Source organism: Elgaria multicarinata, chromosome 18 (genome assembly GCF_023053635.1).
Source record: "Elgaria multicarinata webbii isolate HBS135686 ecotype San Diego chromosome 18, rElgMul1.1.pri, whole genome shotgun sequence".
Taxonomy (NCBI): Eukaryota; Metazoa; Chordata; class Lepidosauria; order Squamata; family Anguidae; genus Elgaria; species Elgaria multicarinata.
In genome coordinates this window covers 14,256,694-14,545,051 of record NC_086188.1, presented here as the reverse complement: position 1 = coordinate 14,545,051, position 288,358 = coordinate 14,256,694, and the positions used below count along the sequence as shown (strand labels likewise).

General features: G+C 42.5%; 1 protein-coding gene across 1 annotated transcript; it reads right to left on the bottom strand.

Moving 5' to 3' along the window:
* Positions 1-94,703: 94,703 nt before the first annotated feature.
* Positions 94,704-283,204, bottom strand: MED13L (mediator complex subunit 13L). Its single transcript, XM_063144236.1, has 31 exons — positions 283,080-283,204; positions 257,154-257,391; positions 216,902-216,986; positions 213,867-213,950; positions 177,401-177,546; positions 173,264-173,458; positions 172,710-172,898; positions 167,608-167,770; positions 166,509-166,613; positions 164,015-164,740; positions 157,684-157,906; positions 155,286-155,391; positions 154,815-154,939; positions 151,072-151,171; positions 143,898-144,118; positions 139,417-139,622; positions 135,953-136,899; positions 133,317-133,496; positions 131,801-132,024; positions 128,813-129,005; positions 119,888-120,344; positions 118,693-118,912; positions 116,446-116,634; positions 112,225-112,448; positions 110,870-111,012; positions 110,307-110,465; positions 108,133-108,309; positions 103,886-104,040; positions 100,451-100,612; positions 99,067-99,179; positions 94,704-97,614 (listed from the first exon to the last, which is right to left on the bottom strand). Exons 1-31 carry the CDS (start codon positions 283,137-283,139, stop codon positions 97,482-97,484), a joined length of 6,648 nt encoding a protein of 2,215 aa, XP_063000306.1. The 5' UTR covers positions 283,140-283,204; the 3' UTR covers positions 94,704-97,481.
* Positions 283,205-288,358: the final 5,154 nt, after the last annotated feature.

The window sequence follows — 288,358 nt, the reverse complement described above, 5'->3', positions numbered from 1 at the left end:
AATTCCTACCTGAAATCCTGGAAACCCACTGCCAGTCAATGCTGGGCTATCTGGACCAAGGGGATGACCTAGTATAACCAAGGAGCTGACTCACCTTCATGTGTCCCAGCCCCCAGCCCTCAAAAGACTGCACATCCTCAAAGCTGGGAATGCAAAAGCAAGGAGAAAGTTTTGTCCCCAATTTTGGAGCTGAATTGCCTTCCATCACATATGGGCCAAACTTCCAGTGTTTTGACATTTCAGCCCAGTTTCAGTTCCTGGTAAAGCTAGCATAGAACGTAGAGAGGATATGGGGTGAAGAACCTGTGTAGGTTTTTATTTACACCAATAGCAGGCGCACACACACACACACACACACACACACACACACAAAACAGGGAAGGTCCTGATAATTTTGCAGTGGATTCCTTCCACCCTGTGGTGCTTAAGACATAAGTGTAGCCAGATGCGGCCGGGCAAGCAGAAGCAATCACATGCCTGATGAATCTGTCTGCTAGGGTTTCCTGACCTGCCAAAAGACTCAGTGGGAATAAGCTTGGATGCTGTGTGTACATATTGCATTATGTAGATCTCCAGGACGACAGCTGGAAGCAGGATAGTTTGCATCAGGCAAGAGCAGCAAAGGTCTTGGCTTGTTTTTGTGATCGCATCCTGGCAAGTATAATGCAAGGAGAGATGAAAGCCGTTCCTTACCCTTTGGTTGAGTGGTAGCATACCCTCAAGTGATGAAGAGGAGGCATCAGTGCCCATGTCACCTTCTGAGACAACCATATGGACAGATGAATGGATAGACAGATGAATAGGTAGTTGGGTGGGCTGTTGAAGTGAATAGCCTATGCACATACACACATGCCCTATTCAGGAATTCTGGGAGTTGTATTCCAAAACATCTAGAGGAATTCTGAGAGTTGTATTCCAAAACCTCTAGAGGAATTCTGGGAGTTGTGTTCCAAAACATCTAGAGGAATTCTGGAGTTGAATTCCAAAACATCTAGAGGAATTTTGGGAGTTATATTTCAAAACATCTAGAGGAATTCTGAGAGTTGAATTCTGAAACATCTAGAGGAATTCTAGGAGTTGTGTTCCAAAACATCTAGATCAATTCTGAGAGTTGTATTTTAAAACATCTAGAGGAATTCTGGGAGTTGTATTCCAAAACATCTAGAGGAATTCTGGGAGTTGTATTTCAAAACATCTAGAGGAATTCTGAGAGTTGAATTCTGAAACATCTAGAGGAATTCTAGGAGTTGTGTTCCAAAACATCTAGATCAATTCTGGGAGTTGTATTTTAAAACATCTAGAGGAATTCTGGGAGTTGTGTTCCAAAACTTCCAGAGGAATTCTGGGAGTTGTATTCCAAAACTTCTAGAGGAATTCTGGGAGTTGTATTTCAAAACATCTAGAGGAATTCTGGAAGTTGTATTTCAAAACATGTAGAGGAATTTTGGGAGTTGTAGTCCAAAACATCTAGAGGGCACCAAATTGGGGGAGCCTGATAGAACTGAAGTGAACACAGATCCTTCTCCCATGAATTTCTTCCACTCCCAATAGAGGATGTATTTTTTCCTCACCCTCTGCTGCCTCTCTATGTCAGATTTTAGAATGTCAGCGCCTTTGGTCAGCTTAAGGTGCTACTAGTGTTGGTGATCAGCTGTCCAGTTGTAAAAGAGAAATAATGTGTTTAGCTGGGGCGGGGGCATCTGACAGGGCATTTGTGCAGTTGGAAATTTGCCTTTAAAAAACCCGGGCCCAAGGTCCTACAGAGTTTGCACCCTCATATTCCCTCATGCCTAAATAGGACTGTAGCCATAGCCCAGATTAAGTAACAACCTGCCGGAATATTTTCCATAGGATACGCTCCGAAGTTGCTCTTTGCAGTTCAAGGGAGGCTCCCTTTGACACCAATGAAAGCTTCACTTGAAATTCAAATACCAGCTTTGGAAAGATGTTTTGTGGAGACAGCGGCAGGGAGGGAGAGAAATTAAATTTGCCCTCTCCCCACATACCCCTTTCCTCCCATTGTCCCGAGGCTGGTTACACTTCCCCATGGCTGTGGAGGGGGGGAACCTACATGTCTGTTAATTTCATTCATACAATTAATATGATGATTAGTTTGGCCCTGTAAATAGTTTTGAAGCAACTCACTTACAGCACGATCCTTAGCAGATTCACTGAGAAGTAACTCCGCCCTTAGCTAGACCTACCTGCTATCCCATGATAACACAAGATCCCTCCTCTGTCTACACATGACACGTGATGACCTCAGCAGGAGGGGCGTTGCGTCCGCCATTTTTTTATTTTTTAAAGGACCAGCAGTGCACAAACGCTTGTGCACTAAAAGCAAGTCCTTTTTAAAATTTAAATTATTTCCCCGGCTCCCCCCACCTTACCCCCGATGGGCACAGCGCTCCTGAGGAGCGCTGCACCCCATGCGCGGGTCCCAGCTCCTCGCGAGGAATCGTGCGGAGCCGGGTCAAGCCGCAGCACCTGGCCACATGTTCCACAGTCTCAGGCTCAGCCTGGGACCATGGAAAAACCAGGGCCAAAGGGGAGGGTTATATCCCTGGGCAAGGGAGGAATGATCCCTCCCTGATCCCGGGATCCCCTGCGCATCATGTGGCCCCAACTAGCTATGGCCTCCCACTGTGTTTAGTGGGGTTCCTTTCTATGTTGGTGCATTCACAGTGCTGCCCGATACATCACAATTGGGCAGAAGGAAGGTCTCCAGATGTTGTGAACTTCAACTCCCAGAAGTCCATGCCAGCATGGCCAAAGGCCAGGAATGCTTTGAGTTCCAAAACATCTGGAGATCTATGTCCTGCCCACCCTGATATATATGATTATTCAGACATGTCCAGTTATTTTCAATGGGGCTTATTCTCAGTTAGGTTTGTGTAGGATTTCAGCCATAGGCCTTAGCTAGACCTAAGGTTTATCCCGGGATCATCCCGGGGTCATCCCTGTTCATGTAAATGACACACAGGATATCCCGGGAGCAGGCAGGGACAACCCCGGGATAAACCTTAGGTCTAGCTAAGGCCTTAGTCACCACACTATGCCAGGTGGGTATATGTGGAGACAGGTGGGCACTCACCCACCCTTCACTTGTAAAATGTTGCAAACTTTCAAAGCACTCTTTGCTTCCTTGAGAATTCCTCAAATCTTTCACCCCAACAAGTGCCTTATCATTTGCTTTGAAATTTTACTCGAAGTGAAATTTGGTGATAACTAACAAGAAGAAGCCTCCCCTTCCCACCCAGACCCACCCATGGTTCTACTCCCTTGTGTAACCCCATAGTAAACTCTCAGGAACGTTAGGCGCGGTAAATCCTTTGAGCAACCTGGAGTTTTCTGATCCTTCTGTACAGTCTCTTGCTTATACCTTTGATGAAAAATGGATTTTCCGAACCTGGTTTCCAAGGGCCAGCAGTGTTCAACTCTTTGACATGCATTCGTTTAAGAATTTTTCAAAGGAAACTGAGGCCCATGATTCATGTCTAAGGTGCATTTCTTTTGTTCACTTTTTTGGAAAGAAAAAAAAAACGAGTTCATTGCAGGTGTCTTCAGTGAAGTATCTAAAATCTGAGCTATTGAATACCACAAAACGTTGCTCAGAATCATCATCTCTTTTTCTTCACATGTATTTCTGGTTTGAACTTACGTAGCAAATTCTTTTTTTTCCCCTCCCAGTGAGGCCATTTTGCATAATTTATGCTTTTAAAAACATATATTTAAACATTAGAAAAATGAAATGCTTTATGTCCTGCGCAGTCAGTTTATTTGAGACTTGAGTAACTATCTCTTAACAGATTGAGAGGGAGGGAGGGAGAAAGAGAGATCCCCACGGCTCCTTTGCCAGGTTCTTCGGGATTGTTGCTTTACCTTTTAACCTTGTATTTTGTAAGTGATTCTTCTGAAAAGCATGCTAGTTTCTGCGCTGTCTTTCATCATGGATTTCTGCCGTGAAGATTTACAAGGAGTCGGGCACGATTTCAAAGGAAGAGCAGAATTTGCAAAGTGAATGTTGTTTGAAATCGACCAGACTTGATGTCTGGGAAGATGTAGAAGGATTTTGCTTTATGCACACATGCACACACACATATGTTAATGCTGCCCTACATAGAAATTTCCATTTATTTACTTGCAACTATTTCTGCACAGAAAATCTATCAGCCCTGATGAAATCTCTCAGTAAAAAAAACCCCAAAATGCCACTTAAATTTCCCTTCATTTAAACTAACACAGAAACAGATGAATTCACTAACTACCAAATGCTAGACATAATTGTCAAGATGGATTTTTAATTTGCATTAATTTCTGCTGCCCTTCCTTCTTGCTACATGCTAGAAGTCCAGATGATGCTACTGAATTTAATTTCCATGACTAGCTGTTAGACCAACCTGGTAGAACGTGAATGAAACACGCGAACTGCTGTTGATCTATGATATGTTCGGAGGCAAACAGTAATCATTTCCCAGCCTGTTCTCCTGTGTAGCATTTCTCCTTAGTATATTTAGTTCCTGTGATTGAGAGAGAGAGAGAGAGAGAGAGAGAGAGAGAGAGAGAGAGAGAGAGAGAGAGAGAGAATCTTTTGTTTATTTTCTTTGTAAGACAATCCACCCAGTAAAAGCTTGGATCAGAAGAAAGCTTTCTTCAATGAAAGCCTCAGTTTCACCGTTTTCGCTCTTAATTTAATGAATGGCTCTTTCCTGCAGACTGGGAGATACAATAACAGATATATAAAAAGACACCAAAGCCTGCCCCGGACTGTTTTACATTAGTCTGCCTTTTATCGATGCAATTGTTTTTAACAAGGAATATTCTAAATGGTCGCAGCAAATAAAACATGCTTCTCATTTAGCTGTATTGTAAATAGATGCCTGATCATCATTTAATTAAAGGCACATGAATTCCAGGTATCTGTAAAGTATTGGTTGAATTTCGTTTTTTAAATGCTATGAGATGGAACTGTCCAAAATGGATTGTCTTCTTTCTTTCTTTTTTTAATGTCCTTAAAAAATTGATTTTGTTGGAACAGAAACCTTATGGCAAAACTACTGTCCATTCAAAAGTAAATCCATTGAATTTAATGGGGCTAACTTGCAGGTACATGTGCCTTAAGTCTGCAGCCAAGATCCACAGAGCTGCCTTAGATGCACTGAAGGCTCCTAAAAGCATATCTTCTGAAATCCTCTCCACATTTAAAAGCACTTTTTAAAAGCTGCTCTTCAAAAACCACAGGTCAACAGTCCAGTTAGAGCACAGATTAATGATAATTCTGTAACATTCTTTTTCATTAGGATTCATTTTCAATTCAGTTCAGGTTTGCTCTTTATCATAACCAAAGGTCACTGCAATCTAAAATACACATATGCAGCTGAGAAATGTCACATGCCCCGGAATAAAAGAAATATCTATCCGATTCAAATTCCTAGAACAAGGGTGTCCTTCATCACTTTAAGAGCACATTATCCAGGTATCCTGTCCAAGATTCTCAGAGCAAAAGCTATGACAAAAGCCAACATTAAAACAATCAGAAGGCATGTTGAAATACGGGGGGGGGGGGGGAGTCTTAAATTTGTCGAGTGACAAATTAGGAAGTGAGAATGGACAGAGGCCAAATGAACAGTCCACAAAATATCCTCACCTGAAAAGGAAGCTTTTCACCAGTATTTGAACCTAATGAGGCTCTCTGGGGAGGAGACCAGAGCAGAGTATGAATGTGTATTATGCAACCACCTGGCTGATGTTAAACAGGTCCAGGTCTGGTCAGTGCCTAGGTGGGAGACAACTCTATGAACTCCATGTACATAACCTTGAGTTCCATTATGGAAGAAAGACCAGATAGGAATGTACTAGAATCGAAGGAAGGCTTTTAAAAGAGAGAGACTTCTCTTTCCATTTCTTAAGGCAGTGGTATTTAAAATAGGGAGGGGAGAGAAATCTGTTCCATTCACATTTTAATGCAAATGTTTGCCTAATTTCGCACTTTCAAACCTATGTGAACCAAAACCCAGTTATCCTTCGAAATCCTCATCTCTCCAAATTTCACAATGGAGTACTTCAGTCAAAAAAGTGCACACGACATACATATATATGGGGAAATGCATTATACTAATGTAGAGATGCATTATATCAGGCAAATTACTTGGTGGAGGGGGAATGTGCATATTAGGCAAAAAAATGTATACAAAATGCATGTATTCAGAGAAACGGGTGCAAAAAGGCTCATGGATTTTCGCGCTGATATCTTTATATATTTTTTAAAAGGATCAAAATTCAAGACGAATGGAATGTAAGATTGGAAAAATGGGCAGATTCAGATCTAAGGGCGAGTGCCTCTGAGAGTGTGCAGAGTTCCTTTTGCTGGGAGATGAACATGTTTGCTGCTTTTTTTAAAAAAAAAATCTTTAAAGAGAGAAGGGCTTCTGAAGGAATGCAGCACCCTACCCTTCCAAGGGGGAGCAGCATTTCAAATAAGAAGAAAGCCAACGCAAAAATCAAGTGCCTGAATTTGCTTCTTCTTTTTTCCTCCTCCCTCCCAATCCTCTTTCCTTTTGTGTCCTGTTTTTTTAGATTGTAAGCCTGTGGGCAGGGACTGTCTTAAGAAATATTTTTGTAAGCTGCCTTGAGAGCCTTTTTGTCTAAAGGGCGAGTTAAAAGTACTAAAATAAATAAATAAATAAATAAATAAATAAATAAATAAATATGAGAAACTGAGAGAAACCAATGACAATTTCCTTCATCCCTAATTTGAAATCAGGTGCCACCCAGTGATCCCAGGAGGGGTAAATATTGAAGGATACTCTGTTTAAGATAGCCTAGAATAAGGCTGGTTGGAATATCATGGATATTGATATCTTGAAATAAGTCATCACTAGCAAACTGTTTCATTCCAGAACCATTGGTGCTTCGCTCAGCTACATAGTTCTTGATATCTCAGGCTGGGCTTTCCATCACCAACGCAAGCCTGATTTTCTAAGCTGCCTGGTTCTTCTTCATCCTATTCACACTCAGACTCCCTTGTCAATGCTTTTCATTCAAGTTGCATTTCTTCTATTACTTTATCTCTGAGAGCGAGGGATGTTTGAGGTCACCCAAATTCTCTGAACTACCCTTGGTTCAGCTTGCTCCTATGTTTCATTGTGACATATTTTCCGGTGCATTGAAACAAGAAAAGTATGCATATCGTTACACATGTTCCACAATTGTGCAATTTTCCCCATTGACTAAAGCATTAAAATATATTGGGGAAAATTTGCATTTCAAAGTATGCATTTTTTTAAAAATGCACATTTTTCTAATGCGATCACAAGTTTGGGAATGTGTCCATGTTTGAGGTTGCAAATGGGACAAGATGATTTGCAAAATGAAACAAAATTGTCATACATCCCTATCTCCAACTACAGCTTTCAGCTTTTCTACCACATTTAAAATAAAATACAGGGAGGAAATATCATGCCATCTTAGATCCTTTCTTTTAAAAAAAAATACTTCTAAAAAGAAATGCCAACGCAGAAAAGTAAAGGAAAAGTAAAGACTTCCCTTTTCATGGCTCGTGCTTGTAATAAATACAAAGCAACGATAGAGAAAAGAGAATATAAATAACCCTTCTAGTTTGGTATCCTTTTTTAATTTCCTTCGCTGGGATACAATTTTGGAACATCGGAAGAGGAAGGAGAGGAAAAGGCCAAAAATTGGATTTCATTTTCATTTGGTTGATGAATTAAACCTTCGCCAGGAAAAGTTTGTGGTTTAATAGCACCCCCTGGAGGAAACACTTTTTCCCTTCTTTTTGATTTTATCTCATATATAAGTTTCCTAACAACCTCTGGAAGAAGCATCAAAAAGTGATGTGGGTGGGTGTATGAGAGAGAGAAAGAGAAGCATTAATTTCCAGTTATTTGCAGGATCTTCACTTTGGGAAGAGACAAAGTATTTTTCATTAATGTTCAAGTCTTCTCTTAGTAACCCTCTTTTAATTGCCAACACTGACATTGCATTGTTATTTATAAAGATTTTATTAAAAGCATAGATAATTTGTTAGACACCAGAAAAGTTCCATAATATATATATATATCCCATGTCCTTGTTAATTTATCTGCCATCTCTCTTCCTTCTGGTAAATGTACTGAGCTGCCCTTTGGCTCCTCTCTCTCAGAATCACTATACTATTATTATAATAATTACATTTATATACCGCCCCATAGCTGAAGCTGTCTGGGCAGTTTACAAAGATGAAAACATTGAACATTAAAAAATCAATATACAAAATTTAAAACCATAAAAGCACAAAATTTAGAAATCATAAAAGCATTTATACACACACACACACACACACACATTCCTGCACTGAGCGGGGGGTTGGACTCGATGGCCTTATAGGCCCCTTCCAACTCTACTACTCTATGATTCTATGAAAACAACTATGAACTCTGCACAGATCCAGTGTCAATTACAAACTCAGCATAAGCAGTTAAATGCCTGGGAGAAGAGAAAAGTCTTAACCTGGCGCCAAAAAGATAACAATATTGGTGCCGGGCAGGCTTTGTCAGGGAGATCATTCATTCCATAATTAGGGGGGCACTACTGAGAAGGCCCTCTCCCTTCTCAGGGGGGGCAGAACCTCAGGCCCAGGGTACAAATCCACCACCACTCCTTTGTGTCTGAATTTGGCCATACCGCTTTCCCTCAATTACTGATCAGTTCAGCTAGGACGATAGAGTATGTGGATGTAACGCAGTCTCTATTGAAGACTTAATTCATGTTTTGCTTGAATGTCCTATGTATAATGATCTTAGAAATATATAAATTTCTCCTTTGCTAAAATCGCTGAAGGGCTCCTCATCACATGCTAAAGCTTATCATTTGTTATCAGATGCAAAAAAAAATGTTTCTTTTAGAGTGTCAAAATTTTTCGTTAAGTCTACGCAGATACGTTCTACACAATGCATGAAGGGTTTGGGTAGTGACCCCTTTTATGATGCTCAATTATTTTTATTGTAAACTGTTCTCTTTTATAACTTGTGAATAATGGCTAACTGCTTGTAGCACAATAAATTGACTGACTGACAACTACTGATCATTTGATGGTTCCCTGCCTTTTGTGGCCTTTCCCCCCATTCTAAAAGGTTGAAATGCGTCTTCTAAGGCTTACTTACAAGCAAAAAGAACTTTAAGTTACAATAGGCTGGTATTGGGAGTAATTTGTTGTACACACACACACACTTTTGATGGCACTCCCTTTTGCCTTCGGCCGTACCCACCACTGGAATGTAGTTCCTGAAAGCTTCTCCAAACTGGATTTAGACCCACAGGCTGAAAGGGCTTCTGCACCCTTGAGCTATCCACGCATTCATAAGAACATAAGAATGTAAGAAGAGCCTTGTTGGATCAGACCGAAGGTCCACATAGTCCGATATGCTGTTCACACAGTAGCCAACCAGCTGCCCACAGAAAAACAAGAAGCAGGCCGTGAGTCCTCCCACTGAGGAGGCCCTCTCCTTTATTGCTATCCTCCAAGCCTTGGTTTATGCCGGGAGAGGCATTCCATCAAGGACTGATTCCTCCAAGGAGGGATGACAGTTGGGACATTAAAAATGGTGGTACCTCCAGCCCTAGTGCCCATATCAGAGCACCAGTTAGAAGGTTAGGAGTGTTCATGATCAGCCCTGGCAGTTACCTGAGAGATCATGTTTTGTCTCTGACCCAGGCCACATCTCTTTAGCTTCAGCAGTAGAACCAAATCAGTATGTTGCAGTCAGGATGTTTTCTGGGCAACGTAGGAAAAACCAGTAATCATATAAATATAACATTATCAGTACAATATGCAATGCATTGTTAAAAGGAAGGAAGGAACAAAAACGGACATATTTTTTCCCCCACTTCAACGTTTCGTGCAAGATTGATAACTTCGCTGGCATTTCACAGCCCCGTTCGAAATGGTGTATACGGGCGTTTACAGGAACAGAGATGAGGGGGACGCTAAAGAACACAGCAGCCTTTACAGAAGGAACAATAACCTGTCAGAACCAAGCTGATGGACGTTGGGAAATGCACAATGCTTCTGAAATGCCCTCCGTATGACACCTCACACTATTTTGAGTGGTTGAGAATATAGGGGAAAGCACAAGAAATGGGAGGCAAGGATGCATCGCATGAGATTTCCTGTTTTTTAGTCTGTGTGTCTTAGTTGTTGTTGTTGTTGTTGTTTTAAAAAAGAAATGCCTTAATTATCTTGAGAAGAAGTAATCTTTCCCCAGAATGTTATAAAAGGCACAGACCTTGGACTCGAATGCACCAGAACTTTCTGTGTGTGTGTGTGAGTGTATGTTTTAAAATTCCTCTGGTGCAAATAATTTGTCTTGTATGTTCTTGTTTTCATTTGTCTAATAACATACTACTGTATTTCTTCGATTGTAAGATGCCATCGTTTGTAAGACACACACTAATTTCAGTACCATCAACAGGAGAAAAAAACCCTAAGACACACCCACGATTCTAAGACGCACCCCATTTTTAGAGATGTTTATATGGGGGGGAAAGTGTGTCTTAGAATCGAAGAAATCGGGTAGCTAGCTATTCTGAATGATGTTTTGTGGGAATGTTATTTATTTATTTATTTATTTATTTATTTATTTATTTATTATATTTATTTATATCCCACCTTTTTCCCAGTACTGGGACTCAAGGCAATTTACAAGATTAAAACATGTACAATTAAAACATATAAATTACAAAAGTTAAAACTGAATTAAACCTACAGTAAAATTAAAAACATGTTTAAAAAATTTAAAACTGTAACAAGTGGGGATCCAATACATTAACACAGGTCCAGTTTAGTTCCAAAAGCCTGCTGAAACAAAAAAGTTTTTGCTGTAGCACAGAGGGAGCCAGCCTAGCCTCCCTGCTCCAGAGCCTTGGAGCAGCCACCGAGAAGGCCCTCTCCTGAATACCCATCAGGCGTGACTGAGGTGTTGGTGGGACTGAGAGAAAGCCTCCCCAGAAGATCTCAGAGCACGGGCAGGCTCATATGGGAGAATACGGTCTTTCAGATAACCTGGACCCAAGCCGTGATATTTATATACCACTAAATATATTTGTGATATTTATATACCACTAAATATAACAAAATCCCTAAGTGGTTAACAGATTAATATTCAGGAGGTATTCAAAGAATGCTACATTTTCTGCCTTCGGAAATGCACAGGGGAGGAGGGTTTTCCAAAGAGTAGGTGCCACTACTGAGCAGGCCCACCATTCAGGTATCGCATAGTGAACATTCTGTTAATTTCAGAATGACCTCCTTTGATGTTCTTAAAAGTCAGCTGCATATATATATAAGGGAAGGTGGCCTACTCTCCTCTCTCATCTCACACTATTGCCCCGCTCGTGCTCTTCGCTCCTCTGATGCCATGTTTCTCACCTGCCCAAGGGTCTCTACTTCCCTTGCTCGGCTTCGTCCATTTTCTTCTGCTTCCCCTTATGCCTGGAACGCTCTTCCAGAACATTTGAGATCTACAAGCTCAATCGCAGCTTTTAAAGCTCAGCTAAAAACTTTTCTTTTTCCTAAAGCTTTTAAAACTTGATGTTGCTCGGACTTTATACTGTTAGTTTTACCCTACCCTGTGCCTGTTTTCCCTACTCAGTGCCTGTTTGCATTCCCTTCCCCTCCTTATTGCTTTACTATGATTTTAGTAGAATGTAAGCCTGTGCGGCAGGGTCTTGCTATTTACTGCTTTACGCTGTACAGCACCATGTACATTGATGGTGCTATATAAATAAATAATAATAATAATAATAATATCCTGGTCCCACGTTGCCTGGCCTTTGTATGACAATAACATAACCTTGTCCATGGCTCGGTAGCTAACAGGCAGCCATGCTGTTCTTTTAACACAGATGTTATGTGTGCGGTGAGCACTCTAGCTGCTGCATTTTGCACTAGCTGCAGCTTCTGAACCTATGCACAAGGGCAAACCCACATAGACTGCATTGCAGTAGTCTAACCGTGAAGTGACCAGTGCATGGATCACTGCAGCTAGGCTATCCCTATCCAACTATCTCTATCAAATATTAGATGAAGTTGATACTTGTTCTTGGTTGTTGTTGTTTTGTATGAATAGTATTTCCTTGAATTATATTATAATAAAATATATGTTTTTGAAAACATCAGCATAACCTCACTCTGGGGCATTGTGGAAACATCCACTGGGAGGTCCATTGGATTTGTCCTGCTGTTCAATGTTGATGCTGTGACTGCCGAAGTGTGGGGTGATGGGGGATGTAGGAAGAGGCCCACCAGACGGCACTTTGCCAAACCTGAAATTGACCTGCTCTATGAATTGTCTGGAAACATGCACATTACTTTAAGGCCTTAGCTAGACCTAAGGTTTATCCCGGGGTCGTCCCTGCCTGCTCCCGGGATATCCTGTGTGCATTTACATGAACAGGGATGTCCCCGGGATGATCCCGGGATAAACCTTAGGTCTAGCAAGGCCATGCAAGAGCTTTTTTGTAAATATAAAATAAATAGTATAATTAATATATTATAAAATATCAGCACTGGCCCAAGACTTTTGCCTGACTGAAGCAAAAGCTAAAATGATGCCCCACCTCCCATTCAGCATACAGACATCAACCAGAGCTATAGCTGAATCTTACTTCAATGCTGGCAATGTGATAGCACCTTCTCATACACCCAAGGACAGGAAGCTAGCTTAGGGGGTTCGTGGCAGGTTGAGTAGAACGCACAGTTCTGTTCTCCAACACCTCACTGCTGCCACCCACCACACCTGCCACTGCTTCATTCTGCCTAATGATAGGGCTGGCCCTGAAAGGTACGACAAGGACTCATTGAAGGATGAGACAAATTTGGGAAGGAGGGTGAGAAAATGGAAGGAGAGAGAGATGGGAGAGAGACATAGATGAAACGGTATGCAATTTAGGATTGCAACATTCTGTTCTCAAATCAAAACAGTGCTGCAAGGTATGTATGAGGCAGTATTCCCCCCTCCCAAGCCTTTAAATTGTGGAGATGTTTCCCAATCCAGTACTGCTTCAGCTCCACCTTTTTTCCTTCTTGTAACAGCATGTTCTTCTTCCTCAAGAACTCACATGGGACTCAAACAGTGGCCAGATCTACACTTTGTGTCAAATCATTATGACTGTGGAATAAAAAGCAGGATATAACACTATGAAAGCATCATATGGAAGGTGGGTTGTGTCTCAACAGTTATCGGTGCACTTCAACACCACTGTAAAGCAGTAGTGTAGATCTAGCCAGTGAATGGGATGACATCATATGCACTTAGCCAATCAAATAAGGCTACGTGCTGACATCACCAAAGGTGGTGGGGGGAAGCCAACTCAGGCCATGGCTAGACCAGGCCTTTATCCTGGGATTGTCCCAGGATCATCCCTGTGCATCCAAATGACACACAGGGGATCTGTGGAGCAGGCAGGGACGACCCCTCTATTTGCCTGGGATAATCCTTAGGTCTAGCTAAGGCCTCAGAGTAAGAGCAAAACTGAATAAACAGACTCCTTTTTGGCTGCAAATGCATGTAAAAGGATTCTGGATGCTTAAAGTCAACTTGTGTTATCTCTTCCCTAGCTTATGTACATACCATATATTTTAATTTTTATATTCTAATTTACTATCTTAGATATTTTAGTCCACATGTCTTAATCTATTGCATCTTATATAATAGTCTGTCTATTTTTTCTTAACATATTACATTTTTATCTAGGTAATTTCAAAGTACTTTGTTTTTTTCTTTCAGTCCACATACTGTAATTTATCTTCTGCTAAACTTGACTGTCTTTGGTGTGTCTTTGTTCCTTGAACAGGTCTGTGAGCATATAATAAACTTTGATTGATTGAGACGGCTTTTGTGGCACGGCACTGAAAAATTGCTGAAATCACCAAGGGATGTTTTGATGCTGCCAAAAAGCATTCTCAAAAGAGCACTTCCCTTTTCAGATCACCTCTTGTGCTATCTTGTAGTAAAAATTTAAATGGTCTTTGAGCTTCCGCATTCTGACTCACCAATAGGAAATTCACCCAATATAACAGATTTGGGATCTATTTATTTATCTATTTCATTCCATTCCCTTACTTCCTTACCTATTTCCTTCTTTATTCAATTCCTTCCTTTACCTACTTACTTATTTCTGAATATATGCCTCCACATTTCATTCATAATGGAAACTCAGATCTAAGAAGAGAAAACATAATATTTTGCAATACATGTGACCAGCCTGATCCAAGTTTTCAGAAGTGCTAGCCATCTCTGCAAGGGAACAAGGAGGAGCAGAGGGACAGATATGCACAAATTGCTCAGAAACTTGTGCAAATTGCGAACCTTGTGGGGGTAAAATGCGCAAAGTGCCTGGAAATTCTACAAACTACCCTCACTGAGTTGTCGACTGAGCTGGACACTGCAGCAGGAACTCGAATGTAGTCTAGGGGGCCAAACCTAAGAAAACATACGGTAGAATCATAGAATCATAGAATAGTAGAGTTGGAAGGGGCCTATAAGGCCATCAAGTCCAACCCCCTGCTCAATGCAGAAATCCACCTTAAAGCATACCAGACACATGGTTGTCCAGCTGCCTCTTGAATGCCTCTAGTGTGGGAGAGCCCACAACCTCCCTAGGTAACTGATTCCATTGTCGTACTGCTCTAACAGGCAGGAAGTTTTTCCTGATGTCCAGCTGGAATCTGGCTTCCTGTCACTTGAGCCCATGATTTCGTGTCCTGCACTCTGGGAGGATCGAGAAAAGATCCTGGCCCTCCTCTGCATGACAACCATTTAAGTATTTGAAGAGTGCTATCATGTCTCCCCTCAGTCTCCTCTTCTCCAGGCTAAACATGCCCAGTTCTTTCAGTCTCTCTTCATAGGGCTTTGTTTCCAGACCCCTGATCATCCTGGTTGCCCTCCTCTGAACACGCTCCAGCTTGTCTGCGTCCTTCTTGAATTGTGGAGCCCAGAACTGGACACAATACTCTAGATGAGGCCTAACCAGGGCTGAATAGAGAGGAACCAGTACCTCACGCAATTTGGAAGCTATACTTCTATTAATGCAGCCCAAAATAGCATTTGCCTTTCTTGCAGCCATATCGCACTGTTGGCTCATATTCAGCTTGTGATCTACATCAATTCCAAGATCCTTCTCGTTTGTAGCATTGCTGAGCCAAACTCCACCCCAAATGGATTTCTCTGACAACCCCCAGCCCTTCCTCCCCAGCCCCCTGAAGCAGATGGTCAACAGTACCAAAGACAATTTGAATTGGAAGGTGCGTGTCCTCTTCTCCTGGGTGAGACTTTTCAACCAAGGAAGATGCATGTCCCACACCCATTTACACATGCAATGTCTTCTGTTGGATCAGAGTGAAGAAAAAGGCCATTGACCATCTGCATATGTCAACCATCTGCGTTCCAACAGGCCCATCTCATGCGCAAAACACTCATCCCAGCCATGTCCCCCCTCCAACTGGGAACACATTCTGTGAGTGTGAGAAGATCTATGTGCATACCGACATACATGTGTACAGCTCCTCCCCATAAGGAGTGAGGAGATCCTGGGCTAATCGAATTCGCACTGTTGCATGGACGAGCTCTACACATATACAATGTGCATATGGCACCTTCTTTTCTTTTCTTTTAAAATATTTTTATTATTATTTCACACGCATACATATTACATAAAATACAAACATCCCGGGGGTGGGGAGAGAAAAGAAAAAAAGAGAGAGAGAAAAGCAAAGACAGGAAGAAAAAGAAGAAAAGAGAAAAAAGGGAAAGAAAGAACACAAAGGTTAAAGTGTATTTTTGGTACATCAAGAATGTGAATTATATTCTCTCATTACTTATTTACATTTCACACAATAATCAAATTCGTTTCTTTCTTCTAAGGCCACAGCTAGACCTAAGGTTTATCCTGGGATCATCCAGGGTTCGCCCCTGCCTGAGCACTGGATCCCCTGTGTGTCACCTAGATGAACAGGTTTGACCCCTGGATGATCCAGTGATAAACTTTAGGTCTAGCTATGGCCTAACTTAACTATATCCCATACACTGAATCCACAGACAAATACATCATTTCTCTCTGTTTCTTGCAAAAATTCTATCAGAGGTTTCCATTCCGATATAAATGTGGCTGTTGATTTTTCTCTCATTATCGCTGTGAGTTTTGCCATCTCTGCCAACTCCAAAATCTTCAATAACCATTCATTCATTGGTGTTGCTTCGTTTTTCCACTTCTGTGCGTATAATAGTCTCACTGCCCTTGTCATATGCATATGGCACCTTCTCATGCTCTGCAGCCCTGCGCATCCCGTGCCCAGCTTGAAAACATGCAAACAGTCATTGATTAAAATGGATATTGTGCTTCTCCCAGTGAAGCTTGTACATTCAGACAAATAGCTTTTTATTTCATCCATATTCCCATCAGTCTTCTATAACTGTTTAAATGTTTTAGCTATTTTACTAGGAGCTGAAGAAGGAAGAAGGTTATGGGAGAGGGGGTGGATGGGATGCTCTTCCTTGAAAGAAACTTTTAGGATGTGGCAAAATCCTTTTAAAGGGGGCTTGGGAATGGTGAAAGAGTTGAGGGCATTTCCCCTGGAGCTCAAATTCCAAAGGAGAAAAGATTGGAGAAATGGGGAGCTGAAACTAATTTTACCTGCATTCCTTTGTCAGGGTTGGGTTTGGGCTAGTAAATGATTCCTTTCACTAGTCAATAAAACCAAATCAAAAGCAGACTTCAGAACGTGGAGACAAGGAGAGGAAAGACTCGTCAGGTCACCCAGTCCTCAGTGTCTATAGAGAAATGAAACCTAAAGCGGTGTTTTGCATTTTTGTATGTCTGTTTTGTTTTGCTTTTCACAGAAGAACAAACTATCTGCCTTTTTGGAAGCCCGGATTACACATGAAGCTTTGTACAGGATCTAGTTTCTGTCCTTGTCACTTTGGAAGGAAGCCTGTTGCACCTCGAGAAGCACCAGAAATGGTCAAAACGGTCCCAGTTCAGCTTGGGATTCTGATGAATCAGATGCACATCCCTAGAGCGGATTTCTGCATAAACGCATGTAAATGGTACAGACTGGAAACTGAATGGTCTGTCAGTACCTAGAATGTAACCCTTGTCCAGAAACAGGCATTGGTGATATTGATGATGATCATGATGATGATTTATTACATTTCTATACCGTAGCCAAAGCTCTCTGGGCACTTTGCAAAGATTAAAAACCATTAAAATGTATAGTATACAAAGTTTTAAAACCATTTATTTATTTATTTATTTATTTAAACCATTTATAGCCCGCCCTATATCCATAAGATCTCAGGGCGGCGTACAGATAAAAGCATAAAGTATAAAACAGTAAATATACACAGCTAAAAACAAATTAAACCATAAACCAAGTTAAAACAATATATAATCTAAAAGCAGTAAAACTATTCAAACAGTTAAAACGACGTGCCAACTTGGTGAATTCAACCATTAAAAGATGTGATAAAAAGCCATGTTTTTACTTGGAGTCAAAATGAAATCAGCGTTGGTGCCAGTCGGGCCTCCAAGGGGAGGGCATTCCACAGTCGGGGTGCCACAACAGAGAAGGCCCTCTCCCTTGTCCCATCATAGTGAATGTGTTGTGCTGATGGGATGCAGAGAAGGGCTCCTCCAACAGATCTCAAGTCTCGGGCAGGCATATATAAGGAGAGGCACTCCCTCAATCAACATACCAACACACAAATAGACAACGCAGAAAAAGCCAATACCGCCCAGAGAGCTTGTGAACCACCCAGACAGCTCCAGCTATTGGGCGGTATAGAAATGTAATAAATAAATAAATAAATAAATAAATCCCACAAATGGCAACATAATCTGGTTCATTGGTTCATTTCTCTTTAAAATATTTCTATTTAAAAAATAGAGAGAGAGAGTTCAGTTTCTATGTAAGATAGAAATCCCAAAACCAAAACTGAATATGCGTCCTGTCTCTTTCTCCGCCCCTCCTCCGTTATTGTCGGAGAAATTTCAAAACCCCAAATCAGTTTTGCTTTACCCATCGAGCCTTGCCAAACGTTGGGTTTTGCAAACAATGATTACCCGCTCCATTTGGAGAAATAATCCTCTTTGTTCCTTGCCAAATTTCTGTTGTCTCCCTCTCCATGCTTTCTATAATCCTATAATTTTACGGAACAGGCATGTCCCAAGAAACTGCCAGGATTGTTATCTCTGCCTTAATAAATTTGCCTCTCAGACGCACCCACTTGAATTTTACAATTACCACAAGCACACGATGAGGGCACACGTGTTACACCCTAGTCCACAAGACAAGATAATAATACTGTTACGTACCATATAAGGCCATACAAATGAAGTAGATGCACAGGGAAAAGAAGTTTGCAGTGTAAATGAACCTTTTCGTAAATTACTAATTCCTCATACAAGCTACTGCAAGTTATGTGAAGTGAGGTAAGTGACCGGGGGGTGGGAATTGTCTTCTTTTCATGGGTGTGGAAAACCATGGTTTTCCCCACTGCGGTCGAGTGCAGCGTTTCTCAACCGGGGGCAATATGGCCCCCGGGGGGGGCAGGATATTCCAAGGGGGCCACAGGTGAAAATCCCATAAATGGGGGGCCACGGCACGAGACTAGAGGGCCACAGAGGTTTCAAAACTTGGTTTCAAAAAATCTAGCAGGGCACATGCATGAGTCTCTACAGATTGTAATAAAAGCAGTAAATTACATTAAATAAAATGCACTTCAAGACCGCCTGTTTCGACAGCTTTGCGAGGACAGTAACAAAGACTTCACATGCTTATTATTGCATACAGAAGTCCGTTGGCTGTCCAAAGGTAACAGCCTTTATCGTTTTGTTCCCGACATGAACCTACCCGTACACTGCGCTCAACATCTAAGGTCCTCCTCCGACTGCCTACTCCAAGGGATGCTCGGAGGATGGCAACAAGGGAGAGGGCCTTTTCAGTGGTGGCCCCCCGACTGTGGAATGATCTCCCCGATGAGGCTCGCCTGGCGCCAACATTGTTATCTTTTCGGCGCCAGGTCAAGACTTTTCTCTTCTCCCAGGCATTTTTAACAGCATTTAACAACGTTAAGTTTGTTTTTAATGGACCCCACAATTGTTGTTTTTAAATGGATACTGTTGTTTTTATACTGTTTTTATGTGTGTGTGTGTGTGTGTGTGTGTGTGTGTGTGTGTGTTTAAATTGTATACTTTTAATGTTTACTATTTTTAAATGTTGTAAACCGCCCAGAGAGCTTCGGCTGTGGGGCGGTATATAAATGTAATTAAATAAATAAATAAATAAATTTGTGGGACTCAGTCGTGACATTTTTCAGAGGCAAGGAAATGGAAGGAAAGATAACCTTCCCTAAATGTGATATATTTTACCTGTGTGATGTCTTCGAAAAGCTCAATTTGTTAAACAAACAACTACAGGGCAGGAATTGTGACCTTTTTTCAAGCAAGGACATTATTACAGGGTTTCTTGGAAAAGTCAAGCTGCATGCCACCAATATTGGACGTCGAGAATTCGCCCAGTTTTCCTCTTTGGCAGTAGTTAGTGATGAATTTCCACAGCTTTGGGATAAAGCAAAATTGTTTTTCATGGCATTTCCTACTTCGTATTTGGTAGAATCAGGTTTCAGTCATGTGAATTATTTACTCAGCCTAACGCGGAATCGCCTTAACATAATGGACAGAGGTGATCTTCAGTTATCCCTCACAGCAGTAGAACCGGATATTTAAAAAGCTTGTTTCTGGTCATCAAGCACAAGGGTCACATTGATAGAGAAATATTTAAAATATAAATTTTTATGTAATTGTATTTTGTATAAATTATAAAAGTTATAAATAAAACATATTCTATTTACAAACAAAATATTTAAATAGCTACCTTTCTACCGGTAGGACAGGGGGGGCCACAGGAAGGAAACAAGTTTGGAAGGGAGCCACAGTTGGAAAAAGATTGAGAAACACTGGTCTAGTGTATCTTGTGATGTTAACTGTCTTGCAGCAGGAGGCTAAGAACCAGATGGAATTTCTGGATCTTTCCCCAAATAATAAAGTGTAGGAATGAGGAGAGCATTTATATTTTGGCCCTCAAGTGGCAGTCCACACACTAACAGGAGATGAAATCCCACTGAACACAATGGGATTTACTTCTGAGTAAACTGCGTATGATAGTACTGTCAGCTAGGATTTGCTGGATTCCTTCTCTTCAAGTTGTCCACTTTCTTACGTACTTACTTTCCTTCCTTCCTTCCTTCCTTCTTTCTTTCTTTCTTCCTTTCTCTACTTCAGGGAGATTAAGATGTATAGCCTGAAAGTTGGCTAAACATTTCCAGACCCACTCTAATGGGGTTGTGTGTGTTTTTGTGTGTGTGTTTTACTTTACCAAAAAAAAAAAGCCAAAAAACTTTCCCTTAACATGACCCATATGGAAGTATAAAGTTGTATTTTCATTGTAAATGAGGTTATGTGTGATGTTTTGCCCGCCCCCCACCAAATTAAAAGCCACGCTTCACCAGCAGCATGCATTTCCAATGATGTCAAATATATTTTCCTAGCCAAGTGGTACAGTTCACCTTTTATGAGGCTTAGTTGACTCTGGAGAAGCATGATGGTGAGACAATGTGAGACGATCCTTCCTCCAGGTGGTAGATCCAGGTGGCCTGTCATTAAGGCAAAGTGGGGGGGGGGGGAGAAGCAGTCGAACCAACCTATGGGGTTCAACTGATTTGCAAAAGCCTTTTCTTTTCTTTTTAATGAAGGGAGCAGCTACAGCTGAGTGGCAGAGCACATGTTTCGCAAGGAAAAGGTGCCTGTTTTGATCCTTGGCAGCTCCAGTTAAAACAAGAATCAGGTGATTGGCAGGTGACTGGCCACTGTGTGAACAGAAAGCTTGACTAGATGGAGCCTTGGGCCACAGCTAGACCTAAGGTTTATCCTGGGATCATCCAAGGTTCGCCCCTGCCTGAGCACTGGATCCCCTGTGTGTTACCTAGATGAACAGGTTTGACCCCTGGACGATCCAGGGATAAACCTTAGGTCTAGCTATGGCCTTGGTCTCATCCAACAGGGCTCTTCTTATTTTTCTTATGGTCTTATGATGGAGAGTCCACGACTTCCCTAGGCAATTGGTTCCAGGAAAAGGTTTCTGGTAAAAAAAAGAAAAAAAGGTGGGGGTAGAAGCCTGGAGTCTGTGCACCCCAGAGCTCTGCCCACAATTCTGAGCTTAAAGGATGAAAGGCAGTTTTGTTTTTTCCCAAGCAAAGCTGTGCAAAGGTTCTGCTGTACCCCCTGTTCACTCAAACAGGGCTTGTGCACACAAAGGGCATAGCTACATGGGGCATTATCCCAGGGATTGCCCCGGGATTCTCCCTGTGCATTCACATGGTGCACAGGGGATCCTGGGATCAGGGAGGGATGATCTCTCCCTTGGCCGGGGATATCACCCTACCCTTTTAGCTCTCTTTTTCCGCAGCCTCAGGATGATCCCGAGACCGCAGAACATGTGGCCAAGCGTCGCGGGTTCTCCCCGGCTCCTCACGAGTAACTGTGAGTTACTCGTGAGGAGCCGAGCACTGGGCACAGAGCTCCAGGGGTGGGGTGAGGGGAGCGGAAAAATTTATTTTTGAAAAAAAAAGCTTACAGTTTGCACACGAACACTCGTGAGCCCCGTCTCCTTTTTTAAAAAAATGGCGGGCACGACGTCCTCTTCCTCCTGGGACATCACACACCATGTGTAGACAGAGAGGGAGATCTTGCGATAACCATATTGCAAGGTCCTCCCCCCTCCATCATGCTAGACCCAGTAGGTCTAGCCATGGCCAAACACTTTGGTGGATTGATGGGAGAATCCATGAAGCTCGTTGGTCAAGGTTCCACCTCAAAGCTTGATCAATCTCATTCCTGTTCCCAAATGTGTGCTTTCCTGCCCCCATTTGAATGGGACAAATATGTATTTGGGCACACTTTTTTAAAAAAGTGTTTGCTCCCATTGACCAAAGCATGAAAATGCACAATTTCCAACCCCACAAGTGTCGTTGTCCCCATTTTTTAAAAGATGCATTTTGCAAATGAGCATCACATGCCCTGGAATATACGAGCTTTGCCTGCAAAATGCACCCATGTTCATGTTCACATTTGGGAGTGTGAACGGGGCAATTTCTGGTCTTCAACCACTGGAAACCTAATTCTTATGCACTCCTAATTGTGCCCACTGCCAATCTGTGAGAAGGTTTCCAATCGTATTTTCTGGCTCAGGCGCCCAGCTGCCTTAAGTCCAGCTTAGCTCTGAAGTAGACAGCTCTTCCTTCAATGCAGCACAGCAGCAAAGCATGCTGGGAATACCTTGTACTTCAGTTGCAGCTGTTGTGTGATAAAACCGACAGTAAACTGAATGAGCATAAGATGTAATTTTCTCCTAGCATTCCTACTGACAGCTCAGTGTGTGTGCCTATCCCCAGTTTAGTAGATTTGGAGTTCTAGGTTTAAAGGGTTTGAGTGAACTTGTTCTAGTGCCTTCTAGGGATGGATGAATCTTTTAGTTTTATTATTTCCTCACGTTAAATTTTTTTAAAAAATCTCAAGTTCTTTCCATCCCATTTTAAGAAGAATGTGCATATTTTGATAGTTTCTGTTTAAAAAAAGAACTGAAGCTCTCACTCATCTGTGCCAGCCAAATTCTTTAGGTACAATTGTTCCCTGCATGGGAAGGATTAAGAACCTAAGAACACAAATAGTGCCCTGCTGGATCAGACCAAGGGTCCATCTAGCCCAGCACTCTGTTCACACAGGGGCCAACCAGCCATCGGCCAGGGATGGACAAGCAGGACATGGTGCAACAGCACCCTCCCACCCATGTTCCCCAGCAACTGGTGCACACAGGCTTATTGCCTCGAATACTGGAGGTAGCACACAACCATCAGGGCTAGTAGCCATTGATAGCCTTTGCCTCGAGGAATTTATCCAACCCCCTTTTAAAGCCATCCAGATTGGTGGCCATCACTACATCTTGTGGTAGTGAGTTCCATTATGGTGTACCTGCCCGCCATAATGCTGTTAAAGAATTTATTTGTTTGTTTTTGTATGTATGTATAATATGTTTTCTCTTGCTCTTCACCCAGGACATTTTCTGCAGGGTGGCTTGATAACTGTGCAAGGTGGGTTATTTTTTCTCAAACAAGCCATCTTGAGAAGCCGTGGTTTATTGTTGGGTTGTTCATGGTGGCTAACATGCCATACTCTACATGGTTAACAAACCACCCGGAAGAAAAGCTCCTGGGTTCAGACAACACTCTAGGGCCCTCTTCAGATGATGCATCCCATAGTGACTTAGTGTGATGTGTGGGGGGAGAATTCCCTCCCCACGGTGGGCAGACAGCCCTCACCCGCTAACCATCTTCTGCAAGATGGTTAATTTGTATCCACAGTGGTTCCCGTGTTTTCTGGTGCTCCCTCCTTTGTTTTTTTCATCATTTTCAGCCAAAACAATTTTTTTAAAAAAGTGGCAGCGACCATAGATTCCCCCAGCAAGAGCAATTGCCACTTCCGGCTATACTCTTGCCATTTTCTATGGTCTGCAGCCATTTTTATTATTTCATTTCCCGGATGGAGCGGTTCAAGGCACGGAAGGTCCCGCGATGTGCAATTAAACAGCGAGGAGATAAGCAATCTAACCCCGGGTGTTAGGGGAACCAAGCACCAGCACATGGTTCCCATTTGTGTGGTGGGCCGGCTTGTAGTGGTTAGTGTCTCACTCCGTGCCCCATGGTTCCCCTACCTGTCCTCCCTCTCTGTGTGCGTCTGAACAGTGACTAGCTTATAGTTCAACAACATGGAATCGGGCATAGAATAATGGCTCAAGTTACAGGAAGCCAGATTCCGGCTGGAGATCAGGAAAAACTTCCTGACTGTTAGAGCAGTACGACAATGGAACCAGTTACCTAGGGAGGTGGTGGGCTCCCCACACTAGAGGCCTTCAAGAGGCAGCTGGACAACCATCTGCCAGGGATGCTTTAGGGTGGATTCCTGTATTGAGCAGGGAGTTGGACTCGATGGCCTTGTAGGCCCCTTCCAACTCTACTATTCTATGATTCTATGAACAACCTCATTCAACCACTGAGTGTGGGTTAGCGTGTTGTGTGACTAGCTCCTGTGTCTTTAGGTAAAAGGGGGAAAGGGGGAAGGAAAACCCCTCCTGCTTAAAAACCTGGAGAAACGTTGTCTACAATAGTGGACTAGATGAACCAAGGTCCTGTGCTGAGGTCAGGTCCAATCCCCAAAGATGGCAACATCTCCCAATACATGGTATTTTCAGGTTGTTCGTTGAGGCAGCTCCGCCCCCGGCCCTCATGTAACTGGTCAACGGTGTTCCGAAAACCATTCTATCATTGCTTTCCAGGACAGGTGAGGTTGGCCTTTTATTGGATGCAGCTGTGCGGGGAGAATGTCAACCCTTTCTAAAGCGTGTATTTCATATGAAGCCATTAGTGGGTGCGGAAGAGCTGGAGCGATTGCTTGAAGTAAAGTTTCAGCAGTTGGGGGTCAAATTAAAGAGAGAAGTGGAGGGAAGTGAAATTTATAATCTATAATACGAAACCGAAATAAGAGTGAGGCAATCTTATTTGAAGAACTGAGGGGGTGGGTGGAAGGGGGCCATGATATATTGCCTGATGCAGCCAAAGAAAATGAACGCTGCCATTTTGCTATTAGCTCGCAGACAACCCTATGATCTAGAAGGCCAATTATGGCACTCTCTGTGGAAATCTAATTACCTCAGGCAAACAATCTTTGAAACCAGCAAGGAGAGGGAGGAGAGAGGGTCGAACGGGGCCTCAGTTCCGCCACAGAACTTGTGTGGTTTGTGGCTGGTTCAAGAACGTAGAGGAGGAAAGAGACGAGACCATAGGAACACCACAGCAGGCCTGTGGCTGTTCTGTATGAGGGAACCCTCTCAGCAATGGTCAATACTCAGCTGCCAAAATTATTCATTTTTCCCATCACTCCAACAATGTGATGGCCTTCTTCAAATCCTTACACTGGCTTCTGCTTGCAGCCATAAGAACATCAGAAGAGCCCTGCTGGATCAGACCAAGGGTCCATCTAGTCCAGGGCTTTGTTCACACTGTGGCCCACCAGCTGTCAACCAGGAACCCACAAGCAGGACATGGTACAACATGGGGGAAACCTTCCACCCATGTTCCGCAGCAACTGAAGTATATAAGCTTACTGTGGGCGTTACTAGACGAGGCCTTAGCGCGGCTTCTGACCCGGTTTCCCTGCTGTGCGTCCAGATGACGGACAGGGGAATCCGGCGGCAGGCCGCGCTGAGGCCTGGTCTTACGCGCCATAAGCCAATGCGCTTATGGCGCGCCTTTTCCCCAGCTCCGGCCTCAGGCCGGGGCTGGGGGAAGTCTAGTGACTTCCGAGGCTTTTCGCGGCTCCTTGCTTACTCGCGAGGAGCTGCAAAAAGCCGCGGACCTGGCACAGCGCTCATACGAGCGCTGTGCCCATCGGCCGGGGGGGGAAGAGAGGGGAGGGGGAAGGATGGCAGGGTGGGTGGCAAGGGGTGAGAGTGGGTGAGATCGCGCCACGCGCCGCCGCCGCCCGAGCAAGCAGCCGAGCGGTGCTTGCCCGGGCAATGCATTGCCTGGGCAAGCGCCGCTCGGCTGCTTGCTCGGGCGGCGGCGGCGCGTGGCGCGATCTCACCCACCCTCACCCCTTGCCACCCACCCTGCCATCCTTCCCCCCCCCCGTAAAAAAAAACACCTACCCTCTCCGCCGTCTTCGGGCCGCACCCGGCCCCTTTAAAAGCAAAAAAAAAAATGGCGGACGCCGCAGGGATCAGACGTCCCTGCGCGTCCAACGTCTGGAACCCTGGGTGAGGCGCGCTAACGTTAGCACGCCTCGGCCCCGCCTCCCTGCCGGCATAAGCCAGCAGGTCTAGCAAAGGCCTGTGTCTGATACAGGCCATTTCGGGGGAGCAGGGCCAGCTTTACCATTAGGCAGAATGAGGTGGTCATCTCCAGCAGCAGATACTGGGAAGAGTCCGCAAGGTGTTGGAGGAGAAAGCTGTGGGCCTGCCCTGCTGGATACAAATACATGCAGATCTGCACCAAGCAGGATATGACATTTTGAAAACAGTTTGAAAACTGTATAGGGAGTGTGTCCTGGGCCCCAATAGTTGTCCCTACTGTTATAAACCGTTTTAAACCAGTAGTGTAGACCCTGCCTAGAGGACAGTTCTGACCCTTGACAAGCAGTTAGCTATGGCGTGAGAAGTGGCTACCTGTATTTGTCTGCAAAGTACGGGGAATTATAACAAATCAATGTCGTTCTTTCAGCTGGGATGGAACCAAAAACGAAATGCCTCACAGCCGAAGTGGGACACCACACTGACAACAAAGGTCTGCATAGTTAAAGCAATGGTATTCCCCGTAGTAACCTACGGCTGCGAGAGCTGGACCATAAGGAAGGCTGAGCGAAGGAAGATAGATGCTTTTGAACTGTGGTGTTGGAGGAAAATGCTGAGAGTGCCTTGGACTGCAAGAAGATCCAACCAGTCCATACTCCAGGAAATAAAGCCAAACTGCTCACTTGAGGGAACGGTATTAAAGGCAAAACTGAAGTACTTTGGCCACATAATGAGAAGACAGGATACCCTGGAGAAGAGGCTGATGCTAGGGAAAGTGGAAGGCAAAAGGAAGAGGGGCCGACCAAGGGCAAGATGGAGGGATGATATTCTGGAGGTGACAGACTTGACCTTGGGGGAGCTAGGGGTGGCGACGGCCGACAGAAAGCTCTGGCGTGGGCTGGTCCATGAAGTCACGAAGAGTCGGAAATTACTGAACGAATAAACAACAAATGAATCTGTTTCTGGTTTCAGTCAGAGGTATCCAAGGTCCAGAACCCAATCCCCCAAATGGTCAAGCCCCTTGGATAGCTCCTTCAGAGATCTCATTGGTTCTGACTAAAATTCAGAATGGATTTACCAGTGTGGTGTGGTTAAAGTGTTGGACTGGGAGTCGGGAGATCTGGGTTCTAGTCTGTACTCAGCCATGGGAACCCACTGGGTAACTTTGGGCCTGTCACAGACTCTCAGCCCAACCTAACCTCACAGGGTTGTTGTTGTGAGGATAACATGGAGAGGAGGAGGATTATGTACTCCTCCTGTGGTTCCTTGGAGGAAAAAAAGTCATCCATGTGTGATTGGGACAGACTCAGGATTGAACAAGATGGTTGCGCTGCGTTTACATTTTGTTTGATCTTAAGGAGACAGCCTTTTCCATATCACTTGCAACATGGGTTTCTGGGCAGGACTTCATAGGTAATTTAGATTACAATCAATTACCAAGTCTTTCCTTCATTCACAAGCCGGTCTTCCATATATATTTTTCTAAACCTCAAAGCCCCTTTCTATAGCATAAGGTAGAATGATGCGGAAAGTAAGTGCACTGGCATAACAGAATTACATTTCTCCTTGAATTGAATTTAGAAGTTATTAACAGTGGGTGTACGCCTGTTGTGGGTCAGAGCAAGGCAATAGCTAAAGGGGGCCCATCAGCAGGGTTTGAAAGAGAAGGGAGAAAAAAACTAACAAGGGATCCAAGTTTCCCCTCTTTTTAAAAGGCCTGTTAAGATTTATTTAAAAAAAAATTGAGTAGTATCCGTAATGATTATGCCCTGCCACTCTATAAATCAGGGGGTGCCGTCATAGGAAAGGTAAGATGTGATTTGGTACCCTGCTAAGCCATGATGATATGGTTTTCCAGTGTCTCCTATGACATCATTGCCGCTCGACACCTCTTTAGAATAAATAATGTCTTCCATATGTCCCCGAGCGTGGAGCTCCTGAAATACACATTATTTGATATAAGGTTTGAGGATGCCCTAAATCACTTGGGTTAATGGGCAGGTATAGAAGAGGCAATGGAGGAGGAGAAAGAGGGAAGACGGTCCAGTTTTAATTTTCACTACTCCGTCACAAATGATTTTGGGTGAGGTCACCATGAAATACATCCAATACAATGTAGGGCAAATCACAAATACAATTATACGAGGGCCACAAAATGGGACAGGCAATGAACCCCGGGTGGGTTTGTACAACCAGCAGAGTCCAGTGGTAAAACTTTTCCTGGATGATGCTACTTCAGCTGGCAATGTGAGTGATCCGTGTTCACATGCGTGTTCAAATGGAACTGCCCCAAGCACACAAAAAAGAATTGTGTGAGTTGTCGAAGAGTAGCATGTCAAAGGGAAAGGTGCAGCTTAGCTTGCCCTTGGAGATAGGTTCCCCCCTACAAATCGATGTCGTTCTTTCAGCTGGGACTGAACCAAAAACGAAATGCCTCACAGCCGAAGAACAAAGAACTAACCAGTGGAGTCAGGTGGGTCCACTTTCAGTGGGACTATGAATCTGTTTCTGGTTTCAGTCAGAGGTATCCAAGGTCCAGAACCCGATCCCCCAAATGGTCAAGCCCCTTGGATAGCTCCTTCAGAGATCTCATTGGTTCTGACTAAAATTCAGAATGGATTTACCAGTGTGGTGTAGTGGCTAAAGTGTTGGACTGGGAGTCTGGAGATCTGGGTTCTAGTCCCCACTCGGCCATGGGATTCCACTGGGTAACGATGGGCCAGTCACAGACTCTCAGTCCAACCTAACCTCACAGGGTTGTTGTTGTGAGGATAACATGGAGAGGAGGAGGATTATGTACTCCACCTTGGGTTCCTTGGAGGAAAAAAAGTGGGATATAAATGATGATGATGATGATGATGATGATGATGATGATGATGATAATTTACAGCCCTACTGACAATGAAGCCGCCAGCCACCACTGGAACCAACTTATCAACTAGAATATATAAATTGTTGGGGATAAACAAAATGTACCAACTTAATATATAGCAACTTTGTATCTTCAAAGTGAAATACTTTATACCTAACATAGCATTTACACGGCTTGGGACCACAATACCTGACGGAACGCCTCTCCCGATGTGAATATACCCAGTCACTATGTTCAACATCTAAGGTCCTCCTCTGGGTGCCTACTCCGAGAGAGGCTCGGAGTCTGGCAACGAGGGACAGGGCCTTTTCGGTGGTGGCCCCCAGACTGTGGAATGATCTCCCTGACGAGGCTCGCCTGGCGCCAACGCTTCTATCTTTCCGGCGCCAGGTTAAGACTTTCCTCTTTGCCCAGGCATATGGCAGCACATCTTATTCACCCACGTGTTTAGTTTTAACGGTTTTTAATGCTTTATGTGTGTATGTTCTGCGTTTTAGAATTTTAAATTTTTTATACTCGTTTTTATCTCAATTTTAGAATTTCTGTAATCCGCCCAGAGAGCTCTAGCTATGGGGTCAGTATATAAGTGTAATAAAATAAATAAATAAATAAATAGCATTCAAATCATGCATATAGTTTGAGCTAGCGGTAAATTGGGCTGCCTTCCCCCCACCCTCCGCCCTTCCTGCCCACACTCTCCCAGTTTGGCACCCAAATCTGCAGGCTGTGAATTGAGGGGTTCAATTTTTCTAGGGGCAGAACTGCTTAGGTTAGAACCTAAGGCTTGGATAGAAGCCGTATGCCTATGCACTCCAGTTGCTGGGGAACATGGGCAGGAGGGTGCTGTTGAATCTGTGTCCTGCTTTGTTGGTCCCTGGTCGAAAGCTGGTTGGCCACTGAGTGAACAGAGGGCTGAACTAGATGGACCCTCGGTCTGATCCAGCAGGGCTTTTCTGATGTTCTCCCACCACCTCCCTGCCACCCAGTTTTAAATGAGCTGCATCATTTAGGGTGACCCTATGAAAAGTCGGACAGGGCTCTTGTACCTTTAACAGTTGCATTGAAAGGAGAATTTCAGCAGGTGTCATTGGTATGCATGCAGCACCTGATAAAATTCCCTCTTCATCACAACAGGTAAAGCTGCAGGAGCCCTGGCCTCTTTTGCATATGATCGCTTTTAGTATAGCTCCTGCAGCTTTAACTGTTGTGATGAAGAGGGAATTTCAACAGGTGCTGCATGCATACTAATGACACATAATCACCTCTCATAATCAGTGGGAGGCACAAAGCCTCAGATTCCTGAATTTCAACTTGGGTTCAGTGCTCAAGTTGAGGTGGATGACCTCTGAACTGGTCTGAGCTGAATTGGGCTGTTTTCTGAAGCAGCAGATCAGGGTCTGAGTCAAACCTTGTGGTCCGTGCACACATCTAAGATAGAAAGGTGGGCTATATATTTAAATATAAAAAATAAAAGTCAGTAAACTTCTCTGTTTTGGAAAAGTAGCATGTATGAAATAATCTTCAGAGCCCAGCTGGTGGGTCTGAGTGGGGCCATAAGGGAACTATGGTGTACCTGAGGAGCGCATCGGGGGAGAAAAGGTGGCAGCCCTAACAAAGCACTATTGTGGTTGGATATACAGGGATTCCGACCTCACCTTTTCAAAGTACAGCACTCAAAGTGCAATGTTTGAGAATTTAGTTTTTGCTCAGAAGACATGTGAGCATGCCTCATTTGAAGCTCTGATTGTGAGTGGGAGCACAAGGACATGTCCACTGAAAATATTCACAAATTGTCAAATATGTGCCCGGATTCGTCTCATTTCTGATTCCTGGTTTGATTTGCCCAAATTTCTGAATTTTAGTAGACTGAATCAGCCCTATTTTAGTCCATGGGGGAGATTTGCCCAAATTTGGGCAGATGTGCGCAAATCTCCCGCTCTATTGCTGCTTGAGTGGTTCAGGTTTCCCCGTTCGTGCAGAAAAAGCAGGAGTCACCAACACGAACATGAATCAGGCGTGACGTGAGTAGTACGATGATGTTCAGAAAGTCCTGGATCTTTTCCCATCTCTACAGTCAAAGCCCCACGCCTACATGGACAAACCTGCCTGTTTGGGTTCCTCCTACATTCAGATCTTCTACATCTCTAGTTCTTTTGGCCTTGAAGATAGAGAAGTTTGCGAAATATGGGTAAATTCTTATCAAAACGAAACTGAAATGATCGTCTCGCCCATTCTGCGTTGCATTCAGAAAGTTCCAGATTCAACCCCTGGCCTCTCCAGTTGGAAGGATCTACTAGCACTTGAAAGCATGGAGAGCCATTGTCGTGTTTCTTAGAAAACTCCTGCTTTCGATGGGAGGCAAATGACGAGGCTTGCTAAGTAATCCACAAAGCTTTTATTAAGCAACAAATGTCTCCTCTACCTGAATGGAGTCTAACCTCTTGGAAACATCCCCCTAGGCAAAACTATACAAAATAAGCAAGACAACTGTCCGCTCAAGAAGAATAGGAAGCCACTTTCCAAACACCCGTAACTTCAGAGAGCCTGGTGTGGAGGCAGGTTCTGGTGTAATCGAACCGACTTTCTCACACCTTCCTTCCGCCCCATGCGTTTGAGCTTCTGGCAGACCGTAGCATCAGCTAGCTTGTCGGGATGCTCGCCTCCAGAAGAAGGCTCACTCCCACCAAGTGTGTAGGATTTGGCCTTGAGGAGACAAGCTCTGGAGAGGGCTGACTCCCAGCTGGGGAATAGACCGTAAGAGCTTCCTCCCCCACTGGTCCAGGCTGGCTGGTGCCTGGCGCTGCGTCTTCTAGTTCTGAATCTGATTCTGATTGATTACCTGAAACATCTTCTCCCAAAACAGGGGCAGTAGGGTTAGACATGACAGCCATTGCCAGTGGGAATAGACGGTACTGAGATAGAAGGACAAATCTACATAATTTCCAATGGATTATTGGATGTCACTCACAACCCTCACTGAAATTAATGGGAAGTATTCAAAAGCACTACTGTGCTCTTCTAAGTCTCCTGTTCATCTCCATGAGGGTTGCACAGGAGAACTTCGACAGGTTGTGACTCATATTAATCAGTAGGAAGGGGGCGCCGTTTGGAATTATTGACCCCAGGCACCAAAATACCTTGGGGGCAGCCCTGCTAGAGCACCGTTCTGTCGGTCCTTCTAGGTTGTGACCTGCGTGCTATCTGACATCAGCCGTTCGGAATGCCAGTAACCTAACACCCTTACGACACTCAATGCTTCGGCCGTACCACTTTATTACCCTGATTCCACTCTCTCTGGCTTATATCGGATTGTGTTTTCCATAGACAGGCAATAAAGAGAGGAGGAGGGGGAGCAAGATTTACAGCCTGCTGTGCTCAGTTTTCCTGGGCTTGCTGTCCCTCATGTTGGCCTGGCCTCCTTCTGTCATGGTGCCGCTGAGGGAGGGAGGGGAAACTGAGCTCATGACAAGGCCCTTTAGGCCACCGCAACGTGGGGTGGGCGAGGATTTAATATACCTCTATTCTGTGGAGACAGATGGGCAGATAATCAGAAAGACATGCAGGGGGAAAAACAAGCAATGCAATGAGAAGTAGCAGCAGTAGTAGTAGTTGTACTATTGCTTGGAAGCATAGATAACTATACATAAAAAGAAAACGATACAGCCACGTGCGTATTTATATATACAGGCATACAAGCACACACACACACACAGCCTTTTAGGATTTGGCATGAATTTTCCTTGCTGCCAAGGCAAATTTTGTAACCTGGACAGTGGAAAAATATCAATGCCAGAAAGAAGATCACATATCTGTAGTAAGAGCACATATCGGCTTGACTGGATGGGATGGGATAGCTAATACCCTGGAAGACAGAAACAAACTTCAAAGTGATCTTGATAGGCTGGAGTGCTGGGCTGAAAACAACAGGATGAAATTGAATAGGGATAAATGCCAAGTTCTACATCTAGGAAATAGAAACAAAATGCACAGTTACAATTTATTTATTTATTTTATTGCACTTATATACCGCTCCCATAGCCGGGCTCTCTGGGCGGTTTACAGAAATTTTAAAATTAAGATAAAAACGAGTATACAAAAGTATGCCCCTTTACAAGATGGGGGATACTTGGCTCAGCAATACTACAAACGAGAAGGATCTTGGAATTGTTGTACATCGCAAGCTGAATATGAGCCAACAGTGCGATATGGCTGCAAGAAAGGCAAATGCTATTTTGGGCTGCATTAATAGAAGTATAGCTTCCAAATCACGTGAGGTGCTGGTTCCTCTCTATTCAGCCCTGGTTAGGCCTCATCTAGAGTACTGTGTCCAGTTCTGGGCTCCACAATTCAAGAAGGATGCAGACAAGTTGGAGCGTGTTCAGAGGAGAGCAACCAGGATGATCAGGGGTCTGGAAACAAAGCCCTATGAAGAGAGACTGAAAGAACTGGGCATGTTTAGCCTGGAGAAGAGAAGATTGAGGGGAGACATGATAGCACTCTTCAAATACTTGAAAGGTTGTCACGCAGAGGAGGGCCAGGATCTCTTCTCGATCCTCCCAGAGTGCAGGACACGGAATAACGGGCTCAAGTTAAAGGAAGCCAGATTCCAGCTGGACATCAGGAAAAACTTCCTGCCTGTTAGAGCAGTAAGACAATGGAATCAGTTACCTAGGGAGGTTGTGGGCTGTCCTCACTAGAGGCATTCAAGAGGCAGCTGGACAACCATCTGTCAGTGATGCTTTAGGGTGGATTCCTGCATTGAGCAGGGGGTTGGACTCGATGGCCTTGTAGGCCCCTTCCAACTCAGCTATTCTATGATTCTATGATTCTATGGAACCAGAGAATAACAGCAATAAATGTATGCCTAGGATGGTCATAGACGGAACATCTTCGTAAATAGTGGGAAACATCTTCGTTTTTCCCAGACCCACAAATACAAAGTCTTTGGTGGATGGGAGTATTTTCAAATCTGCCCTCCAAAAAGGAAGAAGGCATACGTTGAAAGCGAAATGCTGTGAATTATTTACTTAAGGCGGCCACAGTAAGAATTATATAGTAGCAATGAGAAGACGAAGCACTCAGAAACATTGCTGAGAGATCGGAAGAAGTCCCATTTGGGCACATTGTTCTGCAGATCATCAAAGAAGAAGATGAAGAAGACAGGACACATATCCTGGCACATATAAGCTAGATAGAACTTGACCTGAGAAGGTATTTGTCATGATCAGGCCTGTTCCCCTTAGTGTGGGGGAAGGAGTTTCAGAAACTGAAGAAACAGGACTAGAAATGTACCAGTACAGGAAGTTAGGGAGGAGATTCTTCCAGGATCTTCACCAGCCAGGGATGAATCTTCTCCAGACCTTATCAGGCAAAACATTAACAAATCAGGGTCTGTGGGAACTCAGCTTTCCTCAGAGGGGGAAGGGACTTCAGAGTTGACCAAAAAGGCAAGAGGCAATCAGCTCAGCTAGCTTCTCGCCAAAGACTTCTTCAGAGGAATCCTTCCCTGAAGTTAAGGGGCTCAGGGAAACTTAGGCCATAGCTAGACCTAAGGTTTATCCCTGGATCGTCCAGGGGTCAAACCTGTTCATCTAGGTGACACACAGGGAATCCAGTGCTCAGGCAGGGGCGAATCCTGGATGATCCCAGGATAACCCTTAGGTCTAGCTGTGGCCTTAGCCAAGTTTTAGCCTAGAGGAAAGTTCCTAGTGTTTAAACTCTCTTCAGGTGTGAAGAGACATTTATTTGCTGAATAAAGTTTTGTGGATTACTTGGCAGGCGTCTTTATCTTCTCGCAATGCAGCACGAGGGCTTGGAAACACGACAGTATTCAGCTGAGAAGAAGGAAGACCTCCATCTATTTCAAGCTAATCTTGACCCCATTGGTGCTCTGTAGTAGGAATTATGGAACATTCAAAGGTCCCAAAAAGCTTCAAAATGGCCGCTCCAGATGCTGTTTTGCTTTTAAAACATTATAGATTAAAATTTGGTGGTAGCGGTGGGGGGGGGGGGGCTGCAATAGGGAAGCACGAATGACCGGCACCTTCCACTTTGCCTACCATTTTCTCTAAACTCTGCTTGCAGTTTAAAAGCTAAAACCACACAGGACAGGATAATGGAACTGTGGTACGTAAGGTGTAGTTTGAGCCTCAGATAGAACAAACTCAGTCTGTTTGCTTATCTCTAACCCGGTTGTCCAGTGCAAGTGGAGGTCATTAAGATGGGATTTTATTAGAAGAAGATGGAGAAAGAGAGAAAGGAAAGGAAATGGCGGTGTGGAGAGGGGAGAGAATGTCCCTATTTCCCCCTCCTTCCACAAGGATGCTTCTTTTGCAAACAGCAGAGCTCTCAAGAAGTGTGTGTGTGTGCAAGGCGGAATCAAGGAAGAATCAATGGGAGATTCATACAAGGTCAGCTCTCTTGGTCTGGCTGTCAGCAGACGGCAATGCAGCTGAACTCTGCAGGGGTGGGGAGGCATTTAGCTAATTTGACTGACAATGGGCCGATCAACAGAACACAGCTGGGCCCCACTTGCTTAAGAGGTTTGCTGACTGCCTGGCTTGAAAAGGAAGTAAGCGAAACAGCTCTTTGCTGGGTTTGTGCTCTTTCTGATGCCACCAATAGCCTTTGCTGCTTAGCCTTCATGCATTGATAACTTAAAAGACATATAGCAAAAATTAATTATTATTTTTAAAAAGCTTGTAGCATCTTCAACACAGTTTTACTTATTGTAGCGTGTGCTTTGTTGGACTAGGATCCACAAATATGCAGAACCCTATTCATATTGCACCAGTCCTTTTACAACTTCATTGGCTACCAGTCCAGGTCTGGGCCCGATTCAAAGTGCTGGTATTGACATGTAAAGCCCTAAACGGTTTGGGGCCAGGTTATTTGAAGGAACGCCTCCTCCCATATGTACCTGCCCAGACCTTAAGATCATCTACAGGGGTCCTTCTCCGTGAGCCCCTGCCAAAGGAAGTGAGGCAGGTGGCTACTAGGAGGAGGGCTTTCTCCGCTGTGGCACCCCGGTTGTGGAATGAGCTCCCCAGAGAGGTCCGCCTGGCACCTACACTGTACTCCTTCCGTCGCCAGCTGAAGACCTTTTTTATTTTCTCAGTATTTTAACACTTAATTTTAACTGAAATTTAAATTGTATTGTTCTAACTCTGTATTTTAATCTTATATCAATTTTGCTGCGTGGTTTTTATCCTGGTTGTGCTTTTTATACTGTATTTTCTAATTGTGCTTTTAACCTGTTGGTTGTTTTATTATGGTTTTAATTTTTGTGAACCGCCCGGAGAGCTTCGGCTATTGGGCGGTATAAAAATGTGATAAATAAAATATAAATAAAAATAAAGTCTTGTTTAAAATAGAAGAACCATAAAGAGGAAGAGCCAGAGACCTTGAAGTTGCTTGTCAAGAATTAGCGGTCAGCAGCAGATGTAAATGTAAATGTAAATAAATAAATAAACCCATAGAATCATAGAACAGCAGAGCTGGAAGGGGCCTACAAGGCCATCGAGTCCAACCCCCTGCTCAATGCAGGAATCCACCCTAAAGCATCCCTGACAGATGGTTGTCCAGCTGCCTCTTGAATGCCACTAGTGTGGGAGAGCCCACAACCTCCCTAGGTCACTGATACCATTGTTGTACTGCTCTAACAGTCAGGAAGTTTTTCCTGATGCCCAGCTGGAATCTGGCTTCCTTTAACTTGAGCCCGTTATTCCATGTCCTGCACTCTGGGAGGATCGAGAAGAGATCCCCCAAAACCCCTGGGTGGCGCTAGGTTAGTTTGAGTCTCAGTCCTCCCAATCTGAAAACTGGGAATAATTTCCATCCTATGCTTCATAAAAAGAGCTCAAGGTGGGATACAATAGTATTCCCCAACTTGTATTCATAAAGCAACCCTAGGATGTAGGTTAGGCACCAGGTAAGCCAGGATTTGAACCCCGGCTTCCACAGTTTTAACATGACACAGGTTATGACAGGTTAAGGCCAGATCTACACCAAGTTGGATATAGCACTATGAAAGTAGTACGAAAGCGGTATATAAAAGGCAGGAGCCACGCTATTGCTTTATATAGGGTGACCAACTGTCAGGATTTCCCCGGATTTGTCCTGGTTTTTGTTCTTTCCATGGTGTCAGGGGGGATTTTCTATAATTTTCAATAATGTCCTGGAATGACACACCTTCCCCTTTAAGGCTGCCATTAGCATGGCAGGAGGGAATGACATGCTTTCTTGAGGCACATCATTCCCCCACCCCGAGCTCCAATTGAGGTCTTAAAGGGGAAAGTGGGTCATTCGTGGACATTATAGAAAAGGCCCCCATTGGAGTGGATGGTGGTGGTGCAGAATGAAATCCTTTCCCCTCCTCCACTCCAATCGGGTTCTTTAAGGTGGCGGGGGAATAACGTACTTTCTGCAGGACTCAGAAAGCTGCTTCCCCACACACACACTAGGTGTCCTCTTTTTTGGTTTCCCACATATGGTCACCCTACTTTATAACGGCATTGAAGTGCACTGACAACTGTTGGGGCCCATTGACACATACCATATGCCGCTTTTTTACCGCTATATCCTGCTTGGTGTGGCTCCTGCCTCTTACATACTGCTTTCATTCCGCTTTCATAGGCCACAGCTAGACCTAAGGTTTATCCTGGGATCATCCAGGGTTCGCCCCCGCCTGAGCACTGGATCCCCTGTGTGTCACCTAGATGAACAGGTTTGACCCCTGGACGATCCGGGGATAAACCAAGGCTCATAGTGCTGCTTGGTATAGATCTGGCCTAAGATACAGGCCGGTTATGAGAAACTTGGGAAACAGGATCAGAGTTACATTTGCTTTGACTAAGAAATTTAAATTATTACTGTTGCTGTAGGTTTTTTTTTTGGTTGTTGTTGCGTAACCTCAAGCCTGTAGCAGCAACATTATACTGCAAAGAAACAGAGAGAGAGAGAGAGAGAGAGAGAGAGAGAGAGAGAGAGAGAAAGCCCTACCACAAATCAGTGACTAGAACAGGATCTACGCTACTGCTTTAAAACGGTTTATAACAGTAGTGACACTGTTGGGATCCAGGACAACCTCCCTATACAGTTTTCAAACCATATCATTTCCTGCTTGATGTCGTTCTGCCCTGAGTTGCAAATTTCTTCCACTGAAAGCTGCACTGGTTCTCCACTCCTTGCTACGGTGGGTTTCTTTCTGCTCCTAATCTATTGTATTCGCTTGTTACAATTCAAGCACCCTCTACTGAATTGCTTGAGGTGGAAGGTCAATGCATTAAGCGTAGCAGATTAATACGTTGCAGTATAATATCCCAGAACCGGTATTTAAAGGAGCTAGTCATATTTCACATGTGATTGTTCACCCAATTGATTGCGCTGTCCGGCGAGCGCGTGCGTGTTCGGGGGGGGGAATGGGGGGGCGTTGTTGTTTTACAAGCTTTACCAAGTTCCCCTGTTTAGTGGTGATTGCTGTGTCCCACACCGGTTGCACTTTGATCAGAGAAACTCAATACGTGAGGTCTGGCCTTTATATGAAAGCAAGGTCCAGATTAAGGGAATTAGCCACAGTATATCACAACTAATAAAATGGTGACTGAGCCCCACCACAGCGTTGCCCGAGGGAATGGGAATGACGGGCGGGAAAGGGGGGGTTACAGTCTTGTTTATAATTAGAATGAGCAACTGCACCCACCCACAGTTTTAGAACTGTTAATACTTCTTTGTGGATTACAATGAATGGAAGGAAGGAAGAAAAAGAAAGAGAGAAAGAAACTTTTGCTCTCCCTACAATTCAAACAATAGTATGTATAAAATTTATACAATTTTATAAAATTGTATAATTTATAAAAATTATAAAAGAAAGGCAATGATACTACAAAACAAAATGATCATTAATCATCTGTCTTGATTAATATATATTACAATATTATTTAAAATTAATGTATAAAAGGTAGTACAAAACAACATTATACCTCATAACCAATCTTAAATCAATATTGCAATATTCTTAGGGACAATGGTATTTTGAAGAGTTCTCAGTAGTAGCATTTACTTTTCTAAAAGCAGTAACGTTCTTTTAAGAAACAAAACCTAAGCATATTATTTGAACGCAAAATGATTCCGTTTTCTAGATGCATTTGAACACGTAACACAACGTTGCTTTTCAAATGTCTTTTTAAACACGATTACATCAGTTGTTATATTTTTGTCTAACATAACCACTTAACTCTACAAGATGCAATTCACGGAGAATTTCTCCAGCACATGTCCATTGAAATCCCGGTCATTCCAATAAGGTTTTGATGCCGGTTTTGTTTGTTTAATGGATTTATATACCACTTGTCCAGACTGTTCAAGGAGACTAAAGTGCAAAAGGAAAAGGAAATGAACCTCTCGTGCAAGCACTGAGTCATTACTGACTCTTGGAGGGACGCCAGCTTTCTCTGACATTTTCTTGGCAGGCCTTATAGCGGGGTGGTTTGCCGTTGCCTTCCCCGGCCGTTATTACCTTTCCCCCAGCTAACTGGGTACTCATTTTACCAACCTCGGGAGGATGGAAGGCTGAGTCGACCCGAGCCGGCTGCCTGAAACCAGCTTCCGCTGGGATCAAACTCAGGCCGTGGGGAGAGTTTCAGCTGCAGAAACTGCTGCTTTACCGCTCTGCGCCACACATCTCCCTTAAAATTTTAGAACCATTTCTTTTTTTAAAAAAAAAAGTTGCAGATGATGCGAACATTAAAACCACTCCCCGAGTAAAACAATCCAATAAAACCCACTACTCAGAAGGAGCAGCAGGTCATGCAAACTGAGATTTGCAGCCATAAAGGTAAGAAAAAAACAGACAGAAGAGCATTGGGTGAACTAGGACCACTTTTATTAATTAGCGTTTTGAAGTTTAGAATGTGAAGAAAGCAATCCTATGGTCCCTGCGAGCATCACATAAGATGGCTCACAGAAGCTTCAGAAAAGCATACTCACTAGTTGGCATGAAAAGCCCATCTCTCAGAAAATATAGATCATGAGGGGATGGGCAGGCGAGGATGGGCTCTGTTCCTCCCACCTTGTTGGCTTCAGCCTTGGCAGGGCATAGGAAGCTTGGAAGCTTCTGGGTTCAAGAGCTTCCAAGCAGCAAATGCACATAGGATTGCGCCCTAACTAGATTTATGAGATGAGAGTGCAGAAATCTGAGCCAGGGAAGATTTCCCTAAGTCATAGCATCAATGGTTGGCACAGTCCGGCACCTGTTAAGGGCTCACGCCCTAGCAGGCACCCACTGACAAGGGATACCTGTTCCTCGTCTTCACCATTGCAGCCTGCTTGTTCATCTGCCTCTCGCTCTGGCCCTGGTGAGCCTCCTTGCTCCCTGGCTCTCTGCCTGTCAATCAAGCAAGGGGTGGCCTTGATGTGAAAGAGGATGAGGAGCAATAGCAGCTGTTGGCATTGGCGGTAAGAAGAGAGAGTCGGTGAAGAAGAGGGCCCACTGAGGGGTTGTGTTTTTTTGCCAAGGAGCCTCAACATCTGGAATCAGTTGCTGGGGTACATGGGCAGGAGACTCCTGCTTGTAGGTTTCCTCTGGGAAGCTGGTTATGAACTGAGCTGTCCAGAGAGCTTCAGCTATTATGCAGTGGCCCCGTTCAAAAGACACCTTAAACCATGGCTTTAACCACAGTGAATAAAGCAAAAAGGTGTCTTCTGAACACAGCCCAACTTTCTGGCTTAACCATCATGGTTAAAGCCATGGTTTAAGGTGTCTTCTGAACAGGGCCTGTATAGAAATGAAATCAATCAATCAATGCTGGACTAGATGGACCCTTGGTCTGATCCAGCTTGGCTCTTCTTATGTTCTTATGTTTGTATTCCAAATATACTTTTATTTTTATTTATGAATAAATAAATAAATAAAATAATAAATAATTTAGAAATGCCCCACAGAGTTAAAAGGCAGATGCTCCCAAATAAGTGTGTGTAGGATTGCAGACTGAGGCCTTAGCTAGACCTAAGGTTTATCCCTGGATCGTCCAGGGGTCAAACCTGTTCATCTAGGTGACACACAGGGTAGGGTGACCATATTTGGGAAACCAAAAAAGAGGACACCTAGCGTGTGTGGGGGGAAGCAGCTTTCTGAGTCCTGCGGAAAGTACGTTATTCCCCCGCCACCTTAAAGAACCCGATTGGAGTGGATTTCATTCTGTACCACCACCATCCACTCCAATTGGGGCCTTTTCTATAATGTCCACGAATGACCCACTTTCCCCTTTAAGACCTCAATTGGAGCTCGGGGTGGGGGAATGATGTGCCTCAAGAAAGCATGTCATTCCCTCCTGCCATGCTAATGGCAGCCTTAAAGGGGAAGGTGTGTCATTCCAGGACATTATTGAAAATTATAGAAAATCCCCCCTGACACCATGGAAAGAACAAAAACCAGGACAAATCCGGGGAAATCCTGACAGTTGGTCACCCTAACACAGGGGATCCAGTGCTCAGGCAGGGGCAAACCCTGGATGATCCCAGGATAACCCTTAGGTCTAGCTATGGCCTGAGCTGCCGCTAACTTTTGTCGGATTTCGCGTTTGTGCCTCCATTCACAGACGATGGCGCAAATGCTTTTCCCCAAGCTGAGCTTAAATGCAACATGTAAACGAACCATTTTAGAGGCACTGTTTTCCCTGATATGAAAGGACATGTTGCCAAAGAGGCTTAAAAATAAATTGGTTTATTAAGGCACCTTCTTCCACAGCAAGAAATAAAACTGAAGCCGGGGTGGCGGGGGAAGAAACCCTTTCCCCACCCCTTGGAACCAAGAGATATTTATTTAAAACACTTGTCTCTAGAGAGACAGATGGGAAAAGTAATGAAGACTTTTATTAAATGCTCTTTGGCCTGCCGGGAACACAATTAACATGGCTACTATAAACGTCACCAGGAGGGGGGTGGGAATGGATAGGCAGAAATTGTGCAGGTCAGGAAGCAACTTAAGGATGTGTTTGGAGGGCCAACCAGACCTTGCTTTGCTGAAGGGAAAAACAAAATGGGGGGGAAGGGGGAACACACACAAAAGCATCCCTTGAAAAGGAACCAGTGACTGACCAGTGACTATAGGTCAGAAGCCATGAACCCAACTGCCCACTCAACAGTTGAAATGAATAGTACAAATAGTTCCTCTTATTTACTTATTTAATAGATTTAGACAGCACTTACCATGTTAAAATATATCTCTAAGTTGTTTACAAGGAGATTGAAATGTGTTAACTACACTGGGCCTGTTCAGATAACATGCTAAGTTATGGTTAGGCCGCTAACACTTTTGCAGCAAACGGTTAGTGTTTAAACCATGGTTATGTAGCCACCATGGTTAGCAGGTGCTCTACCACTGAGCTACAGTGTTTCCCCAAGTCCAGGGCATTATAGGAAATTTAAAATGGTGGTGTGCTTCTAGCAGCGCATAATCCCACAGCTACGCAGGGTTCTAATACAGGAAGGGGCCGATGAAGTGTACTTTTGCACACACACAAAACCCCTAAATCTGGAGATCTTCCTATGAGGGACCAACATCTTTCCAAAGGGAGAGAATTCGGAGGTATGTCTGGAAACCTCCCTAGCCATCCACCAGCCCAAAATCCCGAGTGTGGAAGCGATCTGGAATGGAACCATGGCTGGTGCACCTACGACATTCATTCTTTCGAGGGCAGAACTGGAGAATGAGATATGGAGCTGTTGTTGCACGATGCCTCTTCACTCTTTCAACTTTTGAAATGTGCATTATGCTACAATGCAGCACATCACACCACTATACTATACATCTTTGGCTGGTGGAGATGGATTGATGCACATGTAGGTACACGCATAAAAACCAAAGGCACAAATATAGGATGGGAGAGACATGGCATGGCAGCAGTACATGTGGAAAGCATGAGCCAAGAGTGTAGTGTGTCTTCTAAAAAACCCAATGCCATCTTAGGCTGCATAAACAGAAGCACAGGGTGAAGTTTAAGAGAAGTAAGCAAGTGTGAGTGATGCACATTATGGCAAAAATAAATGTCTCTTTTATTATGTCTCTTTTCTCATTTGTGGCAGTTTTCCAAGTCATGCTGTCTTTTACTGGTTCAGGAATTTCCTGGCAATTGAGCATGTTTTGAGTATGACTGTTTTTTGGATGTTGTGGCTGTATTTTGGGAGGCCCTGTTATGAAGGTTTTCTGAATAGTTTTTGATGTGATGCCAGTGACTGATGTGACTAACAGGATAATTGTGACCTTTTCCTGTTGCCCTAATTCTTTAACTTCCATGGGTATTATTATTATTATTATTATTATTATTATTATTATTATTATTATTATTATTATTATTATTATTCCCAATACTGAGCCTCAAGAAATGCAATAAATAAATTCATAAATAAAAATAAATAATCAGTCAGTCCCATTTTAGAAACTACACTGAGTAATTCAGATAATCATCGTTTAGAGGTATCCCTAAGGTGTATATGGTTTTAATTGTGTGAAGTCTCCATACGTTTTCCCAGAAATTATTGGATTGCACATATTCCTATATGCATGGCAGTGGTGATGGTGTCACCTGTACAAAAAAACAAAAAAAAACACCCATGCCCTGGGGATGAACATTGGAATCTTTCCTTAATTGCCCCAATTCACCGGATTAGAACAACAGAATCACAGAACTGAGGGTGGACTTTATTGAACAACTAGTCCAACCCCAGTGCTCCATGCTGGCCACTGTCGCTCATGCCATAGTTACATCCTGTTTGGACTACTGTAACATGCTATACATGGGGCTGCCCTTGAAAACTGTTAAGAAACTTCAGCTGGTCCAGAATGCCGAGGCCACGCTGTTGAGTGGGGCCGGTTATAGGGAGCATACAACTCCCTTGTTACAACAGGTTCATTGGCTAACCATCTGTTTCTGGCAAAATGCAAAGTGCTGATAGGGTGACCATATGACCGGATTTGCCCGGACTTGTCTGTTGTTGTTTTTTATGGCAAATCCGGGAGGGGGAGGGGGAAATTTCCAAAGAGCAGCTCTAATGGGAATTAACAAAAATGCTTATAACTCTGTCATTTTTTAAGATAAAGACATGAAACTTGGCACAATGGTAGCTCTTAGGAAGGGCTTTAGTCGTACCAAATTTTAAACAGATCCGTTCATCCATTTATTTTTTAGGGTTTTTTTAAAAATTGAGGTTTTAAAATTATTATTTTTAAAATCGTCATTTTTAAACATAAAAGAATGAAACTTTGTACCATGATAGGATTTAGGTAGAGCTTTAGTCACACCAAATTTGAAACAGATCCGTTCATCCAATGATTTTTTAGGATTTTTTTAAAAATTGAGGTTTTGAAATTATTATTTTTAAAATCGTCATTTTTAAAGATAAAGAGCTGAAAGTTGGCACCATGATAGCTTTTAGGTAGAGCTTTAGCCATACCAAATTTGAAACAGATCTGGGGCCAGTAGCAAACCCTGTTAACAACAACAGCAGCTTGCAATGAGTGAAGATACAGTCAGAAAAGATATTTGAGGGAAGGGGAGAATGTAACACACAGAGTATAGCAAAAGCTTCAAAGTACAGCAAAACCTGCAAAAGTAGGAGTGAGTAAAGTTAATTTCAGATACATTGAATCTCTCACTTGTTCTTTATTTCAGTGATTTTAACATTAAGATGTTATGTAGAACAGATTTGTCTTAAATGTGTGCTGTAAAATCAGACACGTGACCAAGGCTATGTTCGGGTGGGCACGCCCCCTTGGTACTGGACACGCCCCCTTGGGGGCGACCATGTTGTCCTCCTTTTTGGTTTCCAAAATATGGTCACCCTAGATTATGACCTTTGAAGCCCTCTGCGGCTTAGGACCAGGGTATCTAAATGACCACCTTCTCCTATATGAGCCAACCCAGGTTTTGAGATGATTGCGGGAAGGAGCTTCTCTCAGTGCTGCCACCATTAGAAGCACGCGTGGTGAGAACCAGAGAGAAGGCCTTCTTGGTGGCTGCTCCCAGGCCTCAGAACTCTCTGCCTAGTGATGTTAGGTTGGCTCCATCTCTGCTGTCCCACTGCTGGTAGGACTCACATGCCGCTTTATTTTTCAACGTGCCATTTTACCAATCTGCAGTAGCGTTACGTGCACCTCAGTAAAACTAAACAAAAAAGACTTGTGACTCAAGCATGCATACAGCTACATCAAAATTGATGTTTTCTGTTGTTACTAGATGCCTTTATTATCTCTTAGGGTAATTCAGGACTTTGTAAAGAAACAGAGAGGCCTTCCGCTATCTTGCTTCGGACTCCTTTGGTTTTCTAGAGAGAGTTTAAGACTTAAGGTCACTCTCTCTAGGAATATATGTTCCTTAATAAGTCGATGAAACAGCCTTGTCTTTATGAGGGAAGAAACAGGAAGATGGTTTATTTTGCAGACAGAAGGTTACTAGGTAATTATATTTTTTATAGAGCCGTGGTAGGACAAATCGCTGCCCCCCCCTTTGCCTTTGATGCGATCTGGCAGACAGCCCAATAAAGATCAGAACAAGGCAGGACAGAGCAGGTCAGGCACAGGCGCTGTCTGAGGGGCCCTCTCCCGTCAAAAACCAGATGCCCCCTTCCAAGAGAGATTTGGTGCAACCTCCACACCGAACCTAAAAATAAACAGGGTTGCAAATCTCCCCGCTTCAAGACGCAGGGAACAGAAAGAGCTGGCAAAATATTCCAGTCTTTCACAGAAGACAATCGGGGAAGTTTTGTAAGACACAGACCCAGCGTCAACATCTGCAATCCGGGGGCAGACGTTGGGTCCCTTGGCTGATGGTGGATTCACTGCTGACCACAGTGGCTACTGTGACCTTCACTCATGGCCCCCAGTAGACTTAGGTGTGTGCAGCACATTTTATTAGGATGTGCACCCAGGGATTATTATTTTTTAAAGTCAAACATTTATTGAATACTCAACCATAAAACAATTACTTTTATTCATTTATTTATTAAACATTGTAGACACTGATGCCCTGCTCTGCATTCAGCTTGCCTGACCACAGGAAGGCCGTTGCAGTTGTGTATTTATTATTTATTTATTTATTTATTTATTTATTACCTTTTTATACCGCCCAATAGCCGAAGCTCTCTGGGCGGTTCACAAAAATTAAAACCACAATAAAACAACCAACAGGTTAAAAGCACAAACACAAAATACAGTATAAAAAGCACAACCAGGATAAAACCATGCAGCAAAATTGATATAAGATTAAAATACAGTGTTAAAACAGTAAAATTTAAATTTAAGTTAAAATTAAGTGTTAAAATATTGAGAGAATAAAAAGGTCTTCAGCTGGTGATGAAAGCAGTACAGTGTAGGTGCCAGGCGGACCTCTCTGGGGAGCTCATTCCACAACCGGGGTGCCACAGCAGAGAAAGCCCTCCTTCTAGTATGGGGTGGTGGATCATAGAATCATAGAATAGTAGAGTTGGAAGGGGCCTACAGGCCATGGAATCCAACCCCCTGCTCAATGCAGGAATCCACCCTAAAGCATACCTGACAGATGCTTGTCCAGCTGCCGATTGAATGCCTCTAGTGTGGGAGAGCCCATAACCTCCCTTGGTAACTGGTTCCATTGCTGTACTGCTCTGACAGCCAGGACGTTTTTCCTGATGTCCAGCCAGAATCTGGCTTCCTGTAACTTGAGCTCATTATTCTGTATCCTGAACTCTGGGATGATCAAGAAGAGATCCTGGCCCTCCTCTGTGTGACAACCTTTTAAGTATTTGAAGAGTGCTCTCATGTCTCCCCTCAATCGTCTCTTCTCCAGGCTAAACATGCCCAGTTCTTTCAGTTTCTCTTCATAGGGCTTTGTTTCCAGACCCCTGATCATCCTGGTTGCCCTCCTCTGAACATGCTCCAGCTTATTTATTTATTTATTTATTTATTTATTTATTACATTTCTATACCACCCAATAGCCGGAGCTCTCTGGGCGGTTCACAAAAAAAAATTCTGCATGCTTCTTGAATCGTGGAGCCCAGAACTGGACGCAATATTCTAGATGAGGCTTAACCAGGGCCGAATAGAGAGGAACCAGTACCTCACACGATTTGGAAGCTTTTCTATTAATGCAGCCCAAAATAGCATTTGCCTTTCTTGCAGCCATATCGCACTGTTGGCTCATATTGAGCTTGTGATCTACAACAATTCCAAGATCCTTCTGGTTTGTAGTATTGCTGAGCCAAGTATCCCGCAACTTGTAACTGTGCATTTGATTTCTATTTCCTAGGTGTAGAACTTGGCATTTATCCCTATTAAATTTCATTCTGTTGTTTTCAGTCCAGCACTCCAGCCTATCAAGATCAGGATAAAGGGAGCCTCCTCAGCACCCTGCATTGGTGGGTCTTTGTGGTGTCACTGGCTAGAGAAGGTGCTTATGAGGCAATATTGGCTTTCAGGGGCCCTCCTCCTGGCCTCTTTGAATCATGGCTTCCAGCAGAGAGATTCCCACCAGAGTGGTTCCTTTGAGCTCCTGTTGCCATGGGCGGTAGTAGTGGAGCAACTGGAGGACAACTGAAGGACCATTCCTACTATAAATGGATCCCTCTCAGAATCCCCACTCAATGGACCCCTCAATTCGGAGCTTATTGCTTGAGACATTAGGGTGTACCTGGACACACCTTGCACACCCCTTGCGCACACCTATGCCAGCTGATGTGGTTGTGGCTGTCATCTTAGTATTTCCCTATATGCAATGTCCTGAAAGTGCTATCGTTTGAGATCCCCACTCACACAAACACACCCATACTCCATATGAACAGAACTCCACGTCCACGTGCATCTGCCGATCAGCTGAAATGGTCCCACGCTGACACATACATGCACAATGCAGCACATTGGTTTGGAATCTCTATTTATGAGCTATAATCCATTTAAAAAGCATTCTGTAAAAGGAGGAGTTACATGCACCAATAAGTTAGTATCGAAAGAGGGCTGTTGTTAAACGGTAAGAGATTTCGGATGACCCCTGTCCAGTAGTCAGAACTGCTGTCAAGGTGTAATTCACAAGTTGTGTTTGAACCTTTCCAGAAGGAACGCTAAATGCACGTCCCTGTGTCCCTTCTCTTCCAAACCCCATCGTCTTGCCCTAGAGTCACGCTTGACTCGGTAATTCACCTCCCTTCAAGAACCTTCAAAATCTCACCTGTGACAGCTCTTCTAACAAACGGAGGAGAGGAGGAATCAGAGCCTTTTATCTGGGTGATGAAGTGCCAGCTTGTCAGAACGGCGGAGCATCTGTGCTGAGAGACACATGAGGGCTGCCACAGGGGGAGGGAAAGCAGAGCTCCTGGGCTTGTACTCTGACCTTGGCAAGCTCCACAAAGAGCTATGCACAACAGCGGCACCGGCATATTTACAGGAGATACGTTATGTGTTCAGAGGAGGCAGAAGAGAAGGATGCAGGTGCCATGTCTCTGCACCGACTCCTATCGTCCTTTACAGGATTTAAAAAGTGGAGAAGGCCTTGGATGGTCTCCAGTTGTGAATATGGAAGCCATCCATAGCTCAGTGGTGGAACACATACTCGGTGGCCATTTCTACACCTGCCTTTTTCCCCGAGATCATCCCTGAGCATCCAAATGACACACGGGGGATCCCGGGAGCAGGCAGGGACGGTCCCTCCATTTTCCTGGGATAATCCTTAGGTGTAGAAAAGGCCCAAATGACACACAGGGGATCCCAGGAGCAGGCAGGGACGATGCCTCCATTTTCCTGGGATAATCCTTAGGTGTGAAAAGGGCCTGTATGCAGGAGGTGTTCAAGGCTGACCCATCGGCTGTGATCTGAAATACACCAGCAATAGAGATGTGCCTAGAAACAAAATTCTGGCACGGTGAAGTTCTCCAATTCCCACCCCGAAGGTCATTCTGTCCTGTGTTTGTATCAGATTGCGAATTTTGATCTCTTTTCCATTGCAAAAATTCACGCATATTTTCATATGTATTTTCCCCAAACGTACAAATCAATTGTGTGCATCTTTGAAGCGTACACATTCTTCCCCCATTGATTAAGCACTGTTTGCGCACATCTTTCAGATGCACGCATGCTGGAGAACACTTCTTCTTTTTTGTCCGTGAGCCACTTTGCAAGTTTGGATAGGTATGGACTTTGACCGCAGATTGCATTTGAGACAGGAGCTGCAAACTGGTTGAATCCTGATAAAAAATGGACCAAATTTAATTTCTCATAAATCCCTAACCAGGAGCAAGGAGTTACACCAGAAGAGCATAGAGACCCGAGACCATGCCAGAAAACCAGCAGGCAGGAATGCCAGAAGAGCATAGAGACCAGTGAAGAGCAAACTATGTCAGGACTGGAGAATGAGCGCTGGATACTGGAACACATCAAAGCTCAGTAAAAGCACGTTGCACAGCCAAGGCTCAATTGTAAGAGGATGCTCAATTATATTCCTTCCTGTCCAGGAGGATCCAATGGCAGGCCTGGGTGGATAGAATCATTCCAGGCTTGAGGGAACGTCATTGCCAAGATAGGTACTGCAATTTGCAGTTTGATGGCTCACCACATGGAGCATCAGTGCACAGATCCCAACACTATCAAATTGTGCCACAGCAATTCACCTCCCTTTAGGTTCAATCTATAGCAGGGCTGGGAAAAATAGCTACTGGCTGAGAAGCCCTTAGAGAGCTGATGCCATTAGGAGTAATGTTGTTGAGCTACACGGACCAGTGGTCTGCTTTATGCTTTTATAGTGGCAGATGTTTGCTGATAATAATCAGAGAACTATTTGGGAGTTAGCAAAAGAACTTTGATGGCCCTTAATCACAGGGAGGGGAAAATATTCCTCTGGAAACCAGCCTTCAGGTGGGGACACCTCTCAGAACTAGTGGGCAAGGAGGGAGAATAATGTGGCTTTTAATTGGAGTTACCTGGAACATAAAAATATAAGAAGAGCTGGGCTGGATCAGAACAAGGGTCCATCTAGTCCTACATTTTGTTCCCACAGTGGCCAACCAGCTGACCACACCACGGGAAACCCAAAAGCATAGGGTGACCATATGAAAAGGAGGACAGGGCTCCTGTATCTTTAACAGTTGCATAGAAAAGGAAATTTCAGCAGCTGTCATTTGTATATATGGAGAACCTGGTAAAATTCCCTCTTCATCACAGCAGTTAAAGCTGCAGGAGCTGTACTAGAGTGACCAGATTTAGAAGAGAGCATTGGTGGCCATCACTAATTGGTGGCCATCACTAAATCTTGTGGAATTTGAAGCTGGAGCATGTAGGGACAAACCTAGTTGCTTTCTGCAGATGTAATGTAATGTATATGTGCTGCCTATTCATAGGAGCACATTTGTCTTCACTGTATTCTTTTGGAATGTTTTTAAATAAAGAATAGATTAAGAAGACACCTTCAGCCTCTAGTTTTTTTCTCTCATTCAGAGGAAAATAACCCCTATAGTGCTACTACTGGAAATTTTCATGGTCTGGGATACCTGTGTTAGAACCAATCAAAACTCTAAAGGAGCTATCTCAACTGCTGAACCCTACATAGCTCCTTGAGAGTTCTGACTGAAACCCAGGACATGTATAGACTTGCCGATATCCCAGGGATCGCCCCGGGATCATCCCTGTGCGTCCACATGATACACAGAGGATCCCTCCCTTTCCCTGGGATATTGGCATACCCTTTAATCCTGACTTTTCCCATGTTCTCAGGCTCATCCCAAGACCACGGGACGTGTGGCCTTCTGTCCTGGTTTGTCCCGGCTCCTTCAGGACCTCCGTGCCCATCAGGGGTAGGGTGGGGTGAGCAGGACTATATATATATATATATATATATATATATATATATATATATATACCCATCACTTAGGGCCTTGCTAGACGAGGCCTTAGCGCGCTTTGAGGGCCGGTTTCCCTGCTGTGCGTCCACATGACGCACAGGGGAATCCGGCCCCAAGCCGCACTAAAGCCTCCCTTAACGCGCCATAAGCGAAGTCGCTTATGGCACGCCTTTTCCGCAGCTCTGGCCTGAGGCCGGGGCTGCGGAACGTCTAGCGACTTCCGTGGCTTTTTGCGGCTACTCGCTTAGTCGCGAGTAGCCGCAAAAAGCCACGGACTGGGCACAGCGCTCAGCGCTGTGCCCATCGGGCCAGGGCGGGGGATCCTGGGAGAGGGAGAGGGGGAGGGAGGGCTGGCACAGGGCGACACGGGAGAGGGGGAGGGAGGGCGGGGAAAGAGGGGGCGGGGGGCTTAATTTTTAAAAAAAACCTTACCTTGTCCGCAGTCTTCGGGGAGCACGTGGCCCCTTTAACAAAACAAAAAAAATGGCCGACGCTGCAGGGCTTCTGTCGTCCCTGCGTGTCGGCCGTCTAGGAGGCGGGGTGGCGCGCGCTAAAGTTAACACGCCGTCACCCCGCCTCCCTGCCGGCTTATCCGGCAGGGTCTAGCAAGGCCCTTAGTTTTGCAATTGAGCACTCATGCACGATTTTCCAATTTAAAAAAATGGTGGGCGCAACATCCTCTTCCTCCCAGGATGTCACGTGCCATGTGTAGACTGAGGGGGAGGATCTCACGAGCATCATATTGCGAGATCAACCCCCTCCACCCCCCTTGTCTAGCCATGCCCCCAAACCAAGGGGATCAGACCCAGGGACCATGTAGTCCAGGCCTCTGTTCACACAGTGGCCAACCAGCTGTCAACCAGGAACCCACAAGCAGGACACGAATGCAACACTGCCCTCCGGCCCATGTTCCCCAAGTCCGAGGAATCTGTGATACTCGGGAAATGTTGGTCCGCTGCGGAATCCATGGGTTGGATTCATAAAAATCTGAACTCATTTGATTTCATTGTGAATTTCTCCGACGCCCCTAATTGTGGCTTCATGTGAGACACTTCATTACCAGTCACAATCATAGGCTCAGCATTGGAGCTGCAGGTCTGTACCTGCTCCTTCTGCGCAGAGCGTTGTATGTATGTTTTCTGTGGAATGAAAGGTTTTCCTTACAAGTTGACCTGAATGTCTTCTCTTTGCCATCTGTCAAAGTCTCCCTTTTATCAGATCAGGTATTTCAATAGATTCACTGTGATTTACTATCCAAATAGTGCTGTTCGCTGTCAGAGATTGCAATCGAAAAGGCATATTTTGCAACTAATAAGAGTCTTTTCTTCCCTCCTTCTCCTCTGTTCTGTGTTCTTCCCCCCCACCCATCTTCAAATATTGTTTTATGAGCCTGTTGCTTACTGTCTCCCCGACACAGAAGTTGTGCCTGGGGGAATAACTCTCTCACCTTTGAGCCACAGGGTCGATGCACTGATGCTTAACGCAAAGGAATTGGAACGGCTCCATGAAAAATCATGCCTTTCTCCTTATTTTTCCACGCTCCCTGAACCAGTGCACATTCGATGACCGGAGAAGCTGAAGGGGAAACCCTTATCTTGACATTAGGGCCAAACCAGAAAAAACTTACTCACTAACTGTTATTTTGAAACATTTCTACTGTTGAAATGGATTTACGCGATATAAACTTAAACAGGAAAGACAAAAGAGCGTTCCAATGCTCCCTCTCTCAAAATACTGGAATCCAATGGGGTCATCCCATGAAACTGTTCGGTGGGAGATCCAGGACAAACAAAAGGAAGGACTTCTTCACACAGCGCAGAGTTAAGTTATGGAACTCACTATCACAGGATGTGGTGTTGGCCAGCAATCTGGATGGCTTTAAAAGGGGGTTGGATGAGTTCTTGGAGGCAAAGGCTATCCATGGCTACTAGCCCTGAGGGTTGTGTGCTATCTCCAGTATTCGAGGCAATAAGCCTGTGTGTACCAGTTGCTGGGGAACATGGGTGGGAGGGTGCTGTTGCACCATGTCCTGCTTGTTCATCCCTGGCCGATGGCTGGTTGGCCACTGTGTGAACACAGTGCTGGACTAGATGGACCCTTGGTCTGATCCAGCATCAGGGCACTTCTGACGTTTATTTATTTATTTATTTATTGCACTTATATACCGCTCCCATAGCCGGGGCTCTCTGGGCGGTTTACAGAAATTCTAAAATTAAGATAAAAACGAGTATACAAAATTTAAAATTCTAAAACACAGAACATACACATATAAAGCATTAAAAACCGTTAAAAAACTAAACATGTGGGTGATTAAGATGTGCCGCCATATGCCTGGGCAAAGGGGAAAGTCTTAACCTGGCGCCAGAAAGATAGCAGCGTTGGCGCCAGGCGAGCCTCGTCAGGGAGATCGTTCCACAGTCTAGGGGCCACCACCGAAAAGGCCCTGTCCCTCGTTGCCACACTCCGAGCCTCTCTCGGAGTAGGCACCGGGAGGAGGACCTTAGATGTTGAACGTAGTGACCGGGTATATTCACATCGGGAGAGGCGTTCTATCAGGTATTGTGGTCCCAAGCCGTGTAAGGTTTTATAGGTCAAAACCAGCACCTTGAATTGGGCTCGGAAACATACAGGCAGCCAGTGCAAGCGGACCAGAGCAGGTGTTATATGGTCGAACCTTCTGGTTCCTGAAATCAATCTGGACGAGCTGCAGCTTCCGAACTGTCTTCAAAGGCAGCCCTACGTAGAGTGCATTGCAGTAATCTAACTTGGAGGTTACCAGAGCATGGACAACTGAAGCCAGGTTATCCCTGTCTAGATAGGGGCGTAGCTGGGCCACCAACCGGAGTTGGTAGAAGGCACTCCATGCCACTGAGGTCACCTGAGCCTCAAGTGGCAATTATCTACTCCCAAAAACAGAGACTTCTGCCAGCAAAATTAAAGGCCAAATGAGACCTCCACAAGAAGTCTCTCGCTACCAGTTTGGGGAGATATCTCCTCACTACATCTCACCTCCATTCAGCAGGGACTCCTGAGTAGGGATGGCCGAGAAATGTGTTTGAGGGGTCAAGTCCACTAAGCTTTAGGCGGCTCGGACCCTTGGACTCTGGCTCACTTCTCCACGAGCCGGCCCAGCTCAGCTCTCCAGCCGCCCTGCATTTCTGATAGACAGCTGATTTCTTCCATCTAATAGTTGCACTTCGGATGGAGAGGGAAGGTGGCTGGGACAGCTATAAGAAACATCTCTGTGCACCATTTCTGAGCTGGAGACGTAGTCTGGACTACATCTCTGTGCTCAGAATTTCTAAAAAACTGGGCGTACTACTGGTGGTCATTTGTTTTGTTTTGGAGTTCAGGGTCATGCACATCACATCACCTGCATATCGATTGATTCAGAAATAAAATAAAAATCAGGCAGGCCAGGGAGCATGACAGGCCCTATGAGAGATGTATGAGAGCATACTAGTGCCTATGGGCACCATGTTGGAGACCCCCATTTTTAGAAGACTGAAATAAAATCATGGCTTAATATCACAATACTTTCTAGACTTGATACAAATGCACATGCATGCAATAGCCTTGATCAGATTACTGCCATTTAAATTAGGCCTGGTTAGAAATACTGATTCCACCCGAAACAAATCTTCAGATTTGAAGCATTCACTCAAGCAGAAACGTTTCGGAGAATCAATGACTTCCTGGCTATTTTGTAGTTTCCACTGGACAAAATATGGTGACTGAGGGCACAACAAACAAGGAAATAAAAAAATTAGCTTTGTCTGGTTGCCTAGGCAACACAATTCCAAATTTCTGATCTGTGCTCATTGCTTTTGCCTAATAAAAGAGGCCAGTTTTTTTTTTTTTTTTTAGGCTACTAAACTAAAGAACATTGATTTGGGACTTAATAAAATGTCCTTCTGAGTAGAACGAGTTCATATTTGTAAGACCTGCCCATCAACAAAACATTTATTTTTTTAAGAAAAAAATGTGAATGGGAAAGAGACAGTGTTCCCAGTGTTACTGAACTGCTAATAAATCAGATACATTGGAGTTGTTGCACATTGCTACAAGGGGACATTTTAATAAATTCATAGAACATGCCATTTCACTGAGCATGTGCAAAGTGCTTTTAAAAAATGGTGGTTAGTGAGGGGCAGCTTGGTCCCATCAAAATCCTTAATCCAACAAAAGTGTGTTCCCCTCCCATTCCCTGAGTACATATCTACTCAGAAGTAAGTTCCATTGAAGTCAGTGGGGTTTACTCCCAGGGAAAGAATGGTGGCAGCATCAATCCCACACAAGCAATGCTGTGATTAATGTTCTCTTTTCAAAAACCTTGTATGTGCATGGATGGCATCAATACTCATTCTATATATTCTTTTTTGTAATAAAAATCAAGGGCTCTGTGCATGTGCAGAGTGTCTCTGAGTAAATAGAGAATCTCCAAGTATTTGTGCAGAATCCAGAGTAAAGCAGTGATATCAGTTCCTTCTTTCATCTGATCCATTTGGGGGGAAGTGCTTGGAGCTGGCAAGGAAACGCCTGGAGTTGTAGGACTTATAGGATTGCAGCCTAAGTATTCCTCTAGTGTGCGCATTTAAATAGCACAGTACCTGAAGTGTACCCTGATAATGCTTAATTATTACTCTAGGGCGAGGAAATCCCTTTATCCTGATATGAGAACAGTGGGGGGGGGTCCTTCAAAGGGATCCAGTCAAACATGTTTTTATCAATATATCAGGTTTAAAAATAGTATTGCATTGAACAACATAATATGAAGAGTAACTATATATAACAGTCTGCTTCATTCTTTAGAGGGGTATTTGACATTGCACCTTTTGAATAAAATAAGCTGCAGGATTAATATCTTGGCCATTCTATAAAAATGTACTTCTCCCACCTCAGATATCCAACTACTGTCCCCTATAATGGCAGCACTGAGTGGCAAAAGGGATGGTGGCCATTTTTGTTTTCCCAAAATGCAATAAACAAAATGGCTGCCGCCTTCCTGGTGCGGTTTTTTCTTATTTCTCCTCCTTCTGACTCAAATTCTTCTCCTCAGGGAGAGAAATAAAGAGAATAAAGAGCACATTTCAAGGTAAGAGAAACTTCTTTTTTTTTTGCATTTGCCTTTATCCTTTCAAGCCAGGCCTAACTTAAATTGGCCCCATTCCCTTGGATTTTAGAAAGGGTGTAAAGATGCGTCTTCTCAATGTAGACTTTTTTTATATATATATTTTCCTTTTTAAAAAATGCTGTGGATTTTATAGTTGCAAGACTGTATGGTTTTAAATTGCTGTTGCTTTTTTTAGTAGATAAAGTGGTAAAGAGTCAGTGTGGTGTAGTGGCTAAAGTGTCAGACTGGGAGTTTGGAGATCCGAGTTCTAATCCCGACTCGGCTGGGGAAACCCTCTGGGTGAGTTTGGGCCAGTCACAGACTTCTCAGCCCAACCTACCTCACAGGGTTGTTGTTGTGAGGATAAAATAGAGAGGAGGATTATGTACGCTGGCTTGGGTTCCTTGGAGGAAAAAAGGCAGGATATAAATGCAATAATAATACAAGTGTTATATGAATGAATGAATGAATACCTTTATTGAATAAGTCTACTGACCATTTCAAAAAAATCACATATTATTAAAAACAAACAAATACTTAAAATTTATGATTTAAAATTCTAAAACAATATACAGTTCATAATTAATACATTATATATGACTAACAGTTAATAAAACCCCACATATATTGCAACATTTGATAAAAACTTATTAATTAATCCATTTTTTCTAATTCTTTTTTCCTTATACTGGCTGCTTTAAGAGCGAAGAGAGCAACCCTCTGGGTCACAAAATAGTTAGAACCGCGTAGGAGAAAGGCCAATTTATCCTTGGCTGACCAGTCTCTCATGCGTATTAAAAACATAGATAGATAATGTTCTCTACATTTTGAATATAAACAACATTCAAGTAAATAGTGAGTTAAATTTTTTTAGTAGATAAAGTGGTAAAGAGTCAGTGTGGTGTAGTGGCTAAAGTGTCAGACTGGGAGTTTGGAGATCCGAGTTCTAATCCCGACTCGGCTGGGGAAACCCTCTGGGTGAGTTTGGGCCAGTCACAGACTTCTCAGCCCAACCTACCTCACAGGGTTGTTGTTGTGAGGATAAAATAGAGAGGAGGATTATGTACGCTGGCTTGGGTTCCTTGGAGGAAAAAAGGCAGGATATAAATGCAATAATAATACAAGTGTTATAAATAAATACATAAATATTGGCTCCAAGTGACTACCTGAGAGGGAGACTTCTCCCCTACCAACTTTGCCCGGTCACTGAGGTCATTCAAGGGTCTGCTCCTGGTGGCCCCACGTACCCTGTTTCCCCGAAAATAAGACAGTGTCTTATATTAATTTTTGCTCCCAAAGATGCTCTAGGTCTTATTTTCAGTGGATGTCTTATTTTTCCATGAAGAAGAATACGGTACACATTTATTGTTGAACTAAAAAAAAGGTCTTATTTTCGGGGGGATGTTTTATATTACAGCGAGAGGCAAAACTGGAAGTAGGTCTTATTTTCGGGGGATGTCTTACTTTCGGGGAAACAGGGTAGATCCATCCTCTGATTGGAGTCCACCAGGGGAAGAGCCTTCAGCGTGGTGGCCCCCCTCCTGTGGAATTCCCTGCCTCTGGAGGTCAGGAAGGCTCCAACTTTGTACTCCTTTCGGCACCTCCTGAAAACATCTTTATTCCAAGAAGCCTTTCCTTAATATGCAGCCTTGAATCTCTGTTTTTTTGCTTCTTTTAGATTTTGTTTTAACTGTTTTATTCTGTTTTTATTTTCATTTTATCTTGTACACTGCTATGAAATTTCTCAATGGAGAGCGGTATATAAATATTCTATATAAATAAATAAATAAATAAATAAATAAGAGCCTTCAGCGTGGTGGCGCCCCTCCTGTGGAATTCCCTGCCTCTGGAGGTCAGGCAGGCTCCGACCTTGTACTCCTTTCAGCGCCTCCTGAAAACATCATTATTCCAGGAAGCCTTTCCTTAATGCCCAGCCATGAGTCACTGTTTTTGCTTCTTTTAAAATCTGTTTTAAGTGTTTTATTCTGTTTTTATTTTCGTTTTATCTTGTACACCACTCCGATATTTTCAATGGGGAGCGGTATATAAATATTGAAAATAAATAAATAAGCCACTTTGGTACTCATTGAGCAACAGAAAAGGAGAATCCAGAGCTGTCATTATACATGGACCCTGATGGGTTTCTCTCTGAATGCAATTTCGCATCCCACAATCAAAATACTATAGAAGCAGTTACTAGATTTTGTTTTAAATCCTAAAAGGGGCTTTAGGGGAGATGCTTAAATGTCCTCCAATAAAACTGTTAATTTCCCACGACTAATAAAGGGGAAATTCTCCTGTGGTCCCGTATCAATCTGAATACTTCACTACCCTTCTCTTCCGTAGAGAGAAATAAGATCTCTTTTAGAAATAATGTTTTAGTGCAACTTTAAAGTACTGTCTAATGCAAAGAGTCGAACTGAAGTTCTTTATTGTAGTTACAGCAGGAAAATATAAAACAATTCAACTATCCTGTCTATGTGTGCTGCTTTGTTTGCATAACTACAGATGTGGCTTAGTGATGAACCGCAGGATGGTTCCAGTATCATCCATTTTATCTGGTCCCCATCTTTAAAACTTGTTTATTTTTTATATGATGCCTAATATAGTGATAAGACTTTTCTCTTCTTCCAGGCAGTTACCAACATATGCTGAGATGGGGTTTTTTTAACTGACCCCAGAATAGTTGTTTTAAATGGATATTGTTGTTTTTACGCTTTTGATGGTTTAATTTTTTTGTATATTTGTTTTTAATGTTTACTGTTTTTAACTTTTGTAAACTGCCCAGAGAGCTTCGTCTATGGGGCGGTATATAAATGTAATAAATAAATAAATAAATAAATAAGCACCATATAAGTAATTAATAATGAGCAGTATGGTGGGGGCGTAATAGCTTTCCAGAGTGGAGGTCACAGTTCATGCCAAATTGTATGCATATTTAGACAGAAAAAGTCATACAATTTCCAGCATTTCCCAGGAACGTGGCTGGTTGTGGAACGCTAGGACTCTTTCTGTCTAAACTTGCATAGGATTGTGCGTTTATAAAGAATATCTCAGGGTCGTTTGCAGAGTGCTTTTATTTTCCCACCATGATATCCTGAGGTGATTTTCTGAGGCACTGAGAGATTATATATGAAATAAATTTCTCCCTTGGCTCCACGTCCAGAGGAACGGCATATTGTGTGAGATTCTCGATCTACAGCCATAAACAAACATTCTGACCGCAGTATACCCAAATTCCTTCCCTCCAGATAGGCAGAGAGCATCACCTGAAAACTTACTTCAGTAAAGGCCCTGTAAATCTTTGCCCTAGAATGATTCCTTTTGATCCTAATGAATCAGAGTAAGAAATGGGAATAATTAATGATTCCACTCTTAAATATTTATTTACAATATTTATATATCACTCTACATTTAAAAGATAATAAATTTATTATTATTTGTTTTTAGGATGTTTTTAATAACGTTTTAATTCAGTTTTATGTATTGTATCGTTTGTTATTATTAAGATACCAGAGTGATGAACATAAAAAGATAAAAAGAACAATATACCATATTAACAGGTTTAAAAACAGAATATCAATAAAAACTGTGACTCGTCAGTTGAGGAAGGCTCCTTGAAATAAAGATATCTTCAGCAGGTGTTGAAAACAACACAATGTTGGTGTCTGCCTGACCTCCAATGACATGGAGTTCAACAGAAAGGGAGCCACCCCAATGAAGGCTCTACTCTGGATGGACTCCAGTCGGGCTATAGATCCATGTGGAACCACCAGGGGTATCTCATCTGATGACCTCAGTGACCAGGCAGGTTGATAAGGAAGAAAGCACTTTGTTGTTTGCTTGTATCCTGAGCTAAGTCCCTGTTCCTCAGGATGGAGGCAGCAACATGTTCATAGAAAGATTATATTTCCTTGCCAACTCTTGGCAATGCTTTGCCCAACATGGGCATGATCCATTCTGCTGAATCCGAGCCAATATCTGTAATAAAGATCGATCGATCCTGGCAGCAATAAATATATTTCTGCCCGTGACTGCCTTACCAGGAGGAAGGCCAAGATTTATTTTTTCTCTTGACCTTATTTTGGAGAATCTCCAAATTACTTTAACTCCTTCACCCCAGATTTCAGCTCCTTACGACTCGTGAGTTATGACATCTGCTGTAAAAATGTTGAGAAGAAGTTTAACTAACTGGCTTTCTCTCAATTAAAAAAACAACCTTTGCAACAAAGAGTAATGATTTTACTGTTTGTCTACTTAATGGCAGCTAAATGGATTTTCCAAGTGAGATTTGTATCAAAATTTAGCCCTGGATATTTAAAAGAGCCAACCTGTTCCGAAACATGTCCATCCAAGGCCCACTTGAAAGTTCTGAGACTTTCCCCCAAATACCTTGAATTTAGATTTAGAATGATTAACAACCAGTTTTTCCTGTCTACAAATAGACCTGAAGCTATCCAGCATTCTCCTAAGAGCAATTGAAGCCAAGTCATCAGCATAAAATAAAACTGCAGATTTTTGGTTCCCCACGTTAGGTGCAAAAATGAGAAGACATCCTAGGAACGATATTGTTGACATAAGAATTGAAAAGAAAGAGATTGGTTTAACTCTTCTATTAATACGAATTGATTTTGTCAGAGCTCCATACAAGCCAAATCTTACTTGCGTTTTATTATAGTGATAACTGAATGAGCCACAATAATCTTCTATCAATTTTAGTTCCAGCCCATTTATGCCATAACTGATCCCTGACTTAGAGGTCAAAAGCAGATATAAAGTCTATAATGGATGTAAAGATCTGGCTATTTGGAGCTCTGGTGTATAAGGGGAAGAAAGACCAAAGTATTTCATAGTATAATATAATACAATGAAGCCTTAAAACATCCAAATAAAAGCGAATCAGAGCAAAGTAAACAACCTCTTTTAAACGCCTAAGCAAACAAATAGATCACTTTCCACCAATATCACAAGAAATCGGAGGTAAACAACCATAGCTTAGACTTAGAAAATGGCTCAATTGAGTGTTTTGAAACTGGGTAGTAGATTTGAAGATGGTCCATGCTGATCATGATAAGACATTTTGATAAGATAGTTTGATGAGTGACCAGCAATTTTTGGTAATTCCCCCACCCTCCCCCTAGAATGGGGTTGGATTTTGTGAGCTGATTTCTGCATCTGCACTGCATCTTTTGGGAAACATTTTTTTAAAGTTTAGTCAAGAGAAAACATCTGCTACTTTGACATAGTAGCAATTTAACTTTTGCAGATTTTAGTATAATGCAATTTCTCAGCCTGGGTGATATTGACCACATACAGAAGGTCCCAGTTTCAATCCCTGGCTTCTCCGGGTAGGGCAAGGAACGACTCTTGCCTGAAACCCTGGAGAGCCGCTGCTGCCAGTCAGTGTGGACAATACTGGGCTAGGCGGACCAATGGTCTGACTCAGTATAAAACAGCTTCCTATGTTCCTATTCTATTGTTTATTGGTTTATTTTGCACTCCGCCTTTTCACCAATGATGTTCAAGGCAGAGCTAACAACCTTAGAAAAAAAAAGAAAAACTTGCTTTAACAATAATAAAATGAATACATTAAAAACAGCTGAACAACATAACAATTGCAGAATATTATTTTATTTATTTATTTATTTATTTATTTATTACACTTATATACCGCTCCCATAGCCAGGGCTCTCTGGGCGGTTTACAGAAATTCTAAAATTGAGATAAAAACATGTATACAAAATTTAAAATTCTAAAACACAGAACATACACACATAAAGCATTAAAAACCATTAAAAAACTAAACATGTGGGTGATTAAGATGTGCCGCCATATGCCTGAGCAAAGAGGAAAGTCTTAACCTGGCGCCGGAAAGATAGCAGCGTTGGCGCCAGGTGAGCCTCGTCAGGGAGATCGTTCCACAGTCTGGGGGCCACCACCGAAAAGGCCCTATCCCTCGTTTGCCACACTCCGAGCCTCTCTCGGAGTAGGCACCTGGAGGAGGAGTGCCTACTTCGCCTAACCCAGTGGATCAGCTGACATGCCAAAGATTTGGTTGATAACGTTTTTCATGGCACATGGTTGGTAGAAACCTGTATTGCTTAGTAACAGTTTTACCTGAGGGCCCCTGGGGGGGATTTAACAGACTTGGTTTTATTAAGCAGGTCAGTTTGGTTTAGTGTGTGATGCTAATAATGCCAGTGCCATGGGTTTGATTCCCATATAGGCCAAGAGTGTCTTTACCTTTGTTTTATGTCCTTCTCATTTACGTCATTTTCAAAATAATTTTAAGGAAATGCATAGTGATAGAAAACAGGGAGTGGATGATTTTGCCTGAGCGAGCATGTTTTTACCTAAACATCGTAATATGATGTAACTCTGGTGTGGTGAAACTTGTAATTTTTGTTGCTTCCTGTACATGTCAGAGAAGAAAAACGCAATATATGAATAAGAGGTTAGCAACCCTCAAAGAAAAAGTGGAGGTAAACAGAACATATCCTCATGGTGGAAAGTCCATCTGTTGTGGAAATCTCATCCAGTGGTTAAGATTCAGATGCGTGGCCAGTATCGTACTGCCCCTATACAAATCTATGGTGCGACCACACTTAGAATACTGTGTACAGTTCTGGTCACCACACCTAAAAAAGGATATTATAGAGCTGGAAAAAGTGCAGAAAAGGACAACTAAAGTGATTAACGGGCTGGAGCATTTCCCCTATGAGGGAAGGTTACATCAACTGGGATTGTTTAGCTTGGAGAAAAGGAGGCTAAGGGGAGACATGATAGAGGTGTACAAAATGATGCATGGTGTGGAGAATGTGGATAAGGAGACATTTTTCTCCCTCTCTCAAAATACTAGAACCCGGGGTCATCCCATGAAACTGATTGGTGGGAGATCCAGGACAAACAGAAGAAAGTACTTCTTCACACAGTGCATTGTTAAGTTATAGAACTCACTACCACAAGATGTAGTGATGGCCACCAATCCGGATGGCTTTAAAAGAGGGTTGGATAAATTCCTGGAAGCAAAGGCTATCAATGGCTACTAACCCTGATGGTTGTGTGCTATCTCCATTATTCAAGGCTATAAGCCGGTGTGCACCAGTTGCGGGGGAACATGGGTGGGAGGGTGCTGTTGCACCATGTCCTGCTTGTTCATCCCTGGCTGATGGCTCGTTGGCTACTGTGAACAGAGTGCTGGACTAGATGGACCCTTGGTCTGATCCAACATGGCTCTTCTTATGTTCTTATGGAGTTAATTGAAACACATGTGCATGGTGGAAAGTCCATGAGTTTTGGAAATCTCATTCAGTGGTTGAGATTCAGATGCATGAGATGTGTGGGCAAGAATAAGAAAATGACGAAGCAAAATTGGTTACAAAAAATCTTCTTGGCACGTATGTTTGTTTTGAAAAAAGCACTCAAAATGAGCATTAGACCACTGCTCTTCAGAAGGAAATGCAAACTGCTGTTCTGCATTAACCTTATGCACTAACATGGGAACGACAAGTTTGAATCTGATATGACAGTTTGGCAATGGTATAAAACTGTATAGCTCATATAAAATGTAATTTGTTAGGGCGTTTTCAATTGTTCTTGCACAACTGTGAGCTATTTATAACTCGGAATCACTTTTCCTTGCCATTAAACTCACTTGGTACATGCAGAAACAATGGTAGTTTGGTCATTTAGGATAGAACTGTATGTTCCATTGCAATATAACACATTATGGATTGTCAAATTGAGCTTACAACGTGCTAAATGTTTTTGACTGCAATTTATATTATGTGATCCAATCTGTGTGTATCCGAACTGCGGATATATTTTTAGGGAGGTTGTAGTACTTGTCACTAGAGCTTGTAGCAACACTTCCACTTTTATAACTAATCTTCCCTTGACTTCATATCATACGTAAAAAGTATTATACAGAAAATTATGAGACTCTATGGTTTGGGGAAGGATTTCAAACTCAATCAATGCATTAACTGTGCATAATGTGAATGGAGGAATTTCATGTTTTCTCTTGTGGTTTCTAAGAGACCAGGATTTCTGATATATTGGTGACTGTTTACAATGCATTGTCTTACAAAGCATTGTCTTATGTCTATCTCCATAGCCTATGCTGAAGGGAGTTGGATAAATTCCTGGAGGAGAAGGTTATCAATGGTTACTAGTCCTGATGGCTAAGTGCAACCTCCAGTATCAGAGGTAGCAAGCCTGTATACACTAGTTGTTGGAAAATGTGGTCAGGAGGGTGCTGTTGCACTCATGTCCTTCTTGCGGTTCCCTGGTCGACTGCTGGTTGGCCACTGTGTGAACAGAGTGCTGAACTAGATGAACCTTTGGTCTGATCCAGCATGGCTCTTCTTATGTTCTTTTGATGAAGGTGACCTGAGAGGTTCTTGGAGATGATTTTGAGTGCAAAGGAGATTTTGCTAGGCCAGGTTTTGCTCTATGTTTTACAGAACCTCTTTCAGCCTGAGAGCCAAATTGCATTCTGGAGAAACTATCAGGTCTGCATTCCAGTAGTGGCAGGGTTAAAAATACCAAAAATGCTAACATGCTTAAAGTTTTTTCTGCCAGCAACTAAACTTTAGGAGAGTCATTTCAACATTTCAGAGTGGAGAAAAACTACACAAAAGCCAGAAAACTACGCAATGATCATTTTTTGGGGTGGGGGGAAGGGTGTGAAACCATGGGGACATGGCTTTCTTGGAAATCCCAGAGGGCTGGATTTGGGCTACCAATGGCCACCAAATTCGATGACTTTAAAAGGGGGCTTTAATAAATTCCTGGAGGCTATCCATAGCTACTTGTTCTGATAGCGAAGTACAGCCTTCAGTATCAGAGGCAGTCAGACTATATACACCAGTTGCTGGGGAACATGGGTAGGAGGGTACTGTTGCACTGTGTTCTGCTTGTGGGTCCCTGGTCCGACAGCTGGTTGGCCACTGTGTGAACGGAGTGCTGGGCTAGATGGACCCTTGGTCTGATCCAGCAGGGCTCTTCTTAGGTTCTTATGTCATTTTTTTCTTCCTTCATCATGACCTGCACGTCTTGTGTGTTTTAGTGATGTAATCCTAACAGGATAAATATTTTACAAGCTGAACAGGTTATCCTTAAAAATGAATGAGAACTGCAGGCATGGTTAAGCAATGGTTTGGCGACTATTCTACTTGGTCACATATGCTCTGACTCTGTAAATGCATTTCCCGGTTGTGCAGTTGTAACTCTTCGTATGAGAGATGTGTGTGTACCATTATCTTTCCATCCACCTTGAATGACAACCTGTGATTTTCTCATGTCGGGACGCATTTTAAAGTCTTATTAAGCTCGGCTGTCAACTACACCACTTATACTTTTCTTTGGGTGGGGCCACCTATTAATCATCATTCTCATAAAAAGTCATTTCCTTTGATAGCGACTCCCAGGAAAGTTTGAGCCTCACGGGGCAAAAAGGTGAAGAAGGTAAAGGTGAAACAGCGGCGTCGAAAAGATCCTTGGTGCCGCATAGGTGTTACTTGCCTGCCATCATTGTATGAACCATAATTAATGATTTCATATGTTCTTAGCTCTTCACATGTATTAGATAGCTTAAATTCTTAGAACAGCCCTGCAATGCAGCCTTCCTCAACTTGGTACCCTCCAGATGTGTTGGACTACAAAGTCCATCATCTCCAGCCAGAATGGCCAACAGCCAAGCTGGCTTATGGGAATTGTAGTTCAACACGTTAGGAGCACACCAGATTGAGGAAGGGTCCTTGAAGGTAAAACAGAATCGTTGCAGATGGGTGGTAGGGAAACTGAGGCTGAGCTTGGCTTGCTTAAAGCCTCTTAGGTAGTACATAGCTGATGGACAAACTTCTGCCTGTATAAATCTGTCCTCCAGATTGCCTTACCTTCTCCAGGTGGGCCTGCCTTCAGAGGTTAGGCAGGTAGCTATTGGAAGAGGGACTACTTCGTGGTGGCATCCCAATTATGAAACTTCCTCCAGCTTGGCCAGTGGTCCAGAACCATGTGAGTTGTTGCCCAAAACATCTCAAGGGCATCAGGTTGGATAAGGCCAAAGGAAATAAATGACCCACACACTCCAAAATGTATTATGTGTGTATGCGCAACAATGTCTTTGTTATCCTTAATGTGTTTAAGAGGTTGTCAAAGCTATAGGTACTAGAGCCCATTTGGGGGCATCATTACTCACATAAGGCCATTTATAGGGCACATAGAAAGGACTTTCTCCTGTGTTGTCCACCAAACGATGGAATTTGCTCCGTCAAGAACTCTGATTGCCTCTCTCGACTTTTAGAAAGGGTGTCAGGGCCAGCCCAGTAGATTTGCTGCCTAAGGCAAAGGGCAAGATGGCACATCCCTCATTACATATACAAAATCTATGGTGTGATCACACTTAGAATACTGTGTGCAGTTCTGGTGGAAAAAGTTCAGAAAGGGGCAACTAAATTGATTAATGGCTAGAGCATCTCTGCTATGAGGGAAGGTTACATCAGCTGGGATTGTTTAGCTTGGAGAAGAGGAGGCTGAGGGGAAACATGATAGAGATGTACAAAATTATGCATGGTATGGAGAATGTGGATAGGGAGACATTTTTCTCCCTCTCTCAAAACACTAGAACCCGAGGTGATCCCACGAAGCTGATTGGTGGGAGATTCAGCACAAATAAAAGGAAGGACTTCTTCACACAACGCATAGTTAAATTATGGAACTCACTACCACAAGATGTAGTGATGGCCACCAATCTGGATGGCTTTAAAAGGGGGTTGGATAAATTCCTGGAGGCGAAGGCTATCAATGGCTACTAGCCCTCATGGTTATGTGCTATCTCCAGTGTTCGAAGCAGTAAGCCTGTGTGCACCAGTTGCTGGGGAACATGGGTGGGAAGGTGCTGTTGCACCATGTCCTGCTTGTTCATCACTGGCCGATGGCTGGTTGGCCCCTGTGTGAACAGAGTGCTGGACTTAGTCTGATCCAGCATGGCACTTATGTTCTTATAAAAGCTTTCGAAACGGGCAGTTGATTCTTACTTCAGCACTGGCAATGCTATAGCATCCTCCACCGCTCCTGAGGGCAGCATGCTCTCTTAGAGGCAGGCTACATGACATGCGCGGCTCCGTCCACAACTTTCCTGTTATTCTCTGCTGTTTAAGGTGGCTGCATCACTCTGCCTAATGGTAGGGCCAGCCCTGAATAGCGTAAAGACACACCTTTTCAATTTAGACTGTGATCCTATGCATGTTTAAGCAGAAAAATAAGGTCTTCCAATTCTCATCATTCTCCAGCCAGCCATCAAGGCAGTATGCAACAATTTAAAACAATAACACCTTAAAACAATAAAAACAGGAACAGTAAAAATATTAAAACTCTGGGGAATTCTGGCTGGCTGGGGAATTCTAGGAGCTGTAGGTCTTTTTTATGTCTAAACATGCGTAGGATTGCATCTTTAACCATTTAAAATGTGCATTGTTAATATTTTTACTGTTCTTGTTTGTACTGTTTTGTTTTATTTATTTATTTATTTATTACATTTTTATACCGCCCAATAGCCGAAGCTCTCTGGGCGGTTCACAAAAATTAAATTAAAAAATTAAGGCTTTATCGTTATAAATGGTTGAACACTGCCTTGATGGCTTTTTAGCAGATACAGTGGTATATACATGATGATGATGATGATGATGATGATGATGATAATATAATAATAGAATGCCTCAGGGTGGATTTGATTTAAATCAATTTGATTTAAATCATATTCATTGAATTTTTTTTAAACTTACCACTTGAGAGGTAAGGGGTTGATTCTGTGTACATAGATTTGCAAAGGAACAATGGGACTGTGATCTCTGCAGACACAAATTCACAGTTTTGAGAACTGTAAAACCAAGCAGCTGTGATCATATCTTCTGTGCCCCTGTAAAGCTAACATGATAGAAACTGTGGATCATGTATTGTTGTACTGCTCCTTTTATTGTGATTTTCGGCATACTTTCATCACTCCTATTTTACAAGGAATACCTGGGAGATCGGATGTGTTCTATACAGACTATCTTTTGGCTGATCAGAACTCTCAGATAACCTCCAAGGTGGCTAAATTTTGTGCTGCGGCAATTGCTTGTCGGCGTGGGATGATATCATCTGATTGTGATAATGTTTTAATCTCTTAAAATATGTGGGACATGTACTAATTAATTGTTACCATATATTGTTTTATTCATAGTCCCATTTTATTCTGTCGGTTTGGGAATATTATATGTGCTCATATTGTTGTGTTGTTTTGCTGGTCTTGTGACCATAAATAAAATTCATCATTATCTTCTAGATAGAAAAATTGCCCAATAATCTTACAGAAACCTCCGGAAGAGCATGACATTGTGAATGGATTAATGGAATTCGTTTACCCAAAAATTTAAACAGCCTCATGCTACATAATTAAAAACTAATCCTTATTTCAGGATGAATAATCTTTGGACTACAATGTATCTTAAATAGAAAACTTTCTTTAGATAGGCAACATTGATGGTTTGGTGTCAAAGACAAGTCCAAGGAAAAAATTGCCCCACTGTGGTAAAAAGTTTGGCATAGCGGAAGAGATGTGTGGGAAATTCTCATTTCCTTTCCACAAATGGACAACTTTTCTTAGCACACAACCTCAGAAGGCCTCTCTCAGCGATGAGGCGGAGAACTGTAGGGGGGAGAAAATCCCGCATTATCTCCATTTGTTCTTCATTGTCCTTAACTTGTAAGGAAATGGACGTAAGAGGATCGTACGGAGAAGAGCTCTATAATTGTAGCTCCCAAGTATAAGGCATCCACAGCAACCAATCAACTAACCACAAGGACAGTGGTTGCTCAGTCAAGATGAGGTTGTTACATCCCCTGAAATGGGTTGTAATCATAGAGTAACCAATGTTTTCAAAAGGCTCTTGTGTAAAGCAGCAAAAGGGGGAATAGGAATGAGAGAAACTAATTTCCTCTTATTTTCCCTTACCCACTGCTTGCTTGTTGATTGCAATCCAAGAGCAAATTGTATCTCTTTGCCCTGCACCTGGGACTGCCGAAAGCTGGCAGCGAACGGCCCACCTCTTGTCTGGCAGATGCAGTGCAGTGGTGAGGGCTCTTCCATCTGGAAAAGAGATAAATGCTGCTCGTGGTTTTCAAACGGGGCCCGTCGAGAGTTGGCAATCTGTTCTTTTGAAGCCCTCGCACTTTCTCTGTTTCACAGTGTGTTACTGTACAGACTGGATTCCCAAAGGCGAACAACCCGTCGACCGACACCAAAGCCTTTGCTTCCAAAATAGCCACTGCTAGGAAAGTTGCATGAGGTAGGAAAAGTGCCTTTCTGTTCTGAATCCTTCGCCGGTTTCTGGCTCCTAAAATACAGGTGTTTCAACAGCTGTCTCCTGTTCAGCAACCAAGGAAAACAATAAGGACATTTCTTTTGGGAAGTGCATTAAAAGCCCTTTTTTGTGGGGGAGGAAGGAACCAGACTTCTAGCTGCTAACGTGTAATGCTAGATCTGGCAGAGGAGAGCAGAGGGAGAAATGGTGTGAGCTCTCTTGTCACAGAAGCTCTTGCAAAGGTATTAAAAATCCAGCCCTAAGAAGTTTGCAGAGTGCTGAATGAGAATGATAAAGCAAAACTCTTGAATCACAGACTTCCTGGGTGACCTGAAGGAACCCAGATGCTACAAAGGCTTATTTATTTATTTATTTGTAACATTTATATACTGCTAAATATACTAAAATCCCTAAGCGGTTCACATATAAGCATTAAAATCACATTTAAAACACAGTATTAAAAACACAACATTAAAACTGATTCTACTTACAATAAAGCAACAGAAGGAGAAGTGAGATTTATTTATTTATTTATTGCATTTCTATACCGCCCAATAGCCAAAGCTCTCTGGGCGGTTCTCAAAATTAAGACCATTCAAAGTATAAAACAACAGTGTAAAACCATAACATAAAATACAATTTAAAAGCACAACCAAGATAAAAACAGCAGCAATGCAAAAATACAAATTTAAACAGCAAAGTTAAAATTAATTTATAGACCGTTAAAATACTGAGATGATAAAAAGGATGGAGCAGCACAATTAATGTAATTACAGCCCAAGGAAAGTCTGGGTAAGCAAGCGTGTTTTCAGGAGGCGTTTGAAAGATGCCACTTTTTTTGTCTCCAGAACTGCACGAAAGAGGTTTTTCCAAAGAGTGGGTGCCACTACCTAGAAGGCCCGCAGTTGAGATATTACATAGCAGCAATTTTTACAACCAGGCCTCCTTTGACAATCTTAAAGGTCGCCTGGTATATATAAGGGAAAGCCGTCTGCTAGGTATCCTGGTCCTAAATTGTTTAGGCCTTTATTGTATTACAATAATATAACTTTATACGTGGCTTGGTAGCTAATAGGTAGCCATTGCAGTTCTTTTAACGTAGATGTTCTGTGAGCATAGCTGGGTACCCCAATGAGCACACAGTGAACATAAGGACATAAGTGCCCTGCTGGATCAGACCAGGGGTCCATCTAGTCCAGCACTCTGTTCACAAAGTGGCCAGCCAGCTATCGGCCAGGGATGAACAAGCAGGACATGGTGCAACAGCACCCTCCCACCCATGTTCCCCAGCAGCTGGTGCACACAGGCCTATTGCCTCGAATGCTGGAGATAGCACACAACCATCAGGGCTAGTAGCCATTGATAGCCTTTGCCTCCAGGAATTTATCCAACCTCCTTTAAAGCCATCCAGATTGGTGGCCATCACTACATCTTGTGGTAGTGAGTTCCGTAATTTAACAATGCACTGTGTGAAGAAGTACTTCCTTTTATTTGTCCTGGATCTTCCACCAATCAGTTTCATGGGAAGACCCCGGGTTCTAGTATTTTGAGACAGGGAGAAAAGTGTCTTCCTATCCACATTCTCTATACCATGCATAATTTTGTACACCTCTATCATGTCTCCCCTTAGGCTCCTTTTTTCCAAGCTAAACAATCCCAGTTGATGTAACCTTCCCTCGTAGGGGAGATGCTCCAGCCCCTTAATCATTTGAGTTGCCCTTTTCTGCACTTTTTTCAGCTCTATAATATCCTTTTTTAGGTGTGGTGACCAGAACTGTATACAGTATTCTAAGTGTGGTCACACCATAGATGTGTATAAGGGCAGTATGATACTGGCCATTTTATTCTCACTTCCTTTTCTTATAATGCCTAACATGGAGTTTGCCTTCTTTACACCAGCCGCACACTGGGTGGACATTTTCACCTGTCTCATCCCTGTATGCGGAACTTCACAGAGTTAAAACAAGCAAAAGTTAGGTCACTGCCATGAGCGTTCTGCAATCCTAACTAAATGTAGGAGGTACCAGGAGACAAATGAGACAGGCAAGAGAGAATGAATGAAGGCGAACAAGATGTACTGCTCTGGCAACCCAGGTTCAAATTCATGCTCAGTCTTGAAAATCTGCAGGTAACTTCCTGGATTGCCATTGGTGATTCACTCCTCCTTTACTCCTCGAGAAGGAAACAGTGTTGTGAAAATAATCCATTGCTCTCCGTCCTACCTGTTCTGCGACAGTTTCTGGGGAACCTACCTGAAATACATTATTCAGCTTCCTCTTCCTAAAACTGCTCTTTCCTACCTGACGTCTGCGGTGTGAACGTTAAGCCTGATAGACGTGGTTCATGCCTAGCGACCCTGTGAGAGGTGCTGTTGTTATTTATACAAATACCTGCCTAAATCTCCTTTTTTCTGAAGCAACCGTTTTAAGAATATTAAAAAGCGCCGCTGCTTAAGCCAGGAGATTAAGCAAGTTTAAAGCTTACCATCTCAGGTGGGAAATTTAATTCCCGCGAAATGAGGAGGAGCAGGGAGATGTCTTGTAATAGGAGCCCCCCACTCAGAAACCAATTACTTAGAAAGCATTGCATGTGTTGTGTGGGGTTGGGGGAGAGGAGGGGCACGTGGACAAGGCAGACAAGGCACCTGGGCTCCTAGCAACCTTGACTGCTTGCTCTGGAGTTGCACAAAGGCCACAGAAAGGAACACGTGGATCTTTCCTTGGGCCTGAGGTGTGAACCCACTCTTGTTCTGAGGCTTTGCTGGACCTTCATAAAGACAAGCCATAGACCACGTCGACATCCCATGCTGGCCCCTGGGTAAGATGCCATCTCTGAGCAGGCCTACTTTCTTCTAGCATCTGTCTTGGGTGGCCACATGGCTTCTTTTTACAAAGGAGCTGTTTTGGAGAGCTTTCAGGGGACTGTCCTGTATTTTGAAGGCAGCCTTTGTTTGAAGGGTGTTTTGTCTAAGCCCCACTTGAATCATAGAATCATAGAATAGTAGAGTTGGAAGGGGCTTATAAGGCCATCGAGTCCAACCCCCTTGCTCAATGCATATCCCTAAAGCATCCTTGACAGATGGTTGTCCAGCTGTCTCTTGAAGGCCTCTAGTGTGGGAGAGACCACAACCTCCCTAGGTAACTGGTTGTATTGTTGTACTCCTCTAACAGTCAGGAAGTTTTCCCTGATGTCCAGATAGAATCTGGCTTCCTGTAACTTGAACCCGTTATTCCGTGTCTCGAGAAGAGATCCTGGCCCTCCTCTGTGTGACAACCTTTTAAGTATTTGGTAAAGGACACACAGAAGGAAGAGCTGGACCTTGAAGTTGCCCATCAACAATGAACACCTAGACAGCAAACTGAGCAAGGCACACAGCTCCTCTGGCCACAGTCTTCCTCACTAGAGTGAGATGCAGGACATTCTATTTAAAGCCCTAAACAGCTTGGGGCCAGGTTATCTGAAGGATCACTTCCTCCCATATGTACCTGCCCGGATCCTAAGATCACCTTCAGGGGTCCTTCTCCGTGAGCCCCTGCCAAAGGAAGGGAGGCAGGTGGCTACCAGGAGGAGGGCCTTTTTGCTGTGGCACCCTGACTGTGAGATGAGCTCCCTAGAGAGGTTCACCTGGCTCCTACATTGTACTTGTTTCAGTGCCAGGTGAACACCTTTTTTATTATTTTCCCAGGTGTTTTAGCATCCTGGTCCTCTAGCTCTGCTGTTTTAAATCTGTATTTTAAATCTTTGCATTGCTGCTAGGTTTTGTTCTAGTTGTACTTTGTACTTTTATATTGTGGCTTTATCTTCCATATTTTATATTTTATGCTATACCTTGCAGTTTTAATTTTAATGAAGCACCCAGAGAACTTTGATTATGGAGCAGTATGGAACTAAAGTCAATCAATTAATAATTCCTAAATGTAAATGTATGCATATAAATAAATAAGCATATGCAAACTTTATGCAAATTGGCACCCTCATCTGACTTCTTTTTTTTTGGAGACTCATAAGTGGCTACCCTACTTCTGTCCCCACACCCTCTCCTCACCCCCGGGACCAACCCACACAACTCTTCAGAGGGAGAGTACAGGGGGGGATCCGCACGTCGGTCCCAGAGCGCTTCTATGCGACCCCAGAGCACCCCAAAAACGATAGTCTGACTTTCCTGTAAAAGAAACAAGGAAGAGCCGTCCGTGCTGCCGACGACGACAACGATGAGGAGAGCTTGGCAAAAGAAGGCAGGGTGAAGAGCGGAAGAAGCTCTCTACCCCGCCTTCTTTTGCCGAGCTCTCCTCGCCAGCGGAGAGCTCTCCTTGTCGTTGTCGTCGTCGGCAGCATGGACGGCTCTTCCTCGTTTCTTTTACAGGGAAGTCAGACTATCGTTTTCGGGGTGCTCTGGGGTCGCATAGAAGTGCTCTGGGACCGACGTGCGGATCCCCCCCTAATTAAATGAAAGAAGCTGCTCTATCTCTTCATTCTTGTCACTACTTCCATGCTCAGAGACAGCAAGTGAACAGTCAGCAACATCGAGGTGAAAAAATGGATAGGAGGCTCTAGGCATTAGGGGTGGACCATAGGGAGAACACTTCTGTACCACCAAAAAGAGGAAGTGCATCACCAAAGACATTAGAACTTCAATTTGCATAACATTTGCACATGTTAATTTATATGTACACATGGAGATTTTGAAATAACTATTATTTAAATAGAACTACAGTGCATCTCACCATGGTTGGAAAGGTTCTGACCAGGTGACTCTGTGCTTTGCTCAGTCTGCTGCTGACCGCTAATTCTTGACGAGCAACTTCAAGGTCTCTGGCTCTTCCTCCTTATGGTTCCTCTATTTTAAACAAGACTTTATTTTTATTTATATTTTATTTATTACATTTTTATACCGCCCAATAGCCGAAGCTCTCTGGGTGGTTCACAAAAATTAAAACCATGAAAAGCGTAATAAAACAAGTAACAGTCTAAAAATACAAATACAAAATACCATATAAAAAGCACAACCAGGATAAAACCACACAGCAGAAATTGTTATAGATTACAATACTGAATTAAAGCAGCAAAGTTTAAATTTAAGTTAAATTAGGTGTTAAAATACTGTGAAAATAAAAAGGTCTTCAGCTGGTGACGGAAGGAATACAGTGTAGGTGCCAGGCAAACCTCTCTGGGGAGCTCATTCCATAGCTGGGGTGCCACAGCAGAGAAAGCCCTCCTCCTAATAGCCTCCTGGCTCACTTCCTTTGGCAGGGGCTCACGGAGAAGGACCCCTTTGAACAGGCAGCCCACCGTCAAATTGAGGACTGCCCTCTGACAGCTCTCCAAATAGAGGGATGCCCTCCGTAAAGTAGGACACCTGGCCACCCTAGCAGAACTGCCCTGATGCCAGCCCCGTCTGCATAAAATCTGTTCCTTTAACCAGCCTGTTGTTGCCTTTAATGGATTCAAAACCTTTTTTGATGAGTTAATTTCCCCCCATCCAGTTAATGAAGCAGGAGGTTATTTTTAAAAAAGAAAACACTGGATGGGGATGAGGGAATAGATGCAATCTTAGAAGAGGAATTCTTCCTCCTCATTCTTACAGGAAAGAATTCCTCTTCAAAGGCAACATCTGCAATGAACCGCATGTGTGTCATCTAAAAGCCAGCAGGATTTTTGTCCCGTTGGAACGTTTGCAAATATATGCTGTTTAAGTTGAGTAGTGGATCCGTTAAACTTTCTCATCACTCCTAGGGTCTGTCTTCATGGGGTTTTTTCTGTGACTTGGGTACATTGTGAGGTCCTTTGCAGCACATGACATGGTGGCCGCCACACACCCAACCAGCCGCTTCCACCTCGAAAAGTCGCAGCATCGCAGAGTTGTTTTATTGATATTCTTTTCAGTTGAAGCGGCTCCTGTGCAGTTGGGGGGATTCCACACGTCGTACTGAGGGCGCTTCCATGCGCCCCCAGTGTGCCCCCAAAGCGATTGTGTAACTTGCCTTTCGAAGAGACGAGGAAGAGGCGTCCTTGCCGCCGCCGCCGCTGCCCATCTTCCTCCAACCCAGCCGGGTCGGAGAGCTCGGCGGAAGAAGGCCCCGCCTTCTTCCGCCGAGCTCTCCGACCTGGCCGGCGAGGAGGAAGGTGGGTGGCAGCGGCAAGGACGCCTCTTCCTCGTCTCTTCGAAAGGCAAGCTACACGATCGCTTTGGGGGCGCACTGGGGGTGCATGGAAGCGCCCTCAGTACGACGTGTAGAATCCCCCCTGCTCTGCAATGTGCCCCTGTTCCTCTGCATTAAATCCTGGGCATGGCTGTGATGTGGTCAAGGGGTGGGGCGCCCCTCCCCGCCATCACTACTTTTCCTAGCCTGTGTTATTTAACTTCTCTGATGTCATGTAATTTAGCTTCTCTTCTCTGATGTTGTGTTATTTATCTTCTCTGATACAGCGTTAGTTCGCTTCTCTGATGGTGTGTTATTTAGCTTCTCTGATGGTGTGTTAGTTCACCCCATTCCATATCCAAAGCTATAACTCAGAGACAGTTTCCTGGAATGGGGTGGTGGGGTGCTCTCAAGGGATGGGGTTTCCCCTTCCCCTTCCTCCCCCAATCACTCGTTTTTCTAGCCTGTTGTTATTTAGCTTCTCTGATGCTGCCTTACTTCGCTTCTCTAATATTGTGTTAATTAGCTTCTCTGATGCTGCGTTAGTTCACCCCATTCTGTATCCCATATCGCATTTCTGGAGGGAGCTTTTATTCTTTACTTTGCTGTTGCACAGCTGCACGTCTCCAGTTTTTAAAAATAGAGGTCTGCCACGTTAGTTCCTTCCCATTCCCATTCATACAACACATTAGGGGGACCCTGGAGGGGGCAGGTAACAAGCCTCACTTATTGATGATGTTATAGTTCTCAGCACTGAAAACCCAGGATTTAGGGATGGCTGGCTTCGCCATGTAACATTGACAGAGCAGAGTCAATTTCATCATACTGCAGAGAATAACATTGGTGTGTTTTCTTTCCGTGTTCATCAAGATGAGGCCCTAGAAAGAGAGAGCTGCTTTGCATAATTTTCTCCACCATATTTTTGGGGTGATCTTTGGTATTTTACCCCCCCCCCGCCGCCCCAGTCACACATTTGAAATGTTCCATCCCTTCCACAAAGTCTTTTAAAACACAAAGGGTGTATCTATTAGGTACTATCTGATCTCCGTGCTGTGGACAGATTTTGGGAGCTGGTCCTTGATTGCTTAGTAGTGCATTAGCGTCTGCTATTTTTGCAGGACTATTTGTATTTTTAATACAAGGCAAAAGGTACCTAAGTGCCCTGACTAGGCACTCTTTAATGCACAATTTGTGTATATCCAATCAATACATTAGTAATGAATAATAACAAACCTGGAGAAAGCACTAAGTTATGGGAATAGCTTACTTCTCGATTCTTGATCTATTTACGCTGCAAAGGCCATTAACAGCTGAAGGTCCCCATGTCAGGCCTGCAAAACATGCGACCCGCCCTGAACCAAATGCAGCCCAGCATTTGATGGTGCCCCTTTGCAGTAAGACTGGGAAATAAATCATTTTAATTTGCCCTTTTAATCTGTTTATTTTAAATACGTCAAATATTTTGATTGCAGTGGTCTTTTTCTGCAGCCATTTTCATGCGTAGCCCTGCCGGTTCTGGGTTTTCCAGGGCCTTTGGGCAATACTCCTTCAATAGTCCCCCTCCCTCAGTGAGTCTCACTTCCAGTGTCACCAGTTCCTATTGCTCCTCTTCTTCCTCTTTTCCACCATTGTTATCGCTTGTCTGCTTGACAGGCAGAGAGCCAGGGAGCAAGGAGGCATCTACTGCTTCTCCTCCTCACCACTTCCATTACTCCTCGTCCTCTTTCTCCCCTATGGTACCACTTGCTTGCTTGATAGGCAGAGAACCAGGGAGCAAGGAGGCCGTGGCGTTTCCTGCTCCCCCTTCTTACCACCACTGATGTCTGGGCCAGAGCGAGAGGCAGGTAGACAAGCAGGTTGCAATGATGAAGCAGAGGAACAAGCCCAGGGAGTTCTTGTCAGAGAACCTCTGCTGGAGTTTTGGCACTCAGCAAATGCCCAGCCATGAGGCTATCTTCAAGGGTTCAGCTGCCTCCCTATCAAACCCTGCGCTTTCCTTCTCCCGGGGCAGGATTGGGTAATCCCAATGCTGAGGAGGGAGCGTGGGGTTTCTGAGTGGCCATCTTATTTATTTATTTAATTTATTTATTTATTTATATATTTATTTATTTATTCCATTTATATACCGCCCCACAGCTGAAGCTCTCTGGGCGGTTTACAACAGTTAAAAATGGTAAACATTAAAAAGTATACAAAATTTAAAAACCATCAAAAACATAGAAACAACAGTATAAAACCAACAATATCCATTTAAAAACAACAATTCTGGGGTCCATTAAAAACAAACGTAACGTTGTTAAATGCTGTTAAAATGCCTGGGAGAAGAGAAAAGTCTTGACCTGGCGCCGAAAAGATAACAATGTTGGCGCCAGGCGAGCCTCATCGGGGAGATCATTCCACAGTCAGGGGGACACCACTGAGAAGGCCCTCTCCCTTGTTGCCATCCTCCGAGCTTCCCTCGGAGTAGGCACTCGGAGGAGGACCTTAGATGTTGAGCGCAGTGAGCGGGTAGGTTCATGTCGGGAGAGGCGTTCCATCAGGTATTGCGGTCCCAAGCCATGTAGGGCTTTATAGGTTAAAACCAGCACCTTGAATTGGGCTCAGAAACGTATAGGCAGCCAATGCAAGCGGGCCAGAATCGGTGTTATATGCTCAAACCTCCCTGTTGGTAACAGACCCATCCCTGTGCCCGCTTCCTGGTGGAAGGCAACCCATTGCTGGGTTGCCTTCCAGATTGGCCACAGACTGAAGTCAGATGGCAGAAGTGCCCTATTGATGTCGCTCCGTTTGAAGAAGTCAGGGTACATCCCTGACTTCTTCAAATCACAGCATTACGGGGGAGCCCCTCAGTGGCTGCAAAGCTGCGCTTGCGTTGTCTAACTGATGCAGTGCAGATCCACGTCCACTGCATAGCTTCCCCGCATATAGAAAGCCCCCATGCCTACCTCTGGCATTGGCCTTGCACAGTACGTTCTATTGCAGGTCTCACATGTCGCTTCTAATGCGCATGCATGACCATGGAAGTGAACTGTAGCAAACAACTCACTACTTCACACACTGGTGAAACTAACTTTGGAGAACGGCAACTGTATTTTTCTATCTTTGCCTGAAGGAATAAATATCCTCATGGTTTTAAAACAGGACAAGCTGTTCCAGAGTAAATGAATACTGCATTCAGCAGATGAATTCATTTCTCAAACTGAGCACAATTAAGGTTGCAGAACACACAATAATATCTATATTTGGCCCAGCATTTCGTTTGTTTAAGTTTTTCTTTTCCTGATCATGATGATAAGAGTTCATTTTGCCCAGGGCTGGATTTTGTCTAGGGCCTGTGATTTTCAGAATAGGACATTGGTTTTGACAGTGATGCCGTTGGTTTGGCTTAATTTCTTCATGAGAAATGTGTGCCATTGAACTTTAATATAATATCTTGCCAGGAAATATACAGGGATTGAGTGAAATAGGTGGCTCTTGCAGAAGGGGAGAATTTCATGGTTACATTTGGACCCATGCCATGGAGCAGTCCAAATTCACCCCTTCCCCATCAAATTCCTTGGGAAGGCCTCCTCCATCCAACTTCTATCCATTCTGGACTATGATTCAGTTGCCCATCATAGCTGAAAGGTATTGAGGTACACAGCATCACTTATTGAATGAAGGTGCTAGTGTTAGCCGTGGCATTATTTCCCCCCCCCCCCCTTCGGATCTTTGAACTCTATTATCCAAATGTATGAGAGCTCAGTAAATGTCTCCAAATTTTGTCCAAATATTGGGGTCTGGTCAAAAAATAAAATACAAAATCCTCTTCCCCATTGAGCCATAGCAACTTATTTTTACCTTAGGGCAAAGGTCGGTAACCAGACGTATCCATCCCAGTGTATCATCATCATCATCATCACATTTCCATCATGGCAGCTGGCATCACTTCAAAGTAAAGTGGACACTGGTGCCACCTTGGTTGTCCATAAATGTCTCTGGACCAAATATGGGGCTGAGATATATTTGTAGAAAATGAAGTTGGTGGAAGGTTGCAGTCTGATGCTTTCCTCTTTAGTGCCACCAGCTATTAAGAATCACAGAATCATAGAATAGTAGAGTTGGAAGGGGCCTATGAGGCCATCGAGTCCAACCCCCTGTTCAATGCAAGAATCCACCTTAAAACATCCTTGACAGATGGCTGTCCAGCTGCCTCTTGAAGGCCTCTAGTGTGGGAGAGCCCACAACCTCCCTAGGTCATTCATTCCATTGTCGTACTGCTCTAACAGTCAGGAAGTTTTCCTTATGTCCAGACAGAATCTGGCTTCCTGTAACTTGAGCCCGTTATTCCGTGTCCTGTACTCTGGGAGGATCGAGAAGAGATCCTGGCCCTCCTCTGTGTGACAACCTCAAGTGTGACAACCTTTCAAAAGAGAAAACAGAAAAAGGGGACTCCTGTCACTTCTGTTAACTTGGGAGCGCAGCAGGCTAGGAAAAGCAGTGAGGAGTGCACTGAACTAAGTGCGGGTTCAAAGTTGTTGTTTGGTGTGTTGAGGCTCAGAACCCCACCTCTGCCTTAGCCATTTGGGCAGGTCCCTTGTCTTCTGTGACTAGCCATGCCTCCCACGGCAACTGTTATGTGTTGGTGGCCACAAAAGTTTTTCAAATTGCGGAATGTGCCCACAGAGCCAAAACAGTTGCCCAGGCCTGCCTTAGAGTGTGTCTCGGGTGTAAACATCACTGGGGGATTGTTGAGGTGTATTAGCCAGCATGGAGAACCTGCTGTTGCAACCTATTTACTGGGCGGTACTGTAGGTTTGGGCATGAAGTGAAGGGGCAAGGAGAAGGCCTCATTGAGGGAAGGGACTCCCTCCCCAAATCTGGGGCTGAACTTTATTCCCACCCCACCTCGGAAATGCTAAAGAACTGTTGCAATTAAACCACATCAAAGGTCTGGTTTATTACACAAAAGGTGAGCATTCAGTTTTGCCGACCACAACATTTACAAAGAAGGGCAAAATACAAAGTAACAGAGCTAAATGAAAGACACAGATGGAGATCCATTCGAAGATGTGCTGTCTGAGAGCGCAGCGCGCCTTTCAGTGGATCTCCGTTTGTGTATTTTCAAAGTTCAGTCCTGATCCTTTGCATTTCCCCCCTTCTTTGAACATGAGCTTTGTCAGTGCTGTGGTTCGCGGAACTGAATGTTCACCGTTTGTATCATAAATTGCACCTTTGATCTTGTTCGTTACAAGGGTTGGGTGCTGTTTAGCTTTTCTTTCTTTTTCATATATATATATAGTGTGTGTGTGGTGGACTACAACCGGCTCCCCACATCACAATGGGGCGATGCTGGAGAGGTCTGGGAAAACCTCCCCAGCTACAAATCCTCCTTCTCCATCTGCGGGGGACCATCTTTTCACGACTCTTCTTCTTTCGGAGCGTGAGCCGAGGGTGACCTCTGCTGGAAGGAAGCAGAAGCAACTGTATTGCTCTTCCTAGGACTAGGGCTGAACGAATTGCCCCATTTTCAGTTTGCCCCACCAACGGCCAATTAGTTTGTGACTATAGTGGCAAGACCAACCACACGTGGCAGTCCCCAAAATTGGGGGTTTGGGTTGGAATAGGAGTGCTGGAAGGTTCATCTCAACTCCACATTCTGCCTCCAGAAAAAGCATATGTGTACTCCATCAGTGCAAAGAACTAGTACGATTGGGAGTTGGTGAAGAGCTTTGCCTGCATTTTCTTGAATTTATTTATTTTATTTATTTATTATATTTTTATACCGCCCAATAGCCGAAGCTCTCTGGGCGGTTCACAAAAATTAAAACCATGGAAAGCGTAATAAAACAACCAACAGTCTAAAAACACAAATACAAAATACCATATAAAAAGCACAACCAGGATAAAACCACATAGCAGAAATTGATATAGGTTAAAATACAGAATTAAAACAGCAAAATTTAAATTTAAATTAAATTGGGTGTTAAAATACTGGGAAAATAAAAAGGTCTTCGGCTGGCAGTGGAAGGAGTACAGTGTAGGCGCCAGGCGAACCTCTTTGGGGAGCTCGTTCCACAGCCGGAGTGCCACAGCAGAGAAAGCCCTCCTCCTGGTAGCCACTGCCTCACTTCCTTTGGCAGGGGCTCATGGGGAAGGACCCCAAAGATGGTCTTAGGGTTGCATGTGCAACACACCACCCGGCAGAGTTGTTCCCTTCAGTTCTGTAGTTCCAGGACAACCTGTGATTGGAGCTGTGGGTTCTTTCTGGTAGGTAGGAGGTGGCTGGCTGGGCTTCCCCTAGCCATGTTACACATGGAAGTCAGGGGGTGCAACTAGTGTGGCGTAGTGGCTAAAGTGTTGGACTGGGAGTCGGGAGATCCAGGTTCTAGTCCCCACTCAGCCATGGAAACCCACTGGGTGACTTTGGGCCAGTCACAGACTCTCAGCCCGACCCACCTAACAAGGTTGTTGTTTTGAGGATAAAATGGAGAGGAGAAGGATTATGTACACTGCGTTGAGTTCCTTGGAGGAAAAAAGCGGGATATAAATGCAATAAATAAAATAAATAAACCTGCTTACCTAGGGAGGTTGTGGGCTCTCCCACACTAGAGGCCTTCAAGAGGCAGCTGGACTGTCAGGGATGCTTTAGGGTGGATTCCTGCATTGAGCAGGGGGTTGGACTCAATGGCCTTGTAGGCCCCTTCCAACTCTGCTGTTCTATGATTCTATGCTAGTGGCCCTTGGTCTCCTGTCTTTTGGCGGAGACCAGAGTATGCCCCCTCACTTTGGCAGTCCAAGGGCAACTCAGAGAGTATTGCAAGAGAGTTTAGAGAGCTATCTGTGTACATATAAAAGTGTAGTGTGGCATTCGGTATCAAGATCAGCTGCTTTCTGGGGGGGCGGGGCACAGAACAACGTTCCTTTTAAAATAAGCATGGTTCTTGCCCTGATGACTTGAAAGCATATGGGGAAAACTTGGTAAAAATCTTGACTAAAACTTTGAGTGGGAAGGAGAAAATGTAAGAAATGAAAAATGAATGAGGCACGGCTGCGTTTACCCATGACTATTAAAAATGTGTGGGAGTTTTGTAGTTGTGGTTTTGCAAAATAAGCATTATTATACAAATGAGGATGGGTTGCAGAACTTGTGGTATGGAATTTTGATGCAGGGTACGGACATAGCTACTAGAGCAGGAAATTTTGAAGACCATCAAAGTCACTTCCTTGTTTTTTGACCCAACTTAAACATCCTCAGTCTGATTCTTGATCTAGGCCCTTGAAGCTATCTGCATAGCGTGGAGAAAAGTTACCTTGCATCTCTGAAATGGTACCTTCTCATCCCAGTGATCTGATGGCACAATCGCAGCGAAAGATGGGCCACGGCTGTACGCCGCCCTGAGATCCCAGTGACATAGGGCGGCATACAAATGTTTTCATAAAACAAATAAATAAATGTCTCAGTGGTAGACCACATTCTCTGTACTCAGGTCCCTGATCTCAGGGTCAGTTCCTGGCATCTCCAGTGCTAGAAAAGAATCCCTGAAGGGCCAATGCGGTAGACTCAGGGTGGACAACGCACAGTCCATGCCCTGCCTGCCGGTACAGCCACCCCCCAAAATGGTTAATTCTTTGTTTGTTTGGCACTCCATAGCAGCTTTTTAAAAACAAACAGGTCAAATTTAGCTTACCTGCAACCTAAATTTGACCCGTTTGGCACTCCATAGCAGCTGTGGACTCCATTTTTCCCACTTAAAATTAAAAATTATATACTTTTCAGGCAACCCCCATGAGGGCCGGGGGCAAAAATGGCACCAGGTCCTTCCAAAGTTTGCCCACTCCTGCTGTATTCAATAATGAACTCAACGGACCAATGGTCTAATGCTATGTATGGCAGCTTCCTACGTTCTTAGGAAGAACATATACTGAGTCAGACCCTTGGTCCATCTAGCCCAGTACTGTCAACACTGACTGGCAGCAGCTCTCCAGAGTTTCAGGTAGGAATCTTTTCTTGCCCTCCCTTCAGAAGCTGGGGATCGAACCTGGGACCTTGTGCATCCAGATGTGCTCTGTAACCCTGAGCTATGGTCCCTCCTTTGCAGACCTTTTAATTATTGGTCAACCTTACACAAGACATCGAAGTGAGAAACTCCAAAAGATCTGGAGGTGTTCCCAGGTCACTATGAAGATCCTAGACATTAAGGCCCTGGGGGAAGACAGCGTTGTCCTACTGTAGGATGTCTTCTACTGAAAGCCAAAAAGAGCTCCAAGCCTTGCAAATATTTCCTCCAGGGCTGAAGAACATGAGAGAAGTCTCTCCTCAAAATTACTCGAGTTTTGCACTGGCAAGAAGACCTCAGTTAGCTTTGTTTTCATTTTAGATAAAATTTCAGTGGGACTCATTTTACCTGAACGTAGAGGTAAAAAGATCCCTGCCTTCTATGACATCACACTGATCATCCATTTATTTATGTATTTATCACATTTCTATATTGCCAGTAGCTGAACCTCTCTGGGTGGTTCACGAAACAAGACTTAAAACCATAAAATATGATAGCATAATAAAACATAATACGAAAACATTGAGACGTTTAAAACAGAATAAAACCAAAGTAAAAAGCCAGCTGCATTGCAAGAACCTCAAAACTCTTTTTTATTATTTAATACTAAATACTTTAATTTAATACTTTTTTAATACTAAAAAAGAAGGGGGAAAAGTCTAGGATCATAGGAAGCTGTCTTTGGGTCAGACTGCTGGTCCATCTGGCCCAGTATTGTCAACACTGACTGGCAGAGTCTCTCCAGGGTTTCAGGTAGGTGGTCCTACTTGAACCTGGGAACTTCTGCATGTAATGTGTGTGCTGAACCCGATATGAATGAAAGGGACCCAGATTTCGACCCACCCCATAGCTTTCATCAGAATGTGTGCATAGAAGCTGTGTACACCCACATTTGTGTGTGCGGGGGGGGGGGTTCACATACATACTATCTGCATCTACAGTGATCATTTTTACACTTTAATAGGGCTGCTGAAACAGACAAAGGATTAAGAGAGCAGGGCAGGATCTACACTATTCATTACACCGTTGTTTAAGTGCATTGTTGCATCCTCCCTTGCTACGTTACAAAATGCAACTTGAGCCCAGTCAATCGAAATACCTTTTCTTCTATCGTTTTACCCGGGCACACTCTTCTTTAGAACGTTCTTCATTAGCTCTGAAGTAAACCTCCTTCTTCCGGTGACTCTGAGCTAGACCTGCCGGGATAAGCCGGCAGGGAGGCGGGGCGACGCGTAGGGACGAGGGAAGCCCTGCAGCGTCTTAAAGGGGCCACGTGCGCCCCGAAAGATAAGCGTTTTTTTAAAAAAATTAAGCCTCTGTCCCCTCTTTCACCGCCCTTCCTCCCTCTCTCTCCCCCTCCCCCTCGTCGCGTTGTGGCAGCTCTCCCTCCCCTAGAAAAGCCCTCACTTGTCCTAATCAGGAAGCAAAGACCATGGTCACGAGACATGACTTTGAAAGACGGCATTGAATACAACGAAAGGTTGGGGCACATTGTTAGTTTTAAAACGATTTTAACAGAAAGTGGAATGGTTTTAAAAGTCAGAAGAAACGTGACAACAACAGCATCACATGACTGCTGACGTCATCTCTGCCAACTTGTTACGTTTCATCTAGACAAGTGTAGACGGGCTCCTAGACTAAAACATTTAGGATTGTTAGGATCATGGCCCTTTAAGAAAAGAGATATTTGGGATTATTATTATTATTATTATTATTATTATTTATTTATTTATTTATTTATATAGCACCATCAGTGTACATGGTGCTGTACAGAGTAAAACAATAAATAGCAAGACCCTGCCGCAAAGGCTTACATTCTAATAAAATCATAATAAAACAATAAGGAGGGGAAGAGAATGCACCAAACAGGCAGTATAAAAGTCAGAAAAAAATCAAGTTTTAAAAGCTTTAGGAAAAAGAAAAGTTTTTAGCTGAGCTTTAAAAGCTGCGATTGAACTTGTAGTTCTCAAATGTTCTGGAAGAGCGTTCCAGGCGTAAGGGGCAGCAGAAGAAAATGGACGAAGCTGAGCAAGGGAAGTAGAGACCCTTGGGCAGGTGAGAAACAGGGCATCAGAGGAGCGAAGAGCACGAGCGGGGCAATAGTGTGAGACACATATGGGATGCTGGAACGAGTTACTCCCATAACTGTGGGTGTATTACAATGTGGTACAGTTGTATTATTTGGGGGATATTATTATTTCTCAAGGTGGCCTAGAAAACACTGACTCTACATCCTTACTTACTTGCACTCAGTTGTGGCTTGCACAATGTCGTCTCCTTTGAAGATGACGCATTCGGATGAACATGTGGCGTTTCAAAAGGGATGGTGCAAATGTAGCCACATGTATGTTGTGGGGTCCTTCATTCCAATCCCATTTCCTCTGAGCAAAAAGAAAAGAATGGGCAGTGCTCTAAGGTTGCGTTGGTGGCTGCAAGGAAGCTTCTGGGAAGTTTATTCCCTGCATTCCATCAGGTCTCATTTTAGGGGACAATGTGTGGGAAGAAAGTTCCTGGTCATTTCTCTTCTCATCTCGGCCTGCTGGGAATCCCACAGTCTCTGGCGAATTCCCAGGGTATTTACAGACATAGACGATGGACATAATTTTAAGAATGATAAACATCAGCCTGTTGGCTAGAGCCAATAAATATAGAACTGGCTCGAATGTTCTGGAACCTCTTTGGATGGTTCCTCCACCCATGACTCCCATCTCCTCTGGAAAATAAATGGCCCTGATGGTTTGGCTGTACGAGTAGGGAAACTTGATGTCCATTAGTACTTGGCCAAGTGCTCCTTTTGCTGAAATGCTTCGAGGGAGGGAAGCAGGGACAAGTGGAGAAGCAATAGTTCTTGCATGGCTGTATAGTCACCGCTATACATCTTCTCTCTATATACATTTTCTCTCTTCACTGGATGTTACGCCAATGAAGCTCTTGTCATTGGCTAGACTTCAGAGTTAGCCAGAGGAATGGCAGGAACAGGAAAAGTCAAGAGCAGATGTCCCGTAATGAAATGCTAAAGCTTTAGAAGATGACAGCTAGAGGAGCTAATTCCTTTCTCTTTTTTAAAACATTCTTATTTTAAGTCCTCCATTCCCCACAGAGGAATAATATCAGTAAACCAAATAAATCAAAAGGAGACAAGAAAATGAAATGCACATTATGGCCAAAACTGAACATCGTCATGAGTTAAGACATCCCCATAGAATTAACAAATGTATCTCCAAGGGGAATTGCTTTCTTTCACCATTTCTCCGAGGAGCTCAAGGTCTCCTTTTCTCTATTGTGAAGTAGATTAGCCTAAGAGAGTATAACTGGCCCAGGGACCTTCAGTGAGGTTTATAGCTGAGCTGGGATTTCAACTTGCAACTCCAGACCAACACTCTAGCCATTATACCATAAAGACATTCATCTGATCTGTCAATTCTGCCCTCAGTATTTCCATTTCCGTCAGCTTCCATCATTTTATTTGCCATAAGAGCATAGAAAACCTCCTTAAACTCCACCTTGAAATCAGGGGTTGTTTTTTCCTGCCCAGGAGCAGAAATCCTTCTTCCCTTTCAGGTCTGCCAGTGCTATGTCTATCGCTCCCCCTCAGTTGCAAGCCCTGGATGCTTCCATGCATAATTCCATGCAGTCCCACTGTAACTGGGAGAGACCATAGGATTGCTTGGGGGGAAATGTTATGAAGTCAGAGATAGCACTCCCACTTTGGAAGGGGGCGGGGAATCAGAGATCTGAGCCACCTCTCCCACCCTCTCGCAGCCAGCAGGGACAGAACTGTGCTGGAAGCCCTCTGAGGTCGGAAAAGCAACCTTGGAGGAGGAGAAGGAGGAACGGGGGTGTTCCATTGGGCAGAGAGGGGAGGAGACTGAAGAGGCCAAGATACCATTAATTCCGAGCCTCCTCCAACCTCCTTCCCTCCCCTGCAACACACCCTCGCTAGACGGGCTTAGAAGCCCATCTAGCAAAAATCGCCAAAGACAGGGTGGGGAGGCAAAGACTACCTCCACTGCTCCTCCCACCCTGCTGGCTTCAGCCTGACAGGACGTAGGAATCTCAGACGCCTCCCCGACCAGAAGCTTCCAAAAGGCAAGGGCACCATCCTGCTACCTAGGCGCCTGGTTGACAGATGGCCTCTGAGATCGGAGGCTTCCAAGAATCCAGGGCCTGTTGTGGCGGGTTCTGCCTCTTGGTCCTCCAAGCAGTCTTTCTTTGCTAGACGGGCCTCTGAGCCCATCTAGTTGAGCTGTGTTGCCTAGGGTTGGGGGGGGGGGGCTGGGAGGCCATGGATACACCAGTCCCTCAGCCTCTACCCTCTCCATCCCCCCTTCCTCTCTCCTTCCTTCCCTGAGGTCAGGGCTCTGAACTTGGGAGAAGAACTGCCGCAGAGCTTTCTGAGGCTGCTGAGGAAGGGGAGGAAAAATCCATGATCAGATCTCCTTTTCCAAGAGCGGCGTTCTGTCTCTAGCATCGGAGGAGGGGATCTACAGACCCCTCTGCGCTCCAGAGGCTGTCTTTGGGCCATAGGATTGCTCTGGTATTGGAGATACAGGTGAGTTGAGATGCTTCCCTTGTGTGCAGGTTTCTCTCTCTCTTTCACTTTCCTTTTAACACCCTCCTTTCACTTTTTACAAAAGGGCATTTTGCTTTCTACATATCCCCAGTGGCTGCGTTTTTGATCCGATTAATTGCACATTCTAGTGTCTGCACCATTTTCTTAAGTAAGGTCCACTGGAAATGATGATTTCTCTCTCTCTCTCTCTCTCTTTCAGGCTCATTGGTTTTTGTTAAAAGCCACTTTGACTGCTCCATCACAAAACCCAAAGGCCGGGTCCCTACGTCCAATGCAGCGTGTATCGATTAAGTAACGATTTTGCAAGAGGGCCTAAAAGCCAAGCGGCCACTATACAAAGAAGCCATTAAAGGTAAGACGCTCCTGGTAAAGTGCCCATTTAGAATGGCTTTGGTGCCCCTGGGCCTTCCTGAGACATACGTGATCCACGAATAATTCAGCCACTGCAAAGGCAGGGAAGGCATTTGGAACAATGACACCAGCCAGGCTGTATTCAACTGGGAGAGCAGCTTGAGGAAGGGTCTGTCTGTGTCGGGGTTGGGAGTGAGGGCTTTTCTGGGCAAAGCACAATTCGAAAGATACCAGAAAGGTAGCAAATGGCCTTGCGATTACAAATGCTGAGCCAGTTTGACTTTCTGTCCCTTCTGCTTGGGTGAGATCTAGGAGGCACAGAGCCTAGGAGTGTCGCTCTGCAGTTTCTGAGTTCCGAGCTCTCCAAATTAAAATCAACCAACCAATCGATCAGTCGTTTAATGGCATGTGGCATTTCCTTTGCTTTATTATCTTTTATAAAAGAGAGTCGTCCAAACTGAGTTTCGGGTTTTTAATAGGTTCAGCCGTGCTGAATCAGACCAAAGGGTTATCTATTCCAGCATTCCGTATGTACAGGGGCCAACCGGCTGCCTGTGTAGGGTGGCCACTTGTGAACCGCTAAAAAAGAGACATGCATCACCAAAAAGAGGATGCCTATGAGCATGATTTATTTGTAGAGATACCAATTGAGAAATATTTATTGTAATTTAAACAGATATGCAATACAGCTCACCGCAGTGGGGAATGCTGTGATCAAATGACCTGTGTGCCTTGCTCAGTCTGCTGTCCAGGTGCTGACAAGATCCGCCCCCTTGCATATTTGGCTTTTCCTTATGCACCGAGAAAGGCGCTTCGAGGAGGAGCTCCTCCAAGTGCCGCCTGAGTGATGCACAGAGGGTCACTTGGCTGGCCTGGGAATAAGTCCACGAAGAACCTCTGCCATCCAGAATTTGGCCTTTAGGACAGAGGCTTCACACTTTTGGAAGATGTATTGTGGACTTTGGGAGATGTGTCACCCCACTGATCGCCAGCATGGATTCGGGGCTGATCTGGCTTGCTAGGCGGGTGCCCCCTTCCTCCCTCACCGCTTCATGTGCGCTCATCCCAAAGTGCAAGAGGACAACCATCCCAGATAGGAGTTCTCATTCTCATTTGGCATGCGTATGCAAAATATTGAAGTTTTAGAATGCTTTTGTACATGGAACCCAATCATCTTTCCCACCCACCCCAGTCATCTGTGTGTGTGTGTGTGTGTGTGTGTGTGTGTGTGTGTGTGTGTGAGAGAGAGAGAGAGAGAGAGAGAGAGAGAGAGAGAGAGAATCCACACAGTCAAAATACTGGGAAAATAAAAAGATCTTCACCCGGCATTGGAAAGACGTAGGTGCCAGGCAAACCTTCATTCCACAGCCTGGGTGCCACAGCATAAAAGACCCTCCTCCTGGTAGCCACCTGTCTCACTTTCTTTGGCAGGGGCTCATGGAGAAGATCCCCAGAATAGAATAGCAGAATTGGAAGGGGCCTACAAGGCCATCGAGTCCAACCCCCTACTCAATGCAGGAATCCACCTTAAAGCATACCCGACAGATGGCTGTCCAGTTATTGGCAATAAAATATTTTGCTTTTGTTTTGTTTTTATGTGGCATTTTTTGGCATTTTTGGCCCCATCCTTTTGCCTTTGGTAGCGAAGGGGCGAAAATCTGCCTGGGCCCAGCGGATTTTTGCTGCGCACGTCCTTTGTCCTTTCTCCTCACTGTATTAATGGTGGCTGCTACTAATGCAGTGGGGAGAAATACCCAATTTTCCCCAGAGCTGGGGAAATTGCATTTCTCTCCCCTGCCCCACACTGATTTGGGGGGGGGGGGGGCTTAAAGGCTCTAGTAACTAGGGACTGTGGCCCCTGAAATTTTTTACAAAATTGAATTCGGCCATCAGGCTGGAAGAGGCTCAAACAGCCCTGTATTGGAGAGAAGAGAAGGCTTCCTTCAGGAACTGGAGGTCTTGCTCAAACGTGGAGAACAGAAAGGGATACAGACATTCACAAAATGTAAGCAGACAATAAGGGATTCACAAAAGGATTTTGAGGAGCATCTCACTAATAACATCAAGGACAACAATAAAGAATTATTTGAATTCATCAGACGTAGGAAACTAGTCAGGGAAGCAATTAGACAGTTGGATAATGAGGTTGCAGAGAAGCCAAATGAGGTCTTTTCATCTGTCTTCACTGCGGAAGGGGTAGTGTAGATTCCTGTGCCTGAACTGATCTTTTCAGGAAGGGATTTTGAGAAATTGAGGCAAATAATGGTGGCAAGAGATGTTCTCATCCTTCTTGACAAATTGAAAGCCAACAAATCACCAGGTCCTGATTGTATCCATCCTAGAATTCTATAAGAACTCAAATGTAAAATTGCTGATATTCTGACAAAAATAATACATAAAATGTTCAGCCTCTGTACTGGAGAATGACAAATATAACACCAATTTTTAAAAAAGGTTTATAAGGGGGATCCAGGTAATTACAGACTGGTTCGCTTAACGTCTGTTCCAGGTAAACTGGTGGAAAGCATTATTTACGATAAAATTAGCCAGAATACAGAAGGACAGGTTAACAAGAATTTTGTGTATTTAGAGATTGGTTAAAAAGCCGAATGCACAGAGTAGAAATAAATTGAAATTTCTTGCAGTAGAGGGATATAAACAATTGGGGGCCCAGAAAGATCTGTATTGGCTCTGGTACTTTTTAATATGTTCATAAATTATCTGGAATTAGATGTGAGCAGTGAAGTTGCCATGTTTTCGAGGACACCAAATTATTTAAAAGGGGGTTGGATAAATTCCTAGCGGTGAAGGCTATCAAGGGCTACTAGACCTGATGGTTGTGTGCTATCTCCAGTATTCGAGGCAGTAAGCCTGTGTGCACCAGTTGCTGGGGAACATGGGTGGGAGGGTGCTGTTGCAACATGTCCTGCTTGTGGGTCCCTGGTCGACAGCTGGTTGGCCACTGTGTGAACACAGTGCTGGACTAGATGGACCCTTGGTCTGATCCAGCAGGGTTCTTCTTATGTTCTTACCTAACACGGACATTCTTGTGGATGATTAGCCCATGATATCCAGCAACAACGTTTATACTCTCTTCTTCCTCTTCCTCTTCCTCCTCCTCCTCCTCCTGCACCACCACCACCAGAAATAAGCTTTGGGAAATAATTTAGAACTGATAAGCAGCCTGTGTGTGTGTGTGTGTTTAGTGAGGAGTTTCTTAACCTCATTCTTGTCTTATCTCCAATGCTCCCACCCCCAGGCTGTTGTCCTAGGAAACATGCATTTTAGATCCTGTGGATCAAAACCTGCTGAGGTGCAGAAATCTGAAGCAGATTTAACGTTGGGTCCAGCATCTACCCTCCTTGAGAGGAAGCATTCTGCCCACCGAAATCCCCCCTGCACAAGTTTTGGGGATTCCCCTCCCCACCCAGCAGCTCACCCCATTCATCATGGCATAGCATTTTCATGGGACTGCCATCTGAAGGAAAGGAGAAGGAGCACGTGCATTCTGGAGCCAACTCAAATGATGGTGGGGGAGATAAATTCCCAATTCTCCCCCCCCCCCCCAGTTCTCTACTCCCACTTGCCCCCTCCCAGAGTAGTTTTTTACTTTTCCTGTGTGTTTTAGCATGACGTGCTGAACGCAGTTTGGGCCTCAGCTGCAAGCACAGCTGTTTCTTTGATGCTATCAAAAACGGCAAAGGTCCTAAGCCTGAGGGCTTGAGCAGCCCTGGCCCCTTGCAAACATTTGCCAACGTGATAAGATCACATTTCAAACACAAGGAACCAGGTAGCTGTATCCTTGCGTTAAGGATGGAAACAATGAAGCTGCCGCGGTGTAGCAAAGTCTTCCTGTTTGGGCACGTCGAGGGTGTTTCGGCTTTCGGTGAAAAGAGCAAGTGATTTGACATTAAAAAAAAAAAACCTAATGTTTATTTCTGCACGCTAATGAAAACCAGAAAAGTTCCGTGCAGTTCAAAGCAGGGCGCACTGTAGCGTTTGAAATGAGCAACGGCGAGACGCAGGCTGGCCGCAATAGAAAATAAACATTAGTTTTATGTCAGATCACTTGCTATTCAAGTCATTAGCTTTGCTGCAGTAATAAAAAGTCTGTTTTCTCTTTAAAAATAAATAAAAATTTAATTTTGAAACAGCTGCTGGGGAAGATTTGGATAGGAAAAAGTTAACCCCCTCTCCCCACGCGGCTTCTTCCATTCCCAATCCCAGATTTTTCCCCAAAAGTTTTTTACAATTTCGTGCAGAAGAAAAACCGCCAGGGTGCCGTTTTGGAGCATGGAAAATGCAGGCAGGGCAGGCTTTGGCATCCTTCACCTTCTGTTGTTCGTCTGCTCCCAGTCATTCCCTCCCCAAAGCAACTTTTCAGTTTAAAAAAGAGATGTTGGGACACATTGGCCCCGTTCAGAAGACACCTTAAACCTTGGTTTTAACCACGGTGGTTAAGCCAGAAAGCCAGGCTGTGTTCAGAAGACACCTTAAACCATGGCTTTAACCATGGAGAATAAAGCAAAGAAGCCTTCACCATGGTTAAAGCCATGGTTTAAGGTGTCTTCTGAACACAGCCTGGCTTTCTGGCTTAACCACCATGGTTCAAGGTGTCTTCTGAATGGGCTCATATGCATATAAGATGAAATTTGGCCATAAATCACAGTTGTAGTCATGAATGAGGACCCCTGTGGTATTGGTTTTAAGTGGCACATATCCCTGCCGTTACCCGAAAATAAATACAGTTTAAGAGGCTGGGACTGCTACAGGAATGCATTATGAGAGGTGCTTTGATGTCATGGGCATCAGGCAGATGGGATCCTAGAGAAAGGTACTGCCCATCCTTTATTTAATCAGAGATGCTAAGGATGGGACCTTGGTACTCCACATAGGTGCTCTTCCACTGAGCTAGGGTCCCTGCCGTTTAGAAAGCACGGCTTGCTTTCTAGTTCATGGGTCCTGTTGGAATTGTTCCATGCTGAATGGAAATATAATCCTGTGACCTTTGCACTGCATTTGAGACGTAAGGAACCCTCTGCCTGCTCTGAACTACAAAGGTAAATCTTTTAAAGAGTTTTTAAATGGTATTTTCCCTTTGCCCAAGATGACTTGTCACTCTTTTTACTTGGATGTTTTTAGTTTGATTGAAATGTGTGTTTGAACTGTTTAATTGGTGCCTTGGATGCTTGGTAAGTTGGAGATACAATTTTTTCATAAATAAAAAAGGCCTGAATTCTGTGCAGCAGCCGTCACCAACCTGGTGCCCTCCAGATTCAGTGCTGTACAACTCCTATTGTTCTCCAGCCAGCATGGCTGAAACATGCCTAGTAGTGTCATTTCTTACAAAGTTGCATGGGATGTAAGGAAAATGTTTCTATGAGGGGGGGTTACAACAGCTGGATTGTTCAGTTTGGGGGAAAAGGAGTCTAAGGTGAGACATAACAGTGTACAAAAATTATGCACGGTGTGGAGAATGTGGATACTAGAACCCAATGGGGTCATCCCATGAAACTGATTGGGGGAAGATTCAGGATAGATAAAAGGAAGGACTTCTTCACACAGTGCATAGTTAAACTATGGAATTCACTACCACAAGATGGTGGTACTGGCCACGAATTTGGATGGGTTTCAATCATGGTTGGAAAAATTCCTGGAGAAGTCTATCAGAGGCAGTAAGCCTGTATACTCTAGTTGTTGGGGAACATTGGTGGGAGGGTGCTGTTGCACCGTGTCCTATTTGTGGGTTTCTCGTGGGTAAGCTGGTTGGCCACTGTGTGAACAGAGTGCTGGACTAGATGGGCCTTTGCTCTGATCCAGCAGGGCTCTTCTTACGTGGATGAATTGGACCACCAAACAAATTCCATGCAATCCAGCAGGAAATGATCCAGGTCTTAAGGCCTCGGGATGGCAAATTCATTCCACTAGTGCAAAACTTCTACTGTTTGCATGGCCTTTATGACTTCATTAGTAGAGGTGTGTTGCTTGTATTACTTCTGCTTTTGTATTCCCCCCCCCCCAGTGTAACATTGGCTATAACGGAGTGGGTTCAACCTGGCTCAGGTGTATATGATTTCTAAAATCCCCTGCTCATCACTGTGTTCCCAGTGCAGTAATACATCCAAGTAGCTGCAAACCATGCATCACCAGGCCAGGCCTGTTTCTGTTTAGCTCATAAACATCTTACTTTTGTCTTATCCAGATATTTATTCTGCTGATGTACATTTAAACTTGTTTCGACTGAGTTTAGGAAACATCTCACACTGGGCCCAAATGGAAAGAACGGAATGTTGGGTGCCTTCAAGCATCCTGACACCTTCAGACACCGCATTACCCGATCATGCGGGTCATCATCTCCTTGTCCCTTGTCTTTCAGCACAGTTATACGGTTACACAAGGTAGCCTCAAGAGCAGCTGGTAAAATCACCATGAGAGAATTGAGCTGCAAACCCACACAAGTTTCAGTAATTCAATAATTTATTCATCTAAAAAAGTGTGTAAAAGTATATAGCTCTCATCCACAAGGTATATATGAATGACATTTAAAATGGAGGTCTTTATTATTATTGTTTCTTCTTTTTATCAAAGTCTTTTTTTTTTTAGTGTATTGTACCAGCGATATACTGTAAGATTTAAAATGAACTCCACATAGTTCTTTTTTTGTTTGTTTTTGTTTCAAATTGTTGGCTATAAAAGAGGCTCACTGCAAAATGCTCAAGGAAAAAAAAAATCGGAACTCCCCCAAGAAATGTACAGCTTTTACATTAAAAAAAGTTTCTGAAATATACATAGAAGCATGCTGGACATCCCTTGCGTACACGCCCGCCCACCCCACCCCCTTAGCTCAAACGGCAATAATTCTGATTTCTGCATGATTTCCAAAATTAGAAATTAAAAAAAATAAAATAACTTTTTCACTCTGTAGGAAATCCAGGGCTTGTACATTTCAGATTAATTCAGTAAAAAACTCACAAGTAAAATAATGCATATTTAAAGGGAAATATTATACAGATTTTCACACTGAAGTACATAAGATTTTTTTTCTTTTTAAAATCTATTGCCATTCATTTATTTTGCACAAAAAATGTATAAATATGTTACCAGTTTCTCTTAACTTAAAAAAAATTAAATAAACACCACCAGATGAAAACTACTCCTTACAACCCCCCCTTCCCTTATTTGTGGGGTAGGGGTATTTTAATTTTTGCATTAGAACTAGATCTCTGGGGAAGAAAATAACCCCGATAGAAACAGCCCATTTAAAAAAAAGTCAACCCATCTATAATCCAAAGTTCAGGTGAATCTTGGGAACAAATAACCCCAAAGTGGTAAAAGATAACTTTATATAGTTTTCCCTCACCAAGTTAATTTTTTTTTTTTGTATACAAGTTTACAATCTTCATCTTTTAATGCTCTTCAAAAGGCCTTGAGAATTTTCCTTTCTGATTAAGAAAAAATAGTAATGCAATATTTTTAAAATCAATTTTACACTGTATACATTAGATACAAATGGTTTCGATATATCTGATTCTCCTCCTGTACATTGCAAAAGTTCCCCCAGGAGGGTGGCCTGGAGCAGAGGATCAAAGTGATCCATTTACGGGGTCGTCCTCTGACCAGGCCACGCCCCCTCGTGCATGGGATTTCTTTTTTTAAATAATAAATTTGATTTAAACATTACATCATCATTTCAAGAAAAATATTCCTTTAAATTCATAGAAATTTTTAATTATTATTTTTTTTAACCAGAACAAGACAGACTTTTGGAAGAACTTCAAAAATGGTAAATTATTCTCCAAGGATGGCCGGTGACCCAATCCCCTTGCTACTTGATTCCTCTTCTTAGAAGCAGCCCATGCCTGCACAATTGCCGCAACAAACATCAGACATGGGAGTTTACACTATAGATCTCTTAAATCCTAGAATTAAGGAGTCATAAAAATAATACCATTTGCTTTAAACTTTTGTTTTGCTTTGTTTTAAATGGCAAACATCTTAATTAAACCAGGTTGGCTTTTTCCACCTTGGTTTCGTTTATTGTTTGTTTTTACTTTCAAGTACTAATTTAATGAAATCGCTTTTAAAAATTATTTCTTTGAAATAATATTTCTTCCTATAGACAGAAAAAAAATACACCAGATTTGAAACTGACAAGGGTGTAAACAAAACCAAAAAAGTATATATACAATGTTTTGATATGTACGGAGGGCGAGTCTGTCCCAGGTCTATGGGTGTGACTTGGGTTTCAGGAATAATTTCCGTATTCGTCCAACTCCTCTCTAACTCAATACGTCTCCTTTCAATTGCTTCAATTTTAGGCTCTAAAGTGTTTATCGTCCGGGTCCCACACCACCCCCTGGTCTCCTGTGTCATCTTTCATTCGACATATTTAAACCTCGCTACGAACAGAGTTCCTTAACCCAAAACGTCCACCAACAAAAATGGTGATTCCTAACGTTCTTCCTCACTTGCTCTTGTGAACTGATATTTGGATTTTTTTTCATGGTTTTCGCCCCATTTCGAAGTCTGCAGAGCGAGAGAGGTATGTCGATAAATAGTTCTCAGTGGAATGGAGCTGCGTCTCCTACTGTACCTGGTCCTCTATAGCCCCCTATAAATAGCCCCTATAAATAAATTAAAAGCAAAAAACAAAACCCTCAAGAGTATCTCCAGACCATTCGTATCTACATGGACAGGTAACAAATGCATGCATTCATCCCGATCCACTCTTGACAGGAATTCCAGATTGAAAGAAAATTCCACTATTTATAAACTTCTAGAATTGCAGCCAAGTCCATCTTGTGGTTTTCAAGGAACAACATAAGCTTTGGGCGACTCAAACTGGTCACTACGATGTTTTGCTTCAAAAGGATGAGACTCCTCTCTCAAGCAAAAAGGACGCACACGCGCACGCACGCACGCACACAGGCACACAAAGACGCCGTCTTCTCTATGGTCCGTTGTCCCAGAATTTGGTTCAGCCACCAAATTAACACTGCCTTGAGGTTTTAATATATCCGCTGTCTGAAATACTTGACAGATTTGACAGAAGTGCTGACATGCTCCACCTGCTAGACTTCGAACACTGACAAAGTCTCCCGTGATTCCGAAGGAAACGCAGCGCTGCTCTTGGGCCCTTGGAGGCTGGGTCCGAGGAGAGGGAGGAATTGCAACTCTTACAGGCCATGGCACATTTCTCAAGTTGAAGGGGAAGATCAGCCAGGCGCTCCTTAGCTATTAAAGGATGTTCATGATGGCGTTGTATAGCTGTGTGAGCACCACAAAGTGGATAGGAAGGCAGGAGCTGCGATCCTGAGTTGCGGGATTGCATGTGAGCCACGACAGGGCGTTGTACTGTTCCAAAACAAACCTGCAGGAGAAAAGAGGAGACAGCAAGAGAGGATGAACGGCCATCAGATTGGCAACTTGGTCAGAATGAGTGGATTGTTCCCATCGCCTGGGCTTTCCTAACTGTCCAAGCAGACGTTTATCTTCTCACAGAGACCAAAGTTTGAGGAAGTTTCTCACACTACTTTCAATAGACGGAGGTGGGGTCTTGATAGTCACATGATAGAGACATGATAGCACTCTTCAAAGACTTAAAAGGTTGCCACACAGAGGAGGGCCAGGATCTCTTCTCGATCATCTCAGCGTTTAGGACACGGAATAACGGGCTCAAGTTAAAGGAAGCCAGATTCCGGCTGGACATCAGGAAAAACTTAAATGGATGCTGCTGTTTTTATACTGTTGTTTTTATGTCTCTGATGGTTTTTAAATTTTGTATACTTTTAATGTTTACTGTTTTTAGCTTTTGTGAACTGCCCAGAGAGCTTCGGCTGTGGGGCGGTATATAAATGTAATTAAATAAATAAATAGAGCAGTATGACAATGGAACCAGTGACCTAGGGAGAGGTCATGGGCTCTCCCACACTAGAGGCCTTCAAGAGGCAGCTGGACAACCATCTGTCAGGGATGCTTTAGGGTGGATTCCAGCACTGAGCAGAGGGTTGGACTTGATGGCCTTACAGGACCTTTCCAACTCTACTGTTCTATGATCCCTGTCTGAAGATAAGCAGCATGGTAATTCAGCATTATTATGCTGTATTACTTTCTCCAAGAGAAAACTTTAGTATGGCCAAATATGGTAGCGAGACAAGTAACTGCTTCTTACTTCATCTGACTAGCCTGTTTGTCAAACTTGAATGGGTGCATCTGAGATTCACCAAATCAAGAGAGAATACAATGGCTTTAAAGGACAGGCCGCACCCAGTGATAGTTTTGCAAATGTTTACCAAGTGCTTTGGGCTTCAAGAATTAACATATATGGGTAGTGGTCTCTGAAACTACTCTCAAGTCAGACAACACAATTATGGGATCAAAGAATACATTTTTATTGCTCAAACTGTCTAAGAGAATCACAAACTTTAGGAGCCTGCAAATACCTCTCCTGGCCCTACAATAATAAGACACTAACTTTAAAAATAAACGGCCAATCAGCAAGAGAAATTTCAGGCAACCCACCTAGGTCACCATGTGTTGGTAGAGACAATCCTTATCACAGTCATACTCGCCTTCCTGGTGGCTAAGATAGGGAATTCCTGCAGCAATATGTAGCTCTGGGTTTAACAGAGGCAAAAGAAGTAGGTCCCCTCCTTTATATTTTGCACACAAGCCTCCTGCAAAGGGCTGTAGAACGTGCGAGTAAAGCCTTTCAAGGTGAACAGAGACTTTCAAGAGTGGAAGGTTGATCAAAGACCAACACATGAATTCCTAGGGCTTTGGGGGGGGGGGGGGGACAAGCGAAACTTGGGAGATCAATTACCTTAGGACGTCAGATGTGGTTTTGGAGTCCAAGGGGTGGGGAACCCTCTGTGAGTTCCGGGCAGGCAGGAGCTCATCTGTCTGTGCCACAGAGATATGATGATGCAACGATGCCTATTTGGGGAAAGACAAGCATTATGTCAGTTCATGACGATCCCGTGTCTATAAGCAAACAGCCAAACCAAAGGCCCTTCGCTAATTGGGGTTATGTTATACTCTACAGAGCATCCACCCCCCTTTCAGAATTACAGCATTCTCAAAGTCTGCTCAAAACGTTCCCCTGAAAGGTAAACACCCCCAAGACATTTCCTACAACTTAGTGGGAAAAGCGGACTCTTTCAGCCAGAGACTAGAAATGCACCTTGCTACTTATGGGCAGGGCGTATAATTTAAAAGCACTCATCATTTTAAAAGAGACCCAGTGCAAGCATATTAAAAACAAATAGAAGTCTAATGTAGAAAAAGAGTTACATTAGAAGACCCAGGTAAATAATAAGATATTCACCTGGCATCAAAAAGACACCAGGTGAGCCTCCACGGGGGGGGAGATGCCACAGCTCAGGTGCTGCAACAGAAAACGCCTCGTCTTTCTCTGGACACTGCATCCCCCACTTCAGAGGGATGATGCTACAACTCAGGAAGGAGAAAGCAGGTAGGTCTTCAGTCCCAAGCTGTTTAGGGCCTTGGAGGGAAAGAACTAGCACCCTGCATTATGCTTGGAAACAATCCCTCGAGCCAGCTTCTGGCAATAGCTGCTGAGCTAGGAACAGAACCACTGGAACGTTCCTCTCCCACCTTAGCAGGACTGCATCCCCTCTGTCCTTCACCTGGGATAGGTCAGCCATCATGGCAAACAAGGCCATTTCAGTGCCAAACCGAGGCCGGAAGCTGGTCTGAAAGTGGTCTCGGTAACGGGACACAGGACTGTATTAAGCGGCATTATACGGAGTCACGACTTAATCCATCTATCCCAGTGGTGCCTACTCAGATTGGTAGTGACTCAAGTCCCAGGCAGAGGATTTTAACTGGAGATGTCAGGGATCGACCGAGGGCACTCTCTGCATGAAAAGCATGTCCACGTTTTCGCAAGACTGCGCTACAAGTGGACGGCTGCTGCTGTGCTGCCCTTCCCTGTCTATTTGGGGTACAAGTCTTAGAAAAGCTCTCTGCAGCAGAGGTGGGCGACGTGTGGCCCTCCAGGTGTTTTGGCCTACAACTCCCCGGTCCCTCACTATTGGCTAAGCTGGCTGGGACTTGGAGGTAGCGACAGGTACGTACAAGATAGCAAGAGGCACAGGCAAGTGCAGTACTAGAAATGGGTGGCAACGAGGGCATTCAGGTGACAGACCCTGTCAAAGGAGAGGCGGGAGAGATGCTCAACCAACCTTCAGGAAGAGGGGACACTGGTTCTGGGCCTGCGGACACGATGCCCAGAACCACTGGGGAAGGTTCTCGGCTTTGGCAGTAGAGACAAAGTAGCCCAGGGCCAGAGGCTGCTGCTTCAGTTCTTCGGGTGCTTCCCGGGAGAGGAGACGCTCTCCTTGGCTCTGGAGAAAGAAAATGAGGGACGTGCAAGTTAGCAAGCCAATTAACACAGAGATAACACAATGGGGGCGTTTGGCCGGGAGCCGTCCACTGGAGGCTTATCATAAAAGCTGGCATGGTTCGCCTGCCAGGTTTGGCCATCTCCTCAGATCTTCTCACGTCTCTTATTCTTGCAGTAATTCTCCCTTAACTCAGGAGGCCCCACACTGTGTTAAGAGATGTTCACCCTCCGCTTCACCCAGCTTTTCTGCTTACCGCAGAACGTCCGTTGGAAGAGAGCTGCACAGTGCCTTCTAAGGCACCCTCCATCTGGAAGCGCCCCGTGTAGGTTATTTCAGTTATCATGTCGAATATGCACGTGTAACATATCTCGCATAGGGGTTTGATGGTATGAGTGATACCTCGATTCTGGTAACTCGGGGCAGTTAGAGAAAACTCTTAAGACAGTTTACCATACCCTCAGCTTATATTTCAATGAGCTAGTGAATCCGATTGGACTGGATGGCCTCAGTTTCTGTTTATTTAAATTACAAGGGGGACAGAAAGACCAATCACAATTCTGGAAAAAGAGGAGGAAGGTCAAAAGGGAGAGGTGGTCTTCCATTATCACCCGATGAAGCTAACTGGTAGGAGGTTCAGGACAGAAAAGGCAGTACGTTTTCATACGGTGCATAGTTAAGCTACAGAATTCACTGCCATAAGATGTAGTGATGGACATCAACTTGGTGTTTAAAGGGGGAAAGACAAATTCACAGAATATAAGGCTATCAATGATTACTAGGTTAGGAAGGCCATATATTACCAATATGTCTCTGGGTACAACTGGGGTGGGGGGAATACTATTGCTTTCATGTCCTGCTACTGAGCCTCCCTCAGGTATCTGGCAGGACACTGTGGGACTGATTACTGGACTAGGTAAGGCGTTTAGTCTGATCAGCTCTTCTGTTCTTTAAGCTACATATTTATATACTCAGATATGCTTTTATGGACAAAGACAGGCTGCAATTTGGTAATGGAGGAGCGGCCCTTGCAGACAGACAGAGTAGTACGAAGGGGAGAGTGTAGTATCTCCGCATGCAGAAGTCCAGATTACGGGGGCATTTTTAGTACTAGCTACTTATGAAATTCTTCAAAAATGAAATGAAACTGAGCAAAAGAAATCATGGGATCTTTTGGCGCTTAAAGACTTAACGAAACCCTTGTTTTCTTAAGAGTGAAATCGTCTATAACGGACAGTACGTCTGGTGTGGATCGAGTCCACTTCACATCTATAGCAGGTGAGGATGGTAAGTGTTTGCAATTGTTATCAGTTTGTCACTAACTGAATCGCCTTCACAAAGCAGCTTGAGCTCCCAAGTTCTGTAACTGCGTGAGACTGAAGAGAGAACGATAGCAGTCTAATCGCTGCAAACATCTGAGGGACCCGCTCGTATAGAGTGCCCTGCTAAAGCGGACTTCCTTTTATTTGCGGAGTCGTCAGGGCTGGCTTTCGAAGCGGTCCACCAGCTTGCCTGGCTGAAAATTCAACAGCGGGCCACGGAAGCAACATCACTTGCATTCTGCAGCAATCAATTACAAGGTCCATGGATGAAGGGCTGCCCTCCCTTGACCCGAGGGGGAAGTGATCACACGCTGCTGCTTTTGTAAGAACAAAATTTACACCTCAATTACCAGACTCATGTTAATGGTTAAACAAGTTGCTCCGAAAGGCATTCGCCTAAGAGAGGCCTTGCCAGGTTGCCCCCTGATCACTCATCTCATTATAGTAGAAGCCGAAGCCCTGCAGAATTGCTGTACGACATTAAGGACAATCTTCAAGAATTGCTATGGCTTGGAGAAACGATTTGTCCGATGGCTTCAGGGTCCGAGTGTAAAATGGAAAAGCCTCCAACAGTTCAGGGACTGGCAAGAAACAGACCAGCTAAAAAGGCTATACGTAGGAAACAAAGAGTGCCCCAAGAACTGCTATGCACATTGCAATATATTTAGATTAATATGCATGCCAGAAACTGGAGAATGCCAATGTCCCTACATAAAATAATAACACTAAAAAAATATCAACACCTTCCGATTTTCACTTACAGTATCCCACAGAGTAACTAGCAGGATTGTGGGAGGTTTGTATTTGCTCCCCAAAAGGAAATTCACCCGTTGGGCCACCTTTAAGGAAGCAGTTGTGACAAAACTATCCACTTTGACCTACCACTGGAGTTCATCCATAATGTTCAAGGTTTTTTTAAAAAATAAAGTAACTTTGCTTTGAACGAGAAGAAGAAAACAGATGTTTGCCTTACTGAGCCTGTGAAACTCACAGATGTAGTATTAATCAGAAAAGCAGTATTAAAACTTTTCCATCGGCTTTATTGCCCCCATTATCCTCTATTTGTTTAGGGAAGATGGAGCAAAATGCTCTTTTTTGAAGCAGACTCTTTACAGGTCCTGCTGCCGCTGCTGCCGCCGCCCTGTTAAGAATGCCCGGCCTGCAGGCGCTGCAAGTCTTCCGAGTGAAGGATGACAGACGTACATAAGAACCCCATGAAGTGTCTCGCGCCACAGACACTCCAAGTGGGGAACTCTGCTAAACACTTCAACGTTATGCTAAGCTTTTCACTTAGAAAGAACACCTTTCCTTTCTGAAATCAACAAAATTAATTTACATTTTAAATAAGGTTGGATGCTGGAGCCTGCTTCTTAAAAACCACTTTAAGTAAAGCTAACTGCTGAGCTGCCAGCACCCTGGGCTAAGAAAACAAAATCTGCATAACGTTCCAGCACCTGGAGAGTTTGCGTTCCAAAGTGTGGTTTTATTGTAAGCAGAAAAATCCTCTCCTCTTGCAGTAACTCTTCTGAGGGATTTAAATCTATTCCATTTCCAAAACAAAGTCCTTAATGTGGTTCCCTGATGCCAAAGGTACTTCAGTCTGGTTTGGGGGGGAAACGAACCACTGTGTTTAACAATCATGAGCGTTGCTCGCCTCAGTGATATATACAGTATTTCCCTAAAGGAACACTAGTGCTGGACTACAACATCCAGGTAGGTTGGACTACAACTCCCACTGGCCATGCTTGTTGGGGTTGATGGGAATTGTAATCCAGCACAGCTGTAAGGGCACCAGTTTAGGGGAGATTGTTCTAAAGTGAGTTCCTTACCGTTGAATTTGGAGAGAGGGACGGAAAAAAGAAAGGCTTGGAACTACAGCATTTTGCGGAATGCCACACAGATTTGGGAGCGTTATCCACTGCACGAGAGTGGCCTGGAAGTCAAAGGTACTTACCCGACTATGCTGGAAGGATGGTCCTACTCCAATCCCGGAAGGGGAGCTGGGCGAAGGGACGGGGGAGGAATTTGGAGATGAGTGGAGATTCCCAGTCATTAGAATGCCAATGTCATTGTCCATGTCATCCGGGAATGGAAGGTCAAACATGTCATCTCAAAGTAGAAGGAAGAGCAAAGGAAGAGATCAGTAATGTTGCCCACCAGGCTGCCAAAGACTAATTTACTCCAGGCTAAGTGTTGTCAAGCTGTCACGTCTGCATACAAAGCTTCAATTTCACTGGGATTGCTATTGATGATCTTATCTCCAAGTGGAATCCAACTTCTAAATCGAACTACCTAGAAACTGAGGCAATCGGCCACCAGTGAGGGAGGAAGCAGCAGCCAGGCACCTCTCCACCGTGCCTGGGTCCAGCTCCAGCTGCGAGCCCCCTCCCTCCTGCTACCAACTGTAACTGCTGAACTTTCCAACTAAGATTGTAGTGCCTGAGTTTGCTTTCCATTTCCCCCTCCTCCTCCTCTTTCCCAATCCCCTTTCCTTTTGTGTCATGTCTTTTAGATTGTAAGCCTGTGGGCAAGGACTGTCAAGAAATACTTTTGTAAGCCGCTGTGAGAGCCTTTTTTGGCTGAATGGCGGCATAAAAATCCTTAAATAAATAAATAAATAAATAAATAAAAAACGGGCCTTTTCAAAAGATGGTTCACGCAGCACTCCAGGGAGTGTCATCAGAGCTCAACAACCCTCCCTGTTTTTCCCAACAAGTGCTTCAGGGATCACCTATTTTTCTTGCTTCAGACTCTATTCCGTGAAGAAAATCAGGATGCTAGAGAGGAGGGTTGCGGATAACCTTTTTAGATTCTAATTTATTTTTTAGTGGATTCCTTAGGGATAGGTTTGAAACTATCGCGCCTGAAAGGAATCAAAGTTGGCACCTGAACCTTAAATCTACAATGTGCTACTTTGCAAGGTGAGAGTTGGAAAGCACCAAAAATAGAATCTTGCCTTTTCCATCTACACATCAAGATTTGTTCATCAGGATGTTTGCTCATCCTGTTAATAGCTTGTTTTATTGCATCACTTTACAAGTCTCAGAAAAGTGCTTGTTTTTACATTTGTGGCCAGTGCGTTTGTGTTACATGTAAGGTTTTTGCTGCATATGAAACACACATTCTTATTGTTCGGCCATTTGAAACAGAAGTTATCATTACCTGATTGTTTTAGATGTTGAAGAGTTACTAATTTAACAAAAAAAGAGCAAAGGTAACTTGACCATAATTCCCCCCCCAAAAAATCCATATTGTTGTAATACCTTTATTAGGCCAACCAAAAGATCTCTCTCTCTCTCACACACACACACTAACTGGCTTAAATCAGGGCTATAGCTGCTCTGTCAGCACTATTTTGTAGTTTAAAAGTTTCTCCTCATTCCTAGCTACCAGATCTCAGCCAATCGGGGCTTACACAGCCAGCATGTAATGATGCTACAAAGCCAATTCAGAATGAGGACATAAAGCATTGCCCTCACTCTGAATTGGTGAACACTTTTGCCCTTGTTTGCAGCCTTCCATCAAAATTGCTGAGGGAAGGCAGGCAGGGGCTCTCAAAAGTTGATGCACACATAATTTGAGGGTTACACTGACCCTCCGAGATACTTGCGAAGACTTGATGATGATGCCTCTTAAAGCTGGTGGCAATCTCAAATTGTGAGTAGTAACCAAGGCCTGCTAAAATCTGTGGACCCCTGGGAAGGAGGAGAAGGGGCAGGAGAACATACCTATGAAATACAACCTCCCCTTGTTTCCGCTGAACTCTATCAAAAAGTCTACTATAAAAGGCAAAATGCTTCTTGGAAGCTTTATGCTTGATCTATCAGAATCACTTAAGTGCAAAGCAACAGTTCATAAACTCCACAGTACGTGATTTGATTGAAACTGGGCGGGGGGGGGGTGTGAAGGAGAGAGGCGAAAGCCAAAAGGTGTGCAAGCTGGATTCTGTTCAACTACAAACGAATCATTGCAGCCCCAAACCAAGCTTGCTGTTGACTTGAAGCAGGGACCCAGGGGATGCAGGACGTTGGGCCGCTCCCTCAACTGCCACCTTTATTAAAGCATTTCCTTTCCCCCCAAGAAGCCTGTCGTTCCTCCTCCTCTTCCAAAGGTGGCCACAAGTGATTTAACTTGGTTTATTGAGCTTCCTCTTCCTACATGCTCGCAGTGCAAACAAAAAAACGATGCAGCACGCTCCACAGAGCCTCCGAGGCACAAATGTGAGGGCTAATAGCTTCAGAGGCTTTTTAATTATTAAACACAGAACAAGAGTTAAGAAAATTAAATCTAACACCTTTTTGGAAAACACTAGCCTTTGGACATGGCTCCAATTAGCATGAGAGGCCCTAAAGGCCAGGTTAATGCAGGTTAAATATTTGTAAGTGTCGTGTTCAAGCGGGATTCGGGTCTCCGTGAAAGGACAGCGGCATATATGTATTAAGGCGAGGCGTCCCCTGTGAGGCCCACTAAATTCCAGCAGCAGATCAAAGCTGGAATCTTTAATGAAAAAGGAAAAAGCGGGAGCCTTCTTCATACCGCGTCTTGCTTTTTAGTAAAGTAAATATTCGTACAAATAAACTAGTTTAGAAATACACTAGGATTGGGAGAGACATTTTGTGGAATTAACTAGTTTATTTAGGAAATTAACTGTAATGATGTTCGTGATTTATTTATTCATTTATTTACAATATATACCACTCCCCATTCAAGAATTTCAAAGCGGTGAACAAATAGAATGAAAACAGAAAAAAGACACATTAAAAATACGTTTTTAAAAGAAACAAAGTGAAAATAAAACTGGGGCTGGTCATTAAGGGAAGGCTTCCTAGAACAAAATTTCCAGGAGGTACGGAAAGGAATACAAAGTTGGTGCCTGCCTGACCTCCAGAGGCAGGGAATTCCATAGGAAGGGGGCCACCACACTGAAGGCTCTTCCCCTGGTGGACTCCAATCAGACCATAGATCCATGTAGAACCGCCAGGAGCAGGCCCTCAGGATGCACTTTTTCATAGCCATTTTTTCCTTGCTCTCCTATAGAATGATCTCTTAACTCGAAGTAATTCTGTTGTCACTCTCTGTTGGACCTTTTCTAGTTCTATTATATTTGTGTGAAATCTGAGGTGGAGAGGGAGTATGGTGTAGCAGCTGCAAGACTCCGGGGACTGGGGAGACTCAGATTAAACTCTCTGCCCAGCTATGAAACTCACTGGGTGGCCTTACGCCAAATGCAGCAGGAGGGGAGCGTCTCACACAGCTCAGCTAATAACCCTAAACATCTCATATTATGTGTTACCTTAAATGTATTTTATTGTACTATTAACCCCTGAGGAAGGCCTCTGAATAAAGTACAGGCTGAAACGCATCGGGCTTTGTGAGAATGAACATTTTGCATCCTGTGAGAACCCATTTCTCCCTTTTTCTGACCGTAAGCCAGACGCTATCAGGGTGGTTATGAGGATAAAATTGTTCCTTGGAAAAAAAGATGGACTATTAATATTGCTATTTAACATTCAGATTTAATGTTCGGATATATGCTTGAAAATAGACCGCCAAATTCTGAAAAACGCTATATTATGGGGCTGCACATGAAGTTTGCATTATTTGCCCCTCTTAGGAATCATTTCATTCTGCTCCTCTCCTGCTACAGGACTCCAAACGCTGCAGAAACCCACAAATCAGGCTCGGCTTAAGCATACGATTGGAATAGGTTTATGCTATCCATGGGGGGAAAAACGGAGAAACTACAAACTGCCATGCATATTTGCCTGATGCATTTCTTTCTAGGGGCAAAAAAACCCTCAAAATGATCAGTCCTTATGGAGTGCTGGACTCTGGGACTCTAAGAAGGCCAGATTTGGCTCTGAGGCCAGAGGTTCTACACCCCTGGTTTAGGATATGTAAACTTAAACAATGCTTTCTGTTCTAAGAAGCCCACAAGTGTATTAGCCTGTGAACTTGAGGAGAGAGACAATCGTGGTGATCATGTGGCAAGTGAGAAGCTAAACAGAAAAGGCAGCTCAGAGTCTCCAGGGAACTATTTCTCAATGAACGGCAAAGAGCTTTCATTCTCATGGTCATCGTCCTCATATCCTTATGTTTCCGGCATGCAGGCAACACGGCTTGCCAGCGACTGTTAGGGTAGACATGTCTTGATCACATACCATACAGCCATCCCTACCTCCAGCTCAGCAACTGACTTACCATTATTGGGGCTGAATCCATCCTCGTTTGGATAGTTTGCCGGAGCGACCTGGATTGTTGCAGAGGTTGGGAACACCAAGATGTGCGTACAAGAGGCATCCTGTGGAGTATTCAGCTGGGATGACTGTAAATTAAGGGCAGTGCTGCGGCCGAACACGGACCCCATGGTGACAGCATCTTTTGGGAGAAGCAAAGCAGAGCTGCTCAGGTACCATCCGAAGCCAAGTGAGGGCACGCATGTTAACTTAGGACTACACAAGAGCAGAACTGGGCAGGAACAGGAAATTGTAAATGTGGCGTAACGGCTAGTGAGTCGGACGGAGAGTCGAGAGATCCGGGTTCTAGTCCCCACTAGGCCACGGAAGCTCACTGAGTGACTTTGGGCCAGTCACAGACTTTCAGCCCAGCCTACCTCATAGGGTGGTTGTTGTGAGGATAAAATGGAGAGGAGGGAGATTATGTATACCGCTTTGGGTTCCTTGGAGGAACAAAGGCGGGATATAAATGTAATAAATAATTTAAAAATAAATTAATGTGACCGGTAACGTTGTCCCTTGTAACCAACACTTGACGGCGTATGGTCTGGCCTTTGGGTCCAATCTTGGGCCCTTCCCCATTCCTCATGCATTCCGTTTCTCTCCGTGATTTCTTCGTTCAGGCAAACCATAGTTTTCCATTGAATCCAAATCAGCAAAGTACAGTTTGGGCTTGCCCTCCAAGCCTGAATTGGAAAGTGCAGGTTGACGTGGGCTTCCGATTCAGGTTGGAAGGGCAAGCAACCAAGTGTACTTTACTGGCTCAAACATAACTGCAGACTAGGGTTTCTCCAAATCAGGAAGTCAGTGAGGGAATCTGAGCACAGGAGGGAAGGACTTAACCAGCAACTCACTGTTACGGCCACATCAGACATCTCCTCCGTGCAATTAGCCCCATCCATGCCCTCTCCCCCTCTGAAACCTAGTAAAGGAAACGAAGGATGGCTAAATCTGCCACTACAGAAGGTTTTCCCAAAAAACTCTTTAAAAAAATCAAAATGAGGGAAGATGCTCCCATCTGCTGGCCCTTGAACACACAGAATGATGTCTCTTTAGGTCTCAGTTTGTATGCTTGTATAAGAAATGCTGTGGGAAAATATTAAGCTGCAGTGCAGAGAACTTAGATGGTTTAGCAAAGGCTACAACTGGAGCCCCATGCAGACATTTGCCTGCTCGCACGTTGGGCTAAACTGGGTACGAGGAGGTGCATTTAAACTCCGCCCTCAGCGTTCCTGGCTCCCGTGTCTGAAGAGGGCTCTATAATTGTGCTCAACTGGACATGATTACGGAGTTCCTGTCATCCAGAGACCCTGCTAAGGGTTCTCTTCAGACCTAGATGATGATGATGTATTACATTTCTATACTGCCCCATAGCTGTAGCTCTCTGGGAGGTTTACATAAGATTATATGGATGTAAGGCACACACAGGTATTGGCTGAGGCCGACACGTGGTGGTGAGGGAGATTGTGAAGGTGCTTTTGTCTTCCTGCGGGTCCACTGGATATCCACATACTTAGATGTAATGTTTACATAGAGGTGGGTTCAATCCCTGCAATATTTTCACCGATTTTTCAAGCAGTGACAGTTGCGTGGAGCAGACGAGCATAATATTTGTAAGGCACTCGGGCAGCCTTTTCTGGACTGAAAAGTGGCGTAAAAATACTAATCGTCATTTTTGGCTGTCACGAAAATGTTGCACCTGACAAGGGAATCTGGCCGACCTGGAAGCAGCCTAGGCTGCTGGGGACGGAGGGCACAAGACAGGTGCAAGCTCCCTTACTCTATTGCCACTTGTAAACTTTACCTCCACCTGAACTCCCCCTACCGCCAAACTCAGATGTGCGTAACACACCTTTCCTTATTTATCACCCAGATTGAAACGGTGATTAACACATTTCATATTTCTGGTTTGCAGAACAGGAGGAGGGGGGGTCATCTCCTCCTCCCACTGCTCCATACGACAGCTTTTTACAGCGCTGAACATACGGTACGGTACTTCAACACATGCCAGCGTAGATATATCAAGCAGGAGAAGTGTCACTTTCAAAACAAATCCAAACAAAAAAAAAAGATAGCGAAGAGGACTTTAGTGCAGCTAAATCCCACCAAGTGCATCATCAGGCAGCTGTGGATAATTACCTGGCATCACCACAAATGAGCCCTGGGGCTCCATAGCAACCAAACAGGCACTGAGAATTGAGGGAGAGTCGGCTGAGGAGATGCCACACATTCGACACACCTCCTTCAACTGCTTGCTGATTGTCTGCAGTGAACATTCTCCGAGCAGGATGCTCCAGTCTGGAAAAGGGAGAGCAAGAGAGAGAATGCAAACAGGGCCCACGGGAGAGCAAGAGTCAAACCACAGCAGTATTTAACCCGTCACTTAGGGAAAAGAAGTCCTGGAGGGGGCCGTAACTGTGCAGTTTCCTACCTTACTGCAAAAATGTTAAACAAGCCTCTCTGTACAGCTCTATATTCACACACTGTCCCCTTAACATCATTCTCAAGTTCCCAGTCCTTATGTTTAAGGCTCATTTCCCCTAATTTATTCATTGTGTTTGTTTAAAGCATTTTCATCCTGCCCCTCATCCGAAAAGGCTCTCGTGGTGACCTCCATACAATCAGTAGAAACAAAGACATGTACTAGCTGGCACCTTACTGCTACGCTTTGCAACCTGTTAAAAGCCACGTGGCCCGCATACCTTTCAGCTCCCCATGGCCAAGTCGCCCAAGGCGTCCAATCACAACTCTCCAGGGAAGTGACGTCATCTGGACGATCCCAACGCACCATTCCCACAGCTTTTGCAAACCGATTTTACGGGCTGATACCTTGCACCTCCTTGATCTATGGAGAAGAGAGAGAGCAGAAAACATTCTCGTATCTACGTTCAGAGATTTCTGCTGTAGCAAATCCTCATCCTGGCCTCTAGACATCAAGTGGTCTTTACTCAATTTCTTGCACTCTAGTAATATCACCTCAATTCAGCACAGAAGTCACTAGTTGGATTCATGCAAGCCACAGACTCTAAGCCAGGAGAGACTGCCCTCTAGAAATTTTGGACGACAAATCCCATAAGACCCAGGCAGCATAGCCAATGGTCAGGGATTATGGGAGTTGCAGTCCAACATATCTGGAGGACGCCAAGTTGCCTACCCCTGCCCTAAGCCTTGTGTCTGCAACATGGGGATAACAACACTGGCCTACCTTACAGGGTTGTTGTAAAGTATATACGAAGCATCTAAAGTGCTATTCAAGTACTAACTCATCATCATCATCCTCCAGGGCCAAAGGGGAGGCCTTCCTGCAGCAATAATCTATTTCAACGTTTGTTTCCATGGGATTTCTAAGAGATCCTTTGCCCATCTTTTACAAACTAGGATCCAAAGCAGAAATTGCACATGGGTGATTTATGTCTTGCCTCACAGGAACTTTTATGAGCACCATCAAATTGAACAGATGAAGCTGTCTTAAACGGAGTCAGACCACTAGTTCCTTAAGAGCAGGACTGTGCCCTCTGACTGGCAGCAGCTCTCCTAGCGATGGGGTGAAAAACCGCCTGGGCCCACGAGGGCAGCAGACACTCCTGCATCCTCACGGCCCCTGATGGACACGCCTGGCGGATTTTTGCCCCAAGGCTGCCAAAGGGAGCACAGAACCTGTGCACACCCAGTGTCCTTGCCTGCCACTGCCACCCCGTGTTGATGGCAGCCACCGTTAATGCAGTGGGGGGGGGGGGATGCACAATTTCCCCAGCCTTGGGGAAATCATGTTTCTCACCCCATGCCAATGGGGCCTATTAAAATGGCCTTTAAGACCCCCACGGTAGCTGGGTAGGGGGGAAGAAACACAATTTCCCCAAGGCTGGGGAAATCGCAGATTTTCCCCCTCCACTCTAATGGTGGTGACCCACGTCCCTAAACGCTCCAGAGTTCAGGAAAAGAGCGTTCTTTCCCCAATAACAGCTACCTGAGATCCTTTTAACTGGAAATGCTAGGGACGTCACCTGAGACATGCTCTACCACTGAGCTAATGCAGAAGCCGAGTTTTCTGCCCTACCTGTTCGGCAAATCAATGTTGACAATGCAGGTTTCCAACAACTCGCCATGCAGGTCGGTGCAGGAGGCCAGGAGCCAGCGCTGGTCGTGGGACAAACAATACCCAACGAAGAGCACGTTGTACTTCTGGCTGGCTTCTCCAAAGGTCTCCCCCAGCTCTGTCTGTTTGTCTTTGATGGGTGCCAGGATAAATGGAGGGGAGTACAACTGAATGGGGCTGGGCCGCTATAGAAAGAGAGCATCACATACAGAGAGAAAAATGAAGGTGGGTTAGCAGCCAGGGCAAAACGTTATGCAAATCACAGTAACAGTCATTCTCAGTTTGTGGCAAGCCATTTGTCCAAAGCAGGTGTGCTGTATAGATAAGAGACTGTGGTAGACCTCAAACACTCAAATTGCAATCATTTCAGGATCTACATGCAGTGGCCATGTCATACAAACTCCTCAGCACAAGCTCCAAACTTAGTTTATCGGACCAAGAATAAGCCCTGTGTGCAACTTCCTCTTCCCTCCCTCCTTATGATTAATACAATAATTTTGGGATTTGTTAAACCACAGGGAATTATGTCTGAATCAGGGATTATAGGGATAATGTTTGAATCAGGTAACCAAGTGTACCGCTCTAACTAGACTGCAAAACACTTGAGTCAGAACTTAACCCACAGTTTCCCAGGTTAGATGTAACAGGAAACTGTGGTTTAAAAGACCACTGGAGTATTGCATTGAGGTGAGAGAGTCAAGGGAGGAAGGAAGCACAATGTTCAATCCTGGCTGGAGAAACCATGGTTTATCGAAATGAGATCATTATGGGTGAACTGGGTCCATAGTTCAGCGGCATTGACCACTCTTGCCTCACAACTCAGTGGCTGACGAAATAACCAATGGTGGCCGTCAAAATAACCAACGGTGCCCGCCAACAACACAATAACCAACAGTGTGTTAAATAACCAACTCTGCACCGTGTTCGCTTTTTGTGGGGGTTACTTCGGCCAAATAACCAGCTTTTGGTTAAAAAACGTGAACAGCAAAGTATTTCAGCAAGCCTCAGTACAACAAAATAATGCAATTCTATCGAAAATATAAGCATGAGTTAACCAGTCAAGCCAGAGGGTTTGCCAAAGAACTGAGACCTTCAGGACAGGTTTCAACCAAACGTGTAGGACCTGTTCCTGAATGCTTCTGGCTGAGCTTATAACTGGTATTGTAGCATCCTCTTTGTGACTGAAGCTGGTGTTTTATACTGAAACATTTCACATTTTAAAATCTGTTTACATATGTATGTTGTTGTTTATTCGTTCAGTCGCTTACAACTCTTCGTGACTTCATGGACCAGCCCACGACAGAGCTTTCTGTCGGCTGTTGCCACCCTTAGCTCCCCCAAGGTCAAGTCTGTCACCTCCAGAATATCATCCATCCATCTTGCCCTTGGTCGGCCCCTCTTCCTTTTGCCTTCCACTTTCCCTAGCATCAGCCTCTTCTCCAGGGTATCCTGTCTTCTCATTATGTGGCCAAAGTACGTCAGTTTTGCCTTTAATACCATTCCCTCAAGTGAGCAGTCTGGCTTTATTTCCTAGAGTATGGACTGGTTGGATCTTCTTGCAGTCCAAGGCACTCTCAGAATTTTCCTCCAACACCACAGTTAAAAAGCATCTATCTTCCTTCGCTCAGTTTTCCTTATGGTCCAGCTCTCGCAGCCATAGGTTACTACGGGGAATACCATTGCTTTAACTATGCGGACCTTTGTTGTCAGTGTGGTGTCTCTGCTCTTAACTATTTTATCAAGCTTTGTCATTGCTCTCCTCCCAAGAAGTAAACGTCTTCTGATTTCCTGGCTGCAGTCACCGTCTGCAGTAATCTTTGTGCCCAGAAATACAAAGTCTGTCACTGCCTCCACGTTTTCTCCCTCTATTTGCCAGTTATCAATCAAGCTGGTTGCCATAATCTTGGGGTTTTTTGTATATATTTAAAAAAAAAACTATAAAATTTTTTAAATTCTATAATTTTTTTATCTATAATGTTTATAAACTGGATGTGCTACTAGTGGTCTTTTGTTTTTTGGGTGTTGTTCCATGTGGATTGCATCACCTGTATAGCGGTTGATTCAAATGTGTATAGTGGGTGGAAGAGCAGAGAAATGTGTGTATGTTGGGGGGACGGGAGAATCCCATGGTTATTTGCATGGTCTCTTCAATCTTTCCCTTACAAGCAAGAAACCAAGATATGCCACTTAATTAGGTGTTACATTTCCCACTTTCGAACACTGATACATGAAACTGAGTTCTCAAGCAATGCAGTGCAGGTTCGAGTCTGCAAGGCAGTTTAAAAGTTTATAGAATGTGAATACAAGGAACGAAAGAGAAAATGAAGATATGGAAGTTGGTTTTACACTGAAGATTAGCGAGGTTGCCAAAGTTCATAATTAGCTAGTTTGAAATACAGATTTATCAAGTTTGTAATGTTCTGTCTGAGCTTGACTTGCGATTAGCGTTGAGGACGTGGACAAAAAGTAGGATGGAATTTTGAGTGGCAGCTGAAATAAACATTGTAAACTGGACAAGAAATCTTTTTTTCTTTTTTTTTAATAGAGCTTGTGTGTCCCGCCCGTCCCGCCCCCTTAAGGGTTCCTTGAAAACCTTCTTAAATACAATGCTGATTTCAAATTGAACTGTGTGGAATTCAGCCCACCACTACAGAAGCTAGTTTTCGTTCTCCATGCTCTGGTAACCATGACTGGATTACTCCAATATGTTACACATGGGGCTGCCTTTGAAAATGGTCCTGAAACTTCAGCTGGTCCACAACATGGCACTGAGATAGTTAACAGGGACTGGTTGATATGAACATATTAGTTCTTTGAGATTTGCACTGGTTTCCAGTCCATTTCTGGGCCCAATTTAAGGTGCTCATTAACTTTTAAAGCCTTAAACAGCTTGGGGCGAATTTACCTGGAAGACTCTCCCTTCCCATATATACCTGCCCAGACCCTAAGATCATCTTCAGATGTCCTCTACATACACCTGCCAAATGAAGTGAGGTGTGTGACTACTAAGAAGGCCTTTTCAGTTTTGGCACCATGGTTATAGAATACCCTCCTGAGGTCTTTTTGGCACCAATGGAAGACCTTATTATTCTCCCTAGCGTCTTATTCCTTCTTTTGTTGTTGATCTTAACTATGTTGTTGTATTTTTAGATCTGCATACTGTTGCTGGCTTTTACTTTACTGTAGTTTTAAATTTTGAAAAGTCTTATGTTGTATTTTATGGTTTTAACTTCTGTGAACTGCCCAGCAAGCTTCAGCTATCAGGCATTACAGAAATGTAATAAATAAACAAGCAATCCGTATTTGCTATAATCCTGGGTTCCAGCAAATTGATCATAAATAGAGAGAGCAGACCATACTCTTCATGTTTAAGTCAATGGAAATGACCTTTTTGGACTCACCGGCCTGTGAGGGAGCAACCAGGCAAGGTTCCTTGAGGTCCCAGCAGACTATGCATCTGACAACCCCTTAGCTCGAGGAAACTGCTCTTTCAGAAGACACTGTTTGGCACTTGATGGTGCTATATAATGTACATTGATGGTGCTATATAAATTAATAATAATAATAATAATAATAATAATAATAATAATAATAATAATAATGTGTTTACTAAACGCCCCAAGGCCTCTCTCTTGTACTGAGGCAAACTCATAGCTGAAATTTGCTGATTCCATCTTCTCATCACCCTTCGTGGTTAATAGAAACTCCTGCTAGAGTAATTAAGAGCAGACTTTGTCACAGGAACATACATTCCAAGCTTTGGTCTTACAAAAATGTGGTGCCAAACAGTGTCTTCTGAAAGAGCAGTTTCATGAAAAGGAAGCACATTACCCTTCATGTAGAGGCTTCTAAAATTCAGGGGAGGAAACGACATCCCACTGACTTTGCAAATCCAACTCGTTCCATATATGGAAACAGGCTTGGTAGCCTCAGAGCCTATTGTTAGTTTGGGTTTCTCATGCAGCAACTAAATGAATGAATCTTTACTGCAACTTGAAGCACTTGTGCAGGTCATTTGCCCGTCCTTCTCTGTCTTGCTCCTTGTGGTAATTTGAGCACAAGATGGTGATTTGGTACTTGCACCGTGTTACAAGATGCTATTCTGATTTTACTGGGAGGTTGTGAAACACACACACACACACACACACACATACACACACTTCTCTGGGCTAAAGCACTCACCTCAAGGTTCTTGAGAGTCATCTCAATGCTGGCAGCTGGCCCAAAGCCGGTCAGAGACTTAATGTGGATCTGCGTGGGCAGCGGTCGCCTGCACTGGCAGTAGACTGAAAACGCCAGAGACTTCAAGTGCTGGATATAAAAGACCTGCTCGTCCTTCATGGTCTGGAGCATGTATTGGCAAGGCACAATCTGGAGTGTGATAGAGAAACAAAAAAGCCCAGATTAGAAGGCTCAAACTTAGGACTGCTTCGCACATTTTAATGTGCACCCATGAAATGTTTTACGTGTAAAGGGAGGAATGCAAGAAATTCAGGTACCATACAGGGAGATATGGATAAGCTGTGGTTCCCTAAGGAGGACAGACTTTGTACCAAAGCTGAGCATGCGGACTCTTTAGCATGTGAAGCAGCCCTTATACTGCTCCTTCTACAGCACAGGGTTATTCTGACAGGATAATTGCAGTGATCAAGACGTAATCTGAGATCAAGGAAAAGATCCCCGTTATGCCGCCACTTAGTCATTCAGAAACTGTTTTCATCTGCACGTTTGATGCCAGCTTAACTCCACAGCCTTCAAGAGAAATTCTGGGCCTTGCTAGACCAGGCCGGCTGAGCCGGCCTGGAGGCGGGGCGACAGCGCGCTAACTTTAGCGTGCGCCGCCCCGCCTCCTAGACGGCCGACACGCAGGGACTCCGGAAGCCCTGCAGCATCGGCCATTTTTTTTGTTTTGTTAAAGGGGCCACGTGTGCCCCGAAGACTCCGAACAAGGTAAGGTTTTTTTTTTACTTAAGCCCCCCCCCCCCCATCCGCCCTCCCATGTGTCGCCCTCCGCCCCCCTCGCCCTCCCTTGCCCTCCCGTGTGTCGCCCTCCGCCATCCCCCTCTCCTGCCGGTCCGGCCTCCCCCACCCCATCTCCCCGGCCTGATGGGCACAGCGCTCGTAGCGTTGTGCCCAGTCCGTGGCTTTTCCCGGCTACTCTTGAGTAAGCGAGTAGCCACAAAAAGCCACAGACCTTCCTAGACGTTCCGCAGCCCCGGCCTCAGGCCGGGGCTGCGGAAAAGGCGCACCATAAGTGACTTCGCTTATGGCGCGTTAAGGCAGGCTTCAGTGCACCTTGACCCTGGATTCCCCTGTGCGTCATCTGGACGCACAGCAGGGAAACCGGCTCTCAAAGCGCGCTAAGGCCTCGTCTAGCAAGGCCCTCTGAAATCCAAGTCCCCCTCAGAGAAGTTAAATGTCTAAGCCTAGTTCTCACAAACAGCAGAAACAGGGTGGACCCAGTATCTGGGTTCAAACTCAATTAGGGACTGAATATGAGGGAATGCTCCTTCATACAAATAAAATAAAATAAATGCCTTGATATAGAAAGCTAGAAGCCAAGGAGAAAAGTCCTAGTCTAGCCTCCCTGACATGTTAGCTTTCTATGTGAGGGAAACCTCCCCCCAACCACTGTATCAGACATGGGAGAGCATTCCATCATGTGAACCTAACCTGCAAGGGAATACTCCAGACAAACGTTTACTTTCTCATCTGTTGAGAATTAGGTCTTAAGAGTCTCATCCACACCTCACTGAAGTCAATTATCTTACAGAATATATCTCAAACTAATGGTATATAAAATAGAAGTGTTCTTGGATACAAAAGACACGTAAGTCGATTTAACAAAGTCTGCCTCTTAGCCACAGCCATCTTTGTCTTAGCTACAGCCGTATTTTTCTGGGGATTTTTGCACCTCATCTTGCCGCAGAGAGAGCAGAAATATGTCAAGCGCTTCCCCAGCACAGTTTGTTTGACAAAGCAAATGGGATTAGCTCAAGATGTTCATTTGAATGAACTGTCCATGATCACTGTGTGGGCGTGCGTCGAGATGTATGGTGTATATCCTCCGCTCTGTATTACATGATTTAACGTCCACTCCACAGTCACAATAAACCCGTAAAAGACGTGTCGCCCTTAATATCTTGTACAAACTGTGCTCCCTGGAAGAACTGCGAAGAAGAGAATGTGCTGTACTCAATCAGTCTTGTATTGCCGCCTTGCCTTCCACTGGCAAAACGCCATGTACTTGGATACCAAATTACAGGTGCAAGGATATAAAGAAGACACATTCAGAGCTGGCAAGACCCGTTACTTGGCTGAAAACATCAGAGTAATACTGATCCTCTGGTAGCAGACACTCTTCTCCCAGCCAGCGGAAGCTGCTGCACTTCCTCTATTTACACACTTCTGCAACTCTGGAAGGATTACCTGGAGTATGAAAGAATTCCTCATGTTTTCAGGGAGGTTGTTCAGCATCTCTGTGTAACATCGCATCAAACTCAAGAGCCAGAAGTTGGCAGAGGCGGATTCCTCCTCTGAAGTGTAGGTGAAGGGATCCACCATGTAAATCACAACAGCTGGAGGATAGGTGTGGCTATCTGCAGACTCGGGTTCCGTGGGAATTCCTATCCTCTCCCTCTCTGCAGAACTATAAAAGAATAAAATATTACATCCTGGTTCAAAAGCTTCTTTAAAGATACAATTAATGGGGAAACCTGTGCTTGGAAGACTGGCATAGTAGATTGTGACCAAAATGTTGAAAACTACCACCAATTGTCATCTAATACAAGGGTGGGCAGATTTCAGGCTTCCGGGATCTACTTTTTTATTATTATTATTATTTATTTGTACGCTGAGATTCTCCAACTCCAACCAACTGTAAAAACAGTAGTTCAGGCAGAAGGACACATGCTATGAATTAAGGAATGGGGTGATTTGATCATGCCCTCAGCCTGGAAACTTGTGAACAGAACCAGAACCGTGCTTACAAGTCCTTTCACCCAGAAATCCAACCCCGGCTTCCTCCCAGGTGTTCTTTTTCAACAGCTTAATTTGCTGCGGGGTGGAGCGAGAAGCTAATTGTTGCCATTAATAACACAACTAGGAGTCAGAAGCCCCTGCTGTTCTAATGCAAATCACCCAGAGATCTACTGGTAGAGCCCGATCTATCTTCTGCCCACCGCTGATCCAATTGGAAGGCATGCTCCTGGTGGCTCCACATGGACCTACAGTATGGCCCGACAGGAGAAGAGCCTTTCATGTAGTGGACCGTTCTCTGTGGAACTCCCTGCCACTGGAGGTCAGGCAGGCACCAACACTAGGCTGCTTCCGGCGCCTCCTGAAAACAACTCTATTTCGAGAAGCCTTCTCCAACTGACTAGCCGCTTCTCTTCCCGGTCCTTTATTTTAGATTGAACAAGTTTAATTTGCTATTCTGATCGTCTTTCTTTTTACTGTTTATACCGATGTTCACCGCTCCGGAAACTTTTAAAGATATTGAGCGGAATAGAAACATTGTCAATAAATAAATATGTTAAGATGATCCACAGAACGTTTTGTGTCTCTCTCTCTCGCACACACACAGCTCAAGCCCACTGCTGTGATGCTCATTCCCTGGTCTTACCTTTCCTGCCCTTCTTGCTGCTGTTGAGCTGAGCTATGCGCCGTCTCTGCCTCTCCTCCTAAGACTGTGCTTCCTTGAGGTCTCTCTGTGGAATTTGCCCCAGGAATTGGGTTTTGCCCTTGGGGCAGGCCCCCGCTGAACCCGGAAGAGGAGGTAGTAGTGCTTGTCTGGTTAATACTGGCTACAGTGGAGGATGCTGGCAGCTGCGGCACTGCGGGCCCCGAGGCTGAGCTGCTGCCCGGCGGGAGGCCTGTGGTCCCACTGCTGGGTGTGGAAGTGAAAGAACCGCCAGTTGGGGGAGCCCCGGATGCAGCAAGGCAGGCCGAACTGGGGGGAATTGCTGCTGCACTTCCAGATATTGGTGGTTCCTGGTTTGATGGCGGCGGCGGCGGTGCAGTCTGGTGTTTAGGTGGCATCAGTAGGCTGCTATCGAGTTGCAAAGTAGCTAAGTAAGGTGCTGAAAGAAAACAAGAGGTGCAAAACACGTCAGCGCCATGCAGAGCGGAAGCCTCGGCAAACGAGCACGCCGAATTGTCTAAGCCAGTTTTCCCCATTATTATTATTAATTAATTTATTTATATAGTGCCATCTATGTACATGGTGCTGTACAGCGTAAAACAGTAAATAGCAAGGCCCTGCCGCATAGGCTTACATTCTATTAAAATCATAGTAGAGCGATAAGGAGGGGAAGAGAATGTAAACAGGCACAGGGTAGGGTAAGCAGGTGCAGGGTAGGGTAAAACTAACAGTGTAAAGTCCAAACAGCATCAAGTTGTAAAAGCTTTAGGAAAAAGAAAAGTTTTTAGCTGAGCTTTAAAAGCTGCGATTGAACTTGTGGATCTCAGATGTTCTGGAAGAGCGTTCCAGGCGTAAGGGGCAGCAGAAGAAAATGGGCGAAGCCGAGCAAGGGAAGTAGAGACCCTTGGGCAGGCGAGAAACATGGCATCAGAGGAGCGAAGAGCATGAGCGGGGCAATAGTGTGAGATGAGAGAGGAGAGATAGGAAGGTCAACAGGAGAAGTTTATATTGGATTCTGAAGTGAATTGGAAGCCAATGAAGAGATTTCAGAAGTGGAGTAACATGGTCAGAGCGGCGAGCCAAGAAGATGATCTTAGCGGCAGAGTGGTGGACAGAAACCAACGGACTGATGTGAGAAGAAGGAAGGCCAGAGAGAAGAAGGTTGCAGTAGTCCAACCGAGAAATAACCAGTGCATGAACAAGCATTTTGGCAGAAGAGACAGACAAAAATGATCGAATCCTGGCAATATTATACAGGAAAAAACGACAGGATTTAGCTACTGCCTCAATATGAGGAATAAAGGAGAGTGAGGAGTCAAATATAAAGCCAAGACTACGAGCTTCCTTGACCGGAGTAAGCGTGACATCATTGACAGTAAGAGAGAAAGAGAGATGAGGAGAAGTGTTGGACTGTAAGTCTCAGGCTAGCTGAAAATGATGGGAACTGAAGTCCGGTGCCGGACATGATGGGAACTGCAGTTTGGAGGGCAACCGGATGGGGAAGGCTGACCTAGGCTTTCAAAATCACAGTAAGGAAGACAAACAGAATGTTCCCATCCTAAAAACGTTACTGCATGGGGGGGGGGGGGGTTGAGTGCCTCTGCAGAGTTCCTGTGATGTGATGAGTGGGAGGAAAGGAAAAACATGAGCTTGACTTGTTATTGCTAGTTCACGCTGTGGAAGCCGGAGAAGCGTTCCAGGAACTGGCTGGCTGTTTACACTACTGACAAATGTAACTGGTATGTTCTTAACTGAGGACTCAGCATATAGAATTACAAAGCCACTGGTTGCTCTGGGGTACACCAGGAGCAGAGCAGTCTAGCCCCATTCATTAGTTGGTGGACCAGGAGCTTCTGGGACCCTCCACCAGCAAGAGAAAAGCAAAACAAGGTAGTCCCAACACATTGACATAAGACTGAGAGCTCCCCTCCCTTTCTTCCCAAACCTTTTAAAAATATATATATAAAATTGAATTTTAAACAACATTTGAGTGGACATAAGAAAATTCATTTCAATTTACAATTGATACAGTATGGGAAGACATACATCAAGATAGTCTAGTCACAAGTGCTTCATCCACCATTTTAGAGAGATTTGTCACAAGATGTAGTGATGGCCACCCGTTTGGATGGCTTTAAAAGGGAGGTTGGATAAACTCCTGGAGGAGAAGGCTGCCAATGGCTACTAGTCCTGGTGGCTATGTGCTACCTCCAGTATCAGAGGCAGTAAGCCTGTGTGCACCAATTGCTGGGGAACATGGGTGGGAGGGTGCTAATGCATAGTTGGCCACTATGTGAAGAGACTGCTGGACTAGATGGACCCTTGGTCTGATCCAGCAGGGCTTTTCTTATGTTCTTATGCTCCCGTTTTGGAGATATTTAAGGTTTTTTTTATTTTAGTGGTGCAACAAATCCCTTCTTCTGCTTTCGCCTCATGTTTAAGTTCCACTATCCCTCCACCGCCCCCTCCGCACCCAAGAGTTTCATTAAGATTGCCCAGGCCTCCTTCAACACCTTAGGCACTTTTGGTGCCATGAAAGGCCCTCAACAGACTGGGTGCTGCTGGTAAGGTGATTTTTGGAGGCAAAGTAAGCTTTTAAATTGCAGTCTTAGTTCACTGGGCTGCTTGGAAGTATATCCTGTTAAGTCCACATAGGATTGTTGGATTTTGATTCTGGCTATTTTGGGGCAGGGGGGCTATTTATGTGATTGTTAGATAGGGTGACCATATGGAAAGGAGGACAGAGCTTCTGTATCTTCAACAGTTGTATAGAAAAAAAAGGAATTTCAGCAGGTGTCATTTGTATGCATGCAGCCCCTGATGAAATCTCCTCTTCATCACAACAGTTAAAGCTGCAGGAGCCCTGCACTTTTTTTGTATCTGGTCAACAGGGCAGGGCTCCTGCAGCCTTAACTGTTGTGATGAAGAGGGGATTTCATCAGGGGCTCCATGTACAAATGACACCTGCTGAAATTCCATTTTCTATACAACTGTTAAAGATACAGGATCCCTATCCTCCTTTCCATATGGTCACCCTATCTAACAATCACATAAATAGCCCCCCTGCCCCAAAATAGCCAGAATCAAAATCCAACAATCCTATGTGGACTTAACAGGATATACTCCCTGTATATCCTGTTAACAGGATATACTTCCAGGACATACTTCCTAAAGATACAGGATTCCTGTCCTCTTTTCCATATGGTCACCCTATATTAGAGGAAACCTTTTTTAGATTTTTTTTTTAAAAAAATGTTAATATAGACCAATCCAAGCCTTAGGGATGGAGCATGATATAGAGTTCCATGTTTCTGACCATGAGCAGGTATGTCCCTCACCAGAGGAAGGAGGTATATTCCTGCACAGATTAGAGAGCCAAGGATTACAGACTCTATAAACAAGGGCTTGGGTACATCGGATGCGCCAAGGCCTTTTCCTCCAGTCCTCACAATCCTGCATGGTTGCTGTGTGTGACTCACCTATGGTCATTGGTATCTGAGGGGGGGGGAGGGAGGGAGGGGGAGAGAGAGAGAGAGACCTGGTATGTCAGGAGCATCCTCAGTGGCCACATATTGCCTATTCTTGCTCTAACTCCCAAAAAATAAACCGCTCGTTGTTGTTGTTACAAAAAACACCTTTTTAACGGCTAGCTTTTAGGTCTTTAGCATTTAGGACTACGGCAGTATTTTTCCTTTATTTTCTTAAATGGCTGGATTTATGTACTGCTTCTTCTTATTAAACCTTCCTTTGTTTAATTGTTTCTTTATTTTGTCCTTAGGCTATTCAGAAACTCATGCACCCTGTAGTCACCTCCATTATAATTTTAATAAAAATCGATTAAGCAGAAAAGCGCCACATCTCTAGTTCTTCAGAAAGCACAGCTTACTGGGTTTGCTTCTGACTTAAGCAAAGCCACTTACACTTCCCTAGAGTAGGAGTTAAAATTGCAGGAAGAAACATTAACAACCTCAGATATGCAGATGACACCACTTTGATGGCTGAAAGCGAGGAGGAGCTGAGGAGCCTTATGACGAAGGTGAAAGAAGAAAGTGCAAAAGCCGGGTTGCAGTTAAACCTCAAAATAACCAAAATTATGGCAACCAGCTTGATTGATAACTGGCAAATAGAGGGAGAAAACGTGGAGGCAGTGACAGACTTTGTATTTCTGGGCGCAAAGATTACTGCAGACGCTGCCTGCAGCCAGGAAATCAGAAGACGTTGACTTCTTGGGAGGAGAGCAAAGACAAATCTTGATAAAATAGTTAAGAGCAGAGACACCACACTGACAACAAAGGTCCGCATAGTTAAAGCAATGGTATTCCCCGTAGTAACCTCTGGCTGCGAGAGCTGGACCATAAGGAAGGCTGAGCGAAGGAAGATAGATGCTTTTGAACTGTGGTGTTGGAGGAAAATTCTGAGAGTGCCTTGGACTGCAAGAAGATCCAACCAGTCCATACTCCAGGAAATAAAGCCAGACTGCTCACTTGAGGGAATGGTATTAAAGGCAAAACTGACGTACTTTGGCCACATAATGAGAAGACAGGATACCCTGGAGAAGAGGCTGATGCTAGGGAAAGTGGAAGGCAAAAGGAAGAGGGGCCGACCGAGGGCAAGATGGATGGATGATATTCTGGAGGTGACGGACTTGACCTTGGGGGAGCTGGGGGTGGCGACGGCCAACAGAAAGCTCTGGCGTGGGCTGGTCCATGAAGTCACGAAGAGTCGGAAACGACTGAATGAATAAACAACAAGAGTAGGTGAGAAATGCTAGAAGATAGGACCTAAAATGTGAGAGTTACACAAGAATGTAGACTTGTACCACAAGCTCCGACTCCTGTATCAACCTGTCCAACTTCTAAGGTCACTTAATGGAGGCCTCCACCAAGTGCCTCCTTTTTTGGAGACCACCGAAGCAACAGCCATAACAGGTCGTATCAAAAAGGCATAGCTAAAATGGCCGTCTGAACCAAAGTTTGCTTTTGAGCTATTATTGGCAGGCAGACCTGGGGGAAAAAGAGCACATTGCAAGGAAATGTCTTGTTCAATAAGGTTCAAGCCCCAGACAAGTCAAAACCACAGAGAACAAGTTGGGAAATTTCTATAGCGCTACAGAAGTAAAAACAAAATGTCATCAAATATGAATAAATATGGAGCCAAGTTAAATGAGCACAGTAGCCAGTCAAAGTACAGCAAGCAATAATATCACGTATGTTCAAGTGTAAAACTCTAAAAGGAAAGATTCTGGGTGGGATTGCTCTCAGCAGGGAGAAATCTCTGCTGGCAGAAATCTATTAGTATTGCTTTCTTTTCCTGATTTTCCATAGGGTATGTGGTGTTTGTGTGTGATGCTATCTTTCTTATTAATAAAAAGTGGCATGAACTCCTTCTATCCAGTTGTTACTTCTGGTTCAGTACTTGACAATGCCAAAGGCAAGACACATCCTAGGATCTTAAGCTAGACATATCAGGTAGGAACTTTAGCATAGCTTCTTCTTTGGGCAAGGGATCTGTCTATGATCCTTTTAAGTGAAACAATATTAACTGGGCAAGGAGTTCAGCATCCTTTAAATTATTCCCATATATCCTACTTTTCCTACCCCAGAAATTTTTCCTACTTTGGCAATATCTCTTACAATAGGACTGAGATCAATGAGTGTGTGTGTGTGTGTGTGTGTGTGTGTGTAAGAGAGAGAGAGAGAGAGAGAGAGATGTTTTTCACAGTGGCACCCAAGCTGTGGAAAGCCCTGCAAACGGAGGGACACTTGGCATCAACGCTATTGCTTTTTTAGGCGCCAGCCTAAAACTTTATTCACTGAGGGATTTTATTCACTGAGGGCTCCACAATTCAAGAAGGACGCAGACAAGCTGGAGCTTGTTCAGAGGAGGGCAACCAGGATGATCAGGGGTCTGGAAACAAAGCCCTATGAAGAGAGACTGAAACAACTGGGCATGTTTAGCCTGGAGAAGAGAAGATTGAGGGGAGACACGATAGCACTCTTCAAATACTTAAAAGGTTGTCACACAGAGGAGGGCCAGGATCTCTTCTCGATCCTCCCAGAGGGCAGGACACGGAATAACGGGCTCAAGTTACAGGGAGCCAGATTCCGCCTGGACATCAGGAAAAACTTCCTGACTGTAAGAGCAGTACAACAATGGAACGAGTGACCTAGGGAGGTTGTGAGCTCTCCCACACTAGAGGCCTTCAAGAGGCAGCTGGACAACCATCTGTCAGGGATGCTTTAGGGTGGATTCCTGCATTGAGCAGGGGGTTGGACTCGATGGCCTTATAGGTCCCTCCTACTATTCTATGATTGATTGATTGATTGATTGATTATATTTAGATACCGCCCCATAGCCAAAGCTCTCTGGGCAGTTTACAAATTTTAAACATTGGTGCTAACTCTCATCTGCTGTGTGCTGATGGGTTGTGTTTTTTTTATGTGGAGCATTTTTAAGTTGATTTTGTATTCTTATTATTGTAAATTGCTCTGGATATTACTGTTTTATGAAAGGCAATATGGATAGAAATATTTTTATAAAAAGGACAGCACCGTTATATCTCTGTTCCTCAGAGATAATAAGTCACACAAGAAAACCCCGTTCATGTGTTAGGAACCCGCTATTTAGGGATATAAGGCTTTGATCAAGAATGATGTCATCATCCCACACAGGATATAACCTATCACATGCTCTGAAATTGCCAATTAATATGTAGATGAAGCACAAGGATCCTGGCAGGGAGGAAAGCAGCTAATTGAAATCTGATTAATACAATTATTCAAATGTCCCAGAAGACAACTTAACAAGACGTCTCACATAAATGGCAGAAAATGATCATGGAAACAAGTTATAAATGCTAATTCTTTCCAATATGTATGCCTCAACATATAATACTCAGTTTGGAATTTATAACGTTTTGATCAAATGCCAAGCCTAGCAGCCACACACATGTCTTTTTCACCTCCGACGCTCAACCCATTAAGAACAAAGTGTCAGCAAAAGAAAGTCTAGGTTGGTTGGAAGAGCAGCATATATCTGCAGTGATTAAGTAGCACCAGGTAAACCATCTAGCCTCCTCAACCTGGTTGGGATTCTTTCAGAAAAGGGACAATGCATGTTTATGCAGTATAAACAGCTTAGCCATGACAACTAAATGGAACCTCCATATACAAAGGCAGGCTACCTGTGAAAATCAATGTTGCGGCTGGACAAAAGTAGGGAGGAGATGCCTTAATTCTTCATTATAAGCCTCCCAGAAGCTCCCGGGTGATCACTTTTAGAAAAAGGACGCTGGAATACACAGATCTTTGGTCCAATCCATCAGGATTGCCTTTCTGTCCATGTGCCCTCAAAATATGTATGTTTCCGAGCCTGATTCAGGGTGCTGGTTTTAACCTATAAAGCCTTACGTGGCTCAGGACCACAATACCTGACAGAGCACTTCTCTCTGGGCAACCAGGATGATCAGGGGTCTGGAAACAAAGCCCTATGAAGAAATACTGAAACAACTGGGCATGTTTAGCCTGGAGAAGAGAAGATTGAGGGGAGACATGATAGCACTCTTCAAATACTTAAAAGGTTGTCACACAGAGGAGGGCCAGGATCTCTTCTCGATCCTCCCAGAGTGCAGGACACGGAATAACGGGCTCAAGTTAAAGGAAGCCAGATTCCAGCTGGACATCAGGAAAAACGTCCTGACTGTTAGAGCAGTGCGACAATGGAATCAGTTACCTAGGGAGGTTGTGGGCTCTCCCACACTAGAGGCCTTCAAGAGGCAGCTGGATAAGCATCTGTCGGGGATGCTTTAGGGTTAGGGTTTCCTGCATTGAGCAGAGGGTTGGACTTGATGGCCTTAAAGGCCCCCTTCCAACTCTACTATTCTATGATTCTATGATATAAATGTAATAATAAATCAATAAATGAAATTGGCAATAATTTCAAGTTTCATGGTGCTCTCACGACCTTCTGATAAGACTCAGGGAGTGTGAAACCAGTTACCTAGGGAGGTTGTGGGCTCTCCCACACTAGAAGCATTCAAGAGGCTGCTGGACAGCCATCTGTCAGGGATGCTTTAAGGTGGATTCCTGCATTGAGCAGGGGGTTGGACTCGATGGCCTTATAGGCCCCTTCCAACTCTACTATTCTATGATTCTCAACGTGAACCTATTCGGCATCTAAGGCCCTCCTCTAAATGCCTCCTCCGAGAGAGGCTCCGAAGGGGGCCACAACGGAGAGGGACCTCTTGGCAAAGTCTTCCCACCTCCACTATGGAATGAGCTCCCTGATAAGGCCTGCTTGGCACCAACACTGCTCTCTTTTCGGGAGCAGGTTAAGACCATTCTCTCAGGCATTTGGCAGCACAGAATGAGTTTTTAATCAGCTCACGGATTTGTCTAATGGCTGTCTGTTTAAAATTGTTTTAGGTACATTTTGTCATTGTGTGTGTGCTGTCTGTTTATATGTTTTTATGTAAATTTATTTTTATTTTATTTATTTATTTATTTATTTAATTACATTTTATATACTGCCCCATAGCCGAAGCTCTCTGGGCGGTTTACAAAAAGCTAAAAACAGTGAACATTAAAAACAAATATACAAAAATTTAAAACCATGCAAAGCATAAAAGCAACAATATCCTTTTAAAACAAGTATTCTGGGGTCAGTAAAAAGCAAACGAACTCCGCACATGTTGTAAATGGTTTTACACTTTGAATAACGTGTTTTTAATCTTTGTAAACCGCCCAGAGTACTTCGGCTATGGGGCAGTAGAAAAATGTAATAAAATAAAAATAAATAAAAAGCCTTCTCATGAGCCTATTAAAAAACGTATTTATATTCCCAAGTCAACCTTTCAGAGAGGCAAAACTATAGGGAGAACACAAAATAACTTGGCTTCTCCCTGCTTACCTAGGTGGTGACGACAGACTTGCGCATAAAGTTTGAGCCTGGAATGATTGTCACAGTCTTCGTTGCCCCAGGGTGGGTTGAACCAGTCGCTCACATGCTCATCCGTCAGCTTTTGGGCCACCGTCTTTCCCACTCGCATGATTCCATCATGCAACACTTTACAGATCGGTTTATGTTGGCCAAGCCGACACATCTAATGGCACAAGGAGGAAAAGTGATTGCAGTAGTGTAACAGGTAGCACAAACTACAGACATATAAAATCTAGAGGTCCTAATGTGCATCCCAAATCCAGTATGAAAATTGGGTTTTTCAATAACCCAATCTGTTGACAATGAAGCAAAGGCCCTGAAGAACATTTCCCCACTTACAACAACATGAAGAAATGGGAAACCTGGCTTCCTCTTATTTCAATTAGACTTAAGTGCCGTTGTGTTTATCTGCCATGACATTCAGTGAGATTCAGACACTCCACACTTTCTCGGGATGCCACACTAAATAAGCCAGCAAATCATAACAGAAGCTTTTCCTCTCCACAATATTTGCAACTGCGGAAACGCTGGCTGAGTCTGCGTTTCTGTTTCCCATCTCGTTGTTTAAGCATTACTGCATCCTAGTGGATAATTAAAATATTACTGCTGTCCTGGAAAAATAGATGTCGCTGAAAATGGGCAGGAAAGTAAATGGACTGTCAGTGTCACACAGTAACAGGGCTGGCATGAGTAATGCCACCAACATGAACATTTGCATAAAGTCTAAATGTGTTGGGTTTTCAAAGAACTGTAGATTAACATTTACTAAATTTAAATGCCTAACCCATGTTTGAGTTTAACAACATTTCAGTTTGCGCACAAACACAAGCTGAAATCTACCTTCAAAACTAAACATGCACTTAAAACTCAAAGTTCATATGAATGTGGATATTTAAAACGTGCGCATCTAAAAGCAACATTCAAAGCTAGCTATTCAAAGGTGAATTTCTCCCCTCAAAACTGATTTATGAGCATTGATGTATTAAAATCAGTGCACATTTTCAGGCCTTGGCTTTTACATCGCAAGGTGGATTTATTTGAAATAAAAAGTGACATTTTCCCATTGGTTTCAAAGTCCCTCCGACTTTGTTAGAATGTAAGCCTATGCGGCAGGGTTTTGCTATTTTATTGTTTTACTCTGTACAGCACCATGTACATTGATGGTGCTATATAAATAAATAATAATAATTTTCAGAGAGCAAACGGTTGCTAAAACAATGAAATCTTCCTGAAAGGTTTCCCTTTATTCTGACCAGTGACATCCTTTCTGAAAAGCAGCATCTTGTGGACTCGTGAGGCTATCAAGACTGTTCCATGGATACGGTTGCCATCGGTCATCAAGAATGAGGAATGCAGCAGGTTAAATTACAGAAATGACATAGGGCTGACATTGGAATGAGCCCTTCATTTCTAAGGAGTCAAAGTGCAGGATGCTACAACTGGTTGATCTTTGTTTCATCCAGACTTCCCTTTCCCAATTATCCTCAACCTGGAAACCATTCCTTAGTCCAGTTATGGCACTGATTCAATTTGGCAAGCAACTCTCTACATAACCATGATTTCTGCCAGGAGTCTTCAGTTTGGAAAAGACTGAAGCTTCTTGGATTTCATGCTGTATCTTCTGCCAGGAAGATAGAGAATGCCTTTTGCTATCCAGCTCAACAATTGCCTTTTGCTAAATAATCCACCTATTTTATCAAGTTAAACATGTATTAGATGTTAGAATCAGCACTTTGTTCTGCTCATTTATTTGACTGCAATTCTGTTTTGTGGTTGTTAATAAATCCAAGTTTTGAGTTTAAACGAAACTTGGATGTTCTGAAGTGGAGAATTCTACTTAGCCTTATCTTGCTCCATATTAGCGCCTTGGGCTTTCATGCAAAAGTGTGTATTAACGCTCTAGAGGAGTTGGATGGTTAGAGATTGGAAGCTTGCAGTGTTATAACTCAGTATCCCAATTAGATCTCTCTCACAAGGTAACTAAGACCATAGCTAGACCTGAGGTTTATCCCTGGATCGTCCAGGGATCAAACCTGTTCATCTAGGTGACACACAGGGGTGAACCCTGGATGATCCCAGGATAAACCTTAGGTCTAGCTGTGGCCTAAGTCTAGCTAATTTATTATTTTGGTATTTTAGGTATCTAGTCCCAGGGTATGTCTACACCTAAGGGTGTAGCTGGAGGGAAGGGGGAGGACTTACCTGCTTTCGCAATCCTCCCCCAGCATCTATATGGGCATGCGAGGTCCCAGAAGGGAAAAGGGATGTCACAGGCACCATATTTTTTTAAAGAGAGTGCAGGGCGGAAAAGTTAAGTTACCCCCACCAAACTCTGCACGCAAACACACACACACCGCCATCCCAGTGATGGCAAATTGCTGCCCACCCCCTCATGGGCATAGAGTCACCCTGCGCAGATCCACGCCCGTTTGAGGACCAGGGAGGCCGCACCACAGCAGCTGCAGTCCTTGGAGTTGTCTCGGGACCCCAGAAAAACCAGGAAATCCCCGCTTTCAATTATCCACGGGGAAAGTCTCTGGTCATCCCCTGTTGACCCTGGGATTCCCTGTGCATCATTTGGAGGCACAGGGATGACCTAGAGACGAGCCCAGGATATAGGCATGGTGGAGCAACTGGACACCCATCTACTTTGGTTTACCCAGTGACACACATCCTGCCCCAGAGTGTCAGGTAAAGAAAGGTGTAAGGAACATAGGAATACCACACCAATGTTCTGCTTTTATATAAGAGAACCTGCAGTTTTAAAGCATTTCTTTCTTACTCCTCCCAAAGTGTACTAGCTATACCATTTCACTAATATCAGGTGTGTATGCTGTACTCACTTGGGTGCAAATGAGGGGGGGAAACATTGCCAGAGCTTCTCCTATAAAACACTTATCATGTAGGGTCGGGAGTGGAATCCTATCCAAATCTCAGAAAAGTCTTCTGCTCACCAACCTCGTATACGGCGCTCAAGTCCCTGAAGAAAGTTTTGGCTCCATCAAGTAAGGCCTCGTTTTCTGGACACACTACAATGTAGGCAACATCCCGGTGGCCCCCGTATGGGTCCAGTAGCAGCCTCTCCCAGAATGGTAAGGAGAACGGAGAGATTGTCAGGAAGTCCTTGTCGTAACCAACCAGCAAAGTAGGGATTGGAAGAGGCTCAGGAGATTCCTCTGAACCTGAATCAAGAAAAGGGAGTTAAAGAATTCTGATCGTGAAGAGCTGTCAAATATCATAGGATGGATTTCTTAAGGCTTTTGCAGGCCATCGTTTTGTGCGCAATAAAAATGACCGTAAGGATCCCGATAGCTTCCACGGATCTTCACTCAAAAGGGTGCCACGTTTTTCTAGCACTTACACCAGGCTCTCCAGCCTTTGGGGGCCCAGGGACCATATTTGGCAGTTTAGAAAACTGCCCTGGGCACCACCACCAAATGGCTGCCATGGGAGGCATGGCTTGTCACAAAGGAAAAGGAACATTGCCCAAAAGGCTGAGGATAGAAGCAGAGGTGGTTCTGAGACCTGACACACAAGAATCCTTTGAACCCAGAGTTTCTTGCGCCAACGGAAGCCAAACTCTTTTTCTCTCTGCTCCCACCTCTCTTTGCTAGCCAACTCATTCCCGTGCCTACCCCCATCTTTTTCCCCCCTCTCTGACCATGGATCACCACCCAAATACATAGGCACTCTGCCCACTCCATCACTCCCTTCTCACTGCAATCACACCGGGGGGGGGGGGGGGTCTTGTGCTGTCTTTCAGGATTCCTGTTGCTGGATCTCCCCCGTCTCCCTCTCTCTCTCTCTCTCACACACACACACACACACAGCCCCCATCCATTCAAACAATGCTCCCCATCCTTCAGGTTGCTCCCAACTGGCTTCACTAAGCCCCCAAATGGCTTGCGGCTTCTCTTTCTATCACCCTGACCCATCTTCTGCCCTATTGCTCCCCTTTCTAGCTCCCTCAACGCTCTCTTTAGCCCTCTCCCCAGCTTACCAGCGAGCAGCTGGAAAGTGTCAGTCTGCAGCCCACCATCTTCACTTCCGAAGAAGGTCTCCGAGACCAATATGAGGGCCAGAGGCATTAATAGAAAATGAAAATGGCACCGGCTGGAGCCCCTTCACTTTGCTTAGAAGCAATCCCGGCTGCTAAGAACATTTACTTTTTAAAAAACAAAATCGAATTGGGAGGAGGTGAGGAAGGTGTTCGGGAGGTGGGTGCATGGGTGCCTACATGAACCATGTTATCTACTCTCAACTTGAACAATACTAATTTTGTTGCTGTAAAAATGCAAATCACTGGCACCTACCGGATAATGGGGGTGATTGCACATGAGGAGGAGGAGGAACACAATCTCTCCATCCCACACCTGCCCTATATTCTTCTGATCCTTTTCAAATCTGGAAAACCATGTTCTCATGCGCCAGCGCAAGTCAGTGCTGCTTAACGTTATGACTGCTTTTACTGTACCGTAGGTTCCCCGTCCTGCCATTTTGTGGAACTGCTGCCAGGTGAGGGGTCCTTGAACATGCTGGATGTTCTCCCAGGTCCTGCCAGTCCGCTTCTTCTGGATGGCATCCTGTAGGAAGGGCTGCAGAGACAGGAGCATGCGCACCACATCCTGGGAGGACAGCATGCTGATGTCTAGAACTGAAACAACAAAATATCTGGATTCAGGGATGGAAGACCATCTATCAAGATGGTTCAGCTCTTTTTTTAAATAAATAAATAAAATAAACACCATTTTTAATTAAATGACAAATATAAAAATAACTACTGAATGTCAGTACCAAAACAGGCACATTACATAAATCACTTTAATGGATCTTACATTTTTATCCATCCGTACCAGAACTTTAAACAACATGTTTCCAAATTCCAAGGAAGCCTTTTTTGTTGGTTGGTTTGATTTTCTTTTCTGATCAGTTTCTTTTACCTGCTACTTTGTTCAAAATTCATGGCGCCCATATTTCGATCTTAAGAGTGATAAACAAGAAGAATTCTTGTTGCATCTTAAAGACTAAGCTTTCATAGACTCTGTCCACTTCATCCCATGCATCTGATGAAGTAGACCGCATCCGCAAAAGCTTACGCCAGAATAAATGTATTAAGTCTTTAAGGTGCCACAAAACTCTGCTGTTTTTGCTTCAAGAGACTAACACAGCTACCCCTCTGGAGTTTGTTTGATAATTTATTTTACAGAGTATTCCTGACATCCTGAAGGAAAAATATTGTTTTAGAAGAATGAAAGAGTCAGAGCTGCTGGAACTGGAGTACTGGTTGAGAGACCGATGACAGTAAGTAACAACTTAGATAAGGACCCATCAAAACAATCTAGAAGGGCTAGACCCATAGGGGACTAGATAGCTTATATAAGATAGGGATGTGCTCCGGTTCTCCTCGGACCGGAGAAGCAGGAGCGGATCGGGGGGCTTCGCCTCCCCTTAAGGCGGAGGCGAAGAGGATCGGGGGAGCCGCGGAGCATTGCGGAGCGGATCGAGGTGAAGGCGGATCCTTTGCCTCGATCCGGAGCTCCGCAAAAAAGGTAAGGGGGGTTTACCTGGCAGAGCCAGGTAAGGGGGCAAGGGGGAGGGAGGTCTTACCTGCATCCATCCATGGTCCCGCGGCCACGGGACTACGAATGGATGCAGGTAAGGGAGAGGAGGAAGGGGGGCCTTACCTGGCACCACTCCCCGCCACTGCGGCGCTCCGATTCGAAGCCGGAGCTCCGCAGCAGAGTGGAGCGGCCCCTAGGTGGATCGAGGCGGGGCGGAGCGGGCCCAATCCACAATTTGCGGATCGGGCGCGAAGAGGATCGGGGGGTCCGTGCACACCCCTAATATAAGACTATGTGTAAACCACAATTCAGAGAAATGTGTGCACCATGTTTAGACAGCAGCAGGGTTTGTTGCTTCTTCCTGAACCCATCAACCCTGGAGGTACTTTGCAAGCCACATCAGAAAATTGTGGGATTCTGAAAAAGTAGCTCATGAAGACGTACGAGAGCTCCATTGAGCATAGCCCCTTGTGCGCATACCAGTAAGCTATCCAGATGAAGCTGTAACATACTTGATCTGTTTTATTTCCAATGGCTGCCCAATCTTGCTGAACAGAGCAGATGTACAGAGGGCAACACACTGACACCCATACCGTAAATTACTTAATCCTGGATGCTACACAGTGTGAAAAACGGTATAGTATAGTACTGAAATGGGAACAGCAGTACAGTGCTAATGAACAAGCACTGAAAATATATAGACCTGTGGCAAGTCAGACTATTTGTCCATCTGGCCCAGTATTGTCTACACTGGCTGATATCAGCTCTCAAGGGTATCAGGCAGGGGTCTTTCCTGTCACCTGTTACTTGATCTATTTAGCTGGGGATTCCAGGTACTGAAGCTGGAACCTTCTGCATAGAAAATGCATGCACTGATTTATTCTCCCTTTGTAGACATTTTAGCCCTTGCTTATTACAAAGCATGCCAATGTTTGTATCTACACTCTCGCTCTCTTGCTCACATTTGTACAAATTAATTTTGGTTTGCCAGCAAAAGTTTAAATGACCCACTCTTACATTGGAATACTAATACTAATTGGACAAGACAATACCTTGCAATTGACCAAACATAACAATTATAGACAAAAAAGAAAAATACACTTACCTCATTGACATAGCAATACCTAATGAAAAAATGTTGTAGAAAAGGAAGAGGAAAAGAGAGAAAAATATACACCACTGGTCCTGGAAGTTAAAGGACTACGGCGGCAACAGGAAAAGGTTACAATTATTCCATTAGTCACATCAGTCACCGGCATCACATCAATTTATTTATTTTTACAGAAAACCTTCAGAAACTAAGCCTACCAAAATACATCCGCACCAACACATACAGAAAGCAGCCATACTTAAAACATGCTCAACAGTCAGGAAATTGCTGAATCAGTAAAAGACAGCATGACTTGGCAAAGCCTGTCATGTCCATCTAGAAAAACCGCCATGAGCGAGAAGAGAGATGAATAATAATAATAATAATAATAATAATAATAATAATAATAATACCTCAACACCCAAAACTGATTCGCCCAAATAGAAGAAAACCCCTTACCGTTGCTGTGAGGCCAAGAGTGCACGGTGGCACTTCTGACGAGAGTCTCATCCACTTTCCCGCCTGTGGGGTTATCCACATACTGCCTGCCTTGCTCCAGGGCATTGAAGCACTCAATCCAGGAGTCATTGCTTTCTGCCTGAACTCTGTCATAGCTCCAGTTTGTGTAATGGAGTGTTGGTCGGCTGGTGGCAGACATGTAGTCCAAGCAGCTCAAGGAGGTGAAAGGTTGGGTGTGCTGGTTCTGAAGGAGGATGAGAAGGCCCGTCGGGGGCTCCTGAACCCTTTTGGATCCCTCTCCCAGGTGCGGAATTAAGGTGGTCTGACACATGAGCAACCTCCTTTCTGCTACCTGGCCGATGTCTGAAGTCCTGCCAAAAATATCCAATTCATCCTCAATGAACAGGCCAGAGTTGTACCCTAGTTTGCGGTTCATAATTGCACTAAATCCACAAGTGCACCGATACTGGTCCTCATTCGACGAATCTGGAATATACAGCCCCACGTCTGCGCCTTTAATATTCATGTTGCAAGCGCAAATGCAGCAGCTGTCAAAGTTGCTATCTTTAAAGATATTCAGCACGGAGTCAGAAAGAATGAGCGTGACGTACAGGCTGTGGGCTTCTAGAATGGGTTGCACAGTGGCTGGTTCCACAGAATTGAGGGGCCGGGTTGTAGAGGGTGTGGAGGCTGGCGACCCTTGGTCTGTGCTGTCGTATTTGACGGATCCTTGTCCACTGGCAGTTCCCCCACCTCTTGGAGTCCTCGGGGTCCTGGGTGTGCGTGGCGTAGGGACGGAGAAGCGAGGAGTGGCCGGGGAAGGCAGGACTCCCGCTCCACTGTTGCTGGCTGGGGCAGCGCTGTTTAGCGTCACGGGAGTGCTCATCTGGGGAGTGTTCATCTGAAGATAATCTTGATCGGCCAGGCTCCCAACGCTGGGTATGTTGCTACAAGCAGACAAGGGGAGAAAAAGAACATATATCTGGCTGACTGCACAAGATCTTCACACAAAGTTATTCTAAATGGGAGTTGGATACAAACGCAGGGTGGCCTCTGATCCACAGGGCACAGTCATTAAGGGAAAGTCATTTGCATAGCATAAGAACATTAAGAAGCACCCTGCTGGATCAGGCCAAGGGTCCATCTAGTCCAGCGTTCTATTCACACAGTGGCCAACCAGCTGCTTAGGGGAAACCCACAGCAGGACATGGGTGCGACAGCACCTTCCCGCCAATGTTCCCCAGCAACTGGTGTATATCGGCTTACTGCCCCTGATATTGGAGGCACAGATGATCTCATCAACAAGACTGAAGAGCATTCTGACAGTGCAGGACAGAGAATGAAAAGTGTACCAAACCTTAAAAAAGAAGTATCAACTAAGTGTGTTAAGTCATGTTTTGCATTGCAATACTTTGCAATTCCAAGTAAAACTGCCAAATTATGTACAAGGGGAGCACTACAAATCTATGTTTCTAATCTATAGAAATAATAGTATTTAAAGTGCTTACTTTGGAATATGGATAATATTCCTGACTGTTAGAGCAGTACGACAATGGAACCAGTTACCTAGGGAGGTTGTGGGCTCTACCACACTAGAGGCCTTCAAGAGGCAGCTGGACAACCATCTGTCAGGGATGCTTTAGGGTGGATTCCTGCATTGAGCAGGGAGTTGGACTAGATGGCCTTGTAGGCCCCTTCCAACTCTGCTATTCGATGATTCTATGGATTTATACCTACAAGATCCCAGGTAAATTTCCTAAACTGGCCAAATTCAGTTCTTTTCTGTGTCTTGCCTCCTTTGTATGTTGTCAGTCTGCTTGTGCCACAAATGCTAGGAGAGGTCACTATTCCCCCATCACGTTATTCATAATTTCATCATTATCTGCTGTCAGAACATGGTCCTCTGTTCTGACAAGAAACCTCTTGCACATGACGAACACAAATCTTGCCATGAATTTCTAAGGGCAGCATGGAAACAGATCTCTATAACTGTCCCTACTTACATTGCTAATAAAAACACTTCCCTTAAAATGTGCTCTTTATGCCAATCGCTCCCTTGATGAAGGAGTGGAATCCTGCAGATTTAATGCATCTACGTTCCTTTTCAGTTAACGCGGAAGTTTAAATATTCATTTTGAACTCTCATTTTGCCAGCAATCCGAGACGGAAATGTGGTGAAACCTGATTCTCTGGAATAATTTTCTTGTTATCTCTAACTGACTCGAGTGCCAGTCAAGGGAAACGAAAAAAGCAGGCTACAGGTTCAGAAAGCAGAAGCTGAAGCTCAGGAAGTGCCTTAGAGAAACAACAAAAGGTGACCTAGAAATCTTGATTAGCAATCACCTCTTTGGCAGAAGCCTGCAGTAATAGTCTTTGCTCTAATTGGATTACACTGGAAATAAGAGATTTTTATCCCAATAAATACCTGCAATTAATAATCAGCTCAGGTCTTGGGAAGTAGTTACTATTACAGAAAACCAGGAATTAAATTGCTGCCTGTGCAATGTCAAGGCTTCACGAGGATGATGATTATTATTTTTTTTGATTTTTGATTTTTCTGCAATTCCTTTGAGAGCACCGAAGATTCTTTGGAGCTGGAAAGTGATTGATATAAAGGACGGATATAAAGATACAAGCTGCTTCCTCTCTAAAATTAATTCACTGCTGCGGGAGAGCCCTGCACTGTATGTTAGCTTTTAAGGGGGTTCATGCATTTCACCGTTTCAATTCTTGCTGTGCTTCAACATTAGCAGCTGGGCTTTGCATTTCATATGAAGAGTGAAGCTAGTTTCCAATTAATTCTTAGCTAATATACTGACACTAACTTCAGAATAGACTGGATCAGAGCACAGCAAATTGGCAGGTTGTTATGTCAGAATTTGGAAGAGGCAGGAAGCTGAGCGTGGAAGCAACGGGAGAAAAAACTTTATCAGCATTGAGGTAAGCCCTCCAAGAGCTATACAGCTATGAGATGCAAAGGGCACCTAATGGCAATGTCAACCACCAGTCCGATCTATGTGATTATGAAATTATGAAAATAATTAGCTTTACCCAGTGAAGTAACTGCGGATATCACATATACATGCATATAAAGATACTTCATAACCTGATCATCAACCAAACAGTGAGTAAGCAGCCATCCCTGCCATTTGTCTCTCTGTTGGGAAAGACAACGGTGGAGACGAATCTCCATATGGCTGCACCCATCCCAGCAGGACTTTGTTCGAAACATTCTCATTACAAAAACTGGCACTTCCAAATATGCTCTCCCCCTTCACTATGGGCAAAGTAAATCCCAAGGCTGGGAACTAGTATCTTATGCCACACATATTATTATTTTATTTATATAGCACCATCAATGTACATGGTGCTGTACATGGTGCTGTACAACGAAGGCAAAACTATCCCCTATATGAATATACAAAAAATGCATGGGTATATCCAGTTTCCATTGCTGTACTTACTTGTAACCATCTCTGATGAAAGCAGCCGTAGGCGGTAAAGAAAGTTGTTCAATTTTTGGAGGAATAGCCCAGGAAGGCCGATAGACACAGGCCTCTGGAACCTTCAGAGGTAGCAGGCACTGGCTTGGTAGCATCTTCAACGGAGCGAACATGGAGGAGCCCATAAAAGGCTGAAAAGTTGAAACTTTGTGCACAAAGGAGAAATCCTGCAAATGCCAAGGAATTACATTATTTCTAATACAGCAGCCCTGGTCAGTTACACTTTCTATGAAAAGGAAACACACACACACACACACATATAATTGTGACTGGTAGATATTTTCATCTGGACTCTCATTTTGCTCAGGATTTCTGAAAATAAGTATGGAGCTAGACTTTACCCAAACCCTCAGCTGCTGTCAAAAACGGGGGCCCTCATGTCTAGCATCTCCGCCTTGTGATATGCAGTAATGAAAAGCCTGATGTGGTATTATCATGTGACATCTCTCCTTGCCTCCCCGATGGTGGCAGCCAATAATGTACAGCCGAGGTAGGGAAATGCACGATATGAGATCGCTTCATGCATTTCATTACTACACATTGCAGGAGAAGGGAAGGGAAACTGAACTCATTCCACCACCACCACCCCCTATTTTGGGTAATATCAAGGGATTTGGGCTCTCGAGAGAATAGAGAAAAAACAGGCAACAATGAAAGAGTAACTGAGTGGAACAAAAAAGGAGAGGGGTGAGGAAGCTAAGAGAGAGCGTAAAGAGAAAGGTGTCTCCTTCCCATAGGAATATTATAGCAAGTTTGTTTTTTGTTGTGAGTTTTTCCTGAGCCAACCCATTACATTAAATATACATATACACTGAATGGAAAGTGAATAAATTGTATTTGAAAGGACCTAGTTAAGAATCTGCCCTTGTTATGTCTGCAAGGCATGTGCATTTTTGGGCTAGCCCTACATTTAATACAGCTCTCAGACTAAACACTATTCGCCCTTACAGCTGCAGATACTTAACTGAGTCAAAGATGACATTGTTTGCATTCACAAGACCAAGGTATTCTTTCCAGTTTTGTTATGGGTAAAAAACCCACAACATACACATCCCAAAACCAGGGCAGTCTTAAATACGACTGCTACAAATCTACATGCTACATGTTGATCTATCAATTATTATTATCCTGCCCTTCTTCCAAAGCACTCAGGACTTTTTCATCACAGCGGTACTATGAGGGAAGGTTAGGTGGAGAGACAGGAACTGGCCTATGGTCAACCAGTGAGCTTCAGGGCTGAATGGGGATTTAAATCTGATTCTCCCCAGCTGTAATCTAACCCTTTGGCCATAGTTAGAATACAACGATTTATGCTTTAACAAGAAAGACCTGTGGTATTTAAATAGGCATTCCCATGTTTTGCCTGTGTAAACTCATTCTGAAGCTTCTATTTTCTTTCCATGGCAGACAACAAAAGACTTATGAGGACCATTGAAAAATGAAGGGATTGGATGGTGAGCGCATTGCTAAGCTGAGCCACACATTTTCTAACGATGACTAAAGTGATGTCACTGGGATGTGCAGCCACTTAAGTTCCTTGGCTCACATGACCATCACATGTCTTTATATGGGGAGGTTTCCTTGACGGTATACAGAACTTCATGTGGGTGCATGCACTCTCTCCCCCGTCATAAACACACATATCCACATCCACACACACACAGTCGTAAAGTAGAGGCAGCCAGAAAGTGTATTGGTGCGTTCGTTGGCTGATGATGAAACCCATATGCAGTCACAAAACTGTCTAGACAACACTGATCTCTTGTTATGAATGCCTGCTGGAGAGGGGCGGGGGAATGGCTTTTTAATCTCTACCGGCAATCTTGACCCACATTTTCATTTAATTCTCAAGACTGATATTGTTTTGACAACTGGAAACAATGGGATGGATCCAGATTAAATAAAACGCAATTAGATCCCACTGGAATCAATGGGGGCTTAAGTTAATTCATAGCTAACTTAGTCTGGGTCCAACCCAATATATACAGTATATACATATTTACATACACACACACACCCTAACTAGTAATCAGTGCGCTGGAATACATCTAACATTTACAAATGTGCCAAAACAGAAGGAACCAAACGAGGAAGCGGACAAGGAAATACAAAATTATATTCAGACGTCCTGGATCATGGCACGAAAGTGAGAGAGGCAGTGCACAAGCCTGAATCACTTCAAGATTCATTCTTGTAGGACCAAATTACGGCCTGGCGTTACAAGTGAATTGCATCAGTCCATTATTCCCGGAACCTCCTTGGCCTAATATAGTCTTGGCCTCCACTTGACTTTACAAAGACACACATCTTCTAATCTGTTCTTTACGTGTGTAACATCATGCGTGGGGCAAAAAACCAAAAACAAAACAGAAGCATGCCTTTTCACTTAAAATGAAACCTGAATCTGTCCTAAGATCCAAGTTTTCAAAGAACCTAGAGTTGTTTGCCAAGGTTGAAGTTCAAAAGTAAAGAGAAGTGAGAGGGTACGCCCGATCTCATCTCTTGACTTTCTTTTCTCTGTCTTCCTCTTCCCCACTCCCTTTTCTCTCAATCAGGCTTGAGTGTGTGTGTTCAGACAGTTGAAGGATGTATATTTATGGAAAGTAAATTTAGATGTATTGACCTGGTGTTTATTTACAGAAACAAGAAATTAGAGGAATCTAGGAGAACGAATAAACGGGAAAGGTCTACTTTAGTTTGGACCTTGGCAAAGTTACTTCCGTAAAACTAATATGGAAGTTTAAAGAATTGCTAGATCTGAGCATAATCTAGAAACTAGTTCCTTACAGGGACCAGTACAGGAGAAAGGAGCTCACTTAATAAATCAACATTGCCTTGCTTCCACTTGCATCATATCCATTTTCTGCTTTGAGAGAATCTAGTAAGAAAATGAGTGAGGAGCTGTTTTCTTAAAGAAACCTACATGCTAACGATCTTTCTGAATTTAAAAAAAGTTATAAAGACTGATCTCTTCCTGCAGGCCTACCCAGTTGAATTTTAAGATGTCTGGCTGTTATTTTAATAATGCATTAGTTTTACATGTTTTTAATCAGTTTTATGTATTTTATAGTATTTTTGTATTTGACGTTGTTCCCCGCCTCGAACCAGAGAGAGGCGGGTAAGAATTATTATTATTATTATTATTATTATTATTATTATTATTATTATTATTATTATGCTGAAGAGGGACTGGTATTTGACAGCAGCAGTTCCTCTCTCCTTTCCAGGAGCATATTGAGGAGTAGATTAGACTGATACACCTACTCCAATTATGGCCCCTGGTAGAAGGAAGCCTAGTCCTATACAGCTACATAACAGGTAGAAGACAATGCTAATATACATGGACCCCTCATTAAGAGGATTAAGTGAATTCCGCTGTTCATACAGAATAATACATGCAATATAAATATAATATATTTGTATATTTGTAGCTGCAAGACGCTGCAGCACCTTAGAACACTGACGCCTAAAATCAGACCATTGCTCCATCTAGTGTGCTTTCTACACCAGGGGTCCTGATCTTTATTGGGTTGGTGAGCACACTGCACATTTTGACAGTGTTACCAGGTGCTCTCATAAAATGGCTGCCACGGTGGGCATGGCCGGTTCCAAAACACTCATTTCCCAGAAAGCAAACTGGCGAGACTAAATTAAAAGCAACTTGCCCAAGGATTTGCCTGTGTACCAGGTAAAGGTGGGGTCTGAGGTCTAAAACACAAACCAACTATTTTGAACCCAAATGAAGATGGTGCTGGAGGGCAGCCCTACACTTTGCCTCTCAGTTCAATATATATGCACACACACACACACAAAATTAAGGAACAAAATTAAAATCAGGAGAGGTAGGGTGCCTGCCAGGTGCCATGAGAGCTGTATGTGTGTACATTGGTGCTCATGTGCACCGTACTGGAGACCCCAGGTCGCCACAGACCGGCAGTGGCTCTACAAGGTATCAGGAGAGCCAATGTGGTGTAGTGGTTAGAGTGTTGGACTGGAAGTCAGAACATCCAGGTTCTAGTCCCCATTCGGCCATGGAAGCTCCCTGGGTGACTTTGGGCCAGTCACAGACTCTCAGCCCAACCTACCTCACAAGGGTTGTTGTTGTGAGGATAAAAGGTGGGAGATAAATCTAATAAATAAATAATAAATAAAATATGGTAGGAGTGTTCCCCACCACCTGCTACCTGATCCTTTAAGCTGGAGATACTAGGAACTGAATAGTATCTGAATAGTATGGAGATACTAGGAACCTCCTGCATCCATGCTATAGCACTGAGCTACAACCCCGCCACAAGCTCAGTTCAGCTATAAGGTGCCACAGTACTTCATGTGCACACTTAAAGCATTTGAGATTTCTGGACGAAGAATTTGCATTCTTGTTTTGTTAGTTGCAGGTTGTGCAAATCCCGGAAGAAACCCATGTCGCAGCTCTATAATATTACCTTGACTTCTTCTGGCTTCGGACTCCCTAATCCATCTTCCACCTCCATTTTAAACTCAGTGAGTTGAGTTGTAACCATGTTGACCACGGGACTTTCCAACATCCCCAACGTCGTCACTGTCTCTGAGCTAATGCCGTCTTTATAGCTCATCACAGGGGAGAAAGCTGGGTGTTGCTCCAAGGATGGTGGTGTGGGGAACATCCTCTGCAGATCCGCCACAGCTGGACAAGACAAAGGGATGAAAAAACATGGTAAATTAAGGCTTCCACACTGGTCAAAGGCAGCCCATATGCAAGAATAACGAGGGGCAAAGTAAGCCAATAAATAAGAGGGCAGAAAGAAAGCACGGTTTCAAAATTAGCTTCAGTGAACTCGGCTGCCCACCGAAGGGCGAAATCTCATGGAAATCCTACATTCAAAGCTATTATCTGATGTAAGAAATAACACACACTCTCCAGCTATGTCATTACTTGTGATGTGTGGCAGAAAATTTCCCACCACATGTTTCTGAAGGGGGGGTAATCAGTTTCTAAGAGCTAAAGTACATGTGACATTAACCACGTGACCTGCAGGTATCTTTTTAAGAGCTCCTGGATGGACTGATCAGGGGAGGGGAATTTACCCTTTTCTTCTTGTACGATATTCCCAAAAATATCCTACACACACACACACACACACACAGTGTGTAGGACAGTTAAACTATGGAATTTGCTACCACAAGGTGTAGTGTTAGTCACCAACTTGGCTGAATTTAAAAGGCCGTCAGTCATAATCATGGAAAACAAGGCTACCAATGGTGTGTATATGTCTCCCACACTAGAGGCCTTCAAGAAGCAGCTGGACAACCATGTGTCAGGGATGCTTTAGGGTGGATTCCTGCATGGAGCAGGGGGTTGGACTCGATGGCCTTGTAGGCCCCTTCCAGCTCTGCTATTCTATGATTCTATGATTCTATGATTATCTCCAGTATGAGAAGCAGCATGTCCCTCAACATCAGTTGCTGGGGAACATGAATGGAAGGATGTTATTGCACTCCTGCCCTGCTTGTTGGCTTTCCATAAGGATCTGGTTGGCCATGATGGGCACAAGAATGCTGGACTAGATAGGCCTTTAGGTTCTTACATTCCACTTCTCCTATAGAAGGAGAGCTTTTAATGCATGTTTGATGCAAATCAAAAAGGCTGAAGCAGATCACAATCTATTCCGGATCAGAGCGTTATCCAGTTTTAAAAAAATTCCAGAAAACAGACTTTACTAGAGATTGAAATTACAGGCAAAACTTTTTTAAAAAATGTTTAAAAAGTGCGGTGAAAGAAGAGAGGTCAGGAATAGCTAAGGAATAGGCCTCTTGCCTTTCCCAAATAGTAAAATATGTGAGACCTATAACAAAATGTTGCAATGTATCCCTGTGTTCCCGCAGGAGTGCTCTTGTTCATGGTTCCAGTCAGTCAGTCCTTCCTTTGGGATACTATATGCGATTCAGGACTCAAGCAAGGCAATTCACTATTCCCCTACTTCCAGTTTTCAGGTCTTTCCCAAACATCACTCAGCTGAATATGGCTACTGAGTGGCTCAGTTCAGACAACGTATTTTTCAACAGTGGTTTTAGAATTCCACAGTTGAGTTGTTACACCACCGTTGAGAAACGTGTTGTCTGGCGGGAAAACTCCACGGAAAACACTCCACACTGAATATCCACACTGTGCAGAGGAGACTTCCTGCACAACTGTTGTGTGGCAGGCTCCATGGAGTTTTCCGTTGCGTTGAGTAGACTTTTCCCACTGGCTACAGAGTTTGCTGGCAAGAGTGGCAAAAGGAGCAAGTGCCATTCTAGGAGAGCAGCCGGGATTTATTTTTTGTAGCAATGGCTGATGGGATACCATTAGGAGGACCGGAGGAGGAGAGAGGGCGGAGGAACCGTGAATCAAATGTCACAATGGATTTTACTCAACTCCACGGTAGTGACACAACGGTTAGAACATGTTGTGTGGGGAATACCTCCTAAAAGCTCCACCATTGAGTGGAGTTTTCACACTGTGTTGACTGACGTCTGAACTGAGCCAGTATGTTCAGTCTTCCTTGGGATGCTTGATTTGTTTTGCTTGGCCCCTTTGTGTGTGTTTTTATGGATGTGTTTTGTACTTCTGCAAAGCTTGGGGTTTCCCTGAGCAACCCAATAGTTCCCACTTGTTCTTCAGTGGCCCTGTTTTGGCTCAAAACCTATCGGTACTCATCATCACCATTGGAAGTTGAGCAGGGCTGCCCTACCATGCAGTGAGGTGAAAGAGGCAGCTTCAGGCAGTAGAATTCAGGAGAGAGATGAAGGCAGAAAATTATGCCCAAATGTTGCAGCAAAGCATTTTAAAGTGTTGGCATTGGCATGGGGATATCACTTGGTGTGCTGATTTTAGGAAGTGATTCCAAAAACTGATAAGGAAATCTAAAGTGCATTCTACCAGGCACTGCTACTTCAATGGGCTCGTACAGCCAAGATAGCACAGCAGCAGTGGCTGGTAGGATCTCCTAAGATCCAAAGACAGCTAAATCTTAAATGTGATACAAGTGAGATCTCTTACAAACCAAGGTTAATGCTGCCTTAGATTTTAAAAAATCCCTATGAAATTCCCTATCAGCCTTATAACCCAATTTAGACAAACTACAAAAGACAGCTATTGCTACTACCAAAATGGAGCTTGATAATTAAAAATCTAGCCTTCAGGCATCTCTGAGAGAGACAGAAAGTACCAGAAGAAATTGTATTGCAAACCTACTATCTTTACTCACTAGCCGCCAAAACTGAATTTAAAAATAAAAACAGTACCTTTTGTTAAAACATGTATGTTTTCCCCTAAGAAAATGGTTTCAAAGTGCTATGTGCCAATAATTCTTTTAGGTGCATTTCTCAATTAGGTCTGGGACAGCTTGCTCAACCATTGGGTTCATATGTTCTCAATGCAGCTTACAAGAAAAATAATCTGCAGGAACAGATCAAAATCCAGTCCTTGCTACACCTCTGTTTTCTCCAGCCCTCTCTGATTTGCTGCGATTTTAACTTCCACCATTATCTATCTCCCTTTTTCTCGTGCATTTGTTTAGATTTTGAGCCACTTTAGCCTTACATTTATACGGTAAAGTATCTAGTTTCTGAATTAAGAAATAATGATTAAATTATGAATAGTTATTCATATTTACAACAGGCAAATACAAGGAGTGTCTTTCACAGTAAGTGCCTATCACAGGAACAGGAGCCATTTTCTATATGATCTTGCAACTGCAAAGGCCTTGGACAATGTTTCAGATGCTAGTTACCAAAAACAACCTTATAGAAATTATACTGGTCTTCTTAATGATATCCATCAGCTCAACAGATACAGGAACTAGAAATGACTGGTTGGGCAAACATTAAGGAATGAATGTCTCTAAACTTCAGCTGGGCAACATTCAACTGGTAAACATCTCTAAACTCTAAAATCTTGACTCAGTGGAAGACCAGTTTGGTAGCCACAAAACAGCAGGCAAAAAGCAAATGCACCCAAAGGAACTGCAATGTGAGCTTGCAAAGAGCAGGAACTTGCATTTCCTAACCTCAACCAAGTCACATATGCAAGAAGCCAGTCCTAATGGGGTTTTATCAGTCATGGCCAGAACTCGAAACAAGTTTCGCTGGGGCTATATTGTAGCTCCAGTAAACTTTTTAGATAGGCCGTTTCTGTGACACACTGAGGATGCATTCCTAGTGCTACCAATCAAAAGATGTGGCAAAGCTATTCTAGCTTTTCCTCCTTCCTCTTTTGTGAAAAGCAAAGCAAACAAACAAACAAACAGGAGGAGGAGTGGAAAAACACAGTGTGTGTGAGTGTGTGTGCACATTACAAGTGGAGGGTTACATTGGTCGCTTCAACCCACCGGTAAAATTCCGTGAACAAGGAAGGGAGATTGCACAGTAGGCGCCTCGTCTAGAAACACGTTTCTGTAGCACACAAAGGGTGTGGGGAATGTGGACGCCACTCTGAGCAATGCTTCGTAGCAGAATTGCCTTGGACAGAACGTAAGGTGTAAAACGTGATCATGTTCCCCTGCTCCGCTTGTTGGTAACAAAATAGGGTTTGGGGAAGGACCAGGCTGTTATTCAAAGGGGAGCCCTTTGCAGAGAGACTAATCTGTGCAAAAGAGAAGACATCTCATAGAATCATAGAATAGCAGAGTTGGAAGGGGCCTACAAAGCCATCGAGTCCAACCCCCTGCTCAAGGCAGGAATCCACCCTAAAGCATCCCCGACAGATGGTTGTCCAGCTGCCTCTTGAATGACTCTAGTGTGGGAGAGCCCACAACCTCCCTAGGTAACCGGTTCCATTGTCGTACTGCTCTAACAGTCAGGAAGTTTTTCCTGATGTCCAGCTGGAATCTGGCTTCCTGTAACTTCAGCCCGTTTTTCCGTGTCCTGCACTCTGGGAGGATCGAGAAGAGATCCTGGCCCTCCTCTGTGTGACAACCTTTTAAGTATTTGAAGAGTGCTATCATGTCTCCCCTCAATCTTCCCTTCTCCAGGCTAAACATGCCCAGTTCTTTCAGTCTCTCTTCATAGGGCTTTGTTTCCAGACCCCTGATCATCCTGGCTGCCCTCCTCTGAACACGCTCCAGCGTGTCTGCGTCCTTCTTGAAGTGTGGAGCCCAGAACTGGACGCAATACTCTAGATGAGGCCTAACCAGGGCCGAATAGAGAGGAACCATATGCTTCTCCTCTTTGGGTCAAGCGTTACGGAAACTGCTGCATCAAGAGAAAAAGAGAACACTGGAAGGGGGCAAGCCCGATGTATTCAGCCTTTCCTAACATGATCCACATCATGCCACTTATTTGGGGGTTCTTTTTTGTGGGGGAAGAGGGTGGGAAAATTCTGCAATGCAGTGTCATTAAAAAGAAGAAGAGAAATGTTTAATTAAATAAACCTAAAGAACTGACTGGGTATCATTATTCATTTTCATATGTGTCATGCTTGAGAAAACCTTGCATATTTTAAGCAGCTATAGATCTACTAAAACTGTCAAAATCCAATCTCTGTGTACTTCATACTTCTGCATTTGAGTAAATCAGCACTGCTTTTATGGCTCCATATAACTCTCTGACTCATCTTTGTGACACCATGGTTTTTCCCCTCAATTTGTTCTCATTACCAGCCAGAGTTAATGAGATAACGTTCAAGAATGATTTGCAGTAGAATGCAAGTTCAGCTTAGAGTGGCCAGTCTCTGTCTCTCTCTGTGTGTGTGTGTGTGTGTGTGTGTGTGTGTGTGTGTGTGTGTGTAGCAGAGACTCTGGTAATTCACAATGACATCTGCTGGTATCACACAGAATGCTATTTTCAAATACACGTAAAGCATTTCTAAAGCATATCACGTAAGCAAGGGTTGCAAGAGAGAGAGAGAAAAATCTGCAGTTCTCAGATGATCACAGAAACTAAGTCCCTGTGGTTTCTGGCATGATGGGAAACTAACCTAGCATAAAATGAATGACTGAACTTATGTATGTCCATGTGTGTACGTACGGAGAGAGAGGAGAAGGATAAAAAAGCTTCACACAACCCAAATGTCTTTTGACTTCACCTAAGCGTTTAAAAGAACGTTAAGGAACAGCAGCTTGAAAACTGACAAGCTTAATTCCTCCATCTGTATAGGTTTAATGAAGTTACAGAATGCAGTTTCAATTAGAAACCACTGGCTCCGATTGCATGTAGTAAATTCCATCTCCACTCCTAAAGTGATAGCTTTTAAATGAAGTCAGGACAAATTTAAATAATTACATTTCCCCATGGCTTTGTGTAGGAACAGTGTGCCTCAAACAGATCAGCTAGTAAACAAATGAAAGCTTTTGTGAACACTGGTATAGAAAAATGCAGCTCCTGTCATGAGGCAACCTATACAGGAACAACTCCTATTTAGGCAAAGTAGTTTTCCTTCTGGATCTCAAGTAAGAGATAAATACCAGCAGCATAACCACAGATCGCTCAAGACCAGCTATTTAAATTACATTTCAATGCTTTTTTACTAGGCAATTCTTATTACAATTTTTTCTTCTTCTTTTTTAAATAATCAGCTTCTAATTTTAAGGTAAGAGAAACAAATGTGTTTTTTTATTTTCTGGTTGTATATTAGTTTGTAAGCATAGAAGAGACATTCTCCCTGTAAGAGGAGAAAGGACATTCTTCCTAATACCAAGGAAGCAGCTGAAACCCCTGTATGTTACATGTGTTCAATAAAGAGCTGGATGAAGATAAAGCGGAGATTAAATCCCGACAAGATGGGACTGTTGTTGGTCGGTAGAAAGCTTGACTCGGAGATTGGGATTCACCCTATTCTATATAGGGTCACACTTCCCTTGAAAGATCAGGTTCATCGCTTGGGAGCGCTGCTTCTGGATCCTATAATATTCGTGCATCTTTAGGTGGCAGCATTGGTAAGGAGTGTGTTTGCTCAATTTCACTTGGTGGGATGGGTGCGACCCTTCCTATGTCTAACTTGGCAACAGTGATCCATGCCTTGGTTACATTGTGCTTAGACTACTGCAATGTGCTATACATTGAGCTACCCCTGAAGAGCGTCCAAAAGGTTCAACTGGCATAAAACGCGGACGCTAAGCTGCTAATCGGTGCAAGGTATCAGGGTCATATTACCCATCTTGATAGTCCTGCACTGGTTGTCAATTGCTTTCCAGGCTCAATTCAAGGTGTTAGTTTTAGCCTTTGAAGCCCTAAATAACTTAGGAATGAACTATTTAAAGGACAGTCTATCTCGTTATGATCCTGCATGTTATTAACATCTGCAAGAGAGGGCCTTTTGAGGACACCATTACTTGCAGGTGCCTTCTTGTCAGGCACGCATGAAAGGGCCTTCTCCTGCGTCACTCCCAAACTGTGGGATGTGCTCTGTCAAGAACTATGCCTGGTCACTGCTGCCTTGGCATTTAGAAAGGGTGTGATCTTTTCTAATTTAGCCTTCTAAATTATGTAGCTGCTTTCATGTTTGGTTGTTTCTAATATTCCTGTTTTGTATTGTTTTAAGGTTTCATTGTTTTAAATCATTGTGCACATATAAGGAGGTATAAAAACGTTAATATCAATAAATAAATTACAGCAATGACTTTACCTTAAACAATGCTGTGGTCACAGTCTGTTACTTACTTGGAGGATAAGGTACAGCTGTTCTTCCATCCTTGCCCAGAGGGCGTTCTTCAGTCCCTGCTGGAGGCATTTTTGATGAACGAAGGGCAGGTGAGACAGCCTAGAGAAACAATTTTACAAAATCCTCTTTAAAAACAAAATCATTACTTTTTAAAAAGAATTACTGAGATTTGCAATAAGCAATGTGAATGAATGAATGGTTTATTTGTTTGCAGCACAAAAACCATTACAAAATACAGAATTGCTCACATATAGCAACACACATAATTTAAAATATTCAAAATATTTGAGGTACAATCCTTTCTCGACCAAGGAGTCAGTCAGTGGGTCACTCTAGGGGTGTTCCATTTGTCTGCAGCACCCAGCCTTTGCTATCACGATGGTGACATACATGCCAAAGTCACAAGAATAGTTTCAGTGATTACATTATAACCTAAAATGCTAGCAGTCAATATCTGGCACTAGCAGATAGGTGGGATCTCTGATGATAGTTTGTACAAAACTATTAAATCAAACGGTCCCCCCTTACAATCTACGCAGACTTTGTTTAGAGAGTTATTTCTGATTTTTGGGGCTGCAGCCGCAAACTTTGCTACCTTAATTGTGATTGCTTTGCTATGGTCCGCCAGCAGATCGCAGATAATGTCTCTAGTGTGCCAACCCGCTCTTGCTAACAATAGTTCCTTTAGAAAATGCTCCCTGATTTCTTTGTACAGTGGGCAACGCAGAAGATAATGCACTAGGTCTTCGATCTCCCCAGAGCCACAAAAACAGATCCACTGGGCATGGGGGACTTTTTTATACTTCCCCTCCAAGAAAGCAGAGGGCATTGTCTGAAAACGAAGGGCAGTAAAGGCCTTTCTTAGGGCAGGAAACGATAGGTCAAGCAAATATTGTAAAAAGTACTGTTCTTTCTTAATAAGACAAAACCATGGAGAGAAGGCCTGTAATTGACTAGCTGCAATAAGCAATATGTTTATTACAGGTATAGGGAATGGTAACCCCAATTGTACATATTTATTGCAATAAAGTGTTCAACTTGGAAACTTAAGTTTTCTGTTCTAGTTTAGTCAGTATTTCACAAAGGTGTAAGCCTGCATAGCAATAAGAACACTTATGTAATCTTTTTGTAGTCTCTGAAGGCATTTAAATTAAATTTCAGAAATATTGATTTCTATATTACAAGAAATCCAATTCACAAACACTTTGAATCTACACAGCGGCTTTCTCCGCTGTGGCACCCCGGTTGTGCAATGAGCTCCTCAGAGAGGTCTGCCTGGCGCCTACACTACTCTTTTCATCGCCAACTGAAGACCTTTTTATTCTCTCAGTATTTTAACACTTAATTTAACTTAAATTTAAATTTTACTGTTCTAACTATGCATTTTAATCTTACATCAATTTTGCTGCGTGGTTTTATCCTGGTTGCGCTTTTTATACTGTATTTTGTATTTGTGCTTTTAACCTGTTGGTTGTTTTATTATGGTTTTAATTTTTGTGAACCGCCCAGAGAGCTTCAGCTATTGGGTGGTATAAAAAGGTAATAAACAAATAAAAAAATAATATTTGGTCAATATTTATTTATGATATTTCTATCCCACCTTTCTTCCATCATGGAATTCTAAGTGGGCTATACATGGGCTTCCCAAGTGGTCTCCCCTCCAAGCACTGACCAGAACCAGACCCGCTTAGCTTCAGCAAGGAGGCTGCCTCATGTGCCTTCAGACCATGCCCCGGGACCACAACTCCAGGACTTTTCTCTTTTGAAAGGCGTTCATCTTTGATTCTATTTTGTACTCAAGAATTAAAATAATTGCTTTGCTTTCTAATCACAAAAAGCAGAATCTTACTTTCTGTCATTTACTACTTTTTTATTTTGGTTTGAATAGACACAAATGTTATCTTAGGTCTTTTATAAATTAGTTAATATGTACTGGTATTTTTCATGAAATTGGCACTAGAGCATGGCTAGTCTGAACTCACCATGAGGAACATCAACACAAAGTAAAACTTCTGGTTTCATAGGCAAAGTTATTGGAAACTGAACCAAGCTCACTAACACAAATGTCTGCATTAAACAGACTTTTTCCTTATTCTAGAAGCTTCCATTGGGGAAGAGGAATGGACGTGGTATGACATTTCCTACCCTATTCATCACAAACGTCACACTCTGGGACAAATCAGAGAAAAGAGAAATCTATTTAAGAACATAATAACCCCACCAAGGGTCCATCTCGCCTGACATTTTGTCCACATAGCAGCGAACCAGCTGTCTGTGGAGAAACCTGTAAGCAGGACATGAGTGCAATAGCAGCATCCAGCTCACGTTTCCCTTGGGAATTGGCATATATAGGCATACTGCCTCTGATACGGGACATAGCATATAGCCACCAGAACTGGTGGCCATTCATAGCCTTCTCCTCCAGGAGACAGACAGGTCCACCTTTTAAACATAGAGCAGGTTCTACCAGGGGCTTTCAAGAAAAAAATGGCCCACAACTTCTAGCATTACCCAGCCAGCTTTTGCTGGTCTTGTGACCGTAAATAAAATTCATTCATATGATCAGCTGGAAAATGCTGGAAGTTGTAGAACTTTCTATTCTGTCTAACCATACATAGGATTGCACCCTAAGTTGTTCTGTAGCAAGCACGTAGCACTAACAACTCTGTGGTTCTGTGTTAGCTTGCGCAGGGCCTTCAAAGACTGTTTTTTGTTGATTTCCAAATCTTTTACTTTCTCCTTCTCAAATCTTAACCCGATCCTTCTCTCAGACATTTTCCTGCAATGAAAAATCTTTCTTTCATACTCTTTATCTTTTCTGTTGTTTTACCTATTTGTCTGTGTAGCCATTGGTATCGTTATCCTTCATGAATTTGTCTAATCTGAATTTGCTATAGGCCCTTGATCGTTTTAGTTGTCCTTTCATAGAATCATAGAATCATAGAATAGCAGAGTTGGAAGGGGCCTGCAAGGCCATCGAGTCCAACCCCCTGCTCAATGCAGGAATCCACCCTAAAGCATCCCTGACAGATGGCTGTCCAGCTGCCTCTTGAAGGCCTCTAGTGTGGGAGAGCCCACAACCTCTTTTGGGTGAGAAAGGAATGGGTTGGGCTGGCCACCCGCGAAACTTAAAGGAATCTGAGCAATTATTTCTACGTTTGCATCTGGAGATAACGAATTAGCGCGTGCAGGTTTGACACAGATTTGCGTCCTAAGGGCCCGGACCCCAAATCTTGTATCATAGAATCATAGAATAGCAGAGTTGGAAGGGTCCTATAAGGTCATTGAGTCCAACCCCCTGCTCAATGCAGGAATCCACCCTAAAGCATCCCTGACAGATGCTTGTCCAGCTGCCTCTTGAAGGCCTCTAGTGTGGGAGAGCCCACAACCTCCCTAGGTAACTGATTCCATTGTCGTACTGCTTTAACAGTCAGGAAGTTTTTCCTGATGCTCAGCCGGAATCTGGCTTCCTTTAACTTAGCCCGTTATTCCGTGTCCTGCACTCTGGGAGGATCAGGAAGAGATCCTGGCCCTCCTCTGTGTGACAGAGGAGGGCACTTTCTTCAATTTCTTATCCTTTTTTAAGTGCAGTGACCAGTACAGTACACAGTGACCAGTACAGTACACAGTATTCCAAGTGTGGTTGCACGATAGATTAGATACTGCTGTGAGACCAGACATTATTCCAAGGCTAGAGTGAGACTATGGGCACATAGTGTAGCTTAACTCATTGCACACTTACCCCTGGGTCATCTTCATCCGAATTATCAAAGAGGTTGTCCAAGTCATGTAGTGAAGGAGCCAAGTCTGTTACTTGCGTGAGGCTACCAGTACCAGCTCGGCCTGCAGCGTTATCTTGCCGTGTATCTAGTGGGGGAGAAAAAATAATCACGCACTTTAGACATGGGACATAAAAGGCATTAATCAAGCCATGTTCTCCAACAACAGGAACAGCAAGAAAACACACACACACACACACCAAAAAACCCAAATTCCTGTGTTCCAAGCTTCCGTGTTCTCAAAAAGAATCGACTGGCGTCTCAACCAAAAAGTGATGCATGTAGTGATATATGAACATATTCAGATGCTGAACGACATTATTACAACCACTTCTGTCCTTTTTTTGTTATAGTTTATCATAAAGGTATTATGATTCTTGATAAGCTTTCATCTGGTGCCTTTTCCAGAAGGTGTCCAATAGACTTTCATGTACCTGTTTTAGGAGCAGAACTGAAAATGGACATTGCATCTTTCCCATCTGGCATAGTGGTAGGATGACCTGCTGCAGAAATCTCCTTAGTTGCAGTTCCATCTTCTGACTGTAAATGCAGAGAATTTAAATCAAACACTGTATGTGCAAAGAGCAGGAAAATGGGGGGGGAGGGGGGAGGAGGGGGAGGAGCTGCAGTTTGCGTTCTTCCATCCCACACCTGCTTTTAATAGTCACTGTACAAATTGCATGCAGCTACACATATTTCTTCCTATATTCAAGATTGATACAAAGGAAAAGCAGAGATCAAGCCCTCTACAGGAGATAAATATTCCTACAAATGCAAAACATAGAAGCACGACGGCTTTCCTTCACTGTATGACAATTATAAAGGAATTTATTTACAATGGCTACCCCATAAATTAACATGCTTACATGACCAGGTCATGTATGCCCCAAACTCTACCTAATGAATGACTATTTCAATGCAGATTCTCAAGGTCTTTCTTTCACAAGGTGCTCGCCCAATACAAGGAAGCAGGCACAGAACTCACCCAAAAGGTATCAGAGGCAGAGCAAAGACAAAAGGCACAAAGAAAGAGAAACGCAGCATAGGGCTGTGGTGCACTCTCGAATCCCCAAAGAATGGAACCCAAAGAACTATCACAACATGATGCTGCATGTATTAATTATCAGCTTGCAGCCTTAAGGATGCAGCCTGAAGTCTACTTCTGTGTGAGCTGGGCTACACGTGCACGAGGATGAGGTGGTGGAATTGATTGAATCATTTCAGACTACAGGTAGCTGGGGGTGGGTGAGGGGTGTCTAAGTTGTAGATGTTACTCTGCATTAAAAAAAAAAAAACCTCCTGAAAACAGAAGACTAAGTTTAGCTAGGAGAAAGGTTCTATACCAGCCCTTCCTTTATTTTAAAAATGTACGCCCCACATTTTGATCAAATTATTTCTGAGGTCGCTTGCAAAAGATTAAAACAATTCAAAAAGGCTACCTAGTAGCTCCTGTTCCTCTGGCTGGCAGCAGAGGTTAGATTGTCATTCTTCTCACTTCTGCTGTGCCAGGACAACTGGGCTGGTGTCCTATCTGGGGGGGTAATGGGAGGCTGAAGTGGTACAGTCCACTGGGAGGCTGAAGTGGTACAGTCCATTCAACTTCCTCATTTTTCTACATATATAAACCTAATTCCGGAAAGCACTTGCAGTAAGGATATCTGTCTGCCTGCCAGGACCCTAAGATCATCCTCAGGGTCCTTCTCCGTGAGCCCCTGCAAAAGGAAGTGAGGCAGGTGGCTACTAGGAAGAGGGCCCTTTCTGCTGTGGCACCCTGGCTGTGGAATGGGCTTCCCAGAGAGGCTTGCCTGGCGCCTACATTGTACTCTTTACGGCGCCAGGTGAAGATCTTTGTATTTTCCAGGCATTTTAGTCTTTGTTGTTTTAAATTTGTTAGTGCATTTTAAATCTCCACACTGCCTCTAGGTTTTATTGTGCTTTGTGCTTTTATGCTGTGGTTTTAAGCTTTAATGTTTTATATTGTATTTGATGATGTACTTTATGGTTTGAATTGTTGTGAACCGGTATCAGAGCGCTTCAGCTATTGTGCGGGATAGAAATGTAATAATAAGATCTGGAACTTTTCCCTTAGTGCTTTGCTCTCTTCTGCTTCCTTCCCCAGGATGCTTGCTCAGTGGCGCCATCAGGGCCGGACTCTGGGGCACATGCGCAGGACCTCACTAGTAGAAGAAGCAGGAGAGCCCACAAACACAGCTTGCTACATTTTGAAGTGAGTGAAACAAGACACACTACTGTCGGTTTGTGTTTTCTCCCTCCAGAAGCTTTTAAAACTTGATGTTGTGCGGACTTTATACTGTTAGTTTTACCCTACCCTGTGCCTGCTTACCCTACCCTGTGCCTGTTGGCATTCTCTTCCCCTCCTTATTGTTTTACTATGATTTTATTAGATTGGAAGCCTATGCGGCAGGGCCTTGCTATTTACTGATTTACTCTGTACAGCACCATGTACATTGATGGTGCTATATAAATAAATAATAATAATAATAAGAAGAAGAAGAAGAAACATACACAAGCAAAATCACTTACAGTGCAACCAATGTATGTTTACTCAGAGGTAAATCCCACTGCATTCAATAGGGCTTACTCTCAGATAAACACATGCAGGATCACAGCTGTAACCAATTAAAACTCATATGCTTCATCTACTAACAGCACAACCCTACGCATATTGACTCAAAAATAAGCCCCATTAAAGTCAATCAAACATACTCCTAGGTAAATGCACACAGGTGTAAGTGGGTGTAAAACAGGGTAAACATTTCCACACAAAGAAGCAGCATGCGCTAAAAAGACATGATTCTCTAGACAGGATACCTTATTTTTCTTCAGAGATTCTCTATCAGTCCCAAGTTTGCATTTTTTAGTGCCAGTGAAGATGTATTTGATGTCTCCATCCTGAAAAGTGTAAGGGTCACTGACATCTCCCAAACATTCGCCAGGCTGCTGTATTAGAGGTAAGGGGTCGAGATAATGCATTGTCGGCACTGGGGAGGTCTCTTCCAAGATTTTAAATCTTTTATTAGGTTGTGCTAAGAGCCTAAGGGAAAAGGAAACAGAAACATATTCAGTGAAGTCTGTCCTGCAGATGTATGGATTTTTCCCACATAAGCACAGCCAATATAATCGCTCCTCCTGTTCGATACAGCTGAAACAAAATGTTTCCCTAGTAGAACATGCCTAACCTCTTGCCACTATTAAACATCTGCTGGATGACCTGTAACCTCACATTCTGGGCCATCCACTGAAAGACTAGAAACTTACAAGCACATCACAGATAATCAAAATCTCCTCAAGGACTAAGAACATTTTATATCATAGCATCTGCAAAAGTGAATGCTGAAGGGTAGATGGCAATAATCCATCTAAACCTTCATGTTTGCATCAGATTTTAAGTTAGTGTTAGCCACCATGTGTGTTTGGGGGCAGGGAGGGAGGGAGGAATATTTAAAGGAAAGGAAGAATAGAAGTGCTTTAATAAATAAAAATGAAGTACTACTCAACCCCATTTTCGATGTTTTGCTTTGGACTTTATTTATTTATTTAGAATATTTATATGCCGGAGCGGTGTACAAGGTAAAATGAAAATAAAAACAGAATAAAAACAGTTAAAACAAAATTTAAAAGAAGCAATAACAGTAATCCAAGGCTTCTTGGAATAAAGATGTTTTCAGGAGGCGCCGAAAGGAGTACAAGGTTGGCGCCTGCCTGACCTCCAGAGGCAGGGAATTCCACAGGAGGGGGGCCACCACACTGAAGGCTCTTCCCCTGGTGGATTCCAATCGGAGGATGGATCTAGGTGGAACCACCAGGAGCAGGCCCTCGGATGACCTCAGTGATCGGGCAGGTTGGTAAGGGAGAAGGCGCTCTCTCAGGTATCCTGGTCCCAAGTTGTTTAGGGCTTTGTACACAAGTACAAGAACCTTAAACCTGGCCCGGTAGCGAATAGGCAGCCAGTGCAGTTCCCTCAGCAGAGGAGTTACATGCTGGAAAGGGGCAGCTCCAGACAACAGCCGAGCTGCAGCGTTCTGCACTAGCTCCAGCTTCCAGAGCAGCTTCAAGGGCAGCCCCACATAGAGTGCGTTGCAGTAATCCAATCTTGAGGTTACCAATGCCTGTACCACCGTGGTCAAGCTATCCCTGTCCAGGAGAGGCCGTAGTTGGCGAACCAACCGAAGATTATCTTGCATAAGTTTCCTGCATTTTCTTTTCCTTTGCATCAAATGAGAAATATATTCCTGACATCTCCCTCCTGTGAGTGCGTGTATAGGAGAGAACGGTATTTCAGGTCTTCAAGCAGAGGCTAGACGGTCACTTATCAGGTTGGACTATATGACCTTGGAGGCCCCTTCCAACTCTATGGTTCAAATGAGATGCTGCAGTACAGTAACATGAGCCTCTTGTTTTTATATGGCACATTATTGTCCAAAGGAGCTCTCTGTCACCTTCTTAGTACACGTTCTATCTCAGTTCATTTGAGAACAAGGGTTAGCAAAATCCAGGGGTCAGGGTGGACATATTACCCCCCTGCCCCTACCATGCTGCTGGAATTCAGCAGCAAAGTAGCATGGGAGGAAAAAAGACCGCCAGTGTGTGCGTGTGCATACAGTCAGGGGGCTGTATGTCGCCCACCCTTGCCTTAGCACATACATTTAGCTATCACTCATTTACATGTGCAAGCAGTTCATACATATTTCTGGAAATGTTCAAGCACACATGACACATACCCCCTCCCAAAATTCAATTAGCTCCATTACAGACAAAATAGTAAGAGCTTCAAGGAGTTTGAGATGGAGAAATGATAGCAATGCTCTTCCATAGGAGCCATCTGAGCCATGCAGACACTTGGTTACGGATAACCACCGTAGCTTAGCATGTTGTATGAACAAGGTCAATAAGAATTAAATAATTCAGAGACCAGGAACTTGTTTTGAATATCACAGTGCTTCTACACAACAATCCACTCCTGGTTATCCTAAGAATTCTTTATTACAGCAGTATAATTTATTTTGTTGTTGCTGTTGTTAAGCAACTGGGAGTCAGAAATCCTTGCCGATCTACTACAGAAGAGATCACCCATAAATCCACCAGTAGATCCTGATCTACCTTCTGCCTACCCATCCTAGAGTATTAAATTCTGTATCAGCAAACAGAATGTCTGTCCACCTCTGAGAAGAAAGAAGCTACACACACACACACACACACACACACCTTTTCTCTGGGTAAAACTTAACAGTTAAACCTCTTATTACCGCAGATTTAGACATTAATTAGGATTGAAAGTTCTGTGTAACCTTAGGAAACAGCTGGCATTTCCTTTCAGTATTGCTTCATTGTCAACAACATAGTGGGTCCATATTTCCATAATGAGCTAAGGCTGTCTATAGACATGAAAAACGAAGGCAGCCGTGTTTGCCCATAAGGGGGGAAAAATCCAAAATCCACAGTAGGGTAATACCTTTATTAGGACCAAGCAAAATGTCACAAACAGTGAGCAAGCTATTGTGTTCTCCGGAACTTTTCATTATACCTTATGTTAAAGAAAAGGGAGCTGGCTTGATACTAAAGGCAGAAAGTCTTCATTAGTCTTAGTTATAAGATGGAATGTACGAAGAGAAGGGAGTCTTAGGGTGCAATCCCATGCATATTTAGTAAGGGAAAAAAATCCTGCAACTCCAAGCATTCCCCATGCTGGCTGGGGAAAGCTGGGAGTTGTAGGACATTTTTCTGTCTGAACATGCATAGGATTATGCCCTTAATTGTTTTAGGGTCTCCCAGGTGCTATGACAATCGTCATGAGAATAGCAAGGCAAAGGAAACTAGTTATCCGCATCTAAAAATCTCTTTACATGGCATACACAGAGACATTAATAGCTTCTGCCACTTGATACATTTATGTAGTTCTAATGTAGATGTAATTCTCTATAGTAGAGATCCATCCTCAAATTTGGAACTTCACCAACTTCCAACATTTATTGGACTGTTTCTTCAAGAAACTGCTATTCTGGGGGAGGGGGGGAGCCCAATGTTTGCATTCTAATGGGATAAAAAGTATGAAAGCGAGTTGCTTAATAACAAAATTGGCTTCTAGGCTGCCACATTTTCATACAGGGAACTATTTGGAACCAGAAACCATGCTCAATTGAAGTCACCAAATCAGTATTTGGATTCTAAATTATTGTTCTGGAAAACAGTCAACCAAAGAAATAGCCCCAACAAGAAGGATCTGCAAGGCCTTACAGTGAAGCCGAGGGCAACACTAGTATTGATCAAGCCATGCAGAAATCCAGTAAGACCACTTCAAATTGTCCTGCTGCAGGTACTTTAACATCAGACAATATTATAAAAGCGATTGCATCAACTCTCTATTGTCAGTCCCTCTTCAATTTCCTTATCAAACTTTGACACTTAGCTCACATTCTTCAACTAACAACATCCCCAGTGTTTGTCTTGATGACCAACACTCATGCAGATAACCTCTTTGACCCATATGCCTCTCACATTCTCCTTCAGATTCCACCAGTTTCCTCCTTTGGTTTGACTTTCTACTCATAGCTATGGCTACTTCAAACTGCTCTGTCTTTGATGTCTCTAAGAACATAAGAACATTAGAAGTGCCCTGCTGGATCAGACCAAGGGTCCATCTAAGTCCAGCACTCTGTTCACAAAGTGGCCAACCTGCTGTCGACCAGGGACCAACAAAGCAGGACATGGCGCACCCTTGTTCCCCAGCAACTGGTGCACACAGGCTTACTGACTCAGATACTGGAGGTATCACATAACCATCAGAGCTAATAGCCATTGATAGCCTTCTCCTCCAGGAATTTATCCAACCCCCTTTTAAAGTCATCCAAATGGGCGGCCATCACTACATCTTGTGGTAGTGAATTCCATAATTTAACTATGCACTGTGTGAAGAAGTACTTCCTTTTATTTGTCCTGAATCTGCGCTGGAATTGGATGGTCCTATATAATCATCCCTGTGTCTCAACAATGCATACATCTGGCCACTACCAGTACTCCTCTTTGCCCCTTAAATCAAATAGTCACCATTTCTAAGCCTATGAAAGCCTACTCAACCAGAACGTGACAGGAGTATTCAGTGTTTGCTTTCTAGAAGTGCTAATATAATATTTGTTGCATCTTCATATAAACATTTCTCATCCACAGGGACACCAATAACCTTTCCTTGAGAATCCGCCTAATAATCTTGAATCCAAGGTTAGCAGCTCTTTCCTTTGGCCTAAGATCTACCAGGCTTCATCAGTGTGACAGTCTTCTCTCTTGTGAAAGTTTAAGAGCACAATTCAGTGGAGGTGTTTGTAAAGCAGACATCAATAGTGGCAGGAAACTCCTCTATTATTCCGAGACAGCTTGGGGATATAGATTGTCCTGTTTTGTAGAGTATCACTGTAGGCTAACATCAACATTGTAGCCCAGAGCTAGTCATTCTGGGAGATGCATGGCTGCTAAAAACAGCACTGGTACTTCTCTTCCTCATCTCTTCATCAGAAACATCTAGGAATATAAAACCTGTGATGTTACCCTGTTCTAATCCCCCACAACAGTGAAGGGAAACACAGGTTGCAAAATGCACAGCATGACAACATGTCAGCTGCATGTTTTGTATTACTAGATATTACTGAAGAAATGAGGGGGGAAGAAGATGATGACACAGGACTATTTTTGATAAAGGAATCTCCAGTAATGTCTCGTTCTAACTTTAGAGACAAAACGGTGGTATCAAATGGTGGCTCTGAATATCATTCAGTACCATTCTGGTTTGGTTTACAGGCTGTCACAACTCATCCTCAGAGGGGTAAAGGTCTTGTAGATGCTCACAGGGGTCAACAACATGATCCTTCTTGAACATTTCACACCACTGTTCTTATCAGTGATGGAATTACTTCGGTTATGTTGGGCTACTTCTGAACCTAGTCACTGAGGGAGCCATCACAGCAGGAGGTATGCCGTAACTCTCTCTATAAAGGCATCAAAATCAATAGCGACTCTGGCAATGAAGTACACATGTTACATTTCCCCACAACAGTCACTACACAAACTAAGATGTCTGCTGTACAATGGCCTGAAAGTCTTCCTTCCCTTTATTGAGTACACATTTGTGAAACAGAATCATAACTTCACTCAGGCTCCTTCCTATACTTGAAAACAGCCTTCCTTAACTTTGTGTCTTCCAGATATGTTGGACTTCGGCTCCCATCAATGGCCATGCTGTCTGGGGATGATGGGAGTTGCAGTTTAACACTGGTTCAGGGAGGATGCTTTAAAAGAAATTATTTGTAACACATATATTGAAATGTTTGGTCTGCATACATGGACAAGCTTTTGAAACATTCTGTGCATAATATACACACACACACACACACCCCTCTACCAGGACCTATAGCTCTTCCTCGGAACCTGAGCGGTGCAGTTGAAAAGTCTGTGACTGAACTAAAAGAGAATTGTGCCTATCAAGCTCCTTAAAAAGTTGTAAGTAGAAGCAATTCCTCTTTATTTCCCTCTTGAAAACTACAACACAGCATGTCCTTGCAGCCTTAAGAGGGAGACATTAATGCACATTACAAAATGAAACAGCAGGAAACAGCACTGCACGCTGCGTTTTCGTGCTATACTTTTACTCTCAGTTTCGTATGAGAATGTGCCGGTAAAACCGAAACGCTGACGTAACCAGCTAACAGTTCAAGTCGCCTAGATCTGCCGGACATGTATCATTATCCAAACCCTAGAGACTCAAAGGCAGCTTCTCATGAGATGGGTGCACTCATGTAAACCTCACTAGGATTCACATAATATGTAAAAAGACACGAAACAGAGCTCATGTCTGAAAAAGCCTACGCAGACCTTCTCAACCGCACATACAGTGAAGCGTTAGGATCACTCTAGCCCTTTCACCCTCCTGGAAAGTCATACGGGTGCTCCTAGTTCTTCAACATAAAAACGTGTAAAGAGGTTCTTGCATGATTCCCGCTCATTTTCAGCCACGTTTAACTTGTGAGCATCTATGGGTATTTGGGGGGGGGGGGCGCGGGGGGGAAGGGGGTGAGAAGCAACCACGTCCACCACCATCTGGCACTTGAAGCAACTCCAAATGCTCAGTCATCAAGCCCTTACGGATTGCGCCTACCTTTTCAGTGCAGTGCTTTCAGACGCGACGTCCATCTTGGTGTCATATCTCTCACACTGGAGTTCAGGAGGCCTGAACTCTGGATCACTGTTTGAAGGAAGAGTATATCCCTGCCACTTATTTGATGACTCTTGGTTGAGTAAAACCCCACAATATAAAGCCGTCTCACTGACTTCTGCCATCAGAGGTAGCCTCTGGCCTACAAGGACCGTCCTGTCCTCTGGGTTGGCCATTGGCTGCAGTTCTAATCCATTGCTGTAGAGGGTCGGATTCACAGGAACGGACGGCGGGTCCAAGCTATCACCTTCCTGACCTCTTGGCTGGGGGCTAAGTGTGGGAGGCAGAGGGGATGTGGGGGAATGGGGGGAATCCATAGGATTCAAATTTGTTTGCTTGCTTGGGTGCCTGGGTGGCAGAGAAAGCTGCTTCTCATATTTCCTGCTACTAGGAGCTTCCAAGGAGGGCTCCATTCCTGCCAAGGCCAGCTTCTGTCCCGATGGGTCCTGCTCCATACATAGCTCTTCAGTGACAGAGGGACGATGGTGAAACGGTAGCAGTGACCTCTTTTGAAGTTTTTCTGATTTCTCCTGCCTCTCTGTGGTTTTGTGCTTAGAGGCAGGAGGCGGCAAGGCGGACGAGGATGAGGATCCCACACCAAACCCGGGTTGCAAGATCGTCGGTGGACGACTGGAACCCACAGCACAACGTTGCTTGAGGAGCTTATGCCTGAAAGAGAAGTATTAGGAAGAATTTACCAAGTGGGCAGTGAAGAGGAAAGACAGCAACAGATTCCTTCATATGTTGATGCTTCTGTATTTCTCCTCTTCTCCCATTTTAAAGTGATCCTGCAAGTGTAGCAAGTTATTCCCATGACCTCCTGTCCAATTTGATGATTTATCTGTTGCTAATCTGCCATGGCTTTGACTTTCAGATGAATTCCTTTAAGGCAACTAGGTAATTATCCTAAAAGACACGAATCACGTGCAAAGCATTCCTATAAATTTGCGTGTGAAGAGGCCAGGGGGAGGAAATTTCCACATCTCAAGAATGCATCCAAGTGAACAAGTATGTTTTTTGTTTATTTTAACCGGACAGAGATAGTTCTCACCCACCCCAGGTTCCTGATAAAGCCACAAATGGCATACTTTGCTACGCATTGGCAGCTAGGGAACCTTTTGAGAGGAAGGGGCTGTAACCTATCAGCGGTCCAAGATTCCGTTCAAAATTCTGGGAGGCACCTATCAGAAAGGAGGTCATTGTCGTTTGAAAAGTAGCACACCGTGCTCCGTTTGAAATCGCTGTAGCTTCGTCAACGGCCTTGTGCAAAGAATTTCAGGAAAGAGAGGGAGAGATGCAGGCTAGAGTTTCCACTGCACTGCCCCTCCAGCAGTCCCATTTACCATCACCTGGCCTGTGGGAAGGATTCCAGGAGAGGGGGAGGTAGATGAGAATGACACCAGATACCTGCTCCTGTTCAAGGTGGAGTCTCCCCATTCCAGGGCCACCTTACAACAGCTGCCCTGAAGCAAGGAGTTTATTTAAAAGAACTGTTAATATTTTTTTATTTTGATTTTATCATTTCTTTAGGTTACTTGTTCGCCACCTTGGTAGGATTCGCATTCTAAAAGGCAGCATATAAACAATTGTAATAAATAAATAAATAAATAAATAAAGCACCTTTGTACTCTCTTTCATCACTAATAAAGCAGGTTATGGGTGATCCACATAAATAATCCTGCCTGGGAGGGGCTCTGTCCACTGTTCTAAGGATTAGTATGCTCAGCAGGCTGATCAGACAGAGATAGAGTCTCAGAATCTTAAGCCACTATCCTATGTCTTCACAACGAAGTTGATTTCCAGTTTCATAAGAGATGCTGGTATCGGCACACCACGTACCACAACTACCAGTCTATAGGGAGGGTGGAGAAACTCACCCTCTACCCAACAGCCGGGAAACCATCAATCACTGGTTGGAAGAAAGGGGTGGGGTCAGAGGAAAGGGGCACGGCCATCTGGGGTAATCCAGAAGGCCAGTTTGAAACTCTGGACTGGAGGCTTTGCACCGCTGACTCAGGGGATCAAGAGTCTTGAGGAGGAATATCTGGACCTCTGGACTTTACTATGTTTATGTTTAAGGTGGCTTCCTTTAGCTGAGCTTACCCTTCTTGGACGCTTTGTGCTTCTTGGGAGGGGAATAGAATCGATCTACTGTGGTAAGATGGAGCACGCACACATGGACTGACACACACACACGTCGGGATGAAAAGGGAGATGAGGGCCCCAAAAGGCTGGGATGGGCCTGAGCTTATACACATGCTTTATAGCATATTTGATGGCTTGTGGAACAACAGCATAAACCCTTTTGTTATGCATAAGCAAAGCAAGAGTGTTCCAGACAAGCACACTAATGAAATGCCACTCACACAAGATGCTCATGATGGGGCACCCCCACCCTTTTAATGCAAATCCTGAAATGATTATCTCTTGTACTGACCTGGAGCAAGAACAGCAGACTCTTTGGACTGGATCCACAAAATCCCAAGAAACACAGTTGGTGGGAGTGTCTTCCTCCACATTTGTAGCAGTAATTTGACTCCTCCTAATAGGAATAAAAATATGTAACAGTCTCAACATGCTAAGAAACCACAATTCATGATCACACAGGCAAAAGATGGTGGGGAGAAGGGGGGAATGCAGCGATCATTGGTTTCCAATCCAAGGAATGTTAATTTTAATCAGGTTTTGAAATGTCTCCTTTCCTACTCTGTGATGGTATATGATCAAGGTTGCAAGATTTTTTTGCAAAAAAAAAATATTATCCTGTTTTCAAAAGTAACCCCAAACAAAGCACATTCAGTAATCCACTGTGGATGTGGCTAAGGCAGTGACCAGGTCCACCTTCTCCAGGAAAGGGTACAGCTAGTGCACCAACATAAACTATGCAGAAACACTCATGGTAACTCTCTCATAAGGAGCAATGCTGGATCCAGGGGTCCATTGGCTTGAATAGGGAGGGGGAAAGCCCACCGCTGAAAATCAGCTATGGTGGGGGCCAAGACCACTCCCCCCACACCAAGGGTTCTTAGTGGGGGAGGACTTTGTCCCTCCCCTCCAGCTGTTTTTCAGTTTTTGCCCCCCTGTACAAATGAACAGAGGCAACGTTCCATTCACTTGCAGAGAGGAAGACAACTTGGTGGGCGCCTCTGCCTGACTTGCAGGCATAGTGGAACTTACAGGGGGTGCATTGGAGATCCCTGACTAACCCATAAAGTCCAGCTCAGGGAAGCCCAGGAGCCTTGGGGAAAAGAACCTGTCCAATCTGTGAGCTTGTCTGACTAAAACCCTAGGCAGACTTCCTTCATATCCTCTGTATAAGCCCTCCATCAGCCCAGGTGTTTATTTCAATACAGCTCTGCTGCCTATCCAGCTGCTCACCGTCAAAACGGTGAACACCAACCTTCAAGACTGCCATTTCACTTGGAAAAATATTAAAATGTAAGTGAGTAGGACATGGGCTATGAAATAACTGGTTGTTAAAGTGGGCTGCCCGTTGAAGTTTCTAGATGAGGAATCAGACAGAACTATTCTCTTACTTGGACTGCGGCCTGTTGAGGATACACTCCTTCCAAACTCTGTGGACCATACGATTCTGGAATTTTGGAGGGATCTTTCCTGATTTCTTTGGACTCTGCACAGTGACCAGCCCATCTGGTGTTGCTGTATGGCTGACTGCGCTTGGAATGCCTCCACTTTCACCTGCAAGATAAATAGCAACACCATAGGAACCAGCAACAGGCACGAGAGTCATTTTACAGAGAAGATGTTCTTTAGAGGCTTGCTGACCCCGTAATACACACAGTTTTTCATGCTTTGGTCCAGCAGCACGTAACTTGCTTCAGTTTAAAATAGGGGTAGGCAACATGGCGTCCTCCAGATGTTTTAAATGACAATTACCATAATCCCCTGCCACTGACCATGCTGGTTGGGAAGATGGGAATTGTAGTCCAACACACCTGGGGAGGCATTAGGTTGCTTATCCTTCGTTTGGCAGGTACTAGAACTTTGTTGGTGTTAACATTATACAGCAAGAACATACATATTAGGGGAACAGAATTTAGGGAAACACTCACCTCAGCTGAGAAACGTTTTAGGATAAGGGTTTTATTAAGATGAGATGTGTACCCAAACATAGCAATATTTCTTTGCATCTAGGATTAGCGTCTGTCATTACAAAATTGAAATGTTGGTGTGAAAGTTCAAGCTCATTTAAGATGTAACATTGCTGATTTTGCAAACCATGGTTTATGGAGGCGGGAATGAGTACTGGCACACACCTCTCTCTTTCTCTCTCTCTCTCTCTCTCTCATGTCTTCAACTTGTATGCTGGCTTTGGCCCAGAGATCCCATTTTTTCTAACCCAGACATCTCCATTGCATTCAGAACGAGGAATTTTGGCTTGGAGAATCCAGGATCTCCACTGAAACCATGTTTTGATTGTTGTATAGTTAGCAAAATAGGAAGTCAGGTGTTCTTTTAAAAATGTACTTTTAATGTGGTTTTATTCTGTTTTTATTCGATTTGTCCACCGCTCCGAAATTCTTAAACGGGGAGTGGTGTATAAATATTGTAAATATAAATAAACAAATAAATAAATAAAGGAACATGAAAACCCAAGGCATATTCATATAATGGTAAACTATGGTTTGCTGTTGTGTGTAAACCGAGACTATGCTGCAACACAAAAACCATTTTAAAATTCTTGTAAAGCTGCTAGAGGAAGAAATGAATATTGTGCTGACGCAACGCACAGCCATTATGTACCTGCAACATGTTTTGTCCATGAGAGGCAATGAAATTGGTTATCAATGGCACCAGCAATGGCATTATGCTCTTTGTTATGAAGGGCATCATTAGAGCAATTGTAAATCCAATAGAATCAACAGCTCTAAACATCAACTGGGACAGCAGAGGGAGCTTTTAGTTTGCTTAGCCTCCTAACTGCATGTCAGAGATTCGGTGCTTGAGCTGGAAAAGGAGGTAATAGAACAAATCCTCAACAAGGTCAAACATGTTTACAGAACTCCTTGTTCTTATGTCTGGCTTGGCCAGAAAAAAAGCCTTATGAATAAAACACTGAAAGCAACCAGAGCCCTGCTACATCAAGAGGGGGGAAAAGGCAAGTAATTGATAACTGTGTCTTTAAAACTGCTTTAAAAGGACTTCTAAGCCATTTTTTGACAGTGCTTCAAATATTTGCAAATCCGGGTCTCACAGGTTCTCACTACACCACTATCAGCACCCAACCTCTCTCCACAAGAGACAGCTCCAACCACAAGTCCACGTTTCTGATCAGCAAGTAATGGCTGTTATGTAGACCAAGCTTCTGAGCAGTTGCAGTGCTTTCAATGATGCCACCATGATGCAATCTTTTGCAGGAAAAAGGTATGTCGAACTCTTGGGTACCAGTATCAAACTATGAACATTATCCGTTGCAACTAGCATCATATATCTGGGATTTTCCAAGTCCTCCTCTTCTCCATGCACTGACTGATGCATTCACAATGTGATTAGTACACTGTGTCCTAAATCCTCACGTACTGCTACAGAAATCTCTTAAAACTGGAGTATGCACAATTTGATTCTACCAGTTAAGACTATCATCAGCTCATGTATTTAATCTGTACTAGAATGTAACTCTTTTTAAATATGAAAGTGTATGATGAAAAGCCATCTAGAAAGAATCCAATGGAATACATCTTCTAGTTTAACGAATCCTATTCTGCCCACAGCTGTCAGAATTACTGTTAATATACCACAGACTCTGTGGTAAGTCACCGCTCCTGGTTTTTAAAATTTCAACTGTTGTTGGAGCAGTGTTTCTCTGTATGTGTGTGTGTGCGTGCACGTGCAAGAAAGCACTTATATGTGCATATGTGTGTACATGCACGGGCCCCAGGCCCCAACCTTGGGGTCAAAAAGATAGTGCACCTCTGTGAGTATAACCAAGAAGAAAGTACTGATGGAAGTTTCAACGTCATAGCCTAAAGCAGTGGCCTTCAACTGGTCCACACCCAAGACCCACCTCAGACTCCCAACCTGCAACAATTTCACAACAATCCAATACAGCAGCAACACCTTTGCTGCGACCCATCTGGACTGATTTCATAACCCACTTTTGGGTTGTGACCCACCACTGACCTAGTTACACTAGGTACTAGCTACCTCCACGCTTAAAATTTCGATAAAATATTAAGATCAATAGATGATAGATAGATAGATTTATCACAGAAAAGAACACAGCCAAATTAACCAAACATCTAACCAATTAAAAAAAATGGTCATTTATGATTATTTCTGGAAAATCTTGTGATTATCCATTTAGAAACACAGATATATTCTCCATGTTTCCTTAAGAGTTTAGTTCCTTTTTTCAATCCCTTCCACAAAGTTCTAATCTTTTTTTGTGCGTGTGGAAGAAGTTTAACGACTGTTATAATTAATTGCATCTACACAAAGCATACCTTCCTACAGCGAATGCCTAATGCTAGAACTGGATTGTATCCTTGGAAACTGGCCAGCTTAGCATTAAAATGCCAGCCATGAAGACAGGAAAATGTTAAAACCTGGTATATCCCCATAGCGTTGAAGGACATGCCTTTACCTAAGGAGAGCTAAGTCGCTGCATTGATTTAAATGAGATACGCCAGTAAACAACAGCCAAAGACCAGGCTGGAATATCAGATTGAGGTTTCACTAGCACATAAAGGCAACATTTTTATTGCTCTGACTGGAATCTTTTCTGTTTCCTGAAAGCTGGGTCACTCCAGAGTTTATACGGCTTCTCACAATTCTACTACATCATTCTACATTAAGATTCACTTACTTTATAAATATTAATTTTACCTAGGAGGTAAAATGACAGCAATAGACCTGTGTGTAAGAACGCAGATCACTGCCAAATTCTTATTAAGCGTGCTGGGGGAGCTAAACATGTTCCCCTCTTCTGCTTTTTAATTGCAATCCCCTCCACTGAAGCCAAGTTTCTTCCAGAGAGGCTCAGAGGGGGAAACTAGTTGTGATGTTAACTACATGATTTAAATGTTTTAAAACTAGTTTACCAAAAAAAAACAAAAAAAAACCAAAACACAGGAAGTCAGGAAAATAAGAAATTGCGTTATACGGAGTCAGACTGGTGTTTCGTCTAGCTCACCCAATATTGTTGACACTGACTTGCATTGGCTCTCCAGGATTTCAGACAGGGGCCTGTCCCAGGACTACCTAGAGATGCCAGGTCTTGAAACTAGGACTTTTGGCATGCACAGCACAAATTCTACCCGCTGAGCTAGAGCTCTTCTCAGGATTGGGACCACAGCACATCTAAGAACATAAGAAGAGCCGTGCTGGATCACACCAAAGGTCTATCTGGTCCAGCATTCTGTACTCACAGTGGCCAACCAGCTGTTGACCAAAAACCCACACACAAGACATGGGTACAACTGCACCCTCCTGCCCATGTTCCCCAGCAACTGGTGTATATAGGCTTACTACCTCTGATACTTATATGGGGGGGGGGGGGCAGCCTTCTTCCCACAACACAGTCCCAATTAAACTTCTAGGCAGGCCTAAGAGAAAGGGGGCATCCCTGAAATCAAACTAGGGGAGGCCAAAGTTATACTTTTTCCCTTGCGTGCCATGGTCTCAATTATGCTAGCACTCCCCAACAATTAATAAATAAAAACAACAACCAGATATGTTTATTGTAATTAAACATTTAACATGTCACATCTAGTTTGGCCTGCCAACTAAAAGCAAGTCCCACTGGGAGAAGCATAACTACTACACAAAACACAGCAGATAAGAGACAGGTTGAGTAAGCCCTTATACCCACTACTCCTCTACTTTAAATCGCTATTAATAGGAATTCAGCAAGACTAACATCGTAGCATAGGAGTAGTTCCGTGGGTGCATCTAGTTAGCCTTAAGAGAGCTTCTCATATTGCCAAGAAGTGTCAAAACATGAAGTACACATGAGTCAATTTCGAATTTACCCCAATACCCGTATCTCCACACAGTTAATATTGCTTATGGGGATATTGCTAAATAAGCAAACACTGACACATTAAAAGGTGTTCGACTTTAATGAATTAAAAATCGGAGGTGCTTGTGCTATAAACGTTCACTATTTCTCTCCTGTATTGTGGCTGTTAAACTTATTAGCTCTATTTGAGCATTCAAAAAATACCCTACCTTAACATGCAAGTGGGCCATGCTGTATGGCCTCGCCCAGCCCCTGCCATTACACATGTTATGTAGGCCCCCGCCTGCATACATCCAGACAGTTTGTGCAGACATCTCCAGGGGGGCCTAAGCAATGCATCCAACATCAGACAGCAGAGCTATGCAGCGTGGCCCGGCTTGCATGTTAAGCGTATGGTATTTTTTGAACGCCCATAAAGAGCTCCTCTCTGCTGTCCAGAGGACCCACAAACCATAAACGATGGGGGAAAGTGAATCAGGTAAAACGACCAAGTGTTAGCAGTTGAAGGCTGCGAATGAGCTGATCACAGGATGGAGTATATGTCTCTCTCTCTCTCTCTCTCTCTCTCTCTCTCTCACACACACACACACACACACACACACACACAGCACGTCTCTTCATGGGACAGGTGGCCTCCTCCCAAGGTGATCCCCTTACCTATGACCGTCTGCTCTGGAGAGGTGGGTGGCGTGAGTAACATTCCACAACCGCTGGCATCTTTCACGTTCCCAGCTCCCTGTGGTGCCATGCTGTTGTGGCCTCCTGGTGCGGAAGTGCTCTGAGACACAGGAATGTCGTTTTGAGAGATAAGAACGAAAGCTGAAGGATACACCATTCGGACGCCACCTGCAAAGGTAGGGGTAAAGAAGGGACAAGAGCAGGGCGTGAATTGTTTTTGTTTTATCATTTCTAATTCAGCAACAGTAGAAACGATGTTTCTACTCTGACCCGATTACAATCACATAGCAAAGATAATGTTTATATATTTGAATCTTTCCTTTTCATAACGAAAGGGAGCATAAATAAATAGTCTAAACTTGTCATAAGCCGTGTGAGAGAGAGCATCAAATTTTAATGCAAGGCAATATGTCAAAATGCTCTAGTATTAACCGATCCACAGTAAAACTATTTCTTATCAAGGCTCTATTTTTTATTTTTTATTGGAGCTGGCGGAAGGGAGAAAGTTCTTCAAGCAAAATACTGAACCTCACCAACTATGACTTCTACCGCCACTGGAAAATCATCATCATATCCCAGTTCTTCTTCCTCTTTCAAGCTCTCTTTCTTCTTCAGCACCATTGGATAAAAATACTGCCACTCCTCGATCAGCTTCCGGGTTGCTGGGTCTGACATCTTGAACGCTTGGCCCGTTAAAGTACCGCTTAAACCGTAAGGGCTTATCAGCACTGGCAAAAAAACATAAACAGACTCTTCAGTGTGCAGCCTCAATCCCAGTAATCATTCCAATCTCCTCCACATAAAGTTGTGCAAAGCAATCCTAAGTAGGTTTACTCCTTTGCATTCAATCGGCCTTACTCCAAGGGGAACTGTGCACAGGATTGCAACCTATATCTTGTCCTAATAAATAGCTTCTTGCTATGCAAACCTCGAAGAAACGTACACAAGCGAGGAGTTTCTAAGTATTTTGGCTGAAAGGAACATGGTTTTTTGTAAGCCAAACAAAGAATGCTGTTGCCATTCAATTTAAAATTGGCTTCTAAACTTTATTAGCCTGGCCAACGAATGTTACGTCAAGGCCCTCGAGGCATTCTGTGCAGCCTGAAGCTCCCAGCTGAAGAAGAGAGCATGTTTGCCCTCTCAGCTACAGACAGATTTGAAAACATGATAGTAAGTAAGAAGCAGTTCAAATTAATTAGTTTACCCCCACCCCAAGGGTCATTATTTAAGCTCATCTGATGCTTTTTAGGCCATTGGGCTTGAGGATTTCAAATCTGAGGATAACTCTGGAGTAAGAAGATTACAGAGTAAGTAGGACGATACGTCCTCCAGCTGTGGCTTGGCAGCTAGCTTTTCTCACAAATAATATGCAAATTAATTAATTGCATGTTAATTGGGTGGATCCTCCTCAGTTCTGGGCTCTGTCCACTTCTACACCTTCATTCTTCATCTTTAACCACTTTTAATCAGTCTATAAGCTCATGCTCTTTAAATCACCTCCACCTGGTCTCTTTTGCCACTTGTATATTTAGAAAATCCTTTTCTGGCACTGTAGTACTGGTATGCAGAGCACCTGGTGTGTGTGTTTTTACCACTCTTCCCTGCCAGCTACGTAGCCTGGCAAAACGACCTATGAACAACTCATGTTTCTGGATTCACATTTAATGGCAATGCATGGTTTAAGAGACACAGAATTCATAAACCAATAACAAACCATGGTTTCTCTTTTTGGGTTCTTCATGCTTAACAGACCACAGCTGTATTCATATATCATGACAACCCAGAATTCAACAACCCATGGGTTGAATAAACTGTGAGTTAGCATCATGTGAAAATGCCTTCCTAACATCTAGTTTCAAACCTCTGCAGAAAACCTTTTCCTATTTAGCTTTCCCATAAACCCTCTTTTTTGCATACTTAATCTATTCCTCAAGAAGCATTTGCAGTTTTAAATATGCTTTGAATTTCTCTGTGTATGTTCTCCTTCCTCTGTTTACTCACTCTTTTTTTCTAAACCAGTCTAAAGTTAGAAAACTTTTTTTAAAAAAAAATTAATTTGCACAGTGCCAGGCACATTTTTGGCAAGCACTATCAAGGTAAACATGTTGTCCATTCTGTAAAAAACATTTTTATTCATATAGCAGTCCCAGAAACTAATAATTTGTGAGGCTTCGTGAACTACAGCGAAACAGGGTACACAATTTTTGCTTCATATTGGATTGCTTTTTGTTTGTTTTTAAATAAGGCAATTATACTAAGCACCACTTTTTAAAAACAATCTGGTTCAAAATGAAGTAAGCATAATACAATTATGTTAAAACTCATCCGTTACCCTCTATCAAACACAGTGAGCTTAAGACATTTGTTTTTTTCTGCAGAAGAAAGGTTCATGATAGGAATGGAGGAGCATTGCAAATATGACACACTATGTATTAAAGTCATATATTGTATAAATAGGTCAGATATTGTATTTTTGTTCCATTTCTGGGGGGGGGGGAGTTGCACACAATAATTACTAGCCTTTTGCTTCTAGCAAAGAGGTAAGCAAGCTTAAACATATTTCTCTCTGCTGGACTGTGGCCTTCATCTTCAAGTAAATGAATTTGCTTACAGTGTCTTCCAAAGGACCAAAACAGTCAAAGAGAAACCTATTATTTCACAATTCGTTCCCCCATCCTTTCATATGTAATATGAAAGGGTGGGCTACAGGACCAAAGGTTATAGATTATGTTCCTAGGTAATCTAAAGACTCTATTTAGTTGCAAATCAATATTTGTTAAATGTTATACCAATCAATTTGTATGCATGACACTCTAGGAAATATATTAATTACCAAATGGGACACTTGACTTAAAAAACTCTCTCTCTCTCTCTCTCTCTCTCTCTCTCTAACTTATATCACCAATTTATATTGCTTTGATTTAAATCAATCCACCCTACAGCAAAATACAAAATCATGTGAAATCCAATTAAAACAGATATTTAATAGTGGAAAGAGAAATAAACACACTAAAGTTGGATCCCAGACTGAGTCTCCTGAAAGTATCTGGAAGAAAAATGTATTCAAGGCACCTATTCAAGCAGAGGTAGAAAGGTTAATATGAAGGGAGAAATACCCTCACCCAGGCGGAAAAGAACAACTGGAAGATCCCAAGAGCAGCTACTGAGGCCTCATCTACACCAGGCGGGATATTGCACTATGAAAGCAGTATATAAAAGGCAGGAGCCACACCAAGCAGCATACAGCAGTATGAAAGTGGTATATAGTATGTCTCAATGGGCCCCAACAGTTGTCAGTGCACTTCAATACCACTGTTAACCAGTAGTGTGGCTCCTGCCTTTTATATACCACTTTCATACTGCAATATCCTGCTTGGTGTAGATGAAGCCTGAGTCTCAGTATTGTCTGCCACCAGGCTAAAGTTCCAAAAAGGAATTATGATTACGGGCCATCACCTCTAAAACCTGTAAACCATTCTTCAAGTTCAATCCATTGCACCCATTTTTTTGTGTATTACTGTGGATATAATATGATCTGATTTCCTAAACCAAAAGCAGGCCTACTGCTACATTCTTCATACAATTAATGAAGCAGTGCTGCTAGAAGCATCTATAAGAAGGCATGAATTATAAACAAAAGAAGATCCTTATAATCACTTGGACATGAGTTGCTTCCGGACCGGGAGGGGGGGGTGTCAGCCACAGATTACAAAGTATGCTTGGTTCAGAAGTATTTGGATCTAGAAAAGCCTTTTTTTTTACTTTCTGTAGAAAGCAACTGCCTACTTTCATTCAGTAATGTATATAGCCCACTTCATACATCATAGCCAAAACGTGATTGGGTTTTCAGGGCCCTGTCCTGTGCTCAAACACTTCCTCCCCTCCACCCCTTCTCGTTTCCTAGTTCATGACAATTATAGTTTGCTGTTATATTCAACCAAGCCAACTATGGTAGCTGCAAAGAAGAACAAGAAAACCGATTCAAATAATGGTTTCGGATTCTGGTTCAAATCAAACAAAAGAAGGTCATCACAAACCGTTGAAGACATTCCATAGTTTCTCACGGACTGGGGGGGAGGGAATCAGAGGATGCAATGGAGAGTGGGCCTGAGACACAGCCCTGACATAAGCAAATCTATGGCTCTGCCTATATCTGACCTGAACCATATTTTCCAATCATGCATTAAAACATTCTTGGCAATGTACAGTGATATAACAAACGAACCGTCAATTTAACTGGCCTCTCTCTCTTTGATAACAACGTTCCTTAGGGCTCAAATAGAAAATGTTAACCTACCACTGCCAGGTGTGAATTCACTTCCAGAATTTGTTCAATTTTTGAACTAAAATGGCATGAAAAATGGCAACTTGTTCGTAAGCTACCCTACTTCGCTGGGCAGTTGTGAAGATAAAATGAGATACAGATAAATTCACTGCAAAATCTTGGAATATAACAGGAAAGATTTTTTTAAAAAAAACATTTCGGAGGCACTTTGTGTTAAAGAGAAATCTCTATTATTTTTTATTATTATTATTATTGCCACACCACTGAACGTTGCCAGCAAATTCAGTTGTGCAGGCAGGGTTGGGGGGGCGCATGCACCCCATAGACCACGTGTTGCTCACCCCAATCTAGATAGCGCATGGACAAAACACACACATCCACCTACCTTGGAATGGCATGGGAGAGGACTGGGCCATGTGGAGATGCTCCTCGCTGATTAGATAGATTGGCTGGTGCTGGGCGATCTCCACACTTGTACACACGTTACTTTCCCCGTGGAGGAAGAATGTGAAGGCACAGGACAAGTGCTCACTGGAGGAGGGAAAAGAGGATAACAGCCCATTTAATCATGACATCCATGTTTCAGAGAAGGAGGTACTTGAGATCCTATGGGGTGCAGAGGAACAGTATTTCGATCATATGGTGCCGGTGCATGGATGTAAACACACTTTTATCTCCAACGTGAGTAACAGGAAAACATCAAGCCATGCCTTTAAGTGCAACAGGCTTATCTTCTTTTATTTTATTTTAAAAACAACAACTAGAGAGCAGTAGTAGGGGAAGGATTCTGCATGCTGCTCAGGGCATCACACATTTGGGGTTCACATTACTTCACCCATCTGATAAAGGTGCTGCATACCAAAGCTCACGTCTCACAATAAGCCCTGAGCAATAACAACACAAAAATGGAATTTTTCTTAACATGAGTTTCAGTTTTCTGGGCATCACAGGAGGCATTCTACACCTAGGGATGGTACCTCTTGGAGCGAGTAGAATCACAGAATAGTAGAGTTGGAAGGGGCCTATTAGGCCATCGAGTCCAAATCCCTTGCTCAATGCAGGAGTCCACCTTAAAGCATCCCTGACAGATGGATGTCTAGCTGCCTCCTGAAGACCTCTTGTGTGGAAGAGCTCACAGTCTCCCTAAGTCATAGGTTCCACTGTCGTATTGCATAAAACCCATTTTTCCTGATGTCCAGCCGGAATCCAGCTTCCTGTAACTTGAGCCCATTATTCCGTGTCCTGCACTCTGGGATGATCGAGAAGAAACCTTGGCAGGGCCCACTTCAATTCTTTGCCTCTCCAGGTGGAGGAGCTGTCCTGTTCTCCAGAGTGGCTGGAAGATGAAGGTCATCCCTCAACCACTCTGAAGAAAAGTGATTCCATCCTCTGTCCCTCTGCCTTCTGGCCTTGAAAATTGTAGCTTGAAACTAATGAACTCCTTACACCTCTACCCTTTGAAGTACTATACAACTGAAGGCTGCTAACAGCAAGGAAAACTTGTCTATTTTATACTGCTTTGAGAAGGTATGTACTGAGGGCCATGTGGCTGTTCTGCAAATATCCTCTATCGGAAAGCTTCCCCCACACGCTGCTGGTGTCAAGCTAACAGGCTGCTGTAGCTTCTCCTCCTCTAAAGAAATGAGCTGCAATTCCCTCAGGCAGGTTCTTCCCTACAGGCTGATAAATCTGAATTATGCATTATCTGAGCCACCTAGAAATAGTAGAGCTTGACACCATACAACTCTGGGACGCCTCTTGAAAAATTACAAACGAGGACTCGCTTTTCCCTGTGGGAAAGGGGAGGGAGTACAGTCAGCTCCAATCTGCGAGGGTCTCTCTGGTGGCCTTAGATGTTGGAGTCCTAGCCGCCAAACTGAAAGAGCTCTGCCATTGGGCATGATGGGGGCAGTTGTCACCGGATCGGTGTTTATGCAACATTCCTAGGTGTAAAATGCCCTCCATGAAGCTCGAGAGAAAACATGTTCACTCTCTTACCATAAAGCATCCAAGTCCATTCACAAGAAACGTTACACAAGTTACAAAACAGGGAACACACATCTTGCCCCATTAGAGCATTTATAAACGTAGGGCTAACTTTCCACCACTGTTTTGTGTGAACCCGAGAGAGGTCGGCTCAATCCCCAAATAAGAAGTCTTCCCCAAAAATGTATGCCACATAAGTATGCATTTTATATCAACCTTACACGTTTTAGAAGCTCTTAGAACGCAACCATTCATCACAGTAGTGGCTTAAGAACGGGGCTGCACTTATACCCTGGGTCTGGTGGAGATGGCACGTATTGAGGCACCACATCCCCAGCTAATCGCTGTAGATCAGAGCTCCAAGATGCTTGTGATGGTAACATGCCAAGTCAAGTTGACATGTAGTTCCTTTGGGCAGGGCAAAGTCAACTTTGTAAGCAGTAGCATTCATTAGGAACTAAAGGGAAAGGGTGAGAATGTGCAAGGACATGCGCGATTGGACGGTAGGGGAGGGTTCCTGTCAAAACTATTCTCAGCTGTAGATTTTTCCCGAATGAGGCTCCGCGCAAGCGCAGAGCCCATTATGTGTGATGCACAGAGACCATAACGAAGAACCAATTAGAGTTCAAGGAGCAGGGCTACATTCCTGCAAGGAGTTGATGTGCCACACAGGTACCTGCTTTTCACAGGCTGTGCCAGGAAAATCCTAGCGCATCCTAGCATTTTCCAGGAAGCAGCATCATTGGCTTTATCTAAAAGAAAGGCACTGCGTGGGGACGTTGCACCCTGTTCCCAAGAATCTCAAACAGACAACTTTTTGCTAAAGGGGAGGCACTACTTCCTCCAAAGGATGAGCTGCTTCTGGGTGAAGTTTCCCTAAACATAAGAAGATTGGCCTCAGCTGATTCCTGCTGAATCACAAGGGCCATGAAATGATCCTAGCTGTTTCCTTTGGCACAGAACCAACTCTTCACAGAAGTGTGTTTCCCAAACCAATTCACAAGCACACTTGAAGGAAAGATCACAAAGAAATGGGATAATTTAGTATACCACACTTCAAATCTCTGCTGCAGTTTAGCCAGCCTATCCTGTGAAACGAGTTGCACCAAACCATCTATTAACGACCCTATCGACAAAGGGGGGAAGATTTGCAACATGAAGCAAAAGTGAAATGGCAGACCAGCACCCTTCCTTGCCAGCAGAATTACTCCTGTGAAAGCACTATGTCACCCCTGAAATGTCTTCTATTTTTGCTTTGAAATAGTATTACTTGCACAGGAAAAAAGTGACAAATAAAATAAAGACAAGTTATGTCCAGTATTATGTTGAGGATATCATCAACAGGTTAGAACAGGCTCAGAGGAGGGAAACAAAGATGATACAGGGACTTGAAGACATGCCCTATGAAGAGAGGCTGAAGGAACTTGGGATGTTCAGTCTGCAGAAAAGAAGACTGAGGGGAGACATGTTAGCAGTGTTCAGGTACATAAAAGGATCACTACTATCCACACTTGCCTTCTATTCACATCTGTTTTGGTGAACATCTGTAACCTTCACTAGAACATTGTCACAACAAACTGGAAACCTGAAGATAACACTGGGTTTGTTTGCACAGCGGAATGAGGTCAATGCACATTTTATCATGGCATACCAGATGCCACTGTCATGCACTATGTGTCAATTAAATTTTGATGACAGTAGCATCAGAAATCCCAAATGTTGGTTATAGAGACAGCTGAACACAGTGTCCTGGTACATACCTTAACATGTGAAGGCGATGCATAGTGGCTACAAATATGCAGCTCCTTGGCACATGGAAAATGTATGTTTACAGGTACCATGACGATCACCTCTCTGTAAAATGTGAATTTGCATGCAAAGCTGCTGTGGATATTACGAAGTGTGGCAAAAAGCCAATGTACAAGTCACGTGTGTTTTTACTTTTGTCCCACACAATGACAGCCAAAGAGGGAACTTGTGTTATCAGGCTCACAGAGAAATTCAGGGGCTCCAGCTGTGCGGGTTTCCTTTTCAGATTCTACTACATGAAGCATAAAAATAAAATAAAAAAGCAGAAGTGGGAGTGACTCACACATCTACTTATTCTTTGCATGATATAGCTTTGAGTGTTATGCTTCTGAAACCAGCTTAAGGCTGAAAATACAGGAACTGCACGATTGTATATTTCTGGAGACCTACAGCAACATCCTATGTTTCTGGAACTCCTTTCCTAGAGAAGCTTGTCTGTGCCCCTTTGCGCAGTCTTTGGTACATAGTGAAAACTTCATTAGGCCTTTCAATTAAACTTTGAATTAAACATTAGGCCTTTGAATTAAACACCTAGTACTGTTTGGCTTTATCTAGTTCTGTTGGTGTGGATGTTTATGCTATTTTTTATATTATTATAGTGTTATTTTATACTGAATTGCATTTTAATTATTGTTGCAAGCCACTTTGTGGGCGTTTTAGGCAGATATTTTAAACAAACAGATAAGTACACAGACTACGTAAGTCTGCCAAAAGGTACCTGACAGGCTCAGGCTGCATTCATAAACACACACCCTCACACCCACAAAATATACCTGCAAGACTTATTCAAGCAGTACATTCTGTAGTGCTTTCACATGCACGAATGACAGGGGAGTTTATTTCACTTCAAGGAGTATGCACCTCCAATAGTAACCTGCGCATGAAGCCCACGCCGGTTTTCACCCCACAGCACTTCTGAGTGAGTGAACATTTCTTCAGTCACACTGCAGACAGTTTTGGCGCATGCTCAATCAACATACACGGCCTCAGCTAGAACACCTTTGATGAGCCGTTCATAAATGTGCAGAGAGCTTCGGCTATTGGGCGGTATAAAAATGTAATAAATAAAATAAAAATAAATAAATAAATAACAACTCCCTTGGCCTTCCTCCAGGGGGCTCCCTTGCAGTACTTAGCAAAGAAACGAAGTGGTCACACTGTCTACATTTGGGTTACATTTATTATTATTATTATTATTATTATTATTATTATTATTATTATTTATATAGCACCATCAATGTACATGGTGCTGTACAGAGTAAAACAGTAAATAGCAAGACCCTGCCGCATAGGCTTACATTCTAATAAAATCATAATAAAACAATAAGGAGGGGAAGAGAAAGCAAACAGGCACAGGGTAGGGTCAACAGGCACTGGGTAGGGTAAAACTAACAGTATAAAGTCAGAACAAAATCAAGTTTTAAAAGCTTTAGGAAAAAGAAAAGTTTTTAGCTGAGCTTTAAAAGCTGTGATTGAACTTGTAGTTCTCAAATGTTCTGGAAGAGCGTTCCAGGCATAAGGGGCAGCAGAAGAAAATGGACGGAGCCGAGCAAGGGAAGGAGAGACCCTTGGGCAGGCGAGAAACATGGCATCAGAGGAGCGAAGAGCACGAGTGGGGCGATAGTGTGAGATGAGAGAGGAGAGATAGGAAGGAGCTAGACAGTGAAAAGCTTTGTAGGTCAACAGGAGAAGTTTATATTGGATTCTGAAGTGAATTGGAAGCCAATGAAGAGATTTCAGAAGTGGAGTTACATGGTCAGAGCGGCGAGCCAAGAAGATGATCTTAGCATTTTCTCTGCTTCATAAGCAGAGATAAGAACAAGACTTTTGCCCATGCATGAAGCCCCTTCACTTCCGACAAACTCACAAACACAATCAAAAGGATCATCTAGATTGTTAGTGTCTCAAAAGCTATACTAAGAAAGCCTCTTGCCAGAGTGATGAGTTAATGGCCCAGTTTGGACAAGATATGAACAAGCCAATATACCTTCCTTCTATTCCTCCCATGAACAATAGAACTAGGAAGTTGCCTACTAACCATAGTTTCCCATTTTGTTCAAACTGGAAAACTGTAGTTACTATCTTTAGAACAAGCCAGGATATTAAACCATAGTTTGAAGCTGGTTTTATATCCTGGCTTGTTCTGAAGCTGATAACTATCATTTCCTGGTTCATAAAAAATGAGAAACTATGTTCATCACAGATGTCCTGGTTGTATTGCTCACACTTTGAAGGAAGAGGTGAAGGAGCGTGTGTGAGCTTGTTCATATCTCACCCAAACTGGGTCATTAATTCATCACGGAGGCAGGAGACTTTCTAAGTATAACTTTTGAGACCCACAACAATTCTGATCAAGGATTAAGGACTTCCATGTTTGTCAGTTTCTGGGAAACAAGTTTACTTTATATTAGTATCTGCTTTAAAAAAAAGTTGCCTCTATATATTCATTGCTGTGCGTCTTTCAAGCCATATCAAACCATAAAGTTTGATGTGGCTTTCCCTCTCAAAGTACAATATGACTTTGTTCACTCTCAAAAATAAATAAATTGAGGGCAGAACTTCACATAGGGTAAGAGTTATAATTGAAGATATTTCACAAAAGCAGAGCCATATCCTGTTACTCTATCTACTAGCCACCTGTATATTAATGATTGCTGTACAATGAATGAGTGATGTCAAGGTACTCCTCAGACATTCTCTATAAGGGACCAGCTGTCCCTAGTAAGCACTTTGGCTAAAGTTTCAGAACTTCCACCCAACCATATATCTTAACAATATTTTTGAAATTCTTGTGTATTCAAATTTGTGTGTTTATAGAAGAGCAATTCAATTATTTAAAATATATTTCAGATTTCTGAAGATATTCATACCAAAACAATTGCACAAGTGAAAATAATAAAGACCCTTCTGGCACATCAAAAAGACTAATTTATGGTGGCACGCATTTTGTAGACTAGACCCTAGAAAATGTACAGGGTGGCCTGGAAAGCGAGCAGGGAAAACAGGAGAGTCAACTTCATATACATGATTTCATTGTGGCACTTCCTTGTTTTAAGAGGAAAAACTCTAAAGGGAAAATACAACAGCTCTTAGCCCCTGGGTAGTCAACGTTGTAAATGTGAGGTGCAAAGAGATCCACTTCACACAGCAGTCTGAGTACATCAGTACCCCGCCAACATATTTTGTGGTCAACATGACAACATGTACGTTAAAGAGATCATTTAAATAATTTCACAACTCAAGTAATCCTTCAAAACATGTTTGATGCTTGTGGCAATGAGCTTGCGACAAGTAGCTCTTTACCCTTCTTGTTCATCCTCCTATATATATATATAAAAAAGCAGCTCTATTTTCTTCACACAGTGCACATATATTGAGTTAAGTAGATTGCTGGATAAAAACGAGTGCATTCCACATCAGTCATGATATAGATCTTACTGAATAGTTGTTCGAAATGCTGCAGGGACTAACAGGTTGTTCTGCATGTATGCTGAAATTTCACTCCGCCTCCCCGCCATCTAGTAACTGAATATGGGGCAGCGGCGTGTTGCCCATCCCTAATCTAGCTCAATTCTACAAATCAAGATTTTTCTGTAACACCAATTTCCTCACAGTAATTTTGAACCTCGAGGAATTAGGGGACTGATGACTGTGATCAACGAACAAAATGCTAATTTCTTCTGTTGTACAAAGATCAGTTTTAGAGATATTGCTTTTGTGTGCGTGTGTTTATCCTCAGCAATGCTCACATGTTTTCAAATTCACTTCATGTAATTGACAAATGTTTCTTTCTGCAAGATTTCATTGCAACTGCATGAATTTTTGTGAGCTTAAACCAGAGGTAGGCAACCAGATGCCTTCCAGATGTTTTGGGCTACAGCTCTCATAATCCCTGACCATTGGCCATGCTGGCAAGAGCTTATGGCAGTTGTAGTCCAAAACATCTGCTGGGCACCAGGTTGCCTATTGCTGGCTTAACCATATGCCGATATCATTAAAATACATAGGGAAAGATTGAATCGTCCTTCACTGCAACATCTGAGGTCTGGGGGTGGAAATGAAAGCTCTCTGCAATCACCCTTGCCTTCTGAGACAGACATGATCCTTTATCATTTACATACTCTGGATGCAAAGCTAAATACTTTGTACAAGGGCATAGTTTGCAAGATACTTCATTTGTGCATGTTAGTAAATGTTTGTAAAACACTGAAGTAGAAATACCAATAGAGAATGAATGAATGAATGAATGAGGAAGTAAGCTCCGGAAGTTGAACCGGAATATGTGGTAAAACTTCACCATTGAGATGACATTGTAATTATTCTTTTCATTTCCCCTTTGCTTCCATGGTTTCTTCTGCATGGCATTTTTAATTGATAGCACTTATTCTTACAGAGGAAGTGGATATCAAGAACACAAGAATGTAACGAAGCCTCACACTCTCACTTTGAGGTCAAGTGCGTTGTTTGGTATAGAAGGTTGCACTGAACACATTGGGCCCGTTCAGAAGACACCTTAAACCATGGCTTTAATCATGGTGGTTAAGCCAGAAAGCCAGGCCATGTTCAGAAGACACCTTAAACCACGGCTTTAACCACAGTGAAGAAGGCTTTTTGCTTTATTCACCATGGTTAAAGCCATGGTTTAAGGTATCTTCTTAAGTGTGTTACAAAGAAAAAGTGTCACTATCCAGCAATAGTAATTTAATGCATTGGCAGATTTATGCAAAGTTAATCAATTAATAGACTAAAAACTTTGTTGATTAACCAAGATTTCTTTAGTAGAGTGACAGCCCTAGTTACAGATTAGCTTGCTTTGCAATGACCAAAAGGTCTTCACGTTGCTGCATTACTAAGTTGTTTCCACTCTCATGTTCAATACATGCTGAGCCAGTGAGAAAGACAAATTGGGGGTCAGAATACTCCAGAAACCAGAATACTTCCAACTGCAACTTGGACTACAAGGAGTCTCCTTCTAAGAAGGAAACAAATACAGGAAATGTCAAGTTCAGCTGCGTGGATTACAAACTCTAGAATATAGGATATCCTACAGGAGTTTGGAATAGATCAGTCATCCCTTTAAATGTAACCTGCATCACATTTGCAGGTAATGCAGCTTACCAGACCTTCCTTTAAATGTAGCCTGCAACTTCAAGCCCACTTTTAAATGCTTGATCAATTATATCGATCATCATTCTCACAGGAAATGTAGGAAGCTAACTTATACCAGGTGAGACTATTAGTCCATCTAACCCAGTACTGCCTACTCTGACTGGCAGCAATTCTCCAGGGTCTCAGATAGAGATCTTTCCTATCACCTGGTACCTGATCCTTTCCTTTTTTAAAAAAAACTTGGAGACGCCAGAGATTGAACCTGGGATCTTCTGCATGCAAAACATGTGCTCTACCACTGAGCTATGGCCTGTCCTTTGCTCCCCGGTTTTCTTTCTCATACTCTTAAGCACAAATCTAAAGCAACATACGCTCCACACCTCATGGTAGGAGAACTGCTGATACAATCCATCTTTGATTAAAACATGACCCATTTGTAAATCTCAGCTCACCCGGCAGAAACTAACTGACTATGTAACTGCATGCAATCCCTATAAATAAATTCTGCAACTGTACAAGAATTTTCAGGAGCCATAAAATTCAAATGCCAAGCCCCTCCCCCTACAAATATTAATTAGCCAATTTCTTTCAGTAACATCCAGAGTGTTGAGATAACAGATTCCATGCTATCTAAACACTTTTCTGCATTGTGAAGGAGTTTAGATAATGTTATGAACCCATTATCTTGACACTTTGTACGCATTCTTGCCAAAACTAGCATGCTAGAACTAATTTGCTTGACTCTTGATATTCTCTTCTTGCTGATTTTATCTCTAACTCTCTTACTATTTCCGTTCACAAGCACAACGGAAAGGGATCAGCTAGTAGTCTGCATTCTTAAAAGAGTCTGTTATCTCCTACTAAGGCGATGCAAAGGGAGTGTGCTCTCCTGACTAGAGCCTGACAGCTAACGTTTTGAACTACATTCACACTGTGTTAACTGATTCACAGGAGTCAAGCTCAGTTTTGCCAAACACACAACACTTGTCCTTTGATATGAGACCTAAGTCTCTTCCGTGCTCACTTAATTATCTATGATTAAGTAAGTATGTATAATTTAACCTCATCTGGCCAGAGCACATCCAAAACCACAGCCATCATGGGAATTCTTGGTTTTGTGATTGAAAACGAAGTGTTGGAAATGTACCTCTAGTTTTGAAGCTTATACAATGTTTTCAAGCAACAAAACACCACACCAGAAAAGTTTTCAAGCAGGGTCCCACAAATCCAGATGGCAATAGGGACTGCCCTTCTTCCACCAAATCCACTCTCTCAAGTTCTCTGTGAATTGCAAAGGTGAGATGGAGTAGTGACTCATGATAGGGCCTTCTCTGTGGTGGTGCCCTGACTTTGGCACGTTCTTCCCAGTGTGCTTTAATCTAGCTTTCACTTCCTTTTACTGATTTGGTAGTTTTAAATTTATGTAAATTTCTCCAAAGGACTTTGGCATGAAGGGTACTACGTAAATAAGGTAGATGAATAGGTTAGGAAGATGGAGACAGAAGTACTGAGAAGACAATGGTTTGACCTGACACTAAAGTGATCGTTTGAGTTCTAAACTACAGTTAGCAGAAATAACCATGGTTTGGCATGGGGTCTGAATTGAGTGTCAATGTAACTGACTTCTTAAAAAACTGATTTATTTATTAATTTATTTTAGAGTTAATTGTCCATTTTTATCCACTCTGGTCTGGGGAAAATGTGTTTCTGGCATACAATAAAATGGTAGGGCAAGGAAAGAATCCTGCCTGAAACATCTGAAAGGGCCCCCCAAAAAGTGTTGGCTTGGATTGCTGTCTAGAATCAAAGTAGTGAAGAAAGATGAAGAACAGCAAAGACCACCTTTAAAGTTAATAGACCTGGTTATATTCAGGGCAGAACTACTTGCTCCTTGGCCCTCTAATGTTTCAGCTTTATGTCTCCCTTCTTTATTCTGGCTTCCTTGTGATGTATAGACAGCTCCACTTTATATTAGCTCCTTCTCCATATTAATAGACCTTTTTTAATATCAAACGCAGACAGAAAAATGGTTAGCATTGTACTATTACCTTTCTTTTTGTTACAGGTCACTACTGTCAATTCAGCTGAATGGAATTCAAATAAGTTACTAGTTAAAAAAACACACATCACTTTATTCCTGCAGGTTTTTGCCTTCAGAGTGGCAATGAAAAGTTATTTACAGAGCTGGAAAAATCTCAGGTTGCCTTAACCACCTGCTGTCGACTTACAGAAATTTGCCATTTTCCCCTTCCTCCATTCTGTGTAGTAACTACAAGATCAACAATAGTAGAAGCTTTGCTTTATAGCAGTTCATTCCAAACATTTCAGAATACATCAATTTTATAAATAAACCTGCTGCCCATGTATTTTATTCACTAGAAAGTGATACACATTTTTAAAAATTAACATGAAATTGCAGTGTTAGGTGAAAAAAATATCCCATAAAGCCATTAAGACAGCCTTCCTCAACCTGGGGCGCTCCAGATGTGTTGGACTACAACTCCCAGAATGGCATTCTGGGAGTTGTAGTCCAACACATCTGGAGCGCCCCAGGTTGAGGAAGGCTGCATTAAGAGATGGGGAGGAGAAACGGGGATGTAAAAGCGTGAGTTGTGACATGTGAGGGTGTGATGATGCAGCCGATGATGCCAGCTCTGCTGAAGGAGGGCCAAAGTGGGGTGGAGAAGGAAGGGGCAAGAAGCTGAAAGCACAGCCAATCTCTCATTAAAACTCCATTTGGAATTCGGACTTGGACTTGAAAGAGGAAAAATGCACTTTTTAGTGCGATTTCTAGTGAGATATCTGATTCTCGCAGCAACCTGCCTGGGCAGTCAGCTGCTGTTTGAAAAATAGGGCTGAGGAGGAACAGGAATAGGAAAAGAACTTTACTACTTCCCACATCAATCTCTGCTCCGTTTTCATAGCGGCGGCGGCCATCTACCCGTGCCGTTTCTGCTTATTCAGCTATCTCTGCCAATCAGCTTCCCATCTCCAAGATATTTTCTTTTTTTAAAGGCAACTTTTAAAGTATTGCAGTCTAGAAAAACACCACACTGTAGATCTGTCAGTGTCCATCTGAGGTTCCTCTCCGTCTGCCCCCAGCCCCTTGCCACTGCTGGTTTCTGCCCCCTGGAGCAAAGCAAGGCTTCTCTCTGCCCTTCTCTTGTTCCCACCAACACACACAAACTTACGAGAGGAAAGGAGGAGGCATGAAGTAGCTCAGCGTGATAGAGCGTATCTTTGGCATGCAGAAGGTCCCAGGTTCAATCCTTGGCTCCTCCAGGTAGGGCAAGGAAAGAATCCTGCATGAAACCCTGGAGAGACACTGCTGCCAGTCCGTGTTGACAATACTGGGCAAGATGGACCAATGGTCTCACTAAGCTGAATAAGGCCGCTTCGTATGTTCCTTTGAGGGTGGGGAGAAATAGCAGCTCAACCTCATTTGTACGTGGAGAAAAGAGAGGGGGAATGATTGGTCTTCCTTATTTGGACCTGCTGCACCCATACACTGAGTGAACAGATAGCCGCTGCAGCGTCTCCTTTTGCTGTTGTGGGCTCTATGCTTTCTCTGAACCCATACAAAGAGTGCCTATTTACTTCATGGTATAGCTACAGTGCTAAGCATACCTACTCAGTAAGTCATACTTCTGAGTAAATCTGTATAGGATTGGCTGCTCTTGTACTGTATGTGCTTTAAAAACCTTTCCAAACTGTTTTTTTTTGGGGGGGGGAATCCTTTTTGGGGATCCTTAGGGCATATCTTACATAAAATAACACAACTTGAAATAAAACTGCTTTGGCGAGACTAAATTCTTGAAGGGACTGTTTTGCAAAAGCTAGCAGCATCTGGGTCTGCCTAATTAACAGCCATTGTTCACCAAAGCCGAGCGGCTGAAACACAATAGCAGCACAGAGTGGGGGACAAAACTTTCAGCTCACATGCCAGCTTCTGGTAAGGTGAGCAATCCCCTCCCCAAGCGCTGCATTCAATCTTTTTAAAAGATACACCCTCAAAGGAAGTTTTTTCCCCCCTATCCCCTTTCCACTCCGCTGTTACAGTGCTGCCTTTGCATCTGGACTTTACATTTTCCCGTCAAACTGGATCAAATGCCAAAAGAACACACTTTTAATCGATGCATCGAAAAATGGAGCGGAGTTGATTTGTGCTAGCTTGAGTTGTCAAGAAAGAAAATAGAATTTATTTTTATACTAGCTCTTTTCAAGCTATATTTACAAGTACTTCTCCTTACCCAGTTCTGTGTCATTATAAACATAGGCATTACTGAGTATCCTAAAGTAGCCTCACTTCCCAAGTGGGCAAACAACAGGATCTAAAGATGCCTTATATTCCCCTTGGGCTTAACACTGTCTATGGTGGAAGTGGAAAGAAAAATGAATCTTTAAAAAATACCTAACCGATGTCCGTACAAGGACAGTTTTGCTTCTTGAGCACAAGTTGCTGATTGGTACAATTTATTTTGATTATCAAGGTTCCGATGAAAATTAAGAAATACCTTCATAGCTCTCTGACCTACCAGTCCCAGTGGGAACCGACCACCAGTGTCAGGCACTGTACAACGTTTTAAAACAGGGGCAGGCAACATGTAGGTTGTGTGAGGCTCTCCATCCTCTTCTGCAGCCCTTGTTGAAGCAACAACAAAAATCAGCAGTTTGCTGCTTGAATTCAAATTAAATTTGTCTTTTTAAAGGATCTGTAGTGGTTTGGTCACATGATTCACACAAAGGCCTTTGTAGCATGGAATCACATCACAGAGAAATGGCTCCTACAGTGCTGGGAACATCTGAAAGGCACCTATTATCCTATGAACTCAATAATGGCATACTGAAATTAAGAAATTCTAGCATCAAAAGAACCCAAAGAGAAACTAGGTCTTTTGGTAACATCCCCCCCTTTTTTTTTGGCTAAAACTGATAAGTACAACTATCAATACTCATATGGATTCAAATTCAGAGTAGTTACCAACTGTATCTATCCACCAGCAGAATAGCTAGCACAGTTGAGGGAGCAGATCTGGCAACGGAGAATTGCGAGGAAGAGAAAGCTGAAGTTGTGTTGCATGAACAGAAGTCAGCTTGCACAATGTTGGGTGGAACCCTTACTTCCCAGGCTAATTGTCCAAAGAGAAGGGCATTAAAGCAAAAGCCCATATTCAAAAAGTTTCAAACACTGTGCTGGAATATTATTGTGTTAGAATAATATTACGAGCAAAAGAAGTTTAAGAACAATCTTCAGGAACATCTCTTGGTGAAGCCCGACTAGCTGGTTTATTCTTGCATTTGTTATTATAAAATGCATCATGTCCTAATACAACAAAAGGAGAATCAAAACACAGCAGCCCTATAGAGACTTAACATGAAGCATAAAAGGAAATGCCAGTATTTTCAAGAAAGGCAAATTACAAGGAAATTTACTCAAAAGCCAGAAATAGTCCAGTGTTATCAAATTATTGGACTAATTTAGGTGTGGCATTTAAGCAAAACCCTACTTCCTGAAACCAAATTTGCATTCTTTGCTCATTTATCATTATCTACGGTCAGACATGCCAAGAGCAACAACGACTGAATCCTGCCGTTTTGGAGGTGCCTGAAATCCTCAAGTAAATCCCAAAGAGGGCCAGCCTTTGACAGAACATTCAGTGTCTTGGCACAGAGTGGCGTGCACTGCTGACTCAGGAGCTCTGCCAGTTCAAACAATTTTATTGGAAAGAAAACACTGTGAATATTAGTGCTGCAGTGAAATCTCAGCCACAGGCAGAAACAAAATAGTTGAAGTTTTGAGGTCAATGTAATGCCATTAGCTGCTGTGGCAGACTGTCCCCCTGTTCGCTGGTGGGAATCATAAGCCATTTTAGCTGAGTGGAGTGTGACATCTAACTAGAACTGGCGATTAAAGTCTAACAGCTGGCAGTGTGTTAATTAGTGCAGTGTAGCCATATTTCCTACACAGACAGATTTGCATGCCCTCTGACCTCAGATTGCACATGCTGGCTGACAGAAGGGGCAAAAAATTAAATGCACCACTGGCCACTTTTCTAACCAACATATCTAGCGACACACTAAGATGTGGAAATCTAGATTTATGAGAGATCAAAGGTGTTGAAATGATCAACTCCTTGCAAAAGAAAAGCATTGTTAGCGGAGTAATGCAGCGTTCTGAAAAGCCTCCAGTGGAAGAGGCTCACGCCTGTCTCATAACAACATTTGGAGCTTCTTTGAAACACTACATAGCCTTTCACAACCTAATGCCCTCCCGATACGGTGGACTGCAACCCCCATTATCCCTGGCCATTGACCATGAAGGCTGGGGCTGACAGGACTTGCAGTCCAACATTATCTAGAGGACACCAGGATGGGGAAAGACTTTACTATAAGCACAATCAAAGGGCTTCCCTATTCACTGCATCATTAGGGGAGATCTTTGCAAAGTTGTCCCTGACGTTAAGTGAACAGAGGAGCTTTTGTATATGTGGAATCTACAGCAGGGGTGGCCCCCTACCACTTGTCCCCAAGCCCTGCGGAACTGTGGGAAAAGACCACAGAAAGCAGGCTTTCTTCAGAGATAAGCAGAGAAACCCCGTTCAACTCCAATCAGCAATTGGATATAAGAGCAATTCAAAGGCATTTAAACTTTCAGTACCGGCTAGGTATTGAAAGTTTAAATTTTAGAACTAAGTGGTACTTTGCATGCCTTAATGCTGTTGCACTAAGGCTTACATCTGAGTAGACATGCAGGAAACTGAGCTGCGCTTTGCACCCCTGAAAGCTTACCTCTCGGTAGACATGCATAGAATCAGCTAGGCTTTGTATGCCTGGTGTGAAAATGTCCAAATTAGTAAGAATTTTGTGTGTGTTTGCATTCACATGTATGTGTGCTCCCCTTCCCCCAACATACCCCAATGTGATTCTCAGGGCCAAAAGTGTTGTGAAGCCCTGATCTATAGGTATGCACTGCAGTTCTGGGACCAGGATACATATGTGCAGATTCACAGATCATATCAAGGACTGCAAGTCTGATAAAGTTAACTTCACATTAACTTTAGTGTGCTTGCAAATGGTTACAGAAATGGAATATGTTCCTTTGAGGAAAGTCTTCAGCACTACTCAAAAACCTGCCACTCTGAAATCCTACTTTATTTTATTTATATCCTACCTTTCTTCCAACTTGCAACTCAGGGAGGTGTACATGTGTTTCCCAAGCAGTCTTTCATCCACGTGCTGACCAGGCTCAGATCTGATAGCTTCAAGCAAAGGTGGTTACATCAAATGTCCTCAGATCCAGCTACTGCAAGAAGCTCAGTTTATCCAAGGTATCACCAAATACAGTTTTACTTTGGGTGCGTATTTTTCAAAAGGTTTGATTGGACTGCATCAACTGTGCTGTTTTAATAAAGACAGTGACAGCAACCATAACTAGTGTTTCTTTGAAGGGGCGGGTGGGGGTGGGGACTGCACCTACAGATTCAACAGCGTTTTACTTCTTTCCTTATAAGTGTACCTGGGGTGGGCAGGAGGAGCCTGCCAGCCTAGGACATCTGGGGCTCCTCTAAGAACTGAAGTACTCAACCTCACTGACACTTGGATTCAGGATAATTTGAACATGTAGGCAGCCTGAGATTCAAGTACACAAAAATCTCAAAATTCTCTCAAGGCTTGGAAGAAATGGGCAATCAGCCTGCATGTGCACACAGGTGTTTTTTCATTCATCTCCGTATTCAAGGGGTGGGGAGACAGAGGGTGGTACTAGCAGGCTGAATTAATAGGCGAAACTGTTGAAGCTCTGAGCAGTTAATGCAAGATTTAGGAGAATGAGTTCCTTTTGTGTTTGTTAACCCTTGTGGAATTTCCCTCATGCAGTGAAGTCAGATTCCATCGTAATTACTACGGAATTATGAATCCATATTGTATTTGTTTCTTTGAAAGCTACATAACACTTCACAGTAATTTCATAGATTCTTGTGGGCAAGCTAGACTATTCTTTCCTCAAACCAAAACAGGATGCAAACCATTTGTTGGAAGTCTCTCTTGATCACAAACCAGTGGATCCAAACCCTCCTTGACCCTTTGCCAGTGTCCCATTTTATACCTACCTCTTTCTCTATCCATCTATACACAGAGACATGCACACCTCTTACATGTTCAGAATAAGTGTGTAACATAAAACAATTCCCTGACAGAAGCCTTTCTCAGCTATTTTCAAGGATTCCAGATAAAACAGGGTGGGCAGTAACCAGCTACTGTTTGTTCCCCCTCCCTTCTACTAGGTAAAACATAAAGGCGGGGAGGGGGGTGAATTTGAGTTATAAAATCATCTCTAATACTAACCTTGCTGTCCTTCACTTCATCTCCACTCCTATGCAATCTTCATTGCCAACAACTGAGATAGGAATCTACAAATGGTTAGTTTCCTGAATTTCTTTTACAAATCCTTTTCCGTTCGTTTTAACAAATCGGTGTAAAACAAACGAGACTCAAATACAGTCAGTCCTACTTCCACATTGCAGGAGAGAGCATTGGAGTTGAGCAGTCCTGATGTCATAATCATCTCAACCAATGGTAGAGCTATTTTGCTTTGCCAGGGTAAGTTGAATCTCTAAACTGGTTTTTAGAACAAAATACTTCATGTAGGACCAAATAAAATGCAACGCTACCTAATGGTGAGCTGCTTAAAGGAGTAAAATTGCTAAAAGTACAACATGAGATTTAGAAGAAATCCCTACTAGTAACAGACTTTGATGAGATCATTTGTTTTCCAATTTGAATTTGTAAAATTATATGTTTCTGTTTTTTTAAAATGCAGTTCCCTTTTTCATGCCCTCTTGACTGCTAAAACACTGATACTACAACACTGGAAAGATAAAAGCTCACCGCATATAATGCATTGGATTGAAGACCTAACAACATTTGAAAGAGTGATATACAAGTGCCATTCATGAATGGGCTTAATATCTCGATATTTGGTCTGACTTTACTGAAGTTTATGTGTAATTTACTACATTTCCTTCTTCTTTTTTAGAATGTTGTATTATTTGAAACTGAGGACTTAAAAGTATATAGTTACACTTGCATTGTTATCTTTTTAATTAGATTTTGTTATGCTGAAACTTACAATGAAAATTGATTAAAATGCAGTTCCATTAAAAACAGGCTGCCCATGTTGACAGTTGGACATACAAAATATCATACCATGGATGGAGTGCACACCCAAGACAGAACCTTCAAAATCAGTTAAAATCTGGCAGGAAAGGAGTCGATTGAAGGCCAGAGGGAGCCAGAGATTTTTAAATTTGAAACTTCTGTATATATTTTCCCATAATATTATGTCTTTCAACTATAAACTATGATAAACATTTCCCTCTGTTCTCACCCTATTTCTCTTTCCTCCGTGTTCCAGCTTGCATAATGTTGCAGGCTTTTCTGTGTAGTTGAGCCAAATCAGCACTGTAATGCAAATATTCATGCTTTATGATGTGAATTGGAACTAAAGTAGCTGGTTCACATGTGCCACACAGGTTAATTAACCAGTATTATATTAATAAGATTATTCCTAACAATTAACAACGTCATAAAAACAAAGAAAAACTGAACCCAAACCAAATGTAACTGAGGAATTTAATTATTTAACTCCCAATTTTAATTCTAGTTAAAATCTAGATCTACGTTATATATAGCACTTGTTAGTTTGTTTATTTATTTATTTATTTAAGCATTTTTATCCCACCCTTTAGCCAAAAAGGCCCTCAAGGCAGCTTACAAAAATATTTCCAGTTTACAATTGGTTTTAACATTTTTACTGTATTTGTCCACTCAGTACTATGATTCACACAATCAAAATAGGTTGCTTATTTAAATCGTAACGTGTGCAGGGCATGATTTGAATAATCACCGCCAGCACAACTTGTCATGTCATCCACTCCTGTGTAGCATGTCTTGATGGAGGGGGAAACAACTCACCAATAATCCTAGAATAGCCCGTGGTACGTGCCACTATTTTAAAAAGGCTTAAATAAGCCACGGTGGCTTATTTTGATAGCTCGAACCAACCCAGTGTGATGTACATCATAGTTCCTTTCATAGCATGTGCAGGAAGCAATTTGAATTTCGTGTCATCCACACCCAGGTAGCATGGGCTATTGGAGGGAGAAACAATTCTCCAATAATCCTAGAACAGCCCATGGCATGCGCCACGATTTTAAAAGGGCTTTAATAAGCCACGGAGGCTTCTTAACAGATCCATGGGAGCTCTGAGACGCATACAGTGTTCCCCTATGAGCAAGAGCATTCCCATATACATAAGTACTGCAGGGCAGCCCGTACAGACATTCCATAGCATAACTCAGAGAGGGAGAGGCAGGTAATTAATAAATATATTATTGTTGTTGTTGTTGTTGTTGTCCTTGAAGTGAGTGACAGTGCAAAGCTAACAGATGTGGATTTTCTCTATGAGCTAGGAGTCTATGAGTCTTGAACCCAAGGTTTCCAAGTCCAACTCTCCACCTGTTAGACCATACTGACTCCAAATGATTTAAAAGAGAACGTATCAGAATAACTGAAATACTAATTTTAGCAGCAACAACAAAAATTAAAAGAGCAAACACAACGGAAAGGGCAAGAATCACATAGACTCTCTGCAGGCCAGGCAGGCGTGTGCAGAGAAAAACAGGAAGTAGGTCCCATCCTATATCGCTTTAAAATATATATTCCTCCCCCCCCCCCCGGCCAAAAAAAACCCACCACCTGAACACATAGTTGGTTTGAGGCAATGCTCTACAACTGACATCATGCCTGTATCTTTGCTACTTAGAGCTGGTTACCATGGCAACAGCTAATGTCTCAATGTCACACTATGAATAATTGCTGGCTGAAAATGAAGAGTGCTACAATCACAGCAGTTCTATATTCAAAGGGGAGAAAAATAAAGAGAGTCTTATGTTCAACTTGACATTAAAAAGTCAAATGTTTAAGTTACAGTGGCATTTCAGCTACCCAAGAACAAAGCAAAGACTTCTTTTGTCTTGAGTGTGTCTCTCCTGAGGAACCAAGAGTTGAAATGCTACGGTCTCTTTATGTCTGGGTAGTGCAACTAAATGCAATTCATGGGCAGGCTCTAAAGGCACGGGCACTTTGTCCTTTTCCTCAAATAAGGAGGCTCAGCTACTTCTCTTCTCCATGTGCAGCATGCACAGAAAGGGCCAAATTCACAAACGCCTGCATCTCCAAAATATCTATCAAAAAGCCCTCAAAACAACGCAGACCTGCAACTCAATTATTGGGAAAGGGGAAATGTCTGACGCATTAAAAGACATTCAGTTCAGAGCATTGTACTTCTCTCTTTTTGTCTCAAAAGTATCACAGGGTCTGTCACACTTTTCTGCAAGTGTTCTCATTCAAAGGCTGAAGAGAAACATGATCGAGGAGATCCATGAACAGGATCTCCTGTAATGCTTTAAAAAATGTAATAGCAGCCAGGAGGCACAATTTATATTGAGACTGTGGCTCAGGTGGATGGGATTTAACTATTGTATAAATGAAAATCCCGCCACTGCAAGCTACAATTTGCCCTGCAGTGGAAATTTACCAGTGCTGGAGTCCCAACCCAAGTGGAGGTTTCAGCTGCATTATTCACAGATCTCCGGTGTCAAACCTAATTTGGCACTTAGAAACTCCACATTCCTGGGATCTGCAGCAATCTAAGGCAGGATAAGAGACAAACACATTCGTTCTTAGCTCATTAATCTTGTCTTTCTCCCTGAATCATTCCCTAGGAAAAGGGAATCATCTCTTTCCCCCTTGTTCCTTAAACATGAAGTGGGCTATAGCCCACAGAAGCTTATACCTGGGTAAATTTATTAGTCTAAGATTTCATGTGAGGAAGTCCCAAGATGGGCACCCCACCAGATAACTCTTTTATCTTCCCTGGTATAGGGGTGAAATGGGATGGGAACACTCTCCTCAGAAGCAAAAGATAGTGAAACTGAAATTGTGAAGCTGGGGTTCCAGTGGATCTGGAAGATTGCTTGAGAGTATACAATTTATCTGTTTATTAGCACGTCTGTATCAGTACCTCTCTGCCTGAAGGCAGCCCAAGTGTTAATCAATGTGTTTATTTGGTGTTTGGAGAACAACTTTGACAATACAAGTGAATCAATTGGGCCAGGGTTGGGCCAGGAGGGCCAGGATCTCTTCTCGTTCATCCCAGAGTGCAGGACACGGACTAATGGGCTCAAGTTAAAGGAAGCCAGATTCCAGCTGGACATCAGGAAAAACTTCCTGACTGTTAGAGCAGTATGACAATGGAATCAGTTACCTAGGGAGGTTGTGGGCTCTCCCACCCTAGAGGCCTTCAAGAGGCAGTTGGACAGCCATCTGTCAGAGATGCTTTAGGGTGGATTCCTGCCTTGAGCAGGGGGTTGGACTCGATGGCCTTGTAGGCCCCTTCCAACTCTGCTATTCTATGATTCTATGAATTGGCTAATATTTCCCGTTTTTGGAAGCACTAGAAAACTAACAAAGAAGCATAACATTCCTAGCACCGAAAACAAAATCAATTGTTCCATTAGAAAAAGGGTAGGCAACATGTGGTCTATGGACTACATGCAGTTCCCCACCCCCGTCGAATTCAGCAGCAGAATTGGGGGGGTGGGGGGATTAAAGAAAAAAATGACATCCGTACATCTACAAAGGTAAAATGTAGCTTTCAAACAAGCTAAAATTAACCCTTGTAGTGCTCTGTAACACAACTCCAATGAAACTCAAATAGGTATTTCAACATGAGGTAGTGTATTCTGTTCCAGTATAATCGAAATAAACTTTTGGGACATTAAATAGGAAAATCCAAACAGCAACATATGCATTATTTATCTTAATCACCCACATATTTAGTTTTTAACGGTTTTAGTGCTTTATGTGTGTATGTTCTGTGTTTTAGAATTTTAAATTTTATATACTCAGTTTTATCTTAATTTTAGAATTTCTGTAAACCGCCCAGAGAGCCCCAGCTATGGGAGCGGTATAGAAGTGAAATAAATAAATAAATAATTATTTCCATCAGTGCTTAGCCTTTCCATTTTTAATACTACTTTGTGAAAGGAGAAACTAAATAATATTACACTTTTCCTACTGCTGGTGAGCCCTAAGAATACATTACTGCTAGGGACGTTAGAGGCCAACGATTCCGTTAACAGGATTTATTTAAAAGAGTTACATCCCAAATTTTAATCAAATGAAGACCAAGATAGATTTTTAGAATACGAAGCAATTAACTCAACTCTTTGGTGGAGGGGGATGCTAGGGACATAATACCAAAAAATCTTCTCAGGTGTCCCAGCCAGAGCTGCTGCTGTTATCAGACAGTAGAATGACTAAAGGAAAGAGCCTACATCGTCCCGTCCCCCTCAAACCTAGTTGCAAAATTATGAAACATGATCTGTGCTCAAACCCTAAATATTCTGCACTGTTTTGTGCCATTGGTAATTATTGTTGTTATTGCTACTTATTAATTTTTATAACACCATCAGTGTGCATAGTGTTTTCAAGGGGACAGGAGAAGAGGTCCCTGTCCCAAGAAGCTTACAATCTACAATTGAGCACGTGGGAAAGAGATCAAGAAGCGGAGGAAGGTGAAACAAGAAAGCAACACGTGGTTGTTTCAGTTGTACGTGCTTATGCTTAGTGTCAGACTGAGGTACAGTATGAAATAGGAACTAGGGATTTGAGTCAACGGCTGCATGGAAAAGGTGAGTCTTGAGGAGGGATTTGAAAAGTCTACAGGTGCTTGTCTGGACTAGGATTGGCTTAATTTGTACAGATGTTAGAAAAGCAATGGCCATCAATGCCTGCTTTCTGCCAAAATCTAAATAGCCTCTGGCTATTGCTCCACTCCAACCAAGCATTGAAGCCCAAATCCTTCATAATAAAGATGGAACTACCTTCTTTATATACAGTGACCTGCTCTCAACTCTTCATGTCGGGTGACAACATTTGCTCCTTGTGAAAGAATCTCTCGATCAGACAAATTAACCAAGCAATTTAAATTAACCAATGACAATTCCACAACTATGGATATGCATTTAGCTCTTTTTATAGAATCCTTAGCTTTGCAGGAGTTGGAATTGTCCGTAGGTTGATACAGACAAATCTTCCAGCAAATTTATGCAGCTGCCACAGCTTGACACAAATTGCCTGCCCTGCCAGAGTGAAAGAATGACTGCTGGCATCCCTAGGCACAACCGCTGCCATGGTGCATCCCTATAGCCCCCTGAGGGTCTATCCACTCCAGGGAGCATACAACTCCCCTGTTAAAACAGCTTCACTGGCTTCCAGTCTGTTTCTGGGCACAATTCAAAGTGCTGGTTATCATCTATAAAGCCCTTTACGGCTCGGGTTCAGGTTATCTGAAAGATCGTATTCTCCCATATGAGCCTGCCCGTGCTCTGAGATCTTCTGGGGAGGCCTTTCTCTCAGCCCACCAACATCACAGGCACACCTGTTGGGTACACGGGAGAGGGCCTTCTCGGTGGCTGCTCCAAGGCACTGGAACTCCCTTCCCAGGGAGGCTAGGCTGGCTTCCTCTGTGCTACACTTTCGGAGGCAGGCAAAAACTTTTTTGTTTTAGCAGGTTTTTGGAGCTACTCTGGACCCGTGTTAATGTATTGGATTCCCTTCCCCTTTTTTATGTTATTGTTTTTTAAAAAAATTAACATGTTTTTAATTTTACTGTAGGTTTAATTCTATTTTAACTTTTGTAAATTTATATCTATATGTTTTAATTGTACATGTTTTAATTTTGGAAACCGTCTTGAGTCCCAGTACTGGGAAAAAGGCGGGATATAAATAAATATAATAATAATAATCCCCCCTAATGATGAACAAATGGATCTTAATAGTAGCTACAAAACAGCCTCCAAAATAACAAGTCACTACTTTTGAGATGAAAAGACAACCCGAAGAACATTCAGCACATCCCTATATGTATCACTCTACCATGGTTAGCTCAAAAAATGAACAGTTTTTGCATACAATAAGGGAGGGTTTGGGTGGAAGCCCACATTCCTCTCTGCATCTCCTACCCATGGTTAAGAAACCAGAAATATATTGCACTGGAGTTAATAAATATGTGATAAAATTACATGTTCTTGTAGGTACTTTTAAGAATTGCCTGCAGAGTTCATTCTTCAATGCAATGTTAGGAACACAAAATAAAATAACAAGATTTTGTGTCTTATTTGAATAAAATATTTAACAGCACACTATTTAAGTGCTTTTGGAAACTGACATCAAATACCTGACCATCTCCCTCAGGACTCATGGTTCACAAGGCTGCACACTACTGAAGTTTAAAAGCAAGTCCTCGTATTACACATACCAGTTGAAGAAAAATCCATTATACAATCCTTGAGCTGGAAGGAACACAACCTCTGCTCTTACTCAGGGCATCTATATCTGAAACACCTTGACTGACACCTCTTTTGTTACTCCATGAAAACCAACAAGGAAGCAGATTCTACAGTCCTTCTAGGCCTCTCATTCACAAGTGAACTTCCCCACACCTGCCCAAGAAAGGACATTTCTTCACAGCTTCTTGTCCAAACAATTGATAGATGCAGTCTTTTAGGGCACAATCCTATATGCATGTTTAGATTGGGGGGGGGGGGGTCCTATAGCTCACAGCTGGCTGGGGAATGCTGGGCATTCTAGGAGGGTGGGGGGAATATGCAGCCAAAGTTGCTTTGGACAGATTCTGCTGCAGTCACCCAGCAGAATGGGCAAACCAACTTTCTCTTTAAAATGACTTGCCTGCACAGCTAGATCAGCTGTGATAAAAAAGTTTCAGGACAACGCTGCCCACTTTACTTGTGCACTTCTCAGGCACATGCTGTTATAGGACTGTGGCCTTTGCCATTATATTCTTTACTGGTTCTGATTATATTTTATCCTCCAACTACTGTAGACACAATCACTAGTAGCCTATGCCGCCTGCTTCCTACCCCTATATAACAAGCCCATAAGCCATTATGTCTGGAGAGACCAGTTCAATTTGTTCTCGCTCACCTTTTTAATGATCAGTCACATTAACATCTTTAAAGGGTATTTAATTTTAATTCCAGAACCTCTGAAATTATTTCCTATCACAATATATTATTGGCATCAATGTCTCTATTACAATTCCTGACATCTGGAACCACAGAACAAAGCCTGCTGTTTTACAATATCTATGCTTGTTTCAATGCAATAGGCTGCTAGCCAAGGTCACTGTAAATTGCAAATGGATTATGAAGCACAAGTCCAAACAAGGTGTCACAGAAGTAATTTTCTCCTCTGTTGCTTGAGGGGTGGGTGTAGTGCTTTAATCCTATTTGTGCCCAGATCTAGCCAGTATATAGGCCATCATTCTGGTACAAGAATATCCAATCAAGTTAAAAGCTTTGTTCAAATGGATAAAGCTGGTTGCTCAGCAGCTTAAAATTTAGTGCCAGTGTCCAAGAAAGAAAGAAAGAAAGAAAGACAACCTTGTGCAGACCTGACAGTTTAGCCACAAAATCAATCCCCGTGCCCAGAAATTGGAAATCATTTTTCAGCCATGCAAATAAGACCAGGCTAACACAGCAGCCAAAGAAACATACCAAAAGTGGTTTGCCATTAGGCCTTCATCCCTAGAGAAGCAGCATATAGCCAGATACATTAATTTAGAATTGACAAAGCCCCTGTGTGACGAAGAATGAGCACAACTGCCACAGGCAGCTGTACCAGGGAAAGCAGAATAGTGCAGAGCGCGACAGCTGCTCCATGCAAGCTTGCCAGAGATAAGCAGTGTATCTACTGGGCTAGTTTTTCTCATCTCCTACATTCAACGCCATGTTAGAAGAGTGTGTGCCAGGATGTGATGGTAACACAGAGACTATGCAGGTATGCCAGGCTGCAGGTCCACTCACAGTCCTGAGACCAAATTCTAAAAAATGTCCCCACGTAAGGACCTGAAAGCTTCAGACAGTCATGCAATTAAGTTAATGAATCAGATGCAGGCCTAATACATGGATCACTAATGATGGACGTCCCCTGTGAAAGCATGTTTAGTGCTGAGGATATTCTTGTTTTGCAATGAGGTGACTTTCATCAACTTAGGCTGACAAGCCAAGATATGGCTGCTTCTCTCCTTTGGCCTCTGTTACTCTGCTTTAGTAGTCTCTCAGAACTGACTACTGTAAAACACTCTACAAGGGGCTACTTTTGAAGAGGGCGAAAAATGTCAGCTAATGCAGAATGCTAACGGCTTCTCTCTAGGCAGGAATGGGCCACAGGGAACAAGTTACTTCTAGCTCGAGTGCCTTGGTTTCATATATACTTCCAGGCCGACTTCAAAGTGCTATTGATGAACTTTAAGCTCCTAGATTTACACAGTTTGAGACTATGCATCCTAAGGAGCGTTTCCTCGCATATTTACCTTCTCCACTCTCTTGGATCTTCAGGTGAGGCTCTGCTCTGTTTCTCACCTTTTATGGCTGCAAGAGCAGCAAGGAAGCACACCTTCACTGTAGTGGTGTCTTCTTTGTGAAATGTTTTGCAAACTGAGGCGCCCCCGGCCTCATCTCTGCTGCTTTCTGTCACCAGGTTAAAATGCAATTTTTTTTGGGAAAGTATTCCCTGCAATCATACGGGTGATGGAGCACTTTTTGCTTTTACTCATGTGGAATTTTCTCTGGCAAAAAAATCTTATTCTTTTTAAAATGTGTACTTAAGTTACATAAATGAAATAGAATGAAAAGAAATTGTGTTCAACGTTTTCTGCCGTAAAAAAAATGACACCTGAAGCAATGTACAGCCACAATAATTAGCAACAATAATAAAACAAGCTATGTGCCATCCTGGATGATGGACATGATGCATCCATCCTGACCCATGAACAAAAGGTAACTGTAAGAATGTGATTTTCGAATCCTTTAAAGGATCCCCACAATATATCAGGGCTGCACTGGGGAACTTTCAACAGGGTTAACTTTAGCTGAATCAGGGGTAGCATATTTTGTGATACGTTGTAAGTCATTTTGTGGCATAGCTTTTCTCATCTGCTTAGCTTATGGTGAAGGCTATTGCCAATATTTATTTATAACTGCACCACCCGGGTGCATAAAGTTATATAGATAACAAAGTCATGTCCCTGCCCCAATCTAAAATAGCCGGTGCGGAAACTACAGAGGGAAGGAGAGACAAGGATGAGAAGACACAAATATTGGGAAATGAATACATATTTAAAACTTAATTACTGTTCGGAATGGGAATTAAGAGGATAAGCCATAGGTGACTCTGGAAAACTGAATTTTGAGGAGGGATCTGAAGGAATGGAAGTGGCACCATGTAAATGTTCAGGAACAGAGTTTCACATGTAGAGGGCCAGCAAGAGAGAATGGCAGAGCCATTTAAGGTAGCAGATCAGTCATTTGGGTCAGAAAAGCAGAGGAGCAGAAATCACGAGAAGGGATATAAAGAAAAACAAAGGAAAGAAAGCTAAGAGGGACCTGGCTGTGGCTAGCTTTAAAAGTAAGGACAAAGAGACTGTGCTGGACATGCAGAGGGGAAAATGTTCTTAGTTAGCAATTTAATATGCACCAACCTAATTGACATTTCTAGAACTTATACACAAATTGGAATACAATTATGGGAGAGGCTGTAGCTCAATGGTAGAGCACATGCCTTGCATCCAGAAGGTCTCAGCATCTCCAAGCATGGCTGGAAAAATTCCTGCCTGAAACCCTGGAGAGTCAGTGCTGCCAGTCAATGTCAACAATACTGGGCTAGAGGACCAATGGTCTGACTTAGTATAAGGCAGTTTCCTATGTTCCTTGAGTATTCTCTGAATTTTGCGATGCAGTTCTCCGATCCCAAAAATATGTACAAATGTACTTACATTCAGGGAAATCGTTTGCAAAAAAAATGCTTACATTGGTGGTGGTGGGAGCACATACAGATTTCCATGTGGAGTTTTAAAAGTAATCTGCAAATTCATGCAGAAATGGGGCAAAATGAACTTTTGCCTGGGAAAATTGCAAACGTCCTAGAAAGAGAAACAGACGGATTCATCCATCCCTAGATAAAGTTGGGGACAAGATGAGAGCAACAAGATTTGAGGAGGGATGTCATGTAGTTAGAACCTTGGGAAAGATAAATAGTTCTGGCAGAAGACTACAGTCACACACTTCTGTATGTTTACTCAGATGTTAATCACACTTATTTCAATTAGATCTGCTTTCCAATAGATGTCCAAAGGATTGCAGCTCAAGCCTTATTGGGCTTTAGCCACTTAGCAACTAAACTGAGGCATCTCTTCTACAATGTTATACCTGAATGGGTAGGCCTTTGAAGGCAGGTGCTATACAAACTCAACTTAGTCCCCACCACTCCATCTTCGTCAAAACGAAGGGATTGGCTTTATTTAGATTGATACTGTACTGCTAGGAAGAAAGGTGCTTTAAGGTGCAATCCTATGCAACTTTAGATGGAAAAATGTCCTACAACTTCCCGCATTTCCTTGCCAGTACAGCTGGCTGGGGAATGCTGGGAACTGTAGGCATATTTTTTTCTGTCTAAACATGCATAGGATTGCACACCATAATACAATCCTACTTAACTCTAATTTATGAGACAGACAACATTCATTCCAAGTTCCCCCTCTTTGAAACTTGTAGCAATTAATATTTAATACAAAGCACCAGCCGTTTCTCCGTGGTGTGGTGTTATTCCCTTGAATGTGTAAATCAAAGCAGCCAAAGCAGTAAAAAACAAAAACAAAAAAAACCCTCAAATGATGCTGTAATTCACCTCATCTTTATAAATGGCTTCCTTCACATCAGGCAATTAACTTGCACCTTCCACAACGTATATGATTTAGTGGTAATCAGGACATGGCTGAGTTTTATTACATGCTCAAATGGTTCTCTAAGTAAGCAACCTGATTGCTCAGTATACCACGGACAAGTGCAATAATATGCCAGGAGCTACTCTGTGGGAACATGAATCGCCTTGTTTATCTTTTTCTGTTTGACCTGCAGGACTCCCAGCATAAATGTTTGGGTATCAGCAATGGGCCAAGCATTCGAATCAGCCCTCCGGTGCCACCTGGACAACTGTGTGGCAACAAGAGTCCCAGCTGTGGCACCCACACAGGAAGTTGCCTTACGCCACTGTCTGCAGCAGCTCCCCAAGATTTCAGACAGGGTTTTTTCCCAACCCTAACCTGGGGTCTTCAACACGCAAAGCATAGGTTCTACCGCTTATGGTAAGCACTGTAACACTACATAGCAAAAATGGAGCCATCTAGCTGCAGTAAATACTAAATGCCCTCATTACTGCAATGCGTTATACGTGGGGCTCATTACTGCAATGCGTTATACGTGGGGCTGCCTTTGAAAACGGTCCGGAAACTTCAGCCGGTACAAAACAGGGCAGCCCGTTTAATAACAGGGACTGGCCGGCGAGACCACATCACGCCAGTCCTTCCACAACTTCATTGGCTGCTAGTCCAGGTCTGGGCCCGATTCAAAGTGCTGTTATTAACATTCAAAGCCCTAAACGGTTTGGGGCCGGGTTATTTGAAGGAACGCCTCCTCCCATATGTGCCTGCCCGGACCTTAAGATCATCCACAGGGGTCCTTCTCCGTGAGCCCCTGCCGAAGGAAGTGAGGCAGGTGGCTACTAGGAGGAGGGCTTTCTCTGCTGTGGCACCCCGGTTGTGGAACGAGCTCCCCAGAGAGGTTCGCTTGGCACCTACATTGTTTTCGTTCCGTCACCAGCTGAAGATCTTTTTATTTTCTCAATATTTTAACACCTAATTTAACTTAAATTTAAACTTTGCTGTTTTAATCTCATATTTTAACCTATATTAATTTTTGCTGTGCGGTTTTATTCTGGTTGTGCTTTTTATATTGTATTTCGTATGTGTGTTTTAAATTTGTTGGTTGTTTTTATGCTCTTCATGGTTTTTAATTTTTGTGACCCGGCCAGAGAGCTCCGGCTATCGGGTGGTATAAAAATGTAATAAATAAATAAATAATTTTTTGTTTTTTAATGGACCCCAGAACTGTTGTTGTTTAAAATGGGTACTGTTTTGTACTGTTGTTTTTATATTTTTGATGTTTTAAAATTTTGTATACTTTTAAATGTTCACTGTTTTTAACTTTTGTAAACCACCCAGAGAGCTTCGGCTATGGGGCGGTATATAAATTTAATAAATAAATAAATATGTTTCAAAAGCCTTTCCCCATTACGATCTTCCCCATCCTTGGCTCTATTCAAACATCATGTCAAGCTGTGATTAAAGAAGTTTAAGTACAGTTTGGTGTGAATGCTGAACTGACAAACCAGGATTTCCAGTCACCCAAAGAAACAGAATTTTTAAAGGCCAATATCTGAAGGAGGAGTTGCAAACCGTGACTTTTGCTAACTGTGGTTTAAAGTGATCTCTGAATTGATCAACCATAGTTAAAGCTATCATTCACCCTCGCTGCATTATGGAGTGAACTTACACATGTATAAAGCTGTGCGGAGAGGGCAAAAAAACAAAAACAGAGAACATGATAAAGCATGCTTTGCCTGTTGTATGCTCAGCAGAATGATAAAATGATTTATTTATTTTTGGTGTACCACCCAGAAAGCTTTGGCTCTAAGGCAGTACAGAAATGTAATAAATGAAATAATATAAATTAAAATCTGTTAAGCAACTATGAAGACTGTACAATGCCTCATTTATTTATGGCTTACGACTTAATACATTCAGAATTACAGAAGAAAAGACTTTTCTTTTTATACTGTTGTTCTTATGTTTTAAATTTTGTATACTTTTAATGTTTACTGTTTTTAACTTTTGTAAACCGCCCAGAGAGCTTCGGCTATGGGGCAGTATATAAATGTAACAAATAAATAAATAAATAAATATAAATAAAAAGCAAGATTTTCACATATACAGTCCTCGTTATGCTCAAAGATACAAGAAACTGAGCAAAATTCACCTAGGAAATAAGCAAATAAAGTTGGATTTAACCCAAATGCAAAGCACAGGGTAATGGGAGGACCTCCAAACATCTGCCTAATGAAAAGATGAAATTCTACCAACAGCATATTGAAAAATGGCATACTTCCCCCACACCCCATTTTGACAACCACAAAGTAAACTCAAAGGGTTAACATCTTTTCTTTGGAAGTTGTTTCCGCAGCAAGGTGTTTTTTTTAATGATCTGATGGGTTTATTTTTTAAGAAGAAAGGCTTTTTCGGAAATCAAAGTTTTCCCCCGATGTACAATTCAAGTTGTCATGCAGGGGCAACCATATTAGAATAGCCATTCAGAAAGTAAAAAGGAGCTTCTCGGTATTTACTGATGCCCTTAAGACAATTCATTATGGATATAGTAAGTGACAACACTGTGTGGCAGGCTGCACAACTGGGACTCCTGACAAATCTAATTAACAGCACATCAGGGGTATTTTGCCTATCCTTTACATACTCTGCCAGCTTTGAGTGTCTAATGAGGAAAGCAGCTTAAACATTCCTAGAATTTCACTAGCTGGACAATACAGCCTGCAACCAAGCCTCCCTTTATAATCACCGATGCTCAGATGCTTCACATGTCTGGGTAAACAAAGACATTCACGTCATGACAGCTAAACTAGTTCTCAGAACTGCCAGAAAGTGAACAAACATTACAGTCAGCTGCCTATTGTAAACCATAAGTGGTTTGAGTTAATGTTAAAATTGCATTAAAAACATTAAATACATTTGTTTTAGCCTGTGTACATTTTTTTTTCATCCCTTGGTAAAATCCATGCACACCAAGAGGACTTCTATGCAAATTCTATACAGTGAGAGAATGTTTCCTGAACAGTTTCAGCTGGCTCCATTAAATGCAAAGATCTCCCTGTCATGCCTACAAATGCCATCAGTCCACATGCTGTATTCAGCCAAACCTATAGTAGCACACCCAATTCAAAATTTAAGGGACATAATATCCACTCTCTAGTAACATCTACAGCAATCCACCATATTCCAAGTTAAATAGCCTAATTTTTAGCCCACTCGGTACAATCACAGCCACAACTCACATGATGCTGGCTGAAATTTAATGCTGAGCCTTCCTATTTCACGAAAACATATTAGCCCCTTCCACATGTTACACACAGAAAGGATGTTCCATGCATTGAAAGCGCATCAAGTCCATGCCACTGACTCCCTCTTGTTGTCACAAATTTCTCCGCCCCCAAGATCCATGTGTTGAGCAGGAACATCTGCAACAGGGAAGCTATAGGCACAGAACTCTATGCAAGTAGACTTCCAGGGATCAGGAACCCTGCAAAATTGAGGGCTCTGTTTCTGTAGAGACCTACACTTGCGGGCTCCACTTTTGCAGAAATCCACATGAACAATGGAAACATCGCCAGGGACCCACTACGTCATCAATATGTCAGAAATTAATGCAAGTGTCTACTGTGGCCCTAACAGTAAGACCTAATAACACTCCAAGTATCTCTGAAAGCATACGACAGCTATTAACCTGAAGGTACAGAGATAACATTTAAATTTGAGAAGAGGGAGGGAAAATCCCTATGTGCCAATTGAGCCAAATTCTCAACAAATCCTCAAATGAAGCTAAGAAGAAAATGCTCTGAAAGACCTTTCTTGGAGGAGAGGGGTGTTTCCCTGAATGTATCAAGCTGTGTACTTCAAATCAAATAAAACAGTCAACATTAACCTTTTAATATATGAAAATCAGCAAATCTAAGCAACATCAAAACATGCTATGAAAGCATGTGGACCCCTCCAACAGGTTAGGGAAGCAGCTGGGTTGGATATACTGTCAAACATGTCATGAACACCCTCAAATATAGGTCTGGGACTGTCAGCTCTGCAAAGCAACACAAACATTTGGTAGATGGAGGCAGAATCACTGCCATTAATGGCATGAAGCAGTCCTCTGCCTAAACATAAGGCTTCCTGACACAATTCTTCTAGCAACAGAACAAGTCTTACCCTTGCTTTCAAAAGCATCATGGTAAAGCAAAGCTAGCAAGCCGCAAACTTAAGAGTCATCCCAGCCCAAACTTCAAAAAATAAAGTTTACAATTTATGGACATGGTTCATCAACAAATTGTTGTTGTTTTCTCTCTCTCTCCATTATGTATGGTATAAAGCTCTGCAAAGCTTGCACCACACCATCCTTCTTATGTCTAGAATCCCAGTGGTAGCTCCTTGCTGTGAGGACTACCTGAATAAAAACTATCAAGGAAGCTTGAACATATGTGCAGCGGGTTCTAGTGAGCTATTATATGGAGCTATCATTTTGGCTACTAGTCATGATGGCTAAGTGTAGCCTCCAGTATCAGAGGCAGTAAGCCTGTATACACTAGTTTCTGGAGAATATAGGTGGAAGGGTGCTGTTGCACTGTGTCCTGCTCATGGGTCCCTAGTCGACAGCTGGTTGGCCCCTGTGTGAACAGAGTGCTGGACTAGATGGATCCTTGGTCTGATCCAGCATGGCTCTTCTTATGTTCTTATTGTGGACACATCCGCCCAGTGATTTGGTACATTCCAAAAAAAAGCAGGTCTCTGCTACACTGAAGCCACTTAGGATTAGACTGGATCAAAAGGAGCATCTATTTCCACCATCCATGGAATTTTTCATATTCACAGGAACATAGTTGCGGGGGGGGGGGGGGAACCTTTAACACCTTTATCACCCAGTAAAGAAGCAAAGACCAAGGGAAGTCTTTGAGTGTACCATTTTTGTGGTTCTGAGCCACCCTGTACCAATGTACCATCCTCCCATCTGCAAAACTTTGGAGGTTTGTGTTCCATCCAAACAGCCAAAGGGGATCTTAAATTAAAGGTGAAAGCCATATACCAAGATAAATTATTTTACCATCTTAAAAACTGTATTATCTTCCTTAGGAAAACAACATGCTGGATAAGGAATGGAACAAGTATGAATGCAAGCTGCAATCCTCCAGCCAGCATATTCCCGTATTCCAGAACTGTGCATCTGCTCAGCAGTACTTCAATTGCCTCTGCAGGCTTTCCCGGACCATCACTACACCAATGGGAAAGACGTCTTCCCTCTTTCAATAAAACACATTAAAATCACAAAGCGTGTTGCTGCAGCTTTCACTACCAAGGATGCAAAGCAGGAGTCAAAAGTGCAATGAAGGACCTATGGTCTCAGGGGCAAAGCCAGGCTTTTAAACTGAACAAGCTGTATGCACAATAAATGCTGGACTGGCAGAATCACCGAAACCAGAACACACTAACGCCTCTCTTCCCAGCTGGGGACGCAAACAACAGCACAACACGCTACCAGAAAAATGGAGCAGTTTTGCTATTTTTACTTGAATCTTGTTTGCTAAGCAAACACACTTTTGAATACAAGTACTGGTCTACACTTTTTAAAAATAAAGATACATCTTTCATAGTTTGATCTGAAATACCTGATTAATGTCTGCCAACACTCTATTTCTGTAGCAATTACGTTTATACTATTTAGCCAAGATTAGCCCATTTCTGCATTGCTATGATAGGAATGTTAAGAACAGTAATGCATGAGATCAGTAGAAATATTATACTCAGAAATCATGTCCTACCAATTAAATGTATTTCAAGGATTGAAAAATACTTTGGTCAAGTACAATTTGACACAAAAGTTTCCTGCAGAGCAGTCTTCACATATCCAGTCAATGGTGGTGATATCAATATACTATCTTTTCCAGAAACTTCACTGAGTTTCCTACAAGATTTTAAAACATTGCACAAGAAAGAATGACGACATGGCCATCCAATGAGTTGTACATATATATAAAATTAACCCCCACATTCCCAGTTTTGGCTCTAGGATTTTGTGGGCCCTTGTGCACACCACCCTAACTTAGAAGATGCAGGACATGCAATCGAGCATTCTCTTAGGATTCGTCTAATTTTTGTGGATACTCTATTATTATTATTAATTTTATTTATTTACAATATTTATATACCGCTCCCCATTCAAAATTTCAGAGCAGTGTACTAGATAAAATAAAATAAAAACAGCATAAAAACACATTAAAATAGATTTTTTAAAAAAGCAAAGAGGAAACGTTGGGGCAGTGGTTTGGGGGCCTAGCAAATGCCAACTTTGCTACTCTTTGGAGCCAGTCCAGAATCCAAGTGAACCTTTCATACACTAGAAAACACCAACAGGAACAACAAATGATTTAATTGAGAGGAGACATCAAAGCAATTGATTGTATCTGACATAGCTGCTTAACCAAAGCTTGACATGTTTCACTGGGTTTTTATTTATTTATTGCATTTATATACCGCCCCTTAGCCAAAGCTCTCTGGGCGGTTACAAAAGTGACTTTGGTGACCTGAGAGCACAAAAAACTATTTTCTATTAATACATTCAAGCAAAGATCAGAATTCCTAGGAGTAGATGTCCAGCCATAGGAATCAAATTACAGAGATGTTGCGTGAGCAAATGTATTAGTTAACCAAATGGTTAATTTAAGACTGAGCTGAATAATACAGTGGCAGTATTTGCATGTGAATGAGACAGCATGCTAGTGCACATTGCTTGATTGCTCATGCCTGGCTCCTCTTGCAAGTGGAAGCAGGTAAATGAACTATGGACCTTCCATCCATAGCTTGTTTATTGTGACATGCAAACCAGGAGTTCTAGCTTGTCTCTCCCCAGACAAGCCAGAGTCATAAGCCACACTTTGTTCTTGACTTATGACTCTGGTTTATCTGGGGAGAGACAAGCCAGGTTCTCACATCACCATAAACCATGAGCAGAACGTTCGTGGTTTGTTTAGCTTCCCGTCCTTGCATGTTCAAATAACACTTTCTGGGAAGGCCTGAGTAGGGCTAGAATTCTTTAGAATTCTGGCTTATCGTAATGTGAAAATGTAGTCATTCTAAGGTGGAATATTATGCTGGTACTTCAAGTTATGACCTACTGAGGTTTAAAAAATGTCTCACACACAAGCACTCATTCAATTTCTCCAACTCTTAAGTAAAAAGAGGCAGCCAAAACAATGGTAAGATGCATTTATTTTGGGGCAATTAACAGGTTTTGCTTTCATACCAAAGGTATTCACAGATTGATAAATGATAGAGTCTTGGCTAGGGCAAATTGAATTCTGGAGGCTCAAATACTTCAGGTAAAAACAGCTTCACCAAGGTGATTTTGCGGAACCCCCCAAACCCCACAGAAATAAATCTATTGGCTGCTAGTGAGCTGTGAACATAAACAAAACACTCTTCACTGAAATAGGTTGTGCAAACCCTGCCAAATTTTCCCACATGGGCAGGTAATTTTAATTGGCTAATCAAGGCAACCTGCTGTGGCAAGCTGCCCTGATAAAGATAAAGATCAAGCCCCTTCCCCAACCACTCAGCAGGAACACAAACTGACCCTCACTCAAGTGTGAACCCACCACAATAAACTAAAAGCAATGAACCTTGGTATGAAAGAGGTACCAAGCAATGCAAGGTTAATACTGTTTAAATCCTAGGCTCAGCCATCATATCTGAACTGAACAGAAATTTAGAAACACAACTTCCAGGTACACAAGTACCATAAACTTGGAAAAGGGGAAGGAGGGAAAGCAACTCAACCATCACCACCACTAATCCTGGTTCTAAGGTTGTGGAAATATCCAACTCTCAAACAAGGAATGTCAATGAACCTTGCCGCAACTTGGAGAGGAAGGAGATTAATACAGTAACATTGAGTCCACTAACAGGACTCAAGACTAGTTATTGTGTCATCATGCACTGCATATACAAAATCACTGTAGGGAGAGAGAATATGTTGAGAAAGGAGGAATATGAGCAGGGAAACTGCCTTAATTTAAGTATCAAAATAATGCTGTCAGCATTCGGAGTTTACATCAAAGCTTTCAGTCAGAATCCTTACCTTTTGTTAATGGGCTTTTCATCTTTCTCATATGGCCGGATGAACCACTTTCCAATTCTCACGAAGCTCTTATCCATTAGGCATCTTAGAAAAATAAAGAAATAATAATCATAATACCAATTGCTCAAGTCAAACTCTGAAAATATTATGACAATCAGTAATCATCCTGGCGGTTTGGTACTGTATGAGGATTTTAAACAAGTGAAAAGTCTAAAAACTATTTGGGCAGCCGACTGGCCAAATAAAATATTGTCAAAAGACGGTCAGGTGTTTTTAAAGCACGGGCAGGTCAATCCTACCTGCCCGATTCGGAATGCCTCCAAGATATCCTAAGCCAGGGTTCCCCCGATGCATCACTCCGCAGGTACCGTGGGGGCCAGCAGGGACCTTCAACGGTGCCCACGAAGATCTCCACTCCCTGCCCCTCTTCAAAAATGTATTTTTAATTAAAAAAATAATAATGGAAAAGGGTTAAGGCACCAGGTTCTCCTTCCTAACCTGCCACTGATAAGCTGTTCAGTGGGCTGGAAGAGAAGGAAGGAATTGTTTCCTGACCCTAACTCAATCTTCTCCCATCTCCGCAGACCTTTCCCCTTCTCTCTCTCTCTCTCTCTCTCCACTCCCAGCCTTTAGCCTTCCTATTTCTCTCCACCCAACCTCTTTCCTCGCTATTTCTCTCCCTTTCCCATCCCTAGCCTTCTTTTTCTCCCACACACCCCTTTATCTTGCTGTTTCTCTCCACTCCCAGCCTCTAGCCTCACTACTCCCCTCCTCGCTCTTTTGACTAGCCAGGCCCCACAGTAGCCTTTATTTAACTAGCCACATCCTCCACAAGAGCCATTTTGTAGTGACGCCCACAACTGTTTCTCCATTTCCCAGATCTTTCCATGGATCCAAAAAAAAGCTGAGGACTATTTACCCACCCACTGGGAACACCACAATTTGTTTAGGAATGCTACCCATGGAGAGGTTTTAGCAAATCCTGAGTCAACAGCAAAAGGAGGAAATAATTAGCATTGGTTCATTAGAGAAACCAAATATATGGTCAACAGTTGGAAATGTCTCAAACACAAAAGTCACTTTAAACAGGATAACAGAAAGAATCAAGCCTTAGAATTAAGAACTTCAAGAGGAAATTCCAGGCTGCTAATATTATTGGATTTCTAGACTCCTGATAGCATTTGTTTGGCCATTGGAACTTGAAGAGAAAGTTTTTACATGCTAAGGCTTGCAGATATCCTTTAAGCAGGAACAGCCTAATTAAACTAGGCCTGTGTTTGTTCTTGCCTTTTGGCACCTATCCCATATTCCTTTTGCAAGTAGCAAGGAAATAAAAGGTGTGTGTAAAAGAGAACAGCATACAACTGATCTTTCCTGATGAGACGATAGAAGCCGTAACCCTGAATGATTCACATTGGTCCTTTAGTATCCATTTCTCTGGCATGCTCAGAACTGCTGGACCTTCCAAGAATGACGAAATAATATAAATATCCTGCTGTTAAATCAGGTCTAAAAGCAACAATTGCATATAGCCAGTAAAAATGGCATCAAGGTGAACAGATAGAGAACACCCCACACTTTTAAATCACAGTTGATTAGTCTAGGCATATGTGAGCTAGTGGGCAAGTAACTGAATCAAGGAACGATGTCGTTTTCTGGCCTTAAATTACGGCTGATCAACTGATTAGAGAAGAGACTGGCCAGTTGAAACACAAACTGGCTTTAAAACAAATACCAGGCCAAAAAACTATGTGTGAATACACAGACCAAAAATGATTAAAGATCTGCATAAAAGCCACAGGGTTGTCTACGGCGGTTATAATTTCAATTGATTTGGTAATCAAAGATTTATACTGTAAATAGGTATAATATTCTGCAGCTGCTAATGCAATAAGAGCAGCTCTTTTTTTTTTAAAAAAAAGTCTTTTGCATCCAAGAATGCCCCAATTGATAGTAAGCAGCCTAATGAGCTTTAATGTCAAGCATTCCGGGCCTACATAAAGTTTATGTATCATTCCTCTTTGGAGGTACTCTGCACTGAGGGACCACCTGTATTAAATTATGGGGCTGGAATCCCCATAATTTGGGGCTGGAATCCTTCTTCCATATAGCTGCTGCAATCCTCATCAGAGACCCCACACACCCTGGTTGTGCCACATCCTGCAGGTATCTAACTGTTGACAACCAAGAAAAGGGCTTCCCCCCCTCCCCTGTAGTATGTTATAGTTCAGGCACATGTTGAAGCCTTTTTAAATTCACTTCGGTGTATGATGATTTATGATGCCTGCCATGGGAGGTGTTTTCGAGATGGCTATTGGTTATGTTTTAGTATGCTGTAGTTATATTGTATGTGTATATTTATACTATTGCTTTATTGCTGTACACTGCCTGGATATGTTTCATATGACAGGCAGTATAGAAATATTTTAAAACAAAATAAAAATGTCTTGCTCACTCCCTGTGCTGTCTTCTCCATTGTCACCCAATTTTAAGCTCCATATGGGGACAGAGCACAATGAAATTAGTGTGCTATTGGGTTATTCGTGGGCTGATTGGTATCCAATCAGCTTCCCTATGCATGGCCTCCAGGTCACCAACAGCAACCACCCCTCTGTCCTCATGGCCACCAGCAAAATGAAGACGGCTCAGAAGAGAGGCAGCCATCTTTTCTGATATGTGGTGAAATTTGAAAAACGCTCTCTCTCCCTTTAGCATCTTTCCTTTTGCAGATCCCAAAGCAAATGAGAGGATTTCTCCTCTCCTCCCCACCTCTGACCACTTGGTTGAGGGGAAGGGTAGGTGACAAGCCTAAATTTGGTAATCTAAAGCAATATTAATGGATCCCTGCTCCTAACATATAACAATTTATTTCTATTTTATACTGTAGTTTTAAACTTTTAAATGAATATAAAGTATTTCATGCTGAGTTTTGTGGTTTTAGTTGTTGTGAACTGTCCAGAGAGTTTCGGCTACTGGACGGTATAGAAATGTAATGACTGAATAAAAATAAAACAGCACAGGTGGAGTTCCCTTACCTTTCCAGCAGGTTGTGTATCGCCTTGAAAAGCAGCGTCCTGCATTCATACGAAAGCCCATTTTCCCAAAGTCCTTCTTCCACCACTGTAAAAACAGGCAACATGTTAATATATTATTCAGGAAAAGAGTGCGGGGGTGGAATAATTCAAGACAACTAAAGTATTATGCCTTGAAAATAGCAGCTGGCTTCTTCAAATAACTTATAGATTCGACTACAATATTTTCTATCTGGTCAACTAGCAAAAAGAATTGCAAAAAACTTAAGGCACACATTTTCCTCCTCTTCAAAAATGTTGTTTTATAACGGGAGGTTCCTCTCAGCTTTATATGAGCATTATGGAACAAAGAGACGCTGAGATAGAGCAAGCAAAGGGATTGACATTCAAATTATTCAAATCCTAAAACCAGAGATATTGAAGTGCTGAAATGCTCATTGTGCATTTACACTGTACATTTACACTGCCTTCAATAATATGTGCTATCATAAAAGAAAAGTACTGCCAGTTGTACAAACAGGTATTGATCATCACAAAAATCAGCACAGGCCAATGAATACAGTTATGCAGCCAAGTTCATCTGGGAAATCAGAGTCCAGGTCCCACCTCTGTCATGAACTCAGTGGATGTCCTGGACTAGCTCTGCATCTCAGAACATCACATTCAAAATGAGATCATACAGACTGCGTGTGACCATGTGACCGTGTGTGTGTGCAAGAGAGAGAGAGACAGGCAGGCAGGCAGGCAGGCAGACAGGCAGATTCAAATGCAAGGAGCTTAAATATTTTGGGAACCAGCACTGAATAACTGTAAGGTGCAATGGAAAGCATTCATAACTCTGGAGGGAGACAAAGAAGGAAGCTGGAGAGCATTTATTTGAAGTAGCCAGTCAAACATTGGGCTACAGCTGAAAATCAAACACCTCAAAAGCAATCCAAATGGTCATCAAAAATAGGAATACAAATGTGCCTTGCTAGATTGCTTGTTTTGTGTTATAAGAAAACACTCATTGGAGAAGGCACTTCCATTCTCTCAGCTTCTGCTCCTTTTGCCAAGGCAGTTACATATCTTGCCCAGGTGCCATTGCCCGTAGAGCATGGAGTGTATGATTGGCTGAGACCGTAAATACATCTCAGTAAAGTGATTAAAAAACCTAGCTTGTTTATGCTGCATAAGTGCAGTTTTAACGCTATAACTAATACTAATCTCATGCAAACAACCACAAAGCTACAAATGTATACACAGCTTTGTGTAAATACTTCTCCTTGCCTGCATATGTACTAGCTACAGGAAAATGGGGAAAGGCAGAAACAGATAAGGAGAACTCATGGGAAAAATAGAAAACAATATGTATTAATGATACAATATAATATACAAAGACTATCTTACAAGTAATACATATATAAATACAATAAATTATAATTACGCTGTATGTGGGAATACAGAAACAATTCCCACCAGTGTAAATGCAATAAGCATACATGCAAACAAAACCTCCAAAAAATCTATGAATTAGGGGAATATGAAAAATATATTATGCGGCTAACCACTCTGGGAAATTCCACTAAGACCAGGGTAGGCAATCTGGTCTCCTCCAGATGCTCTGGGCTACAACTCCCATTGAAAGCTCCAGCCAGTATGGCCAATGGTCAGGGATTAAGGGAGCTGTAGTCTAATGGAGCACCAGGTTACCTACTCTTGCAATAAGGAAACACAGTGAAAATGTATTACACTGAACATTTACAGTTTTAACTATACTAGTGGCTGCAAATATGCAGGGAGCATACACTATGGGATGCAACTAATTGTTCAGCCATTAAGAATGACTGAAAATCAATTTCTTGCTCTGTTCTCCTGAAAGGATTCTACACTAATTCAAAGTGCATGAAACCGGGAAATCAACAACTACAGAAGGAGTTATTTTATAACTACAGCTATAGGCTCCTTTTTCCTATGAAGCGCCTTCTTCTGTGCTAAGGGGGGAGGAAATCAATTTAAAAATCCAATTCATTGGCGAATGTCTGCATTAAATAAATATCAAACATTCAATTACCACAGACCTGTACTAAAGCTTTCATTTTATTTTTGATTAAATTTATCCATTTAGTGACAAATGCAGAAGTATCAATGCGCTCTAGAAACTGACATACAAAAAAGCAGCAAAGGAGGGTAATGCTATACTCTGATTCTGAAATACTGCATTAAGGCCATAAAATATATAATTAGGTGAAATGCTATTGATCTATCATTGTTACTTTGCCATTGATACCCTTGTAAATTCTGTGTTTGAAGTCCTCAGAGGCTGGTATCTTAGGCGGTTCTTTCTGCTCCTTGTGCTGCTTCTAGTTCTAAGGAAATGTGCTTTCACTTGCCTTCAGAACTCTGGAGAAGTAACTCCCTTATATCATGTCATCAGCAGAAATGGGTGAATCTGTTGGTTTTGGTTCTCCTTAAGTTTCTAATTTTCTGATCTTAAATTCAGTTCAGTCTGATTTCACTTCAATGTATGAACGTTATTTTTAAAGGTCTGTTTGAAAATGCATATGCATTTTTGTGTGCACATTTCCTAATATACAGATTTCTGTGTGTACTTCCCTCAAATGTACACATTTTTATGCACACGATTTGCTACTGCGGTTTGGCAAGCTCTTTTCACTGTGTTTCTGCACATTGCTTTCACTATTGTGTGCGTTTTTATGCACATTTCCATAGCATGTGCATTTTTATGCTCACTTTCCCCTGATGTGCATGCTTTGTGTGGAGGACTGTAGCACGTAATTCAGTAAAGTGTAAAATTTGGTGGTTCAGCAGGTGTGAATTTGGTGAATTCTCCTAAAAATTCCAACAGAACAAATTTCTCACCCATTCCTAGTCATTAATACTAAAGGGCACCATTTGCTTGATCCTTTTGCAAATCCTCTTTATGGTGGACAGTTACTTAAAAACTCCCAAGAGTTCTAACTACATTGTCAGTTACTAAGTTCCAGCTAGCGTGACGCAAGCAATCTCTTTTCCTTTTTCCTTTTTTTTTTTAGTCTGAACCCAAATATGAGTACTTTGCTGTTTATATTCTCAGTGGCAAACACTTTTCAGCCAAACACTATATTTTCTTTGTTCCTCCAGCATAAGCATGTTTTTACAAACGGCATAGTTAGAAAGAGGGCTGTCAATTGAATATCTGACAACTCATGTCCCTGAGAAAAGGGGTTTATGCCAAATCTAGAACAGTTGTCTGTCACCACTATTCCAGCAATGACAAGAAATCCCAGCAGCTGTACTGGCTGAGATGCAGCTGCCTCATTAGCATTCCCTCACCAACAAAAAAATACTCATCCAACATTTCTGCGCTTGCAACAATGATCTTAAAGAGCATTTTACAGAAGACTTAGTAAGAGTAAGGGCACTCTGCAGCATGATCGAGAGAACATGGAAACACAATTCATTAGACACGCCTGGAGTGATAACAATGGAGCTGGCTGCCTTTCATTTCCTTATATTGTGCTGAGACTAATGCATTCCCATTACACAACAAGCAAATTTACACCCAGAAGAAAGCTGTAATCACCTTTGATTAAGAGATGACATTTTTACTATATTAGGAAGCTGGCTGAGTCTCTCTTTAAAAAATAATAATGTTAAACTGATAAATGCCCAACAGGCATAAAATTCCCCCAACCAAAATACATTCCCCAAAATGGCCTTTTAATAAGTCTAATGTGAATCTTACAACGATCTGTTGAAGGCCCTCAACCATCTTATTTGTCTGCAACCCGGTTGCTATTTTAAAAAAATCACAGCTCTGCAGTCTCACAATTATGCTGATCTACAACAATATTTTTCATGTTTAGCTGATGCTGGCTTCTCTTAAAATGTTGGCTTCTCTTAAAACATTTTTGTATCATTATTAAGAACAATGCCTCTTTTATTTGTTCTGTTGCTTTCAACATTGTGTTGTCCTGTGCTTTCATTTCTATTTATCACCGACTCTCCAGCTGATACAAAATTCACTAATTTTATGATGGACAGAACACATCTGAAAATATACTTTTGGTTAAAACTGTTAAAACAAAATGGAGTGGGTGTCGGTGGTAAAAATATGTACCATGGAAGTATTCCAACACTTATGCAACACTTACTATCGTCATTGAAATTCTGGAATATGTCAACATAAAACTGAGACTATGCAGACTGAAAGCATCCAAGATACATTTTATCTGCATGGTTTGAAACAAGGTGCAGCCTTTTTCTCAGGAATTAATGCACCCCCACTTTTCAAGTGTCACCATTAAGACAGAACCAGGCATTCGCTGATTCTTTATCTCATCTTTCTTCTACTGAGTAGGTAGATTTGTCTGAAAGGAAGTGATTGACCTAAGGCAAGCCAGTGCGCTGCATAGCTGGGCTGGGGTTTGAATCGAAGTCCCCACTCTCCTGATGTGAAACACTCACTATATCACACTTGATTCTCTTTTATTTTTAATCATGAAGGACCACACTATTTCACATAAGTTAACTATGACCTTTATCCAGCCAAAGTAAAGGATTTTGTGAGACTTTAGAAGTATATGCTTAATTCATTTTCATGGTTCTTATAAAATTGGCTGCACTGGGTCCTACACTACTGGCAAAGCCATTTTTTTTTTCAAACAGCCTCCCTTATCACATTACAAACAAAACGTAAATGAAAAGCAAATTTTAAAACAATGAAGTTAAAGCCTCTGGTAAAAATGCACCCTTCTGGCTAAGAAAATGAAAGACAAAGCTTCATCTAAGAGAATATTAAATAATGCTATTAAAAAGAAGCTCTATGATCAACTGCTATGCTACAAATCATTAGAATACCATTGTCGCCTCTATATGAACTGACTGCTTCAGTACTAATGGTACATTGTTGGACACACTAATTTTAATGGCCAACCATTGCAAAATAATTCTTATGAAACCTGGTATGATAGTGTGGCAGTAATTTATATGTGCAGTGTGTGTTTACAAGGAGAAAAACAAAAATACACTGCATCAGTCTTGCACAATGAATGAATTATGTTCAGGTAACCAAGCAAAAAAGCTTTACCGAAGTCGATAAGTCTAGAAAGTTCTATGTTCTGAGCCACAAATACAGTTATATTGACAGCCATATTTTTGTGGGTGTATTTGCATGGCTATTGTATAATATATGATGGGATAAAAAAAGGACTAGCTATTTTACAAGGAACAGCAAACCTGGAGGACTGGTTCATACATGTATGCTGATCACTTGATTGATAACTGCAGCATAAAAGTGGTAAGTTTGTATGTAAAACAGCCATTAGAGATTAAATATCACAAGCAAGATTTCGTGTTACAGGAGATCTTATATCACTCTCCATCCATGATAGGATTTTGCTGGACAGGTAGACTAGGAGGTGACCACCTTCTTTCTATCATGGTATCATCCATTTTTTTGGTGCAGAAAAAAACCCTCCCAGTAGAATAGAAAGTCTACAATGTACACAGTAGTGCCAGCAGCGAGGTTGAAAAGCAGACCTAAGCATGATGCTGAAGGACTGCAGTGCCATCCATCGCCTTGGCAAGACAGTTCTCAGTTATGTCGAGTCATTTTGATTTGGTGCTTGGAACAGATCACCTGAAGCCATTTCAGGGACTTACCTGGAATTTCAGAGCCTATCTACCTAGGCATGCTCCCACGGGGAAGCCTGAAGATGAATGTGTCCATTCTACCTAAGTAAGGCCAAAGAAACTTTGTGGGCACATTCACAGCTGGAATTTAGTGTACATGTGCAATGCATATAAGTGAATTCAATTACTGCATGTGTATTTTTACACGTGTTTTTATGTATCACTGTAATACACTGGTATTACATTACATTACCAGTGTATACATTATTACCGTTATTCTAATGGTAATAATGCTCACTTTATTAATGCTTTAATAATGCTCACATTTGCTATTTGGGGTCTATTGACTTTGTGGTTTTCTTGCAGTATGGACAAAAGTCACAACATGTCCATCGCCCCCGAGATACAGGAGGCACAGCAAGTGCCAGTCCAATAGTGGGAGTTTCTCATCACAGACGCAGAACCCAGCATTGGGCAAAAGGTGGGATACAAATAATAATAATAATAATAATAATAATAATAATAATAATAAGTGTGATGCACAAAGATCATGAAGAAGAACACGTTGCTACAGACGTGATCTGCAATTAGGAGAGACCTAAGTGGGAACGCACTCACCAGTATCTCCCCTTTTGGGGTAGAAGGAGTAAACTCCAATTATTTGGCTAAAGTTCTACAATTTTCTGGAACTGATTATGCACATGTGCAGATCTCATAGGTGTGATTGGGCAGAAGCCAGAAAAATGAGCACAAGGAAACTAGCCAGAGTACAGGGGAAGCGTCACAAAGCAATGGCTAAGTGGAAGTCATGCAATTCAACCCGACCCCAATGAAAACTTCCAGGTCATGCTTCCTCATTCATACAAGCAAGAAGGAGGTTGCTGCTGATCCCTAGGAAGGACTTGAACCAACGTCTTAAAAAATTTTGAACCAACATCCTGGAAAACTTGAAAGGAGCTGAGTTTGACAGCCAGCAGGATAAGGTAGCTCGTGACAGTTATGTATGCATACATCGACTCCAAGCTTGCACCATCATCTGAACATTGCCCTTTCATTACTGTATGTTATTCTTAATAATTTTTATGCCACCTTATCCCTTGCAAATAAAGGCAGGTAGCAACACTGTAAAATACAGTAACTGAAGCATCCCTGTATTCCCTCCCCCATCCATTGAAATAACACTAGTGTGCAGAAGCACTTAAAAGGCATGTTTTTGCTAACTAAAAACAGAACAAAAAAAAACACACTATCTCTATTGCTAAATGCTACCACACAGCCAGCAGAGGGAGCTTAACACACTACACATTAAGGCTAATTGGTCTTGGTTGTTCAAAGTAAGACACGCATGAAGATTTCCCCACAGCACTATTATCTGTTCAAAACAGGACGTTTCAGGGCCCATTTCACAACGCTTAAAGTTGATAAACAAATTTGAAGAGGTTGGTGTCATAGTTGGAAATAGGCATCTAGGAGGGAAAGTGGAGAGAAGCTTTCGAAAGAAGAGTCACTGCCACCACGACTCTTCATGGGGATGCAATGCAGCTCTCTTCATGGGGATGCAATGTAGCTGCTATACAGTCTGTGGAGGTAGAAAGGTATTGACCCAAGAGGGTGACATGATTGCCCAACATCATCCAGCAATTAGGTGCTTAATCCAATTCTGTAATTAAACACCTAAATCCAGTCCCGCCTTCCCTATTTATTTTATTTTTTTATTTGACCATTACTTGTTCAAAAAAGGGAATAAAGTCTTCAGTTGAAATAAATAATAAACAATTTTTTTTAAAAAAAAAAAATCCAATTCGGCACTATTCTGTTTACATCTTCTGCGCATTTTTAACATATTGCCTGCACTCAGTGAGAAGAATTCATCTTCCACTATTTAAGATCATCTGCCAGGAGTCTCTTTAAAACTCACCAAAATACCAAATATCATGCGGTGGCATGCGTGCAGTACACTATTAAACTCCAAGATAAGCAAGATACCTCTATTGTGAGGGAAATACAAAGCTTTTCACTGTCTAGCTCCTTCCTATCTCTCCTCTCTCATCTCACACTATTGCCCCGCTCGTGCTCTTCGCTCCTCTGATGCCATGTTTCTCGCCTGCCCAAGGGCCTCTACTTCCCTTGCTCGGCTTCGTCCATTTTCTTCTGCTGCCCCTTACGCCTGGAACGCTCTTCCAGAACATTTGAGAACTACAAGTTCAACCGCAGCTTTTAAAGCTCAGCTAAAAACTTTTCTTTTTCCTAAAGCTTTTAAAACTTGATTTTGTTCTGACTTTATATTGTTAGTTTTACCCTACCCAGTGCCTGTTTACCCTACCCTGTGCCTGTTTGCATTCTCTTCCCCTCCTTATTGTTTTATTATGATTTTATTAGAATGTAAGCCTATGCGGCAGGGTCTTGCTATTTACTGTTTTACTCTGTACAGCACCATGTACATTGATGGTGCTATATAAATAAATAAATAAATAATAAAAGATGCAGCAGGAGCTTTCATCCCCTGGCTGCACTACAACAGATTTCACATCTACAACCTTCCCTCTCTAAAGATGGGTGTGATGACAGGTGGAAGAGTTAATCTACTTGCATTCAGAGAAGTACAAGGGAAGTTTATTTAGTACTCCTAAAAGTTCTGGGAGAGTCCAGAGGGAAATGAGAGTGTTCTGAAAGAAACTGCACTCCTTTGACAGAGTACACACAGGGAGAAGACCTGCCATGCTATCGGGGGGGTGTGCATGCTGTAATTCTGAACAGGCACAATCAACAGGTTGGATACCTTCAGTATCAGAGGCAGTAAGCCAGTTGCTGGGGAACATGGGTGAGAGGGTGTTGTTGTACCAATTCCTACTTGTAGGTCCCTGGTCAACAGCTGGTTGACCACTGTGGGAATAGAGTGTTGGACTAGATGGACCCTTGGTCTGATCCAACATGGCTCTTACTTTCTTATGGTATTTGACAGATCCTTCAGCCTTTCCCAACCTGATACCTTCCAGATGTTTAGAACTAGAACTCCAAGATTCCTCATTGTTGGCTAGGACTGATGGTAGCTGAAGTCCAAAACATCTGGAAAACACCAGGTTGGAGAAGGCTGTCTTACATTATGAAAGCTGCAATTCATGGCTGTGAAGTATGTATGTGGGCATACATTTTGGGAGCTAGCCAGCCACTAAAGAAGCTTAGCAGGCAAGGTTTCATTGTCACTGCTCATGACCAGTACAACCAGAATAAATTGAAACAAAATTACTAGGGGGGGGGGGAATCTTGCAAGTGTCAATTTAAAGAATTTTTACAGCCTGCTGAATTTTGGTTACCTGGATGCACCATCTTAAGGAGTACATACTGCCATGTACACACACTGCATTATTAATTTATGGAACTTAATGCCACAAGGTGCGGGAATTCTCATTAGCAGATGGCTTTAAAGGAGAGAAAGAGACCATTAATAGCTACTGGTCACAATGGCTATCTGTATCCTCCAACTTCAGAGGTAATGTGCCACTGAATACCTGCTGCTCCAGAGCGACAACAGGACTGGATTGCTAGTTTCATGTACTATTTGTGGCCTTACCCAATCTGGGATACAGGATGCTGGACTAGATGAACTATTGGCCTAATCCAGCATATGAGGCTTTTTACCATGTCAGTCCATTAGCCCATCTAGCTCAGTATTGTGTCTTGATTGCCTGGTAGTGGCTCTCCAACGTTTGAGAGAGGGTCTTTCCAAGTCCTACCTGGAGATGTTAGGGATTGAAGCTGCAACCTTCTGCTTGCAAAGTATATGCTCGACCACAGAGCAATGACCATTGTTATGCTTTTATATTCACATCATTCTTTCTGATTGAGTGAGTGACTGGTTTCCATCCTTTCTACATGTAGGACCTCAAGGTGGCTTTCACCCATCTAAATACAGATTATGCACAATTTGAAGATCTGCAAACAAGAGAGGTGTGTGTGTGTGTGTGATTCTTACAAACAAGACTAGCAGAAAGTTGAAAATACTGAGGCAAGAGAAAACAGTAAAATGGAATTTGCAAGACAGATGCAGGCAAGACGCACTTTGCAAGAAAGAACAATAAAATGAATATATGATGAGGGAAACACCACATGCACCTCAGGCTTAATTCCCACATTTTCCATGGCAACCAGACCTGAACTAGAAACTCAACAGATATGCAGCACTTTGAGAACAGGGCTGAAATAACGTATAAATATAAATACAAGCCTGCTTTTCCTTTCTCTTCTGCAGAGCAGGGCAATAATTGCTTAGATTCTGGCTGAATCCGATTTCCCAAGATCTCCAACTGAACGAAAATTGATTTTACATAGACAGCATGTACAGGCAAGACGCACATGCTATGTTTTACTGCATTTTTGAACAAGAAAAAAGCAATCCCAAAAAGGACAGTGTACAGGAAGCTCTTCCACAATCAATTCACTAAAATTGGAGCAACAAATTCATTGGCACAGTACAGTATTATTATGGTGTCTCATAATTTCTTCATGTATCAAAACTACAAGAGTTTCTATACAAGAGCTAACAGATGGCCTTTTTTGGAGTGGGAAGGGTGCTGCCTTCTATAGATACCTGTATACAGCACTTCGTATACTTAGAAAGATAAGCCTTAACTGCTAGTAATCTTTATCCCCTTGACCCATACATTTCCTTTTCTGCCTGGTTACGTTTATTCATATAACAATACATCACAAGAAAATGTTATGGAGATAGAAAACATTGCCAAACTTTATAGTGATCACAAAGGCACTGAATATATTTGTTTTATTGTTGTTGTTTATTCGTTCAGTCGCTTCTGACTCTTCGTGACTTCATGGACCAGCCCACGCCAGAGCTTTCTGTCGGCTGTCGCCACCCCCAGCTCCCCCAAGGTCAAGTCTGTCACCTCCAGAATATCATCCATCCATCTTGCCCTTGGTCGGCCCCTCTTCCTTTTGCCTTCCACTTTCCCTAGCATCAGCCTCTTCTCCAGGGTATTCTGTCTTCTCATTATGTGGCCAAAGTACGTCAGTTTTGCCTTTAATACCATTCCCTCAAGTGAGCAGTCTGGCTTTATTTCCTGGAGTATGGACTGGTTGGATCTTCTTGCAGTCCAAGGCACTCTCAGAATTTTCCTCCAACACCACAGTTCAAAAACATCTATCATCCTTCCCTCAGCTTTCCTTATGGTCCAGCTCTCGCAGCCATAGGAATACCATTGCTTTAACTATGCAGACCTTTGTTGTCAGTGTGGTGTCTCTGCTCTTAACTATTTTATCAAGATTTGTCATTGCTCTCCTCCCAAGAAGTAAACGTCTTCTGATTTCCTGGCTGCAGTCAGCGTCTGCAATAATCTTTGATACTCCAAAGCAAATATTACTCCAAGCAAATTCAATGATTGGGAATTTCTGTCCTACACAATTGGTGATTAATACTTTCTGAGCAACTCCAGCACTGACATCAAATAAAAAAGGGTTGCACAGTTAGGTAACAAAGTCCTTATCAAGCCACTAAAATTTCTATATATGAAGAAATTATGAGGAACCATAATAATACTGTGCTGTTGCCATAAAATCACGCTTTGCATTGGAGCTGCTTGTTTCCTGTATCTTGTATACTGGCAAAGCAAAGTCTCAATAGTAGGTTCTGAAATTCTCTGTAAAGTATCTAGCAATTCAAGTTTATTATTGACATCTTAACACAATCTGTTATCCTAGGGTAACTTGCTGCAATTAGTTTAGATCTGTGTTCAAGGACTGAAACACATGTAAACAATTGCAGGGATGTTGACTGTAGAATGCAGTGATAGCAGACGTATATAACAGATATTCCACAAGCAAACTTCAGCCCAATTTTTTAAAATGAAATTGTAGCCTGACGGAATTTCCTCCAACCTGTACTATTTGCATACTAATTGTAAGGTGATAGAAGAAAGCAGCTAGCTATGGGCCTGTTTTTTTTTTATACTGCCTGTTTGGTGCATTCTCTTCCCCTCCTTATTGTTTCATTATGATTTTATTAGATTGTAAGCCTATGCGGCAGGGCCTTGCTATTTACTGTTTTACTCTGTACAGCACCATGTACATTGATGGTGCTATATAAATAATAATAATAATAATAATAATAATAATAATAATAATATTTGTATGAATTGGCCAAGAGTATGTCCTGGAATCCCAAGAGATGCTGGAACAATACTTGCAAGCACTGGGATCCTTCCAAGTACAGCAGTCTCTAGACTACAGAAATATACATTTTAACTGATATGTTCTTATGTTTTAATTTATAAATTTGTATTTTCTTTCTATATTTTTTCTAGCTAACTGACCCAAGCACTATTATTTAGTAGAAAGGTGGGATATAAATAAAAAATTAAAAAATAAGAATGGCAGTTGGAAAAAGCAAACCTCAAGGTTCCCAGATTGTTCTTTGGGGAACAAGAGAGCAGACATTACACCAATATTGTTAAAAGTAGCTTGCAAATAGTTAGTTGTGCCCCAGTTTAGGAGAGACCGGGGCATATCAATGACACATACACTGCAGGATGCCTATGGCTTGAGTTCTGGCCAGAGTGCCACCCCCATTAACTATTAACAGTAATGAACCATTGTAATGCATCAGATAATAAAATGCATGTAATGTAAAATAGTCACCGACTTGTAACACCCTGAAAGTTTATGTGTACAGAGAAGTAGTTGTCTCAGGATATCAACCTCTGTGTTTTGATCGCATAAAGAAAGCCTTCAGGTGAAAGCAGTGGCTCAGACAGGGTGGCTTGACATGCTAGATTTTGCACTTGAGTATATAGATGCCTTGTGCAAAATATGTATGCAATCCCATCAAGTGTGAGGAATGTGCATATAAAACTCAGTGCATGTGCCCTTTAATACACTCAATACACTTTACTTCAAACAGCTCAATTTTACCCTTGCTTCTGCTTCCCAAGTATTTGAGAAGGCCATATAAATTTACAATTGCTTGTTTATGTTGTACTTGGGCGTCCATAAATTCTAAAATGGCGATTCTAAAATATTTATTCCAAGTCGTCTCACCACAACCTCTATAACTATGTATGAAATGACACTGAGTTTGACATTGATGACACTTGCTGTCTTGGGCCTCTGGGGTTAACACAAATAGATTGAACAAATGGTTCATTGGACCAACCTACATCAGTGCAGATAGGCCCAATAAAACGTATAAGATGATCAAATCTGTGTCATACGCATTTCTTACAACACCAGTAGGGCCAATTGTGATGCAACTCTTGTCTTTCATTAAATGTGGGGGGGAAACACATTGATTCACGCTATTTTTCAAATGAAAACTACAACGTTTATACAAAACAAAGACCTTAGCAGTCAAGCAGAAAGCTTTATCTGCAAAAATCCTTACAAAGACTTAATTGGAATCACAACTGACACTGCCATCCCTGCAGTCTTAGTGTAGCCCTAAGCAAATATTTTTGTTCTGGATGACCATGCAGCCCATGTCATCACGCATTAGCGTCAGATAACTCAGTCAGCAAGCATCTCATCCTTCTGCATTGTCCTGGGGCCAAAGTTTGCTTTTGCTTGTAGCCAAACGTATTCTGCTGGGCAGGCACACCTACAGTTTTACTGAGCAAGTGTGATGCAGGATCCCTGAAATCTTTTCTCGTCTACATAAATAATATAGTAATCTTGCTTCTAGATGCAAAGTTCACCACCTGATGCCCCAATCCAGTTTAAATTACTGGAGAAATTACGAGTGAAATTCTTCAAGCATTACATACTTCTTCATGTAAACACAACTTAACTTTTTAAGGACATTCCATTTGCATTCTACTGCATGCAGCTTTGTAGTGCATTAAATTTAAGTATCTCAGTTTAGACATCACACAAATCATGCTTTGCACTAGTTATTGTTAACAACATCAGCCGCACTTTGAATATCCAAATGTCCCAGCAAGCTGTGGCTTACAGTTACCTGCTCATTTTCACACCCCATGTGTTTTACATTCTCATTTCTATAGTGCAGGGACCTCCAGAGGTAGAGCAATAACTATATGATTTGTCCATTCAAACACTGCATCAATTATAGTTAGCACAAACCATTAAATGGTACTATTAACTGGTATTTCCTGACACTTTAAAGTTTGGGATTAAATACAATTAATTTCATTTAGGACTCTTTCATGCCATTTCACTCAGTCTATACCACTAATGAAATGTTTGGATCATCAATGTTCTACCATGCACCCCAGGGCTGGTAGGGGTACCAGCTGCTTGAGAGCACTGGTACAGTCCCAATGTCATCAGAAGCATTCAAAGGCCTAGAACCTTCCAAGTTTGCCATGCCTCTCCTGGCATGGTTCTGGTCTTTCTTGTTGTCTCATATCCAGAATACCCCTCCCTTGTACACCAGAGGTAACTGGAGTGGACATGAGTTTAGCTACTGCAGCCCACTTTCCGGAAACAATGATTGGGTTCACACAACCAGCAATCTATACTCAAGGTTGAGTGTGGATTGTCATTGAACTGTTTAACCATGGGTTATTGTGTTTTGTGAACCCAGCTGCACTAACAAACCATAGTTTTTTTTAACCACTAAAACTCACAGAGAGAACCCTTGGTTTGTTATTGGGCTGCGAACTGTGGGTTGTTCATGGTTAACAAACCATGATTTGTTAGCCTGGCTGGATGCACAAAACACAACAAACCGTGGTTAAATGACAACCCAAATTCAATCTTGAATATGGGTTGTTGTATTGTGTGAATCCAGTCAATGACAATGTTTAGCCATTATTATAGTTCACTTTTTCTGCCTGAGAAAGGCATTTCTTTAGAAGAGATGTGGCAAATTTTACTCATATCCTGAATTCCCAGCACAAGGGGAACTTTAGCATATAATTCAATGATTACAGACTAAATGTTGCACTGAAAAAGCAGAAGAGTATGCTTCACATCCTAGCATTTCCCCTGTTTAAGTAAATGGAATTTCCTTCAAACTAAGTGTCCTAAGCACAGAAGCTTTAGACAACTAACTTCACATGCAATAGACAATAGACTGAGGACTTAACAACGCTATCAATATTTGAACGGGTGTTATATAAACACCACTTGCGCATGGATATTTGGTCTTCATTTTTGTGAACCGCCCAGAGAGCTTCGGCTATTGGGTGGTATAAAAATGTAATAAATAAATAAATAAATAACTCTCCTTTTTTCCGCTGTCATTGTTAAGATTGGTGTATTTGATGGGAAAAAATTATGACATTCCTATGTATATAATGTTTGCTCTCTTTTTTTTCTTTTCCACGATTTATTGTCTGTACTGTTTTGTTAAATTCGCAATAAAGGGGGGGGGGGATAACTAACTTCACATGTAAGCAGAAAGAGCAGCCCAACTCTGACACCAATCCTCTATGAATTTCACTTGCAGAGCCTCCTTGAGACTTCGAGACTACATTAACTCAGAAATGGAATCTAAGCTGTCTGGCCAATTAACTGTGAAAGATTAACGTCACCACTCTGCTACAAAGGAGGAGGCATTCAGGAAGATGTATCCATACAATTCTCAGATATTCAGACTGCAATCCTATGCAACCTTTCTTAGTAGTAAGCCCCACTCAATTCAAATAGGCTTTCTTCATAGTAAACGTGTAAAGTACTGAGCTGTCAGAAACTTCAGCATATTTAAAAGTGAACTAGAAAAGGGGGGACATTAGAAGCCATCCTGTACCTTTAGAATCTTGCTACACCCACAAAGTTAATGCACATACCACTTCCCAATACAACTTCCTAATCAAGAGGATGAAAAGGCTTTCACATCTGACAACATTTCAAACATCGCACATGAGTTAAAATGCCAGGTTGTTTCTCCATCAACAACCCAGAGTTCCAAATTTTCAGATCACAAATTTGATTCCTGGGTTGTTTTGAAAACCAGAAACAAAGTGTAACTGGAAAGCAGTCAGGAGCATGCTCGCTCACTCACTCTCACACAGCCCAAACTAACTATGGATTAAACACAAAGTGCAAACCATGCGTTGGATGTGCTATATATTATTATTATTATTATTCCGCCTTTTCCCCAATACTGGGACTCAAAGCAGCTTTACAAAATTTAAAACATATACAATTAAAACATATAAAATAGAAATATACAAAAGTTACAAATCTAATTAAATTATCTATACAATTAAAACATTTAAAAGATTAAGAGTCAAATAAAACAATCCAGCACATTAACAAGGTCCAGACTAATGCCCAAAGATCTGCTGGAACAAAAACATTTTGCCTGCCTCCGAAAGTATAACAAGGAGCCAGTCTAGCCTCCCTGTGTATTTAGATGACCTATTAATAGCCAAAATGCTTTGGGTGTTTCCAGATGAAGCTTTTATCCAACAATCGCCCCACCTCAAACATGGAAGGGGCCAGACTTCATTGTGTTTTTCCACCGCTGCTTCTGACCTCTTTTTAAATGAAAATAATTGCTTAAGAAGGAAATGGCAGAATAGGTGCACAACACTTTTTTGATGTGTAACGCTAGGAGCCCTCTACCTGGAATATTTCATGTGATGATTGCCATACTTCTTCCAAATTGCCTGAGGTATAACATTCATTTATTTAAAACAACAATAGTTGTTTATGCTGAGTTGCCACCATCTCTATGATGGAGCAGCAACTTTCTTAGCACGGAAATGGTAGCTGAATAGCTGATCACTTGATCAGACTTGGGCATTTTCATATGCTTGGGAAATAATACTCAATATGCAGAAAAGCATTGAAGCATTTTTTGTCACTGTCTGTGCTGTCTGTTTAACATGGAATACCAGAGAGCTTCAACTATTGGGCAGTATAAAAATGTGAACTACCCAGAGAGCTTTGGCTATTGGGCAGTATAAAAATGCAATAAATAAATAAATAAATAAATCTGTTGAGTTGTATAGAAATGTAATGAATGAATGGATGAATAAATAAATAAATAAATGCCTGCTCTAGAATCCCTGTTAAATGTGTTACACTATCATTAGTCATGCTGAACTTCCTGTGTGCATATACATCAGGAATGTTCAGTGTCATCATGCCACAGGACAACTTTGTTGCCGCCCCCTTACCCTGGGATAGCTTTTCATGGAAGGTAAGGTCATCCCAAAGAGGAAGTCCATCTAGCAACCACCATTTGGAAGCATAAGACATGCTATTTGCATTGCCCATGAAACTCAACAGGCCTTTGCCAAGTTGTCCAATAACCATCAAGTACTCCAGCTTAAAAGTGCATTTCCCAGTTTTCAAGCACTGACAATGTTTGCATGACACAGTAAGCCATCAATCCTGGCTTAATAAACCATGAACAGCATGCTGGTGGACACAGTCCAATCACACCCCACTTTGCTCTTCCCTTAACACAAGTGGGTAAACAAATCAGGAGACCACAATTAAACATAGCTTCCATTATACTCCAACAAGGAACTATGTTTAATTGCTTTCCAAACAGGCCAGGATCGGAAGGCAGCTTTAAATCAGGCCCACTGAGTTTCATCATTTCAGTTTTTTCTATCAAAAACAACAATATCAGTCCATCCTATACGCTTCACAAATTTTTTTTAATATAAATTAATCCAGCCGTTAACTCATGACAATGCTCTCTATAGTATTTTTAGAAGCTGCTTTTCAAGACTTAAGAAAGTTTTAAAATGAATTATCAAACAGCTACTTTCTTCATAGTATATAATCCAGATTTTGTTCTTCCATCACATAATGGAAGGAACACATGCAAGTTAATGTCCGAAATCTTTTAAAACACACCAAAATAAACACATCATTTATGGATTTACCAAAAGTAAACTGCTACAGCATCTCCAATTTGGCAACGTATTTCTGAATATGACCATTTAACCCCCCCAAAATCATATATCCATGTTTTGGCATGCTCAAAGTTCTTCATGCTTTAGTTTCAGAGTTGATAATTAAGTAGCAGCCAATCTAATTTCATCTGTGATATTATGCTACAGATATACACTTTATATGCAAGAATGAACATTTCCCATTACAATTCTTTAACTCTACAGAGTGACAAGGTTACATATCAGAGAATATTAGGTACAGAATTTCAGAAAGAACAATTTACAAAGAAAGTAATTTACATATTTCTATCTGCTCTGGACTATCTGGAAAGATTGTAGTTCAATCATACAGCATATGTTTGCATGCAAACGGCCCTAGTTTCAATCCATGGAATTTCCAATGACAGCTGGGAAAAGACCATTGCCAGAAATGCTGGAGCCACGGTCAGTCAGGGAGGGCAATGCTAAGCTAGATAGATCAATGGTCTGAAACAATATAAGGCACATTTCTATGTTCCTTGCATCTCAAAATTTTACCTTGTACAGGACTAGAAATACATAAGATAAATTTAGCAGAAAGACACCTAGAAATTGGAAATACTGACTTGATTTTGTGGATGGATGGTCCAACTGGTTACCTAAAGTAGTGAATGTACAGGCAAGAGAACCCAAGGCATAGTAGAGACTTTGTGGGCTTACTACAACATACAGAGGGGGGGCGGCAGGGGATAAACTTTTAAATTAATATGATTTTGATGCTTACGAATTAGAGATCTTTCCAGTACTCACCCTGATATTCCATGTAAAAACACTAGAGATATATTTACCCAAAATATATTTTTTTAAAAAAACTTAATAACTGCTGAGACTTATTTCATCTGTTACTCTATCAGATAATTTAAACTGCTATACTTCCCTCTCAGGAGGATAAACAGCATAAATAAAAGAGTAAATGAGTCAGAAAAAATACTGGAACCAAAAAAGAAGATTTCAATGAGACCATAAAATAAATAAAAGGGGAAGGAGACAGGGAGAGAGAAAAGATAAAAAGAGAGAGAGAGAGAAGGGATAAATTTAAAACACTTAATAAAAAGTAAACAAAAAACAGAAAATACCAGCTCAAATTTTAAAAAATCAAAAAAGGGGGGGGGGAGAGATGAGATCAGTAAACTCCATGAAGACTAAAAATTAAACAATAAAGTATCATTTCAACGTTACGTTTTTTTCTTTATTAGTCTTGGAAAAACTTCAAATAGTTTTCATCTTTACTTAGGGAAGTTTTTAGAGTTGTCTTATTTATTTATTTATTTATTTATTTATTACATTTTTATGCCACCCAATAGCCGAAGCTCTCTGGGCGGTTCACAAAAATTAAAACCATGATAAAACAACCAACAGGTTAAAAGCACAAATACAAAATACAGTATAAAAAGCACAACCAGGTTTCCCAAGTGCTATTCAGAAGTAGCTTTACCATTGGCTTCAAATAAGATGTAGACAGCACCCATAAAACCCTGAGACAAGGGCATTTTCATACAAAGTATTGGCAATGTCTAGCTTATGAGACTTTAAAAGCTTATCTACACCCACAACTCTTTCATCAGTATCACAGTAATTCTTTTGTCTTATCATATGTGTGCCAGTTTGTTTAAAACCTTTCCTTTACTGTGCACTATCTTTATTTAACGGCATGTGCCCAGAGGGACAATATATTTTTGTAGCAAGCTTTAAGAGAACTTTTACTCTCTAGATGTAAATCTTGTTTGAAATATCTAGGTTAAAACAGAACTGGATTGGTAAGGGATTTCAAAACAAAGCTTCAACTCATTTTTGAGGGGACAATAGGGTTTAATCAAAAATGCAATTTGTGCTTCCTGTGGTGCTTACCACCAGTTTTAAAGCTAAGCCTGAGAACAAACTTCTAAATGTACCATGTCAGTATAAAATCTGCCAGCAGCTAGTAGGCGTATCAGCCATATAGAATCATAGAATAGTAGAGTTGGAAGGGGCCTATAAGGCCATAGAGTCCAACCCCCTGATGTATTTACTCAATTTTTATTGAAAGCCATTTATGCAAGGGGCCATTATAGAATGCAATAGAAATTAACCTTACTCCTTGGGATTTGACGTACAAGAGAAGATTTTCATTCACAGAGGGTACTCATCTGCAGCTTTTTACACCTCCCATGCTGGAGCCCCCAACCCTCTGGAGCCGGTTTATAAGGGAAGGATTGACAACATCCTGTCTTCTCCCCCACTCCTCGCAAGCATAAATGCTTTTCATTCATGCAGCAGAATCCTGGGATTGAATCCAAAATGGATAAAATTATTCCCATCCCAAGATAATGGAACAATGACTAAAGCATAAAGCCAGCATTCTATTATCATAGGAAGCTATCTTCTACCAAGTCAGTATTGTCTGATCTGCCTAGCAGGAACTCTCCAGTTTCTCAGGAAGAGGTCTTTCACATCAGCTGCTACCTGATCCTTCAAACTAGATTTGCCAGGGATTGAACCTGGGTCCTTCTGGGTGTGAAGCATGTGCTCTACCACTCAGTTACACCTAGCTCAAGATAACCGAGAACTGAAAACAGTAACCAACAGCAAGGCCCGCAGAGGCATGTTCAAGCAATTAAAATGTTTTCTTTTTAAGTAGTACTTTACCATTCCTTATTGTTTTATCCATGCGAACATTTCCTTCAGGGTTTTATTTCTATTACATGGGCAATCTGACGTGTATGCACACAGCACAAACACACTCTTTAGTCAATATTCTACCAGTTTAACTAGGGTTGTTAATTCCTTGCCAATGCTCATTGAACAATTTCTTTCACCTCACCATAAAACACACACTGAAATATCAAGTTATCTGCTGGTTTAATTATTAATGCTTTAATTTTGCAGAGTGTCTTACTTAAACTGTTTCTGAATTACAGAACACATAGAAGCAAACTTGACCTTTAGCTTCTACTTTATTTCTTGTTATCTAAACTAAAAACAGTTAAGCTGTTTCAGGCTTAGGAAAAAAAGGAAGAAAACCCTGTCCGGTTTAGATAGATTGTGAAAGCAAAGACCACTGAAAACAATGGACATAATCGAAAGGAAGTTAAGTATCTTTAGGTTGTATTGGGATCAGTGGACCTTAAAGCACACTGATTTCAATGAGACTTCAGTTACCTCTCTCTGAATTGCAGCTCATGAGACTTGCTTTCAAGGAGGAAAGGTGTGGGATCTCCTTTCTTAAAAGATGTCAGTAAAAGGATGAATAGGTATCTTTCAAGGGTATAATATCTTGCCTTATGGGAGAATAATGATTTCACGAGGTCCTCTACTGCAGTGACACAATAAAAAGCTTGGAGGAGAATGAAATATGTTGCTTATCAATATAATTGAGGATTAATAGAAAGACATTAATGCACAGAGAGACCAAATTCTAGTTTCTGCAAATATTAACATTATTGCATGTTTTTAAACTGAAAACTTGTTATGTATGAATAAACCATATTCCCATTTAGGATTTTTTTTAAATTACCCAGCAGCACATAGCTAATCAGGTTGTTTCAACTGAAGTACATAACCATGACATCCATGAATTTTGACACAGACACAAGTTCATGAACTTGATCAAGCAACAAGCAAGACCAATGTATAGGTTGCTTAATCTGAAATGCTTGCATTTAGGCTACTTCAGTGTCAGGGATTTGGAAAGGTCTATGTTGATTGACATCCAGGCACTCTGCTTCAATGCTTTGAGTATCACAGCCCCACAGCATGCAATAACTTCTTTTTTCATTGTCTCTTGTTGAGTTTCAATCAAGATGCATAAACCCGAAGTAATAAACTAAATAAAACGATTCTAAGAGTTTGAAGTGCATCATTTTGATGTTTCTGCAATTGTTCTTATTTTAGCTGATGGGAATTTTAAGGCAGTACTGAATAACTTTAAATCTAAACCCATTTTTTTCCTAACGGAAAATAAATCTCTTTTGAATTCAGTGAAGTGCCATTTCAGCTTGGAAAATATGTTTCAGAGAAAAAGCAATAAATACTTAGTAAATTCAGCACTCATTTCTTGATAAACCTTTTTTTTTCCTTTGTTGCATTTTAAAGATTACAGCTATTTCACATGAGGTGAGAATCTCTGTTGAAAAGTTTAGAACATGTCCCCCTTTAAACTTACTTCTCAGACTATGAGAAAAATACTCAGTACAGGAGAGAATATTTGGTCTTTCCTTAGACAAATCATGGTAGGATATCTGAAGACTTTCATTACAAGAAAAAGGAGAAGGAATACAGAGATAATGCCTTACGTGAGGAAAGTTAAGCGGAAAGGAAAACCCCACACCCTGATGCAATCTAAATGTTGATTCCCAAATGCACAATGTTATGCTGCATATGAATGTTTCATGCATTTGGCTATCCAGCTTTTCTTGTTGTGATGGTAACATGAATATACTTGTGTTTTATATTAAACTTGTGACCATTTTCCTTGCAAAACTTCTGAGACTTCCAGTCCCTGAGATCCTTTGCTCCTAATTTTATATTTAGACTGTCTTCCCGACTAACTACTCCTGTAAATTCCATCTGAAAAAACGGTCCATTACAGCTGTGACACTGCCTGATCGCTTAACTGTAGCTAGGAGATGAGACGTGCCCCGTAAACTCCTTCCCCCAGCCCCTGCTTTATCTTTTTAAATAGAATTATGTTTAGTGTTGTATATGCATTGATCATAGCACCTATTTACTAGCAGATTTTTAAACAGACTTTCAGGAAATAACACCCTCACAAGTGGAGTAGAAACAATAAATAGATCATATTACAAATACAAAATCACAATGCTATGGTTATATATACACAAACACTTCTAAAACGAACAGTATTAAGAATAATCAAGGCAGCAGAATAAGATGCAGATTGAAATTAAAAAGTACTCGAAGTTTTCTTTAAAAACTGATAATAAGCCGGGGGTGGGGAGAGATTCCACAAACACAGGGCCATAACTGAGAAACCCCTGCTCTGGGTACCCACCAGCTTAACCTAACATCTCCTGAAAGCCCCGGACATTGAACTCAAAGCAGACTGGCCTGTACAGGTGCAGATGCAGGTAGTCCTTCAAATAGCGAAATTCCAACCCCTTTATGGTTTTAAAGCTAAACCAGCACTTACATTGGTCCCAGAAACAAATATGGAGCGAATCTAATTTAAAAAGAACTGGTGTAACATTTTCCATTTGTCTAGCTATGTGTAAAGAATTGGTAACCATGGTTAGAACCAGGTTTGCACACAGAGAGAGCATTTAGGAGCAGGTAATCCCCTGCCCTGGAACTCTCTTTAGAGAGTGTCTACATTGCTCCTTCCCATTATTTCACATTTTCTGTTAACTGTGGGAATCTGTGAAAATGAAGAAAAACTTCACAAGGAAGTAGACAGCCATCACCACAGTAACACAGGAGACCCCCATAGTCAGGACAATGTAGGGAGGATGAGGAGGTTCTCTCTGGTATGGCACTTTGTACAACCTCTGGAAGACAGGGAGGTTCTGTAGTCTTCTAGAACTTTCAACATTTTCAGACTGGAAATCCACCTTTAGGCCAAACCAACTAAACAAGATCCAGTTTTAAATATACAATGTCCTTTTTTCTACTTCTCTCCCACTGCCCCAATTATTCTGTTTGGTAAGATAACATTATGATGATGGTGCAACTGACCTTAGGTTGGCCAAATTCATAACTTCCAAGTTTCAACCCAACTGAAGACCAGTATTACGCAAGACAATTGTTTTTTGTAGTTATTATAATTGTGCCTGTTTGTTATTGTTCTAATTATCAATACAATAATATATAACTACTCTGAACAATAATTGACCATTATTATTTGACAGGTGGGTTTTACTGCCAAAGCTATTCACATGTAAAACTAATTACAGTTAGTTCTAAAACAATGAGAAAGTCTCTGTGTGCAGGAAGAAGATTCTAAATGAGTTATAGTCTATTGCTTCATCACACCATACACAAACTTTTAAAGATTTGGGCCACATGTTAAGTTCACTCTGAGGACAGGACTTGTATCACTTTGGATACAGTGCTTCACCCTAGAAATGATGTCACAGTTTCAAAAAGTTAGAAAATGTTTTATCTGACTCAAGGTAATCACTGTCTGAAAGGACCTGTTATTTGTACATCTAAACATTATAGATGGCCCTTGCCAAGCAAAGATGACTGGGCTTTGTTCTCAAAAGACTTGTCTTTGAAACTCCAACACAACTCCATCCTAAAACGCCAATTCAGCCAATTAAGCCCTACAGAGTTATTTCTTAATTGTTTTTTTCTGAATAAAACTGTTATATTTGAACAGCTCTTTGTTGGTGTCCTATCGCTAGCCAAAACCATCAAGCAGTGCCAGATGCAAAAAATATGCTATACTTGATAGAGAAGATACAGTATGATAGAGAAGATACAGTAGATCGGAAAGGCAGAGGAATTTAAACATGTGCACAGACCTGCATCAGTTAAATTTATATTTATTTATTTATTTGTTTGTTACATTTATATACTGCCCCATAACCGAAGCTTAAACACACAGGAGCCCTTACTCAAAGGAAGGGTGAATGGCAGCATCTACTAGAGCTGCCCCTGAATGAAGTCTGATCAACCAGAATCCACCGTAGGAATATAAAAAGTCACCCTAACAACTATGGAGTCACCCAGAACCATCTCTTGGACCAAGGGTGGGGAGTGGGTTTAGGGCGAATAACCCTTCATGGGCCAAATTATGTCCGAAGGTGTGGCTATACCCCAGGAACTCAGCTTTGCTATGCTCAGACTTCCCCCACCTGGGGAAAACCCACATGTGGCAAACGTGTGCTGACCAAGAGACTGGCTAGAGAAGGGCTCCTCCAGTCAGCGCAGCTTTCGCTGCCCACTCCTTTCCCCATTGGAGAGGACATGGGGCAGGCAAAGCTAGTGGCGAGAGGAATCCCCACTGTTATCTCCAATCAGTGATGTCATGTGTCATGTGGATCCTGTTGAAATGATCAGAGAGAACAGCAGGGATTCCCCTTCATACTGCTCCCCGTCCCAATTGGAAGGGTGAGTGGCATACTAAGGGGAAACCCTGCTGTTATCTTGCTCGGAGTAGCAGCAGGGATTCCCCTTATTGTGCCGCAGCCCCTCCCAACTGGAAAATAAATAAATTCTAGGACTCTATGCTAACCACAGGAGATGTACAGAAGTGTTTCTGTGCCACATACCATTTGGTATCTGTTACTGACCCCACTGTTCTCCTTAACCAGAAGCCAAAGGAACTAGTATGGTCGTCGTCCCCTTTTGCCATTCCCAAAGAAAGAGCAACTGGCTACTAACGGATCTTAATAATCTACAGAGCCTGAAGAGCACTACTTTAGAAAAGCTTCTCTTCTTGACACAAATCAATGAAATGCCTCTTGAAACACAGCAAGAAGGGAGTCTGCTCCGTCTACAATGCAAGCCTCTGCAGAGCCGCAGAATGCCAACAAAAGGGTCACATTTCTCACCCATTCACTAGATTCTTTTGAGTTTCTCATGCTTGCAATAATCTGAGCAACACCATTGCTCCCAATTTAAAAGCCCTTTTACACAAACTGTTAAGCATATTATGAAACCACAAAAAAGCTACTGCAACCTACTGTTACTGCTATTAGCCATGTGGATCCCATTCAAATCAATTTATTTATGTGTACCTACTTAGATCCTGACCCTTTGCGGAGATTTGGAAAAGTGAGAGAGATAAAATCTCAGCAGTTCTGCCTCCATGGAATTCCCTGTGCTTTAAAGTATATGGGAGTGGGGATTGTTATCGAGGGGAAGTAGTACATGTTTTGCAAGTGGTACATGTTTTGCAAGGGGAAGCAAGAGTGAGGCTGACCTCAGCAGATACAAACTGTCTCCATGTATACGTTGGGCTAGGAGCCAAGCAACAAACACGTTTTGCCACCTACATACTGCCATCATGCAGTGCTTGTCCCAAGCAAGGTGTACTAGAAAGCCGAGATAAAGGTGTCTCTTTGGATGCAATACCAAATGGGTTCATTAAGTACCTGGATAATATCCCCTCCCCACTTTGAAGAGCCTCCCCCAAGCCCAAAGTAACTTTAATATTAGTTTATTTTATATAGTGTCAGAGATAGTCTTTCGGTTATATTTGATACAACAGCTTTCTCTGTGGCACCCCCGTTAAACCTTCTCCTCACCTCTCATTCTCTCTTACTGTCAACGATGTCACGCTTACTCCGGTCAAGGAAGCTCGTAGTCTTGGCTTTATATTTGATTCCTCGCTCTCCTTTACTCCTCATATCGAGGCAGTAGCTAAATCCAGTCGCTTCTTCCTGTATAATATTGCCAGGATTCGACCATTTTTGTCTGTCTCTTTTGCCAAGACTCTCGTTCATGCATTGGTTATCTCTCGGTTGGACTACTGCAACCTTCTTCTCTCTGGCCTTCCTTCGTCTCACATCAGTCCGCTGGTCTCTGTCCACCACTCTGCCGCTAAGATCATCTTCTTGGCCCGCCGCTCTGACCATGTCACTCCACTTCTGAAATCTCTTCATTGGCTTCCAATTCACTCCAGAATTCAATATAAACTTCTCCTGCTGACCTTCAAAGCTCTTCACGGTCTAGCTCCTGCCTATCTCTCCTCTCTCATCTCACACTATCGCCCCGCTCGTGCTCTCCGCTCCTCTGATGCCATGCTTCTCGCCTGCCCCAGGACCTCCACTTCCCTTACTCGGCTTCGTCCTTTTTCTTCTGCTGCCCCTTACGCCTGGAACGCTCTTCCAGAACACTTGAGAACTACAAACTCAATCACAGCTTTTAAAACTCAGCTAAAAACTTTTCTTTTCCCTATAGCTTTTAAATATTGAGTTTGTTCTAACTCCATACTGTTAGCTTCACCCTACCCGGTGCCTGTTTACACTTCCCTGTGCCTGTTTGCATTCTCCTTCCCTCCTTATTGTTTACTGCAACTTTATTAGATTGTAAGCCTATGCGGCAGGGTCTTGCTATTTACTGTGTTATCTGTACAGCACCATGTACATTGATGGTGCTATATAAATAAATAAATAAATAAATAAATAAATAATAATAATAATAATAATAATAATACTCTCCCCTTGGAGGCAAGACCGGCGCCAACGCTGGCTTCATTTCGGCGCCAAGTTAAAACACGGCTTTTTATTAAAACCTTTGAAGGCTAAAATTCTCCAAGGTTGCACATGGTTTTAATTGTTTTAATTGTTCTTATTGCTTTTAAGGTTTTCTACTGGTGTTAGTTTGTTTATGATTTAATATACTTTTAGCTGTGTATATTTATTGTTATACATTGTTCTGATTTTATCTGTACGCCGCCCAAAGGTCCTAGTGATATAGGGCGGGATACAAATATTTTAATAAATTAATAAATATATCTAGTTTTGCATCAGATATATCACACATACAACACACGTTTGTATACAAATGGGTATTGGTCTATGTCATTACCGTAACACACAAGGTCTGCAAGCACATACTGACCTCCCAACTTAATTATTTGCAGAAAAATCCCCCCCCCCAAAACCAACTTTACACATTTGTATGCATGTCTTTTCTTTACGACAATTATCTCAGTAGAAGAAAATAACGAGTGAGGCAGCCTTTCACACAGATGAACCAAATTTAAGAATATAGCTGGAATTTCGTTAGCATTGCTTTTCCTGATGTCAGTTCACATCACATTTGTTATTCTAACTCTCACACGAGAGGGGCTTAAAATTGAGGTTAATCCAATCCTAGGAGGAAACAGACAGAATGTAATTTAAAATGGTGGGGATGAGTTTGCTCCTTTTTGACTATATGTAAATTGACACATCATAAAGGATCCAACTATTTGCTTTTGTAAAACAAGAGGAATAAGCCATGAGATACACCATCTAAAATATGTGAGAAGCAGCCATTATCTATAATAATAAAAGAGGCTATGAATCTGTCTGTCAGCATCATAGCTCCAAGACCATGAAACCTAGACACCTAAAACTTGGCATGTAAATAAAAACAAATAAAATGCAAATTTACAAAATAACATGCTACCGGACATTAGGAGTGTTCCCAGTTACGGCAACACCAAATAACCAGAGAAACACAAAAACTACTCTAAGATGTTTACATACATTTTAGTAGTGTCTACAAAGCACAACTATATTTATTCACTTCTGGAGAACCAAAGACAAATGTCGCTGTTTTGTAACAAGCAGCACTGAGCGATTAAAAGGAGGCACTTTGACACACTTGGGAAAATTACTATCTGACACAGAACAACTGAGAGTCGCCATAGTTCAGAGATACATGGTTTTATTCAGGAGACCTAGGCTGAAGTTCCACCTGTAACAGACCCATTTTGTAGCCTTCACAAAGTCACTCTCTCATATCCCCTGTTCCTTAAGAGAAATCAGGGAAGGCAGTGATTTATTGCACAAGGTTGTTGTTAGGGTAGACAGGGTGCCAAACGCCTTACAATCTTTAACATAGGCTACAATTCTCCACACACTTACCTAGAAGTATATCCCATTGAACCCTGCAGCTTACTTCTGAGTAGACATGTGTAAGATTGCACTGTTAGAGAGTGCTTTTGAAATCAATAGTATATAATAAACTCATGGATAGTTCAGTGTAACACTATTTGCTTATCATGTGGCTCGAGACTAGAAAATACTTTATTAGATTATATTTTATGGAGCAACTTGTCAATGTTACTCGCGGTTCCAAAACTGTTGATACAGCAGCTGAAATATTCCCATTAGAGTCACATTATACTCTTAGTATTTTAAAAGGCCCCAGTGTGCAAAAAAATGGATTATAAATGGTAGGGGAGGAGATTGCAAGGGGAAAATATGCTTATCCCTTCCTTTGCTATCTCACCACCCCTGAAAATGACCCCAACTTTAACAGTGTCATGCTAAAATTGCTTACTTGTCTTCTGTTCCACACTGTTTGCTTCATCAGACCCTGTACTGCTAAGTGTGTGGCATTAGCAGGACAGCACAGTGACCATCAGGGCCAGGGATCCTTTGCCATTAACACTACACATGTAATGACTGAGGCTCAATTTTTAAAGTAAGGCCACCTACATGAAACAACACACAGGTAAGCAGCTTTAGCCCACCCAGTTTTAAATTTAAATTGGGCCAGGTTTTTAATTCTCCAGAGATGGTGTGATGAAGAAACCCATTTCTGGATATATCTCGAAACACCATCTGTAAACAATAACAACGCCCCAAGATGTCTGAAGACAGGTCAGTCACTGTCAGTGAAACCGCAGATGTACCCAAGAGAGCATATTTCACACACAGCATCCCTTAAAAGCCCCCAAAAGCTTCCCACCTCATTAGGCAATTCACTGATCAGGCCCTTTTTAAACTTCCTTTGCACTATACTCTGTGTCAATGTTGTTGTCTTTCTTCAGTTGGTGTTCCTCAGTGTTGAGATGCTCCTAATATGTGCAAGATCCAGGACAGCTGCCTGCATTAACCTCACCCTCTCCCAAAAGCGCCTGTGGCTAATAAATGTATAAGTGGCAATCCTTATAGGAAATCTCTGCCTGATAAACAGTAGCTGCCTTTCCTCTGCCATCTGCCTTTAATAACTAAAAGCCAAACTTTCAGCTTCCCCATTGTTAACAAGTTACACTAAAGCTCAACCAGTAAGGTTAGATCAGCTAACAGCCTAATCTCCCAAGTAAGCATGCATAAGATTGCAGCCTAAAATGTTCAAAGCATCATTTTCAAGACAACAGGCTTTGCAGGGGTGGGGTTAGTCCAGTAACTTTAAAAAAACCCAGAGTCAAGTAGTTAAAATGCTAGTTATCTTTTCATTCCCTTGGCCATATTTGATGCCTTTTTCTATGAGCTTATTTTACCAATATACATACCTTTTTGGGTTTAAAGGCTCTTTGTGAGTCAAAATAAATCACCTTGAAATTAACTCCAGCAATACAACAAGGCTTAAAGGGCATAATACAATGAAAGTGGCTCAGTTCAGACAACATGTTTCTCAAAGGCGGTTTTAGAACTCCACAGCGGAGTTTTTACACCACCGTTGAGAAATGTGTTGTCTGGCAGGAAAACTCCACCACACAGTGGAGGTTTTTTGTTTGTTTTAAAAAACGCCATGCTGAATATCCATGCTGTGCAGAGGAGTTTCTGCACAACCACTCTGTGGAGTTTTACATTGCATTGAGTTGACTTTTGCCACTGGCTACAGAGTTCCCTGGCAAGAGCAGCAAAAGGAGCAAGTGTCGCTCTAGGAGAGTCACCAGGATTGGGTTTTTTGCATCAATGGATGATGGGATACCATCCGGAGGACCAGGGAAGGAGAGAGGGCAGAGGAATTGTTAACCAAACATCACAGCGGATTTTGCTCAACTCCACGGTAGCCCACAGTCACACAACAGTGGAGTTAGAACATGTTTGGGGAGTACCTCCTACAAATTCAACCGCTGAATAGAGTTTTCACACTGCATTGACTAACGTGTTGTCAGAACTGAGCCAGTTAAGGACCATATTTAGCTACATGGAAATGCAATTTATATTAACATCCTAACATAATTATTCAACAGAAGTCTTGTGATTCCTCTTTTTTTAAAACTGTAGAACCAATTGACACACTTCAATAGCCTAAAAAGGTCCAAAAAACCTAGTTCTGTGAGCATGTGAAGGATCACATGCTCACCCCACCATCAAATTACTTTTGAAACTGAGGAATAATTTCAAAACATTTAGTAATATGGCATGGGGGCTCTGCTCTGACAAGCCAAAAATACCACTTAGGTACACAAACCTCTAAGCATAAATGGCATAGTACTGGATGCATTTGTATTAATGCTGCTAAGAAAAATAACTGAATTCCTATTATAAAGTCAACTGTTGCAAAGTTCTGCTTCTCTAGCCACAAATTCCCAAGAGAAACCTCTGATCACATTATGCAAAACTGATGCCATATTTCCATTTTTCTCCAGCAGACTACCTAAATATATGCTGTGAATTTTGAAAAACAGCAAAATGTATTTGCATTCTGCACATGAAAGAACTGCAACTGAAAAACCAAGTATTATTTCCCTTAAAATGGAAGAGGTTAGACTATGTGAACCTCCAATTTTATGTGTTTTTAGCAAGCTGGAGTAGTTCCTTCAGAGAGACTGCATGGATATTAACTTGATCTCATGGAAAGAGATGAGAAAAAAGGAAGAGCTCAGCATGGGAACACAGCAATTCTGGCCTAATATAACATAACCAACATCATAAAAATAAAAAATTAATCACTTTATCTTTATGTATGTCCTTTTATGCCTTATTAATCAGCATTTTCCACATTTACTATTGTCATTTAAAACAATGTCTATCATTTATAACCAATAAGATTTTTAATTATCTCCTGCCTGAATAGATGCACTTACAGGTCAAGTAAATCAAGCAAAACAAATTTGGTTGAAAAATGTGAAACACACTGCTAGAGTAATCCCATATATCTTTTTTTTAAAAAAATGAAAAGTTCCCAAACCCATCATAGCCGAAAAATAAAAAGACAAACACACATGTTTGTATTCACTGCAATTAACTCTTAGCACATCTATAAGAGCAGAGAGTTAACTGTACTAAATGGCAAATAGGAGGGTCCTTTCTGCTGTGGCACCCTAGCTGTGGAATGAGCTCCCTAGAGAAGTTTGCCTGGCACCTACATCTTTCCAACACCAAGTTTTTATTTTCCCAGGATTTTAACATTTTACCATCCTAGACTTTTAACTTGCTATTTTAAATCTGTATTTTAAATACAGCTGCTCAGTTTTATTCTGGTTGTACTTTTATACTGTGGTTTTTTGTGGTTTAAGTTGTATACTTAAGTTGTACTTTATGGTTTTAATTTTAGTGAACCATCCAGAGAGCTTCAGCAATTAGGTGGTATCAACCATAACTGTGTTTAAGCCAGGGGCTCCTATCAAGACAGTCTTGGTTGACCCACAACATTACAATAATTTCAAAAAAGGGACAAATCACTAATCAGTTTAGATGCAAAGTTTACCCATTTAGAAATAAGAAGAATCCTTCAAGCATGGAACCAAAGACAGTGGTCGGTTGTTATTTTGTGATATCGGAGTGCTTAAAATCGTCATTTGGGAAGCATTTATTTATACTCTTGTCTACTCAGCAGAAAGATATGCCAAGTAATTTTTCTTCTTCTCCCGATCATGTAACAGTTGCTTCTTCACAAGCAGACATGGGTATAAACCCTTCTGGATTTAAAATCTCAATCCAGGGACGGTCTGTATGTATATTTCATGGAACTAAAAGGAAGTCATGATAAGCAGTCTTTTACAAATGCACATTTATTCTAAACACTAATCACAGGGCATGACCACAGCAGAAGACTACCTCATTTCAGCAGGATTCTATAGTGCATACTACAATTTTGCTTCATATATGGTCCAGATTGCTTTGGACTAGCTAGTTTTAATTTTTCGGAAGCTTTCCTTCTTTAAATTGCATTGCATTCCATGTCATTGCAGACCACCTTTAACTGATCATGACTCTAATTAGATCAAAAGCAGGCCAACACATCCCATCATCCACTGTGTAAATCTATATACATAAACGTTATGCTTTGATCTCAGCTAATGAGATGTATAAAGGATAAGAACCTAGAACACCAGAACAGAGGTCCCTAGATTTAATAATGCTGTTGTTGTTTAGGGACAAAGAACTAACATGCTTGAAATGCAATGATAGCTCAACACGAAAAATTATTTGCACAACACCTTACTTGCCTCATACAAGACAAAAAAACGACAACGTGTTTCCTAAAGACCCTTGCTCTTTAACAAGAATGAATCAGTCAAGAGAGCAATAATTATTGGTTGTAACAAGAAAGTGCACATTCCAAGGTAACAGTTCATCTATTTGTAAGATTAGCCTTTGTATAGAATGACTCAATACACAACACAGACATTAGCAATGAATTCTATCAATGCAAATCTCACTGGAAGCTAACTTAGATTTACTTTACACAGTTAAGTGACTTTGTTTCACAAGAGAGAGAGAGAGAGAAAAGGATTCCCCCTAAAGCAAACCGTATCTACTACTGTAAGAGATATTGCTCAATTTTTTTCAATAAATAGCAAAGGGGGAGGGGGAGCCTCCTGATTAGATTTTTCCCTCAGGCAACGTTTTAAAAAATGCAATCTTTTAATGATTGTTTAATTTTCATATAACTAGAATAAATACTGCTTTGCTGCTGCCTCAGTATAATGTCTTATTTTCAGAGGGGGGGGGGAACTAATTACATGGTTCAGTAACTTGCCTGTGGTAACACATTGATTTTATTTATTTTCAAAAGTTGAACCTCAGCTCGATCTCAACACTCCAACTAATTCCAACCACATTTAATAGTTCTCTCGATTCCTTTCAAGCATTTAGATTACAAGCTTTAAGCTAAGATATTGAAACAATTTCCCATCATGTGTGTTTATTTGTTGCTGAATTTGACACAGGTTTGTGGTTGTTGTTTTAAGTATATAATTAGAAACTACACAAAACCTTATTTCAAATACAGAAGTATTGCTTAAGTAATTACCAAACAATGAATACTCCATTATTGTTTTATAATGTTTTTGTAAATAAATAATACAAGCTTAGATCCAAAGAGCCCCTTGTGTGAGCAAAAGCACTTCCGCTTGCATAAAGGAGGGGCCACATGGATTTCCAAATCCTGATACAGCTCACCACCCTGTTCTAGAAGGTCCCCCCCACCTTCAAGAATAGATTTTACTGAATGGGTGCAACAGACTGTAGTGGAAAAGAAACAGGAAAGTCCCAACCACACAAGGCAGAACTTCCAAGAGGTTCATTGGTGCAAGCCACAATAGCAGAAAAACAGAAGTGTGCCATAGCTAAGTCACAGAGTATCAACTTTACATCTAAAGATCCCGGGTTCAATTCCTGGCATTTCCGGTTAAAATGCCTGCAAGGAATAGGACTGGGAAAGACCCCTGGAGCGCACCTGGCAATCGGAATAGCCCTGGGACCTCTAACATGGCACCTGTGTTCACTTCCATTGCCACCAGAATCCCCGCCCCCAAACTGTTTTTTTTTAATTATTTTTTTTTATTTTTATTTTTTTAAAACATGAGAGGCTAGCATACTGCAAAGCAAGGCACCTCCAGTGCCATTTTTCATTTCCAAGCAAACCCTCTGAACCCCATGTGAGCCCAGAGGCATCTTAGGAAATAAAAATGGACAGTGGCTGCAGCTTAGCCCTTTGTTTTGCAGCACACCCACACCCAGTCGAAAGGAAAAAGTCCGCTGGGGGTTGTGCACGCAGCATCCCAGGGAGCTAGAGGGGAATGTGGGTGCACGTCTCTCTAGTGTTTGTTCTTCCTGGGGGTTTCGTGAATGTTGCGCCTCTGCGTTTGTTTCTCTGAGCATCACCCTCTTTACCTTCTATGAAACTGGGATTTTGTTGTGTTTTGTGGGAGCAAGATGGGGCTCAGACCCCACAAATGTTTTGTACTCAGTTTCTTGGCCATGTCTCTGAGCCTCCTCAATTCATCGGAAACTGGAGCAGAAAACTGTGGGTTCAAGAGTGGTTTTGTGCTATGGAACTCAAACTCCACCTCTCGCTTGTACTTACGTTCTTAAGCAAGTTATTTTTTCTTTTATTCTCACCACTTCACCTTCTAGGAGTAGAACCTTCCCTCTACTCCCTCCCCCAGAGTTTCAAGAGATCCTGATTTCCTGTGGTCACTGTTAAGGCTTCAGGGGGCCATATGCATCCCCGGGACACAGGCTATGCACCCCTTGTCTTGATGGATAAAGTTGTCTGCCAGCATATATTCTAAAGCCATAGTAGGGTAATACCTTTATTAAGACTAAGTAAAACATCTCAAAGTAGGTTTATGCATAAGGCACGTTCATATGATTATATACAATTGTTATAGCAACCAGCCAGCCTGCATGTTTCATCAGGAAATATATGAATTAGGGAACTGGAAACCTGCTCCAAATCAATACTTTCTTTGTATTTTAAATTGACTTGATTAAAATTCATCAATCCTGATCAGCATGAATGGAAGCTGAGCAGAGCACTGTGAAGCAGGCCAAAAAGAACTAGCTGACTCCATCTCTTCACCCATCAACCCTTCCACAAATTCACCCACATGTTGTCTAAATTCAATGAACTTTTTTTTTAATCGCACACCCTATGATGGAGTTTTTGTAAGTTAGTGCCTTTTAACAGGTTGCATTAACTCCCAAATATTTTAACAATTCCTTTGTCAATTCCCTGTTCCCATTTCCTGAGGAAGGAAGGAAGTTAAATATATGTGTGTGGAATGTGCAGGAACTGTGCTACAGACGGCAAAGAAATAAAGATGTCCAGGAAATGCCCAGCAAGCTACATAGAGGCCAAGTAATAGCTTATTCTGCTATTCTGTTTCCAAGATGTCAACCAGATGTGAAGGAGTATAAGAAGGTCAGAATATAATTGATGTGCAAAAGGTGAGTCTTAGTCTTAATACTCCATACTTTTTGTCATACTAGCAACAGTAAAACTAAGCTGGTCAGCGTATAAGAGCTCTGAAGCTGAAAATGTGAAACAATGATCAAACATCCCTCTAAACATATGCAGAGTACATGCCTCTTATCACTGAACGACAGCCTGCTCACATATATTTAGGATTAAGGGAAAGGCCTTCCAAGTTAGAGTTTGTATCTTTAAGATTGTTTTTAAGTAGTTGGGGTCAAACTTAAAAAAACACAAAAATTAACCAGTAGCAGAAGTTTAAATTTCCAGCTTAGTAAGAATGTTCAGAGGCAAACCCCAACAAACACACACACATCTGTACTACTTTTGAGTGCTTATAACCCATGGTCCTGTTACAGCCCTTTCAAGTTCGAAAATGTAAAGCCAGATATGTGCTGATTTTTGCATCATGGGAAAACCAGACATGTTGACTACACATGCTCAGCTAAAAAGCTACTGGCTGCAAGCACGCACACATGCGCGTACACATATATGCACTTAGTGAAAGTTTATTACTTTGCTACTATTTTTTTCTGTAGATTCCAAGCTAATATTTAATACACGGATGGTTAAAAAAAAAAAAGGTGAAGGAAATGTATTTATTTTTAAAAGTGAGCCCTTTTTAACATATGCAAACACTAAACATTAATTCTGCCATATCTGTGCAGGAAGCTTAACTATAGTTCAGCATAATGGCTGGATTGACAATAGATATGGCTATTATGATAATTGCTCCATCTCCAGAGGCCACTGCCCTATACAAACAGCAGAAAGGAAAGGAAAGTTGACAAGAAGCTCTAACCCAACATTTGCCTTTAAAGATGGAAATGTAAACTCTGGTTAAAAGAAATAGTGACTGGATTCGCATGACATGACAACTCACTATGGGCAGCCAGCCATGGTGGGTTGTTGTGTCTTCTGAACGCAGAGTGTTTTCCATGGGATGGCTTATTTTTCAGGAAGAGGTCACACTGAGAACCCATGGTTTGTTGTAAAAAAATTTCTTGCCCACGCTGGATTGTCGTGCTGTCCAAAACTGAGACCAAGAGTTGCAGCAATCAATGACAAAACCACTTGGCAAGAGCAGCAAAAAAGCCCATGCTGCTGGCTTTTCACACTCTCACCACTGACTGTCCTTCCACCGATGCCGAAATGGAGGCAATACTTGTACAAATTTAAGAGCTGGGAAGTAATTGAAGGGGAAATTTGTGCACTTGCAGTAATGGAGCTATTAACACAGGTGCACAAAATTCCCCTTCTTTAACTATGACCCCTTAATTTTGCGCAAAATTCACCTCAATTTACTTCACAGCTATTAGATTTGAATATGGATGGCATTCAAAGTCATTTCTAGTGGATAATTATAAACTGTCCCTAGGAAGTGTGTATGCATATGTAATAAATATGCAGTTCTTTAGGTGTGCTAAATATTAGTATGTTTTCAGTGTCTTCATTTTTTCTTAATATTTAAGCAAAAGATAGCATCCAATGTTAGTCCTACACTGAGTAGACCCTCATTCATTTAAATTGTACTCATTGGACAATACTCAATGAAAGGATTATATGCTACTGAGCTGCCATGCCTTAAAATATTTATAAATACTCTTATTAAAAATAAGTAAATGCAAACATTCAAACCTCATTAAAATCACTCTATTCAGTTTTTCCCTAATCAAGCATTTCAGTTCAAATATATTGAGATTATCTGAAAAATAGAATGGCTGGATCTATATCTGCCTTCCTTTGGTGGAAGGGCTCCAACTCGTGCAAGATGCCTCAACCCAATTTTGGGGGATTCCCCCTTTCACACACATACCACAGCTCATCCCATTCAGCAGGGTCAAGTGGGCTACCATGCAGGGAAGAGAGCAGGGAAATCTGGATCCATCTCAAGGAATTTATATTCAACATGTGAAATTAGCATGGTGTAACTTTTAATTTTATGGCTTAAATATAATTCAGACATTTAGGGCACAGGGGTGGAGGGAGAATCAAGGTTTTCCATAACTAGACTGAGGACTAAATTCTGCTCCAAAAGAAGTCAGAAGTCAGCTATGACTACCCAATGAAACTACTTTCCATTTGCCATATCCCACAGGGCTTTCCTTCTACCCCAAAGCAAAAAGGTAAGGAGGGCAGAAGTGTGGTCACTGCTTGCACCAGAGACTTTCGTCCTTAGCAGCACAATTTGACAAAAGGTCAGGTTTCTTTCAATTCAGGTTTGCGTTTCTCCTCCCTTTCGACAAAATGTTCCCAGACGTCTCCACTGTCAAATCTATTTCTGGAGACTTCCCCTTTCTTTTATAGGCAGACGGGCTTAGCAGCAAGGTTCTTGCTATCTTATGTAAATCCCAACTAAAACAGGTGCTGTAATTGTTTCTTTGAGATAGATTACATTCCAACATATGAAATGCAGAAATACAAACTCATACATACACACAATGACAAATTCAACTCCCCCAGATGTTACATGTTTTTCAATTTACAGTTCACTCCAGAAACAGCAAGTGCTGTAATTCGGTTACTTAAAGCATTGCACGTAAGCCAAAGACACCTTTTTTTATATAGCAGCAAAGGAAATGGCAAGCTGCAATTTCCTTCCAATAAGATGATCGCTGAACACACTTAAGCTCCAAACTGCACTTGAAAAATAAATAAACTAGATTTCATAAAGCGAAAACATATTATTAAAGCTTAGCTGGGTAAGCAGGAATGTCACCCATGCCTCCACTCCGAACAGGTGCCTCATAAAAAATTAACATCCATGGAATTGCTTGATGCAGCACTTCTGAGCCATCCCTTTAATTATACATGAACACATTGCTACCTGCATAAAATAGGCCAAGAGGCACACAGAAATCATCCCTGTTCTGAGATTTCTCAGGTTCCTTGCCAAGTAAACAGTCTGGCATTCGTGGAGACATGCATTTTGTAAAGACCCAAGTATGACAACAATGGGTAGGTTACAGAGCAGGGTAAATAAACAGCAGCCATGCTAAACTGAGAAGACCATAGCCCAAACACAATACAGCATGCAGCAACAGACCAGGCACTGTGAAATCCAATGTCTATTTCACTAGAATAGAACAGCCACCAACTTTTGGATGTTCGGACTATATACAGATTACAGCTTTAACAGCTTGCTTGTTTTTATTTTAGATTTTATTTTTTACCCTGCTCTTCAGTTGACAAAGCCTGCCAAAGCGGCTTACCTAAGCCAATGAAAGCAATAAAAACTATAAGAAGTGAGGGGGTATAGGAATGGAAGGCGAATGAAGTGTACAACCCTACCCTGTGCCTGTTTACCCTACCCAGTGCCTGTTTGCATTCTCTTCCCCTCCTTATCGCTTTACTATGATTTTAATAGAATGTAAGCCTATGCGGCAGGGTCTTGCTATTTACTGTTTTACTCTGTACAGCACCATGTACATAGATGGTGCTATATAAATAAATAAATAAATAAATAAATAATAATGATTCAGAGACTATGAGTTCAGATTCAGGACAGTGGAAAGCAATTTTGTAATTGTGCTTTTAACATGTTGGTTGTTTTATTATGGTTTTAATTTTTGTGAACCGCCCAGAGAGCTTCGGCTATTGGGCGGTATAGAAATGTAATAAATAAATAAAATAAAATTCTGCAGCCAGCTAAGACGCCAGGTGAAGACTTTTTTTATTCTCCCAGCATTTTAACAGTCTATAAATAAATTTTAACTTGGTGTTTTAAATTTGTAATTTTGCATTGCTGCTGTTTTTATCTGGTTGAGCTTTTATATTGTATTTTGTACTATGGTTTTATACTGTTTTATACTTTGAATGTTTTTAATTTTTGTGAACCGCCCAGAGAGCTCCGGCTATTGGGCGGTATAGAAATCTAATAAATAAATAAATAATAAATAAATAAGTTATCCTAACAATAACTTAGAGCAACTTTCTCATAGTTGCTGGCTTCTTCTTAGGCGCTGAAGGTCTGAGGAGTGAAGAGCTGGTTGAGGAATGCTTCTCAGGTCCTCTCTTCTTACTCAGGGGTGAAGAGGACAGAATACAGGATCTGAGGTGGAGCACTCCACCTGAGAAGGTCAGGGAACTGGTTCTCACTTCTCAGAGTATCTGCCACTAGAAACATTAGTCTCAGAGAGCTCTTGGTTCTGGGCCATGATGCTGAAAGCGGAAGGGGCGATGTTTCACAAGGAAGGGGGAGAAAGAATACTCCTAAAACATATCCCCAACCCAGCTCAGCACTACTACTGGGCCCATCAAAACAAATTGGTATTTAAAAAATAACAACACTGGACTTAATCCAGCCACATGGTTTGAGGATGGGGAAGGCAAAGCATATAGGTATCCATACAATAAGCCCCAGCGGTCAAGCGCACATGCCACCAGTACTGGAAGAATGCTAAAACCACAACATGGCCAGACGAAGTGCACTATTGTTCACCAGCTTGTGGTGCACCAGTTCCCAGCAGAGCATCCAGCCCAGCAAGCTCCTGTTGGACCAAGCACACAGGCTGCTCATGTCTGGACCCCCGTACCTCCTGACAGTCTAAAATATGTCCATTGTCTTAGAAATGCCCTGATTAAATTTATTATGCTGTGTGCAAGCAAAACGAGGGGAAGAGAAGGGATAAGCAAATCCACAGACTAAAAAAAGATACCAAAAATAGAATTAGGATGGATGTTTAACTACCGTATTTCTTCAATTCTAAGATGCACTTTTTCCCCCCATATAAACGTCTTTAAAAACGGGGTGCGTCTTAGAATCGCGGGTGTTTCTTAGGTTTTTTTTTCTGTTGGTGGTACTGAAATTAGTGCGCGTCTTACAATCGATGGCGTCTTACAATCGAAGAAATATGGTAACTGAAGTTTATCACAGAGTGCAGGAAAAGCCTCTGCACAGCTTCAACAGTTTCAAAGATTTTAAACACAGGCAGTTAAGAATCTGAATTATGGAATTATACGGTCACTGCGGTTTTAGATTCTTCATCTGTCTATTTTAGTTCAATGCACATGTTTGAATTTGGAGTTAAAATCACCAACTTTCCAAATCACAAGCATCCCCACATCCAATTTGTTTCTGGTCTGGGACTTAATTTTAAAGGTTGACATTACATTTGTTGTATACCTTAATTGCATACAAATTCTGAAAACCATTTTGAGGGTTGGGTGGTGGGTGGGGAGAAGCTTTCATTGTAGAATCAGAGTAAGTTGAAAAGGGGGAAGCGGAAAATACTTACTGTGCAGCTCACGATGTATCACATCGACTAAGTTTGGTTCATCTCCCCACCAGAATATCCATAACTCCTTGCAATCCGGTTTGACATCACGGCGCCAGACACAGAGCAGATTGGCCTGCAGACAGCGGATGAAGCTCAGAAGAATTGGATCATCTTGAGCAGGGGCCGAAATAATAGGGCCACAATCTCCATGGCCTTCGAAGTTATACCTACGCCACTTGATGCCTGTGAGTTCCGCCTGCAAGAAACAACATTGAAACAGATTATAAAAGCTATTTAATAATTAACTGGTATGAAAATTCCCAAACTTGAAATTTTAAGTTACCTTAGAAAAGAAAAGAATCATCAGTGGAACTTAAAATAGCTTAACTGTGAGTGGATTGTTGCCCAGATGCTTTAGAATTAAACACATACTATCATTGCTCTTCTTTAAACTTTCAGGTCCTCTCCAGAAAAGAGGCCATAGTCTCGATATTTATGCAATACAAGATCTAGGATAAGTCTGCAAAAATGAATAGTCAGAAGCTTAAAAGGAAAGCTTGTTATATGCATCCCCATATAACAGAACACTGCTCTATTAGAGCTTAGCATGCTTTGGAAGTAGACAGGTGTTTGTGTTACAAAGGAACTCTCAGAAATAAGGCACATGAAAGCCAGGATGTCAAGCAAATGCAATTTAATTTGAAGGGGTATAGCTAAACCAGTTACTGTTGAAAACTGAGATTCTATGTGATTCCTCTGAAATTCCAAACACTGCTAACTGTTGCAAACAGAATATAAGCTGAATGTGGACCCCTGCATTGGCTCTGTCAGCATTTCGGATTATTACAAAATAGGAACAAAAAGGAAGAGAACTCTTTTCTTATACTGAAGCTCTCTTCTTTCAAGCTGATTTTCTTTATCTTACTAAAAGGATGAAAAATAAGAAATTCTTCATTTGAATTCAAGCTCTGCCCTACTCTGAAATTACATTTTTAAACCAGCACAGTTAGTCATGCTTCCGCATCAATCCCCCAAAATATACAGCTCCTAGTGTATATTTACTAGTGTATATTTACTGCTTTACTCTGTACAGCACCATGCACACTGATGGTGCTATATAAATAAATAATAATAATAATAATAATAATAATAGTGGCAGACACTGCTACTGACATAACAGCATTAAAATACAGAGGGTTACTGTACAGCCTGTTCATATTATAGAGATGAAGTACCAACAAATCTTAATCATTAGAATCTACTTAATCAATTGTTTGAATACATAAATAGATATTTCTGGTAAATCAAGGAAAACAAAAAGCAGTCTTCTTTCAGCAGCTAACAAATATTCAGAGATCTTGTTTTGGGTATCTGCATTCTGCCTATTGACAGAGACAAATCTATGAAAAATGTGAATGAAAACTCAAATGCATTCTCCCTAATTCATTATGTGCATTATTAAATTGGTGCTCCACTCCCTCATGCCAGGCACTTACACTGCACACAGATATTTCCTCTCTCCCGCTCCCTACGGCCACACACACACACACCATCCAGTTCTTCATAGCAGTTATTTTGTTGATTTATGACTACACCGAACCACACGTTCCACTAAGGGAAGAGTTAAAATAAGGGGTTAAGGCAATGCTGAGGCCAAAGCCTAAGTAAATCCAAAATGGCAGAATTTCTCCTACTAGTAGTAAGCACAGAAAATTTAATTTGGCACTGCAATCTGACATAGAGAACGACCAGAGGTTGCTATAGGCAAACTGCCACAGCCCGAAGGACCGGTGTCTGACCTTTCATCTCAAGATGCAGGCACTTCACACAGCAGAAAGGCAGGGTTCAGAGCTTTTTTTCCCATTTTTGGGCACCACCATATTTTTTTAGGCGTAAGGAGAGGGGAAATGATACATTGCATTTGTTAGCAAAATCTTCAGATTTCAGTATCTCAGTAAGCCATGCACCTGGAATGTTTCTTGCCCTTCTCTGATAGGGACAGAGGGAATGTACGTTGAGAAATGAGAAACATTTAAAAGGAAGCATGCTATGGAAGGACACAAATTTTACTCTGTACAGCACTATGTACATTAATGGTGCTATATAAATAAATAAATAAATAAATAAATAAATAATAATAATGTTCATTTCTGAATAAGAGAGGAAAACAAGTGGGAATTTACATGAATTTAGATGATGGGCTTAGAAGGCAGTAAAGAGCATTAAAATTATCTAGAAAGCAATAAACAATATTGCTAAGTGTCAGGGGTTCTCTACCTAAAGCTGCTGGTTGAGAAAGAGAGTACAGGTGGGCGGAGGGGAGAGAAAATGCTTTGACAGTAGCAATTAGGAACACATTGAGGAGGGGGTTGGCCAGCAGGCTGTCTTGAACACGCTGGGTGCCCATCATCTCTCCCCCACCCCATGTCTAGTTGTGGTGCCAATAACCAGTCTCATAAACCACGTATTTTAAGATTTATAAACTGTTCCATGGTACATAAAATATAGTCCAGCCTACTCCAGGATTCATTGCAAACCAATAGGTAAAATATCACAATTTGACTGTTCTCTTGGCATAACTATACAGGTTCCTGATTAACAATAATCTAAGCAATGATATCCTACAGATATTTTAGCTGTGTGTCATCTTATCTGTTTGTTTACTGTTGTGAGCTGTCTTGTAGGAACTATGTCCTAAAGCCTATAAATACTGTTAGAAATAAATAAATTCTGAACAGCCATCGGACCTCCAGATCAATGGCAATTGTAAGGTCTCAGAATTACACAAGGTTTGAGTCTCCATCTGTATTTATCATCCAAAGACAACGTTATATATTCATATATTGAGCAGTTACAGCAGCCTCACACATTTTTCCTACATTCTGACTGGAGATGCCAGTGTTTAAACCTGGGATCTTATGCATACAAAACATATGATCTGCCGCTGAGCTAAGTCACCTTCCTGGTCCCTGTACTGTAGTTCGTATCATTCTGATGTCACAATTATTTTGAACAAAAGCTTCAAAACCAAGTACAGCTGTATAATGGACACATATTTCATTAAGTATACAGAAAGCAAGAGATGCTTCCTACAACCAACACATAAATGTGTGAATGGCAGGTACAAGTCCTTAAAAACATGCAGGCATATTTGGGAACCCCATCAGATAGTTATGATACTATCTTGCCTAACCCCATGGTTTTAGCCCTGCAGGAGTGCAAGCTGATTTTAGCCTGCACACACATGCAGGAAAGGCTTAAGAAACTCAACTCCATGGCTATAATTTGTAAAGAAAACCAGTCAAGGAAAACTACATGTACAGTATGTGCAGCTGATACCTTTAAGCTGCAACATAAAGTCCACAAGCTCACCAATCCATGGAAACAGCCAGCGTACAGGCAAGTCATCACTACTATCATAGACTACGTGGCCCATGTGCAATTCCCAGAAGATCAGGCTGTGTCATCTGAATTGCGTGCCCCTGATCCACAGCCTCAACTGCAGAATTACTGCCAGTTCATTTAAAGTCAGTCAGTACAAGATCACTAGTAACCAATAATAATTTGGTCTCAAGTGAAAAATAAAACCTGCAACAGCTATTTCAACAAATTTGAAGTGGGCAAGGAGAGTCAAAATTCAATTATAAGATACATATAGAGAAAAGGCAAAATTGCCTTTGTTTCCATGCAGCCTTTACCACGACCCACAGGGCACCCATCTTGGCTTTTTCCCCTTTTAATTGAAATACCCACATACTCTCTCTCCAACTCATTGTATAAAAAGGCAGCACACATTTTGATACCCTTCAGTATCAAATTCCACAGCAAAACAACAAGCTATACTTCATGCAACATTCTTCTTAGGTATTAAAGAGTAGATACACATTTCTCACTTTGGTTTTTATTTATGCATTTTAAGGAATGTACAATTAGATGACTTTACACGATGGAGATAAATGACTTCATAATTTATAAATTGTAGGCCCCAAGCTCCCCTGTCAAATGTTCTATGAGAGGGATGTGGAAACTCCAACCCATGGGCCTAATAGGGGCAGCAGAGCCTCTTTGGATTCCTCCAGAGGGCAGGGGGAGGCAGCAGAGGAAGAGGAGGAAAACCACGGCACTGGTGCTCACATCAGCTACTGTCACAGATGAGCAATAGCAGCTGAGCAAGAAGTTCAAAGAAAGTCCTCCCTTTATCGTAGACCTGAACCAAACCTCCACCACCAAGACACTATAAATACAAGTCAGAGCTTCAGGCTCACATGTACCCTCCTCCCCTGCCTGACACATCGTCATGATTTTCAACAAGCCATTGTTTGCTATTCCATCCAAAGTAGTTTGTGCTTGGCCTACATAATCAAACCCTAATAATCCCTGAATAATCATCCAGAATTTTTAGAGTATCTTCCTAGTAAAAACAGACACCTAATACATGAGTGGGCTGTATTAAAGTAGAACTATGAATGAATGTAGTGAAAAGATTACGGATTTACTGGGGTGGGGTTGGGGGGGGAGATGACAGAAATTCGGAGAACAACCAGTTTTAGTGTTCCAGCAATGAATAATCTCTATCTTGAAGTAGCAGCTTGAGGCATATTCTACCAATCGCACCTCTCAGCAAACAGAATTAGGAGCAAGAGACCAAGAAGGATATATTCCCATATAAGATTTAAGATTGGAAAACCCTCAAGGACTTATCTTTTCTACTGCCTGTCAAATGGATCTCAGAGGCAACAGGATTAGGCATTCAAAACCGAAAATTCTCAAGAAAATAAGGACTGAGATTTTTGGGGGAAGCTGTATTTTTCACCCTCTTTCTTTAAACAAAGAAGTATGAGCGTGGGATATAAAGACAAGGTAGCTCCTAGGTGCGGTGCAGTCCCACCATCATTTACATTTGTGTCTGCCACTGTACTTCGCTAAGGCCAGCATTCGTAATTTGTAACATGACCAAACAGCCCCCAGTGCTTAACTGCAGGCTACAGCATAATCACAGCAGCACAAAGACATATAATCTTCCCAGTCTTAATCTTTTAGCAGCAACACTGGCACTTGTCCAAGAGACAGGTGGTATGCCAAAGGGCACAAAGTCTACCAAACACAACATTCTAAACATTTGTTCTTCAAGTAAAGAAAAGCGAGGAAAGCCCCATCTGATTAGGAAGAGAGCTATTATATTCCCAGAAGCTGCTATTCCAAACACCAGAATCCCACTTAACTTTCACCAACTGGATGATCTTAAAATCGCCTGTATACATTTCCCAAAGTCCACACCTAAGTAACACAAACATTTGCTTACTTGGCATAATTCATTCTCTATCCGACAGTCAAGATGCGAAATTGTAATGTGTGGAAAATTTTATCATCAGATAACAAAAAGTCAGACTCTTCCATCAGACTCTTATTACGTTAAGAGCAGATTATGTTATTAATTAAAATGCTTAGTATCACTGGTTACTACCATTGCAAATGAAGTAATATTTTATAATGTATTTTCAAATACAAAGAACGTGTTTTCAGCTGTGTAGACCATTAAACAATTTTGATAATGATAGAACTAGTGGAGCCTTTGAGCGCGACCCGATGGACCCTAGACAAAGTCCGGGGAGCCATGGGATACTTCAGATTCCTGGATCCGAGGTCAGAGATGACCCCAAAGTCCAAGTTTCCCACACACACACACACTCCCCGCCAGCATGGGAGGAACTGTGCTGGTGATCTCGGAGAGGACAGAAACGGGGCATTCATGTGGGCAGGGGGAGAAGGAGACTGGGGAAGGGGGAATACAAGCTATCCCCAACCTTCTTCCCTCCCCTCCTCAACACCTCAGCGAGACAGGCAAAAAACACCCATCTAGCTAAAATACAGAGTGCCTAATTCAAAAAGGAATATAATCAATACCATCATACTGAAGTCACAATACCCAATCTCAAGAATCCAGGCAGCCTCCTTCCTCTTTAGTAAAGCAATTTTATTCTATAAACCAAAACTTGATGCTTTCTGTTTTCTGCCCATACTGTAAAACAAATGTTTCACTAAAGATTCAATTTCTCATTTTTATACTGCTGTAATATTCTCAAATTCTTATCTTTAATCTACAGGAGCTCATTTCAATATTAAAACAAATTACATAGGCATTTCACAATGCAAACTACACTAAATCTTGCAAAAGTTATAAAACCTCGTAAATAATACTCCCATTGGTTATTCAGGTCAACAAAAGACAATATATTGTATATTTACAACATGTGCATTGTCCACAAAGTTCATGGCTTGCAGGTCGAGTAGCATCTGGTAAAATGTTGGATGCCATGGCCCTCCTACCCTCCAGACTTATGTAGCGGTATAACCTTGATATGATTGATCCTTTTGTATACAAATATTGTTTTTTCCTGGAAAATGGGATTTTTATTTTCATTTTATTTTTTTACAAAATATGGCAGTTTTAAAATACTGCTTTTTTGTCTAAGCAGTAGACAAAAGAGCAGAGTCAAAAAAACCAATTGCCATGCAGTATCAAGGAAGCTGTTAGAGAAAAGAAGGCTTCCTTCAGAAAACGGAAGTCTTGGCCAAATGCAGGGAACGAAAGGGAGAAAAACATGCACAAAGAAGATCAAAACAAAGAATAAGAGATACAAAAACGCATTTCGAGGAGCATATTGCTAACAGCATCCAGGCAAACAACAAAGAATTCTTTAAATATATAAGAAGGAAACCACTGTGTAAACAAGAATGTTGAATTAGATGGACCTTGGCCTGATCCAGCATGGGTCTTTTTTTTGTTCTCCCAGCACCACCTTGTAGAATCATCGCTTCAGGTAAGAACAAACAACCACTAACCTGTGCCCTCAATCTTTATCCTAGGAAGCCTATTCAGAAGGATACCATGGCTGATCATATTGAAGGAAGCCAAAAGTCCAGGAGAATTTACAAGGACACACTCCCTCGGTCCTTCTTCCAAGGGAGACTGTGCTGAAACCAGCCCTGAAACCAAACTGAAATACATCTAAATGATCAATGCTATTCAATAACACCCAGAAGTGCATCGCAACTATGCACCTGAGCAGCATGTCCAGGAAAATAGTGGTATGCCTCTGTTCCTCATGGATGGGCTACTTCCAACCTAGCAGAACTCTGCATAAGAGATGACCCCAATCGAGAGACATTCTTCCATTTCTACAAACTCTTTTCCAGACTTTTTTATAGCCCACCAGAGTTTATATACTACAGTATGTATCTTTATATGTCACATTTCTCATACCATAATAATGTGACTCCCAATAAACTGTGGTAGTACATCGCAAGAAGTTCTTGTGTGAGAGTTCATAGAAAAACGTTAATAAAAAAACATTTTCCTGCTGTTCATGGTTCTTTGGACCCATTTCCCAGATTCAAAAGGAGGAAGATGAGCAAAGCTACTGCAAGAGGAGGTGTGGGTTCTCTCATGTTGCTGTGTGCCCCCACCCCAGCCTCAAGCTCAAACACAGCTGCATTTGCCTCTGGAGCATTACAAAACAACGCCGACTCCCCCATCAGATTCCAGGAAGGGAAGCTCAGCCCTACATCGAGCAGAAACATGTGTTTCAGGTTCTGCTAAAGCAGGGGTCTCTAACGTAGCACCCGCAGGGACCTGGAATGGCACCCACAAATCTCCCCTTTCCCCTGCCCCCTTCAAAAAAAATTTAAAAAAAGAAATACTTGAAAAAGATTAGGGTGCCAGGTACTCCTTCCTGTATATAAAATCACTCATAAATAGAAAGTTCAGAATCTCCCTGACAAGACACAGCATTCTCCTTTAAGAGTTTTTTAAAACACCAATTGCTATACATAGAAAATGTGCAGTCTTTGCAATTAAATATCTATCTTGCCGACAAAGCAAGTAGATTACAGTCTCTTAGACAGACCTCCCCAAACAGCTCTCTAAAATCTAACCCAAATATTGTTCCCATAGCAAATTATACAAACGACAATATGCAGTAATATATACAAGACCTTCCTCCTGTTTTTAAACCACACAGACAGGTACACTCAGAATACGGCCTATTCCTGTATCTTGCTTCTAACACAGCTGAAGGCATCAGATTTAACTGAGCTTAAAGCCATCCTATCTCTAAATCTCTACAAATCCTTTAAATAACAAGGTAGAGCAAAAGGAGTGTATGGGAAATTCTTATACAAAGACACTGTTTTAGAAATGGATGTAGCTGCTCTGTCCATATAAAAGGACACATCAGTCAGTTCCTTCCTCAGAAACATTTAAGTGTTATAACATTTATAACACACACACACGCTTAAAAAAACAAACTAATTTCACCACCAAGGATGAAACAACTCCCTTGCAAGAATGATTGTTTATTTCCTCAAAGGCAATCCTAACAGGACATGAAAGGTCACTAAAGTTTAACATCATTTTATATGCAACTGTTTGTATTGTTCCTGTACAGTTCAGCTCTACATACATCGCAAGGGACTGAAAGGCAGGGGGACAGGAGGATTGCTAGCAATCCTTGTCAAAAATTATTTTATGCTATCTTCAAGAAGTTTAAATTCCCAGAAACCCACACTTGGGCCCCATACAGAAGTTAAAGAATGAACTTCCTGTAATATAATTCCAGTGCTAGTGCTACTAGATGTCCATATCTAATTCGATAAAAGAGTATCTTATTGTGACCGTGCACTCATGGGTGTGACCACTCATGCAATGGGGCTTTCACACTCTAAAAATAACCCAAAACTAGCAGTAATGATCATTTCCTAAATGGGGCAGGTCAGCAGAGTTTGCAGAGGGGAACTCTGCTGTCCTGTTCCAATCTGAAAATGAGCACTTCTGCTTATTTCTGGGAATATTCTTAGAAACCCAAAAGCCCCGCTGTGCAAATTATCACTAATGCAACTGCAACAGAATTGGTGGAGTGATCACACTGGATACTGCCCACTGGTTTTTGCCCTTTCTCCTTCATAAATCCTACATTTTGTGCCCAGTTTGCGGACTGTGAAAACACCCTCCCCAGGTATTTAAAGACCTGTACTTGTTCAAATCGCAGCTCATCTAACTAACAAAGATATTTACAAAGCTTTTCGTTTTTACTTTTAAAACATTTGGGTCTTCTGATAATACTACTGCAAGTCTTCATTTTTACCAAAGGACTAAAAAAAGGCATCTTACATCAATCTGCATTTTTTTAAAAAAAAAATCAGTAGTGTGTCATCTGCACACAAAAGTGTAGAAATATTTTTATTACCTATTTTAGGTGGGAAATACTAAGCCAGACAAATGTAAAACCATATGATTCATATACGTTGAAAAGCAAGGGTATCAGGATTCATTCCTAGAGGATGCCCTTTGTAGTTCTGATAGAATCAGACAGTTCTCTGTAGATACCAACCCTAACTTTTAATAAGGTGCTAGTATAAACGCTTGCATACAGTATAAGATGTTTATTGACAACTCAAGTTTTTCCCCAAAGCCTTTCTCTTAGTATAATATCAAATGCAAACCCAAGATCAATAAAGGCTATATACAGAGTTTGGGTGCAATTTACAGTATACTTTTGTATAAGATGGCATAGGAGGAAGCAATGACCAGCTGTAGATCTAGCAGCTTGAAAGCCAGCTTGCTCATATGCCAATAGATTATTAGTTACTACCCAACTTAATTAGAAGATGTCTAGCACAGATTTTCCCAACAAGTAAACTAACAGGTCTATATTTAGCTGGATTTTCTCGTCCAGCGTTTTTATATATAGGGAGCAGTATTGCCTCCTTCCATTCAGCTACAACTATTCCTGAACCATCAATGTATGGAATGAGCGAAGCCTAAACTGCTGCCAACCATTCAATAAATGCCTTTAATAAATTGGTTGAAATACATTTTCCCCTGGGGCTGTAATATTTTTCATTTGGACTATCAGTGACTTAGCTTCATCTGTTGTCAAAGGGGGCCATTTGTCAACAGATTCCAACAACGGATGGAGTGCATCAACCGGTTCAAAATCATTCAACTCCTGTTCAAACAAGTATTCCCACACTGCTTTCGTAACATGACAATCAAATTCTTGAGAGGAATGACCCTCCATATCAGTCACCAATGTCTAGAATATTTTGTGATCATAGGTCTCCAGTGCCTGCACCAACTCTATTTATTTATTTATTATTTATTTATTTAAAGCATTTTTATAGCGCCGCCTCACCATTTCTGGCATCGAGGCGCTTTACAATAACACATAAAACAATTCCATTAAAACCCTTAACCCACATTACAACAATTCCATTAAAACCCTCACCCTCAAACCATTAAAAGTCCTCAACCCCAATTTAAACCACCAGCCCTCCTTAATAAAAGCTTATTTCTTTTCTTTTTTTTAAAAAAAAATAGTAATTATGATATTTCAAAAAGAAGGCAGAGATTTTGTTAGATTGGCATTCTGAGCAAGCTTAAACCACTTACAAAGATTTCTTTTACACTGAATATAGTTCTTATCAAACCATTAATTTGAATTATCCTTGAACAGGATCTACTCAGATGTTAACTTCCCCACTAATCTAATGTATGACTCCAGAATTGTAGGGTCTGCACCCAGAATTACATCCTCCCTCACTGACATTAAGGTTGGAGATTTAAGCTGAGATTCCAACGTCTTTTCAAGGTTTAGTGACCATTTAATTCATCTGGCTGCTGCAGTTTGAACTGTTTCAATTCTATGACTTGTTCAGAGATAATCGTCATATTTGACCATTAAATGAAAACTGGACTAACAGAGGCTGGTCACTTTGACATTTCTCCCACTTCAAACTGAAAAACTTATTTCTCTAAAGCAGATGCTATGACCACATAATCCACTATATTTGCCCCTATGGGCCCTAAATATGTGAACTCCCCATCCAAATCATTCAGTTTCCATTTAAATTAATTAAGTCTAGCCTATTTACTAACTGAATAAACTGCAAACCAAATTTGTTCGCTTTACAGTCCTTTGAAACCCCATTAAACATTCTATCTTCTTCCAAAAAGATCTGTCATATTAATTACGGTATCCAGATCCTTACCAGTACAGATATTAATATCTCCCGTTAATACAACTCCTGCTTTGGGATACCCATTCTGCATATTTAATAAATAATTCTGCAATTGATTCTAGACTAAGGGACCATACAATGGAGAAATCTGTGCGGAATATGCACAGTAATCAATAACAATGATTGTATTTCCATTTTAACCAGGACAGGCGTAGCAATAAAAGAATCTAATTACTGTAATTCTTAATGCTGTAGTTATCAGAAAAGCCAAACCTCCTGTTGGTCTACCACTCTTTGCGGGGGCTACAGCTAGTAGTGCATACACTAAATTCCCATTAACTACCATCTCTGTAAGCATTCAAATTTCCTGCAAAGACGCTATATCAAACTTCCTTAAAAAGTGAAGAAAGACATAATCGCTTATTTGCACAGCTAGCAATGTTTCATGAGATCAAGGATCATGCGCCCTCAATTTTGAGTAGCCATCTGTCATAAGGTCTGAGCAGAGATTAGTTTCATGAAAGGTTAAAATACAGGAACCATTTTTTCATAGAAACTAAAGAAACTCAGCTACTTTCCTGCTCCCCTCTTTTCCTTTTTTTAAACAAGTGAGCCCGTTCCAGGAGGCTCCTCACCTAATTTGCGTGGTTCCAAACATTGATAGGCCAACTATTCCTTATTGGCCAATAGTGTCCTGGAATTTGCTCTATTAGTTATAGAACAGTGTTTAATCTCTACCTCAGCTATTTCTTTCTTCCTAGCTGGAACTGGCGAAAGGACACCCTATACAGACTGCTCTGTCTTAGGGTTTACAAAGTTAAAAGGACCCGTTTTCCAAAAGTTACTCCACTGAGAGAGCAATCCTACGGTCTCCAAACAACGCACCTCTCCAAGGTCACAACGGCAATCTCAAAGTGTAGGGAAAGGGGGTTAAAGGGAAGGGAACTGGGGAAATAGGGATACAGCCCTCCCCAGCCCCTCCACAGAGTCCTAACTAGACAGGAAAAAACACCCATTTAACCAAAATGCAGAACAAGAGAAGCACACTCTGGATGCCCATCTACCTCTGAGTTCAGAAGCTGATGGGCATCTGGATAGGTCTGCACCCTTAGTTCCTTTTGCAGAATATTTAATCTGTCAAGGACAGTTCTTTGTTCCATATGGGGTAGAGCACCAAATGACCAATAAAGTTTTCTCAGATAGCTCTTTATGTGAGTTAAAAGCATTCTCTACTTCTAGGGCATCTTCAGTAGGTTTTAGAATTTTTCAGTTACTCAAGGTTCTCCTTGGTCAATGGAATCCTTCACACAACTAGGAGCTGTATCTTTCAGTTCTTGTATCCCCTATATTTCTGCAACAGGGATTTTTTTCAACTTATCCACACAAAAATAAAGGGTAATTTCGTAACACAAAAATAGGTTTCTTTTTCTAAGAATTAATACAGAATTTTTTGCACTTGCAAAGACCACTAAAATCATGCAATATTTCTAAAGATCTAATATTTATATGCTTATAACTCAATAATAATAATAATAATAATAATAAGAAGAAGAAGAAGAAGAAGAAGAAGAAGAAGAAGAAGAAGAAGCAGCAGCAGCAGCAGCCACCTCAGGGCAAGAGATTTTGAATCCCAGGAAGGAAAATTTCTCCTCCAGGAAAATCTGTTTTGGTTGAAAAACTAAATCACTTTGCTTCCTATTTCTCAATTTAGTATTCCAGTTTCTTAGTTTTTTTATTTCTATTCTCCCTAAATCTATATATTACTTGTCTGGTTTATATTTCGCCTTCTAGTCTGTTTATCCCAGCTATCCAGTTTACATGAAACAACTAACTGATTTAGATTTCCAGCCATTGCTAAATGAATTGTAAGGTCTTAGGAACAAAGAAACTATGCTCTGCAAGAAGTTCTAAATAATCTTTAATTGTCTGATTGGTTTTAATATCTTGCTCTCTATTTTGTGTTGGTACCTTACCCAGATTTGGCTTCTTAGTTAAATTTTGATGGTGCTGATTGGTCCAGTTTAGCTCAGTGGTTTGCATTAAAAGGTACCAGGTTCAATCCTTGGCATCTCCATTTTAAAAGGCCAGAACAGATTTCCACTTGAAACCTGCACAGTTGCTGCTAGTCAGCATAGATGATACTGAGGAAGAGCCAATAAAGATGATAGACCCATGATTAAGAATGCTAGCTGATGTAAACTTGATTTCTTACTTGCCCTCCATTTCAGGGGAAAATTCTAGACTAACTAGATCAACCTTCCCCAATGGTACCCCTCCCAGATGTTTTGGACTACAGCTCCCATCATCCTTGACCACTGTCAGAGTTTCTGGGATAAGACTTGAAGAGTGATCTCTAAATACAGACAGGGTCTGTGGCTGGGCATTTAATACATGATAGTACATGTACAGCCTTTAATTTACTTAGGGCACAATCCTATGGGTTGCACTCCCAATAGACAGAGAGGTCTCTTAGTTTAATGACTGCCAGATTAAGAAAATAAAACTACTTTAGATTTTCTAGATGCAGAAAAGGTATTTGATCAAGTAGAGTGTGGATATATGTATATAATACTCTTCTTGATAAAATGGACCATCTTTAATATAAAAGCTATTTATGATTATCCATTAATTGTCCTATCAATCAATAGTAAGAATTCAAAGTATACTCTGACTGATTGGGTACAAGGCAGGAGCATCCACTCTGTACCTTTACTTATCATGAATGAGGCAAGGAAAAAACCCACGGTTTGTTCTCAGGTTATTACTCTGGCTTGTTAGAAGAAGGACAAGCCAGATTTTCTAGTTCAAAAATAACACTATCCAAACCATGGACCAACGGTGTATATATAAGTCACGGCAAACAGGAGTGATCCGGCTGTGTGCACCAACATACTGCCTTATTCACAATAATCCAGAATTTTTTTTTTAAAAAAAAATCTGTGTTATTGTTACATGAGAACTGGGCCATTAATGAATCATATGTTGATACTAATGATGCGTGCTGGAAGTGTGGAGCTCAGAGAGTCGATTTTGGGAATATTTGGTAGAGTTGCCCAAACATTATAACTTTTTGGAGTGATATGTTACAAGTTCACTGATGGTACATGTGTCTATACCCTTAGATCCCCGAATAGTCCTGTTAGTTTATTTAGAGCACTTTGTTTCAAATAAAAGATTTGATTTGAAACTTATTAACCACTACAAGCATTTTAGTAGCTCAAAAATGAATATGTATATCCACCCTCTCACTTACAGAATCATTAATGAAAGACTGGAAAATTTGAAACGCAATAAAACTAATAGAGGTTGCAAGTATCAGGGACGCATCAAAATGGAAAACTTAATATAAACTGGTCTCCTTTCATTTCTTTTATGAAATTAAGCTAGAATTTTTATGTCGATAAGTATAATTGTTCTAACGTTCTATTGTTTTATATTTAAATTATGATGATAATTTGTCTCTGGAGAGGCCACCAGTGAGGGAGGAAGCAGCAGCCAGGCACCTCTCCACCGTGCCTGGGTCCAGCTCCAGCTGAGAGCCCCCTCCCTCCTGCTGTCAACTGTAACTGCTGAACTTTGCAACTAAGATTGTAGTGCCTGAATTTGCTTTCCTTTTCCCCCCCTCCTCCTCCTCCCTCCCAGTCCCCTTTCCTTTTGTGTCATGTCTTTTAGATTGTAAGCCTGTGGGCAGGGACTGTCAAGAAATACTTTTGTAAGCCGCCGTGAGAGCCTTTTTTGGCTGAACGGCGGCATAAAAATCCTTAAATAAATAAATAAATCATTAACGCCCATCCTCCTACCCCACTGTGAGCCTTTAAGTGGCAAGGGGGCGTTCCACCTCAATGATGACAGATCCCTTTTGGAGTGGGGGACTTGGGATCTGGAAGACAGACATCCTCTGAGCTGATTTGCCTCTCGTCCCCCCGTAGATTTTCACAGGTCAGTTTTCTTGATTCCTATATGGTCTGTTTATTTAAATAAATAAATAAATAATGATCATATAAATGTATTTATAGATAATTTAAAACGTGTGTATAAATGTGTGTAAATAAAATGTTACAAAATGTTTTCTTACTGGTTGCATACAATTTATTCTATATTATGTTTAGTACTAATTAGATGCATTTTGTGGAATATATCTAAAGTATTTGTTAAAGAAAATCCAATAAAAATTACATCATTCATCATAGCAAACCATTTTTCTCAACATCAACAGATGTGTTTTTAAATCCATGTATCTGTACCACTTAACTCCCATATAAAACACACACAGAGAGATGGTCATGCTGGCCCATCAGGGAAGAAAAGAAAAATCAACAGCTGGTCAATACCTTTATTAAGACCAGCCAAAATGCCACAAAAGTGTGCAATCTTTTGAGTTCTCAAGGCCTCTTCATCAGGCTAGGTGGTACAAAAAGCAGGGGACTGAGGAAAGAAACAAAACAAAAAAGGTACAAATAAGTAGCCAGATGTCTGCAATTTAGACCAAATCTCAAATATGGATTTGCAGATCGAATGGATCACGGGTAAGTGTTTTTTGTACCCTCTAGCCTGATGAAGAATTCTAAAGAACTCAAAAGCTTGCACACGCCTGTGGCATTTTGGTCAGTCTTACTATCGCCCAACTGTGGATTTTGATTTTCCCAAGTCTCCCAGTCCGCCATGCGCAATGCCAAAAACAAACAAACCCAACAGGTGCTACTGTTGTACAACCTTCCCTTGTAAAGCCTGGTGGCTCCTGCATTGTGCCAAACTACACATTCTGAGGCTAGACTCCACTAGTCAATGTGACAACACTATAGAATAGACGCAGGCAACCTGTTGCCCTCCAGATGTTTTGGACTACAACTCCCATGATTACTGCCCACTGGCCAGGCTGACTGGGGCAGATGAGAATTGTAGTCCAAAGCATCTGGAGGACACTAAGTAAGAATACAATAAGAATACTATCAGTACTATCAGTCACCCTGGGACAAAGCTGCTTTGACACACAACAAAGCACTACAACACAACAGTAGTCAGAAGTAGGTTTCAAAGGAAAACAACAAAAACTACACAGCGTTTCAACGTATCTTTCTAGAACATTTTGCTCAATTCAAAACAATTATTATTTTAAGCTGGTGATTAGTTAAAAGAGTATCTGCATTATCAAACAAATTTTATACAAAAGAACCTGAGAAAGCTTTTGCTACATACTAACAAATATATCATAGCCAGTGCTCTCTTCTCTATTAAGTTAAAGTACTCAAAGCTAGCGTCACAAAGGAAGGGCAGGAGAGATAAAGAAGATCAGGAAGTGTTATGGTTGAAAGAATGACAAAAGGGAACTGAGGCTATTCAATAGCTGCATCCCAGGGGAATTCCACTATGCAAAGACAAGATCTAACACATGAGCATATTGGCAAATAAGATGGTTAAGCCCTTTAAGAATCAATGTGTAACACTCCTCACCCCCCACTCAAAAAAACACATATACACCTATTTCCTTAAGGACAATGATGTCATTACAGGAAGGATGCTATGGACTGGCAACACTGCTGAGCAGAAGAAGTAGAAAAAATAAACGAACACATCTCTTTGTTAGGAGGACGACAGTCAATATTATAGTGTGCTTAAGAATCATATTTCAAGTTTTCAATGCTGTGCACTGCAATCCTATGCATGTTTTACTCAGGAGTAAGTCTCAATGTATTCATTAGGCTTACTCCCTAATAAATGCGTTTCACCTTAATACGTTTAGACATATTAATACTATGGCTTCCGTCCAAAGAAATGAGGGAAATAGCCGAAGGCTTCACACATTGGTCCAGAACAGGGAAAGGCAGACTTCAGATTTGCAGGATCTTTTTCTTTAATAGAACACAGATGACTTCCATCCAGAGCCAGATACAAATTGGTGACTCGGGTGAGGAGCAGATTCAATTATCTATTGCACCCCATGAACCATAGACAGGGATATATACACATCTACATGTGAGTTATCAGAGGTCAGGTTTCCTATCACAACACTCTAAAACTATTCAGCAGAGCTGAACAAAAACTTGGTCGAAAGCACCCTATTATTATTCCTGTTTTACAGATAAGAACACTGAGGGTTGAGAGGTAATCAATTAGCACAAAGGAAGCCATACTGGAGAGAGGGGGTTCTTGAAATTTTGCTTACTCACATTAATGAACTGGGATTCAGTAAAACCTTGGAGATCTACTGGTAGATCTCTGAGCGATTGGCAGTAGGTCCCAATCTACCTTCTGCTCCCCTGAAAATTTGGTCCAGAATATCTGGAAGGCATCATATCGTCTACCCCTGGAGTATAGGACATGGTTCTCTACTACCGCACCATAATATAGCAGACTCTTTTGCAGAAACCTGCCTCCCACACATCGACTACATGTACTGTATCATAACCTAGATATTTATTAACCCCTACTGTGCTGTCTTCGAAAAGAGCTTTGCAGCAAACAAATATTCCAATTTAAAATTTTATCCGAAAGACAACACTTCCAACATACACATACAGCAATTCTCAAACTTTTCTTTCAACTTCGGAAGTTTAAAAACGAGCTTTTGGAATTGATACAATGAGTTGAAGAGGAAACTGATAATATCCATACATATCACGATATGCTACCGTTTTGGCCCTGAGGGTTGCATGCAGTACCAGGTGGTGGGTCGCAGGCAACATATGCATGTGTCCCTCATGCCCACAGGAATGGGGCTAACTTGGAGTTACTGGGGGAGAAGAAGGCTAATGCCCCCTCCTGTCACTGGTGACCCTAACTGGGATCACTGTTTTGGTGCCCCCGTCACAGGCACAGAAGCAACACTCCTGGTTGGTGCACAGGCAGGAAATCTCAATAAGCCCAGCTGCTTTAGGGTTGCCAGTGGTCTTTTCCCACCCATCCAATACACACACACACACACACACACACACACAAGGATTATGGTCAATGCTTTAAAAACAAGTCACATTCACCAATAAAACCACCACTATTTAGTGAAATCCTCATTATTTTGTCACAGAAACACTATTAAGAAACAGTCAAAAATCAGTTAATGGCAATGTTACAGCTCTGTCACATATTGCAAAATTTAATCCGTATAGTGAATTATGTCCATTCAAATTAAATCTTAGGTTACATGTATATAAAATCATATCTGGATTGCCAGTTCTGGAGTCCCTGATTATTAACACTTCAATCCTAAATAAGTCCCTAAGTCATAAAAGCAAATGCCCAATAAAGCTCGTCTCTTCCACCATGCAGTCTTCCTTAAAAATCTGGAAAATGCTACATTTGTCTGAAGCTATTAATTTCCTGGTAAAACTACTATGTTCCCATTTACTCGACTTGCAAAAAGGTTGCAGTGCAGTAAGTTTTCAGAGGTCAACACAGATCAAAAATGCAGGAACCAAAGAAAGTTGACACTATAAACGTGATACTTGCTCTCACAGATAGCATCACAAGCTTACAACCTTCCCAGCTTAAATGTCTTATTCATGTGCCCAAAAGAATTTCACAGTGGCAGGAGGGACAGAACAACAAGACAAGGTGAGAGTTGCAGATAAGAAGTTTATTAAGATTCGTTTCTCTTTGCCCGCTTCGTCTTTTTAAAAGCACATATTACTGCGCTCTGCCTTCCAAGGGAGATTGAAACCGAACGGTAGCCATTAGTACCTAAAACAAGGGTGTAAAAAGTGCAACCCACATGGGCCACAGATGTAGACCCCGCAAGTCCTGTGTGAGATCTTCAAATCTGCGACCTTCAGGGTGCCAAGCATGTGTTCTGCACACAGAGCTACAGCCTCTCTGCTGGTAAGAGGGAACTGCCCTCCAATACCTGCTTCAAATATTATTCACTACTTATGAGAAGCAAGGTGCTTTTCTAATCCCTAAAGTAGGGAAGGTAAAACTTTGGACCGTAGAGGTTCCCCATCCAGCCTGAAGAGGCTAGGGCTCTCTCCATAGGAATAGACCGGGAAGGGTCATAGCTCAGCAGAAGAGCACCTGCTTTACAAGCAAGGGGTCCCAGTTTAAATCCCCAGCATCCCCAGGTAGGGCTAAGAAAGAATCCTACCTGAAAGAACTGCTGTCAGTCAGTGTCAACAATAATGAGCTAGATGGACCAGAGGACTCAGTATAAGACAGCTTCCTATGTTCTTATGTCGGTGGAGGAATTAGAGGCTTTTAAAGCTGCCCTCACCACCAGAACAGGCTATGGGGCAGGATGAGGATAATAATAATAATAATAATAATAATAATAATAATAATAATAATAATAATATCAGATTCATCCTGAGTTTTCCTTCAATAGCATTCTAGCCTTCATCCCTCCTGTTTCATTGCCCTTCACTCCCTGCCAAACCAAGGAGCCGACCTGGTTCTATCAGTGGGGGAGAAGACACTTAGGAACGAGAGTGTCAACCTTCCAGGCCATTTCCATATTTCACAGATCAGCCGGAGCTTTGACAGTATTGCTGACAGATGACACAGGGGGGCTCCCCAAGCACTTCAGGAAACCATTTGGATCCATCCATCTGACACTAGTGTATCAACTGTTCATGCTTCTAGGCTCCTGATCTGTGCTGAATTGTCGTCAGGGTCCATGTTTTGAATTGAGGAAGGATTGAACAGACACCCACTGAGTCATCCCAAAGCAAAACACACACAACACACTCCTTTCCAGTGTTGACATTTTTGGCAAAGCCTTCCTTCCCCAACTTCATTATGAACTTCAGCAACTCACTACAGGATACAAGCAAAGTGGGTTTTTTTTAAAAAAAAACCTTCTCTCCTCCAAAGCCTGAAAAACAGAGGTTCTTTCCTCAAGTATGTTGGTGCCCACTCCCATTTGCCTTTGCCTGGACATGAAGTCATGTACAGGCAACCAGGATGATCAGGGGTCTGGAAACAAAGCCCTATGAAGAGAGACTGAAACAACTGGGCATGTTTAGCCTGGAGAAGAGAAGATTGAGGGGAGATATGATAGCACTCTTCAAATACTTAAAAGGTTGTCACACAGAGGAGGGTCAGGATCTCTTCTCGATCCTCCCAGAGTGCAGGACACGGAATAACGGGCTCAAGTTAAAGGAAGCCAGATTCCAGCTGGACATCAGGAAAAACTTCCTGACTGTTAGAGCAGTACGACAATGGAATCAGTTACTTAGGGAGGTTGTGGGCTCTCCCACACTAGAGGCCTTCAAGAGGCAGCTGGACAACCATCGGTCATGTTTGCTTTAGGGTGGATTCCTGCATTGAGCAGGGGGTTGGACTCGATGGCCTTGTAGGCCCCTTCCAACTCTGCTATTCTATGATTCTAAGTCAGCAACTGAAGTACCTAAGGAAACTGCTCAGCCAAAGCCTTGTTGCTGATCACACTAAGCTGGTGGAGTTCAGCATTTGAATGGAGTATCCTTGGGATCAGGGCTAGGTGAGAAGCTTTTTTATATTTGGATAGAGCTCTGGGACACTGTAGTGATCCTTACACAGATCACTACAGTATTCACACCAATTATCCAAATTATATACAATATACAATATTTTATATTTAATATATATAAAACATGTTATGCTGTTTTATCCTATCTTACTGGTATTGCAACAAGGAAAGAAATTTAAGAAGAGGCAGCTTAAAGTTAGGCATAAGCAAATAGACTAAACTGTATCTATTCACATAAGGAAAGTCTGCAGCATGGAGTTCCAGAGTTATAACACAAAGTAAATCATACCGCTTCAACAATGCATCCTCCAAATAATTTTCACACACACACCCCAAAATTAATCATTACCAAGCGGAGACCCAAGATATAAAAACAAGTTAATTAATACATAAAACTGGTTTCTACTAAATGGAGGAGACTTGGGCCATAGCTAGACCTAAGGTTTATCCCTGGATCATCCAGGGGTCAAACCTATTCGTCTAGGTGACACACAGGGGATCCAGTTCTCAGGCAGGGGTGAACCCTGGATGATCCCAGGATAAACCTTACATCTAGCTGTGCCCTTGGGCTGCAAGGATGAATAAGAGTAAGATTGTTGAATCCCACTGGCCAATTAGTTATAAATTGCATCCAGTCAGGACTGCAATCATAGACTTGAAATGTTATTGGGCAACAACAGCTCTAATGAAGTAAAACAGATGATACTCAATAGGAGCTTAACTAGAGCATTAACCGATGATCCATCAATGCACATTTTACAGAGCATATTGTTCAATTATTTAATACAAATATCTTCATGTCATCTGACATAACCAGGACAATAGGCTAGTTCACATGATCAAGCAGTCCACCATGACTTACTTTAGCTATGGTGAGCTCTGCTGTGAATGGGAGGGCACTGTGAATACTCAGGCTACGAATACAGCTTATCATGCCGTCTGAACCCTACGACAGTGGGTTGTTGGTGTGGTTAACAGCCCATGCGTACTGGGTAGTTTGGTAACCACGCCAACAACCCGCCCTTGCCACAACAACCTGCGGGCATGGCTTAAATATTCAAAACTCGCCTGGCATTCACCACAATCCACCATGGTTTAAATAAGTCACGGTGTGCTCTGGTCAATATCATCCCACAAAGCTATCACATTTTCAAAGAAAAAAAGGAAACAGTGACTTGCCTGGGGTGGGAGAAGGAGAAGAGAGGTATCCATTTGACAAGAGATGCTATGGATGACAATGTTATGTATTCACAATTGAAAAGCAGAATGTAACAAATCATCGATACCATGTCAGTCACAGGTATTTTGAGATTACAATCAGTATTATGAAAAGCATTGTGCTTCAGTAGCAGGAGGTGGGAGTGGAGAGAGAATACCAACATATTCTTAATTGCAGTTCCTATTGGGAACATATTGTTTCCACAACCTTGTATCTTTTTGTGAAAATCTATTAGCTATGTATGAGTCACCATATTTAAAAACTGCAATATTAAAACCACATTAAAAATAACAATAATCTGGTCCTACACAAACATTTGGAGCTCATCATTATTCCTGTTCATCTTCCCAGGAACAAAGCTGCCTTTTCACAATATTAGCTTTTCGAAATGTTGCTTTGATAAAGCAACAAAATACCACGTTTTATTAACTGCATAGTAATACCAGCTAAAATCACTATTTTACTGAAGTTAATGGCATAACTCCCATGTTTTAATGGCCTAAGATTGGAGTAGACCGGCCGGGCAAAATCCAGAGTCCCAAACACAAATAGAGCCTCCTAATCTCATCTCTGGGCATTTCATGAACATTGGGAAATGCATTTTCTATTACAGATCTGTGGTATTTAGGAATCAATCTAGAGCAGCTTTAACCTTTACAAAGCTTAGCTTATAAGTAAATGTAAAGTGTTCTAGTCTTTAAAAAGGAAAAGGAAAGCAAATCAACATTTACAAAGCTCTAAATAGTTTTCATTGTATTTCTTATTAATCATTTTATATTTTAACAATCCCTTACTTAAGTGATATATTGAAACAAACTATTCTAAACAATGAGTGCCTAGTAACAAAAGCATTCGCTCACATACAAATATAGCACAAATTAAGATTAGAAGAAAATACAAGTTTTGATGTTCGCTGTTCAAGTCAAGAGTCCATTAGTGTGTTTTTCCCCATGGTGGCAGAAACCATATGCTTGGTTGTATAGAAACAGCCAAAGCACTGGAAATTAGCAACTGCAGCATGATTGTTCTTTGTTTCCATATGCTCAATATCTGTGCAATAAAAAAAACTTTACCAAGGTTAAGAGGCACAGTTTGATTAATATAATATGGGTAGAACTTGTGTAAAGCCAAAAAAAAAAAGCAAAAAGCTGAAATCCTATGCAACCTCACATAGGAATGTGCTTCACTGAACATGAGATTTGCTTCTGAATAAAGGGCCAGGGTGTACACAATATTTCTTCAAGAAAAGGATGAACCATTTCCGAGAATAAATATTGCAGTAATCTCATCACAAGCATTTTGTTTAACAATCAGCATTACAAAAATAGGTTTAAAACACCAATTCTACGGGATATTATTCTTGGAAGCAAGAAAGCTTTTAAAGTAAATTTGGCTATTTCATGGCAGTAAGATTTTCAAAGGCCAAGTCTTAAATTATGGTTGCAAAATATGTGATACATACTAAACTATTTTCAGGCTATAATTCTATACGGACATTAGGAGATAGACCCACAGAACCTAGTAAGACTGACCTCTGAATCATCATGCATAGTACTGGGCTGCACCCCAAATCTAAACATGTTATATGAAAGACAGGCCCACTGACTGTATCAACGGCTTCTAGCTCAATCAGTGGCATGCCCATCTCATGTAGAAGTGCCACTGAACTCCACTTGACATATTTCAAAACAAACATGTTTGGAACCGAAGTACCATCTATAACTTCAGACAAATTAAACTTCACAAGATCTACTCTACCTTCCTACCAAATGCACACATGTACACTAACTGTTCTTGGCTAAATTTAGGCTCTTGGCTAAATTCATTCTATTTCTACTGCTTTGTTTTCTTACTAGGTTCGCTTTTCAAACTGAAAGCATAGTCTACACAAGCCACTGCCAGTTGTATCTGCAGTCCATCAACTATACAGACATAGCAAAAAAAAATAATAAGAAATGAAGTTTAAACTATGTGACCCTCTCATGGTCCTATTAAAAATTTGAGAAACTACAACGAAACTCATAAAAAAAACATTAGTTACACTATCTCACCACTTTAAAAAAGAGCATATAAGGATCTCTCTTTTGCAAGGCACTGTACTAGCAAGAATTTATATAAAGATATAAATTTCTATACAATCAAGCAGAGTTAAGAGGAGGGTAGCAGTAATAAAGTGTATTATGATGCTACATAGACTAATAATATAGTATTATGGTGCAACAAAGATTAGTTATATGAAGTAGCCTTCAGCCTTTTCTGATCTGGGGTCCACCTCTAACCCCGAGTTGCAATGTAGGACCCTCTCAATATTTTACTGTATCCCTTAGTTTTTATTCTCCCCTCCCTCCACTTTTAATTTCTTTAAAAGGGAGGGTTGGTTGTGGCGCTACTGTTGAGACAATCTATGATAGGGCACAATTCAATTGTGACCCAATAGAATAAGGCCAATGGTATTTCAGGAAAAGGACCTGGAGTGCCCTCATTCAAATATGCATTAAAATCATTATCAAATGCACCCCACAGGTAGATGGCAAAATGCTCCGGACACTAATTACTGTGCTCAGCATCCTTTCTCTTACACTAAGTTCCACTTAGTTTAACCTGTGCTATTAGTTACCATTTCATATATAAACAAAACCACGTCTTAAATAAACACACACCCCATGGGGCAGCTGACCAGGCAAAAGACCCACCACACAAGACCTCTTTTTCACCTGCCTGGCAGAAAAGTAGAACAGTGAAAGCATCGGGATCTAGCCAGAACACAATTGTTCATCTTATTCAAGTTCAGCTGACCTTCCTTGAAAAGATCCATAGGTAGGCCAGTCTCAACAGCTGACCCTTTCAGATCAGAGTGAAAGTTGTCAATTACCAGTCTGAGGACAAGACTGAATGGAAAGCCCGGGAGAGGGAGAGAGAGAGAGAGAGAAAGAAAGAGAGAGAGAGGCATGCCTTTTCTCCTGACACTCAAGCAAAAGCTGCAATTTCAGCTGGAAAGAGGGGTGGCAGTGGGTGGTTTTGTTCCCACCCTCGTCGCCCAACCCTCGGTGGCACCGGCCAAGTGCCCCGGGTGCGAATTCTGTCCCTTCGCACAATCTGCTAGAAACGGCGTTAGAAGGAAGGAAGGAAGGAAGGAAGGAAGAGAAAGAAAGCTCGCTCTGCCAGCTTACAAGGCACAAAGCTCCAAGAGCGTGGACTGGATGGCAGGACAGGGCACGGCAGCAGAGTTTGTCTTCCTTCCACCGCCCTCTACTCTTTTTCCGGTTACCGGAGGAAAACACGGGAAGACGGGCGAGGGCGAGAGAGGGCGGGTGGGTGGCTGGTTGGTTGGGACGCCGCAAAGCGACAGCTCCGCCTGCGCGAGTCCCTGCAGGGCGCAATCGCCCGCGTTGCAAGAAAGAGGAGCGGGCGAGTTGGGGGTGGGAAGCCCATTGGGGAGGGGGAAGAGCCAGTAGCCGAGGGGTGGGGCCAAAGGGCGCGGGGGGGAGTGTCAAATCCAGGCTATAAAGGCCGATCAAGTTGCTGCCGCGAGGTGGAGGAGGCGGCGAAGGAGGAGGAGGCGGTAGCAACAGCAGCAGGCCTCGAACTGGGCCCGGGGTGGGTCGTCCCTGCCTGTCACACAGACACACACACACTCCTCTGCTTCTCCCCCCTTCCGCCTTCAGACTGCTACGATCTCAGGCACCCTGGCAGCTTTGCTCGCGGACCAATCGGGGCAGCAGACCCGCCAAGCGCTGCGCACACTTGGCCATCCATCTCGGACTTGCTTCCGAGTCCAGAGGCGATAGGATCGCGTGGCGAGGCGGCGCACGCCGGCCCCGGGACTCAGCGCCGCCGAGCACCGTGCAGGGCGAGGCTGCCGTCCTGCTACAGGCACTCGGCCGGAGGAGGAGGAGGAGGAGGACAGCAGCAGCAGCAGCAGCAGCAGCGGGCCTTTTCCAGGCGCACGGGATGGGGCTGCGCCCCTCCGCAGTCTGGCGCTGCACAGGGTTGCGCGGCCAGGCCGAGATGCTTCCTGAGCAACACAGGATCGGGCTGGCGCGGCGCAAGGCTGGGCAGCGAGTCCTTTCCGCCTCGCCACGGGCCTGGCGGGCAAGTCAGCGTGCTCGCAGGTCGAGGCTTGCCCCCGAGTTGTGTTTAGGATGGCGACCAACTAACCCACCCACCCCCACCACCCCCACCACCAGGGGGCTGCAAAGCCCCCCGGCCCGCATCCTCCCCCCTCTCTCCGCTCCGCCCCCCCCCCCCAAGCGTCCAGCCCGTCACTCACCAGGGAGAAGAGGTTGGAGTGACAGTCCTCCAGGCTCGCCCCGTTCGCCACCGCAGTCATGATCCTCCTCGGCGAGCCCGGCCTCCAGAGCGGGGCATGTCTGAGGAGGAGGAGGATTGGATGAGAGGGGGGGGTCTCAGAGGCGCTGGGCGGGCCCGGCCGATGGAGGAGCGGGGGCCGCTCCGCAAGCCCCCCTCCCCGCCTGGCTGCTTTCCTTCTTAGCCGGAGCGGAGGAGGAGGAAGGCGGCGGCGGAGGAGGAGGGGCGAGGACGGAGGGGCAGCGCAGCCGCCTCCTCGCCCACCCCGGCCACTCGGCGCGGGCGGGGCCGGGCTCCCACTCTTCCTCCCGCCCGCTTGTGAGGGAGGTGGGGGGGGGAGAAAGAAGCCCCCGAAAGAGACGCGGGCGGCGACGGCAAGCGGCGTGTGACGAGATGTGAGGCGGTTCGGTTCCGAGCAGGCGCCGCCGGGTGGGTCTCTTCTCTCGCTGGCTCTTCCAGGCAGGCGGGCGGGCGGGAGAGAGCGACGGAGGGAGGGAAGCAGGGAGGGAGGGAGGAAGGGGCCTCGCTCTCTCGACGCGGCTGGCTCTCCGCCCCACACACAACCCGGCTATTGATCGAGCGCGACCTCCCCCTCGCTCGTCGTCGTCGCCGTCGTTACGGCCCTCCCGTCTTCTTCCTTCTCCCCGGCGGGCTCCCCTCAGCGCCGCCTCACGCCGCCGCCGCCGCCACCACACTCACACACACACACGCACAGACGCTCGCTCGCTCGCTCGCTCTCGGCTCTGACAGCAATGGCGGCCGCCAGGAGCAGCGCGCTTCGCCATTGGCCCAGCCCGCCCCACGTGGGGCAGTCCTCCCGGCTGGATGGGAAGGAGGGAGAAAGAGGAATCGAGCTACGCTCTCTCGCGCTCGCTCGCTCTGTCAGGCGCTGGAACAAACAAGTCGCCGCGCTTCGCCGCCGCGGGGGGCGCTGCGGAGCTGAGAGGGGCCAGGCCTACTGAAGGAAGGAAGGAAGGAAGGAAGGAATGGGCAGGCGTCTCTCGGCCGCCCTACCTCGCCGTAGCGGAATGCGCAGGCGTTGCAGCAGGCTCTCGCCTTCCTTCGTTTTGTTTTGTTTTTTTGAGAAGGCAAGGGAAAGTTGCGAGAATGTGTATAATGGGGTTAGAAATATTGGAGCCGCAAGCCTGAGAATGTTTACTTAAGCATGTTTATACTAAAGCATCTGCTTTCTCGGTTTGTTTGTTTGTTTTTTTGCTGCCACCATTTAGCGTCCCTTTCCTCCGTTCCCCACCCCCCAGTGTTGAATTTTAGGGTTGAACCCATGTGCAGGTGCTGTATGGATTACCAGAAGTCAGGACTGTGCCTCTGGAAAGTTACTATCACGGGGTTGAAACCAAGTCCTATTTAGAGTAGACCCATTGAAACGAATGGGACTTAAGACTCGTGATTAACTGGTCTCTTTATTTCAATAGGTCTACTCTAAATAGGACTTGGTTTCAACCCTGTGATAGTAAGTTTCCCGAGGAAGAGTCCTGACTTCTAGTAATCCATACAGCACCTGCACATGGAAAAATGAGGAATAATAACTACTACTACTACTACTACTATATTTATACCCCAGGTTTACTGCTTCTAGAGTGCTCAGAACAGCTCACATTTTTTAAAAAAAAAGTATAGTGCACATTTTAATAACATTTGTGAACGGCTTACATTAAAGAAATTTCTGAGCCAAGTACAGAAACAATGCTTCATAGGCCTTTTTCCCCTGCCTAAACATATCTAGGATTCTTCCCTAAGTATTGCATACGTCTCCAACCTGGTGCCCTTGGGATCTTTTGGACTTCAACTCCCATAAGCCCCAGCTAGCATGACCAATGGTTGGGGATTCTGGGAGATGTGGTTCAAAACATCTGGATGGTATCAGGTTGGCTTATTGGCTGGTTTGGGGGCCATTGTTATCTCTCAGCCAGATCTACCAGGTTGGGGGGGGGGGCATGTACATCACACCGAGTTCATTTGAGGAAGGGCAAGAGGAAAATGTAATGAATACAAAACCATCATACTACCCCAAGTTCTGTAAGTTAAATCACTAGGTTGCTGTGAGGATAAAGTGTGTGACAGGAGGGAATCATGTACACCACCCTGAGCTCCTTGGAGGGTAGGTGGGATATAAAGGTAACTGATAGTAATAGCACAGGTGGCTTTTCCATATGTATAAAATATTCCTCAATGGAATGTACAAGCCGTACTTGCACGTTTTTACCCTTCTTCCCTCTAGGGCTTAGTACAATTGATCTTAAAAGGGGGTAGAAAATAAAGCATTTCAGGGAAACCTTCCATTCAACCTCAGCTGTTCAGCAGCTAATTGCTGCGGAATCATGAAGTTACAAGATGGGGGATACTTGGCTCAACAACACTACAAATGAGAAGGATCTTGGAATTGTTACAGATCACAAACTGAATATGAGCCAACAGTGTGATGTGGCTGCAAGAAAGGCAAATGCTATTTTGGGATGCATTAATAGAAGTATAGCTTGCAAATCACGTGAGGTACTGGTTGACCTCTATTCGGCACTGGTTAGGGCTCATCTTGAGTATTGCGTCCAGTTCTGGGCACCACACTTCAAGAAGGATGCAGACAAGCTGGAGGGGGTTCAGAGGAGGGCAACCAGGATGATCAGGGGTCTGGAAACAAAGCCCTATGAAGAGAGACTGAAAGAACTGGGCATGTTTAACCTGGAGAAGAGAAGATTGAGGGGAGACATGATAGCACTCTTCAAATGCTTGAAAGGTTGTCACACAGAGGAGGGCCAGGATCTCTTCCCAGAGTGCAGGACGTGGAATAATGGGCTCAAGTTACAGGAAGCCAGATTCCTGCTGGACAGCAGGAAAAACTTCCTGACTGTTAGAGCAGTATGACAATGGAACCAATGACCTAGGGAGGTTGTGGGCTCTCCCACACTAGAGGCCTTCAAGAGGCAGCTGGACAGCCATCCATCAGGTATGCTTTGAGGTGGATTCCTGCATTGAGCAGGGGGTTGGACTCAATGGCTTTATAGGCCCCTTCCAGCAATACTATTCTATGATTCTATGATTGCAATCTCAAGTAAGTCTACTTGAAATCAGGAGAGTGCACTTGGGGTTATTGGAGATTAGGTGAATCTCAAATAGGAAAACCTAAACTACTAATTTTTAAAAATGGGTGGCCTTGCAGGCACATTTTATGGAATCATTAACAGTTAACATTTTTTACAGTATTTTTAATTACTGGGGGTACTGGGAGAGCACCATCATACTGCTTTTCAACAGGTTTGACAAGTGCCTGCATCAAAAGACAAAAGATACGAGAATGTTCTTTTTCACTCCTTCCAATCCCCAACCCTCGGCCTGAAAAAAAATAGAACCATTTCGTCAAATATCCTCCACCATTTTGTTTGGTGGCCAGCATCTTTCCCAAATGACGCTATGTCTAGGGCAGCGTTGGGGCTACAAACATGGTGACTGGCTTGTCAATACAGGAGCTTTGTTCTTGCTGTTTGTAATGGCAGCATCCTCATATAAGAATGATAGAAAGACTAACAGAATATTTGTAAAATATATATATATTGAGCTAAATGTTTTGGTTTCCACCCTCGTCAGTAGCAGACCTGTTGAATAGATACCAAGAGTGGCAGTTTGGAACGCCTAAAGATGAAAATTCCTTAAGAGGAAAACAGAGATATGACTCACAAATTGTCCTCCAGATTAATCATAGAATCATAGAATAGCAGAGTTGGAAGGGGCCTATAAGGCCATCTAGTCCAACCCCCTGCTCAATGCAGGAATCCACCCTGAAGCGTCCCTGACAGATGGTTGTCCAGCTGCCTCTTGAATACCTCTAGTGTGGGAGAGCCCACAACCTCCCTAGGTCATTGATTCCATTGTCATACTGCTCTAACAGTCAGGAAGTTTTTCCTGATGTCCAGCTGGAATCTGGCTTCCTTTAACTTGAGCCCGTTATTCCGTGTTAAGACCATTTGGACTAAGAATTCTGAGTTTGTAGATCCAGAAGTTTTCACTTTTGTCAAGCATGTCGGGTGTCTTTTGTTTGTTCTGTCGGAAGCAACGGCAAATCAGAGGAACTATGTGCAGGAGAGCTGAAATACCTTGCAACAGGGCTGCTCCTGTTTATTTTTGTTTGTTTTTTGTTAAGAATTGCAGATTTGTGGTTACAGAATCTTGTTTTTAGCTCCTTTGTAGTTTTTCCTACCTGTTGCATATGGCATCCATTTTCTTTACACTCAATGAAATAAATCACATTAGTGGAAGTGTATGTGACTGGCTGTGCAATGCAATACGTTTTGTTAGTAACTGTTGTTTGTCTATCTATCTTATATGTTTTAACTTAAGACAGGCTGCATCCATAGTGTATGCGTAGTGGATCCAGAGCCTCCACATACACACACACACACACACACACACACACACACACACTGCCATTGCTAATGGGGACCTCCCTACAAGGAACTGTAGGGAGAATACAGAGAATATTCAGCGAAATGGCCAATTTTGTCACCTGTGGATAATGTCGAGAATTTAGGCAGCCCATTTTCATACAGCTCACTCTTGTGTGTCTTGTACATGTGCCCGCCTTTCTCTCCCTCCGTTTTGATTAACTATGGGACAGGGGAAGTGATTTGTCGCATTCAGACGATCATAGGGGGGGGGGGGAGAAGCCACTGCGGCTTCTTTACCCTACCCTGTGGTTGTCATTCGCGCGACTGGGATCACCCTAATTACCCGTGACACCTCACCAGGTTTGGCCGATATGCTAAGTTGTGCTGCGTCACAGGCTATTAGGGAAATGGCGGTTGCGCAAGCAGCCATGGGTTGTGGGGTGGTTTAGAAGCCACCTTCTCTCTGTGTACCACGCTGGGTTCAGACGACACACTAACCCGCAGGCAGTTAGGGAAATGGTGGTAGTGTGAGTGACATGCACAGGGTGGGGGAAAGAAGCCATGGTGGCTTCTCCCCCCACCCCACCCCGTGATCGTTCAAACCTGGTCATTGGGGCAGAGAGAACTTTTATTGCCTCTCCCACACGCACACAAACCCCAGGAAGAGGCAGCTGGCAGCAGGCGACATTCTTCCTTCTGAGCAGCACTGAGACATAATAACTGACATCAAATCATAACTGACAGCCATATGGGTGAGTGTTGGAGAGTTCCGTGTTTTTTGTAATACAAAAGCATAATAAATATGTGTGTTTAATAAGGCTTTGGAACAGCAAAGGGGTTCTTC

What these genes read in the sequence shown, in the direction of transcription:
- MED13L (XM_063144236.1), bottom strand. Translation starts at nt 283,139, where the DNA reads ATGACTGCGGTGGCGAACGGGGCGAGCCTGGAGGACTGTCACTCCAAC. An exon ending in CAGCAAGAAGGGCAGGAAAG is followed by an intron (nt 118,913 to 119,887) that starts GTAAGACCAGGG and finishes ATTCTTTTATAG; the next exon opens with TTCTGCAGAGAGGGAGAGGA. An exon ending in TGGCCATGGGGAGCTGAAAG is followed by an intron (nt 110,466 to 110,869) that starts GTATGCGGGCCA and finishes TCCCTTTTCCAG; the next exon opens with ACTGGAGCATCCTGCTCGGA.